The sequence below is a fragment of the Leopardus geoffroyi genome, chromosome C1 (assembly GCF_018350155.1).
Source record: "Leopardus geoffroyi isolate Oge1 chromosome C1, O.geoffroyi_Oge1_pat1.0, whole genome shotgun sequence".
NCBI classification, from domain to species: domain Eukaryota; kingdom Metazoa; phylum Chordata; class Mammalia; order Carnivora; family Felidae; genus Leopardus; species Leopardus geoffroyi.
This window is the reverse complement of record NC_059328.1, coordinates 20,973,230-21,193,497: the sequence shown is the minus strand read 5'-3', so window position 1 is coordinate 21,193,497 and position 220,268 is coordinate 20,973,230. Positions and strand designations below refer to the sequence as shown.

The 220,268-nt window shown below is 43.6% G+C and overlaps 4 protein-coding genes across 10 annotated transcripts; 2 read left to right on the top strand and 2 right to left on the bottom strand.

The window, feature by feature from the left end:
- Positions 1-4,803: 4,803 nt before the first annotated feature.
- Positions 4,804-35,217, top strand: PTAFR (platelet activating factor receptor). 2 transcript variants are annotated; one of them, XM_045476291.1, is made up of 3 exons: positions 4,804-4,987; positions 12,588-12,654; positions 32,062-35,217. In XM_045476291.1, the coding sequence occupies exon 3, from the start codon at positions 32,107-32,109 to the stop codon at positions 33,133-33,135; it is 1,029 nt and encodes a 342-aa protein (XP_045332247.1). In that variant the 5' UTR covers positions 4,804-4,987; positions 12,588-12,654; positions 32,062-32,106; the 3' UTR covers positions 33,136-35,217. The 2 variants fall into 2 exon arrangements, with proteins under 2 accessions (XP_045332247.1, XP_045332248.1); XM_045476292.1 differs by lacking the exon at positions 12,588-12,654.
- A 46,903-nt stretch (positions 35,218-82,120) lies between these two features.
- Positions 82,121-185,387, top strand: EYA3 (EYA transcriptional coactivator and phosphatase 3). Of its 3 annotated transcripts, none has more exons than XM_045476289.1 (18): positions 82,121-82,144; positions 115,442-115,543; positions 121,269-121,312; positions 125,691-125,770; positions 131,016-131,082; positions 133,554-133,690; positions 141,834-141,971; positions 149,533-149,618; positions 152,635-152,818; positions 154,985-155,124; positions 159,712-159,795; positions 161,457-161,546; positions 163,820-163,878; positions 166,248-166,408; positions 168,950-169,064; positions 170,092-170,213; positions 178,159-178,259; positions 181,711-185,387. In XM_045476289.1, the coding sequence occupies exons 2-18, from the start codon at positions 115,511-115,513 to the stop codon at positions 181,789-181,791; spliced, it is 1,722 nt and encodes a 573-aa protein (XP_045332245.1). In that variant the 5' UTR covers positions 82,121-82,144; positions 115,442-115,510; the 3' UTR covers positions 181,792-185,387. The 3 variants fall into 3 exon arrangements, with proteins under 3 accessions (XP_045332245.1, XP_045332244.1, XP_045332246.1); XM_045476288.1 differs by lacking the exon at positions 82,121-82,144 and adding an exon at positions 88,877-89,001; XM_045476290.1 differs by lacking the exons at positions 82,121-82,144; positions 141,834-141,971 and adding an exon at positions 88,877-89,001.
- Positions 185,388-187,967: 2,580 nt separating this feature from the next.
- On the bottom strand, positions 187,968-194,155 carry XKR8 (XK related 8). The gene is made up of 3 exons (XM_045476286.1): positions 193,547-194,155; positions 191,136-191,332; positions 187,968-189,557 (listed from the first exon to the last, which is right to left on the bottom strand). Exons 1-3 carry the CDS (start codon positions 193,837-193,839, stop codon positions 188,848-188,850), a joined length of 1,200 nt encoding a protein of 399 aa, XP_045332242.1. The 5' UTR covers positions 193,840-194,155; the 3' UTR covers positions 187,968-188,847.
- A 354-nt stretch (positions 194,156-194,509) lies between these two features.
- On the bottom strand, positions 194,510-218,106 carry SMPDL3B (sphingomyelin phosphodiesterase acid like 3B). Of its 4 annotated transcripts, XM_045476284.1 has the most exons (9): positions 217,732-218,105; positions 212,345-212,752; positions 209,225-209,438; positions 203,942-204,039; positions 199,850-199,993; positions 198,711-198,883; positions 197,694-197,874; positions 197,475-197,608; positions 194,510-195,065 (listed from the first exon to the last, which is right to left on the bottom strand). In XM_045476284.1, exons 3-9 carry the CDS (start codon positions 209,266-209,268, stop codon positions 194,700-194,702), a joined length of 1,140 nt encoding a protein of 379 aa, XP_045332240.1. In that variant the 5' UTR covers positions 209,269-209,438; positions 212,345-212,752; positions 217,732-218,105; the 3' UTR covers positions 194,510-194,699. The 4 variants fall into 4 exon arrangements, with proteins under 4 accessions (XP_045332240.1, XP_045332238.1, XP_045332239.1 ...); XM_045476282.1 differs by lacking the exon at positions 212,345-212,752 and having other exon boundaries at positions 217,732-218,101; XM_045476283.1 differs by lacking the exons at positions 197,694-197,874; positions 212,345-212,752 and having other exon boundaries at positions 197,475-197,693; positions 217,732-218,106.
- Between the last annotated feature and the right edge of the window lie 2,162 nt (positions 218,107-220,268).

Below are 220,268 nucleotides of genomic sequence, written 5' to 3'. Positions count from 1 at the left end.
CAGGCTGCAGGGTCCGAGCTGTCAACACAGAGCCCGACGCGGGGCTTGAACCCACAAACTGTGAGATCATGACCTGAGCCAAAGTCGGACGCTTAACCGACTGAGCCACCCAGGCGCCCCTATTTTGAGTAATTTATGCATTCCACACGGGACTTGAACTCTCAACCCTGAGATCAAGAGCCTCATCCTCTTCCGACTGAAACAGCCAGGTACGCCTGAGCAATGTTTTATAGACAAGGAAAGAGGTACAATAAACACAAAGGCACTCTGTCTTGTAGTATAAAGAGATACTGCACGTCAGATTTACTTCCCTATGGGGGGGGGGACAAAAGCCTGGGTGTCTCGCTGCCCTTCCAAGTGCGGCTGAGCAGTCCAAACCACGGACGAATCTGTGCACAGGATGTGGGTGGATGTGGCTCTGGCTGAAAGTGGGCCAAGGCAGAGAGGGAGAAATGTTCCATCATGCTGCAGAGTGATACGTGTCATGAGGTGATGCAGACTGTCCTGTGCAGGGGACAGCAGCCATCTCTTCTACAGGCAAAGTGCTACCCGTCTCTTTCCAGGATGTGTGTGTAAATTCCCACGCCTGCCTTAGAGGTTATGCCGTTGTCATAGTTCAACTGTTTTTGCAGGCTTGTGAGGGCCAGGCCCAGTCTTACGCATTCGACAGATATGCTGGCTTAGGAATAAAATGGTGAACACCATGGGGCCCTGCTGCCTACCACAGTCTGCTGGGGCACGTGGATGAGCGGGCGACTGCAAAGATCATGAGAGGTACAATGCGTCCACTGCTCAAGGACGCAGGAGGGGTCCCTTGATCCTGTGCTTGAGCAAAGGCATGTTTCCTAGAGGAAGTGATGTTTTTAAAGTTGGAACCCAGAGGCTGATGCATCAGGAATGTTTTCAGCTGAAAAGAATAACTAGCATAAACAAATAGGGGTATATTTTGCTCACGGAAGTCTGACGGCCAGCAGTTTCAGTACCGGGCTCAAGAGTACTACCAAGGAACCAGGCTCTTACTATGCTTCCCCTCCATCCTCTCAGCAGGGCTTGTCATCTTATTGTCGCAGAATCTTCATAGAAGAATATGTAGCTCCACGCCTCATTCCAGTTGCCAAGCAGAAAGAAGTCATCCAGGAAGCAAAAATTTCCCTAAAAGATGTCGTTTTCTAGAAGATGGGCCACGTGGCCGCCTCTAACTGTAAATGTGGGAAAACAGCAAGGGAGAATGGGCAGGCCACAGACCAGGTCTTGTCCCTTGGGGCTGAACACCTACTATTTCTAGGAAAGTTTTGTTGGCAAGGAAGGAAGTAAGGGAGATCGACTGTGAGGGACCACTAAGTTTCCATCACAGGTCGGGTGGGACTTGAAAGATGTTTCAGTTGGAGGGAACAGTGTGTGCAAAGACCCAGAGGTAACTGATGCCATGCTTGGAAACAGAAGTGAGGTGAAGTGAGACCAGGGACATCAGAAAGTCATATTAAGAAATTTGGGTTTCAGCCATGACATCCTATTTTTCCAGATGGACTAAAGCCTTCCCATTTCCTTTCTGGCACATTGTAGCCACAGACCCACTGGAAGATCTGCCAAGATCCCAGCCCATTCCCATAAGCGTGTTCAGAGCAATTGTTTCAGTGATGACCCCCCACCCACCCAGAGGGGAGTGCTTTGGGCATTGGATAGAGACAGCGTTAGCCAAGATGCCTCCAGGGCAGGGCTGTGGCTGTGACAGCTTCTCCAGCCTCTTCATCTGTGAGCAGGTCAAGAGCGTCTTTGGGCAGGAAAGGCTCCCTGGAGGAGCGGCAGGGCCCGGAGAGAATGAAAGACCGGCTGAGGCACTTCGCTCCTGTGGTTTGCTGTGAAAAAGGGAGCAAAGAGCCACTGCCCCCACCTCCCCCACTGTGCAGGTCACTGCTGCCTGTGGGCCCACCTAGGGCAGAGGGGAAACGGAGGAGCCAGACAGGCACGGTTAGAAATCTGGCATTTGGGGTTCAACTCTGAGCCTCAGCTTCCGGATGTGTAGACTGGGAATAGTCCCTTTTAAGAGGAAGTGTGACCACCTAAAGCGTCAATCATTGCCTTTGGTGGTCCAGTCACCTAAACGCTCCCACCCCACCCCACCGCACCTCACCCCAGTGGCTGTGGCCTCAGCCAGGCCCCGCCTCCTGGCCCCTCTCGCTTCCCTAGGGCCCCAGTGGAGGGAGGAGTAAGAGCTTGGGAGGCTGATGATGAGTCCGGGCCTGCACTGAGGGTGGAAGTTCAGTGAAGCAGGATTTGCCTCTCTGGTCCCTCCCTCCCCTCCCCCTCCCCCTCCCCCCTCCCCCCTCCCCCCCTCCCCCCTCCCCCCTCCCTCATCCATCCTGGTGCAATCTGGTTCATCTACCCCCTTGCTGAAGTTGTCCGTGCTTCTCATGCACCAGAGAAACATGGCAACCTCTGACCCTGAGTGATGAGGCATGAGCACAGAAAGGGCTTAGAGCCACCTTATCAAGTGTCTGCTCTTCCACTAAGCTTTGTAAATCCTGGCACCCCACTTCCCCCTTCTGGGCTTTAGCTTCCTCCTCTTTGGTAAAAGGAGGGTAAAAATACTTTCTTCATTCCTGTCCTATGAATTCTAGTGAGATTCTGTTTATTGTAAAAAGAACCGAGGTGCCTGGGTGGCTCAGTGGGTTGGGCATCCGACTTCAGCTCAGGTCATGATCTCACAGCTTGTGAGTTCGAGCCCCGAGTTGGGCCCTGTGCTGACTGCTCAGAGCCTGGAGCCCGCTTCGGATTCTGTGTCTCCCTCTCTCTCTGCCTCTCGCCTGCTCGTGCTGTGTCACTCCTGTCTCAAAAATAAATAAACATTAAAAAAAAAAAAAAAAGAACCAACCTTGTAAGTGGAGGCAACAGGCCCGTATTTGGCATCAGAGACTGTTGCCTTGAACCTTCTCCGAGCCTCTGCTTCCTCTTCTCTTAAACTTGTTGCCCTGAGGGTTAAGGAGATCAGGGAAAACAGATGCCTGGCACAGGGCTGTGCACAGTGGGTAGTGATCCTTGGCCCTCTTGTCCGGTGTGACTGCTCTAAGCCATTCAGTGAAAGAGCAGAGAATTGAGAACACCTGGGAAGCTTGGTGAAAAGACAGTTTCTGGTCTCCCTGAAAACTATGATGGAGGATTCAGGTTGAGGAGAGACAGCTGGATCTTTTTTTTTTTTTTTTTTCCTTTTAAGGTTTACTTATTTTTGAGAGAGAGGGCACGAGTTGGGGAATGGTGGGGGAGGAGCAGAGAGAGAGGGGGACAGGATCAGAAACGGGCCCTGCACTGACAGCAGTGAGCCTGATGTGGGGCTCAAACTCACGAACCATGAGATGATGACCCAAGCCAGAGATGGATGCTCAACCCACTGAGCCACCCAGGTGCCCCCAGAGCAGTCTTAAAGAGTGATCAGTAGGCAGCCAGGCAGAGAGAGCGAGGGAAGCATGAATAAAGGCATGGAGGTCAGGGGACAGTCAAGGGACCCAATTCCTTCTCTGCCAGCCCAAGCCCAACCCTTACTCCCAGAGGCGCTCCACATCGGATGGACCAGCCCCATGTTGTTGGCTGAGCTGACATACAGAGAGGTTCCCTGGCTAGACGTGGGTATTCCCAGTGTCTTTGGGGTTGGGGCCCCACCCAAGGAGTTGTCTTCCTTGCATTATGCCCTGCCCAGCGGAGCCTGCAGGCAGGCCTCCCCTAATTCTTTATTCAGCTGTTGAATGGGGATTGGAGCGTAAAGTGAGTCACATACTTAGGTCTAGGCCTGCCTTCTGCTTCCTCCCTACTCTCTACCCCACTTCCTGGGTTCTCCGAGAAACCGACCAGGAAACATGCTTTCGGTGCCCTCCATCTTTTCCTCAGCTTTGTTGTCACCCCCTAGACCACCGTTTCTGCTGTTTCTCAGGTAAGAGTCTGGTGACCTGGGTGAGAGGGCCAGGTTTGCCTGCTTTGTCTGGCTGCCCCGTGGAATCTGTGAGGCTGTTCAGGCTCTGGAGGGGTCCGCAGAGCTTGGTTATGCCTGACTTTTCTCCCACCGGCACATCCCCAATAAACACACAACTTTCCTTTTACTCCTCGTAGACATTTAACACCCAATCGTCAACAGATGTAGCATTCACACATATCACACAGAACAGACCCTCGTCACCCACAGACCTAGTTCATGGCCCTTCACAAATACGTAACACACAGCAGACCCTTAACATCTGATAGGACCCATGACCCTTCACTAAGCACAATATGCAAAGTGTCACAATTGACAGTTGCCCCTCATATGATGTATATTGTTGCCCACAGGGCAACACATCTTTGCAGACACACAACAGGGACGTCAACACTGGCAGACACACGTGAATCCTTGCAGGACACAACAAGCCCAGAGACGAAAGACCCCCTGCTCACTTGCTACAAAGAAACCTACTCCACACAGACACACAAACATCCCTCCTACACACACGAACACACACATCAATGCAACCACATGTACATATCACAGAAACTCTCGTCATCCCCAGACAGGTCCCCAGGACGTTTGGGTGCTGCTGCTTAGCTGGAACAGGGGCTGGGACCGTCCCCACTTTTAACTTTCTACCATGGGTCCTGCTTGTGCATCGTGGAGGGGATGGGTGGGGTGGGAAAAAAATGCTAGGGGTCCTGGCCACATCATAGAGCATGATGGGAGAGGCCACTGTCCTAGCTGTCTGAGTGCTGCTTCCTGATAACCCTGGGACTCCGCAGAAGCTGGTGTTAAAAAAAAAAAAAAGCTAGCTAGCATTCATCACATGACCATTGTGGGTCAAAGATCATACCCAATGCTTTTACAAGCATTATTTCATTATGCACTTCCTTTATGAAGTATATACTATTATTCTTGTTTTAAAGCTATGTTTTGATATAAATAGGCTCAGAGAGGTTAAGAAACTTGCCCAATATCCCACAGCCAGGAGAAAACAACGGAATTTAGACATAGGTAAGTCTGACCCCAGAGTCTACTTCTTTTTAATTTATTTTTAACGATTTTTTTTCTATATTTTAAAGAGGTAGCAAATAAGCAAGTTCAAGATTGAACCCTTGAGGGCCCTGGCCACCCCCCTGAGGCTTCCTTCCAGATCCAGTGCAAGGTGTGTGGTGAGGCGGTGAGGCCGTCCTCTTACAAGCCAGGGGAGGGGAGCGGGTGTGCTGTTGCAGGTAGGCCCAGGCTGGACAGTGAAAGCAGGTGGGACTCAGCCTGACCAGGGAAGGAGAGGACGTGGGGGAAGAGGAGGAAGAGGAAAGAGGAGAATGGGGTCTAGCTGCCCATACATGTCTGTCCTTAGCAGACCTGATCCCTGTGTGAGGCTAGTGGTGCCGTCCTCACTTTATAGATGAAGAATCTGAGGCTCGGGCGGCCCAGTTGTTGAATGGCAGGGTGGGACTCCAACTCCCAAAGTCTGAGGGAGAATAAGAGATGGCACACGTGCTCAGGAGAGCCAGAGAGAAGCAGAGACAGAAACTGAGGTTATAGTGAGGAGGAAGGAGAATTCAGGGCCGCCGGGCATTAGGGCTGGCATCCCAGAAAGGGCTCTCAGAAGGAACATACTGCCCAAGTTACTTTTTGGCTCCCAGAGGTCTCTGGTTTTGTGGTGATCCCTGCCTCCAGAGACTCTTTCTCTAGTCTGTTCATTGGCACTAATTATCTGCCTGTGTGCTTATAACATCTGTCTTAATCGCTGTAACCTTCCGGTAAATCTCCATATATGATGGGGCATGTTTCTTGACTTGTATGCATAAATATGACAAACACCTTTGCACCTGCCACCAATTACACAGAACATACAGGTGTAATAGCCCCCTGTGTACCTCACCAGTCCTGCTCTCTCCCTCCCTCCCCAGAGATAATCATATCCTGAATTTGTTTTTCTATATCCATGCATATGTATTGTGTCCACCAGCAGTCATAGTTTTAAGAAATAGTATCATGCTGTATTTATCCTCGCTTTATTTGTTTATTGTTCGTGTTGTTATATGTGGCTCTGTTCACTTTAACATATGCACAGGATTGTATCGCGAAAACATGCAAATATACGTTTCCTTGTATACAGGAAATATTAATATTTCTGGTGTATACCTAGGAAGGATGTGCCTATTTTCAAGTTTATTATAAAGTTAATTTCCAAGGTGTAGTGCCTTTTGTACTATCGTTTTAGCAGCACAATGAGAGTTTCCGTTGTTCTACATCCTCCCTGATACTTGGAATTGGCAGACTTTAATTTTTTCCAGTCTGGTGGTTGGTTGTTTTAATCTGCATTCCTGATTGCCTGAAATGTTGATCATATATTTTTTTTAAGTTTGTTCATCTATTTAGAGAGGAGGGGGGGCACTCACATGCATGCCCACGTGCATGGGGGACAGAGAGAGGGAGAGAGAGAGAGAATCCCACGTGGGCTCCTCACTCTCAGTGCAGAGCCCGATGCGGCGCCCAAAGTCATGAACTATGAGATCATGAGCGGAGCCGAAGTCAGACGCTTAATTGACTGAGCCACCCAGTGACTCCTGCTGATTATATTTTATGTTTCGTAGCCATTCAGGCTTTTTCTTCTGTCTATTGCCTCCTCCTTTCTTGACCCATTTTTCTATTGGTCTTGTCTCTAAGTTACTGATTTGAAGGAATTTATATTATATTATGCTTGAAAATCCTTTGTTACATGTATTGCAAATATTTTCTACTGGTCTGTGACTTGTGTCTTCCTCTTTTTATCATATCTTTTGATGTACACAGTTTTGTTTTGTTTTGATGTACACAGTTTTAAACTTTATGTGGTCAGATTTATCCAACTTTTCTTTGTTATTTATAATTTCTATGTCTTAATTAAAAAAAATTTTCCTTGACCCTTATATCATAAAGATATTTTCCTCTACTTTTTTTCCCCCAAAACTCTTCGTATTTTGCTTTTCATAATTAGGTCTTTATGCCAGTTGGAATTTATTTCTGGACATAGTGTGAGGTAAGGATCTAATTTTATTATTATTTTTTCCCTAATGAATTGCCGATGATTTGCATCAGTATCTACAAATAAATTCCTGCTCTCAAGGAACTTACAATTTAGTTGAGAGTCAGATAATGAGCAAAGTAAACAACTAAAATATATGGTGTGTTAGATAAGTGCTGTGGAGGAAAAGAAAGCAGGGCAGGGGCCTAGGGCATGCTGGGGGATGACTGCAATTTATTGGGGTTATCAGGAAAGTCCTCACTGAGAAAGTGGCATTTGAATAACTCTGAGTGTCTGGGGAAGAATGTTCTAGGCAGAGAGCACAGGAGGTGCAAAAGCTCCAAGCAGGAATGTGCCCAGTGTGTTGAGGTGGAGGAGAAGGGCCAGTGTGACTAAAAGGTGGGGAAAAAGAAGTAGGAGATGAGGTCAAGCCTTACAGGGCCCTTTCTCCTTGAGCGGAGAAAGGATGTGATCTGACTGATGTATAAAGGTTCAACTGCACAGCCGTATTGAGAACAGATTAAAGGGGGTGCAAGGGTGGAAGGGAGACAGGTGAGGGGCTACATCTAGTGAGGGATGATGGTGGCTTGGACCAGGGCCAAAGCACTGGAGATGGTTCAAAGTGGTCAGATTTTGGATCCATCCATCCATCTATATACGTCTGTCTATCTATCATTTATCTATCTATCTATCTATCTATCTATCTATCATCTATCATCTATCTATCTATTTATCATTTAAAATTTAAGTTAAATGTATTTAGGGCTGCCTGGGTGGCTTAGTCGGTTAGGTGTCTGACTCTTGATTTCAGCTCAGGTCATGATCTCACAGTTCGTGAGTTTGAGCCCCGCGTTGGGCGTTGCTGACAGTGCGGAGCCTGCTTGGGATCCTCTCTCTCCCTTTCTCTCTGCCCCTCCCCTGATCATTCTCTCTCTCAAAATAAATAAATAAAATTAAAAATATGTATTTGTTGAGGAGGCCAGGTCGTTTACATTTTCTCTGTCTGAGTTTGCTGAGTGTATCCCTATGATCCGGTCCTTTTCTGTGTTTCCGGTAAACTGGTGGTTGAACTTGCTGATTCTATTTCCTTGGCAACACTACTTCATAGGTAGCGTTATGATTTGGCTGTGTGCCACACCAACTTTATTAGAAAGGTTTTTTTTTTTTTTTTAATTTTTTTTTTCAACATTTATTTATTTTTGGGACAGAGAGAGACAGAGCATGAACGGGGGAGGGGCAGAGAGAGAGGGAGACACAGAATCGGAAGCAGGCTCCAGGCTCTGAGCCATCATCAGCCCAGAGCCTGAGGCGGGGCTCGAACTCATGGACCGCGAGATCGTGACCTGGCTGAAGTCGGACGCTTAACCGACTGCGCCACCCAGGTGCCCCTATTAGAAAGGTTTTTAAACAGACACAAAAAGAGAGGGAAGAGTAAAATAAGTCTCTATATACCTGTATTCATTTCCTATAGCTGCTGTCACAAATGACCGCAATAAACACACGTTTATTCTCTTAACAGTTCTAGAGGCCAGAAGTCCAAAATCAGTATCAATGGGGAGGGAGTCAGCAGGGCTGTGTGTTCCCTGCAGAGGCTCTAGGACTGAATCTGTTTTCCAGTGCCTGGTGGCTACCAGCTTTCCTGGCTTGTGGCCATGTCACCCCGCCTCTGTGGCCGCATTGCCTTCTCTTCAGTCTGTAATCAAATTTCCCTTAGCTTCTTTCTTATACAGATACTTGTGATTGTATTAAGGCTCATTTGGATTATTCAGGATGATCTCCCCATCTCAGGAGCATTAATTTAACAACACCTGAAAAATCTTTGGCATGTAAGGTAACAGTTACATGTTCCAAGGATTAGGACCTGATACCTTTGAGGGTCATTATTCAGCCTGCTTCAACACCCATTACCTAGGTTCAATATTTTGCCGCATTATTTTCCTCCCTCCCTCCCTCCCTCCTTCCCTTCCTTCCTTCCTTCCTTCCCTTTTTCCATCCTTCCTTCTCCTCTCTCTTTCCCCCATTCCATCCTTCCCATTCCCCTTCCTTCCTCTCTTCTCCTTATTTTGCTGTAATATTTTAAAGCAATTCCCTGTCACTTCATTTCCAAATATTTCCATATATATGAATAGTTTCTTATATAACCACACCACTATTATCACTTAGTAAACTTAACAATAATTCCTTAGAATCATCTAAAATTCTGTCCATGTTAAATTCTCCCTGCTTTTCTCGAATCTGTCTGTCCTGGATATCTTCTGTTTTGCCCTCTAGATCTTGCTTCTCCATCCCCACTCTGTGCCTCCGGAGGCTGACTTGTATGGACTACGTTACCCTTATCCCTTGCTTCTGGTTGGACTCCGGGGGAGTCCAAGGGGAGGCCCTGGCAAGAGATCAGTCATCGGGGGATTACCGCAACTTCTTACCCAAGGCCACAGCTCCTGCCTGGCAGCCCTCTCCAAATAGCTACCCTTGGGTTCCAGAACTTCTCCCTCTCCAGCCTTTCGGATGGTGAAGGCACCCACTCTTGGGAGCCTTGGAGTACTACAAGGTTCCTTTTGGTTCTCTAGCCCTGCCCTCACCTCTTTAAGTGGTCCCTTTTCCCTCAGATTGCCCATTTGAGTGTGCATCTCTTTTCAGTACCCTGATATATGTTTTTATTTTATTCTTAACATTTTTTTCCTGGTCCCCATTTATTCACACTTCAGCACGGTGGTTAAGATCTAGAATGGGCTCCGAGGCCAGATTATCTAGGTTCAAATTCTAGTTCTGCCACATATAAGCTGGGTGACTTTGGCAAGCTACTCAGCTTCTGTTTGCCTCAATTTCCTTGTCTCTAAATTGGAGATAATGATGAATGCACCTACTTCAGAGGGATATGGTAAGGACATACACAATAACATGTATAAAGCAATTACATAGGGTACAACTGCCTGAAACACAGTAAATGCCCACCATGTGTTAAATAGCATTGGATTATTATTGTTAGCACTTTTATTATTCCTTAAGCACGCTCCTCTTGAGTCCCTTTCCACTGTGTTCTTTTGTGTGGATTTTTAGTTATTATTTTTAACCCTTTATTTGGAAATAATCGTAGATTTGGGGCGCCTGGGTGGCTCAGTCGGTTGAGCGTCCAGCTTTGGCTCAGGTCATGATCTCATGGTTCATGAGTTCGAGTCCCGCGTCGGGCTCCATGCTAACAGCTCAGAGCCTGGAGCCTTCTTCGGATTCTGTGTCTCCCTCTCTCTCTGACCCTCCCTTTCTCACACTCTGTCTCTCTCTCCCTCAAAATAAATAAACATTAAAAAAAAAATTGAAATAATCGTAGATGCATGGGAAGTTGCAAGGATAGTACACAGAGGGCGTACATGGCTGGCTCGGTCGGTGGAGTGTGCGGCTATTGCTCTCAGGGTCGTGAGTTTGAGCCCCGCGTTGGGTGTAGAGATTACTTAAGAAAACAAAAAACGATAGTACACACAAGTCCCAAATACCCTTACCTAGTGTTCCCCAAGGCTTGATTAGATTCAGGTTTATATGTAGAACCGACCAAATTTGCTAACACAATGGATGTGGGTGTAGGAAGAAATGAGGAATAAAATGTTGACAGTCTCCGCCTACCTACCCTGCTTATTGATCATGTCAAAAGAGGTCCTGAAACATCTATCACGAGAACATGAATAAAGGACTGTTGAAAAACAAGGCCGAGCCAAATAGTTCTGGATTTGACACAAATCCAGAGTCAAATCCAATTTGACACAAATTGGAGTCTGTGGTCAGATGGTGGGAGGGGTGGGGCTGGTTGATCCTGGAGGTCCTTCCGGGCTGATGTCTCTCATGGCGTGTGGGGGATGGGGGATGGCTGAGAAGGTGAAGCCACTTCAGGGAAAGAGGATCCGAGTTGGGGAGCAGAGCTAGGGCCTTGGCAATGCAGTGAGTAGACCATGGTCTCTTGTGTCTCAGGGCACTCAAGACTCAAGATGCCTCTATGGGAGCTGGGGAGGGATGGCCACACGGGGCTTCTTCAAAGTTCCTAACAGGAGGCCCGGACCGCATGCTGGGATGTGAGGCGAGTGAGTGTGGCGGGTGAATGTGAAGCGTACGTGAATGGGCATGAGGAAAGACGTAACTGGGCAGGTATGAGTGAGGGGTGACAGACCTCGGCACCTGAGTGTCTGAGTGCACATGGGAGTGGAGGGATGTGATTGTAAGTTGGCGTCTGCACGATAGTGTGCATTGAGGGTACGTGAGCGTGCAAGGCTTATATATGGGAGAGGTGTGAACGTGTCTGCCTGTGTGTGATGGGGGTGGAGCTGGGGCAGGGGCAGACTTTTGGCTCTAGTTCTTCAGGGCTGAGGCACACGTTCAAGGCGATTTTGTCCTTTGAGATGCATTTGTGGCTTTGATAAGGTACAGTTGCAGGGTCCCAGTCGGCAGGAGGAAGCTAGCCCAGTCACGCAGTGCGGAGCTGAGGCTGGATCCTGAATGGCGAGGCAGGAGCCTCTGCTGGCTCTGCTTTGCACCTGCCTCGCTTTGGGACCCTAGTCCCGTCTAGGCCTGCTTCCCTCTCTGTGCAGGAGGGCGTTGGATTTGGCTGATACGTGAGCACCTTGCTTTTGTAGGTAGGGTCTTCTACAGTGCCTTGTGCCTGGGCGCACTTAGTAATTTCCTGATTGAATGAATGAGTGGGTAAATGGACTGGAAACTGAGGCAGGGAGCTCTGGCTCATCTCTCACTTACATCCACACAAAGCTTCCACCCAACTGACTTTCTCACGCACACAGGTACACGAGCACGCATGCACTCACCTGCGTTCCCCCAGTCTGTTGCCCACACCTATTCACCCTCACTCACTCCCATGAACTGGCACGGTGCCAAACTCCTGCTCAGGGCCTTGGGGCGCCTGCTCCCTCCTACAGCCCTTCAGCACGCTGTCCCCATGGGTTTCTCGGGCTTGGTGCTTCTTGGTGACCAGCGATGCCCAGCCCAGTCACGCCACTGACCACGGCAGCGCTTATGAGCTCCTCCCTTCTCCCTCTTCGTGTTCTAGCTGTCTCTCCCTCTCCGCCTTTCTTTCATTTTTTCCCTCACACCCATCCACAGACACGCAGATGTACATGCATGGGCACCAGGAACACGCTCACCGTCTGTCTCATCACGTTCTCCTTTAATTCCCTTGGTTCCTGCCCTCGTGTCTCCTCATTCCTCTCACGCTCTCTGTGTTTACATCCGTCTGCCTTTCTCTGTGTGCCTTTCTCCTCCCATCTCTCGCTTCTTTCCTGATTGTCCCCCCTCTCTCCCTCTCCCGTTTGCTTGGTCACTCACTTCTCTCTTTCTCGCTGTCATGCTGTTTCTCTCTCTCCTAAGAGTATGCTCTCTCACTTTCTGTTTTCTCTCTCTTATCCCAGCTGCCTGGCATGCTGGTCACTGCCCATGCCCCACCCTGCCCCTGGCTCTGTGACAACCCTCTGAGCAGTGGCCGGGGCCCAGTGACCCCGCGTGGAGGTTCCTATACCATCTGTTGGAGGAGCCCCAGGGTCACAGTATTTCCTCCGGGGGGTGACTTGGCAATGGTGTGTTCTGTTTCCTCACTTCTGCAATTTCCAGATAGCACAGAGGCTGGGTCTACAGACACGCTCAGATTCCGCTGCTGCAGCCACTGTTCCTGATACAGGTAAGGGGGGTGGGGTCCCCGCTGTGGCTGAGCAAGGGGGAGGCATGTGAAAATGTACTCGGGAGACTGAGGTCCTGCCCCTGGCCTGCGCCTAAGCAAACGGGTGTTTCGGCATCTTCCTCGGGCCCAGAGTCTTGGTCGTGTTTAGAAAGGATTCTTCGTGACCAAACTTGCCAGGAGATCCAGCTCCCTTCTTTGGTTGTCTGAGGCCAAGGCAGTGCTGAAGTGACCTCAGAGACCTCACTGGGAGCTGATAATGGTGATGACAGGGAGCTGTCTAGGTCTCAGAGAGCCGGATGCCATCTACCTGACTAGCTGTGTGACCTTGGGCAAGTGGTGCTGCCTCCCTGCATTTTCCTGCCTTGTCGAATGGGGACGATGCTGTCTCCCCAGTGGGAATGTCTGGAGACGTAGAGGGCATGTTACAGGGCTGGGCATTTAGGAACTCACGAGCTGCTAGGCATTCCTGGGGGATGATGAAGATACCCAGGTTATTTGTACAGAGGGCCTGGCTCACAACCGGTTTCCCACAACAGGTCCCAGGTGGTAGGGACAGGGCACAAGCCGGTCTCCCCTTGTCCTTTGCTGGTGGGAGGTCCAGAGATGGGCTTGGTAGAACCGGGGTTGTTGTCCAGACACTTGCTCATCTGTGAAGGATGAGGGAACCAGTAGAATCTCTCTGTAAGCATTCAGGCAGCTCTGAATTCGCTCTGATTGAATATGCAGCTGTGTTCCAGATACTTGGCGTGTGTGTGTGTGTGTGTGTGTGTGTGTGTGTGTAAAGAGAAAGATGTCCCTGCCTTTAGGTGCCCAGCCAAAGAAAGAAGTCTGCTCCGGCCATGAAGAAAATGGCCCTGGGCCTGGGGTGGGCAGCCTGGATTTTGACTTTAGCTGTTGTTTACAGATTGGGACCTTGGGCAACTCAGGAGCGTCACTTTCCTCCTTTGTTGATTGGGGTTCAAAGTACTGACCTTTGGTTTTGTGGAGGAGGATAAAGTAAGAGGCTGGGTGGGAAAATGCTTTGTCAGTCGTAACATGCTGCACAAAAACGAACCAGTGTGTTACTGCCGACACCATAATCCTTACTCTAGATGCCTTACAGATGAGGAATTTTTGTTCATTGTCTTATCCTTACCCTTCGCCCAGAGTTTGGTGAGTAGTATAATCTTAGAATATGAATGAATAGATGAGTGATAAAGTACCATGTCGTACTTAGGAAGGACAGCAAGCCGGAGGCCCAGCATCTGGCCCCAGTTCTGCCCCCGATCCTGTTGTCACCTAGGGCAAATCTTTTCTCTTTTCTGGGCTTCAGTTTTCCCATCTGTCCAATGAAGGTTTGGGCAGGGAATTATAGCCTGTGGCGTTAGTGACAAAATGAGCCTCCAGGATGGAGTTTCTGCTCCTGATTGGTATTGGGGTGGAAAGGGGTGTGATGAAAGGCTGGGAGCCTGTCTGACTGTCCTTTTACAGTCAGACTCCCAACTCTGCACCCTAGGCCTGTGAGGAGAAGGGGGTTCTCCTCTTTGTCCGTAGCAGCCCCTCCTACTCCCTATCTCCCCCAGCCCCGTGAGGGTTGGCTCAGGAGGGGCCACCAGCTGAGCCATGCCATGGGAGCACTCCCTGACTGGTCCCGTGGCCATGTGTCGGGGTTAGGGATGGAGCCCATTCCCAGAAGGGCAAATGCTGGGTCCGCAGCCCAGCCACCTCTCTGACCAGTCACCACTGGGTTCCTTGGCAGCATGGTGGGAGGGGAGAGAAGTCTCTGGTGAATCTTTGTGTGTGCACGTGTGCCTGTGGTTGTGTAATGTGGCCTGGGGAGTTGGCTCTGGCTACAGTCGCATGTGTCTGCAGCATGAGCAACCTGCAGGGGCGTCTGGTACAGCCCAGCAGTTCCCAGAAGCAGAATCGCTAAGCAAACCAGCGGCAAGGTTGGTGTACCTTTCTTCCTTTGTGTCTTCAGCCAAAGAGGATCCAGAGAGAGAGAGAGAGTGAGAGAGAGAGAATATATGAGGGGAAGACTACCATTTGCAACCCCTCCCCACCTCCTCAGTTCTGCAGGAGGGGGACCCTTACTTAGGGCCTGCTTTCGGTGCTAAGCTCAGTTGGCTGATGGGAGAAGCACATCAAACATCTGTGCGGGCCCCTTTATAGTTCATAAAGTCCATTTTAATTTATCAAGTGCTTTACTATTTCTGAACCCTTTATCACTCCTAACCATCTTACTTTCTTTTTACAACAATGCTTGAGGTTGCCCCTGCCCCCACCACTTTTTAGATACATATCACAAGGCTCAGAGCAGGGAAGAGACTCACTCGCTCAAGGTGGTGGGAGGCGTGGCTGAGGCCAGAGTCCAGGGTCCAGATCCAAGTCCTGCGATCTCTCTTCAGCTACCCCTGGTTGCTGCTGGTTTGGTGCATGGCTGATTTGTTCACTCATTCATTCATTCATTCATTCATTCATTTAATAAGCATTTTCTGAGGGCTGGGGAGGAGCTCACAGGTACTGAGCAGTCACCACTTGTGTAGATTGCTTCATTCTGTTCTTACAACGACCTGCTGAGGAAGGCTTTATTATTACCCTTTTGCAAATGAAGAAAGGGAGGAGGCCCTGAGAGCCAAACCACAACTAGGAAAGAACAGACCCGGTGATGATCCTGGTCTGTGTGACCTTGAGGCCTATGCCCTGTACCCTATGTTTTCCCTTGGGCCAGGCCCCGGGTACCCACGAGGGCACCAGCAGGACTCAGGAGCGCCCAGGCTGGGAGGCGTAGTCCTTTGGTGGGATTCCTGGTATAACGGAAGCACTGGGGAAGCCCACAGGAGAAGTACATCTCACTCCCTCCTCCCTGCCCTGGCCTACTTCCCAGAAGCGAGGAGGAAGGAGGGGGACTCACATATACCCTCTGGGCATTTGGGAGTCAGAAAGAAAGAACCAGGCCAGGTTCAGGGTCCCTCAACTCCACAAGGATGTCTTAGACCAGCTGAGCAGAGACTGAGTCTCACCAGCACAATATATATTCCTGGGGTCAGGGAAGGGCCCTCTGTGAGAAGGGAAATTGGGAAAATCTGGCACCCAGACCAGCCCCGCTTCTAGGGCCCTATACCCTGTCCCTGACCTCTTCTGGACAAAGAATTCCATTCATTCATCCATAAATGTACCCAGCATGGTGCTGGACTCCTTGAATTAAAAACTGTGGGGAGCCCAGTGCAGAATTCACGAGAGGTCAGGACATTTGCTCCCTTAATTTCCCCCTTCAAATCCTCTGCTTCTTGGAGAAATGGTAGTGAAACCACTCCACAAGGGGACTCTTTAAAGAGTATGGCAGCATGGCCAGGCCAGGGCCCAAATGTCAAGCAACAGGGGAGGTCAGAGTAGAAGTAACTTACTTCCTGAGCACTTATTATATGCCAAGCACGTTCGTTAGAGGTTTATCTGCCTTCAACCTCAGGGCTATCCTGTGAGGTCAGTGCTGGTAGTATTGTCATTTTCTACATGAGAAAAGTAGGACTCACAGAAGGGAAACGATTAAACTATCTTGTTTTAGAGACCCCAGGGAATCTAAGGGCTGGTAGTGATTGAGGCTGGTAGGTGAGGTTTTGGAAGTGAAAGGTGAAGGACAAAATGTGACTCTGTGTGTGTGTGTGTGTGTGTATTAGCAGATGTTCCTTGAATGTTCGCTGTGGAGGAGACCCTACCGTACATACTGGTGAAATGTCAGAAGTCTTGAACCCAGGGAATTCCCAACCCAAAGGAAAAAGAAACCAACATCCATTATAATGCAGTCTGATGTGTTGTGTCATGGAACCTCTATGGAACCTCTAACTCTGTGGGGAGGGGGGAGGGAGCGGGTCGAGAAGTAAGACTGACAATAGCCAACATTCCTTGAGCTTTTATCATGAATCAGGTATTTTCTATTTAATCCTTATAACAACACTATGAACTAGGCATTCTTCTTCTGCTACTTCTTATTTGTATTTTGACAGATGAGTAACGAGAGGCCCATTGGAAGTTAAATTAATTATCTTGAGTAAGAATCAGCTGACAGCATTTTGCCAACTGCCACCAGCTGCCTTAACGAGATGTGACTGGTTCCCAGTCACAACAGAAAAGCTGTTGACGGTGAATACCGTGAATGGTGCCAAGCACATTACACATATTATTCATTGAATCTTCACACCACTCTGGGAAGATATGTGCTTGGAATATCATCAGCTCCATTTACAGGGGAAGGACCTGAGGCTCAGAGGGTGATGTGCTTGACGATGGTCACAAGCTGAGATAAGACACAGGCAGAATTCGAACCCAGGATTGTCTGATCAGAGTCTGTAGTCTTTTGTTTAAAAAAAAATTTTTTTTTACGTTTATTTATTTTTGAGACCGAGAGAGACAGAGCATGAACAGGGGAGGGGCAGAGAGAGAGGGAGACACAGAATCTGAAACAGGCTCCAGGCTCTGAGCTGTCGGCCCAGAGCCCGACGCGGGGCTCGAACTCACGGACCGTGAGATCATGACCTGAGCCGAAGTCGGACGCTTAACCGACCAAGCCACCCAGGCGCCCCCAGAGTCTGTAGTCTTAATCACTGTTCTTTCCAAACACTTTGTATCCTTTATCCCACTGGATGCTTACAACAGCTCCATAAGGCAGATATGTTATTGTCCCATTCCACAGATGAGGCCCAGAGATGGTCAACAGTTTTGCCAAAGTTATACAGCAGTAGGTCATAAAGCTGGGCCCTATGATTCCAAGTTAAGAATATACAATGTACTTTCAAATCTGCCATTGCTTGGGCCCATTAAATTTTTTTTTTTTTTTTGTGGTAAAAAACACATAACATAAACTTCCCTTCTTAATAATTTTTGAGTACACATTACAATGTTATTAACTATATGTACATTACTGTACAACAGGTCTCTAGAACTTTTCTATCTTGCCTGACTGAAACTCTACACCCATTGAAAAACAGTTCCCTGTTTCTCCTTCCCTCAGTCCCTGGCAACCACCATTCTGTTTTCCGTTCCTATGAGTTTGATTACTTTAGATACTACATATAAGTGGAATCATTCAGTATCTGCCATTTAAATTTTTTTTAAAATTTTTATTTTTGAGGGAGAGAGAGAGTGAGTGGGGGAGAGGCAGGGTAGGGGGGGGGACACAGAATCCAAAGCAGCCTCCAGGCTCTGAGCCGTCAGCACAGAGCCCGACACAGGGCTTGAACCCATGAATCATGGGATCATGACCTGAGCCAAAGTCGGACGCTTAACCAACTGACACTCAGGCGCCTTAGGATTTAGGCTGCATAGTAGTACATTGTACATACAGATTACATTTTGTTTACCCATTCATCTGTCGATGAACATTCGGGTGGCTTCCGCCTGTTGGTGTTGTGAGTAGTACTGCTATGAATGTGGGTGTGCAAATATTTCTTCAAGATCTTGTTTTCTTCTTTTCTTTTTATTAAGTGTTTGTTTTAATTTTGTTTTTAATTTTATTTTTTATTAAAACATTTTTTAATGTTTATTTGTTTTTGAGAGAGACAGACAGACAGACAGAGTATGAGCAGGGAAGGGGCAGAGAGAGCCGGAGACACAGTATCCGAAGCAGGCTCCAGGCTCTGAGCTGTCAGCACAGAGCCCAACGCAGGGCTCGAACTCACAAACCACGAGATCATGACCTGAGCCAAAGTTGGACGCTTAACAGACTGAGCCACCCAGGCACCCCTTTGTTTTTTATTTTTGAGAGAAAGAGTGAGAGCTTGGGGGAGAGGGAGAGGGAGAGAGAGAGAGAGAGAGAGGGAATCTTAAGCAGGCTCACAACGTGGGGCTCGATCTCACAACCATAAGATCACGACCTGAGCTGAAATCAAGTGTTGGACACCTGACTGAGCCCAGGATCTTGTTTTCAGTTCTTTTGGAAGTATACCCAAGTGAGATTTCTGAGTCATATGGTAGTTCTATTTTTAATTTTCTGAGGAAACTAGTACTGTTTTCCATAGTGGTTGTATCATTCTATATTCCCACCAACAGTACGCAAGCATTCCAATGTCTCCAAATCCTTACTAACACTTGTTATTTTCTGCCGTTTTGATAGTGGCCATCTGCCAAGTGTGAGGTGATAATGTCGTTGAGGTTCTCGTTTGCATTTCCCTGATGATTAGTGGCGTTGATCATATTTTCATGTGCTTGTTTGCCGTTTGCATATTTGGAGAAACTCTACTGAAGTCCTTGGCTCCATTTTAAAATCAGTTTTTATTATTTTGTTGTTGTTATTGAGTTGTAAGAGTTCTTTCTATATTCTGAATATTAACCCCTTATCCAATGTAAGGTTTGCAAATATTTCCTCCCATTCTGTAGGCTGCCTTTTTCTTTGTTGACTCTTTCCTTTGCTATAGACATTTTGAAAGTTTGATGTAGCCCCATGTGTCTATTTTTGCTTTTGTTTCTTGTGGTCCTGGTGCCATATGCAAGTAATTGGTGCTCATTCCAGTGTTATGAAGATTTCTCCTTACGTTTTCTTCTAGGAGTTTTGCATTTAATATATATATTTTTAACGTTTATTTGCTCTTATTTATTAACATTTTTTTAATGTTTATTTATTATTGAGAGACAGAGAGACACAGAGCGTGAGCGGGCAGAGGGGGGCGGGTTGCAGAGAGCAGGGGGAGACACAGAATCGGAAGCAGGCTCCAGGCTCTGAGCTGTCAACCCAGAGCCCGATGCGGGGCTCGAACTCACAAACCGCGAGATCATGACCTGAGCCCAAGTCGACGCAGGGCAGGCCGACTGCAGATCCCCTCCTGTCAGGCCCTCCCCAGAAGGCAAGGAGTTTTTGGATTCATGTGTAAATGCCCACGTGGAGCCTGTGTCCCTCCCACACCCCACTTCCCCCAGGCTTGCAGTGCTGTGAGGAGCTGCTGATGCATGAGATGTGCGTGAACTTGGATATGAGTGATTTATAGCTTATAAATATTTAGACTTTTGTACTTTTGACCCCAAATGACCCCAAAGTGTTAGGAGCCAGTCTGGCTGGTAAACCCAGCTTCCCAGCCCAGTTACGGGGCAAGTAACTAGCACATACTTTCTTCTGCCCAGATCTGGGTGGTCCCTCCCCTCTGTTTGTTCAGCTGAGGATGGGAGTCCTTTCTCCAGGTTCCCGGGGGGCTGATGATGTTCCCAGACAGAAGGGGAATGGTAGGGTGTTGGGGCTGAATGCTCTGTAAGGTAGAGGGTGGGAGATTCAGATGGCAGAATTCTTCTGTCTCCATGAGTATTTATGGCTCCCCTCGCCTACCCCCAGCTGAGAGCTGGGCCTCGGCTGCTGCCAGACTTCAGCCACCAGGGAGATGTGCCTGCATGTAAAATTGATTGGTCTGACCTGCAGCCTTCTTTCCCTCTAAATGCTCCTTCCCTTCCTGACCTGTTGAAAGCTTTGTTGGCATTAGCCTAAGGACCTGTCTAGAGGAGACAGGAAAGCCAGTATGTGGGTTAGAGCCCCTGGGACAGTGGTGACCGTAGTCCCCTTCCCTGGCTTCATGCGGCTGAGCCAATGGGGAGAGGGGGGCCTGCTGGTCATTGTGACCACTTTGCACGCTCAGTTTTGGAACCATTGTTAAAATTGCAAAATTTTGCAGTTGAAGAAACTGAGGCTCAGAGAGGTGAAGTCACTTGCCCAAGGTCACACAGCACGCAAATGGCAGAGCACGTATAGAACCCAGGTCTTTCTGATTCTAGAAAGGGGTTGTTCTCCCCATCCTACGATGCCTTCCCCAGAGAGACTGGACACATTTCCTTCATGCCGGTTTCCTCTGTATAATCATCAGGGGCGTGGCCATTCATTCATTCAGTCCCCGGTGTCTGACATTGAAAATAAAGAGATGAAAAAGACCTAGTCCTTGCCCTCCAGAAGGTCCAGAGTGATGAGGAAATGGCCATAGAAATTAATATGTAACAACCCATTGTGCCAGGTGCTGTACTAAGGAACATTGCCCAGGACCATGGTGACCTGGAGAAGAAGCCTACTTATTCTGCCCGGGGCAGTCAGGGAGGGTGTCTTAGAGGAAGCACTCTTTAGATTGGGTCTTAAAAGATAAGCAAGATTCTGCTAGGTAAACCAATAGGCAAAAGACACTCTCAACAGGGGCCCAACAGCATGTGCAAAGGCACCGAAGTCTGAGAAGAAATGGAGTTTTTAGAGAAGCAGCAAAGCGTTCAGTGTGGCTAGAATACAGGGCAAGTTGTAAAAAAATGCTGGTGGGAGATAAGGTGGGAAAGGAGCCTGGACTCGGTCCTGGGCACTGGGGACCCATGGAAGGTGATAGATTAGTCGAGTATGTGGCTGGAAGCGTGTTGAAGCACAGCACGTCTCAAACTTCAGGGTCCACACGAATCCCCTGGGAATCTTGTTAAAATACAGATTCTGACACAGCAGGTCTGGGGTGGAGTGTGAGATTCTGTATTTGTAACAAACTCATGTGTGATGCTGATGCTACTGGTCCGAGGACCTCAATTTGAGGTAGGAAGGTTGTAGCCCTGTGTGGAGGCTGCTCTGGGGAGCGGGCAGCTACTGGGACCCTTCTTTTCTTTTCTTTTTTTCTTTTCTTTTCTTTTCTTTTCTTTTCTTTTCAAGTTTATTTATTTATTTTGAGAGAGGGGGAGAGAGCACAAGTGGGGAAGGGACAGAGAGAGGGCGAGAGAGTCCCAAGCCGGCTCCGCACCGTCAGCACAGAACCCAACGCAGGGCTTGATCTCACAAACCACGAGGTCGTGACCTAAGCCAAAATCAAGAGTCGGACGGTTAACCGACTAAGCCACCCACGCGCCTCTACTGGTACTCTTCTGTCAGGGGACAGATCAGGCCTCGACCATCTTCTGGAATCAGTCCTCTTGCAGCTCTCGCAAAGAGGTCAAAATTGTTGGTTGCTAGGTATTTGTTCACTCAACAAATGTTTACCAGCCCCAGCTCTGACCCAGCTTGTGTTGGCGCTGGAAATGGAGAGAGGAATAAGAAACACCACTTTGTGGTCCACATCACTGCCGTCTCTTGCCTCCCAAACGGTCTCTCTGCTTCCACTTTGTCCCCTATCATCTATTCTCTGTCTTGCAGTCGGGGACTCAGATCATGTTACTCACCTGCTTGACATACTCCAGGGGCCCTCCAGCGCTCATCAAATACGATGCAAACTCCTTACCACGGCTTAGGAACCATTTGGGTCTGTTGCCCTCTGATCTCATCCAGATCCTCCCACTTCTCGCTCCCCTAGGTCCACACTGACTTTTCAGTTCCTTGAACATGACACCTTTATTCCTATCTTGGAATATGATGAACTTACTCCTGCTGCAGGCCCTTTGCACATGATATACTTTGCCTAGAATACTCTTCTAGATTTTCTCTTGACTTGTTCCTTCTCATTTTTTAGATTTCAGCCAGGGGAAGATCTGGGTTTTTGCAGGACCCTAAAGGTTATACAATTTGGGAGGCCCTCTTGAAGAAAAGCTACCAAATTGCAAATACACAGTTAGATACAAGACCTAGGGAGGGGCCTTGAAGTTTACACTTCATTGGCCTCTTGGTAAATCTTCCTCTGGTTTTGTTTATAGGTCACCTCCTCTGAGAAGCCTTCCCTGGTCACTCTATTTAAAGCAGCCCCTTACCCAATCTTCATCATGTCACTTTTTATTTCTTTTGTTGAACTCATCACAATTTGAAATTATTGTGTCCTTTTATCTCTCTCCTTGTTATTGTCTGTTTTACCTGACTAGAGAGTAAACTCTTTGAGAGCAGGGGGCTTGCCTGTTTTATTCTTGCAGTATCGCCAACAAAGTGCCCAGCACCCAACAGGATATCAGTAACTGTTGGGTGAATGAATGGACATTTTCTCTGCCCTCCAGGAGCTACTGTTTAGGGTGGCAGGAGGACAAACAGGCAATTTTGATGATATAAGAAGCTGTGAGCGATGGGAACTCAGAGGACGAGCACTTAACCAGGTCTAGGGGCAGAAAACAGGGCATGAAAAAGGCAGGGAGGCTTAGGAGAAACTAGCTGGAGGAAACGGGGTCAGGGCAGTCTTCTTCTTTTTTAAAAATGTTTATTTATTTTTGACAGAGAGAGAGAGACCAGGGGAGGGGACAGAGGATCTGAAGCCAGCTCCACACTGACAGCAGTGAGCCCGATGTGGGGTTCGAACTCACGAGCCATGAGATCATGACCTGAGCCGAAGCCAGACTGAGCCACCCAGGCGCTCCCAGAGCAATCTTAAAGAGTGATCAGTAGGCAGCCGAGAGTGAGGGAAGCGTGAATAAAAGCACAGAGGTCTGAGCCCCCAAGACCCAGAAAAGACTCAGCAGTTACATTTTGGGTGATGTCAAAGGGTTCCATTGCTTCAAAGGGACAGCTGGGTCCTAAGTTTGGGATGAAGGCTAAGACAGTAGGAGTCACAGGATCTGAGAAGGCAGCAGAAGTAGGAAGAGCCAGGGTGATGGGTACTGGAGTCACTGGGGGCAAAGCTTTAGGCAGAGACAGGAGTTCAGCCCAAGACCCACCCCCCATCCCTTCACACACACACTGATTCTGGCCCTATATCTAGAAGGAAGAGGCCTCTGCTGGGCGTCCTACAGGGGCCATGTGGACTGGGGAGCCTCTCGGGCCAGACAGACCTGATTACATCTTGTTACAGATTGGGTTCCAGGGAAGGTAACTGCGAAATGGAGATTAGCATGCAGGAATGTTTTTCCTGGAATATTTTAATGCAAAATTGAGATCCTATATAATTCTACCTATAAATACTTCACTATGTATACCTAATAAGGGATTAAAAATATAGAACCATAATATCATTATCACACCTAATAAAATTACCATTAATTTCTGAATTCCATCTGATACTTAGTCTGTGCTTGCGTTCTTCCAATCGTCGAAGAGATATTTTTTACAGTTACTTTGTTTTTTTATTTTTTTGAACGTTTATTTTTGAGAGAGAGACAGAGAGCGAGTGGCAGAGGGGCAGGAAGAGGGAGTCACAGAACTGGAAGCAGGCTCCAGGCTCTGAACTGTCAGCACAGAGCCCAATGCAGGGCTCGAACTCACGAGCTGTGAGATTATGACCTGAGCCGAAGTTGGACGCATAACCGACTGAGCCACCCAGGAGCCCCTTTTTATAGGATACAAATAAGTTTCCCACAGCATTTAGTTGCTCATCTAAGCTTCTTATCTTTTTTCTTTTTAGAGGGGGTGGGGTGGGATGGGTCGGGGCAGAGAGAGAGAGAGAGAGAGATTCAGAGAGAGAGAGAGAGAGAGAGAGAGAGAGAGAATCCCAAGCAGGCTCCATGCCCAGTGGAGAGCCAGACTTGGGGTTCTATCTCATGACCCTCAGATCATGATCTGAGCCTAAATCAAGAGTCAGATGCTTAACTGACGATGCCCCTTAAGATCCTTCTTAAGTTGACTGGTACTTACTTTGTAGGCCCCTCTCTCCTCACCAGCCCCCCCACCCCTTTAAGCTTTAACTAAACCAAGCGTCTCAAGTTCCCTGAGAACAAGGTCCATCCTCTGCTAATCTTCCGGGCCTCTGCACACGCTGTCCCTCTGCCTGGGGCTCCTCGTCGGGCTAACTCCTTCTCGTCCTTCAGCGTAGGGAAGGGGTCACTCCTGACCCTCAAGTCTGGGTACGGGCACCATTTCGGAATTACCCCAACTTCTGGAACGTCCACCATTCTAACACTCGTCACTTTACTTCTGAATCTCTCTTTTGCAACATGACCTGTGAGCCACTTAAGGGTGGAGACTGGGTCTGTTCTCTGAGGCCTCAGCACTCTGACCAGGGCCTGGAGCCCGTGAGTGCTTTGCCCAGTGACTACATGAGTGAGTGACTGAATGGGTGAGTTGGGCTAACCTGTGTGTGTGTGTTCCATTCACATGGTGAGAAAATCTTTAAAAAAACCAACGAATGAAAAAAATTTTGTGATGAACAAAATACCAAAATTTTCTTTTTTTTTTTATTAAGTTTTTAATGTTTTTATTTATTTCTGAGACAGAGAGAGACAGAGCATGAGCAGGGGAGGAGCAGAGAGAGAGGGTGACACAGAATCCAAAGCAGGCTCCAGGCTCCGAGCTGTCAGCACAGAGCCTGACGCAGGGCTCGAACTCACGGACTGTGAGCTCATGCCCTGAGCCGAAGTCAGACGTTCAACCGACTGAGCCACCCAGGGGCCCCATCAAAATACCAAAATTTTCAATGAAGACACAAGATCAGAACTGTGCCAGGCAGAGCCATATCAGAACCGGAGGCAAAAGGAACACTCCGTAATACTGATTTTGAGTTTTCAAAAGATATTGCATTAAACATTATTTATCTTGATCAGTGAGGTTTTCAGCGTCTGCTTAAGATCTGCACTCAACGTGAGTGCCTCGCAAGCCTTACCCCAGTCCTGGTCCTGGTGGGAAGACTTTCTCAACAGGCCTGGGCAGGCGTGGCACAGGGGACTGGGCCTGAGGCGATATCCTGGATTGGATTCTTTGGCTGCAGAAAGACAGTTTCCAGTGGAGAGTTGCCCCCACCCCACTAAGCTGGAGCCTAAACCCAAGAAGAGGAAAGGACTTACTTATGAGTGGGGTAGATGGTGGGGGTGAGTAGGGACATGACTTCCTCAAAGACCCAGAGCGAGCACACGCATTGCTCAGCTGTGGGGCTGCCTCCTCGCCTTTCTGAGGGCCCAGGAACAGGGTGCCCCAAGACATGAAGGTCCAGCAGGGGAAAGAAACAAGGCCAGTCTCAGACGGATGGGCATCTTGGGCTCAAAGGAAAGGTGGCGGGGGGAGGGAGGGGAGTGTGGGCTGAGATTGTAGAGCAGTGATTGTTTTTAATTCAAGTCTAAAATTTTAATTCTCTTATAGTTAACATCCAGTGTTATGTGAGTTTCAGGCGTACAATACAGAGACTCAACAAGTCTACATTACTTGGTGCCCATCACAATAGGTGCACTCTGTAATCCCCAATCCCCCTTCCCCATAGTAACCACCAGCTTGTGTCTTTCTCTTTCTTTCTTTGTCTTGTGGAGCAGCGATTTAAAAATCTTCTGGTCTTGGGGCGCCTGGGTGGCGCAGTCGGTTAAGCGTCCGACTTCAGCCAGGTCACGATCTCGCGGTCCGTGAGTTCGAGCCCCGCGTCGGGCTCTGGGCTGATGGCTCAGAGCCTGGAGCCTGTTTCTGATTCTGTGTCTCCCTCTCTCTCTGCCCCTCCCCCGTTCATGCTCTGTCTCTCTCTGTCCCAAAAATAAATAAATGTTGAAAAAAAAATTTTTTTTTAAAAATCTTCTGGTCTCAGGGCACCTGGGTGGCTCAGACGGTTAAGCATCCTACTTCGGCTCAGGTCACAATCTTGCAGTTCCTGAGTTCAAGCCCTGTGTCAGGCTCTGTGCTGACAGCTCAGAGCCTGAAGCCTACTCCGGATTCTGTGTCTCCCTCTCTCTCTGCCCCTCCTCCATTCACGTTCTGTCTCTCTCTCTCTCTTTCTCTCTCTCAAAAATAATTAAAACATTAAAAAAAATTAAAAATCTTCCAGTCTCAGGATCTCTTTCTATCTTTAAAAATTATCGAGGGCCCCAGAGAGCTTTTGTTTACATGGGTCGTATCCACCAATATTTCCCATATTCAAAATTAAAAGTAAGACATTGGAAAAATTTTTGTTTTTAGGTATAAAAGCCAATAATGAACTCATTCCATGTTAGCACAAATAACATTTGTAGCAAAAAATAGCAACAATTTCAAAACATAAATAATTTAAAGTAGCCTTGATTTAAATTTCTTTGCAAATCTCTTTAAGCATGGATTTACTAGAAGATAGCTGGATTGTCCCGTCTGCTTCTGCATTCAGTCCAGCATGGTATGTGTAAGAAAATCTGCCCTTGCACAGATATGTGTTTGTACAGGGAGGGGTATTTTGATATCTTTTTCAGATAATTGATGATATCTTGATACTACATCAAAGCTCCACAAATGGCAGTTTCTTAAAAGTTAGTTGTGGAACCCCCGAATCATATCAATGAACTTTCTGTAATCTGTTACACAGCAGCGTATTGATTTGTTTTGGCCTTTGATTCTTTTTTTTCTTAATTTTTTTTAATGTTTATTTATTTTTGAGAGAGAGACAGAGCACAAGTGGGGAAAGGGCAGAGAGAGAGAGAGAGAGAGAGACAGAGAGACAGAATCTGAAGCAGGCTCCAGGCTCTGAGCTGTCAGCACAGAGCCTGACGTGGGGCTCGAACTCACGAACCGCGAGATCATGACCTGAGCTGAAGCCGGACGCTTAACCAACGGAGCCACCCAGGTGTCCCATTATTTATTTATTTATTTTAAAGTTTATTTATTTATTTTGAGAGAGAGAGCACGCATACACAAGTGTGTGCGCACCAGCGGGGAAGGGGCAGAAAGAGAGGGAGAGAGAGAATCCCAAGCAGGCCTCGAGCTGTCAGTGTAGAGCCCAGTGCGGGGCTTGAACTTACAAACCGTAAGATCATGACCTGAGCTGAAGAGTCTGATGCCTAACGGAGCCACCCAGGTGCCCCCAAGGGGATATTTCATCTATCTATCTATCTATCTATCTATCTAATATCTATCATCTATTTAGAGAGACAGAGCACAAGCAGGGGAGGGGCAGAGAAAGAGAGGGAGACACAGAATCTGAAGCAGGCTCCAGGCTCCGAGCTGTCAGCACAGAGCCTGATGGATGCGGGGCTTGAACTCACGAACCGTGAAATCATGACCTGAGCTGAAGGTGGACGTTCAACTGACTGAGCCACCCAGGCGCCCCTCTTTTTTTCTTTTTTAAATTGAAGTATAGTTGATACACAATGTTCCACTAGTTTTGGGCATCCAACACAGTGATTTGACAACTGTCTAAGGTTATGCTATGCTCACCACAAGGGTAGCCACCATCAGTCACCATACAACACTATTCAAGTACCATTGACTATATTCCCTATACTGTACCTTTTCTTCCTGTGACTTGTTCAGTCCGTAGCTGGAAGCCTGCATTCCCCCACTCCCCTTCACCTATTTTGCCCATCCCTCCACCCCCACCCCACTGGCAATCATGGCTTGTTCTCTCTATGTATGGGTCTGTTTCTGCTTTTAGAGCTAGTTGTTTCTTTAAACTCGCCTATAAGTATCTTTCAAGCTTCTTCTTCAAGTGTTTCCACTGCTCCAGAGCTCCCAAAGAGATGGTTGTAATCAACTAGCCTTATCGCCCATTCTTTTATTTGTTGGTTCATGCTGCTGGGAATAGTGCTGAATAGACAGACAAGTTCCTTGTTCTCCTGGTGCTCAAGGTCAGATGGGAGAGTGTTACGAATCACACAAACACGAAGTGATCACAACGGCTCTAGGATTTACAAAGAAGTACAGGGAGCTCTGAGGCAGGACCGGACTCGGCCCCGTGAAGACCCCTCTGAAGAAGTGAAATTCAGTTAGGGTCTGAAGCATGAGCTAGAATGGCCAGGCGGAGGTGGTGCGTGGTTAGGGAAGAGGGTTCAAGACATCGGCATGGGTGTATGCTTGCAGGCTGACCTAGGAAAGGTCTGAGCACGTTTGAAGGCCATCACGTGCCCCTCTTTTCAGTTCCTCTAACCTACTCGGCTCTTTCCTGCCTCAGTCCTGGACCGATGCAGATCCCTCTGTCTGAAACACTCTTCCTCGTTCTGGTCTTAAAGGAAACATCACCTCTTTTCTAAGTATGTCCGTATTCCATAACAGCACCCCATTTTCTTTGTCTAGAAACTATGTTTCTTTACACGGCTTTTGTCCATCTCCCCCATGAGACTCCTAGTTCTCTGAATGCAGTTCAGCCACATTCACCCGGCCTCCCCTGTGCTTAGCTGCGGGCCCAACGTGCAGTTAGTGCGCAGCAGTATTTGGTGGAGGAATGGGTGAATGGACAAAGGAGCACAGAGCTGGATCCTAGCTCTATCCCTCGACAGCTGTGTGACCTTGAACAAGTCACATGAACACCCTATACTGTTTCCCACGCTGTAAAATGGGAATTTTACTTCCTATCTCAAAGGACTTTTTTGAGACTCAAGCGAGGCAGTGCATGCAGACGCCTAGCAGGGTGTCTGGTTCCGAGGGAGTGTCTTACTCCCAATTTTGTGCTCTCCTCACTGTTCTCTGATGGATGATGAGCCTTGGGCCTTGCTTAACCCCCTCCTCCATCCCTCACCCCCGCAGTCTCCATTCCACCCACAGTTGCAACACAAATATCAGAGAGACTTCCGGACTCATGTGGCAACACGGTGGGAGAAGCAAGAGAGGAGGTAGCAGCTAGTTGTGATGGAGAGTGGATGGTGGCGAAGAGGGTGTTGGAAACAGACCAGACTTTGGGTAGTGGGATTATGCTTAGTTTAATCTTCCTTCTTTTGTTTTTTGTTTTTTGTTTTTTGTTTTTTTGTTTTTGTTTTCTTTGTTTGAGGGAGAGAGAGAGCATGCACATGCAAATGGAGGAGGGGCAGAGGGAGAGGGGGAGAGAGAGAATCCCAAGCAGGCTACACACCTAGCACTCAGCCCGACTTGGGGCTCGATCTCACCAACTGTGAGATCATGACCTGAGCCAAAATCAAGAGTCAGACGCTTAACCGACTGAGCCACCCAGGCACCCCAAACCTTCTACTTTTAAAGGCTTTGTGTTTTGGGGTGCCTGGGTGGCTCAGTCAGTTCAGCGTCCAACTTCGGCTCAGGTCACGATCTCACGGTTCGTGGGTTCAAGCCCCGCATCGGGCTCTGTGCTGACAGCTCAGAGCCTGGAGCCTGCTTCAGATTCTGTGTCTCTCTTTCCTTCTGCCCCTCCCCTGCTCATGCTCTGTCTTTCTCTCTCTCTAAGATAAATTAAACATCAAAAAAAAAAAACAAAAAAAAAAAACTTTTTGTTTTGAAATAATTTTAGGCCTTCAAAGAAGTTGCAAAATAGTACAAAGAATGCATGTGTGCCCTTTGCTCAACATTCCCTAATGTTAACAATTTATAAAACCATGATACAATGATCAAAACCAGGAAATGAGCATTGATATGATATTAACTAAATTACAGACCTTATGTGAGTCACACCAGTTTTTCCACTAATGATCTTTTTCTGTTCTTGGATACAATACACGATCCCACAGTGTCCTTAGTTATCATATGTCTCCTTAGTATCCTCTGTCCTATGGCAGCTCCATAGTCTTTCCTTATCTCTCATGACCTTCACCCTTCTGATCATTTTATACAATGTGTCACAATTGGCGTCTGTCTGTAGTTTTCTCATGACTAGGTTGAGATTATGCAGTTTTGACAAGAAAACCACAGAAATGATGTTATATCTTTTATCACATCAAGGGTACCTGATGTTGATGTGTCTTACTAATGATGAGTTAATCTTAATCATTTCATTGAAGTATTGTCTACTGGGTTTCTCCACTATATATTTATCTTTTTTTTTTTTTTAAGATTTTATTTTTATGCCTTCTCTGCATCCAACATGGGACTCAAACTTACAACCCTGAGATCAAGAGTTGCATGCTCCACTGACTGGGCTAGCCAGGCACTCCTATAGTTTTGTTTAAAAAAAAAATTCTTTTTTTCAACGTTTATTTATTTTTGAGAGAGACAGAGCACAAGCAGGGGAGGGGCAGAGAGGGAGACACAGAATCCAAGGCAGGATCCAGGCTCTGAGCTGTCAGAACAAAGACCAATGTGGGCTTGAATTCACGAACCGTGAGATCATGACCTGAGCCAAATTTGGATGCGTAACCAACTGAGTCACCCAGGCTCCCCCAGTTTTCTTTTTCATTAAACGTTTTTTAAAATTACTATAGCAATAAATGCTCCTAAAAAGTTCAAACAGAAGAAGCATAAAATAAACTTTGCACCAAGCCCATCTCATCTTCCCAAAGGTTATTTAACCACTGTCAACTCCTAAAGGTATATCCTTCTAGATCATTTCCTAGCTGTCATATACATATATATAATGGGGTCACACCAATTTTTAAAATTTTGTTTTACTTAATTTTATCCAGGGACAACTTTCCATGCCAGTACAATTAGATATAACTCATTCTTTCTAATGACTGGCTAATATTTCATCTGTGAGTCACCCAAATAGAATTCTCTGTACTTTCCAGATTTTGTATGAACACATAAATTATTATTATTATCATTATAATTTTTAAAAGTTATTTATTTTGAGAGAGAGAGAGTGTGTGTGGGAGGGACAGAGAGAGGGGGAGAGAGAGAGAGAGGGAATGAATCTTAAGCAGGCTCCGCTAGAACTCACAAACCGTGAGATCATGACCTTAGCTGAAACCAAGAGCCTGATGCTTAACTGCTGAGCCACCTAGGTGCCCCCATCATTGTGATTTTTTATGGAAACTCTACCCCTAACATGGGGCTCAAACTCACTGATCTCGAGATCAAGAGTCGCATGCTTTATCGACCGAGCCAGCCAGGCGACCCCATAGATTATTTTTTAATACAGAGAGCATTTACCACCCAATTTTGTGTTTCAAATTTCATCAGAGAAAAATATTCAGAAGCTGTTAGAAAAATAAACATTTTATAATATACATTTTCATATTGTTTATCATCAGAAATAGATGATCCAAAACTTTAAGTCAAAATAAGTCGAAGAATAAGAAGGTATGCTTTAAAATGGAGCGTGAATTGTTGCCATTCTTGCCATTAATTGCCATTGATTTCATTGAATCTCAGATGTTGTTTATTTTATTTTATTTATTTATTTATTTAAAAATTTTTTTTTAATGTTTATTTGTTTCTGAGACAGAGAGAGACAGAGCATGAGTGGGGGAGGGACAGAGAGAGAAGGAGACACAGAATCTGAAGCAGGCTCCAGGCTCCGAGCTGTTGGCACAGAGCCCGACGCGGGGCTTGAACTCACCAACCGCGAGATCATGACCCGAGCCAAAGTCGGTCGCTCAACCGACTGCGCCACCCAGGCACCCCTCAGATGCTGTTCATTTTAAAAACACACCATTGGGGCGCCTGGGTGGCGCAGTCGGTTAAGCGTCCGACTTCAGCCAGGTCACGATCTCGCGGTCCATGAGTTCGAGCCCCGTGTCGGGCTCTGGGCTGATGGCTCAGAGCCTGGAGCCTGTTTCCGATTCTGTGTCTCCCTCTCTCTCTGCCCCTCCCCCGTTCATGCTCTGTCTCTCTCTGTCCCAAAAATAAATAAATGTTGAAAAAAAATTAAAAAAAATAAATAAATAAAAACACACCATTATTTGCCTCAGAAAAAAAAAATACTGACAATTAATTAGAAGATACCGCCGATCTTAGAGCTTTTTAAATGTGCAAAGTAAGAGTGTTGGAACTGATTAAATGAGAAAGTTCCCTTTTGATCCTTCATTAACCAAAATTCCTGTGTGATCTTCCAGGCCAGGGCAGGATTCTATGACCAGCTGTCCCTTCCACACATAGTGATGGAGCCAAACGATTCTTCTCGTGTGGACTCTGAGTTCCGATACACCCTCTTCCCGATTGTTTACAGCATCATCTTTGTGCTGGGGGTGATCGCCAACAGCTACGTGCTGTGGGTCTTTGCCTGCCTGTACCCTTCTAAGAAACTCAACGAGATAAAGATCTTCATGGTGAACCTCACCATGGCTGACCTGCTTTTCTTGGTCACTCTGCCCCTGTGGATCATCTACTACTACAACCAGGGCAACTGGATTCTCCCCAGATTCCTGTGCAACCTGGCCGGCTGCTTCTTCTTCATCAACACCTACTGCTCCGTGGCCTTCCTGGCTGTCATCACTTACAACCGTTTCCAGGCGGTGACACGGCCCATCAAGACCGCCCAGGCCACCACCCGCAAGCGTGGCTTCTCCGTGTCCCTGGTTATCTGGGTGGCCATCGTGGCCGCCGCCTCCTACTTCTTCGTCCTGGACTCCACCAACGTGGTGCCGAACCAGACCGGCTCGGGCAACGTCACACGCTGCTTTGAGCATTATGAGAAGGGCAGCGTGCCTGTCCTCGTCGTTCACATCTTCCTCGTGATCAGCTTCTTCCTCGTCTTCCTCCTCATCCTCTTCTGCAACCTGGTCATCATCCGCAGGCTGCTCACGCAGCCGGTGCAGCTGCAGCGTAACGCGGAAGTCAAGCGCCGGGCTCTGTGGATGGTCTGCACCGTCTTGGCTGTGTTCATCATCTGCTTCGTGCCCCACCACATCGTGCAGCTGCCCTGGACCCTGGCTGAGCTGGACATCCAGAGGGGCAACTTCCACCAGTCTGTTAACGATGCCCATCAGGTCACCCTCTGCCTTCTTAGCACCAACTGCGTCTTAGACCCCATCATCTACTGTTTCCTCACCAAGAAGTTTCGCAAGCACCTCACTGAGAAGTTCTACAACATGCGCAGCACCCGGAAGTGCTCCCGGGCTACCTCGGAGACCGGCACCGAAGTGGTCATGCCGCTCAGCCAGAACCCTGCCAATTGTCTCAAAAATTAGTCCCTGATTGTTGGGGCCAGGCCCAGAGGCTTATCTTCCACGGACATCAACTGACCCGGGAGACAAAAGGGTCTCTGCCGTGGTCTGGGCACCTCCTCTCTGGGCACTAGAGACCCTTTAAGTGCGGAGGCTACCTCACCAAGGTGGGGGTGACGGCAGGCCCAGACTGCCGGGAAATCCAGAATTTCAATGTGCCCCGCCAGCCACCTTTGGGCACGTGCCATAATCACCTTGGCTGATGACCTCACCTTGAGTACCTGAGTCTGATAGCTCTGTGGGGAGAGTCAGGGCCAGAGGCAGACCTTGGGGGCAGACTCTGAGCCACCCTGTTCACCCTACCAGGGCAGCAGCCCCGAGCCAGTGTGACCTGAACTCTTTGGCAACCACATCCTTTACCACTATACTGGCAGAGAAGAGGGGGTGGTTGGGGAAAGGGGGTACTCCCCTGGCCATGTGGCAGTATCTCTGGGGAACACTTGGAGCCGGGAGACTGCCACCTTGTCTCATTCAGAGGCACAAGGTCTTTGGGACGCTTCTTAGGGGAAGTGGCACAGTGGCACCTTTTCCAACTCATCCAACGACCCATCCCGAAAGGTGCCAGAGATGATAAGACGTGCATGGATCAAAGGCTAGGGTGGGGAGCTCGCCTCCTCTGTACGGGCCTCACTTCAGGCTTGGGTCAGCTCTGTGGGAGTGCGAGAGACACGAGAGCCGCATCCATCTGTCTGTCTCAACAGTGAACCTTGATGAAGTACCTCCCGTGGGGCAGCTACCCACTGGGGGTGGGCAAAGACCCCTCAAAGCCAAGTTTGGGGCATCCAGGGCACCGTGCTGCTCAGAGGCTCCCACGAGAAAGGGGACTTAGGCTGAGAAGTACCTGTGTGCGGGTGAGGCCTCCACAGTGGGAGAGGCCTGTCGGGTGTCCTCCAGCACCTTGCTTTCTGAGGGGGGGCCCGCCTCCTGATTTAGCTTCCAGAAGGTGAGAGGAGCAGCTATAGTCCCAAAGGCCAGCAGGCACTTTGTACTCTGGGTGCAGAAGAGAGGTGTCAGCTTCTCTTGAAAGTCTCTAGATGCCTGCTCATGATTTTCGGTGAATAGTCTCAAATGAGTCTCTTCTCACAGCCTGAGCACCTGTGGTGTGAATATGGCAGCCACAGACCCAGAGGCTTGGAAGAGTCTCCCCTGGTCTCCAGAGCTCAGTGATTCTCCTGAGATGTCTTCCTCCCTTCCAGCCATAGTCCTCTCATAAAGTGAAATCCTTATTTCCTGTCTATCGGGCTGAGTGTGATAAATGCCTCACACTGGGCCAGTAACCTGCTGGGGTCTGGGATGGTAGCTGGGGGCTGAACTTCGCTGATGGTGACGAGGTGGGTAGCGCCCCAGAGTCGAGCTCTGTGTCACACAGACCCAGTTTCAAGTCTTGGCTCTGTCACTTCCTGCCGCGGAACTGTAAGCTACATTTCCTACCTCATAGGGTTGTTCTGAACCACGGATCCCGAGGCGGATACCTCTTGGTCAGGATGATTGCTCGTCCCAGATGCCTCCTTTTTCTGAGAAGGTGTTCCCTTTGATCCTCTGAGGGAGCTGAATGGATGAGACGTGGGCGTCTGGCTCCAGTGGGGCCAGTCAGGTTCTCTCCCACGAATAGGCAGTCAGCTTCAGGGGTGCTAGTTCGGGCCACTTACCTGAAGACATACAAGTCTGGAGCAGTGCGTGTGCGTGCGTGTCTACACGCGTGTGTCTGTGGATATGAGGTGGGGCGGGGGAGGGTGGGGGACGGCCGGAACATAATGGACAAACCGACCCCGCACGGAGTGAAAATGGAAACGCACAGAGCAAAGCGGAGACCAGAGGGAGCCCAGAAGCCTAGAGCGAGGAGGGGCCGGTGCCTCTCGGTCTGCTGCCCTCCTCCTCCAGGCCAGGCCCTTCTCAAGGCCCAACAACATCTGCATTCCTTTTTCTGGGTCCCATGAGAGTCCCTTGTCAGGACACATTCTTTCATTTTGCTTAAGCCTATTCGAATGGGTGTCTGCGACTTGCAACTCTTCTCCGAGAGAGATAAATGCTTGGATGTTAAAGCACCGTGTTTCGGGGCGCCTGGGTGGCGCAGTCGGTTAAGCATCTGACTTCAGCCAGGTCACGATCTCGCAGTCCGTGAGTTCGAGCCCCGCGTCAGGCTCTGGGCTGATGGCTCAGAGCCTGGAGCCTGTTTCTGATTCTGTGTCTCCCTCTCTCTCTGCCCCTCCCCCGTTTATGCTCTGTCTCTCTCTGTCCCAAAAAGAAATAAATGTTGAAAAAAAAATTAAAAAAAAAAAAAAAAAAAGCACCGTGTTTCTTGCGTTTCAGTCATTTGTGTCCCCGCCTCACAACTTTTCAATATCCGTGTACCATCCGTCTGTATGTTTACTTCATAAATAGTTTTCTCTGCATTGAGTGGCTTTTCGATTTTTTTTTTTTTAAGAGAGAGAGAGAGTGCACTCGGGCACAGGGGAGGGGCAGACGGAGAGGGAGAGAGAATCCTAAGCAGGCTCCACCCTCAGTGCAGAGCCCAGCAGGCTCGATCCCAGGACCTGGGATCATGACCCGAGCCAAAATCAAGAGTCAGACGCTCAACCGACTGAGCCACCCAGGCGCTCCTGAGTTGAGTCACTTTTTAAAACTTAAATCTATTGAAAAGCATGTTTTATAACTAAATTATGTGAGAATGAATGCCACCTGCCACACATAGAAGATGAACATAAACATAAAACATAACCATTTATTTATTTATTTTAAATTGTTTTAATGTTTATTATTTTTGAGAGAGAGACAGAGTACGAGTGGGAGAGGGACAGAGAGAGAGAGGGAGACACAGAATCTGAAGCAGGCTCCAGGCTCTGAGCTCTCAGCACAGAGCCCGAAGTGGGGCTCGAACTCATGAACCGTGAGGTCATGACCTGAACCGAAGTCAGACGCTTAATCGACTGAGCCACCCAGGCGCCCCTTAAAACATAACTATTTTATTTATTTATTTATTTAAAATGTTTTTTTTTTTTAATTTATTTTTGAGAGAGAGAGACAGAGCGAGTGGGAGAGGGGCAGAGAGAGAGAGAGAGAGACAGAAACTGAAGCAGGCTCTAGGCTCCAAGCTGTCATCACACAGCTTGACATGGGGCTCGAACTCATGAGCGTGAGATCATGACCTGAGCCAAAGTTGGACGCTCAACCGACTGAGCCACCCAGGCGCCCCTTAAAACATAACTATTAAATAAACTTTTTTAAATGTTTGTTTATTTTTGAGAGGGAGACACAGCGCAAGCAGGGGAGGGGCAGAGAGAGAGGGAGACAGAATCCGAACCAGGCTCCAGGCTGCAAGCTGTCAGCACAGAACCCCACGCGGGGCTCGAACTCATGAACGATGAGATCATGACCTGAGCCGAAGTCGGACACCTAACCGACTGAGCCACCCAGGCGCCCCAAAATGTAACTATTAAGATAAAAATGTTCTTGGTGTCCTGCCTCCAGTCCCCTCCTATGCCCTGCTGGCTGGCCTGGCACATTTTAGCAAACACGGCTGTGATGTGTACAAAGTGCACAGAGTCTGCATTCAGTAAGTGCTCAATAAAGAGTAAGTCAGATAGTTCTGACATGGTAATTTGTGACTGCCCTTTTGCTTCTCTCAGAATGTTGCCCCGACACAGAGGCCAGGGTCTGGCTCCCAGCCAGGGCCCAGGAGGGCGGGAGGAGTATTTTAGGGTGTAGCCCCTGCCGCAGCCCTGCTGATCTCCTCACCACTGGGAACACAGCCATCTTCACTCCCCTGTGACCTCTGCCTGGTTGTGACCTTCTCAGATGCTTTCTCTTCTTGGCCACGCCCAGAACACCTCCTACAGGTAGCCTTCCTGAATTCCCTCAGGGAAGGTAACTGGCTTCCTTCTTCCTGCATTAGAGCTGGGAGGGTCCAACTTTTGTATGTCTTTTTTTTTTCTTTTTTTAATGTTTATTTATTTTTGAGAGCGAGAAAGAATGTGAGTGGGGGACGGGTAGAGAGAAAGGGAGACACAGAATCCGAAGCAGGCTCCAGGCTCTGAGCTCTCAGCACAGAGCCCAATGTGGGGCTTGAACTCATGAACTGCAAGATCATGACCTGAGTTGAAGTCGGATGCTCTATCGACTGAGCCACCCAAGTGCCCCATTTATGTCTTAATTACTATGACTTTTGAAGTTTATCTGTTTCAAGGTCTGTCTTTCTGATCCTGGGGGCAATATCTGAATCTTAACCATATATGTAATCACAATTTCTCACACAAGGTCTAGGATTGAGGTCTGTCTGTCTCCAAAGCTTGCTTCCCCAGGTTGGAGCATTGACAGACATTTTGACATGTACATACACTTGTTTGGAAAGGGTTTAAGGAGGCAGTTGCCACTCCTTGGCCTGTACACTCTCCCACCTTGAAAGTATGCTTTTGTTTTGAACACCATTAAATACTTGCTTAAGAATAAAAGGGAAAGAAAGAAAGAAAGAAAGAAAGAAAGAAAGAAAGAAAGGGTTTAAGGAGACTCTTGAGAGAGAGATGGGGAAGGAATTTAGTACACATCCTTTCAAAGTTCCATGTCGATATTTTAAAAGAAATGTCAGGGATTTTCAGACGATCAGAACATTAGAACATTTTGGAGCTAGGAGGGTCCCATCCCTTCATCTCACTGAGGGAAACATGAGGCTCCGAGGGGCTACAGTGGTTGCAGAAATTACACAACACAAAGCTGCAGTGAACACAGAGCTGGCTGCTTGCCTGTGTCTTTCCCTTCTTGGTAACAGGATTCTGGGAAAAGCTGAATTGTAATTCTTTGGCTAAAACATCACCAACCAGGATTCCCAAGCCATCTGGCATATCTGGAAGGCCCCATCCTGCCCTGACCTCAGCTTCGCACCGGTGATCTCAGCTGGAGAATGCTGGTATAGGCAAGGAGTGGTCCCTCACCTCATCATGATGAGTCATAGACACAAGAGTGATAAGCGAAGGGCACAGTTGACCAGAACAGGGCTTGTTTAAGCTGGTTTTTACTTATCTATGTTATATTTGTGCTTGAGACCTAACGCTACAAACAGATATAACAAAACCCTCTTGTAAAACGCTTGTTTTTTGTGCAGACTTAGTGTTGGCTGTAATACAAATCATGTTTGCGTTGATATCCTGCTAGCAAGCCATCCTCCTCCCGACCCAGTCACCCATCCATCTGACGTGAAATGTGGGGTCCGGGAGCGAATGGTTAGGAAAGAATTCTTGAGACATTTTCAGTGCAGAAAAGGTGGTTTTATTAAAGCACGGGGATAGGACCTGTGGGCAGAAAGAGCAGCACTGGGGTTGTGGGGAGTGACTGATTATATACTTCCACGTTGGGAGGGGGTTGGGGATAGTGTGAGTCTGTAAGGAATTTGGAAGCAAGGTTTCCAGGACCTTGAGGCCCTAGCTGTTGTTAGGACAAAGTCGTGTACAACTGTCTAGTAAAATCTTAGTCCTGAGACCCTTCAGATGTATATCAGTGGACCATATGCTTGGAGGATGATTGCTAACATACGTCGTGGTGGGGGAGGGTAGAGATAAAGGAAGCGTCCAAAGGGATTTTTGTTTTTATTCATGATTTATTTATTTATTTATTTTGAGAGAGAGAGAGAGAGAGAGAGAGAGGATGAACGGCAGGTGAGGGGCAGAGGAAGCGAGGGATTGAGAATCCCAAGCAGGCTCCACACTCAGCCCAACTCAGGGCTCGATCTCACCACCGTGTAATCATGACCTGAGCCGAAATCAAGAGTTGGCTGCTTAATGCACGGAGCCACCCAGGTGCTCCTCCAAAGAGATTTTTATATGCTAAAGAAAATTTACAGGATCTGGTGGGCGGGCTACTGTGCCTTTTGCCTCCAGCAAAGTATTAGCATCGAGGCAGTTGAGTTCCTGGAAGAAGGTCACTCTGCCTGTCTCAAGTACTTGTCAGTGGGCTGTAAGTTGTAAGGAAATTTAGCTTTTCTCCTCTATTTCTTTTGCCTTTGTTCTCCACATCGCATTCATCCATGTATCCATTCATCCAGCTATCCAAAAATACACCTATAGAGCACCTATTTTGGTCCAGTCACTATGCTAAGCTGAATAAAATAAAGACTGACTGAAGGAAAAGGACATACTTTTTGTTGAGCCCAGATATTTGCTTGCCGCTTTCACAAGTCTTATCTCACTGAGTCCTTATCACCTCTGGACAGAGTTGGTCTCTTTGTGCCCATTTTGCAAATGGGGAAATTGAGGCTCGGAGGGCTTCAGGGAAGAGCTAGCAAGTGGCGGAATAATACTCAAAACCCAGATCTTGGGGCGCCTGGGTGGCGCAGTCGGTTAAGCGTCCAACTTCAGCCAGGTCACGATCTCGCGGTCCGTGAGTTCGAGCCCCGCGTCGGGCTCTGGGCTGATGGCTCAGAGCCTGGAGCCTGTTTCCGATTCTGTGTCTCCCTCTCTCTCTGACCCTCCCCCGTTCATGCTCTGTCTCTCTCTGTCCCAAAAATAAATAAACATTGAAAAAAAAAATTAAAAAAAAAACCCAAAAAACAAAAAACAAACCCAGATCTGCCTTAGTAAATATGGGTCCCTTCCCTCTCTCACCCCCTCCATGTGACCGTACCCTTGCTCGAGCCCCTTCAGGCACTGTCCTGGCTTTGGTGCGTGCTGGTGTATCTCTTGAGGGGAACAGCAGCTGGCGAGGGCCCCGCCTTGCTGTTTCTAATTTCCTCTTTGAGGGCTCTTGTGCTCTCCGTGCAGGCTCAAGCCCCGGAAGCAATGACTTTTTTCTGGGCTGAGACTCCTGTGGTCATTGAGGAGTGGTCCCGCAGGTAGATGGTGTACGTGAATGCAGCGTTTCAAAGAACTTCCGAAGCCAGAGTGTCACGGTCGCTAAAGCTAGGGGGTGCATTAAGTGGTCACGTGGATCCTGACATCTTCATCAGAGGAGCGAAAGGGGGGAAGGCTCAGCAGCGGCTGACCATGACTGCGTGCCAGGCACTGTGAGGGGGACTTCGCATCGTTACCTATGGATAAAACTGACTCTTCCCTCTGCCTGAATTACTTCTCCGCCCCCCTCCCCGCCCCCCTCCAGGTATCTATCTGTATGACTCACTCCGTGGCCTCCATCAAGAGAGTTCAGATGTCCCCTTCGCAGTGAAGCCTGCCCTGACCACTTTATTTAAAGCAGGAGCTTAAAGAGTGAAGTGATTCTCAAGGCCACGCAGTAAACAGCTGGGTCGGCCTGGCTCCAAAGGCCATGTACTTTTCATTCTAAGCACACTGACTGTAGACGGCTCTCAGGGCAAGCGAAGGCTTGTATCTTCCATGCTCCAGATGAGAAAAAAAGTATCGAGGAGGGAAATGACCGAATCAAGGTCACAGAGCAATGCCTTGGTAGAACTGGGATGTATGGACCCTTTCTTAGAAAAAATTGAGTCTCACACACAACGTCACATTAGTTTCAGCCGATCAACTTAGTGATTTGAGAAGGTTACACATTATGCTATGCTCACCACGAGTATAGCTGCTGTCTGTCCCATTACATTGCTATTACAATATCCTCTTTTTTTTTTGATGTTTATTCATTTCTGAAACAGAGAGAGACAGAGCATGAGTGGGGGAGGGGCAGAGAGAGAGGGAGACACAGAATCTGAAGCAGGCTCCAGGCTCTGAGCTGTCAGCACAGAGCCCAACGTGGGGCTCGAACTCACAAACCATGACATCATGACCTGAGCTGAAGTCGGTCACTCAACCGACTGAGCCACCCAGGCGCCCCATTATTACAATATCCTTGACTGTATTCCTTATGCTGTGCTTTTTATTCCCCTGACTTAACTCATTCCGTAACTGGAGGTCTGCATCTCCCTCTCCCCTTCATCCGTTTTGCCCAACACCCCACCCTCCACCCACCCGTCTGGCAACCATCCGTTTGTTCTCTGTATTCACAGGTCTCATTCTGTTTTTTGTTTATTCATTTTATTAAGATTCCATTTATGAGTGGAATCATATGGTATTTGTCTTTCTCAGTCCGACCTGTTTCATTTCACATAATACCCTCTAGGTCCATCCATGTTGTCTCAAATAGCATGATCTCATCCTTTTTTTTTTTTTTTTTTTTTTGAATATATATGTTTGATTTTACAAATTATTTTTTTTTAATCTTTATTTTTGAGAGAGAGAGAGAGAGCACAAGCAGGGGAGGGGCAGAGAGTGAGAGGGAGAGAATCCAAAGCAGGCTCCAGGCTCTGAGCTGTCAGCACGGAGCCCGACGCGGGGCTCAAACTCCCGAACCGTGAGATCACGACCTGAGCCAAAGTCGGACGCTCAACTGACTGAGCCACCCAGGCGCCCCACAATCTCATCCTTTTTATGGCTGTGGAAGCACAGACCCTTTTTTTCACCTGCATTTGGCAAGACACTTCCCTTGTGCATTTTTCTGTTTGAATGCCTGTTATTTTCTGTTATCACCTTTCTCCAGTCTCACCCCCCATAACAGCTCTAGAGGGCTCAAGAAGAATCTTCGACTTTGTAGGTATCCTTGGAAAATGTAGTGTCATTTTCTGCAGGTGTTCATTTCAAATTTACATTAAAGGCATGATTTACATAAATTAGGCTAGGGACCTTCTTCTGCGGTCCCATTGTTCTCCACTCAGCATTGTTTTTACGACTGAACCATATTGAAGTGAGCAGGTCTGGCTCACTCTTGCAAACATCTGCCTGGCCCTCCATCATGTGGGCCTACATTTTACTTCCCTGTTCCACCGGCGATGGACACGGGTTGTCTTCCTCTCTCTTTTCTGTAAACAATGTGAGGAGACCCTTCCAGATGCTCCCCTGTGGACCAGTGTGAGAATTTCTCCGGGATGTATGCCCAGGTGTGACATTGCTAGGTCAGAGGCTACACTCCTATGTAATTGGACTTAGAACTGCCAAATCACTTCTGGAATGGCTGTACCAGTCTACACTCGCACCCAGAGTTACTCGAGAGTTTCTATGTCTCCAAGTGCCCACCCACACTTGGCAGGTCCAACTTTCAAATTGCTGGTAGGTGTTAAGTAAAATATTGTTTTTGGTTTGAATTTCTCTGCGATTACTAATTGGTTCAGAATCATGTACTCATTAGCCACGTGGGTTAGACTTTATACCATTCTGACTCCAAAGTCTGCACAGTATCACATTCTGATCATTAAAGGCCTCTGGTTCTGTGTCTCCCTCTCTCTCTCTCTCTCTCTCTGCCCCTCTCCAGCTGGCTCTCTCTGTCTCTCTCTCTCTCAAAAATTAAAAAAAAAAAAACAAAAAAAAAAACCCAAAAAAACATTAAGAAAATTAAAGTGGTCTCGGGCTGCATTGCCAAGGTTCAATTTCTGGCTTCACCTGGTCTGTGATTTTCACTTCTCTGGCCCTTTGTTTCCTCATCTGTGAAATGAGAATATAGGATGACATAATACACGGTTGACATAATAGGGTGGTTTTGAGGATTTAAAATCGCTTAGAAGAGCATCTAGCACGGAATAAGTACCGGCAAATGTCATGTCCTGTCCGGATAGATTGTAGCATCCTTCATACAGGCCCACGACCCTGCTTCCCTGCCGCTGCTCACGAAGCTCATATTGTGTAACCCTGAATTTTCCTTAGAAATGTGAAACCATGAGGGGCGCCTGGGTGGCGCAGTCGGTTAAGTGTCCGACTTCAGCCAGGTCACGATCTCGCGGTCCGTGAGTTCGAGCCCCGCGTCGGGCTCTGGGCTGATGGCTCAGAGCCTGGAGCCTGTTTCCGATTCTGTGTCTCCCTCTCTCTCTGCCCCTCCCCCGTTCATGCTCTGTCTCTCTCTGTCCCAAAAATAAATAAACGTTGAAAAAAAAAAAAAAAAAAAAGAAATGTGAAACCATGAAAAAGAAAACAAAGCATGACTGGCCTTGCTTTCTTGTTTAACTTCCTGAGTGATTCTAAAGTACATTCAGAGAACGTTTTGAGAACAGTCACATGCATGAGTCAGGGAATTTTGGCGTTTGGAAAGAAATGATGAATCAGTTCCTTAAAAGAAAGGATGGGGCATCAAAGCACACGATCAATAGAGTAAAAAGGCAACCCACCGAATGAGAGGAATGATCCGCATAGCTGATAAGGGATTGATATACAGAATATACCAAGAGCTCCAACAACTCAACAAGAAAAAACTAAAACTCAATTTAAAAATGGGCAATTTAAAAACGAATAGACATTTTTCCCAAGAAGACGTACAAACGGCCAGCAAGCCCATGAGTGACGAGTGTCACTCGTCATTAGGGTAAAGCAAATCAAAACCACAATGAGGTGAACACAGAAAATCATAAGAGCTGGCAAGGCTGTGGAGACATGGAACTCAGGCACGTTGCTGGTGGGAATGTAAAATGGTGCAGCTTCTGTGGATAAAAGCATGCGGTTCCTCAAAAACTCAACCGTGGAATTACTGCATGGCCCAGTAATTCTGGTTCTACCCAATTCTACGCAAAAGAATTGAAAGTTAGGGACTCTAACACCAAGGTTCACGGCAGCAATATTCACAATAGCCAAAGGTGTGAGGAACCCAAGTATCCATGAAGGATGAATGGGTAAATGAAGTGTGGGTATTCATGCATTATAATATCATCCAGCCTTAAGAAGGAAGGAAATTCTTACATGTGCTGCAGCATGAATTACCCTTAAAAACATTTTTAAAATGTTTATTTATTTTTGAGAGACAGAGACAGAGAGACAGAGCATGAGCCAGGGAGGAATAGAGAGAGAGAGGAACACAGAATTCAAAGCCGACTCCAGGCTCCAAGCTGTCAGCCCAGAGCCCAACATGGGGCTTGAACTCATGAACCGTGAGATCATGACTTGAGCCAAAGTTGGCTGCTTAACCGACTGAGCCACCCGGGTGCCCCCAGCATGGATGAACCTTGAAGACATTATGATAGAGACAAGCCCGACATGAAGGAAAGATATTTGTGTGATTCCACTTATGGGAGGTGCCTAGAGTAAATTCGTAGGGGCAGAAAGTAGCATGGTGAGAGCCAAGCCTGGGGAGGAGAGGAATGAGAAGTTATTGTTTAATAGGTATGGCGTTTCAGTTTGGGAAGGCGAGAAAGTTCTAGAGACGGATGGTGGTGATGGTTTAGAACAATATGGATATACCTGATATCACTGAACTACACAGTTAAAAATGGCTAAAATGGTAACTTTCACGTTACCCCACACAAAAAGGCTTTTGGGAAAAAGAGAGGACAGGGTAGGAAGAAGTAAGGTGAGAAGGGAGAAATCTTCCCAAAGGATCTTTTTCATGGTGAGCCCATCGTGTTCAAGGGAGAGTTGCCTGCTATTGCTTCAACAAACTATTTGAGTTGCTGTGTGTGAGAGGGTCAGTAAAACTCTATGTGCATGTGATAGTTTTGGTATGTGTGGCTGCCTGAGGCAGCAAGGCCTAGTGAAAAGAGAATGGGTGTCTTTTCCGTCATTTCACCAACGTTTAATGAGCGCCTGTCATAGGTAGCCCACTGCCATGTGCTATGAGAACAAGTCAAAAAAAAAAGAAGTTTTTCTTCACACTTTAGCAAGTGGCAGATGTGTTAAAAATGCAATAGAGGGACACCTGGGTTGTTCGGTCGGTTGAGCGTCCGATTTTGGCTCAGGTCATGATCTCACGGTCCGTGGGTTCGAGCCCCGTGTCGGGCTCTGTGCTGACAGCTCAGGGCCCGGAGCCCGCTTTGGATTCTGTGTCTCCCTCTCTCTCTGCCCTTCCCCAGCGCGCGCTCTCTCTCTCTCTCTCTCTCAAAAATAAATAAACATTTAAAACAATGCAATAGAGCATTGTGTCTGCTATTCAGGGGTCGACCACCACTTCATCCTGGCTTGTGAGTGTCCATTGTGAGCACCTCTTCTCAACTCCCTGTTCAGAGATGTCACATTGGTAGCTTGAAATCAGCCATGTTGGGAGTATTTATACCACAGAAGTTAAACGCCACAAATCTTTTGACCCTCAGCTCTGTCACCGGCTCTGTGATCCCGGGCGGGTCACTTCACCTCCCCAGCCTCGGTTTATCTGTAAAATGAATATAATAAATACCAGTTTCTTTCTCTTCCCTTTCCTTGGAAGAGGATAATTTGCCACTTGGGATGGGGCATTGGCTGTTCTTGGATGACAGGGAGCCTGTCTAGCCTCATATAACTGCCGATACCCCTACCCTATCCCCTCAGTTGGCATCAATGCTGCCCCAGGCTGAGTGTTTTCCAGAGAGGGCAACAGTCCAGGAATAACTCCACCGGCGCTTATCATGTACGCTGGGAAGAGGGAGGGGAAGACTGGAAAGGAAGGAGGTAATTGTTGCTCTCCACAGTTTATTGTTTCATTGTTTATACTTGACCTTGTGACCTGATGGTGGCTCCTCACATTACGGATGTTTTATAACAAATGAATTTTTTTAAATGTTTATTTATTTTTGAGAGACAGAGAGAGACAGAACAAGAGTGGGGGAGGGGCAGAGACAGAGGGAGACACAGAATGGGAAGCAGACTCCAGGCTCTGAGCTGTCAGCACAGATCCCCTCGCAGGGCTCAAACCCACAAACCGCGAGATCATGACCTGAGCCGAAGTCAGATGCTTAACCGACGGAGCCACCCAGGCGCCCCAAAAAAATTAATTTTAACTACAGCAGCAGCCAAAATTCATTCAGGAAGGCCAGATGGGGGATGCGGAAGAACGTGGGCCGCGGAGTTAGATCTAGATTTGTCTCCCAGTGCTGCCCTCACTAGTTGTGTGGTGTTAGGTAACTGAATGCCTATCTCTGAGCCTCAATTTGCCCCGTCGGGCTCTGTGCTGACAGCTCAGAGCCTGGAGCCTGCTTCCCTTTCTGTGTCTTCCTCATTTTCTGCCCCTCCCCCGCTCTCGTTCTGTCTCTCAGTCTCTCAAAAATAAATAAACGTTAAAAAATTTAAAAAGAAAATGGAGATAATGACAAGTACGGCACAGACGTGTTAGAAGTTTCAAGGGAGGTCATGGAGAGAAAACCATATGTAATCTGTCAAAGTCCATTACATGTGTCATCATATATGAGCAGCTAACTGTAACAGCATTGCCCATTGCCTAACATCCCTCTTCCAAAATAGAAGTAACAATGAGTTTAGCTTAAAGATTACATTTCCTTACAGCTAGGGGTAGCCATGTGACCAAGATCTGGCCAATGAGATGTTAAGTGAAAGAGTTGATAGATCTGGAAATGCTGTTTCAAGACAGTTGACTCAGCTGAGTGATCCCCTTCTGCCTTTCCCTTCCTTTTTCCTTCTTGCCAGGAATTTGGTGCTCCAGCAGCCATCTGTGACCTTGAAGGGACTTTAAATATAGAAAGTGTTTGCTGCAATGGTAGCAAGAATGATATAAGGAGCCTGGGGCCATGATATTGGTGGGATACTGCTCCTGCCCAATGCCCACCTCTGGACCACTTTTATGTGAGAAAGAAATAAAATTCTCTCTTGTTTAAGTCTCCATGATTTTGGGTTTTCTTGATATGCAGCTAAATCTAACCTATACTAATACCGCTGGATGGAGCCCGGGAGACATAAATGGAGAGGAACCACCTTTATTGAGCACCTGCTATGGGTGCATAAGATTTACGCTTTTACTTACTTTCAGTCTTCTTCCTCGACTTCTCAGAACCATTGGACTCTGTTGACCATTCCCATCTTCTCCAAACTCTCTCATCCCCTGGCTTCTGTGACCTCACATTTTCCTGGGGTTTGTGGGTCTCTTTTTAATTTTTTTTTTTAAATTTGAGTGTAGTTGACACACAATGTTGCATGAGTTTCAAGTGTACAACTTAGTGATTTGACAAGTTTATATATTATGTTATGTTCACCACAAGGGTAGCTACCTGTCCATCCTGTTACATCGCTATTACGGTATCATTGTATTCCTTATGCTGTGCCTTTTATTCCTGTGATTTATTCATTCCATAACTGGAAGCTTGTATCTCCTTCTACCCTTCACCTGTTTTGCCCACTCCCAACCCCCACCTCTCTGGCAACCATCAGTTTGTTCTGTGTATTTATAGGTCTGATTCTGCTTTTTGTGTATTCATTTGTTATTATTATTATTTTTTTAGATCCCACTATGTGTGGAATCATATGGTATCTGTCTTTATCAATCTGACTTATTTCACTTTGCATAACACCCTCTAGGTCCATTCATGTTGTCTCAAATGGCACAATCTCATCTGTTATTATGACTGTGTAATTTTCCATTATATTTATATCTATATGCATATATGCGTACTCTATATATGATATATATTTATAGTATATGCATATTTTATATATGATTATCAAGTGACAGGAATCTTGACTTTTGCTGGCTTAAGCAACAACAAAAGAATGTATTGTCAATAATAGTCCACGTGTAGATGTTTAGACCCAGCTGAATAAAAGGGTTCAAACGACAGTATTAGGACAGGAGTACCATTAAAAGTATTTAACAACTGACACTGAACTGTCACTGACCCATCAGAGTAGATGTCAGAAGGGGTGTCCTGGAAATCCCCTGAAGATCCCAGCATTAACTCTTTAGTTACCGGATGATGGGGAGGTCCAGGGATTCCTGAAGAAAGGTGGATGGGAGGCAGTAAGGGAATCATTCCTATTCCCAGATCCCTATTCTGGGCAGTATTTATTTACCAACAAAAGTATTTCAATAATAATTTGCCACTCCAGCATGTGTCAGATGAATGACCACCCTGCGTTAGGATCTGGTTACGCCTTTTCTGCCTCTCAGTTGTGCTTTTCCATGTGGACTCCGTTTTCAGAATCTCTCTCTCTCTCATGGTTACAAGATGGTTGCCAGTGACTCCCAGGACTACATTTTTAGCAAAGAGGAATGAGGCTCTTTTTCCAGAAGTCCTAGCATAAATCCTATGATTTGCCCTGATTAGGCTGGCTGAGATCATATGCCCGATCCTGATTGATCAATGTGGCTGGCGGATGTAATGGGAAGACTGGCTTAGGCTAGGTCACCTATCATAGCACTGGAGTCTCCTGTTAGAGAGTTCGTTTCATTGGAGTATATAGATCTAGAATAGGGCTGCTCTCCCCAAAGCAAAACTGGGAGTACTCGTGTCAAAAGAAGAGAGGGCATGTATTAGTTTCCTATTGCTGCTGTAACAAATTCTCACAAAAATGGTAGCCTCAAACAACACAATTTATTCCCTCACAGTTGTGGAGGTCGGGTGTCTGAAATTGGTCTTACAGGGGTAAAATCAAGGTGTTGGCAGAGTTGTGTTCTTTTAGGAGGTTCTGGGGAAGAATCTTTTCCCTTCCTTTTTTCCAGCTTCCAGAAGCTACCTACATTCCTTGGTTCATGGTCACATAAATCTAATCCTTCTGATCCTTCATAAGAGAAGGGTTACATTGGGCCAACCTGGATGATGCAGGGTAATCTCCCCATCTTAAGATTTTTGACCTAATTGTACGTGCAAATTCCCTCTTACCAGATAAGGTAACATAGTACAGAGTTCAGAGGTTAGAACATGGATATCTTTGTTGAGCGGGGGCATTATTCTGCCTACCTCAGAGCAGATCCTAAATGCAAAATCAATAGGTGGCTATTATCTCTGCTTTGCCTCCTATCTCTTTGGCTACTTTTTTTGTATCTTTTGCAGGTTCATCCTCTTTTACCTGACTTTAAACAGTGGGTTGCTCAAGGGGCGCCTGGGTGGCTCAGTTGGTTAAGCTTCCGACTTTGGCTCAGGTCACGATTTTGCGGTTCATGAGTTTGAGTTCAAGCCCCGCGTCGGGCTCTGTGCTGACAACTCAGGGCCTGAAGCCTGCTTCAGATTCTGTGTCTCCCTCTCTCTCTGCAACCCCCTCAAAAATAAATAAACATTAAGCAATTTTTTTTAAATAGTGGGTTTCTCAAGCTCTCAAGAGCTCTAGACCTCTTCTTTTTTTTTTTTTTATTTTTTTTAACGTTTATTTATTTTTGAGACAGAGAGAGACAGAGCATGAATGGGGGAGGGGCAGAGAGAGAGGGAGACACAGAATGTGAAACAGGCTCCAGGCTCTGAGCCATCAGCCCAGAGCCCGACGCAGGGCTCGAACTCACAGACCGCGAGATCGTGACCTGAGTTGAAGTCGGACGCTTAACCGACTGAGCCACCCAGGCGCTGTAGACCTCTTCTATACTCACTGTATTCTGTCTTCAGACAAGCTTGAGCTCAAGGCATACTTACCAACTATGGTCACATATCTGCATTGTCAACCCAGACATCTCTGAGTCCAGACCAGTTTATCTAAATGCCTATCTCAGTGGCTCTCCAAATTTAAAATGTCTAAAATCTTTTCTCTAAACCCAGCCCTAACTCAATAAATGGCACCACCATCCCTCTGGTTATTGATGTCAGACACCCAGACAATCATCCTCAATGCCTATTCTTTCCCTCCTCCCAATCCAATCCTCAACCGAGTCTTTTCAATTTTACCTCCTTGATTTTAAGTCAAGTTATTTCTCTCAGTCTACTCACACTCACTCTAAGCCACCACTTTTGACTCAACTGTTAACTCTTCTTGCCTGGACTTTTGCATTGGCCATCTCAACTGGTCAGTTGGGTCCATTCTGACTCACCTGCATTTTGTTCTTCATACCACTGCCAGGGTTAGTTTTCCCAAATGCAAATCTGATCATCTAGCTCCCACACTCAGAACACTTCGCTGGCTTCCCACTGCTCTTAGGAGAGAGATCAACGCCCTTCCATGGTATCTAAATCTTTACATGGTCTGCTCCCTATTTTTCTAGTCTTGCTTTTCATCAACTTTCCACCTTTTTTCTTTACCTCAAACTTGCCATGTTCTCTCATCGTTTAATCATGAATATTCTGTGGAGTCTCCTGGATTACCTGTAACTCAACCCTCGTAGCTCCCATGGACCCTTTTTCAACCTCCTGGACTAGGTCATATTCTCCCATTATAAACTTGATTGTATTTTGTTATAAACATTACGGGTGGTATATTTCACCTTGACAGTGTCCACACAATTCTAATTTTCCATTTGTGTGTGTACTCATTTGATTAATTCTTCTCCCCAACACAACCACTACTAGTCTGTAAGCTCCAGGGGAGCAAGGGTTTTGTCTGTGTCTGTTGACCATTAATCCCCCAGCACCTTATTCTGTAGGCATTTAATGTCTCTTTTTTTTATTTTATTTTATTTTATTTTTTTTAATTTTTTTTTCTCAACGTTTTTATTTATTTTTGGGACAGAGCATGAACGGGGGAGGGGCAGAGAGAGAGGGAGACACAGAATCGGAAACAGGCTCCAGGCTCTGAGCCATCAGCCCAGAGCCCGACGCGGGGCTCAAACCCACGGACCTCGAGATCGTGACCTGGCTGAAGTCGGACGCTTAACCGACTGCGCCACCCAGGCGCCCCTTAATGTCTCTTAAAAACATGGATGCACAGGCTCGTTTTTGGATCAGGACACTGAGGCTTGCTTCAAGGTCATACAAGCAGTAGGGGCTAGACCCCAAATCTTCCTCCAAAACCTACCTTTCTTTTTTCCACTCCACTGTCCTCTGAGATGGAGAAGGGATGGTATTGTACCCTTTCTGGGTGTGTAGCTCAAGAAACCTTATCTGATTCCTGAAGTCTTTGGAGAGGGATATGAAAAGACTGACAGTTTGCTTGACCTTTCAGGCATGGGAGGAAGTTCTCCTTCTCCTTTTCTTCCATTTATATCTCCCTTTCTTTCCTCCCACCCTCCCTCGCATTTTCCTCCTTCCCTCTTTTCTTTTTTTCCTTCCTACTTTCCAAAATATGCCCAAAGTTCCTGCCCGTTGCCAGACCCTGTTCTGAAAGATGGTGGAAAAGTGTTCTGAAAGATGAATCAGACACAGTTTCTGCTCTCAAACAGCTCCAGATCTAGTCTGTTAGAGTTCTAGGTCAAGTCAATAAATTTTAACCAAGCATGCTTTCCTCCTCAGTAAAATGGGCATTATCCTTACTACACCATTCAGACTTTTTGAATGCAAAGTAACTGACACTGACTGTAGAATGGAATTTACTGAAAGAACATCAGATGGATCCTAGGATTGAAAGGAAACCAGGACAACCAGCCTCAGGAAACAGGAGTGCAGGCAACTAATGGAGCCAAGTCCACATTCTAGGAACTAGCTTGTGAGATCAATGCCATGGGCACTGGCACTTCCACTGTCCCTACTGTAATTACTGTCCCTCTCTCTTTGAGCCTGTCCTTCAAGATTCAAAGACCCAAGTGTGAGCATCCCATGAACCAAGCATTGGTTGGTCGCCCGGCCAGACTCCAGCCACCCGGATGCAGGGAGAAGAGATAATTGCTCCCTTTCAGGGAAGAATGGGAGTTGGCAGTCAGAGCCCCTGACACTGTTGCCCTCATTTCCCTATGGTTCTTGGGTGGCACAAGGGCCAAATGACCTCTTGGGAGGTCATCTATCCAGCAAGTCCCTTGACAATGATCAGCTGCTAAGTAGCAGGACTGTGACTTGAATCTGAGTCTAGATGGTGGAGTAGTAGTTAAGGTTCTTTGTTGCAAGCAACAGAAACCCCCTCTACCAATTGTCAACTAAAGGGAATTTATTGGAAAGATGTGGATAGGGCTCAAAGAACTTATGAGTAGCTGGAGAAGCAAGTTTGGAGACATACAGGAACCAAAGGAGAGGTGGAGGGCTCAGGATTAGGTTGCAGATTCATTTATGCACAAGGGCTGCTATACCACCACGTACCTTCAACAATATCTTCTAGCTTGGCCACACTGTCTCAAAATTCAAACTCTCAGAAGGTGTTTGATGAAATTAGTTTCCATTATGGCCCTGTCCTCCAGGGCCAGAAGAAGCATTTGGCTCTTTTAGGGAAATGGATCGTTTGGAGTTCCGTTTCTATCAAGGCTACAAAGGAAATTAATACATTGGAGGGAGAGCAGTTTGTCAGTTATTTGTCACTGCAATAATGCATAGCAATCACATGCTTCAGAAGCATGAAACAAAAAGGTCATACATCTGGTGGTCAGCCACGCAGCTCTGCTGCTCTTGGCTGGACTTGCTCACATGTCTGGAGGTTGGTTTGCTGTTGGCTGATCTAGTCGGACCTTGGCTGGGAAGATAAGGACCTCTGGCTCTGCTCCTCCAGTAGGCTAGTTCTGGCATGTTTTCGTGGGTAATGGCAGAGGCACAAGAGGGGCAAACCCTATCACATAGCGCCTTTGAAGCCCCAGCTCGTATCACATCTGTTCATATTCTTTGGCCAGAGCAAGTCACGTGACCAAGGCCAGCATCAGAGTGCAAGAGCACTGCAAAATTTTGTGACAAAGGGTGTGGATACAGGGAAAGGTGAAAAACAGGTGCCATTTTTGCAATCCGTGGAGAGAATGATGTGTGTCATTGTCGATGGCAGACATCAAATCCCAAGTTCTCCTCATGTTCCACACCACCTGGGGCCTCAGCCAAAAACGCTTTTCTGTAAGGTGGGCCTCTGCTCTCATTCAATGGTATCACTAGAATGTCAGATCCAGAAGAGTAGGAATTTTTGCCTGGTTTGTTCACCATGTAATCTCATTGCCTAGAATAGCACTTGATACATAGCAGGTTACCAGCAAATAATGCTTGAATGAAAATTCCATTGTGAACTTACCTCAGGCATCTAACCAAGGTTTTTTACTTTTGCGAGAAGCCTGTATGCTATGGAGAAAAGGACTTAGATTTGGAGACAAACCAACCCGGGTTAGAATCTGGGCTTCATTGTTTACAGTTGGTACCCAGCCTTCCTGAGCCTCAGTTTTCTGCAGTGGGAACATTTTGGGGTGACTTTCCAGCACAATCTTCCTATTTGCTGGTTATTGCTCTTCCTATCTTCGCACGTGTAATGTGATGGGGCTTCTAGTATTACATGACCCTATCCCCCTCCCAGTCAACTGATCGGACCAGGGGTATGAATCTGACCCAAAATGTACCAATCCGAGTCTCTTCTTCAGGAATTTAGAATTCCAGCTTTAGTCTGGTTGGCCTCTTAAATGGAAGGGATAGGGACTCGGGGGGTGGCTGTGGCCATTTTCCACTAGAGAGAGCTGGCAGGAGAGGGGAAGAAAGCCCTCATTCCAGATTATTTCCCAGACCCAGCCACCTGTTAGACGGCTAGGTAGGTAGCTAGGTAACCATTGGTGTAATGGTTGAAGGCATGGTCTCTTGTTTCAGAAACTCTGTGGTTCAGATTCTGGCTTTATCGCTTACTAACTGTGTGACCCTGGCCGAATTATTTCACTTCTCTGTGCCCTGGTTCTCGTCTGTAAAGTGGGAATGACAGTAGTACCTACTTTATGGGATTGCCATAATGATTAAATAAAAGTGCATAGAACAATGTCTACTATATGGTGAGTAACGAGGGCTACTTGTTATTAATATGCGTGTCTGTGGATTTCGGGTCACACCCTTTGATCCTTAAAATGAATCCCCTGCCTTTTCAGGAAAATCTCACTTGGGTGGCTTGTTGGTTCCAATGCAAAGAATCTGAACGAATACCTTTTTTTCACCTGTGACATGGGGAGAGTAAGAATTTGAGTACTCAGAGGGGTAGTGAGGATAAATTAGGTGAGCAAAACTCCTGGTGCGTTGTAGGTACTCAGTGTCTGCACACTTCTCATCCTTCCGATCTCAGACTTCAGCCATGTTCACGCACGTTGGCCAGACAGGGGCCAAGTGTGGGAAACGGTGCTTCCGGTATGGGTGGTCTTGCTCACAGCTTGGTTCAGCCTCTTTCCAAGGTCAATCCGATCTGTTCTGACAAAGGTCTTAGGGCCACACATTTCTCTCCCTTATTCTGCACTCAGAGGAGTGAATTGTTGATCCTGAGGTGCCTTCCCTCAGGAAGCCTTCATGTCTGGATGCACTTTAGATTTTGTCACTGCTAGGGAAGTGGTGCAAGGCACAGCAGCCCTTGAGGAAGAGAGGACAGAGAGCTGAACCCAGTTTTCCTCATTTGTCCCCTGCTGGTACAATCTCTTTCCTGGTCCTTGAAAGCTACACAGGAAGAAATGTATGCCACTGGCTTAGGAGGACAGAGGCAAGGGGCTTGGAATGTAGACAGAAAATTCTTGATTGGTGTAATAATATTCCAGGGTGGAGAACAAGTCCATGATGGGGAGATTTTCTTCCTCTGGATTGGCTTTCTCAGCCTTCCTGGCTCCTTCCTTTGAGACCCCTTTTCTAAGTCCACCCAGCCCAGCCCAGCCCCTGGGCCAAGTCCAGCAAGGGCAGGAAGTATGGGTAAGTGGGGTGGAAAGTTCTAGAACCAGTTTTATCTCCTGCATCCATTTTCCTCTGGACAGTCAGGAGAGTGATCCTGAGAGATGACTTAGCCGTTTTCATTGTCTCTGACCCTGCCCAGTCTCTCCTGTGAGGAAAACAGTTATAGACTCAGAAAAGTATTGGCAGATGATTCTGAGAACCCATAAATCTATGGTCCCCAGATATTGCCATGTTGGCCCAGTCCTTGAGTGGGATTTTGCCTCAGTTTCCCTACCTAGTTATCCAGTTGCACATGAAAATAGCTTCAGACTTTGCCTATTACCTTCTTCTTAGCCATAGCAGTCAAGCATCTGCCAAGTCTGCATCTAGTTTCCCAGATCCCAAGCCTGGGACAGCTGACTTCCTATCTAGCATGTGTCACTGGAACTATGTTGGTATCCCCTAGACCCATCAACCAACATCCTCCCCACGTTCACCAGGTCAACATTCCCCATGCCTAAGTTGGCTGCAGTAATTATATTTTGAGTCTTTGTCAAAGAAACAATCTGGGGAAGGAGCATGGGTTCCAGAATCAGAGACTCCGGGCTAGTGTTCTGGGACCATTTTTATTTATTTATTCATTCATTCATTCATTCATTCATTTTAAAGTTTATTTATTTATTTTGAGAGAGAGAGAGAGAGAGAACTTAAGTGGGGGAAGGGCAGAGAGAGAGAGGGAGAGAAGGAGAATCCCAAGCAGGTTCCGCATTGTCAGCATGGAGCCTGATGAGGGGCTCAAACTCATGATTTGTTAGATCATGACCTGAGCCGAAATCAAGAGTCAGACACTCAATTGACTGAACTACCCAGCCGCCCAGGGACAATTTTCACTTACTTGTATTACCTTGAGCTGGTCACCTCCCATCTTTGAGTCTCAACTTCTATACCTGTCAAGGAAGCTGATGATCCCCTACTTTGAGTCAGGAGGATTTCATGAAATGACCTGTCCATAGTCCCTAGCACATTGTGGAGGCTTGAGAAATGGCTGTCCACTGTCCCTCCTTCATATACCACCGTAGAAGAGAAAGGAGTTCTGGATCACCATTACTTCTTAACTAACGAAGTCATCCTTTGCCCGAAGCTTTCTATAAGCTTATTATCAGATCAAGATATCAGCATTGTGCTGGGGGCCTGGTCTGGGGACAGGAAACTGCACTGGAGCCATAGGTCACTGAGGTCAGAGACCAGGTAGAGACAGAAGACAGTGGTGGAGCACGTGACCCTGGAAGCTGACTGCTTGGGTTCAAATCCCAGCTTTGTGTGTGTGTGTGTGTGTGTGTGTGTGTGTGTTTCTCCTTCTCTCATATCCCAGCTTTAACTCTGTTGAGCCATTGGCAAACCACAACATTGCCTATGGCCTCAGTTTCCCCATTTGTTATATGAGGGGTAAATTAGCATATACTGCCTAGAACTGTTTGAACGATTAAATGACATAATCTGTGTCAAGTGTACAAGATGGGACTTGCTACAAAGCAAGTACTCAAAACACCTTTCAAACATAGGTCATTTCCAAGTTTTTGCTACTTCATTTCCTCTTTATTTGACTTAATTAGGAGAAAGCTCCAGGAGAGGAATTACTGCCTCCTAAACTACATTGCCAAATTGCTTTCAAAAGGGTTATTCCAGTTCCAATGTCACCAGAAAATTGTGCAAATACTGGTTTTGTTATGTCTTTGCCAGCACGGACCATTATCATCTTTAAAGTTTTCTGTAAGGTTTCATATAATTAACTCAGTTTTTTGTCCCTTTACTAGCAAAGGTGGACAGGGTGTGCTAATTAAGTAAAATTATTAGAACGGAGGTGGGATACTTTTTCTTTGAAGAAGGAACTTAGGAAAAAAACACACACACAGACTTTGTAAATATCTTGAAAATTGAGGATGTTGTTCTTCCTGTCAACTGCTGCTACTTCTCTTTTCTGAGATGCCCATTTCTATACCTCGTGTTCTGTTCCCTCAGCTTTGACACTTACAGATCTGGAATGTGGAAATGCCCTGAATGATGATGATGATGATTTAATAGTTTTTGATGAAAGTTCAGATCGGTTTCTATGTCCCTTTCAACATGCATTTTATCATGGCAACTTTCCAATTCAGGAGAAACTTAAATTTCTCTAGAAAATTTGTGAAGGTGATCTGTGTTGGTGTTTCCATCTGTGAAATGGGAGGAGGGTTGGGATGAGGTAGTCTCCAAAGGGCCCTACATCTGAAAGGGAGCCATTTCATGGGGCTGCCAAGGCCTGCAAGGACTTGCCTGGTACAACAGGTCTTGGGGGAGGAGGAAACGGGCCAAGACCAAGTAGCATTGTGGTTCTCAATGTCCTGCTTGTTCATCCCAGGAACCTGTAGAATGGCAGGGAGTTAAGAATGCAAGAGAAGGGTACTGGAGTCAAGGCAGACCAGAAGCTGAAGGTTCACTGTCCTCCACCCCCAATCACATACAGCCCTAGGACATACATCCCTCTCCAGGCTCTAGGGGTTCAAGCCAATTTCATTTAACTTCCCCAAAATGACTGTTTTGTCCATCTCAGCAGCCTCTTGCTTTTTTTCTTTATTGAATTAATCATTTATATTATTTCTCACTCCTCTTCTTTGGCATGTTTGTTTGGTAACGTCTCCCTTACTAGAATACAAACTCCATGAAAGCAAGGAATACTTCTGTCTCATTCACTGATGTACCTCCAGTTTCTGGGAGATGCTAGGTGTCTAAGAAATATTAACAGAGTGGAAGGTGACCCTAGTGGGCTGGAGATGTGGGGGTCATGCAGGTTGCCAACCTTGGGTTACATGCATTCTATTCCTTTATAAAAATGGTCCCAAACCATATATAATTGGTAGAGGTGGTATTTGAACCAGGCAGTCTGACTCCAGAGTCCATGTACTTAACCATGATGCTTTGCAGTTTTGCAAAGAAAGACTGTGCAGCCATTAAATCCATGTGGGTATTTACTGATGTGGGAAAGGCCATTTGCCATGCGGAAATATTTACAATATATTGGTGAGGGAAAGCATCAGGCTTCAATACACAGCACTTACCTCGCAGAGTTATCTAGAGGATTAAATGTGTTAATACAGGTAAAGCACATAGAACAATATCTAACACATGAAATTATTTTTTTTTTTAATTTTTTTAATGTTTATTTATTATCAAGAGACAGAGCGTGAACAGGGGAGGGGCAGAGAGAGAGGGAGACACAGAATCGGAAGCAGGCTCCAGGCTCCGAGCTGTCAGCACAGAACCCGATGCAGGGCTCGAACTCACAAACCGCAAGATCATGACCTGAAGTTGGACGCTTAACCGACTTGAGCCACCCAGGCGCCCCACATGAAATTCTTGATGAGTTGTCAAAGTATTTGGTGAGCCATCTCTCATCTGCAGGATTTCTTAGGGGAAGCCAGCCCCTGGGCCACAGAGTGGAGAGGCTCCCCTGTCATTTAAAAAATTTGTGGGGGGCACCCGGGTGGCTCACTCAAAGTTTCCAACTTCAGCTCAGGTCATGATCTCATGGCTCGTGAGTTCAAGCCCCGTGTCAGGCTCTCTCTCCTTAAAAAACACCAAAAAAAAAAAAATTAAAAAAATTAAAATTAAAAAGTTTTTAAAGTTTTCTTTCTTTCTTTCTTTATTTTGAGAGAGAGAGCACAAGAGAGAGCACATCAACAGGGGAAGGGCAGGGAGAGGGAGACACAGACTCCCAAGCAGGCATCGTGCTGTCTGGTCAGAGCCCAGTGCAGGGCTTGAACCCACAAACTGTGAGATCATGACATGAGCCGAAATCAGGAGTCTGGATGCTCAACCCACTGAGCCACCCAGGTGCCCCTCCACTGTCGTTGAAGACCTGCCTCCCTGGGCTTGAAATATTGTGTTCTCCACCTCTCTCCCTTCCCATCTGGGGAACAACAGACAAAGCTCTCTCCAAAGATATCTCTTCGTCTTTCTACCCTTCCTCTTTCTACATTCTGACCACCTTTTAATATCATTGATCTGGCCAAGAGGTCCAAGAGTGGTAAAAACAGGTTCTAGACTTTCTTTTGAAACTTCTGCGTAAGTGACATCACATTCACTTTGGGGTATGACATCTATGTCCTGGCACCTCTGTAGAAACAGAGGCAGGAAAAGGTTCCATTTCAACATCTTATTACTTGGCTGCAATTATTGCCTTGGGTTCTGTAAGACCCCTGGGTTCTTATAATAAATCCTTCCCTTTTGGTGGTGCGAGTGGGTTTCTGCTACTGGCAAACAGGCAATTGCTGACCAAGGCACAGGTCCTAGTGACCTCATTTGGGATGAGGTGTTCCTCCCGAAGCAGGCAGGAGTAAGAGGAATCAGAGCAGAGAGTCTGTGTCCAAATCCCCCACAAGTTCAAAGGTCTAAATGGGTCAGAAAAGGAAGAGGAAGTTAAGGGTCCAGGCCAGGGCCCCAGAGCTAAACTGCAATCGAAAAGGAGTAGGTTGAATTCGAAGTGAAGTGGAATAGTAGGCAGTGGCCCACTCCTGCTTTTCTGGAGTTTACCTTTTATTTTATTAAAAAAAAATTTTTTTTTAACGTTTATTTATTTTGAGACAGAGAGAGACAGAGCATGAATGGGGGAGGGTCAGAGAGAGGAAGACACAGAATCTGAAACAGGCTCCAAGCTCTGAGCTGTCAGCACAGAGCCCGACGCAGGGCTCGAACTCACGGAGTGCGAGATCACTATCTGAGCCGAAGTTGGACACTTAACCGACTGAGTCACCCAGGCGCCCCTGGAGTTTACCTTTTAAACTCTGCAGCTTAAAGGCACAAGGTCAGGGAGGGCAGCTACCAATATCTCCACGCCTCTGGCCTTCGGCTTTTGCTGAATTATTTTTGGAGTGAAATCATAGAGTCAGAGATTCGGTCTGGTATCAGCTTTGCTCCAAATGGTGCCATTTAGCCCTGCCACTAGCCATGTGTGAGCATATCTTGGAGTATAAAAGTGCATTACAACAGAGTGCCCAGGACGTCCTGGGCAATGTGATACCTTTCAGGGAAGGAACAGCTGCAGGAGGAGGAGGGGAGAAAAAACAAGTTGGGGAAGATGAGGCACCCACCAAGCAGGGCAGTGTTCCGGACATTCCTTTGGCTTTACTCTGCTGTGGATTCCTGACTCCCACTTCTTGATTCTCCCCAGTTCCTGGGCTAGGTGCTTTGCAGGTTAGACTTTTTCTAACCACATCCCCCTCCCCCTTTACCTGCTGGCTAGTCCTGCATAAGGAAAGGGTCCCTGGTTCCTGCCAGTCTATACCGTTCCAGCCTGGAATGGCTCCCTTGCGCTCCTGAGCCCACTCTGAAAAGCCTGCTGGACTCTACTTAAAGGTGCTGTCTGGCCAGGCCACTCCATGCCTTCATTTATTCTCTTCCTCTAAGTGAGGCAGGATGACAGAGTGGTTAAAAGCAGGAGCCGGAGCCAGCCTGCTTGGGTTTAAACGTTGACACCACTCCCCTCCCCTGTTATGAGCTGGAAAACTCAGGGCAAGCTATTTAAACTCCTTGGGCCTCAGTTTCCTCTTCTGTAAAATGGGGATAAAGGAATAACACCTGACTCATAGGGTTGTGGGAAAGATGAAACTAAATTAATGTATATACAGCCAGGGATATTAAATTAACCACAACGAGGGGCACCTGGGTGGCTCAGTCCGTTAAGGGTCCAACTTTGGCTCAGGTCATGCTCTCACAGTTTGTCAGTTTCAGCCCGTGAACTCGGGCTCCCTGCTGTCAGCTCCGAACCGGCTTCAAATCCTCTGTCTCCCTCTCTTTCTGCCCCTCCCCTGCCCACACACTCTCTCTCAAAAATGAATCAAACATTAAAAAAATAAATTAACCACAATGAGTTGGATGGACAGTCCCGTACAACAAAAAATCATCCCACCCAAAATGCCCTCAGAGCTCCTACTTGAGAAACACTGGCTGAGAGCATGAAGTCTGAATGCCTGGGCTGAATCACAGATCTACTGCTTGAGAGAAAGAGAGAAACATAGAGCACGAGTGGGGAAGGGGCAGAGAGAAAGGGAGACACAGAATCTGACGCAGGCTCCAGGCTCTGAGCTGCCAGCACAGAGCCCAACGCGGGGCTTGAACTCACAAACCGTGAGATCATGACCTGAGCCGAAGTTGGACACTTAATGGACTGAGCCACCCAGGCGCCCCTATAGCAACTGTTACTATTATCTGTCCCCCTTATCTGGTGTTGTAGGCATAACAGGATGATATATCATAAGCATATTTCCCGCATCATAAAATAAACCTTCTTTGTTTCCTCTGAAATTTCTCCAGAAGAAAAGTCTCCCTTGGGAGATTGTTAATCCCTATATGTGTGACTCACAAGAGAAAACACTTTCCTCAATGCAGGGAAAGGAAAGGAAATTGGTCATGTCCTAGCTGGTGGTGAATTAAACCAGTCTGAAGAGCCAAGGTGTCTTAGTCAGGGATGTTTCAACTGCAAACAACAGAATCCATTGCACATGCTAGCCTAAGCCAGAAAAACACGTTGGGGGACAGCAAGAGTGGCGGGGCGGGTTGGGGGGGGTGGGTATCTGGATGAACTCACAGGCAGGAAGTAAGCAGGTCTCATGAGGAACTAGAACCAGGAACTGGAAACTTCAAAATAGATCCAGACTCCCCTCCTGCTCACCACTCCCTCTGCTACTGCCCCAGTCTGAACCATCATCACCTCTCTTGCCTGGACTGTTGCGACATTTTCTCCATGTTTCCCCTTGCTCCCCTACAACCCATTCTTCACACAGCAGCCAGAGCCATCTTTTACAAATGTAGTAAGATTTTGTTGTTTCCCTGCACAAAACTTTTCAGTGGTTTCCCATTATGCCGGAGGGCAGGAATTGGTCCTTGTTCACTACCATACCCATGGGCATGGAACATAGTAGATACTCAATAAATGTGTGACATGGCTGAATGGAAATGTACCAGGATTCAAGGCAGAAGCACTCTGTCCTCCTCCCTCTGGGTTAGGGATTTCGTGTATTCTTTGCGGCTCTCTTCCATGGCTCCTCCGTGGCTTCTCCCACACAAAATGGGGCACACAATGGCTGCCCTAGCCTGGAGCTGTGTCACCTCTCAGCTCCAGCTCTCACACATCCCAGTGTCTTAATTCCAAATTTCCAGGAGAGAGTCGTTGACTGTTCCAGCTTGGGGAAGGGGTCTGCCTCTGTCCATTCAGTCATGGTTGGGAACTGCTGAAGCCCGCTCATATGGAAGAGGCATTTTCAGGGAAGAGGAGCATGGACTGGCAGACCTACCCCCCCCCATTGTGTATTACTCTGAGGGCAGGACTCGGGTGTGGGGAATCCTCAGTTCTCAGGGAATCCAGTACTAAATTGGGTGGGAAGTTTCACCTCATCAAGAAGACCCCAAATAGAATCCAGGATATGAAGTAGATATAATAAATGAGACACCGCCTTTAAAAAATTTTTAATTAAGGGGCGCCTGGGTGGCTCAGTCGGCTCAGCGTCTGACTTCGGCTCAGGTCATGATCTCACGGTCCGTGGGTTCGAGCCCCGTGTCGGGCTCTGTGCTAATGGCTTGGAACCTGGAGCCTGCTTCCGATTCTGTGTCTCCTTCTCTCTCCGCCCCTCCCCCACTTGTGCTCTGTCTCTATCAAAAATAAATAAAATATAAAAAAAACTTTTTAAAATTTTTTAATTAAAAAAATTGGGTGGGGGGAGGCACCTGGATGGCTCAGTCAGTTAAGCGGCTGACTTCGGCTCAGGTCATGATCCCGTGGTCTGTGAGTTCGAGCCCCGCCTCAGGCTCTGTGCTGACAGCTCAGAGTCTGGAGCCTGCTTTGGATTCGGTGTCTCCCTCTCTCTCTCTCTGACCCTGCCCCACTCATTCTCTCTCTCAAAAACAAACATTAAAAAAAATTTTTTTTTAATTTTAATGTTTATTTGTTTTTGAGAGAGAGAGAGAGAGAGCATGTGCACATGCAGGGGAGGGACAGAGGGAAAGAGAAAGAGAATCTCAAGCAGGCTCCACGCTCAGTGTGGAGCCCAACACTGGACTCCATTCCACGACCCTGGGATCATGACCTGAGCCAAAATCGAGAGTCGGACGCTCACCTGACTGAGCCATCCAGGTACCCCATGAGCTACTATTTTTATTGAACTATTGAACCATGGGCTAGGCATAGTTCCAAGAACTGTATAGGTATCTACTCAATCTTCCCAACAATTCCATGAACTAGGTCTTCTTATCCCCATTCAACAGATGGAGAAGTGGAGGCACAGGGAGATGGTAGTGACAGAGTTAGAATTCTAACCAAACATTCCAACACCATACTGTACCTGTTCCTTAACTACCTAACCAAGATAAGGATATAATTCCCTTCTCCCAGTGAAGAAAATGAGGTTCAGGGAAATAAAGTAAATCAAAGTACTGAGGGTCCCTTGGATGCAAAGTAGCAAAGCCTTGATTGCAGTAGGTCTACAGCCCCGAGGCCAAACTTGCCCCTCACCTAGCCCGCTACGTTTTTTTTTTTTAAGAAACAGCTTTATTGAGATAGAATTCACCTACCCCACATTTCACCTATCTCAAGTGTATAATTCAGTGGTTTCTAGTATAGTCACGGATATGTACACAATTTGCCAACTACACTCTTATGGATAACACCATCCCAAAGAGGGGGAAGTAATTACCCCATAGTCATACAGAGAGTAGTTCGCAGAATGCACACCATTGTGAGAATACTTCTGGAAATCCCCGTGTGAATAACTGTGTGTGTCAGAAAAATGATGGTGCAATGGTGTGGACAAAGGTGGGAGGAGACAGAACAAGGAAGCCCCTACCCCACGGAGACAGTGACTGTCCAAAGCTGAACGTTTGGGTTTGGGGACTTCCCCTGCATACCCAGACAATCTCTTTTCTTGCTTATCTCCTTTACTCTTTGGACAAACACCCAGAGTCCTTCCAGCCTCGGTTCAAATATCTCCTCCTCCAGAAAGGCTTCCCTGATTCATGCTCCCAGGGTGGGCTAAATGCCCCGCCATGGTGCCTTCTGGACATCTTTTCCTCACAATAGGAAAGCTCCTCTCCATCTTGACTCCTCTGCTTTTGTTCAGCGCCCCCAATGCTAAGCGCATGCATTTTGGAACTAAAAAGGCATAGGTTTAAATCCAGCCTCTGTCATGTCCTAGCTCTGTGACCTTGGGAAAGCACACAGTAGGCCCTCCAAAAATTCCACTTTCTTTCCCTCTTTCCCTCTGGCTTCTTGCAAAGTGACTGTCAAGCCTCAGTTTGATCGGAACCCTGGTGTCCTTATGACCTGCAGCCTTCTGGGATGCGGCAGACACATTTTTGTTGTTCAGTCTGTCTTCCTGTGAGAAATCATCCTTCCTTCCCCCAATTCAGCTCAGTCTTTGTGGTCCTGACCCTAAGTCCCAGGAGTCACAGTAGACACAAAGCTGTTCTTTGTGTCTAGGTCTTTTGTTCCCAGTAATTGGTCCGGGGTTAGGCTTGTGACTGCAGAAGGATCCCTTCATGAAATCTGTCATCTGGACATGAGAAGAAAGAAAATCTTTCTCTCTTCCTTACCCCCACTGTCCCCAAAGCGAGATACATGGCGTTGAAGACTTGGCATGCCAGCGGCCATTTTGCTGCCTGTTTGAGATGAAGCAAAACAGGATCAGATACACCTGGAAGATGGAATAAAAGAGAGTGCTGATGCCCTCCTGGATCCAGACATGCCTGAAGTCCCATTGGATTCCGATTTTCCTTAAGTTGGATTGGATTTCTGACATTTGCAACCAAAAGAATTCTGATCGTGGAAACATGAGTTCACTTTAATATGCAAACAGGGTAACTGGATTGCTAGTGGCCTGAAGACGAGCCAACAAGCTGTGGATAACGGAGCAGCAAGAGGCAAAGAACATTGAGCCCTTGATGACATCATTAAGCTGCTGGATTAACTAACCCCGGGGCGCATCTAATTTAGGCCTTCTTGTTATGTGAAAAAATAAAATGTCCTTATTGGGTAATCATTTTTGAAGTTTGATTTTTGTATGACATGTAGCCAAAGCCACCCCCTCCCCACCTTTTTTTAACATGGGGCTCAAACTCAAGACCCCAAGATCAAGAGTGGCATCCTCCACTGACTGAGCCAGCCAGACACCCCCAGAACAATCCTTAAGTTGGTCTCCAGCCCTCTCCCCCTAATTCCTGTGATTTGGGCAAGGGATGGCATGGATGTGGGGTGACGACCTCTTGGCCCACAGTTCCTCTTTCTCCTTCGATGCTATTTTTTTCTCGCAGGCCATCTCAGACACTTCTGGACACATTCCTGATTCTTCCACTCCTCCAAGTATCACTAGCGCTTAGCAGGTCCTACTGAGGTTTTGGAGAAACAGAGGGATCAGTTCAGCATAGTATGCGCACCACCTTCAAATGATTTATACGACATCACTGTCCGAAAATTTCATGGGCCAATACTGCCAAGAGGAATATCTTTCTGGCTGTGTCTCTCCTTGGGAGTCAGCTTGTTACTATCTCCTCCAGCTTCTCCCTAGCTCCAATCCAGTTTCCCACAGCCTGCTCCTGTCGTACTCCATGACACGAAGGATTTTTTTTTTTTTGTACCAGACCCCAGGCTAAAGGTCAGGCTGAAGCTGACCCACTGAACACTCATTAATGTGCCCTTTAAATTTTTTTTTTTTTTCAACGTTTATTTATTTTTGGGACAGAGAGAGACAGAGCATGAACGGGGGAGGGGCAGAGAGAGAGGGAGACACAGAATCGGAAACAGGCTCCAGGCTCTGAGCCATCAGCCCAGAGCCCGACGCGGGGCTCGAACCCACGGACCGCGAGATCGTGACCTGGCTGAAGTCGGATGCTTAACCGACTGCGCCACCCAGGCGCCCCTAATGTGCCCTTTAAAACAAAGGACCAAGTACACTTGAAAATTACAGGGCTTTTTTCTCTAACAAAATTGTTATTATTTTTTTAAGTGTTTATTCATTTTTGAGAGAGAGAGATAGAGCATTAGCAGGGGAGGAGGGGAGAGAGAGGCAGACCTGCAATCTGAAGCGGGCTCCAGGCTCTGAGCTGTCAGCACAGAACCTGACACAGCGCTTGAACTCACAAACCGTGAGATCATGACCTGAGCCCAAGTCGGACGCTTAACCAACTGAGCCACCCAGGCACTCCTTTTCTCCAACAAAATTAAATTCTTAGCCTGGGGTCCATCCCCCACCTGTTTTGGGGAAACTAAAGACAATATTATGAGAAATAATTCTCCTGTTGGGGTACCGGGGTGTCTCAGACGGTTAAGTGTCTGAGTCTTGAGTTCGGCTCAGGTCATGATCTCACAGTTCACAAGTTCAAGCCCCACATCAGGCTCTGTGCTGACAGCTCAGAGCCTGGAACCTGCTTCAGATTCTGTGTCTCCCCCTCTCTCTGCCTCTCTGTCACTTGCACTCTGTCTCTCTCTTGCTCTCTCTCAAAAAAAAAAAAAAAACTAAAAAAAAAAAAAAAAAAAAAGGACAAGATCCAGCTAAGCTGGATCCCATTAGCAGAAATGTCTAGTTTTTCTAGGGCAAAATCATCTAGAGGGTTTGTTAAAACACAGATTGCTGGGGTGCCTGGTTGGCTCAGTCGGAAGAGCATGTGACTCTTGATCTTTGGGTTGTAGGTTTGATCCCCACGTTGGGTGTAGAGGTTACTAGCAAATTAATTAATTAAAAAAAAACCACAGATTGGGGCACCTGGGTGGCTCAGTTGGTTGAGCCTCCGACTTCAGCTCAGGTCATGATCTCATGGTCTGTGAGTTCAGGCCCCGTGTCAGGCTCTGTGCTGACAGCTCAGAGCCTGGAGCCTACTTCAGATTCTGTGCCTCCCTCTCTCTCTGATCCTCCCCCATTCATGCTCTGTCTCTCTCTGTCTCAAAAATAAATAAACGATTTAAAAAAAACCCCACAGATTGCTGGAGCCTACCCTAGAATTTCTAATTCAGTAGGTATGGTGTAGGGCCCGGGAATTTGTATTTCTAACAAGTTCCCAGGTGCTGCTGCTGCTGATCAGGGACCACATATGAGAATGACTGCTCTAGGGCCAACACATCAAATGACTCAACTCCAACCTCCAACCACCTTCTATCCCTGCGTGTCTCCATTCAAGTGTCCAAAGTCCTGAGAAAGTCTAGCTGACTTAGAGTTGAGTCATGCCTGTGGTCAGAGAGGTAGAATCCCGTGATTGACAGCACTGTGAATATCACAGGGCAGGGTGGGGTGGGTGGGAGGGAAGTTCTCCAAAGGAAAAAATGCTTGACACACAAAAATAGATGTCTTCAAAGTGGTAATTGGCCAAGCGGAATGCACAACCCTTTCCATCCAGAGCGAGATGTGCTGTAGCAACTTCTCCTCTCAAGTTCCAGAAGAGATAATTAAATAATAATAACAGGAGGGAGAAGGTAGACTCCTGTGGACCATTATCTCTATTCAAACCTCATTCTATTTTTCCTGCTAAGAGAGGAGACTCCTGTCCCCTGGAGGCCAGTGATCAATTCTACCACTGACTTACAGGAGCCCTGAGGAGGTTTTAGACTTTGCAAAGAGGCCCATTTGACCAATGAAGCCACCGCCCAAGACAACGTGCCATCATGCGTACGATAGCTTTTCTCAGACTCAGAGGGATGGACACTAAGGGTAGTTTCTAAAAAGTCTAAGCATCTCATTTTTGCCTCATATTTTATATGCTCACAATGAATTTTCTCCTTCCTGAAAACTATGGAGGGGGTGGGGGTGGGGGGGATATCCGTGTAACCTGAGTAACCGAGCCTATAACTGTGTAAGGCTAGATTCTTACCTATTAAATTTTCTTAAAATGAGGCCCACCTGAGCTTATAAACCAAGATGATGATTTTGGCAACATGAAGTGTGTTAAAAACACCCCATTAATATTTATGCAGCAATCAGTGGAACACACGATACTAATAGGATAAAGGACAAAAACATGATTGTCTCAATACAGGCTTATTTCACTTAATTCTCTTCACTTCATTGTGCTTCACAGATAAATCGAAGGCTTATGGCAAGCCTGTGTCAAGCAAGTCCGTCGGCCCCGTTTTCCCAACAGCATCTACTCGCTTCATGTCTCTGTGTCACATTTTGGCAATTCTCACATTATTTCAAACTTTGTCATTATTATTATAGTTGTTATATAAAAAATTAGGACTCAGAGCTCAGATGATAGTTAGCATTTTTTAACAATTAAGTCTTTTTTTTTTTTTTTAATTTTTTTTTTCAACGTTTATTTATTTTTGGGACAGAGAGAGACAGAGCATGAACGGGGGAGGGGCAGAGAGAGAGGGAGACACAGAATCGGAAACAGGCTCCAGGCTCTGAGCCATCAGCCCAGAGCCCGACGCGGGGCTCGAACTCACGGACCGCGAGATCGTGACCTGGCTGAAGTCGGACGCTTAACCGACTGCGCCACCCAGGTGCCCCTAGAGTCTTTTTTTAATTGAGGTATGTACTTTTTAAAGATATAATGCTATTGCTCACTTAATAGCCTGCAATATAGTGTGAACATGACTTTTATCGTCACTGGGATACCCAAAAATTCACTTGACTCTCTTTATTGCGGTAGTTGCTTAATTGCAGTGGTCTGGAACCAAAGCCATTGTCTCTGAGGTATGCCTGTAGATGAATGAAAACATTTGACAGAATCCAACACTCCATGATAAAATCCCTCAACAATGTAGAAAGGAACTTTCTCAACCTGATAAAGGGACGTCAACAGAAAACCCATAGCTAACATAATAATAGTGAAAGACTGTTTGCCCTTAAGATCAGTTAAGTGCTTGCCAGGAGCTGGGGGAGGGGGAAATAGGAAGTGACTACTAATCAGTCCGGACTTTCTTTAGGGGATGATGAAAATGTTCTGAAATTAGACATAGCAATGGTTATACAACCTTGTGAGTGAATATACTAAAAGCCATTGAGTTGTGTGCTTTAAAATGGTGTGTTTTGTGGTAGGTGAATTATATTTCAAATAAAATTATTTAAAAAAATTTTTAATGTGTATTTTTGAAAGAGAGAGAGAGCAAGCAGGAGAGGGGCAGAGAGAGAGAGAGAGAGAGAGAGAGAGGGAGACACAGAATCTGAAGCAGGCTCCAGTCTCTGAGCTGTCAGCACAGAGCCCAATGTGGGGCTCGAACTCAGGAATCATGAGACCAGGACCTGAGCCGAAGCTGGAAGCTTAACTGACTGAGCCACCCAGGCGTCCCTCAAATAAAATTGTTATTAAAAATATGTGTTTACACAGAGGCAACCAGTCACAGTGTAGCTAGAAGGGGAAAAAATTCCCACAGTCCCTGGAAGTTTGCTTTGGACAGAAGAGAGAGAGTGGGGGAGGGGCAGAGAGAGAGGGAAAGAGAGAGAAACCCAAGCAGGCTCCTTGCTGTCAGTACAGAGCCCCACATGGGGCTCAATCGCACAAACCATGAGATCATGACCTGAGCTGAAATCAAGAGTTGGACGCTCAGCTGACTGAGCCACCCAGGTGCCCCCCCGCCCCCGCCGTTTTATTTCTTTAACCATATGAGTGGCTCAGAGTGAGTCCACAAGTGAGTAAGTGGCTCTGCTCCAGGTAGACATTTAAGGACACATGTTCCTTCTATTCATGTTTCGCTGCCATTTCCTAGGACGTTGTTGAAACCAGCTCTCCACCACTAACTACACTTACATTCCCAGCTTTTGAGAAAGGAGGAAACCATTTCCTTTTAAGAAATGATGTAGAAGAAGCGATGTACATATCAATTCTATTCACTTTCCAGGGCTGAGCACTTGCACGGTCACACCCACTTGGCCGCAAGGGAGCCTGGGAAATACAATCTGGAGCTGGGCAGCCATATGTCCTGCTACCTCTTGGGGTGAGGGCTACTTTGTTACTAGAAGAAAGAAGGAAATAATGGAGAAGGGAGGACAGCTAGCAATTTTTTCATATTTTCTAACCCCAAGTCTTATATTCATGTGTTGAAATCTCCAATGCCTTCAGGGATTAACAGGTGATTAACTGAACAAAGCAATTCGGATGTAAGAGTACAAGGAGTGAGGTGCTTGGGATGGGGACAAAGTGGGCAGGACAATGTCCAGTCTAAAAGGGGCAAGTTGCTTACCCAGTATCCTTTCTCTCTCCTTCTTTGCCCACAGACCTCCGAGTGTGTTTGGGTGGTAGTGTAACTAGGGGATAAATTATGATTTTCTAAGTTAATCCTGAAATTTCTGTTTCTAGAGTCCCCAGGCTCCCGAGCTCGGAGTATCCATGTGACTCAACGAATGAGAGTGTTAGGGAAATCTAGTGGGGGGACTTCTGAGAAAGCTTTTACTTTCCCAGTAATAAGTTAGCCATGACTGGGACCTCCCCTTACTTGTTCTTCCTACTTTGGAGTGTGGGTGTGCTGCCTGGAGCCGGAGCAGCCATCTTAGGACTGGGAGGCCGGAGGAGAGCATGAGGGGAAGGCCTGAAGAGCTGTGGTGATACTGAGCCAGAGAGAACCAAGACCAGAGGCTGCCTACATCCAGACATTCTGCTACATGGAAAAAACAAAACCCCAAAACACCTGTTTGTTTAAGCAGTTTAAAACTGGCTTATCATCATAACTTCATGGCCATTCAAAACTGATTACATCTTTTTCTATGTGTGTATTTACTTTTAAAGGTATAAAATACACACACTGCTTTGTAACAATCTGCTTTACTGATGTGCAAAAAATATCATGCAATATTGTACAATATTAAGATAATGTACAATATTGTAAGCATCTCTTCCCTCACAGTTCCTATTGTTTAACAATTTTCATTTTAATGACTGCAGCATATCCATTGTATGAAGCAATGGATCATACAATGACCAGCTCAGGTCATGGTCCTCAGGTTGTGGGGTCAAGTCCCACGTAGGGCTCTGCGTTGAGCATGGAACCTGCTTAAGATTCTGTCTTCCTCTGCCCTTCCCCCCTGCTCACACACACACACACACACTCTCTCTCTCTCTCTCTAAGAAAAAAAAACAACACATAAACTACCTGAATGTCCAATGATAAGAAGAAATTGATTAAATGCAATTGAAGCATATCCCTGTCTTCAAGGAGCTCCTGGTGGAAGGACAGAGACCGGCAGGACAACCAGCAATGACAAGCTAGAGTGGAAGGAGTGACAGTTGTGGTATGCAGCTTCGGACAAGGTTCCAAACGATCCCCCCTCTTGGTGTTCATGCCCATGTGTAAGTCCCTCCCCATGGGTATGGGCTGGACCTAGTGAGTTGCTTCTAGTGAATGGGATGTGGCAAATCGACAAATGTCACTTCTGTGATCAGGTTACAAAGGATTGTGACTTCCACCTTGCTGGCACTCTCTCTTTCCCCCTCATTTGCTCGCTCTAATAAGGCCAGCTGCCATGCTTACTTGAAGGTCTACGTGGCAAGGAACTGAGGGAGGCCTCTGACCAGCAGCTCTTGAGGAACTGAGGCCTCAGTCCAGCAGCCTGTGAGGAACCGAATCCTGCCAACAGTCATGTGAGCTAGGAAACAGATCTTTTCTGATTGAGCCTGAAGATGACCAATGACTCAGCTAAACATGATTGCCTGATCCACAGGAACTGTGCGCTAATGAATACGTGTTGTTTTAAGCCAGTACCTTTCGGGGAAATGTACGACAGATACCTAATACCCAAGGGGAGTGGCAGAAATGCTCGCAGTGTGAGAAATGCACATGAAGGTGAGGTGCTGATCCACTGTGACCGGAAGGGCTGCACCTACTAAGCCTTCTAAGAAGAGGGCAGGCTTGCATTGCAGTTAACAGACTAAGAGGGCCTTAGTGTGGGGAAGAAGGGAGAGAAGGCATTTCCAGGCAAAGTTTGTAGAACAATAGGGCTTTATGACCATTTCTCAAACCCGTTACCAGCTCACTTGCCACACCCTTGATTAGAGGAGAATTTTTATTTAAAAATTTGTTTTTAATGTTTATTTATTGTTGAGAGAGAGAGAGAGACAGCACGAGCATGGGGAGGGGCAGAGAGGGAGGGAGACAGAATCCGAAGCAGGCTCCAGGCTCTGAGTTAGCACAGAGCCCAACGTGGGGCTCAAACCTTCCAACGGTGAGATCATGACCTGAGCCATAGTCAGATGCTTAACTGACTGAACCACCCAGGCCCCCCTAAAAAATTGTTTTAATGTTCGTTTATTTTTGAGAGGGAGAGAGACAGAGTAAGAGCGGGGGAGGGGCAGAGAGAGAGGGAGACACAGAATCTGAAGCAGGTTGCAGGCTCTGAGCTGTCAGCACAGAGCCCGACATGGGGTTCAAACTCAAGGACCTCGGGATCATGACCTGAGCCGAAGTCAGACGCTTAACTGAGCCACTCAGGAGTCCCTAGACGAGAATTAAAAATATTTTTTTTCTTAAAAGTTTTTAAGTGTTTATTTATTTTTGAGAGACAGAGGCAGCACAAGCAGGGGAGGAACAGAGAGAGAGGGAGACACAGAATCCAAAGCAGGCTCCAGGCTCCCAGCTGTCAGCACAGAGCCCGATGTGGGGCTAGAACTCACAAACTGTGAGATCATGACCTGATCTGAAGTCGGACACTGAACCGACTGAACTACCCAGTCCCAGGTGCCCCTTATGTTCTTTTTCTTAAAGAGGTCCTTAGACTTCTCAATGACCTGCCAAGACCTTTTCACAGCCCCTCACTCACCCCTGCCATCTACAGCATAGACGTGCCAGCATATTTTTTTGTACTTTATTTGGCTCTGTTTCTCAGCAGCCTAGCCTTCCCATCCTGCCTTCACTTCCTTAACCCGAAGGTTCTATTCTCGAACTCTTTAATCATCTTAACTGCTGTTTTTGACGTTTCTCAGAGTTTTCCCTTCAGTAGTGGTATCCAGGACGGATGTGTTTTTCTAAGAAGCAAATCTGGCTCCTGACCAAATGGCATCAGAACAGGGCCACTTCAGAGCTGGCTAAACTCCAGGGACAGCTTCTCTGCACTGTTTCACTCCACCCCAACTTCAGAATGACAAAGGTTTGGAGAAATAAAAGGAGTGACTAGAAAGAAGGGAGAGGGGCAACAGGAGAGAGGGGGCCTTGCTATTTCCCTAGGGATGGGACCCGTCTGTTAGGATGCGGATGGCAATACGGTAAAACCTTGGTTTGGGAGTGTAATTCGTTCTGGAGACATGCTTGCAATCTAAAGCACTTGTACGTCAAAGCGAATTTCCCATAAGAAATAATGGAAACTCAGATAATTCATTCCACAACCCAAAAATATTCAGATAAAAATGATTATAATACTGTAACATAATACAAAATAATAAAGAAAATACAAAACATAAAGAAAAATGACCTGCACTTACCCTTTGAAAACCTTCGTGCCTGGTGTGAGGGAAACAAGAAAGGAGGGTTATTGTGTAGGATGACTTTCACTATGACTAATGGAATCACTGCTTTCTATTGACTCATTGGAATCTTTTTCTGCACGGGGGCTATTGTATACGCTCGCATGGATGTTGACTATAGTATAGTATTAAACTCTTGTCATCGACTGTATTTAATGTAACTGACGATAAGGCAGCAGAGGAAAGGGTCTATATCTGCAGGCAGCCTGACCTGGAATGAAGCAAAACATTCCTAAGCTTACTCTTGTACGGAAAAGCAAAGGTCTGTCTATAGGTGCTTTGAAGTGACAAAAAAGTATACTAGTTAGTGGCAGTGTGGGCACCTTCCAACGTTCTAAAAAATCACTGATTTCTGCCAAACACTGTGGCCTGAGACGGAGCATCCAAGCATGGGAGACGATCACCCACAATCCCGCAGAGAGAGAGAGAGAGAGAGAGAGGGAGGATCATTGGCTCAGTTGTGATCATAAGACATTTGGCATCACATACTACTTGTATAGCAAGACATTGCTCGTTTATCATGTTAAAATTTATTAGAAATGTTTGCTCATCTTGCGGAACACTCACAGACCAAGTTACTTGCAATCCAAGGTTCTACTGTATTTCAAGATGGTGATGGTCTCCCAGAGGGAAGGAAATGCATGCCTACTCTGTGTCAGGCATGTGGGCTTTCTGGCCGTTATCTCATGGAATCCTCACTACATCTCTTCAGGTTAAAAGCCAGACCCCCCACTTTATATAAAGCTGAGAACAGGTGCCTGGATGGCTCAGTCAGTTAAACGTCTGACTTCAGCTCAGGTGATGATCTCACGGCTCGTGGGTTCAAGCCCTGCATTGGGCTCTGTGCTGACAGCTCAGAGCCAGGAGCCTGCTTTGGATTCTTTGTCTCTCTCTCTCTCACTCTGCCCCCCGCCTCTCAAAAATAAATAATAAACATGAAAAAAAAATTTAAAAACTGGGGAAACTGAGGTTCAGAAATGAAAGGCAGTGAGCATGCAGGTCAAGACCCAGCTGACTTGAGACCCACGCTCTAACTCATCTCAGGGTACCCCATCCTTTATTGGTTCTCTCAAGGGGCATGTCACCTACATTGAAGTTCTAGATGAAAATTGGTGGGCATCACAGTAAAATTCCACCTGGAAATTACTTTAATAAATGAAAACGTCAGGCAGTCTAAAGACTTATTTCTGGAAGATATGTCTAAATGAAGAAGACCCACCAGTGAGCTGAGAGCCCTCCCAGGGTTGGGATTCACTTCTAGAGAGAGAGAGAGAGAGAAAAAAAAAAAAAAAAAAGACAAGAGAAAGCAGGAGATCTAGGCCCCAAACTAGAAAATTGGGGTTGAGAGGCTGGGCAAAGTACATCATAAGGAGAACAATGAAAGCAATGAAAATAACAAGGACTATGTATCGAGTGCTTACAAAGGACCATAATGCTTTCTGTAGGTTAATGCATCTTAATCTCCTAACAACTCTGCTAAAAAGATAGCATTAGCATTCCTATTTTAAGTTGGGAGCCTGAAGATAAAGAAACCTACATACAGGGAGGCAGTAGTGATGCAGAGACTTGATTCCTAGGTGTGTTTGGCTCCAAAGCCATTGCTTTTAACCATTAGGCTTTACTCATTCCAGGAGAATAGGAGTGGGAGGAATCTAGTGCCTGTGGATGAAGTTCACATGGCAAAGTGGGGGTTAGCAAGTGCCATAACTTGAGAGGGTGTGGCATAGCGGGGGCTAGGGGTCCCTCAGACTCGGTTCTTTTGGGCAGCAGAGGTGACTCAGGGGACTCTTGGGAGCCAGCAGTGGAGTGCTGTAGAAGATGTCTGAGGACCAGAGTGGGTGGAGAGAAGAAGAGCCTCTGTCAGTGTCCATTGACTTCTCTCCAGAATGGCTCAGGAACTTGACAAGTAGGGGCTCAGCCTTCAGGGATGCTGTGATGAGGCTAGACCAGGAAGCTGGAGCTCACTGGCCCTCCAGGTGCTACTGCCCCAGAGCGATGGAGTCACACACCTGTGTTGGAATCCTGCCTCTCCTCGTTCTGGGACTTTGGCTTAGTGATTTAACAAACTTAAGCCCCAGTTTTCTGTAAAGTGGAGATAATCCGAGTATATATAGTCAAATAATAAATGGTCATTGTGCCATTGGGAGAATTCAGTAAGATGATGGACATGAAGGACTAACCCAGTGGCTGGGACCCCAAGCTCTTGGTAAATGGCAGCCGTATTACTTTGAGATCCCATCCTCAGTGGAGCAGGTGAGCCTTTTTCTACTTTCCACTTACTTTCGCTCTCATCGCCTACTTTGGTAGGTAAGTGAGACTGTTTCAATGAAGGACTAAATTTAATGCCTCTTTCCCTTTTCCTTTGTTCACACAAAGCTTTTTATTGGTTTTATGGTTCACAGCTCATTTCCCAATGGTGATTGGTCTCTTGCCTGAATGATTTTAACTGTCACATAAAAGCAAGAGATTTTTCATGCTAGGAATTTTCTCTATACCATGTTTCTATGCTTTTGTAGACAAAACATAGGATCAGCTATGGTTCATTGGTTAAAAACATCAGTGGCCAATGCTGGCCTTAAAGACAACAAGAACAACAAAAATATGTTATTTGGAAGCTATGGAATAACTTACTGAAGAAAAAGCTGGACTCCAAGCCTCAGCAAAAGCACACAGGGTGGCCCTAGGAATCTAGGTAGCAGGAAGTGATGAGCAATTTCTCCAGGAATTATTAGATGTGCCTTGTGTTGATCTATCCAAGGTTTATTTCTTATAAGAGAGTGTCTGATTGACTTGACTTGTGTTGGGTATCTACCCCCTTGTCCAGGGAAGGCAGGAGAGGCCACCTTGATTGAAATTCACAATAAGTGAGCATACCCTGGGGGAGAGTACCAGAAGGTAGTTGGAGGTGCTGTTACCAGAAGAGAGGTGTGTATGCTGAGTGAACACATATAGCAGGTGTCCTTTACAAATATTGTTCTTTCTTTGTTGACATATCAAGATTCAGAATTTTTCAAGTGTTCTCAAATATGCTGACTTGTCGGAAGACTAAAACAATGAACACTTGTATGTCCTTCATCTAAATTTGACAATGCTAACATTTTGCTACATTTGCTTTAATTTTGCCCTGCATGTTTAGATTTGGTGAACTATTTGACAACTGCAGACATTATGGCCCTTTACCCTTTAACTACTTCATGTATCTCCTGAGGATAACACCACTCTCCTACATAAATGCAATACCATTACCACACCTAAACAAGTTAATAAATATTCTATAGTATGTTCTCACAGAAAGTCCATGTTCAAATTTCCTCAACTGATCCAAGAATGCATTTTATAGATTTGTTTTTTCAAGTCAAAGATCCGATCAAAGTTCACTCATTGCACTTGGTTGCTGGGTCTCTTTGTTCTATTTTAATGTAGAGCAATTCCTCTACATTTTTGGATTTTTCATGACAGACATTTTGAAGAGCTGAGACTAGTTGTCTTGCAAAAAAAAAATTACACTGTTTCCCTTGCATTGGTTTTTTTTTTTTTTTTGGCATGTATTTTATTTGGTAATATATACATAAGATAACATTTGCCATTTTAGCCATTAAAATTTTTTTAATGTTTTATTTATTTTTGAGACAGAGACAGAGCATGAGCCAGGGGAGGGGCAGAGTGAGAGGGAGACACAGAATCTGAAGCAGGCTTCAGGCTCTGAGCTGTCAGCACAGAGCCTGACATGTGGCTTGAACTCACGAACTGTGAGATCATGACCTGAGCCAAAGTTGGATGCTTAACCAACTGATCCACCCAGGCTTCACTTCATTTTAGCCATTTTTAAGTGTACAAGTCAGTGGCATTAAGTACATTGGCAATGTTGTACAATCATCACCACTATCTATTTTTAGAACGTTTTTATCATCCCAAACAGAAACTCTGTAATCTATTAGAGTCTTATATTTATTTCCTTATAAGATAACTTTTTTCACACAAAGTATGTATTTCTAAATGTAAAAAAATCTGCCCAGACTTTTATACTGGTCGGGTTAATTAGGTGTAGATCAGCAAGGTCATAGTCAGTGGCTTACTTTATCACTAAATTAGAATAAAATTAATCTTCTACAACAAACATAGTTTACAGCTTTAAGCGAATAATCATTGTTTTCTACAGGAAACATTTTTTAAAAAATGTGGCTTCCTATAATAAACATTATTAGCCTCAGGATTATAAGTAAATGCTTCCTAGACTAATTAAAACAAAGATTCCAATATTACAGAGAATCTCTTTGTCTTTTTAATTAAAAGACTTAGTCTATTTTTATAACGACATGATTCAGAATTCATTTAGATTTGTTTTTTTTTTAATTTTTTAAAATGCTTATTTGTTTTTGAGAGAGAGAGAGGGCACAAGCGGGGGAGGGGCAAAGAGAGAAGGAGACACAGAATCTGACGCAGGCTCCAGGCTCTGAGCTGTCAGGACAGAGCCTGATGCTGGGGCTTTCACAGAACGTGAGATCATGACCTGAACTGAAGTCAGATGTTCAACACACTGAGCCACCCAGGTGCCCCTAGATCTGTCTTAAATTTTACAGTAACGCCTATGTAAAAATTCACTAGACTTCTTATCTTTCTAAACAAAGTAGAATGGATCATCCTGTATTTGGCATTCTCCAAGGCACTTGGATGAATGGTTTCTTACTTCTCAAGTTGCCTTATAAAGATCCAGACTTTAGGGCCCATTACAATTTTTTTTTTCTGTATCTCTAAACTCATGAAAGCTTCGTAGCCTAGCTTCCATATCTCCATTCTTTTGATTTTTAATCACTTATACAGGAATGTATCTGTATAATTCCAAACACTTTACATATTTTTAACTCTCATACAACTCTATGAGATAAAGACTTTTCCCCTCCTCTTCCTCCTCCTCCTTCTTCTTCAATAGATTCTTTTTCAAATCTCCATTTTGGAAGTGAGAAATATGAGGTACTGAGAGGTTATTTAACACAACTATCAGTGAGAGACCAAGCAAATTCTGGGAGAGCAGACACAGACACAATCTCTCCAGAGCCCTTGTTCTTAATCTCTATACATTCTCACTCTAGGAAAAAAGAAACAGACCAAAAAACAAACAAACAAACAAAACCCAAAACAACCAGAAAATTTGCCTGATAAATATAACATGGAAACGAATAGTCTCTTTCATCCTTATCCACAAGAATTATCCATTGCTGTTTATTTTCATTTTTTTATTGTTTTGTTTTGTTTTAAAGTTTTATTTATTTAAGTAATCCCTACACGCAACATGGGGCTTGAACTCACAACTCTGAGATCAAGAGATGGATGCCCTTCTGAGTGAGCCAGCCAGGTGCCCCTATGTTTTCATTTTAAATCTAACAGACTACAAATACACAGATAACAGCATTCTTGGGGGAGGATACAGCCATAATTAAAAGCAAATGTTAATCTATTATCTGGTCGGCAGGAAACTTCCAAGAGCTTCACTTTGACCCATCTCTAGTCAGGAATGAGGAAGGGTTGGGGATGACCGGAATTGGACAGCGATAAAGGGTGGGGATCAACTGACTTGTGGGCAGGTAGCCAGGATCCCCCTAGCAAGGGATCACCTGAACAAGAGGGGAACCAAAAGTGGGAACAGGAGGCCGAAGGGGGTCAGACTAATGTTAAATAGGGTGAAAGGAGGGGCAGAGACCAGGTATCCCAGATGAATCCAGCCAGAAAGGATGACCCAGTGCTGGTAAGGGAAGGAGTTGGTCAGTGGGCATCGTGTTGCCCATAAAGACAGTTCACAGTTATGTGGAGTTTCAGGGCTGTGCCAAGACAGCTGCTATTGGACATCTGTGCAAAAAGATACTATCTCAAGTGTGTTAATCAAAATAGAAAGGCATCCTAGTAGAAGGGTGTTGGATGCAGCAACGATATGGCCATGAGTGAGAAGCAGGCATCCAGAAGTGGTTAAAGTGGAGGCCGCTATAGATAGTACAACGATGGGTGTTACAATTGCCTAAGTCAGCAGCTTTCAAATGTTTTGATCTTAGGATCCCTTAACACTCCTAAAAATTATTGAGAACCCCAAAGAGCTTTTGTTTAAATAGGTTACAGGTATTAATTTTTGCTCTTTCACAAATTAAAACAGAAATTTAAAAAAATTTAAGTAGGCTCCACATGCAGGGCAGAGTCCAACATGGGGCTTGAACTTAGGACCCTGAGAATGAGACCTGAGCCGAGATCAAGAGTCAAACACTTAACCGACTGAGCCACCCAGGCACTCCTGTGCTTTACTTTAAAAAAAAAAAATTTTTTTAATGTTTTTTTATTTTTGAGACATAGAGAGATAGACAGAGTGCAAGCAGGGGAGGGGCAGAGAGAGAGGGAGACACAGAATCTGAACTAGGCTCCAGGCTCTGAGCTGTCGGCACAGACTCTGATGCCAGGCTTGAACTCATGGACTGTGAGATCATGACCCCAGCCGAAGTCAGACGCTCAACCGGCTGAGCCACCCAGGTGCCCCCTTTGTGCTTTACTTTTAAAATTTCTGGGGGCGCCTGGGTGGATCAGTTGGTTGAGTGTCTGACTTTGGCTCAGGTCATGATCTTACGGCTTTTGAGTTCGAGCCCCGCGTTGGGCTCTGTGCTGACAGCTCAGAGCCTGGAGCCCACTTCTGATTCTGTGTCTCCCTCTCTGTCTGCCCCTCCTCCACTCATGCTCTGTCTGTCTCTCTCTCTCTCTCTCTCTCTCTCAAAAATAAATAAACATTTTTAAAAAATTAAAATTTCTGTTTTAGGGGCGCCTGGGTGGCTCAATCGGTTAAACATCCAACTCTTGATCTCGGCTTAGGTCATGCTCTCACAGACTGTGAAATTGAGCCCCGGGTTGGACTCTGCGATGACAGCACAAACCTGCTTGGGATTCTCTATCTCTCTCTCTGCCCCTCCCCTGCTCTCTCGCTCTCTCTCTCCCTCCCTCAAAATAAATAAATCAACACTTTTTTAAAAACTTACAAAAAAGCAAAGTGCATATTTGAACACATATTCCTTAGCCATCAGAGCAATGACATCATCGCATAATCTCTGAAAAACTCCACCACACTTTTGGGAGAATAAGAGTGAAAAAGTGAAGGGGTGCCTGGGTGGCTCAGTTGTTTAAGCATCCAACTCTTGATTTTTGCCTCAGGTGAGATCTGCGTGGAGCCTGCTTGGGATTCTCGCTCCCTCTGCCTCTCCCCCACTAATAGTGCACTCTCTCTCTCTCTCAAAAAAAAAAAAAAAAAAAAAAGTGAAAAGTGAAATACTGAGTTAGTATTATTTTATTTTTTTTTAGAATTTATTTTTGAAGGAGAGAGATACAGAGCATGAGTGGGGGAGGAGCAGAGAGAGAGGGAGACACAGAATTCGAAGCAGGCTCCAGGCTCTAAGCTGTCAGCACAGAGCCCGATGCGGGGCTCGAACTCACGAACCGTGAGATCATGACCTGAGCCGAAGTAGAACGCTCAACCAGCTGAGCCACCCAGGGGCCCCATGAGTTAGTTATTTTAAAATAATAGTTTTTATTTCACGTACTCCCTGATAGTGCTTTGGAGAGTTTAAGAACTGTTGGTGTAGATAATACGTAGCATCTTATATTTAGGCAGTACTGTATAGTTTACAAAGCTTCTTGAATCAGGATAAATATTCTTATTCCCATTGTGTAGCTGAAAAGCACACTGCTGTGGAGCAGGGGAGCGACCCAGCAGGGAAGGGACCCTGCCTCTGAAGAGCTCACGTTGACATGGTGCCCTGGGCCCCTTCACTGCGGGCGACTGCACTTGCCAAGCTTTCAGTGATTCCTGGGACTTCCTGGGATTCCTGTAGCTGTCTACTGTAACATTTGGCATCCTGCTCTTGGCTTTCTCTCTGCTGGGGGGGGGGGGGGCGGGCGGGGGGTGCTGGTCATGTTCACCCAGCCCCAGGAAAGCTGTAGAACTGTCTGGGACTCCAGACTGTCTGGGAGGAGTTAAAGGCAAGGACGTCAGATGCTTAGATATCCACGTGAAGAATTCTAATGTAATCATGAGGTAAACATGGCTGAGTGTACCTAGAAGGCAGAGATAATGGGAACCGTGTATTTTCGACTTTAGTGTTATACCTTCTCAGGTTTCTGCACAGGAAAGAAATCATTCTAGGTGTTTGAAGCAGAAAGCAATTGTTTTAGGAAATTAGATGTTTACGAAATCATTGGAAAATCTAAAGGAGAGAGACTCAGGAGGCCAACTCAGGGATTGCTGGTTTCAAGATCTTATCTCTATAACTAAGGGTCAGGAATCAGAAAACTAGGATGGGGGAACTGCCTTCCTGGTTGCTGTTCCTACAACTACCTTTCCAACTTGTAAAGCTGGAGATAGAAATGGAAAGAATGCTACAGGAAAAACCCACGTCTCCAGCGATGATCCTATTGGCCAGTAGAAACAGCCAAGGTGCGGGAACATGGTTTCTTTCTCATTTCTCTTAAATCTGACCCAAGTGCCTCTCAATACCTAGTTTTCATCCAGAACCCTAGCTGTAAGGGATCCTGAGAAGTGCCCATCTTTAACCTTCCCACTTTTGCAGTGTAGGGGAGTAAGGCTCATGAGAAGGATGTGGGAATGGATGTTGAGCTGAACGAATGCAATACACAACATTTCTGACCACGGATTGATGGGAATGTGAACTCCATGAGGGCAGAAGTCTGGGCTGATTGGTTTTCTGCTGTGTCCTGAGAGCCTAGACTATCACAAAGTACCTGCTAACTAAACAGGTAGAGCCACATCAAACTGAATGTTTCCCCAGAAGCTCTTCTGGTCAACATCAGGCAGGCTACAGTAGTGGCAATAGGTCTATGACTCTGACAATGGCTGGGTCTGTGTTGCCCCCATTGAATCTGGGTGACCTCTATGGCTGCTTTGACCATAGACCAGGATGGAAGTGTTGCTGTGTCAGTTAAGGCTGGCCTTAAGAATGGCGGCTTCCAAGACCTGTCTCTATGGAGACCTCAACTGCCATGTAAAAAAGTTCAACTACCCTCGTGGAGAGACTATGTGGAGAGGCTCTGAGACTATGTAGCCAGGAGGCTAGCTGAAGCCAGCCTTTCAGCCAATCCATCAAGTGTCAGGCACATGACTGAGGCCATGTTGGACCTGTCAGACCAGTCTAGCTGCCTAGCTGCCAGTTAGAATACTTCCAGCTGACTCTAACTGATGTCACGCAGAAGAGAGGAGTCAACCCCGTCCAAACTTCTGACTCCAAACTCGTGAGATACAGCAGTTGTTTAAAACCATTGATTTGGGGGATAGTTTGTTACATACCAACAGATAATCAGAATACACTTCAAGTGTGATCTTAGTGAATACAAAGCTGACCGTAGTAGGAATGCAGAAAATGTTCCATTTATATCCCAGGTAGATTTCCAGAGCTATAATTTTAATCCCATATGCATTGTTGTGAGGTGTTCCTAAAACCCCTGAGTTTTGTGAGTGCCTGGGTGGCTCCGTCAGTTAAGCCTCTGACTTTGGCTCAGGTCATGATCTCACAGTTTGTGAGTTCAAGCCCCACATTGGGCTGTCTACTGTCAGCGCAGAGCCTGCTTTGGATCCTCTGACCTCTCAATCTGCCCTATCCCGCTCTCGTGCTTTCTCTTTCAAAAATGAATAAACATTAAAAAAAAAAAACAAAAAAACCTGAGTTTTGTACAAGAATCATCCTCGGTAAAGCAAGAGATCTTGGATGTTTCCAAATGATACTGGTTTGTTAGGGGGAAAATATGCACAATAACAGTAACCATGTGGGTTAAGATGCCTGTGGGTAAAATGAAGATAATATACTCAGGAGCCTGGAAATGCTTTGCTCTGAAGACAGTAATGGTTACTGCTTATCTTAAAAATGTGAGTTTATTCCACTTCAAAGTCTTCTTATTGGTGGAAATTTGGACCAAACTGTGAAAATGACTCTAATACCATGTAGGGCCAAGTAAGCATAAAGTGACCCACATTCTTATTACGGCAATGATTAGATTGTTATAGATTGCTTTTTTAAAAAAAGTTTTTATTGAAATTCCAGTTAGTTAACGTAGAGTTGTAATATTGGTTTTAGGTATACAATATAGTGATTCAACACTTCCATACAACACCTGGTACTTACCACAAGTGCACTCCTTAATCCCCGTCACATTTTAACCCCATCCTCCTCCCTTCTGGCAACCATCAGTTTGTTCCCTGTAGTTAAGAGTCTGTTTCTTGGTTTGCCTCTCTCTCCTTTCCCCCCCTTGGCACATTTGTTTTGTTTCTTAAATTTCACATCTGAATGAAATCACATGGTATTTGTCTTTCTCTGACTTATTTCACTTAGCATAATACTCTCTATTGCAAAGGGCGTGATTTGATTCTTTTTATGACTGAGGGATATTCCATTGTATCTATATACATCCTCTTTATCCATTCATCAGTCGATGGACACATGAACCGTTTCCATAATCTGGTTATTGTAGATCATGTTGCTACAAACACTGGGGTACGTGTATCCCTTTGAATCAGTATTTTTGTATCCTTTGGATAAACACCTCATAGTGGGATTGCTGGATTGTAGGGTAGTCTATTTTATGTTGCTTTTTAAAAAATTAATTACCGTGGTAAACAACACATATCACAAAATTTACTATCTTCGTCATTTTATTTTTTTTATAATTTTCTTAACGTTTATTTATTTTTGAGACAGAGAGACAGAGCATGAACGGGGGAGGGTCAGAGAGAGGGAGGCACAGAATCTGAAACAGGTTCCAGGCTCTGAGCTGTCAGCACAGAGCCTGACGCGGGGCTTGAACCCACGGACCGCGAGATCATGACCTGAGCCGAAGCCGGATGCCCAACCGACTGAGCCACCCAGGCGCCCCTATTTTTGTCATTTTAATTGTGTAGTTCAGCGTATGCCAAACAACGATTTCCCTCTGTCCCCTCCCTCTAGCCCCTGGCAACCACTACTCCTTTCTATATTTATACATTTGACTACTTTAGATATGTCATGTAAGTGGAATCATACAGTATTTGTTCTTTTGTGACTGGCTTATTTCACTTAGCATGTCCTCAAGTTGCATCCCTATCGTAGAAGGTGACAGGATTCCCTTCTGTTCTAAGGATCCATGGTATTCTGTGGTACCTATGTACCACATCTTGTTTATACATTCATCTGCTGATGCACACTTGGGTTACTCCCACCTCTTGGCTATGTGAAAAATGCTACCATGAACACAGGTGCGCAAATATCTCTTTGACACTTGGCTTTCAATTCTTTTGGATATATACACAGAAATGGGAGTGCTAGATCATACAGTAATCCTATATTTATCCCACCAACTATACATTGCTTTTAGAGGTTCAACTGTCATGTGTATAATAAGATATTGCCTTAAGTACGATAGAGAAGTGAACAGAAACAAAACCCAGACTGCTCTGCTTCAGATGTATTAGTCAGGAGAGTTCAAATGGATAACCGTTAACAAAACACTGGTCATACATTCCTTATGTCTTGTTTTATTTTTTAAATACTTACCTATTTACTTTGAGAGAGAGAGCACACGAGTGAGAGCAGGAGAGGGGCAGAGAGAGGGGGAGAGAGAATCCCAAGCAGTCTCCACACTCAGTGGACATGGGGTTCAATGGACATGGTGAGGCTCCACACTCAGTGGACACGGGGCTCAATCTCATGACTGTGAGATCATGACCTGAGCTGAAATCGAGAGTCAGATGCTTAACTGATTGAGCCACCCAGGCACCCCTTGATTTACATTTCGGATGTGTTTGGAAAGACCTGGCTATAGGAGCACCTGGCTGGCTCAATTGGAAAAGCACACAACTCTTGATCTCAGGTCATGAATTCGAGGCCCAAGTTGGGTGTAGAGGTTACTTAAAAATAAATAAATAAAATTAAAAAAAAAGATCTGGCTATAATATTTTAGACTATTTAAATTTTTTTTTTAATGTTTATTTTTGAGAGAGAGAGACAGAGTGTGAGCAGGGGAGGGGCAGAGAGAGAGAGGGAGACACAGAATCAGAAGCAGGCTCCAGGCTCTGAGCTGTCAGCACAGAGCCCAACACAGGACTCGAACTCACAAGCTGTGAGATCATGACCTGAGCCGAAGTCGAACACTCAACCGAGCCACCCAGGCGCCCCATTTTAGACGATTTTAATAGCCTTTCTTATGTATTGAATTTTGGATGTAATATTTGAAATATTTCAAATCTACAGAAAATAACAAGTATTTAAGTATTTAAACTCAACTTGAACAAAACCATATTTTTTGGCATATTTCTTTATATCTGTCCCCAAGAGTGGTACATAGGTCAGGAAAAAAAAAAAAAACAAACAATAAACATTTCCACTTCTACTGACTATGATAGTAAGTGAAGATGCCTGAAATCAGAGAAAGGAAACTAGTAAGTAAAACGAATTCATACGTGGTTACCCGTTTCTCTTCCTGTAGTTTGAGAGAAATCATGGGCTCTGAAGTCACACAGATCTGGGTTCAAGCCTTGGGTTTGCTTCTTGCCAGTTGTGTGGCCTTGAGCAAGTTCCTTAACCTATCTGTGCCTCAGGTTTTTAATCTGTAAAATGGAGCTAGTCATAATACTCCCTAAGTTTGTTGGGAGGATTGAAAAAGAAACATGAGCACTTATATATTTACCATGTACAGTAAGCAACACACAGCAAATCTTCAATAAATATTAGTAATTACTGATTTTATGTATTGAGCACCTACTATATGCCAATCACTCTTCTAGTACTGAGATGTCAGCAGGGAACAAGAGAGATAAAGACCCCCATGGTGCTTACTTTCTAGTGATGGACAATAAACAAACGAGGTAATTTCAGATAGTGAGAGGGATCATGAAGAAAAAGCATGTGAAGGGGAGACAGGAGCTACTTTAGACAGCAGCCAGGAGGCCATGGGAGGCCTGTGGGAAGACTTCAAAGGTGAAATTTAACTGAGAGTAGCAGAGGGGCGCCTGGGTGGCTCAGTCGGTTGAGCGTCCAACTTCTGCTCAGGTCATGATCTCACTGCTGTTGAGTTCGAGCCCTATATCAGGCTCTGTACTGACAGCGTGGAGCCTGGAGCCTGCTTCAAGTTCTGTGTCTCAGTCTCTTTCTCTCTGGCCCTCCCCTGCTCATGCTCTCTCTCTCTCTCTCAAAAATAAATAAACATTAAAAATTTTTTTGTAAAAATGAGAGTAGCAGAAGGAAGCAATCATTGGAAAGTTTGGGGAAGAGTGTTCAAGAGAAGAGGAACAGTACGTGCTTAGGCTCTGAGCTAAGAAAGTTTGTATAGGAAAAAAGGACAGGGAGACTGGAACTGTATGTGAGGGGAAGGGAGGCTGAGCATAACATCTGAGGGGGAGAACAGGTCAAGAAGGGCCTTGTGGATCATAGTATAGAGTTAGATTTTATTCTTTTCTTTTCTTTTTTTTTAGATTTTATCTTATTTTATTTTTATTAAAAAAAATTTTTTTTTATGTTTATTTTTGAGAGAGAGAGGAGGGCCAGAGAGAGAGACACAGAATCTGAAGCAGGCTCCAGGATTGGGGCTGTCAGCAGAAAGCCCGATGTGGGGCTCGAACTCACGAATCCGAAGATCATGACCTGAGCCGAAGTCCCACGCTTAAACCGACTGAGCCACCCAGGCGCCCCTATTTTATTTTATTTTTTAAAGTTTATTTATTTTGAGAGAGAGAGAAACAAGAGAAACACAAGTGAGGATGGGCAGAGAGAGAGAGAGAGAGAGAGAGAATCCCAAGCAGGCTTCACGCAGTCAGCATGGAGCCCGATGCGGGGCTCCAACTCACAAACCATGAGATCGTGACCTGAACCAAAGTCAGACGCTCAACCGAATAAGCCACCCAGGCACACCTAGATTTTATTCTTAAAGGATTGTGAAGACATCGGAGGGTTTTTATTGTTAGTAGATACAGCAGTCTTTACTCTGGGGAGGAATTTATGCGCTTTCCTGTGACTCTGTTCTAGAATTACGCATACTACACACTTTCAGAGTAACTTTTCTGGGGATACCACATTGGTTACTCACGGGCTCCCCCTGGTGGAAATGGTGGCTCAGTTTGCATGGTTTCAGATGAGCAAAAGCAAATAAATGGGCAATTTATCCCTTCAGTCAACAAACATATTGGGCACCTACAATGTGCTAGGCTCTGGTGCTGAAATACATCCGTGAACAAACACAGACATCTCCTGGAGCTTACATTTTGGTGTGTATATGCGGGAGAAAGACATTTAACCAAATTCATCAGCAAATTGTTAGATGGGATAAATGTTATTCGAGAAAAAATAAGTAGGAAACTGGGCTAAAAATTTTGGGGAGGGTGATGGTGCTTCAGTTTTAAATACAGTGGCAGGGGGATGCCTGGGCGGCTCAGTTGCTTTAGGCGTTGAACTCTTGGTTTCAGCTCGGGTCATGATCTCGTTATTCGTGAGTTCAAGTCCCACATCAGGCTCCATGCTGACAGTGTGGAGCCTGCTTGAGATTCTCTCTCTCCCTCTCTCTCTGCCTCTCACTCTCTCTCAAAATCAAACAAACAGATAAATAAATAATACAAATACAGTGGCAAGGAAGTTCTCATTGAGAGGGTAACATTTGAACAAAGATGTAAAGGAGGTGACCTGGTGAATGATGCAGGTGTTTGGGGGAAGAGATTCCAGGCAGAGATCAGCAAGCATGAAGGTCCTGAGTTCATGTGTAGGTTTGAGGAATAGCAAAGAGCCCAATGTGCCTTGACGTGGTGGTATAATGGAGAGTAGGAGATAAGGTTAGTTGTACTTGGGGGTGGGTAGGTAGTGTCACGTCTTGAGGGTCCTCTAGGGCAGTACAAGGATTTTTTGTTTTCACTTGGAAACAGGAATCCATTGGAGCGGGGACAGGATCTGCTTAAGGTGTTAACAGAAGCCTGTTGATGTGGTATTAACAGATTGTGGAAAAGGAAGCGTATAAAAAGAGCAGTCACACATCGACTGTGGCTTGTACCAGTAGAGGCAGTAAATGGTCAGATTCTGAACAAATTTTAAAGGCAGATCATGCAGAACTCACTGATGAATTAGACGAAGGGTGTGAAAGAGAGGAGTCAAGGATCTCAATAAATGATATTACTTAATAAGTTGTCATAGGAAGAGGTGACCAAAGAGTATACAGCCCAAAGAGTGTAGAAAAGAAGTATTTTAGAGCTGTTATCAGTTTAAAAACAGTGTGTAATTTTTCTGGATTTTGTGTTATTTGTGAAGTTTTAAAATTTGTAATTTGTAATTTCTTTTCCCACTCCAAAGACTCATTTTTATACCTAATATTGTATTTGTAATTTTGGATTTTCTTTAACAGGGCCCTCAAATTGAATAAATTTCAGGTCTCCACACGCCTGAATTCAACCCTGCTCCTATTTGGGTAGTAACTTAAAGTTAGTGAAGCATCTATAAATTTTGTTTCTGATAAAATTATCACATAAAATAGCGTGCACGCAATAGAAGTTACTGTAAGACCAATAGATGTTGGGAATAAACCAATATTGGGTTCGCCTCCCCACCAGCGTCTTCCGAAACTTCCCACCCATTCTTCCTCCCGCACTTTTTCTAAAACTACCAGATACAACCAGCATTTCTTCTCACGATCGCTTTAGGGAGGCAAGCATTACATGCATTCTAAAAGCCTTTCTAAAAATATGAAAGCGTTAAGTTTTTGTTTTTTTGTTTGTTTTTGTCGTGGCTGCTTGTGCCGCAGAAGCACCACCAGTTCCTGGGCGAAGCAAGAAATCAGCCCCTCAGCACTAAGCGGCTCCGAGGCGCGCGGTGGGGCGTAACCAGGGGCGGAGCTCCCGGAACGGCGGAGTGGGCGGGATCTAGGCGCCTCCCTGCCCCGCCCCGCCCCGTGAGGCCTGACACATGCGCCCAGAGGCTTCTGGTGGAAAGAGGTGTGGATTGTGAGGTGACCCTGGCCGCTGACTTCCGGTTCCTAGGGATGCGCATCCGGGTCACGCTAACGCCGCGGTTTCCTCCATCCGCTGGGTTCTGCTGTGGGTCTGGACCAGTACCCATGTCCTGCTCTGGGGCCTCTGCAACCTTAGGGTGAGTCACCGCCGCGACAGGGTCAGAGTGCGGCCGGTAGAGTACAGCCCGTACGGGGACGGGTCAAGAGTTCTGTCCCGGTCCCTGTGGGTGGGGGTTTTCTTTGCCTGTCCCTTGTCCCTGTAGTGCTTCCCTCACTCCAGCCCTTTCCCTGGCCGGCCTCGACTCTTTCACCTCCCCCTTAGCTTTGCTGGCCTCCGCGCACCTCTCGCCTCGCTGTTTTCCTCATCCCCCCGTTACGAGCCCGGGTTTCTTGCCTTTCGCCTCAGCGCTTCCCTCACCACTGCCTCTCGCTTTTTCCCTTGCTTCTCACGTTAGCACCTCCCGGGGTTCTCGCTGTTCTTTCCCGCAGCAGGACGGCCCACCTCCTCATTGTGCTTCCCCTCCTCCACTGCGAAACTGAGCTGGTCTCTCTAGGGTCCTAGGTCCGGCCCCCCAACTTCCGTCACCTTCGATCCCTGTCCCCTCCCGGGACTAGTAGGTGACATCTGTGCTTCGCCTGGGGTTCTCCCGCCTTTTCTTAGCTAGAGAAGGGCTTAGCCAAAGCCCCAGTGTCGGCCGATTCATCCGGCTTGGGGGAAGTTTTGCCTTGAGGCGTAGGGTTAGACTCTGGTAGCTTCCGTAGTTAGGGAACAACAAAGGCGTTCCCTTTTTCTTTGCCGGAGCACAGTTTGGGGGGCTCTCTCTGGAGCAGGCTAACAGGTGGCAGGCACACGGAACAGCTAGCGATTGGGCTTGTGTGGTCTTGTTAACTGACGGGCCATGAGGACGTGCTGTCATTTTTGTGTTTTCTGCCCCATGAGAGTGGATGTGCACAGCTGAGGCAAAAATGCGGACGATCAGCTCTGTGTTCTGCCTGGGCTTTACTTACAGGACAGGTGCTATGACAGAAGACAAGAGTTTCTTGGGAGATTTTTAGCCCCAGATTTACAAGCTTCTTGCCAGAAATTTTAGAGTTACTGAAACGTTTTCTGCCTAAGAGTGCACCCTAGTAGTTTCAGAGTACGTTTTCATTAATTGAACTCCGTGTGCAAATGTACCTTTATCTTTAACCTCTTACAGATGGTTTCTTCGTTTTTACCGTATTGACAAGTTTTCTGTTTTTCTTCCTGTTTCTTCATAAGCCAGACATTACACTACTTTATTACTTCGACTGTTCTTTTATTTTTTCCTTACTGTTTCCACCTTAGTCTTTTTTTTTTTTTTTTTTAATGTTTATTTTTGAGAGATTGATAGAGTGCGAGCGGGGGAGGGGCAGAGAGACGGAGGGAGACACAGAATCCGAAGCAGGCTCCAGGCTCTGAGCTGTCAGCGCAGATGCCGACGGGGGCTCGAACTCACCACTGCCAGATCAAGGCCTGAGCGGAGTCTGACGCTTAACCAGCTGAGCCATCCGGGCGCCCCTCCACCTTAGTCTTAAAAACCATCGTTTTCTCATTTGAGAGTTAGGTTTCTCTTAAATTTTTAAAGTTTCTCTGATGGCTTTTAGTCACCTCCAAGATGAAGAGATTGGACTTAATAGGGGTTAGTGTCTCAAATTTTGTGATCCGAGGTATATTTTGAGACACAGCGTTGGATAATTTTTATTTTTGTTTTTCCAGTGTTTGTGGTGTATGTCTGGCATTTGATTGCAAATACTTTTATGTGATCTGCTTTTGAAATATAAATTGTGCTCTGAGATTTAGTATTTAAGTGAAGTGTCTGCTTCACGTTTGACTGGTGAGTTAGAGAAAAGTTTCTCTCATTATATGATGCATATACATACACAAGCAGGGCATAGACCTTGCTCATTCCAGAATGGGGCTGCTCCCTTCAGCTATTTTTAGCAAGGGACTTTGGAGCTTGGCCATATTAGTCCTAGAAGCCACAGAGAAGGACCCTTTGGGTGGTTTTCAGTCCTTATCTAACAGCTGAGGGAAGCCCTTTGGAAAGCTCTTTACCCATACCTTCTCCCCAGCACCTACATTGGAAACTCCAGCTTCTGTTCAACCTGGGTCTCCTCATTTCACATCCTTAAAAACTAACCCCAGTGAATATGGGCTGACTCCCTCTAACTGCTTCTTTACCTCTAAGTTTGTGGACTTTTTTTTTTTTTTTTTTTTTTTTTTTTTAGCCATGGGCACTCCATAGATAGATTTATTTTTGGATTGATGCAAGACCATCTTTCCACATTCTTCTGAACTTTCTATTTCTTGAGCATGTCTAAGTCTAAACGTAGATGGATTTCTACAGGTTACAGCTGGAGGGTTCTGTAGAGCTCAAACTTACCCTTTTATTTTACAAATAAGGAAATCAAGACTTAAAGAATTGGTGATTTTTCCAAGGTCAGTTTTTGCAAATACAGAAGTCTTGTACTCAGAGTCATGCACTCAGAGAAGTGGGTTTTAGTTCTCTCAAAGTTGTAGGCCAGAGAGCACAGTGTAGTATTTAGTGGTTCATTTCTTCTTCTTCTTTTTTTTTTTTAAAGTTTATTTATTTGTTTTTGAGAGAGAGAGAGTACAGGGGAGGGGCAGAGAGAGAAGGAGGGAGAGAATCTCAAGTAGGCACTGTACTGTCATCACAGAGTGGGGCTTGAACTCACAAACTGTGAGATCATGACCTGATCCAAAGTCAGTTGGAAGCTTAACCTACTGAGCCACCCAGGCGCCCCTAGTGGTTCATTTCAATACATTTGTGCCATAGGAATGAATTCTAGGAGAAGGAATTTATGACAGATTTTTAAATTCAAGGCTGCCTTCAAAGATGGCCCCTAGAAAGAAACTGTTGTGCAGAAGTAAAAGTTGAAAAGTCTCAGGGAGTCTCTTTCTCTCTTTTCTTCTAAAATCATTTTAGCCCATTATGATATGAATGCTGCATAAAAGCCTTTACATGAACATCCTGTGGTCTCATTGGAGCATTTGTGTTCGTGCTCCTGTCTTCCTACCAAACACTAACAGACTTTCTAATTTCTGAAAAGTGTGCATGTCCTACCCAGCTTCCAAACAACAACAAAAATTATCACCAGAGACAGCTTAGTGTATGGGTTGTAAAGCTCAGGAGAGGAATTGATGTCAGTTTTCCATAGAAATTTCTCCTTTAGTTTGGCAGTCTTATTTTGTAACCCTGAGGACTCCATTTAAAATAAATTTCTCATATTAGTTTATGTATACCAGGTTTTCTGTTTTTATTTGGTTCAATTATTTTTGATTATTTTTTGTCATTTTACTTGTTACTGTATGTTGTTTTACATATTTAAACTTTTATTCTTGAACCCTAGGATATGTTTTAAGGAAAATGCAGCTTTAAAAATATAAGAAACAAAGTACACCCACACCACATCCTTACCTTGTGGTGTGATGGTTTCTATGATCTGCCTAAACCAATTCATAACTTCGTTCTTTTTGTTTTGCTTTCAGATAAAAGGCTGATAGAACTTCTTTTTCGGTAGTCGTCTAAGAGATTTTTGTGTTCTACATATAACAAGGAGATAACTTATGTGTATTTTAAATGGAGGAAGACTAGTTCAAAATAGTTAACGTAGAATAGTTCAACATAGAAATAATTCAAAGTGGGGCGCCTGGGTGGCTCAGATGGTTAAGCGTTGGACTCTTGATTTCAGCTCAGGTCATGATCTCATGGTTTGTGAGATTGAGCCCGGCTTTGGGCTTCATGCTGACAGCACAGAGCCTGCTTGGGATTCTCTCCTCCCTCTCTTCCCTTCCCCTTGCTCTCCTGTGCATGCTGTTTTTCTCTCTCAAAATAAATAAACATTTTTTTAAAAGTTCAAAATGCATTTAAGAATATTAGGAAAAGCTTATTCTTCCCCTACATTCATTTATATTAGGGGGTTATTTATTATATTTGTAATAAAGTTGAAAATAGGTGGACTTTCTGCCGATTAACGTAAAAATACAGGTGTATGTTCTTATACAGAATATATGGCTTAAGCTACGAACTGCCTTATTAATATGTCTTATTGACAGAGAACATAGATAATGGAGCAGCAACCACATCATCATCTCAATATTTTTATTTGGTCCCATCAACCTAAGTCGTAAGGTATCTAATTATTAAATGTAAAAATAATGAGAGTATCTTCTTCATTTGTAGTATATTTAAAACCATATTTGAAATATGGACTTCATAAAATTTTATGTTTTTAAGAAAACTTTACTGTTTTCTTCTTTTAAATATGTAGTTGTAGTTGTATTTTACCTTTTTTTTTTTTTTTTTTTTTTTTTTAGTAATTTCTATGCTCAATATAGGGCTTGAACTCATAACCCTGAGATTATCAAGAATCATATACTCCACCGACTGAGCTGGCCAGGTGCCCATAGTAGTATTTTAAATCAAAAAAGGAAATGTATAAGTAGTCCTAACCTTTCAACATCCATTGAAATTGTAAAACTCATGATTTAAAACTTTTAACAAAATAGGAATAGAGGAAACATACCTCACTATAACAAAGACCATATGTGACAAACCCATCACAAACATAGTCAACTGCTTTTTCTTTAAAATCAGGAACAAGACAAGGATGTCCATTCTCACCATTTTTATTCAACATAGTATTGAAGTCCTAGACACAGCAATTAGGCAGAAAAAGGAAAAGAAAATGTATCCAAGTTAGTAAGGGAATAAGTTAAACTGTTACTGTTTGCAAGTGACCTAATTCTACCTGTAGAAAACCTAAAGTGTCCACAAAAAACTGTTACAATTAATGGATTCAGTAAATTTGCAAGATAAAATATCAATGTACAAAAATCTGTTGCATTTCTACACACTGATAATGAACTGTCAAAAAAGAGTAACTGAGGGGCTCCTGGGTGGCTCAGTTGGTTGGGTGTCTGACTTTGGCTCAGGTCATGATCTTGCAGTCCATGAGTTCGAGCCCCGCATCGGGCTCTGTGTTGACAGCTCAGAGCCTAGAGCCTGCTTCAGATTCTGTGTCTCCCTCTTTCTCTGCCCCTCCCCTGCTCACACTCTGTCTCTCTCTCTCTCTCTCTCTCTCTCAAAGATAAATAAAGATTAAAAAAAAGAAGAAGAACTGAGAAAACAATCCCATTTACAATGGCATCAAAAAGAATAAAATGTCTAGGAGTAAATTTAACCAAGGAGGTGAAATACCTGTACACAGAAAACTGTAAGACATTGATTAAAAAACTGAAGATGTAGGATGTAGGGGTGCCTGGGTGGTTCAGTCAGTTAAGTGTCCGACTTCGGCTTGAGTCATGATCTCACGTTTTGTGAGTTCAAGCTCCACGTCGGGCTCTGTGCTGACAGCTCAGAGCCTGGAGCCTGCTTTGGATTCTGTGTCTCCCTCTCTCTCTCTGCCCCTTCCCCGCTTATGCTCTGTCTCTTTCTGTCTCTTAAAAAATAAATAAAGATTAAAAAAATTTTTTTTAATAAAAAATAAAAAAACTGAAGATGTCATAAATAAATGGAAAGATAGTCCATGCTCATATACTGGAAGAACTAATATTGTTACAATGTCCATACTACCCAAAGTAATCTACAGATTCCAGTGGCATTTTTCATAGAACTGGAACAAATGATTCCAAAATTTGGGTGGAAAAATTAAAAAAACAAAACAAAAAGAAAAATAAAAAAAATAGTACTTAATATCTTACAGATCTTACTACCGATTGTGTTGGATGCACTTTAACTTATCAGCTTGGTTAATATTTGTACTAGGTAGATTTACTTTTATTTGCCCTAGAAAATAGGGCAAAAAGAATATATTTCTTTCAGCAAGTTTCTTTTGGGTACCTACTATGTACAGTTTTAGTAATACGTATATAGGCTGTTCATGTGAACTAGGTAGCATTATACATAAGGCTGGCGTTTACACTTAAATCCTGAATTTGGTTTTCTTTGTACATATATGAATTAAACCATAAGATTTAACATAACCTGTATCACCAGGGTGTAGAAAAAAAAAGAAGAAAATATAATTAGAATTAAAATAAGCTTAATCCTAAGAAAATGTCACTTCTCAGTGACAGTTGTATATGATTTTTTTTAAGCTAGATTTTGTGATTTTCTATTGTTTTCAAAACAGTGATTTCTCATCATTATTTGATTTTAAGGTTCTTACATTAATTTGCATGACTGTTTAATATAAAATTATATTGTTTTTTTATAGGTACAATTAAATAAATTTCATTTGGGAAACTTTCGCAACTGAACTGTCAAAATCTGTATTGGTAAAACAGTAAAAAATAAAAGCAGCTTTATATAGCTCTTACTATGTGCCAGGAACTACTCTGAGTGGTTTACATGTATGACCTCCTTAAGCTGTACAACACTGTGAAGTAAATACTGTTCTTATCTCCATTTTACCAATGAGGAAACCAAGGCATGGAAGTTATGTAACTTGCCCAAAGTAACACAGCTAGTTAGCCAGAGAGCTGGATTTGAACTTAGTTTTTCTGGCTTTAGAGTTCATGACCTTTTTGTACAGCGTTTTACTAATTTAGTGATTTCTTCCTTTGTAGGTTAAGGTTAAAAATCCAGTATGCCGGAAACTGTTATCAGAGGACCACTTTGGGCTTGGGAACCTTAGAGAGGGGTTTTACATGGGCTGGCCTAAGGCAAATTGCAAACCCTTTTACCACCTGTGTTTCTTAGATGGCAAAAATCATGTATTAAAAAAGGAAAGCAGGACCATATCTTTCCCTCTTTAAAAAATTATTGTGTGGAAGTTGGTTACTTTTGAGTTATTTGGAGAAAAGGTAGCATACTTAATAAAATCTTTCTATATTACTAAAATGTCTTCCTCTTTTTATTTTTTTAACGTTTATTATTTTTGAGAGAGAGAGTGAGAGAGATAGAGCGTGAGCGGGAGAGGGGCAGAGAAAGAGGGAGACACAGAATCAGAAGCAGGTTCCAGGCTGAGCTGTCAGTGGGGTTCGAGCACACAAGCCATGAGATGATGAGTTGAGCTGAAGTCCGATGCTTAACTGACTGAACCACCCAGGCGCCCCTAAAACGTCCTACCTCTTGATCTTATTATACTTCCTTTCTTTGATCTGCAGAGTATTAAATTTATGTAATAGTCTTAAACTCTGAAATCTTAATGTGTCCACTGTGAATTTAACAACTTCGAAATATGAAATAGGAAACAAACTGAGATTTCTGATTTACCTGTAGTAAATTTGGAAAAGTTGGAAATTTGTGCAAAATTAAGTACTTCCATTTCCTTAGGACTGTTATGTTGAGATTAATATATTTAAATTAGCGTTTTTAGTTTTTCTTAGAAAAGAGGAGTGTTTTTCGTTTGACTTAGAAACGAGGAGAACTTTCACAAACCATTTCCTTTATAAATTAAAAAATGCATGTAGTCATTTAGAATATTACTAATTATATTAATATTACTTCTTTTGTGCTTTTATGATTCCCAAATGTAAAAATTCTTGTTGCATCTCTAAGGGAAGGAGATGATTTTATATCATTTGAAGTGTAGTTTAATTAATGTAGGAGTCTGGGACTGAGATATGAGAAGTTATTTTTCTGAGTTTTTGAAACAATTGAGAATCATGGAATCTGGTTAGCGGAAGAAAACTATAGTTATTTTCTGGTAAGAAGGGACACTTGGTTAGGGATACTAATTTTATTTCTTATATATTAACTCCTTTTATTAATTCAGATATTAATTTAGTACACCATTTTGCATAGTAGCTTTTGTCTTGATTTTTTTTCTGTTTGGTGGGAAAAATACGGATCTGAGAAGCTTTGTATGATGATTTAGAATATTCCTTATTTTGGTTTAAACATTTAATTTTTGTTTCAGACGCAATTCTTTTTTATATATGGGTTTGATAATTAGTTTATCTCCTAAAATTTCAATAGTTTTTTTTTCACCTGAAATTTAATAATGTAGCAATTACTGAATTTAGGAAAATTGTTTCTGCTAGCAGCACTGTTACTATGGGAATAAATTAGAATGATTAGCTTTTAGGTAAAATTGAACTTTATTCTTAAGTTTCCATAGTAGTTGAAAAAGATTTAGGTCAGTTTCACCTGTTGTTCCTCCTTTTTTCAAAATAAGAGGGAATTTTATTTTTTATTAAAAAAATTTTTTTTAATGTTTATTTTTGAGAGAGACAGAGACAGAGTGTGGACAGGGGAGGGCCAGAGAGAGGGAGACACAGAATCTGAAACAGGCTCCAGGCTCTGAGCTGTCAGCCCAGAGCCCGATGCGGGGCTCGAACTCACAAGCCATGAGATCATGACCTGAGCTGAAATCGGACGCTTAACCGACTGAGCTACCCAGGCGCCCCTAAAATAAGAGGGAATTTTAATTTAACACAATAATGTTAATTTTTTCCTACTAGATTGATAATATTAATATGGCAGTTTCACTCTTTGTCGACAGCATAATCCAAAATGTGTATATGATTTGTTTTTTTAGAAAATTTCAGAATTTAGAGAACATTTTAGGGTAAAAAGTAGTATATACCTGTCTTATTAAAAAACATTCTCCAGGACGCGTCTGGGTAGCTTAGTCGATTGAATGTCTGACTTGAGCTCAGGTCATGATCTCAAGGTTCTTGGGTTCGAGGCCTGTGTGAGGCTCTGTGCTGACAGCTCAGACCTGGATCCTGCTTCAGATTTTGTCTCCCTCTCTCTCTCTGCCCTTCCCTTGCTCACGCTCTGTCTCTCTCTGTCTCTCAAAAAATAAATAAACGTTAAACACACACACACACACACACACACACACACACACATTCTCCAGGAATCAGTGTGTTATTACTTCACTGAACTTTTCAAATCTACTTTTCCCTTTTACCAAATCTTTGCTGTAGGTTGGGAAGCAGCTATCAGATAACTGATGAATAAGTGTTCTTGAGATTGGGAATGAGAGCTTTTGCAAAGAGTATAAGCCATCTCTAATATTGGTGTGGCATTTAATAGCTAGATGAACTGAAAATGTTTGCTTTCTCTCATTCCTGTGTATCTCCTGTTAGTATACAGTTATTTAGTGTTGGCACCTCACATTCTGTGAAACTTGTTTATTTGGAGTAACTGTTAAACTATTGATTCTTATAGATGGTTTTCTTCTCCTTTTTAAATTCTTTTTCAGAGTAAAGGGTTGTCTTTAAAAACCTAATTAAGAGTTGGTTGCACATCCCAACCAACTTTTGGTTTAGACTCCGGCTCTTGGTTTAGACTGTGGTCATGATCCCAGGGTTGTGGGATCCAGCCCTGAGTTTGGCTCTGCGGCTCTGCACTGAGTGTGGACCCTGCTTAAGATTTTCTTTTTCTCCCTCTGCCCCTTCCACCTCTCTTTCTCTCTCTCTAAAATAAACAAAATGAAAAAAAAAATTTTTTTTAACTAAGAGAACCAGCAGAACTCTGAATGTTATTTCCTGTGTAGTTTGAAGTGGATATTTTCCTCCTTGACTGGTCAGTTTTTTATATTCTGATAAAGTGGCTTTCAAATTTTTTTGATCATGACCCACTATAAGATGCATTTTTTCATTGTTACCCAGTACTTACACACGTACGTATACATTATCCAGTACTTATACATGTGTATGTACATATTAATGTTTAAAATTGAAACAGAAGTTTTGTGGAACAATATTATTATCTTTACTACTGGTGATACATTGTAATATTTTCTGTTCTATTTTGCTTTATTGTATTTCATTAAAAACTGTTAGTCTTCACTAAGTTAATAAGACAACATTAATGCATTATACCTGGAGTTTGAAAAATTCAAATGACTGCTAGATTTTTTTCTAATATTGTTTTTTGGAATTGAAAATGTTTGGGTTTGTTAGTTTTTTTTTTCTCTGAAATGTATCTTGATTCTGTTAAGCTTTTAATCTAAATAACTGCAGAACATTTGAGAGGGAGACCCTATTGCCCTGATTGTCATTGCTGTCATCTCTGTTCTTTACTGTGGTTAGGCACATCATTTTATTATTTTTTTAAAAAAAAAATTTTTTTTTTCAACGTTTATTCATTTTTGGGACAGAGAGAGACAGAGCATGAACGGGGGAGGGGCAGCGAGAGAGGGAGACACAGAATCGGAAACAGGCTCCAGGCTCTGAGCCATCAGCCCAGAGCCTGACGCGGGGCTCGAACTCACGGACCGCGAGATCGTGACCTGGCTGAAGTCGGGCGCTTAACCGACTGCGCCACCCAGGCGCCCCTAGGCACATCATTTTAAAGACTGCAATAATATAGAATCATGAGGTTGAAAACACTTGGTCACATGCAGAGCTTCCATCATGAGAATCATTTGCTAGGTTCCATCTTACAGTCAAAAGTTGAAGTTGATGAAGTTGCGTTTTGCGAACTTTGCTTTTGCTCTTAGCAACTAGTCCAAAGGTTACAAAGCTGTTTTATTCTACTTTCTTCTGGCCCCAATCCAGTCTTTGTAAACCAGAAAAGAGAACTGAGCAGTGAAGCAGTGTCTCTTGTGTATATGGTCAGGTGAAAGTAACACGGTTGAAGAGTGGACTGCATGTATGTATTGTCCCGACTCCTTTTCTGTAATCATAAAGGGGGAAAGGTAGTAGAGATCTCAGCAGTTCCTAGCATATCATAGCCATTAGAGTGAGGCAGGGTCAGCAACATACTCTACTGTTTTTATCGTCACCTCCTCCTAACACTTAATGAACACTTACTATGTTCCAGGCACTGTGTAAAGCACTTCACTTTATTAACTCATATTCATTTGGGAGGCCTGGGAGAACGAAAATGAGAGAGGATAAAGAAGGAAACTTGCCTTAGTATCTTCTCATTATCTGGCTTGTGAATAGCATGACATAGCATAGATTTTTAGCTTGGTCAGCTTTTTAAAGTCATCAGTCCTGTCTGTGATGTTTCATATTGAATGGCACATAGCTGTGGTTTGAAACCTCAGGCTTTGAAGCTTGGCTGCCTGGGCTTGAATTCCAGGTTGGTGACTTACTAGGTAAATACCCTGGCCAAGTTACTCTCTGTACTTTTTCTTATCTCTAAAATGGTAATAATAATCAATAGCACCTATCTTACAGACTTAACTGAGAGGATTAAATGAATTATACATGTAACGTACTTAGAACAGTGTCTGACCCATAAAAAACATTCCATAAATGTTAGCTATTAATAACTCACAACTCACAGTTGGATCTCCTGAAAGTATTTGTGACCATGATGAGTTCTGTGTATTTGCTAAGTAACAGGATGTGATTGACATTTAATGTTTTATTGTCCAGGAGCTTAAAAACCACTTTCCTTGCAAAGGACTTATAGGGAAAGTTCTCGTATAGGGTATGTGGAATCAAGCCAAGTGACAAAAGCAAAACTACAGGTCCAACTTGTTAATCTCTCATAGGAATCTCTTGCTATTTGGGCCTTATCCTTAATAATTTTAATATTTTTCCCTTTGAAAAACTAAGAGCAACTAGTTAATGAGTTGCCTTTCACTCAAGACCAGATTTCCCTCCTGAATTTGTCTTATGTCTAAGATATTTATTTATTTAATTTTTCTTCAGCAAACAGCTTTGTCATGCTTACTATGGTGCCAGGCACTATTCTGATAGCTTCACAAATATTAACTCATTTAAACCTTATGACAAAGATAATATATTATTATTATTATTATTCCCATTTTACAGATGGGGTAACTGAGGCACAGGAAAGTTGAATAATTAAACTCCCACAGCACTCATCAGTGCAGAGCTGGAATTTGAACCTAAGTAGTCTGGCTCCAGAGTCAGTGCTCTAAGCTTGCCAAACTTGCCTCCGACAGAGGTGAATTAGGTTGAAAATTGTAAAATAACAAGTGTTAAAACTTCACTGTCATTCTGAAACTAATACAACACTGTACGTTAACTACACTGGAATTAAAAATTTTTTAATATGAAAAAAGAAACCTTTACTGTTCCTCATTCTGTGCTGAAATGACAGCACTGAATTTTTGGCTCATGGATTCTTGAAGGAGTAAATAAGTTTGGAGAAATAAAACATTGATCAAAGAACCTAACTTAGATTTTATAGTTCTTACAGGTAAGGACATACATTTCAAAAGACTTCTGTTAGTATGGTGTAAGATAAATTTTATCTGAATAATGTAGAGCTAATTGATGTATAAACGTGGTATACAGATTTATAGAATGATATATAGAGTTTTGACTTGTGAATTTTGATGAAGTAGGGTACAGATTTTTCTATGTAAGTGGAAGCAATACATAGGATATTCATGTTGGTATAAACCATGTATCAGTCTGTAACACCTGCAGAAAAAAGTTGTGATTCTCTTAGTTAACTTCACAGATTTAAGAGAGGATGAAGATAAAATTTTGGGGGTTTTGAGTTTCATGGAGTCTGGTTCTCTATACATTAAATTCTTAGGCTTGTGACTGACAAGTTACTAAAATCTAGGAGAGTTGGAAGGAACGTAGTAGAACGTTGGATTATTATTAAACTCACTTTGACAAATCTAATTCAGATGAACTCATTCCTTTTCAATACTTTTTACCCTGGTTTTGGAATTTTTCCTGTAGAACACATCTCCCTATTTTATTGGAAGCTTATGGGGAAAAGTTTTTGTTAATTTTTATTTAATAATATTTGATTTTAATATTTTAGTTTTTATTGTTTAGAGAGGGAGAGAAAGAGAATCTTTTTTTTTTTTACTGTTTATTTTTAAGAGAGACACAACACAAGTAGGGAGGGGCACAGAGAGAGAGAGAGAGAGAGAGAGAGAGAGAGAGAGGGAGACAGACACAGAATCCAAAGCAGGCTCCAGGGTCCGAGCTGTCAGCACAGAGCCTGATGTGGGGCTCGAACTCATGAACTGTGAGATCATGACCTGAGCCGAAGTCAGGTGCTTAACCAACTGAGCCACCCAGGTGCCCCAGAGAATCTTTTTTTTTTTTTTTTTTTTTAATGTTTATTTATTTTTGAGAGGGGTGGGGTGGGGAGGGGCAGAGAGAAGGAGACACAGAATCCAAAGCAGGCTCCAGGCTCTGAGCTGTCAGCACAGAGCCCGACACGGGGCTCGAACCCACGAACTGTGAGATCATGACCTGAGCCAAAGTTGGACGGATGCTCAGCTGACTGAGCCACCCACGTGCCCTGAGAGAGAGAATTGTAAGCAGGCTCTGTGCTCAGTGCAGAGCCCAGTGACCTTGGGATCATGACCCAAGCCAAAACCAAGAAGTAGATGCTCAACCGGCTGAGCCACCCTGATGCCCAAAAGGTTGTTTTATAGACAACTTCAAAGGATGATTTTCTAAGAAATAATATTAGAAATCATAAGAACAATTCTTCTTAGAGAATCTCTTCCCAATAAAGTGTTTTGTTTCTATTAAGAATTTGGTACAGACTAAATGAATTAAAAAAAAATTCTCAGTAAGTTCAGATAAGTATTCTATTAAGTGTAAAGTTACTATAAATATTCCTACAGCTGACAATACCATGATATGTTGGTCAGGCATACCTCCCAAATAAAGTAACCAGAAGAATTCCCAATTTTACCACAGTCACTTGGCTGGGCTGTTTATTTATGGAGGGAGTTCACCATCATGGTGATGGCTTTTGTCTATCCACAGTTCAGCCTGGAAGATGTAGTTGGTTGCAATTTTTTTGGCCACAGAAATGTGATTTGTGCTGATGCCTGAATTGTGAGAGCTAAAGGGCTCTCTTAAGGTCACTTAAAAGAGAGAGAGCCTGGGGCTCCTGAGTGGCTCAGTTGGTTGAGTGTCTGACTCTTCATTTTGTCTCAGGTCATGATCACAGAGTCGTGGGATGGAGCCCCACGTTGGGCTCTGCACTGAGTGTGGAGCCTTCCTGAGATTCTGTCTCTCCCTCTGCCCCTCTCCCCAGCTCGTGTGTGCTCTCTTGCTGTCTCTAAAATAAATAAATAGAGCTTTAAGGGAGATCACTGAGTATAGGTCTGCTGGATATTTGTGTCTACACAAAGGAGGACTCTTGAGTATGAAGGACTCTGAGTAATATGTTAGGTATGTTAGATGTTTTAGTATATCAAGAAAGGTTACCATCAGTTGATGAGACTTTCAAATTTCTGAAAGATGAGAAACAAGGAGATTGGATCAATAGAGACTAGGAGAAGAAATCACAGATGAAAGTATATGTAGAAGTTTTAGAAATGTACCAGATTCAAGTAAACAGTTATGAAGAAATGAAGGGTGCCTGGAGCTTAAATCAGTGTTCTGGCCCTTGCTCTTGATTTTGAGCATCTGGTGTTTGTCCCCTGGATAAAGCCTGGAGAAATGCTTTCCAGACACATTAAATGGTCTGCCTGAGGAGGGCAAGTATATCCATATGGTCTATTCTCCCCATGGTGTTTAGTGTTTATTAATCAAATTATGTAATTCTTTTTAATTTTCAAAAAATCTTTATTTTTGAGGTGGGGGGGGGAGAGAGTGTGAGCAGGGGAGAGGCAGAGAGAGAGGGAGACACAATATGAAGCAGGCTGCAGGCTCCAAGCTGTCAGCACAGAGCCTGCGGCCGGGCTCAAACTCACGAAACACGAGTTCGTGGCCTGAGCCGAAGTCGGATGCTTAACCGACTGAGCCACCAGGTACCCCTCAAATTATGTCATTGTTTTGCTTGAAGCACTCATTGCGTTCCCAAACAACGTATCATGTGTTACAAAGCTGTGTGTCTTCTGGCCCTTGCCTGCATCTGAGTCTTCTTTTCCAACCACTCATTCACTTGCTAACATTGGCCTTTTTGCCATTTCTCAACATGCCCAGATGTCATCCTTTCAGTTTCTTTACACTTGTTTTCCTTCTGAAACCTCTTCCTTTGTATCTTCTTATAACTCCATCCTTTTCATTGTTAACATTTCTGCTGAAATGTTACCATCTCACAGAAATTATCACCCTATCTGAAATAGCTCCCCTGTAGTCACTCTATTCTTTGTGTTATTTTCCATAGTACTTATTGCTTTGTGAAATCATATTACCTTATTATTTGTTCATCTTTCTATTAGAATATAAGTTCCTTGGGGCACCTGGATGACTCAGTCGGTTAAGCGTCCAACTTTGGTTCAGGTCATGATCTCACAGTTTGTGAGTTCGAGCCCCGTGTCAGGCTCTGTGCTGACAGCTTACAGCCTGGAGCCTGCTTCAGATTCTGTGTCTCCTGTCTCTCTGCCCGTTCCCTGCTCATGCTCTGTCTCTTTCACAGAAATAAAATAAACATTTTTTTTTTAAAAAAAAAAAAGGAGTTTCTCAATTAAAATGCAGGATGTCGGCAGTCATGGCAGAGGAAGAACCTTTGGAAATACTTTATAAAAACAATGAGAACACTGGCAGACATAGTCAAAATCAACTGTTTCAGAACTCTGAACATTAACCATAGGCTTGTAGCAAACTAGGAACATTTATTCAAGAAAAAATGGCCAAATCTCAAGAACACCGTGAACTTTGTAATGTTTTAACTTGCCCAGGTGCCATCCTCTCTCCAGTTCCACAGTAGCTTTGAAAACCAACAGTCCCTAATCATGGTGAAAACTAGCAGCCCAGAAGCCAACTGGAAGCTATAGACCAAGACTGGAGCTTTTTCAAAGCCCTGTTCCAGAGAATTGTCATTATTTGACTTGTTATTATTTGTTATTAATTGACCTGTCTGGTGGTTCCTTAAAAGACCTCATTTGCAAACTTGCATATATTTGACCAGACTTGGAGCCTTTTCTGCCCAGGGTATTCATTGAAAACAATTAGAGGCAATTGAACGTCTCGGCTGCCTGTGGTAGTGAGTAACGGTTGGGGCAAACAGACTAACCAAAAAGCTTAAAAGGAAAAGCTGGGGAGTAGATGTCCATAGGGGATTTGTAAAGCTTTGATATATTCCTGGGAATCTAGAAGGCTGTGCCCATATGTTGAGCTGTGTGCATCTTTAGAAAGGACCTGAGAAGGCCCTAAGTTCTTAGTTCTAGTTCATGTTGAGGCTCTGTGCCAACGGATAGTGAAGGCTAAGGAAAAATTGTAAACTGGCTTAGTGTTAAAAGTGTGCCCTAATACATATACAGACCCCATCCATGAAGACTGGGAGATTTACTGGTTCCAGGAGTCTAAGGAAATCTCTGTCTAATCATTAGCTGACCATTAAACTAACATCAGAGACTTCAGTGGCCACATGGGACAAAGAATCCAGACTCTGTGAAATTAGTTTCTCTATTTCCTTGTCCTATTTTATACTTCTTACCACTGCTTGAATAATAATTTACTTTTTATCTGTCTCTTACCAGTTAGAATATAAACATACTAAGAGCAGGGAGTCTTTGTGCACAGTTCTTTATCTCCAGTGCCTAGAATAATGCCTAGTACATAAAATATTTATTTTTTTAAAGTAAGCCCTGCACCTATTGTGGGGCTTGAACTTGCAACTCCCAGATCAAGAGTCACATATTCTACCAACTGAGCCAGCCAGGTGCCCCTAAAATATTTCTTGAAATGATGAGAAAATGGATGACTCAGATATCAATTCTCTATATACTTTCTGTCTTCTAGAAATTTGTTGAATCTTTTGCCTCTTGAAATCACTGTTTTTCTTTTCTTTTTTAAAATTTTATTCAAGTTTTATTTATTTAAGTAATCTCTACACCCCATGTGAGGCTCAAACTCATGACCCTGACATTAAGAGCCGCATGCTCTTCTGACTGAGCCAGTCAGACGCCCCACTGTTTTTATTTTGTTGTTGTGTCTTTTATCTCTTTCATTCCTTTGCTGTTATTTTTATGAAGTGGATCTCTGGAGAGAGGACATAAATGGGTGTGCTTCTTCAGCTCTCTTGAATCAGAATGTTCTGATTACTGATTTTGATCAATAGGAAGTTCACTGAGAGTAAACTGATTTGGATGAAGTTTGGGAGGTTTTTTTTTTCTTCTAAATTTTTTAATGTTTATTTATTTTTTGAGAGGGAGGGAAACAGAACATGAGCAAAGGAGGGGCACAGAGAGAGAGGGAGACACAGAATCCGAAGCAGGCTCCAGGCTCTGAGCTGTCAGCACAGAGCTTGATGCGGAGCTCAAACCCACAAACTGCGAGATCATGACCTGAGCCGAAGTTGGGTGTTTAACCCACTGAGCCACCCAGGTGCCCCGAAGTTTGGGAGGTTTTTTATGGTAGAATTCATTCTAAAGAGAATGAAAACACTACACACGTGCATTATGGTTTAAAACCTTATGCAAATAAACTTGACAATCTGGATGAAATGGATATTTTTAGAAAATGTTGCCAAATTTGACCCCAGAAGAAAGAAATTCAGTAGACCAATAACAATAAAGGGAATCCGTAAAGTTATCAAAGGACTGCTCCATAAAAACTTTTAGACCTAGGTGTTTTCATAGGTATGTTATTTCAAATAGCCAAGGAATAGATAGCTGAACCAGAGCATGGATAAGAGAGAGTTTATAGCTCTTTTAAGGAAGCCAATGAAATGTTGATTCTAAAACTTCGTGGACAACACAAAATAGGAAACCATGGAAGAATCTTCCAATTATTAATGTAAAAATCTTACATTCAGTACTAGAAAATAGAATTCAACAGTATGTTAAAATAATATTCTACAACCCAAGAGTTTAGTTTCTGAAATAAATGTACATATGGTTCAATATTAGATCTGTTAACATGTTGTTTTAATAGATGAAAGAAAAACCATATGGTCATCATCATTTTGGATGCCAAAAAAGCATTAACCAAATTAATATCTTTTCCTGATAAATGTTCTTCATTTAATTAAAATTGATGAATTCTTATTTGACACGATTAAAGAGAACTTATTTCATTTTTCTTTTCCTTTCCTTTTTTTTCTTTTTTTTTTTTTAAGTAACCTCTGTGCCCAATGTGGGGCTTGAACTCATGACCCCAAGATCAAGCGTCGCATGCTCTATAAACTAAGCCAGGCAGGCACCCCAAATTTATTTCAGACCAAAACCAATATCACACTTAATAGTGGTATGGTAGAAGTATTCTCATTAATGTGAGGAACAAGAAATGGATGCCCAACATTTAGTATTGTTACTTAATATTATAGTGGAGGTGTAAACCAATATCATTAGGTAGTAAGAAGAAATAAAGAGCTTAATATTGGGAAAGAGGAAGGAAACTATTTTTATGCAGCAAGGGAAAATATATAGCTGAAACTCAACAATCAACTCTCTTACTGTTCTCATTATTAGAAAGAATGAGATTCTGGTAAAGTGGCAGTTTACAAAAGTACTAATACAACATCTTTCCTGTATATATGCAGAGTAATAGTTTAGTGGCACCTGGGTGGCTCAGTCGGTTAAGCCTCCGACTTCGGCTCAGTTCATGATCTCACGGTTTCGTGAGTTCGAGCCCCATGTTGGGCTCTGTGCTGACAGCTCACAGCCTGGAGCCTGCTTCAGATTCTGTGCCTGCCTCCCACTCTGCCCTCCCCCACCCCTGCTCACGCTCTGTCTCTCTCGCTCTTTCTCAAAAATAAACAAACATTGAAAACAATTAAAAAGAATAAAGAATGTTCATTAGTGCAATTGGAGCATAGGTAAACCATTCTCCACAAGTTGGTTTTTTCTGATTTTTCATTTCTCTGAACAAACAAACTTACTCTATTTTTTGAAATAGTGGAATAGAGTTGACTTTTTACCCCTCTACTTAATTTTGGGGGAAAAATTAGGAAATGAATCAGGCCATGGGCAATTTTATGACCTGACTCTAACCAGAGGATAGTCTGAAGATAATATGATTTTACAGCTGTGCCTGAATATTTTTTTCATATCTTTTTTTAATGTTTATTTACTTTTGAGAGAGAGAGTCAGAGTGTGAGCTGTGGAGGGGCAGAGAGAGAGGGAGACACAAAATCTGAAGCAGGCTCCAGGCTCCGAGCCATCAGCACAGAGCCCAATGCAGAGCTTGAACTCACGAACTGTGAGATCGTGACCTGAGCCCAAGTTGGATGCTCAACTGACTGAGCCACCCAGGCACCCCTGAATATTTCTTATTTTCTTATAGTTCAGAGAACACTCGGTTTTGTTGCTTATATATATATTTTTGGTGTTTCATTGGTACAAAGTAGTATCTTAAAAATATTACAGTTTATTCAGTTAGTGGTGAGAATCTTTTTTCCCAAGTGCTGATTTGGTCTTGGTGGTTACTTAAACTGTCTGTATCCTTTGATGGATACAGAGGCATCCATCCTTGATGGATGTTAGTCATGGTTTGCCACATAACAAATGATCATATTGTTGAATTGTTGGGTTTATTTTATAGACATTAAGGTTTATCATAATTATATTTATCATAATTATATCCTTTTAATCTTAGAGTTGTTTTTTCTCATTGCATGAAAGTGCATTTTAATAACTGGCTCTGTTGATTTGTTGCTTATGCTTTCTTCTGTTGCACAAAATTTTTATCTCTTTTCTACAGATAAGTATGCTAATCTACTTTCTCCAAAATTTCTTGAATGCTTAGTTCTTCATATATTTAGAATTAGTCATGTTTTTCTCCACATTGATACCGTTTTTCTGGCAGTATTTTTTTAAGATTTTATTTTTTTAAAGTAGGGGTGTCTGGGTGGCTCAGTCGGTTGAGCGTCCGACTTTGGCTCAGGTTACAATCTCACAGCTCGTGAGTTTGAGCCCCGTGTCGGACTCTGTGCTGACAGTTCGGAGCCTGCAGCCTGCTTCAGATTCTGTGCCTCCCTCTCTGTCTGCCCCAACCCACTCGCATTCTATCTCTGTCTCTCTCAAAAATAAATAAACATCAAAAAAAAAATTGTTTTAAGTAATCTATACCCACTGTAAGGCTCAAATTCACAACCCCAAGATCAAGAGTCACATGTGGCTCCAACTGAGCCAGCCACGTGCCCTGGCAATAGTTTTTAAATATTGATTTTTGTCTACTTATAAGCACTTTTTAGATTTGATCATTGCTTTGGGATTTCTTGTCTCATGGGTCTTTTTGTTTATTAAAAAAATTTTTTTTATGTTTATTTTTGAGAGAGAGAGAGAGAGAGAGTGCGGGGTAGGGGCAGAGAGAGAGGGAGACACAGAATCTGAAGCAGGCTCCAGGCTCTGAGTTGTCAGCACAGAGCCCGACGTGGGGCTCAAACTCCCAGACTGCGAGATCATGACCTGAGCCCAAGTCAGATGCTTAACTGACTAAGCCACCCAGGCGCCCCTCGTGGGTCTTTTAGTATTTTTTATTGTGGTAAGTACACATAGCAGAATAAACTATTTTACCCACTTTTATTTAAAACTTTTAATGTTAATTTTGAGAGTGAGAGAGCACGAGCAGGGAAGAGAGAGGACAGAGAGAGAGAAGGAGACATAGAATCCCAAGCAGGCTCCAGGCTCTGAGCTGTCAGCACAGAGCCCGACACAGGGCTCAGACTTGGGAACAATGAGATTATGGCCTGAGTCAAAGTCAGAAACTTAACCGACTGAGTCACCCAGGCTCCCCTACCCACTTTTAAATACAGCATTCAGTGTCATTAAGTACATTCATGGTGTTGTGCAACTATTACCACCATCCTCTGATGGTAATATCTTTATTTGATGTATTTCTACCTTAACCTGAAACATTATTGCTGTTATTCTCAGGCAAATTGTTTAAATCTCTCAGTCCTAGTTGCCCTGTCCGCAGATAGGATAGTTGTCCTGTATGAGGATAGTTGTGGAGATAAAACTAGGTAAGACAATAAACTTAAAAATAATTGGGGATTATATATGCTTAGTAAATGATTGCTCTCTCGTCCTTCCCACTATAATTGGTTTTAAAGACTGGTTGATGTAGGGTACATCTTTCTTAATTCCCTCAATTATTCTCTTCTCCTCCAAGATACTCATTGTTATTTTTGCCTAGTTTCAATAAGATATTTGTAAGTATTAGAATAAACGTTTGTTCACTTTATATTTGAAACTAATGTGTATGTTTTGTGGATTAGGAATCCCAAATTACTACTTGCCCTGTGCCGCTTACTACTAAGCAATGTTTCACAAGAGACCACAGAAATGCATTCTTATGTTTTGAAACCATTTCTCCTGACACCTTTTCTGATTTTGCCTTGTAAGGCCTCCTAGTTGATAAATTAGAGTTTATTTGGAAGAGGTGTCTTTAGATTTTATGTTTGGTACTTTGGGTGTTAGGACCCTAGTTTCTTAATTCATTTATGATCTCCTTTAAATAGATAAGTTATTATTGAATAACAATACTTGAAGCAGTTATCTTAAAGCCATTAAAAGACAGTATTTTGCTTACTGTTTTCATTCTTCAAGGCATACACATAATTATATTTGAGGATACCATGATAGACATTTGCTAATTATGTACTCTTTTTTTGCTAATTATGTACTTTTAAATCCTAAAGTAATCCACGTGTTAATAATCTTAAGTAATGATGTACCACTTTTTTGACACTTCTTTAGATTACTATTGTTTATAACTATTGCTGAGATACAGATTTTTTTTTTTTAGTTTTTTTTTTTTTTTTAATTTTTTTTTTTTCAACGTTTATTTGGGACAGAGAGAGACAGAGCATGAACGGGGGAGGGGCAGAGAGAGAGGGAGACACAGAATCGGAAACAGGCTCCAGGCTCTGAGCCATCAGCCCAGAGCCTGACGCGGGGCTCGAACTCACGGACCGCGAGATCGTGACCTGGCTGAAGTCGGACGCTCAACCGACTGCGCCACCCAGGCGCCCCTTTTTTTAGTTTTTTTAATGTTTATTTATTTTTTTTTTTGAGAGAGAGAGAGAGACAGAATCCGAAGCAGGGTCCAGGCTCCAAGCAGTCAGCGCAAAGCCCGACGAGGGGCTCGAACTCCCAGACCGCAAGATCACGACCTGAGCTGACACTTAACTGACTAAGTCACCCAGGCGCCCCTTGCTGAGATATATTTAATTTGGGGAATGATGCTGTTAATTTTCCCCAGGAAAACTGTAGCCTTTTGTTTGGTGTGTTCTAAAAATTTATCTATAAGGCTTTGTAAGAAATAGTAAGTAGACTTTTAAAATACAGTGTAGTCAGTGATTAAATTTATGAGCTACCTGTTTTCTCTTTAGAACTGTATCAAAGATACTTAATCTGTGCACACGTAGCCACATGCAAGTTCCCCTTCTAGGACTTATAATCAGAATGTTGTGCTCTATTTAGACACATAATCAAGAGTAACATATACTTTATTTTCTTGAAAGCAATTTGACCTTTATTCTGTGCTGTGTGTGTGTGTGTGTGTGTGTGTGTTTCCCTTCCTGTACTTAAGAGCTATAATAACATTGCAGTAACGTAAGTTCTTACCTGTAGCCATTTATAGTTACAGGGTGAATAGAATGTTTAACTTGGTGCAAAACAGAAATTATGACTTAGGAATCTTAATTAGAATTTTGAAATAAAATATTTACTAATAATTTCCCTTCTAATTTCTAAAGATTAAAAATAAAAATTATGGCTGCCGGGGGGCCTCGGTGCTCAGCCAGTTAAGCATCTGACTTCAGCTTAGGTCATGATCTTGCACTTGGTGGGTTCGAGCCCCGCATTGGCTCTCCACTGACAGCTCAAAGCCTGGAGCTTGCTTCAGATTCTGTGTCTCCCTCTCTTCAATGCTCCTTCCCTGCTCATGCTCTGACTCTCTCTCAAAAATAAATAAACATTAAAAAACAATTTTTTTAAAATTATGACTGCCATGTTACAAAAGTATCCTGCTTTATTTATAAACATGTGAAATCACAGTATTTAAAATTGACCTTTCAAATCCAAACAGAATTCCCTATTTTTTCGTTGTCAGCGTTTACAGGTAGGGAAAGTCTTAGGAAATAATACTATTTCTGTTCTCAAATGTAGATTTTCCCAGATTTCTGTCCATGATGATATATAGATACTGACAAACTCTCACCCAAAAAGGTGATTAAAAAGCTGTTTTTAGAAATCAATAGTAAGAATTGAAACTAGAAAATTAGGAGAAGACATTACTGTCCAAATGCTCGAAGGTACTTAAAAGATTAACTCAGAGCATGTTTTGTAATTTCACTGGCCGTTTGACTAAGTTGTAAGTAATTGTATTCATTTAAATTGCAATAAGAATCCACTTTCCATTTCTTTTTTTTTTTTTTTTTTTTTTTTAACGTTTATTTATTTTTGAGACAGAGAGAGACAGAGCATGAATGGGGTAGGGTCAGAGAGAGAGGGAGACACAGAATCTGAAACAAGCTCCAGGCTCTGAGCTGTCAGCACAGAGCCCGACGCGGGGCTCAAACTCACGGACCGTGAGATCATGACCTGAGCTGAAGTCGGACGCTTAACCGACCAAGCCACCCAGGCGCCCCGCCCACTTTCCATTTCTATGTCAAGTCCTTGTCAAGTCCTATTTTTGGATATTTTAAAAGATGAATTTCAGTAAGTGTAGAATAATATCAGGTTACATTAAAAACCCACAATTCGATTAAATGCTAGAACTCATACATGGAAATGAGAATATTAGTATAGTAATTCTGTACTTTTTTTGATATTAAGTATCAGAGCACTGTATCTGTGTTATACAGCACTTCCGTCTGTTGCTAGTAAACGTGACTTGATTGTAAGCATGTGCCAATTACAGAAAATGGTGTGAGGTCTTAATATTAAGGTTTTAGCACATTGAGAAGTGCTAGGAATGTGACAAATACTTGCATTCTTGTGTTTAGTATATCCTTATATTTTTCAGGTTATTCAAGTTATAAATTATTGGATAGAAGACTACTGTATTGATAGAAAGTAGTGTCTTAGATGCATGTTGTGAGGAAAATACATAATTTATAGCCATTATTAATATAATTAATATATTGTATACACAAGTGTACCAGAATGAATGTTTGCAACTTTATACATGTTACACGTTGCCAGTAGAATCCCAGAAGATTCTGTAACAAATCATGTGCTTTCCTTGTAGATCATTTTTTTGTTTGTTTGTTCTAAAATGATCAAAATTATTGGTGATCATTGATCAATTACTTGATTTAAAAAAATGTTTTCTAACTATAAAAATTATGCCCCTTTTATTTCCCTAAATTGAAAAGCTGAGAAACTAAAAGGGATTTTTAAGATGGAAATAACAAAGGGTGCTTATTTTCAAAGAAAAATAGAGGAGGTAGAATGTCTTCCAGTTTTTCCCTTAAAGTTTTTTTGCAACTCACCATAGATTTTATCCTAAGAAAAATAAAAAAATTTGTTCCTTTTCATAATAAGATCACCATAATATTGCCATATTTCTAAAAAACAAAATTCAAGATTGAACATTTAGTTTTGTCTGGCTTGAGAATTTATTTCCCCACAATTAAGAGTAGTATTTCTTACTTTCTAAAACCCATGATCCCTTTTAATCAATAAAAAATGTCTGTTCTCCTTTGATGTTCATATTTTTTAAATCAATTAGTTCTTATGTTTAAAATTAAAGCACGTTATGAGTATCCTTTTCTTAAAATAATTTTTCTTACCTTCTGTCTTGCCCAGAAGTAGATTTTATAACCCTTCCCCCATGAGAAGGAATATCCCTTCCCTCTCCCGTGCTGAGAATCTACAAATTAGAGATTACAGTTATTACAGTATGGCCTTCAATTAAGTAAAACACTTTTGTTTTACTTAAGTAAACACTTTTTGTTTAGGTGAGAGCTGGTCACACAAAAATTCAACAAATGAGGTATTAAAGGCATTACATTTACCTCATGATTTGGCTAGATTTTGCTCCTGTTTTGGGATGAAATTATGTATGTATATTATGTACATTTAGATGTTATTAAAATCCCATAAAATAAAGGCATTTCAATTTAAAACCAAGATGGGTAGGAGCTGGTAAAACATAAAAATGTTTCATCTTTCACAATTGTAATCAGTTTCACGTCACATTGATTATACTCTTCCGAGTAGAGCAAAACAAGTTCAGGCAAGATAGCCCCTGTGGGCTTTAGTTATTGTGCTCCGTAATTCTGCAGCACTAGTTACCTACGTCATGTAGTTTGAGAACTTAGCTTTTGAGGCTCTGTGTATGACTCCACGTGAGTATTGATGATAACATGCTTCTGACCTTTAAACTTTTTTCTTACGACATTCTAGGTCCGGGAAGGGATTAAAGCTGTGGTAGAGTGGGACAATTTTGCATCTAAAAAGACACATGTTTTCTCTCTTTTTCCCATTCTGGAGTGTGGCTGTAAAATAAAGCATGCTGTATTGCATCGAGATGGAGCAGTAGAATTGGAGGGGTGGTGTTATTGGCACTACTGAAGGTTTTCATTTCTTTTTTCATGTTTTTTATCTGTTTCCATTACTTTGCCAATAAGATTCTATACTTGCTTTAGCTTTATAGGTTAAGTTAGGTACAGTGGTTGGTAGAAGTGAAAACAGGAGTGACCTTAATTAAAACCAGAAGCAGTCACATCTGTTTTGGAGAAGTGTCCGTTTCATTTGGGTTAAATGGAAATGGAGTTTTTGTTTTTCCAATGTGTTTAGTTTTCTAATATCTACCTATTTCTTGCCAGCAGGCCACAGTAAAATGTTCTTACCATTAATTGGGGTCTTCGAGTCCTTTATTTTTCTTTCTTAGTTTGGAAATCAGGTCAGGAAGAGCAGGGTCTGAGAAGGTAAAGAGTTTGCTTTGGGACACCTGGGTGACTCAGTTGGTTAAGTGTCCAACTTTGGCTCAGAACATGATCTCACAGTTCATAAGTTTGAGCCCCATATCGGGCTCTGTAGTGATAGCTCAGAGCCTGGGACCTGCTTAGAATTCTGTGTCTCCCTCTCTCTCTGCCCTTCCCCTGCTCAAACTCTCTCTCTCAAAAATAAATAAACATTGAAAAAATTAAAAACAAAATTGACACAGTAGGATATTTAGTGGAGCTTGTTATTTCAGAATAAAATTGGGTCTTGGCTTTACATGATTATTTTTCCTTAATTCTATAATTCAAGGTTTTGCTTTACTTATTTATTTGCATTATTAAAATAAATCCAGAAGAACTTTCCTTTAAATTAATAACATATATATAGATAGTTGGTTGTGAAAGTATTTAATTGATAGTCCATTTTGTCCTATTTAAAGTGATTTGGTGTGTCTGTGTTAACAATTATGTAAATGTTCCAGATTCAAGCAGGTTAGATGTTATCATAACATACTGACTTGCTAGGCTAGTTTTTATCATTTTTTAATGTAACAATAATCCTCAAAAATAATGTTTTAGTTATCTGCACACAGCTGTCATTATAAAATGTTTAATGCATTGGGCACTATAGTAACCACGTTTTAAGTAAACCAGAAGGGCTTCCACGTGTTGGCTTTTGCGATGCAGTATAAAGGTCATTGGGTATACCTGTCTTGACTTGGTACAGCATGTCAGTTCGGAAAAGCCACGTGCAGGTTTGAGATTTTGAGATTGGGACTCACGTAGAAAGCTTGAGGTAACAAAAATTAAAAAAACTATTATCTGATGGCTTCAATGATAAAAGAGGACATAAAGCTTTGGATCCCCCCTCTTTTTTAAATAGACTGTGAAGACTGCTTGACAGACACTTGCAATCCAGTCACATAAGTGTAAGAAAGAAATATTGGTCCTCATGGAAGAAGAGCAAGATTTACCAGAACAACCAGTAAGTATTTCCTTTAACAATTTAAAGTTCTTTATAGAAAAGCTAATCTTAAGAGATTTTAAAGATCACTCAGTTATACTGCAGATTCCAAATTAGAAATAAAAATAAGGAAGAGACTTCTTAATACTTTCCTTCTAAGAAAACAATTTCGTGTCCTTTAATTCACATTTTGTTAATACCTGGGAGTCTGCTTAGAAAATTCAGTATTACAAACTGAGTATTGCATGGGCGCCTGGATGGCTCAGTCGGTTAAGCGTCTGACTCTGGCTCAGGTTATGATCTTGCGGTACATGAGTTCGAGCCCTGTGTTCGGCTCTGTGCTGACAGCTCAGAACCTGGAGCCTGCTTCAGATTCTGTGTCCCCCTCTCTCTCCACCCCACCCCTACTTGTGCTCTGTCTCTGTCTTTCAAAAAAGAATAAACATTAAAAAATAAAAATTAAAAAAGTACTGTATTTGCAAATGCCATTAAAAAAACCCAACAATTGCTATCCTTACAGTTTTTAGAAAATAAAAGAGGATGTCTATTTACCAGTAAAACAGTATATATTATCATTTGTGCCAGAAAACGTACTTTTTATCTTTACCTAAATTTTTCTAAATTAAGTTTTTAAAAAGTAGTAGTAGTTGAAGAAAGTATAATTTGATTACTAATTGTTAAAAATAGGTAAGTATTTTTAAATACTAAAATACTTATTTTAAAAAGTAGATAAAAAATAGATAAGACCCTAGAGTCTAGGTTAGATTCTTAATTTCTTTTAAATATTTAACATAAATAAATAAAATAATTTTAAATGTCCTCAAGTGATACAGATTTATTGCCTTGTTGTGGCCTTTTGTTTGTTTGTATATTTTGGTCTTTCTGTGTTTTGACCCTTAGCATTTAAAAAAGCAAAATAAATAAATAAATAAATAAATAAATAAATAATAAATAAATAAGGAAAGGCAATAGTAATCATTCTCGTAGATACTTTTGTATTAAAGGATGTTTTTCTTTTGTGTTGAGATTTTTCTGAAGTTAGATAAATGCTGAGTCAGTTTACTATCCTGAATGAGCCTCTTGCATTTTATATTAAGGAAGAATGCAGAATGATACATGTTTACCTTTATGAAAATCCAGCTTAGAAAAATTTGAATTTTGAAAGCAGGTAATAGGGTATGTTTTTCATGTTCCAGATGTATTCTTTATATCACAGAAAGATGGACATGTGCTCACAAGAAGTCCTTTAATACATTTTTAATATTTTCTTTATGTTGAGAAGTACATACTGATGATTACTTTGCCATTTTTCTTTTAGCCCTCTCACTTAAGGCAAGTATAAAACCAAAAAGATATAGCAATTGGTAAAATGACCTTGAGACATTTGAAATGTCATCCCTTATCCCTGTTGGGACATCGATAATCAAGGAAATGGTAGAATTAAAAATCATCCTCAGCAGTGTTCCTAGGATATGTACTGTGAGAACAAATAGCTGGGTAAGAGACATTAAATGTACCAAAGAAAATGATGGCATTGAGTTTTTAATGTAGTAAGAAGTCTGGTCAAGAGGTCTAGTTTCAAAAGACTTATGTGTTGACATACTGTTGAAATGGGTATTGTTGTTAGTAACCCTTATGTATTTAAAGTAGAATTGTGAGGCTGACCCGCTGGTGAGTTGTCTTTTCTACTCTGCTTTATTTCCTTGCTCTTCTATTCAGTTTCTATAACATGATGTCCAAAACCTGTTTGTTACTTAAGAAGGTGAGAAATGAAACCATTTTAAAAACATTTTCTGCTGACTATAAATGGTGATTGTCACAGAGCATCATTTTTTTATTGATTTGTTCCTGGGCCTTAACTTTTATTTTTATTTTTATTTTTATTTTTATTTTTATTTTTATTTTTATTTTTATCTTATCTTATCTTAATTAGAGGTGTATATATATATATATATATATATATATATATATATATGTAGAGAGAGAGAGAGAGAGAAAACAAGTGGGAGAGGGATAGAGAGAGGGAGAGAGAGAAAATCCCAAGCAGGCTCTGCAGTGTCATCGCAGAGCCCGACGCAGGGCTTGAACACACAAACCATGAGATCATGGCCTGAACCAAAGTCGGAGGCTTAACTGACTAAGCCACCCAGGCGCCCCGTGGGTCTTAATTTTTAACGGTAACTGAGTGATAACACAGGGAAGTCAGTGCCATTGAAGGAAAAGCTTAATGTCCTTAAAAGTGAAAGGCATGGCACGTCACACAGGGCCACAGGGGGAGGCACCAATGTCAGGAGGCAAAAAGGAGCTAGGGGAAAGCATAGGCCATAGCCATTATTGGAGTTTCCAGAGGCAAGGCAAGGCAGGGTAAACGATTTAGGTTTGTGTAGTCTGAATAATTCCAAGGGCTTTTGGGGTATCAAGGATGTTACTGGGTGCTGGTGTCTGGCTCTGGGGTGACTCAGGGCAGGGGAAGTATTGGCTTGGTGTGTAAGTTGGATAAAGGAGATGGATCAGAGTATGGGCCCTGGATCACAGGGAAGATGTACACAGCTTGGTCCTTAGTTTAGCCCTGTGACTAATGGCTGCCAAATGGACAAATACAGAATCTGAGAAAACACAGAATATTTAAGAACTGTTCAAAATAATTAGAATGGAAAGAGTAAATGTTATACTTTGAAGAGAAAAACAAGTCTTCACAGGCTGTAGTAGAGGTCTAAAATTTGAGTAGAAAGAATGATTCTATTCCAAGTTAATGATGATAAATAAAACCAAGAGTTTTAACCCTACTGTTACTTGTATATATAGATGTTACTAGTAACATTATTACAAGAATTATTTTAATCTCACTATCTCTTCTTGTCTCTTTCCTGCTGAATTATCCCTTTCTTGTTTCTTTACTAATTACTTGCCCTGTCTTAAGCTATATTCAGGTCATTGTTGACAGTGCAACATAAATTTTAGCTTTGGGTTTTCTGTCAATTGATTATTGCTGATCAATCCTAAGTCTTCTGCATTTGGAAATGGTTCACTCTGTGTTCACCAGTTACCTTGAAATTATTGTCTTTCCCCTTCCTTGACCCCCAGTCTTTATCTTTTTCAAATACTCTGAAACAGTTGTATTATTGTCCAAACTGGAACTCTTTTGAAGAGTAAAGGGGACACTAAACAGACTTAGCTCTGGGATAAGAGGTATAAACCAAGATTGTCCCTGCTAAGCTGGAAGCACATAAAAATACCTGCTTTTATGGCTATCAGGGGTGCCCTCTGAATTCAAGTTTTGAAAGGACCTACATGCATAGGAAAAATTTTAGAAGAATATACAGCAAACTTAATACTGATTATTTCATGGAGGAATGAGGCAGAATGAAGTCTTTTCTATTTTATACATATCTGAATGGTTTGAATTTTTAAAAATAAGAGCATGTATGCCTTTTGTATTAAAATGTTAAAAGGAAATTACTAATGCTTACTGTAGACAACACAAGTGGCAAATGCTTTATAACCATAGTATACTCTCCAGGCTAGGATGTAGAACAGGAGTGTAGCTTGGGAACCATTTTTGAGAACAATAAAAAGGACTTTAAAATTGTGTTTTGGACTTGGAGGGGAAGGAGAAGAAGAGGTAGAACAGGTGGTGAAGAGAGAACTTCTTGACTCAACACCCTGATTTCTTTTGTGTCTTCTTTATCAAGGAGGATAAACTTAGGTAAAGGATAGCATACCTCAAAGTTTAAAAATGTTTTCATTCCCATATTTATAAGCAAGTACCTAACTTCTTTCAAATGAGTTCTGTTCCTCCAGACTAATAGCAGTTTTATACCATAAGCCTAAAACTTAGAGACATCAGTGCAAAGCCAGCCTTGATCATCTGAAAAATCAGAGTAAGGAAATGCTTGAAACAAAACATGGATATTTCCTTTCCTTTAAGGAATGATTTTTTTTTTTTTTTTTTTTTTTTTTTTAGCAGAGGTACAAATAGAACCCTGATTTCACAAATTTGCCATTGGTTCTTTTTTTTTTTTTTTTATGTTATCTTCAGTTATAATATGCCCGTAAGATTATATCGTTTTTTTAAAATAAAAGCTTTGAGAAAAAATTGACATATCCATTTTAAAGTAGTGGTTTTTAATATATTCGCAATGTTTTTTAGTCATCACTAGAATCAATTTTAAAACATTTTCATCATTCCAAAAAGAAACTCCATACCCATTGGCAGCCACCCCCCAACTCCCCCATCCCCTGCAGCCCTAGGTAACTACTGATCTAACTTCTGTCTAAAAATTTGCCTGTTTGTAGACATTTCACGTAAATGGAATCATACATTATGTAGTTCTTTGTGACTGGCGTTCTCCACTTAGCATAATCTTTTCAGGGTTCATTTACATTGTAGCATATATTATGTACCAGTACTTCATTCCCTTTTATTGCTGAATAATACTGTATGAATTTATTTTATTTATCATTCATTGTTTTATTTATCATTATTTTAACATTTTATTTATCCATTTATCTGTTCATTCATGAGCATTGGGGTTGTTTTCACTTTTTGGCTATTTTGAATAATGATGTTAGGAACATTCCTGGACATATGTTTTCTTTCTTTTTTTTTTTTCTTTTTCCTTTTTTTTGTGTGTGTGTGTTTGTTTGTTTTTTTGGTTTTTGGTTATATAGCTAGGAGTCAAATTGCTGGATTATATGGTAACTCTGTATTTAATCCCTTGAGGAACTACTAAACTTTTCCAAAGTAGCTACACTATTTTACATTCGGTTTCTGGATTGTACTGTTTCAACCCATACTTTTGTAATATCTGTCTGTATTTTTTTGAGTTAGTTTACCTGCTTGGAATGCCAGGCAGCAGATGCTTCCTATCTCTGATTTACAGGGGGACATAATTGCCCAAATCAAGGCAAACAATGTCTGAAATGTTAAATTTAATCATACTAAATAGCTATATTCCCACCTGATATTTTTGTTTAAAATTATTTAGTAGATTTTCAGCTTTTTATTAGCTTGAGATACTCTCAATCCATAATTTTGTAATTTTGTATGGCTAAGCATACTAAGCATGTTTCTACTGTGACTAGTTATTCTAATCAGAGAACTCTAGAATCAGATTCTTTGTAATATATATGAAAGCAAGGAAATCCACTGGTACTGTTAAATGTTGTTGATCTTCTGTTTGGGATTCTTAAACTGTTTCAGTGGAAATGCTTTTACCTCAGAATGAATTAGAAAAAGATGAAAATCTGGAATAAAACAGAATAGCATACAGAATATTTTTTAAATTACTCATAACCTGATAAGAATTTATTTTTATTTTTGGCATGTAATTTAAGTATAAAGACATTTCTGTTTCATAAAGTAATAAATGAGTTGATGTTGTTGAATATGCCATACTTACTGTTTGATAATATAATTGTGAGTCTGTTAAAATTTAAAACCAACTAATTTGTACCCAAGTTTGGATACTGGTAAACATTGTACCTTGAGTAAAAATCCTGGTAAACATTTTACCTTGAATCTGAAAAACAATTTTTTCATTGAAAAGAAAGAGCTCATGTGAAAAACAAAGAAGCCCATCTCTAACTCTAAAATATAACAAAGGTTAATTAAATAAATGTAAACAAAACAAAATGAAATAGTTACCCTGTAAATTATTAGTTAATATCAGCCTGCCATTTGAATAGGTAGATGATTTCAGAAACAGAGCACTATATTGATGCCTTTGTATATTTATTTTTGCAGGTGAAAAAAGCCAAGATGCAGGAATCAGGAGAGCAAACTTTAAGGTATGAAAAGTTGAATTTCTTTTTAATGATCTACTTAGTTTTTTTTCACCTGCTATTTATAAGTATATGGGTACATTTTGGGTTGACTACTCTAGTTTTGAATTTTAGCATCAGTCTTTAGGTTTTGAAATTATTTAGTTTAAGGTGAAAATATCCTTCCACTGGTTTGTCCTTGAAACAAATAAGTGCTGATTTTTGTCTTATTCATTCATTATTTGTTTAGGAATATGTACTGAACTCATGTTATCTATCAGGTCCTGCAATATACGGAAGAGACATGATGGTGAACATTCTTCAGTCAGATGTACAGGGTACAAAATGGGAAAAAGAAGCAGAAATAAGGGAAATCCAAAGGATTTGGCATTAATCACTAAATGGACATGGGATGCCTTAATCATTAGCTCCACTCCCTGTCGATAAGAGACAGCTTCTTTGCCCCTCATACTCCGGCTTCCACAACACCAGAGTTTTCAGTTTTCCACAGTCCTTACTTCTGTTTGTCTATGAACCAGTAACTGCACCACCTCTAACATCTGAACTTCCAGAATCCTACTCTTTTAGTACCACACACTCCATTCCAGCTCATTTCCACTACTGCCGCACTAGCCATGTGATATCTTCCTGTACATTTTCCGTTAAATGAGCTATCATATTTTCACTCTTAGCCATTGACGCTTCCCACAAAGATTTCAATATTTTTCTTACGCTTTTTAAATTATAAGATCTATTAATCAGTCCCTTGCAAACATTTCTACCTTGTTCTCCTTTTCCCCTGTGTCATGCTTCCTTAGCAAAACCACAACCCTGGGTAGACCACCTGGTCACCTATTCCATTCTTACTTCCAGTCACCTGAACATTGTCAGAGAAAAACACAAAACTGTTTTCATTTATGATTACATCGCAAACAGGCACTTAAGCACTCCTGGTGGTCCAGCCACCCTTCCTAGTGTGTTTTATCCTAGGCTGTAAAATCATCTTTCTTTCCCTCCCCCCCTTCCTCCTTGCCTCCTGCCTCATCCCCTTCCTTTCATCTTTCTTGCCCTTTGCTCCCATTTACCCAGCTGGGGACCTTGCTCCCTAATTCAAAGAGAACTTAGAAACATTTAGATAGAAACTGTCTCATTTGTCTGTCACCACATCTACCCATTTATCTGCTTCTCTACAATATTCTCTTTTACCCTATCCTCTGAAGTTAATTCCTCTGCTTATATCTAAGGCTGATCCTTCCAGTTATATTATGGAACCTACCACCTTTGTCTTTTCCTATAATTATCCCTTCTCTCTCCTTCAGTTTCTTTATTATGATAAAATATATATAACATAAACTTCACCATTCATTCATTTTTAAGTGTATAAATCAGCGGCATTATTATATTCACATTGTTGTGCAACCATCACCACCATCCATCTCTAGAACTTTTTTCATCTTCCTAAACTGAAACTCTGTATTCATTAAATAATAGTTCCCCATTTCCCTGTTCTCCCAACTCCTGGCAATCACTGTTCTACTTTCTGTCTCTGTGATTTTGACTACTCTGAGTACCTCCTTTTAGTGGAATCAGACAGTATTTGTCTTTATGTGACTGGCTTGTTTTATTTAGTGCAGTGTCTTCAGGGTTCATTTATGTCATAGCATGTGTTAGGATTTCCTTCCTTTTTAAGGCTGAATAATATTCCATTGTACGTCCAAACCTAATTTTGTTTATTCATTATTGGTTGATTGTGTTGATTATTTATCAGAGAGAGTGAGAGAGAGAAGGGAATGAGCAGAGAGAGAGGAATGAGCAGAGAGAGAATGAGCATGGAACCTGACATGGGGCTCGAACCCATGAACCATGAGATCATGGCCTGAGCCAAAACCAGAGTCGGATGCTTAACCAACTGAGCCATCCAAGTGCCCCTGTGTTGATTATTGACAAGAGTTCTACTGAATAAGAATCAAGCATTTGTGATGCTCCTCACTTTTTGAAGAGTTTGGGTGTTTTTGCTTTTTAGAGGGAGAAGTCCTTTTATTTGAGAACATCTTTTTTTTTCCACCATGCACAACTATTAAGCAAAATTTATGTTTATATAACTGTGAAAATAAATGTTGAGATAGTACATAATTTTTCTAGATTGAATAATTTTATTTATTTTTAAAAAATTTTTAATGTTTATTTTTGAGAGGGACAGACAGAGTGCAAGTGGAGGGAGATACAGAATCAGAAGCAGGCTCCAGGCTCCAAGCTGTCAGCACAGAGCCCCATGTGGGGCTCGAACTCACAGACTGCAAGATCATGACCTGGGCCAAAGTCGGACACTTAACCTACTGAACCACCCAGGCGCCCCTAGATCTAAAATTTTAAATGTTTAACAAAGTACTAGGGGCACCTGGGTGGTTCAGTCCAATTGGGCATCCGACTCTTGGTTTCATCCCTGCTGACAGCTCAGAGCTTGGAGCCTGCTTTGGATTCTGTCTCCCCCTCTCTCTGCCCCTCCCCTGCTTGCTCTCTGTCTCTCTCTCTCTCTCTCTTAAATATAAATAAACATTTAAAAATTTTTAAAAATAAATAAAAAGTTAATTACATTTGAGGAAAAGTTGTTTGAACATTCAGAATATACCAGGAAAAAAAAACTATATTGATATTACACTTGAATATTAGTGGTCCATTCAGAAAAGAATGAGAGCCTTAAGAATTTTGATGCTGTGGTGGTGTCCATGTGGCTCAGTCGGTAGAGCATCTGACTTCAGCTCAAATCATGATCTCATGGTTTGTGAGTTCAGGCCCTGCACTGGGCTCTCTGCTGACAGTGCAGAACCTGCTTTGGATTCTCTGTCTCCCTCTCTCTCTGCCCCTTCCCCACTCATTCTCTCTCTCTCTCTCTCTCTCTCTCTCTCTCTCTCTCTTTTTCTCTCTCTCAAAAATAAATAAACATTAAAAATTTTGATGCTGTGTATTTTTAATATAAATAACGTTTATTTTAGAAGTTTTGCTGCGTAGAAACTATTCTTGTTTTTTATTAGTCAGTCTTACCTTTCCAGATATATGGAGCCTCTTGTACAGTGTCCTCTACTTCTCCCTAGAGTGTAGAATAGCAAAGTGGATTTCTTTCTAGGAAACATGAATATGGAAAGGATGCCTGGGCTGGGGAGAAGTTGTAATATAATAATAATGGCTACAGTTAAATTGTCTGTGTTCTAGTCTCTCAGTACTTTTTATATATTAACTAATTAATCCCTACAACTACCCTATGAGTTAGGCTCTATTATTATCCCTCTTTGACAGTTGAAACTGGAGTGCAAAGAAGTTCCCAAAGTCATTAAGCTAGTTTTGGCAGAGTGGAATATGAACGCAAGCAGTGTGGCTCTAGAATCTGTAGTCTTAATCATTATGCTAACCTGGTAGTTGAGGGAATAACTAAAGAGTGGAAAGTAAAGTAGAAGGAAGAGGGAGTTAGTTAGTAAAATCTCCATTCCAGAATTCCAGTGAGAATCTTGCCAACATTAAAGTGTGTGACATAATGACTTGTTCTCCCAGTTTATGTGATTTACCTTTTGCAATTTCTCTGAATTTCCCTTATAACTTAAAAAAAAAAAAAAGGTATTGTTCTGTCTGGGATATGATAACAAATTTAGAAAAACATTTTTTTTATTTTTTTTTATTTTTTTTTTTTCAACGTTTATTTATTTTTGGGACAGAGAGAGACAGAGCATGAACGGGGGAGGGGCAGAGAGAGAGGGAGACACAGAATCGGAAACAGGCTCCAGGCTCTGAGCCATCAGCCCAGAGCCTGATGCGGGGCTCGAACTCACGGACCGCGAGATCGTCCTGACTGAAGTCGGACGCTTAACCGACTGCGCCACCCAGGCGCCCCTAGAAAAACATTTTTTAATTAGAGAAGAAAAATATAGCAGAATGAGCCATTTTAAGGTTCAGAATCCCCTTCTGGGAAGCAAGCATATGTAATTTGAAAAAACTTTTCAAGTGATTATGAGAATCACTTTCTGAAATCAGACATCTCTCTACTTCCCTGTGGAACTTTGGAAACAAAGCAACAGTGCAGTTTTAAGTGTTGTGGAGGTGTTTTTTTTTTTTTTTTCCCTACCACATGGTCTTTAGAAAAACTCTGACTTGCCTATAACTTAGCTAGAATTTCTGAATGATATGAAAGCGGAAGGGGTCTAGTGATATGAGAAAGAACAGTCACATGCTGAGGGTACACTACCCTTGACCCTAGCTCTTCAGGTAGCTGCTAAAACCAATAATAATAATACCATGAGGAAGACTTACTTTGCCTCTTACTTGTATAGCCTAGGAAGAAATGGGTTTGATGTAATCACTTTAAGCAATGCAGCAAGTCCATGAGGGACTAATGTATTCATTTTGGTTCTCTCAGTCAAGTGAGCAGCCCTGAAGTCAGTGATCAGAAACCTGAAACTTCAAGCCTTGCTTCAAACCTTACCATGTCAGAGGAAAGTAAGTACTATATTCTGTGCATGATGGAAGAGGTATTCCTATAGGTAATGCTGTTCTTTTATAATTGGTTTTCACTGACTGCCTTTTTTGTCCCATATGTACAGAAGCCTTTCCTTTCCGTGTGTGTGTGTGTGTTCATCCCCGTGCTCCCATATAAACTTTATTGACATACCAGCTGAGGGACAAAATCGCATGGAATCCACTTACCTGAGGAGTCACACTTGACTTTATTTTTGTTTTGAAGTTGGATGTTCTTGGGGCGCCTGGGTGGCTCAGTTGGGTGAGCCTCCAACTTCGGCTCAGGTCATGATCTCACGGTCTTTGAGTTCAAGCCCTGCGTTGGGCTCTATGCTGACAGCTCAGTCTGGAGCCTGCTTCGGACTCTGTGTCTCCCCCTCTCTCTGCCCATCCCCCGTTCATGCTCTGTCTCTCTCTGTCTCAAAAATAAATAAACATTAAAAAAAATTAAAAAAAAAAAAAAAAGAAGTTGGATGTTCTATAGGTAATATGCCTTACCATCAGAAAAGTTTGTAGGCCAACCTCTGACTGCTCTTCTGGAGGCTTTGATGTTTTTCCACCTTTCTAATAACCAAATGATTCTACCTGTCAATTTATGCCAAAAAAGAAAAGTAATCCCCTCAGAACCTGAGATTGATAGTGGGCCCTAAGGGAGATCCAGCTCAGTAAGATACATCCTCCACTTACCAGCCTACTTTCTCTGATAGAACAGATGCATTCATGCATGGACAAAAGTTTGTAGAGTGTTCTGATTTATTCTTGCAGAGATGTAAGTTTCTCTGGCATACCCACATACTCCTCCAGATTGCCTCCATAGGGCAAATAGTGCTCCCTGAAATTAAATCTCATTGCCCCTCCATATTTTACCACACACTTTAAAAGAATAAATTTGTATTCTTTATTGTATTCTTTAAAAAGATACTTGTTTAGGGGATGTTTCTTCTCTTAACAGTTATGCTTAACCTTATATACTTCCATATATTAGAAAATGATATGTCGAGTTGTATATATTATTCTAGTGGTTCTCAAACTTTTAGCATACTTAAGAATCATCTGGAGTGCTTATTTGTAGTGTAGAATTCCAGCCTCATTTTCATAGATTATTACATTCAATAGATCTGATGTGGATGGGAATCTATATTTTCAAGAAGATAGCTAGGTGATTCTGATGCACGTGAGAAACTGTTCATTCTGTGGGAAACTGCTCTAATCAATGAAAAATCTCTCTAATTTTTTTAATGTCCCACTCATCCCCAAGAAATAAACCTGTTCCTTTTATATTCAAAGGCCAGGAATTAAGTTGAATCTCTTGCTGCTTCTAAATGATTTTTCTCTTTTTTCCTTCAAAAACTCTAGTTCCTTTGAAGTCTATATTTATGCCTCCCCCTACCTTTCTTTTTACCCTAGACTGAACTCCTAGTCATTTTGCTCTTTAAAAACTAGATCTTTGTTTTCTTCTCCCATCCAAACCCTTACTGTTCTTAGTGATTTCAAAATCCATGTAGATGACTTATCCAATCAGTACCCATCATCATATCTGCCTGCCTTGATGTCCCATTTTACTCAGCAGATATTCTGTGGCTCTTTATTATAATAATTCTATTACAGATACTTTCAGTAACTTTGCCTCTTGAGCTATTCTTGCTAAGCCTTCTTGCAAAGCCTCTCCTTGCTAACCCTTCTTGCTAATTTAATATAACTCCCCATCTTCTCCATAGTGTATTCAAATAGCTAAATATTGGCTAAATTATATACCTAGTTGACTTATTACAACGCCTCAAGTAGGCACCCATCATGCTTAGAAATCCTATTGCATTTCCCCATTTCCCTAATGAGTTTTACCTTTTGATAATTCACACCTCTTTTCCTCTTAAAGTACCTATACCCTCACTCACCTTTCCTCATCCTTAATTGATGGCTCCTTTGCAAATAGCAGTTGTCAGACAAGAAACTCCCTTATCATCCCTCCACCACCAAATCTTCAAACCTACCTGTGTTTGTACCGTGTTTTCTTGCTTCATTCTCATCAGAATGGAAATAGTATTCTTGCTCCAGAGGTAAGACCTTTTGTGCTCTGTGTCCAATCCCTTCTTACCCTCCCCTAAGACCACTCCTGTATCATCACATTCTTCTTCTCTTCTTTTAAACATTTTTTTTAAGTTTATTTATTTTGAGAGAGAAAATGTGCACATGAGTGGGGGAGGGGCAGAGAGAGAATCCCAAGCAGGCTCTACGCTGTCAGCACACAGCCCAGTACAGGGCTTGGTCCCATGAACTGTGAGATCATGATCTGAGCCGAAATCAAGAGTTGGATGGTTAACTGACTGAGCCACCCAGGTGCCCCACATTCTTCTTCTCTTCTTATTTCTTCCTCTCAGTAAAGAGACATGACCCAGTATCTGTGGTCTTAAAACACAAACAGAATCTTCCTTTGGTTCCGCATTCCCCACTAGTTTCATGCCTTTTCTTTGTCCCATGACCCATTGGAACCTCTGGAAAGAGTTGCCCTTTTTTTTTTTCTTTTTTTTTAATTTTTTTCTAATGTTTCTTTATTTTTGAGAGAGAGAGAGTGAGAGAGAGAGAGAAAGGAGCAGAGAGAGAGGGAGACACAGAATCCGAAGCAGGCTCCAGGCTCTGAGTTGTCAGCACAGAGCCCGTCGCAGGGCTTGAACTCACAAACCGTGAGATCATGACCTGAGCTGAAGTCGGATGTTCTACCGACTGAGCCACCCAGGAGCCCCTAGAATTGCCCTTTTCTTGTTTTCTTGTCTCCCATTAATTCTTCAGCCCTCTCAAATTTTGCTCCTGTCACCACTCTTCCAATGAAATTGCTCTTGTCAAGGTCATCAGTTATTTTCAGTTACTGTGAGAGTACTAGTTCTAGTGCATGTTTCTCTCTTCTCATATTCTGCCTCACCACTTTTCCTCCCGCCTTTCTCCTTTCTTGGCCCTTCTTCCTCTGTCTGAACTCTGAATGTTGGTGGGCTTCAGGATTTATTTTGAGTCCACCATCTTTTCTCTTTCTGCATCCTCTCATCCATTACATTATTATATTGCTTTAAATATTGTATACATTGTTGGGGCGCCTGGGTGGCTCTGTTGGTTAAGCATCCGACTTCAGCTCAGGTCGTGATCTGACGGTTCATGAGTTTGAGCCCCACATCGGGCTCTGCACTGACAGCATAGAGCCCACTTTGGACCTTATGTCTCCCTCTCTCTGTCCCTCCTCTACTCATTTGCGCTTTCTCTCAAAAATAAATAAACATTAAAAAATAAAACAAATATTGTATACATTGTTAATGAATTCCAAATTTTTATTTCCAGTCTGACCTCTCCCCTGATTTAACTGCCTATTTGAGATTTCCACTTAGATATCTGAAAGGAAATTCGTACTTAAAATGTGTAAAAGTATTTTATTCCCTTAGCCCCTATCAAACTTCTTGTCCCAAACTTCCCCATTTTAGGAAGTGGTTTCATCATCCCTCTAGTTGTTCAAGTTGAAAACATAGGAATTATCCTGTATTCCCCTGTTTTCCTCATTCCTTATATACAAATCCATCAGAATGTCCTGTTAGTTTTACCTTCAGAATATATTTCAAGGTTGTGCCTCATCTTCACTGCTGCTATTCTAGTATTATAGCAGCTTATGCCTTGACTGTTTATAATCCTTTCATGGTTCTTAAGTCCAGCAAAGATAAAGCCTCATTCATTCTATAGAGAAGTAAATATTGAACCTAAATCTCCCAGGATGTTTTGTCAATCTCTTCGAGAATTAAATTAAATCAGAGGAGGAGAGGGGTTGGGGTTTTGAAAGTACTTGTCAGCAGAGAAGGAACCATTATGCAGAATTCAAATGAAATTATGTTTTATGTGATGGATGGTAAGAACTTTAGACCTAATTGAGATCTCCTTCATTTTTGTCAAAATGATTATGGATGAATGTGATCTACAACAGTACTTTTTAAAAAATTTTTAAACATTTGTTCATCTTTGAGAGACAGAAACAGAGTGCGAGCGGGGGAGGGGCAGAGAGAGGGGGAGACACAGAATCTGAAGCAGGCTCCACGCTCTGAGCTGTCAGTACAGAGTCCGATGCGGGCTCGAACTCACGAACCGCGAGATCATGACCTGAGCTGAAGTCGGATGCCCAACCAACTGAGCCACCCAGGCACCCCTAATTTCCAGTATTTTTAAAGACCTTGAACAATGACAGTGGACAAGATCTTTTATGCCTAACTCACAGATACTGATTTGTCTCACTGTTGGGCATGAATTGGCCCCTCATCATGACCAGAGTTCCCTTTTTACTTCAGACATTCGGGAAACCCAGCTAGATGTAAAGTTAGTTGGTTTACTCTTAATCCCTATATTAGAGCAGCCTCCTTTATAGATGTTAAAGGAAGTTCTTGGACAGTTCAGGGGCCTGGTACAAGTTCTTTATCATATAATTCTGTCTACAACATGGCCTGAAATAGTGCCTAGTAAATAGGATTCTGCTACCTGTCAGACTTGAGCTGAATATTTACAGATGAAATCATGAGGGTCCAGCCTTCACAGAAGCTATTTTAGATGAAGTCATGGGGGTCAAAGAGGACACTAGCTGTGAAAGTCTCTTTACTTGATGGGTCATCAGAGAATCACATCAGTTCCTCGGATCTGTCTTTGCTTTGCCAAACTTAAAGCCTTAACTACAAGCTGAAAAAATAGTGGTATAGAAGCATACTTGCATCTTTTGCTGCATTATACACAGCACTAGCAACAGTTTTCTAATAAAACTGGGTACTTCCCCCCAAATCTGTCTTCCTGCAAGTCATTCTTAGGGCCTTTTACTCAGAATAGTGGAAGCACCCAGAGAATGAACAAGCTGAAGAAATACATTGTGGTTTCTTAGATCTGGATCTTTTGAAGTTTGCCTGTGAATACAGTGAACACTTAGGAGGTTGCTTCATCTATGGTTTTAGCTCAGTGATGGATGAAGCTAGAGATGAGCTGGAACTAACCTTCAGCTCTTTTCCATACCCCCCACATTCTGGCTTCTTTCACTGTCTCTAAAAGTCTCTAAACCCATTACTGTAAGAGAGAAGTATTTTCTATTGCATAGTCTTCCTCAATTTCTAATGTCCAAGCTGTATTCTGTTATTTGAAAGACTATACAGTGAGATATGTGGTTTTCTCATTTCATTTTTGGAATGTTCTAACTTTTTACCTGGTGATATCTTTCTTTCAGTTATGACATGCACCGATTACATCCCTCGCTCATCCAATGATTATACCTCACAAATGTATTCTGCAAAGTAAGTTCAATAATTATTTCAAAAATCTATATGCCTTTAGGTTCATTTCAAAATTTAATTTGATACTTAGCTTATTAAGTTGACATTTAACTTAATTTCACCTCTCTTGTTTCTGTTCCTACACCAATTTTTTTATTCCCTCTAAATGTAGAGTCTCTGTAACATACTTTTAAAAAGTAGATAGTTGCCTGGAATAGATCACTGTTGCCCAGGAGCTTGCTCTAAGTGAATAGTCACTGAAAATGAAAATAGTGTTAGTTATCAAAGCATAATACTGACTGACCTCTGATCATTCTCGCTTTCGTCTACCTTGATAAATCAATAAACACAGCTCAAGCCAGTCTTCTAGCGGGACTTCTCAGCTTAATTGTTTTAGGAATGTCCTGAAAGTAAAACTAGGCTTGAAGTTAGGCTTAGTGGGTTGCAGTCACTAAGAGGCAACATTTTGGGCCTTCAACAGGTAAGATCAGCATTTAAGATCCATAAGTTAATCATCTCCAGCATGAGTAGGTGCAGAACCGTGCATATGCCAGACTACCAATTGTGTGTTAATAAAGGGTGAGCCTGCACATAAATTGATATACATGGGTGTGTTATTAAAGTAGGATGAATTCCCAGGTGCTTACATAGGCAGAACACAAAGAAATTGGTAACAGAGGTGTCTGATACCCAGGGGACTGTTAAAAAAAGAAAACTGATAATTTTTTTTTCCTTTTTGTGCCCATTTTTACCTTTTGAATTTTTAATCAGTTAAGAAATAACTAAAAGGTCAACTCAATGAGTTCTTCAAATTCTAATCTGATCTGGAATACTAAGAGCACCTTTGGGCCAGTCATTTTCATGTGATTTTCTTCTGTGAAACGACTGAACTTATTATTCTCTGAGATCATTATGAAGGAGATAAGAAAATACTTTGAGCTATAAAGACACTATAGGAAAAAAGGATATTGTGATATTTAGCATATCTGGAGATCAGTCATTTGAAGTCACCAAGATTTAAAATTTTTCTCATGTGACTTGATTAACAACTACAACCTGAGCTATTTCTTGGTCTCATATCTGACTAGGAAGAATAGATGTGAATATGTTGCATATTCCAAATTCATTTGCCTACTCAAAAAATATTTACATACCTGTTGCATTCAGAACACCTTATTTGCTATGCCTTCTATCTTAATTCAGACATCTTTAGCACTTACATGAACCATTGCATTATAGCTATTTTTTAACCGAACCTCTATTTTGACTTTCTCCCCCTTCTAATCCGTGTTACAAAGCAATGTCAAATTAATCTTTATTAAAGAACAGCTCTGATCTTGTCATTCTTTGCTCAACAATTTCAGTGACTCCTAGTTGTTTCCGATTGGTCTGAACTCTTTTAGCCTGGTGTTCGAGGTCTTTGCTGTCTTTCTTTTTCTTGCTGCTCCCCTTTATGTACATCCTTTAATATAATCTCTTGTCCTTGCAAGCTTAAGCCCTTGTTTTCCTTCCTCTATACCTTTGCCAGAGTTTTTCTCTTTTCCTTAAATACCCATTCTGTCCCATTTCTGCACATTTTATCTGCTCAGCTCACATAGCCTTCATTTTGCTTTCCCCCAAAGCTGGAAAAAATCTTTCCTGTTCTGAAACACCCCTTCCTTACAGTATTTTATTGTTAAGACGTATGTGATACATAAAACACTTGATTACATTATAAGTACAGTATAACTCACCAAATAAAATAACTTGTATCTAAAAATTCAGTGCATAAAATGTGGGGCCATTTTATTGCATGGACGAAATGACCAGGTCATCTAGCTAAAAGTCCCAGAAGTTCCACTGCTGAATTCAAATTCCTGCTAAACCTGATGTGGTTGGCTGCAACTAGTGGCAGGTGTATTCTGGCTTGAATGTCTGTGGGGAGATTCCGAGTCCTGTCTGGGACTTGTCACATTTTATTAGTTACCTGGCTTCTATTTTGTAGACTTGATCTGGGGATATTGGGGCCCACCTCTGCTCCCTGTTCTTTGATGTGTAGTGGTCGCTTGCTTTTTCTTTACCAGCCTAACCCTCTTTTTTCAAGTCCTACTTTCCCTCTTAGTTTGGCCCAGAGGGCTGGGTGGAGAATAAGAGCCATTTGTGAATCCCATTCTGTCCAGTCTTCTGTTATGTTGGGGTTTATTCTCTATGTAGATAAGTTTATCTGTCTTTGTATCTCACAAGGGGCCTTGCATATAGTATATCAAAAATGGTCACAGCATGGTAATTGGACCTTGGGAGGATATTAAATTTTCCATAAGATTGTTTCTTAGGTGATTGTAGAACTTGGAAAGGAAAAATTAGTTTTTTCTGGCCATAGTAGGAGACATTTTATGTGGAAGGTTAGTTTCCTCATTGCTGATTCTTTGCTTTTAGTGGTATTAGCTATTTCCTCTATTATTCATTAAAAATAAATCACACATGAAAGTTTTTGTTTTCTTGAACTTTTCTAGACCTTATGCACATATCCTCTCAGTTCCTGTTTCGGAAACTGCTTACCCTGGGCAGACTCAGTACCAGACACTACAGCAGTCTCAACCCTATGCTGTCTACCCTCAGGCAACCCAAACGTATGGACTACCTCCTTTTGGTAAGGCATCTTATTATAAGCAGTTTCTAAGACTATTGATTTTATCCCCCAGAAACTTCGATCTTTCCCCAAAAGTCAAGTATGGCTCATCAGGATGCTGAAAGATGGGTTATTCTTTACAGAGTACCTACTCAGTTACAAGTGTGATAAAAGTTGGGTGTGCAACTTTTCCAACAGTATATTTTTTTTTTTTTTAATTTTTTTTTTCAACGTTTATTTATTTTTGGGACAGAGAGAGACAGAGCATGAACGGGGGAGGGGCAGAGAGAGAGGGAGACACAGAACCGGAAACAGGCTCCAGGCTCTGAGCCATCAGCCCAGAGCCCGACGCGGGGCTCGAACTCACGGACCGCGAGATCGTGACCTGGCTGAAGTCGGACGCTTAACCGACTGCGCCACCCAGGCGCCCCTCCAACAGTATATTTGATGCATGTTAAATAAAATTAAAACTTTCAGTACTCACTTGTTTATCTATTAACATTTAGCTATTTCCAAGGTACTAAACCTTGACTGTAAAGCTTGGAATCTTTAAGTGTTTGGGAAACTCTTTGAAGAATTACTATTAGTTTCTTTATTATAAAACATGTTACCATGGTTAGGTAAGCATAATTAATACATTTTAAGGTGATTCAGTTTCTTGCTAAAACCAGGTAATCTAAATATCCAGATAGAATATGCCTTCTAGTTTACTCTCTCTCTTTTTTTCCTTTTTGTCAGTTTCTCCCTCTTTCCTCCCTCTGCCCCAAACTGATCAGTTGTTACTCTGCTGAACCAAAAAGTCATCTTAGAATGAGGAGAACCCCCAATATTGCATAGCCTTATTTTGTGCATAGTTTGTTCTTTGGTTTTAGGCATCTTGGACATGAACTGCGAATTAGAATGCTTCACTCGAAGCCACTTTGAAACTCTTTGGGCGCTTAATATCTGCGCTGATTTTTCTTTGTGTGTGTAAATTGATATGTGTAGGGTGCTTTATTGCCCATTCCCTGGTTTCCTAGAAACTAGTTTTAGAAAATTGAGAGAATCCTATATTATTTTCACATATGCAGCGTGTTAAAATTACATCTCTGTAACCTTTACCAAAACTAGTTGGAAATTAAAAAAATCATCTAAACAGATTGCCACAGATTCTGGATGTATTAGTGCTGCCTGCCTTTGGTTTCTACATTCCTACTTTTCCTGGCCCATTTGGCTAGTCTTTATGATAGTGACAGCTTTCTTAGTTTTAGGCTTGTTAGCACTCCTTGGCTTCTGAAAACTACTAGAAACAAAAATGGGGGTTATGTTTAATGATAGTGGTAGTTGATAACTTCATGAGAGAAGACAAACAGCTCTTGTTTCCCTGTTTGTAAGTCTATGCCTCCATGCATGTCAGTATCAGCCAGTTTACTAAAATCTTAAATTTGTTATATATGTAACCAGCCAAAACTGAGCAGTCCTTTTGGAAACAGAACTCTCAGTATATGTTTGTGCTTATATCTTTGTGGGTATGTGAAAGCTAATTTTTCAACAGCTAACTAGTAACAACTAGCAAGTATAAAGTAAGTATTCTTATATTGGTTTTTTACCTTCTGTTTTGATTTAAATTCATTATCATCAATTCCAGAGCCCTTTATGACATTGAACAGTTGGTCATTCCTGCCGTTCAGTATTAAATAAAACTCCTATTATATCTCTGAACTCAGATTATGGAATACCTAACATAATGCTATGTGCATATTGTAGTATCTTTTATGATTGCTGTATTTCCCTTGTATTAAAGAAAAAAAGAAAATTGTATGATAGATCCTTGTTAAAAACTTGAAGGAAACTTTATATTGTAAAGAAGTATTTATAATAATAGGCTCTTTTGTTAATTTGGTTTTGTTTTATATTTGGGAATGAGGGAGACTTGTTTCATAAATTCTTCCATCAGTATTTCTAAGAGAAGAGACTCAGCTAAATTGACTTAAGTAATATATGAAACTTACTGGAGGGAGATTTAGGTTGGGGTAATGTGAATGATAGATATGGCATATTCTCAGAATTTATTAAGGAAATTACAGATATGGCTTTTTTTTTCTTTTTATAAATGTGTTCACTCAAATATGAAACACTATTTTTTCTAATGAAGATTTGGCAATTTTATCTTAGTGCTGCCTATTAGCACCAAAACTAGATTTGGTAGTCTGTTATTTCAGATGCAGTGAGCTTCAGAAAATCTCATTGTAGTAACGTTATCTAGTGTTTATGAAGTGCTTTATATACCGTGCAGTATGCTGAGAATAAGTACCTCACACTTTACATTATTGTCTTATTGAATCTTTAAAACAGTCCTAGGGAGTAAGTAGTAGCATTATCCCTTTTTATAGATGAGGAAACAGGCTTGTTAGAAGGATCAAGTGACTAGCCTGGGGTCATAGAATTAAGTAAATGCCTGGGGTTAGAATTGAACCCAGGTCTGTTTAATTCAGAAGTGCTCATAAATTTGGTCTGTGTCTGAGAGTTGAGTTTGCAGTTAAAAAATGTTCCTTCTCTTTAAAAAAAAAAAAAAAAAATTTTTTTTTTAATGTTTATTCATTTTTGAGAGAGAAAGAGAGTGTGAGTGGGGAAGGGGCAGAGAGAGAAGGAGACACAGAATCTAAAGCAGGCTCCAGGCTCTGAGCTGTCAACACAGAGCCCGACACAGGGCTTGAACCCATGGACCACGAGATCATGACCTGAGCTGAAGTCGGACGCTTAACCAACTGAGCCACCTAGGCGCCCCAAAAATGTTCCTTCTCTTAATGAAAGGAGAAGACTAAGGGAAATCTAGGAAGCTTATATTGTAAACAGTCTGTAAAAATAAAGGAATAGTGGTCATATTCTTTTTAAAAGCTACATAGAAATGTTGTAGGACAGCAGAAAGGATTAGACAGTTAACTTCCAGTGATCTCAGTGGAGGAAAGGGGCACTCATTTATTTTTAGGGGCTCATAAAAGATTGCCTTAGCTGCCACTGTTGCAGCTTCATTTAAAAGAACTCTATGTGAGATGGAGATTTGATAATATGTATTAATAGCCTTAAGGATTAAGTTTTTGCTATTTCCCTCGGTAATTTCACTTCTAGGGATTCAGCCCATGGAACTAATTAGAGATACCCACAAAAATTTTACTAAGATATTTACCATAGCATTTATAACAGCAAAAGATTGGAAATAGCCTACACATTGAATTGAAATGTGTATGTTACATTGCAATTTATAGAATGGAAAACTATAAATCATATTCTAATAAATTTACATTCTTTTTTTTAAAGTTTATTTTTGAGAGAGCGAGAGGGAGAAAGCAGGGGAGAGGCAGGAAGAGAATCCCAACCAGGTTTCGAGCTGTCAGCATAGAGCCCCATGTGAGGCTTGAACTCATGAGCTGCAAGATCATGACCTGAGCTGAAATCAAGAGTCAGATGCCTAACCTAATGAGCCACCGAGGCACCCCTAATAAATTCACATTCTTAAAGAATATTCAGCATCTTGAGAAAAGTTTCTTATTAATTTTAAAAAGCAACATGTAAAACTAAAAGCAATATAATATGCCAAGTTAGTATTTTTAAAAATGTATACATAAAGAATAATTTGGAAGAAAAAATGTGAATGTTCACAGTGTAGGCACTACAGATTTGATCTCCATTACCATGGCGCCATACCAAGTGAGGCCACTGCTCCAGCGTGTACAGGTTTCAGTTAACACAGTCCCGTACAAAAGCAAGAACTGCCTATAGTTTTTTTCCTGTGCAGTGAGACTGTGCAGTTTTTTTTTCTTTATACTTTCTATGTTTTCTTAATTCTCTATAATATACATCTACTTGCTTTATAATTAGGAAAAGTATTCAGATTAAATTACTTAGTATTTATAGTAAGTCATTCCAATGAGCGGTCATATCAACAAACCAAGATATTCTTTCATGTGTTTTTTCCCCTAACCATTGGCATATACTTCAGTTCCTAACCAAACTAACTTTCTCTAAAGATCTACTAGTCTGATACGTATTACTATAAACTGAGCTGCTCAAATTAGTTTGGTTAGTGACTAACCAATAGTGAAATGTTTGTGGTGAGAAAACTTGGGTATAGTTTGTGATAAGACCCCAGTGTGGGGCAGCAAAAGGATAGCACTCAGACCGACTTCATTTGCCACTGTTAGACCAGCTGTTCTTCCACATCAGGATCTTGGTGCTTAAAACAAATTGATAAGCTTTGTAGTTGTAGACATAGAGCAGTGGACTAGGAGTCAGGAAACCAGGATATGGTTTCCTCTTCTCTGTGGGTAGTATTGCTGTATAGTCAGACCATTTGGTCATGTTCCCTATTACTTGGAATTCTGGGAAGGGTGCTTTTAAAGGAAGATATTTATATGCTTAAAGAGCCGGGCTACTGTGATGCTGGAGGCGGTGTTCATATGGTCTTTTATTCTTCTGTTCTTCATAAAATAATTATATATTAAATATCAACTTCATGTTTCTGGTCAAAAACATTGAAAACTACTGTTAAGTAGCTCTTCCACTACTTTTCTTGGACTTTTTGCCCTGGTTTTTGACTTTATAAAGGAGCCAGTTTATAGACATTTTATACTTTGAAATTTTATTTAAAGTTTATTTAAAATTCTATTTAAACCTACCCTATGACCTAGCAATAGCACTGCTAGGAATTTACCCAAGGGACACAGGAGTACTGATGCATAGGGGCACTTGTACCCCAATGTTTATAGCAGCACTCTCAACAATAGCCAAATTATGGAAAGAGCCTAAATGTCCATCAATTGATGAATGGATAAAGAAATTGTGGTTTATATACACAATGGAGTACTACATGGCAACGAGAAAGAATGAAATATGGCCCTTTGTAGCAACATGGATGGAACTGGAGAGTGTTATGCTAAGTGAAATAAGCCATACAGAGAAAGACAGATAACATATGGTTTCACTCTTATGTGGATCCTGAGAAACTTAACAGAAACCCATGGGGGAGGGGAAGGAAAAAAAAAAAAAAAGAGGTTAGAGTGGGAGAGAGCCAAAGCATAAGAGACTCTTAAAAACTGAGAACAAACTGAGGGTTGATGGGGGGTGGGAGGGAGGGGAGGGTGGGTGATGGGTATTGAGGAGGGCACCTTTTGGGATGAGCACTGGGTGTTGTATGGAAGCCATTTTGACAATAAACTTCATATATTAAAAAATAATAATAATAAAATGAAATATTTTGATGCTTAAAAAAATAAAAATAAAATAAAAATAAAAATGCTGCTTCAAATTACTCAGATTTCAATCTCCCAGTTTTTCTATTCCGTTTGTAATTACCATTAGGATTCCATCAACAACAAAATTTATACTACTGAGTGCTGGGTTAAAAAAAAAAAAAATTACAGGGGCGCCTGGGTGGCGCAGTCGGTTAAGCGTCCGACTTCAGCCAGGTCACGATCTCGCGGTCTGTGAGTTCGAGCCCCGCGTCAGGCTCTGGGCTGATGGCTCAGAGCCTGGAGCCTGTTTCCGATTCTGTATCTCCCTCTCTCTCTGCCCCTCCCCCGTTCATGCTCTGTCTCTCTCTGTCCCAAAAATAAATAAACGTTGAAAAAAAAAAAAATTACAGATGACAATCTATTTTGCAAATCTCTTCTATAAAAATAAAATAATTCATTAGGTTGGTTTGCTGGTCAGACAAAAAATTAAAGCAAAGGAGTTTGAGGTTTGTTTCTTATTTAGCATTGGTCAGTTGCACACGAGAAAACCGGCAGAAAAAGCTTCCATTTTTTTTTTTAATTTTTTTTTTTTCAACGTTTGTTTATTTTTGAGACAGAGAGAGACAGAGCATGAACGGGGGAGGGGCAGAGAGAGAGGGAGACACAGAATCAGAAACAGGCTCCAGGCTCTGAGCCATCAGCCCAGAGCCCGACGCGGGGCTCGAACTCACGGACCGCGAGACCGTGACCTGGCTGAAGTCGGACGCCCAACCGACTGCGCCACCCAGGCACCCCAAAAAGCTTCCATTTTTTGAAGGTTGCCAAATAAAGTCAATTTACTTCCAGAAAAAAAAAATTCTATTTAAAATTATTTAAAATTTAAAACTATATTTAAAATTATTTAAATGTATATATTTATATATACTAAGTAGAGACTAGCAAAACATTTTCAGGTAATACTATTCTCAATAAGATAGTATTTTAATATAGTATAATATAAACATGTTCACAAATCTAACACCTAAGATTCAGAACCTATTTAGAAAAAAAATATCACCTTGATTGCAATAAACCTGAAAGTTATCATGACATTGAAATGGCAATTTGTTTGCTAAAAAATGTGATACTCAACCACCAAGAATCATGGCACTGATATTCAAATTTCACATTATAAATGTTTAAAAAATAACATATTCAAATATTTTTAGTGTTGAAATTTAGATATAGTTAGGAGTTTAACTGTGGCTAACCTGGACAAGACTTTTTAAATGATCATAAACTGAGCGTGGAATGGGCGCCGACCCTCCTAATGCATGCTAAAGACAATGGTATTCTTCGTTCTTCTCAGATAAGTTATTTCATGTGTTTGATAGGTAAGAAAAGAAAACCCCTTTTGTTTTTTATGCTTTAAGAGTTTGGGGCAAGGCAATTGCCTTGAAATTTGGAAATTTGAAATTTTCACATCTCTCTTACATTTACTTATCAACAAATTTTGCTGGTCTGAGTTGCACCTAGACATCTCAGTGCCCTGGTGAGCAGAGGGCCTTATTATCAATGCATTATATTTTTATAAATTCAGTATCAGATTAGGAGTAAATGAAATGAGTTACTGTTGAATTTGAAGCTGTGGCTGACCATGGTATTAATTTCTTACCTGGAATGTGATTGATGAATCTTCTTGGACCTAATTATTACCTTCAACAACACTGATCCAGCAACCATAGCTGTTCACAGTGCACAACCAGACAGTAAGCTTTTTTTCTAAATAGACTTTTGCATAGCCAAAATTATCACCAACACTATTCACCATAAAGGGCATCCTCAGGCTGTCATGTAGAAGCAAAGCTTCATTTATGGTTTCCCAGGTTACTGCAGATGACAAAGGAAATAAAGCGAGAGACAAGATATTGTCAAGTACAGATCACAGAAAGAAACAAAGTGATACAGAACTGTAATTGAGTTCTGCTTAGTCCCGTCTTCACAAATCCCCATAGCCTCTGGCTGTGTCTCTGTAATATATATATAGCACAGAACACTATTCATCTTTGTGACAATACTGAGAAAATGTAAAGGTATGTTCACTATTTCCTCCCTGCTGAGAAGGCAGGAAAGGATATAAATATGTTTTAGAAAGATTGTCATTCAGGAGCATTGTGATAAAAATAAAAGTGAACAGCTATGATGTCTATCGGTATGGGAGATTTATATGTTCTGACGTGGAAAAATGTCTTTCATAGATATTATGTGGAAAAGCAAATTATGAACTGTGTAACATCCCATTTTTATTAAAAAGAAAAAGATTAGAAAATACATAGAAGAAATTTAAGTCACTCTTATGCACACTGTAATAGTAGTTAAGTATGGGTTCTGGGATTATATATGACTTTATTTTTTCCAAGTGACATATTTCTGTAATGGTTTTAATTTTTAAAAATAAGCAAGTATGTCTTTCCTAATCAGAAGGTAACAAAATAACCAACTTAAGAAGGCAGAAAAGTACTACTTAATACATTTTTAAGAAATTTGGTGCTTATTTAAAGGGTAAGTGAATTTTAAACTTATATGAAATGTCTCCCACCTTGACAATGGATAAATGATTTACCACTGTTCATGATCATCAGGCACTCTCTACAACAAATACTCCAGTTGAGTGTCAGTAGCTTTTTTTTCTGAACCCTGGTCAGTCTTCCCCAGCCATTGAAATGAACTTATATACATATCATTATTGGGATTTTGGCAAGATTTTTGTTTCTATAGCTCCCCTCCCCAGTCTTTGAAATTGTATTTGCTTGTGGTATATTATGAGTGGGAGAATCAGTAACTTTCTCTTACAAGCAAATTTACTTTTGTTTTTAAGATTGAGGTTTTAAACCTACTGGCGGATATTTGAAAGCATGACCATGCTCCTCAGTCCCAGTGTATTGTTTGTAATTGGTCCAATTTATCTGATTCAGGTGCATTGTGGCCAGGTATGAAACCTGAAAGTGGTTTAATTCAGACTCCATCTCCAAGTCAACACAGTGTTCTTACCTGCACTACAGGGTTAACCACAAGCCAGCCAAGCCCAGCACATTATTCTTATCCCATTCAAGGTAAATAGGCATGGTTGTGTGTGTTTTATTATTGTTGTTTTTGTTGTTTTCAGTCTTCCTGTATCTTCAAATAAACTGGGTAATACAGGAGTTCTATAAAATAGAAGGGGGTGGTGTTTGCATTTGTGCATGCTTTTTGTGTTAGGTAGACCAGAACCCAGGACTATGGTTCATAAGTAGTTTAGCCTTTAAATGTGAACTACTTGGTAGAATTGAAGCCTTCCCTTTTGTACGTTGGTGTCCCGAAAACCTGTCAGATTTTGTTTTAGTTTGTTCTCAGTGGCACTTTGTCCTATAAATGAGCAGAAGACTCCATGGGTTAGAACCTTGCTGACTTCTCTTACATGGAGTCCACATGGCGCCAAACATGAGGTATGTGCTGCTTTTCTCCTGCAGTGCTGCCATACCTCCGCCCCCACCTGCTGCTTCGTGGTGAGAGCATTTTTCTTGCTCAAAAAGTTCAGTCTTGTTTCTTTTTCATGATGGAAAGTGTAGCATTAAAGCTTCAACTCTAAACACCTTTGCCTTCCTGAGTTGTTCTTCTAAAAGGTTAGAATTAGGACAGGACTATTAGGAACGAAGGCAGAAACGCAGAAGGTGCTATGGAATGAATTCCCTACCCTTCCAGATCCAACACAGGCAATTTGTTATTGCACGACAGTGGGAGTTAATGTCCATGTACCTGGCTTCTCATCTGCCTCCTTTCTCCTGATGTCTCCCAGCTTTTAAATTTTATTCCTTTTAAAATGGGTGCTAGAGGTATATGGGTGGGACAGCAAAAACTAGTCTGAGGTACTCTTGATGAAAAAGTGATGGTGATGTAGATTATTTTATTTGTTCATGTACTTTAGAGAGAGAGCGTGCACAAGCAAGTGGGGGAGGGTCAGAGAGAGGGAGACAGAGGATCTGAAGTGGGCTCTGTGCTGACAGCAGAGAGCCCGATGTGGGGCTCGAGCTCACAAACCACGAGTTCATGACCTGAGCTGAAGTCAGACGCTTAACCAACTGAGCCACCCAGGAGCCCTGATGTAGATTATATTAAATAAAATATTTTGATGCTTAGTTTTAATTGTTTTCAGTTAAATGATTGAGAACTACTTCTGCTTGATCCATTGAGAACAAACTGATCACTACATCTTGAGATCTTGCTCTAAGTAAGATTACCTCCTAGTGGTTACTGAGTCTCCTCTTTTCTTATTTATTTTCCCTTCTTTCTTTCTTCGCCTCTTCCCTATCTTTCTTTCTCAAATGGGAATAAAGCAGGAGGGGAAAAACTAAAGAGTATGACTTTGTCTGTCTTCTCCTCTATCCCCTTTCATTTTTATGAAGTGTTTTTCTAGGTGACAGGGCTTTTAGATCCATCTACAGACAAATCTACTAGCCATGTCCCTCCTAAACAGATACACTCCTGATGACTGCACCTAAGTCATGAAAGAAAAGCAAGGAGTTCTCTTGTTTTTTATTAATAACCCTCTTCCTAGTTGTAAAATCACCACTCCTCTTGAATTTGAGAAACCTAATAGTTTTGCTTACTTCTTCCTCCTTGTAAAATAAGAGTAACTACCTTTTTAGGGTCTCTTAGGACTCTTGGTTTCCCCTGTTTGCTAGTGATGATCATTGTTGGTATTAAGTGCTTACTATGTACTTAGCAGTGTAAGCAACAGATAGGTGCTACTCAGGTAATCTTCACAACACACCTATGAGGAAACTACTGTTATTAATCCAGTTCTACAGATGGGGAAGATAAGATAAAGAAAAGCAAAGTAATTTGTCCACGGTCACAGAATTAGTAAATAATTAAGTCAGCATGTAAGCTAAGCAGTCTGACCCCAAAGCATGAGTGCTGTATTTTTGATTTTCAATGTTGAAGTCATGGTATCAGTTTCAACTCTGTTCATTAAGAACCTTTACCAACAGGTATCTAATTCATTCTTCCTCCCTTTTTCTGGTTAACCTCTTGGCCCATTTTGTTGTTCATTAGAACTTTGGCACAGGGTAGAATTTAAGGCAGAAGGGTTACCATCAAGTTACCAAGTTTTGCCATTTGTTCTGAAGAAAAACTTGGTGTAATACAAGTTGAAACAACTAGCTGAAATGAAATACGAGTATTGGCAGAGTTGAATTACCTGGGTTTTCTGCTATCAAGCCTGACACAGGGCTCAAACTCACGAACCATGAGACCATGAGCTGAGCCAAAGTAGGCCACTTACGTGACTGAGTGCCCCCAGGTACCCCCTCCCACTTTTTTTTTTTAAACTTTTTTTTAATGTTTATTTATTTTTGAGACAGAGAGAGACAGAGCATGAATGGGAGAGGGTCAGAGAGAGAGGGAGACACAGAATCCGAAACAGGCTCCAGGCTCTGAGCGGTCAGCACAGAGCCCGACGGGGGGCTCGAACTCACGGACCGCGAGATCATGACCTGAGCTGAAGTCGGACGGTTAACCGACTGAGCCACCCAGGCACCTCCCCCCTCCCACTTTTAACGTCACATATCATGAATAGTGAATGTTAGCTATCCAGAGCTGCTTCACTTACACTATGTAATTACCCCATCCTTACACACACACACACACACACACACACACACACACCAAAAAAAAAAGCATTCTGTAGATTTTTTTTAATAGTCAAAACAGCAGTATCTCGTCATCATACCGCAAAGCATTCTATAATTGACATAACATATAGAATTGTCAAATCACGATATTGTACACCTGAAACTAATGTAACATTGTGTGTCAACATACTGCAATTTCTTTTAAAATGTATTATTTCAGCCTAAAATAAAATCTACTTCTGGCTTGATCAACTCTGATCAAAACCTTTCTTCAGTTTATACAACAATGTTCATGAAACCCCTTTGTTAGGTAGATCTAACTTATTTATATCAGTTTCTTTCCTAGGGTGTGACTATGTGACCCAATCTCTGATTCTTTTCTTCAGTTGAGATGGTTTAAATGATTAGTATTCAGGTGTTAAAATTAATTTCAGAAATTTCAAAATTAATTTTAACTGAATCTTGACTTTTAATGAATGTGTTTGGCTTCTAATATTGTTGGTAGCATATGATAGTTTTTATTTTTTCCTCCCTTCCTTCCTTACTTCTTTCCAATAGTCTTTCATTGACCAGGAGATTTGTTTTTGAATAGACTTTAGTTTTTATTTTATAATTATTTTTTTAAGATTTTATTTTTAAGTAATCTCCACACCCAGTGTGGGGCTCAAAGTCACAACCCTGAGATCAAGAGTTACATGCTTTACCCACTGAGCCAGCAGACACCCGAAACTTTAATTTTTAGAATAGTTTTATTTTTAAGACTTTTTTTTTTGTAAGAGAGAGTGCACAGAAGCAGGAGAGAGGGGCAGAGGGAGGGAAAGAGAGAGAGAGACAGAGAATCTCAAGCAAGCTCTATACTCAGCACAGATCCCATGCTGGGATCATGACCTGAGCCAAAATCAAGAGTTAGACACTCAAGGGCACCTGGGTGTCTCATTTGGTCAAGCATCTGACTTCAGCTCAGGTCATGATCTCAGTTTGTGAGTTTGAGACCCGAGTTGGGCTCTGTGCTGACAGCTCAGAGCCTGGAGCCTGCTTCAGATTCTGTGTCTCCCTCACTCTCTGCCCCTCCCCTGCTCACACTCTGTCTGTCTCTCGAAGATAAAGAAACAAAAAGAAAAAAAGAGTTGGATGCTCAACCCACTGAGCCACCCAGGTGCCCCTAGAATAGTTTTGTTTTATTTTAAGTTTATTTATTTGTTTTTGAGAGAGGTCAAGCGAGTAGGGGAGGGGCAGAGAGAGGGGGAGAGAGAATCCCAAGTAGGCTTCATGCTGTCAGGGCAGAGCCTGACATGGTGCCTGGTCTCATGAAGTGTGAGATCATGACCTGAGCCAAAATCAAGAGTTGGATGCTTAACCAACTGGGCCACCCAAGTGCCCCTAGAGTAGTTTTAGATTTACAGAAAAATTGAGCAGATGATACACAGAGTTATGTACCCCTCCATCTTGCACATAATTTCCCCTATTATTGACATCTTACATTAGAATGGACCATTTATTACAATTCATGACCCCATATTGGTGCATTATTATTAACTAAGTCCCTTTTTTGTTCCAGAGTCCCATCCAGAATACCACATTTCATTTAATTGCCGTGTCTACTTAGGCTCCTCTTGACTATACATACAGTTTTGCAGGCTTTTCTTGTTTTTGATGACCTTGACATGCTATACTTGAATCCCACAAATTATATGGGAATATACATGTCTACAAGATATACATGAATCCCGCAAGTATTTATTGAGCATCACCTACTCTGTGCCAGATGCTTTGCTAGGTATTGGAGATCATGAATAAGATAGTAAGATTCTGCCTTCATGGAGCTTACAGACGTGTGGGGGAAACAGAAATAAGCAAGTAAATAATTAAATAGATTTTGAAAAGTTCTCTGAAAGAAAAAAAGAATAGATTGCTGTGATTGGGAAAATAAGGAGTTAGTTTTTTAATATAGCGGTCAGAGAGTGTCTCTCTGAGGAAGTAGACATGCTGGGGAGGAGCCATCATGCTGGGAAGGCGAGAGGGACAGGCCGGGGAGCACAGTCCAGGCAGAGTGAGCAACATTGCAAAGGTGCTCAATTGAGAAAGAGCTTGTCTTACTCTGAGTAACTTGAAAGCCAAGTGAGCAAGGGTGGGAGAGAGAGGTATATAAAATTAGAAATGGGTAGAAAGCAAGTCTTGTGCCAACTTTTATGTACGATTAACCCTTAGATTAACCCTCTGGCTTTGGAGCAGTGTTGTTTAATTTAGCTGTGCCTCTCACAGTTCTGTAACCACTGTCTTCTGATTAAAGCTGTTTCTGTATATTGACTGTATTAATTGGACCTCTAGTGGGGCATGGTTCTCAGAAGCTTATCTCTCAATGATTTCACAGCTCCATTGTTGGAACAGGAGTGGAGACTATCCAAAAAACAGTTGGCCATGCTGTTGGCATTTGGAGAGCTAATAGCCTTCAGATATATGTCAATAGGAGTTACTACTTGAGTTTTGTGCTTTTTGTTGCAGTTTCTATTGCTGCTTTGTTTTTTAAATATGCAGTTGAATATTATTTGTTGAGACATCTATATATGTGCAAAAGGATAAGTACTTTTTTTGAAATCTGTGGCTTTTTAATCATAGTTATGTGTAGGGTAGGGTTTACAGTGATTGTGTACATTTTTTGGGTGAGTTTAGCTTGGGTTCAAGCTAAACAAGAGCCTAAAAAGTATTTATTGTTTATTTAAGTATCATCTAACTCTGTCAATAGAATCTAAACTTGGTGAGGGCGGGGACTTTGCCTTGTTCACTACTCTATTTCTCAGTGACTGGAACAACTTTATGGGTACATAGTAAACTGTGGTTTGCTGAATGAATGAACTAATGGCACATATTAGGAATGATTTGATTGATTTGGCGAAAGAAGTTACTGAATCCTATAAACTTTTAGGTCAGCAGGCCAACATTTCCTATAATAGAAGTCACTATTGCTGAAAGTAGTTTATGATTTTTAGTAAGATACCTTTTAATAACTTAGTATCAGCAACCAGCTAATCAAGTCATTAAACTTCCTAGCAGAGATAGTAAGAGTATGTGACTGTTGTTTGTAAGGTCTACCTTTTTACCTCTAGCCCAATTCAGTAAGTGGTCTGAAAATTGTTAAATTTATAAAACCACTTTGTGAGTCAGAGTACTTCCCCCATGTATGTAGAGATCAGACATGAATGAGTTGTACTGCTAACCATTTTTAAGTTAGTAAGAAGGTAGAACAGAATTAAAATAAAGGTAAATAGGAGGAAAAGAGGAGTATATGCTAGAAGGAGGACCAAAGAAAAATTGAGCTAGAAATGGACTTTGCTGGGAGAGTTCGACTTAATAGATTAAGTAAATTACTGATTTTCTTTCCCACCTTAAATCACCTCATGTCCTTCTGTCTGTTTTATTGCAGGGCTGCCTAGCATAACGTGCTGGTAATAGAACCTCAGATCCACTCAAAATTCTCTACCCACCGTAGTGATTAAAATCTACTTACAGAGTCATCTAGCCTGTGTATTGGACAGTAATTCCTTGTACTTGCCCTTAGTGGGGAAAAATGGGTCAGACCATAGTAGAGAAGAAAGTGAATATTGGTGAGAAGAAAACACCATCTATGAGGTTATAAAATCATTTACTTGTTAGGTTTAAGAAGGTAAACTCTTAAGAGTCCTTTAGTTCCCCTGGGGGAAGATGTAGTGTAGAAAAGAAAATCTCCCTGGATAATCAGGAAATTTGATCCCTAGCTCATCCAGTTGGGAGATCACAGTTGCCATCATGACTACCACTAGTTCCCATGACAGTAGACAAATTATCTTAAATCTTCTTGGTCCCAGGTCTTTATCTGAAAGCTGAGTTGTAGCAGTAGTTGTTCCTTAGACTTTCTCTTCTAATCTCTTCTAGGTTTTCTTCTAAGCAGAGTACCCTTAGGAAAAGGTACTCTGATTTTGATGAATACTCTCAAGTTTCTGCTTCATTTGTTCACCTGCCCTGTTCCTTATGGAGGTTTTCCTGTTAACTTTACCTCCAAAGGACTTTGTTGCTAATGGGATAGGGAGTCAGATAGTCAGGTCTACCTGATGGTAAACCTTTATGGTGTGTGTGGCTGCAGGGGAACCGTGTCTAAGAGTGCTTATGGTAAGTGAGGGAGAGGAGTTCAAGACCAGTACCTCACAGTCTCATTTTCACTGTCCCCCTGAAAAAAGTCACTGTAACAAATACTAATCACTGAAGATTTGATTAAAACCCTGGTGGGATCTGTGATAGAAGAGTATGAAAAACCTAACTCAGATTCCTGTCCCAAGACAGGCAGCCTAAATAGCTTACAGGGTACATTTTTACCTGGAGAGAATAATATGCAATATTTTCCAAGTTTTTCCAGGTTCATTGGTAAAATCATTAAATGCCAAATCATTGTGTTTGTTGATCCACATTAGTAATCCATTATTTGAGTAGAGCCCAAGAAGCAACTCCAGGCATGTTAGAATTTGGAGGATCAGCTCTATTTCTCAAAATAATTATGTTGCATTAGGAAAGGCATAATTTGGGGCAAGTGATAAGAAATATCACAGTATAGGACTTACCTGTGGATTTACCAGAGCTCTTGTTTCTGTTGGCTGTCAGTAAGTCACATTGCCAGTGAGTCATTTTTCAATGGCTATTTCAGGAAATAGACTGGAATGATTTGGTTTAGCTTCTGATTCTATTGATATCATTAGTATGGACCAGTACATTATATGTGAATCCTTCTAAGACTTTAATAGAAAGAATTAAAGACTCAAGCTGAAACAGAAAAATGTTTGAATTGTTTTATTTCTAATAAACAAGACTAGTCAAGACTAGAGTAAGGTGTGGCATCCAAAAGAGTAAAATTAGTATTTGTTCCTTTGCCAATGTTCTTTATCTCCTTGTAGATCTTAAAACACAATATACTTTCCATTTCTTCTAGCCTTTTACATGGTATCTTTAATATCTTTTAACATTCTCAATCCTATAGCTTCAAGCACAAATGCCAGCCTGATATCCACTTCATCTACAATGGCTAATATTCCAACAGCAGCAGTTTCCAGCATCTCAAACCAGGTACTGTGCTAATCATCCTGTTTGATATGGTTCTTCAAGCTTGCTCTTCTCTCCATGGTCAATTTGCCAACGTAAGAAACAACCAGAACTAGACACTGGATGGTTTCTCAGACTGCCATCCGTTTCTCTCATTACTGTGCTAAGCCTCTGAATGATATGGTTCTAGCTACTCCTTTACCTATTACATGTGTCTGCCTCCTACCCAATTCCTACTAGAATGGAAGCTTCATCGGGATAGGGATTTATTTTTCAGTTTTGTTCACTCATATATACCCAAAGTTCAGAAAAATGCCTGGTACTCACATTAAAGACACATAATAAATATTTATGAAATGCATGTTCCTTCTACATTTTTATTTAGCCATTCATTCCTTTGTGAATTCCTTATGGTCTGGTCTCAGTCACTGTTCTATTAACTCTTTATGTTTAGATCACTGCCAATGTTTTCAGTGTTTTAGGGTTTTTTGTTTTTGTTACGTTTTTATTTTTCTCTGTAGCGATGAATCTTTTCTCCATGAATCTCTTTTTCTGGCTGTAATTAACATGACTGTTCTGGTTCATCTTTCTACATTTGACTGTTCCTGCATTTGTTCATTCTTATAGTTCACAAATTACTGAGTTTCTGCTCTACATCAGTGTACCATTTATCTCTCTTCCTTTCATAGGTTTTCTTTTTGATCTTGTTTTCTCTACATAGACTGTAGACAGTCTATGTAGTTTTCCACATGCTTATTATTCCATCCCCAGAAATGTTTTACCACATTCACAATGTCCATTTACTATTTCTGAAATGAACATTCTAGTACTGACCTCATGATATCTACAAGCTTCCTGCTGATTGATGGACATTTTTTTCTTTAATGTCCTGCTATTTCCCTAACTTCATCATAGCAAAAACCAGACTTTCATTCTACCGTTTTTTGTCTCCTTGTCCTCTAAAAAAGTAAAACCACTTTTCCTTATGACTTCTCAATTATCAATGAGACCATTTTTAAATAAACCTAGGCCTCAAACCAGACCAGTTTTCAGTTTTTTTTCCCTCACCAATTCCCAATCCAACCGTTTCGTTTTAGTTTTTCCCCTTTAATCCTGAATTACCAGACCTAATTTTTCATCTAATCTCCAGTTTTTCCCTCTACCTATCCATTTTCTAAAATACTAATTGGCTGGCTCAGTTGGTGGAGCGTGCAACTCTTGTTCTCAGGATCATAAGTTCGAGCCCCCATGTTACTAAAAAATTTTTTTAAAAAAAGATTTTAAAACACAATCTGATTAATTTTCTCAAGTCCACTTTTATCCCATCAGTCACCTGCCCAGAATCTTTTTTTTTTATTAAAAAAATTTGTTTAATGTTTATTTATTTTTGAAAGAGACAGCAGGAGCAGGGGAAGGGCAGAGAGAGGGAGAGACACAGAATCTGAAGCAGGCTCCAGGCTCTGAGCTGTCAGCACAGAGCCCGACGCGGGGCTCGAACTTGTGAACCACAAGATCACGAGCTGGGCAGAAGTCAGATGCTTAACTGACTGAGCCACCCAGGCAACCCCCACCCCAGAATCTTTTTGTATTTTTATTTGTTGGTTTGATTTTGATAGTCCCTATCTCCTGCCCCCACACAAACTATACACCATCGCCTAAAGAATCCAAGTCACATTCGTAGCCTTGCATAATTCATTCAAACCTGCAAGATCCTTTGTTTCAACCAGACTCAGCAATTCTGGTCCCTTAAAACCTTTTCAGGGCTTATTCATCCTCTTATTCCCTCCATCTGTTTATTTCAAAAAGGCTCTCTGACTACCAGTCTGCAGTGATAGTTGTCTTCCTCTGTATTTCACTCCTTTGACATATAATTTATTGCCAATTTGTTGGAATTTTTTTTGTCTTCTCCTGCTAGATTTTTAACTCCCTTGAGTTCAGCCAGTACAACTTCCTTTTTCCTTTTTTTTTTTTTAAGCATATTTATTTATTTATTTTGAGAGAGAGAGAGTGCACATTGTGGGGAGGAGCAGAGAGAGAATCCCAAGCAAGCTGCACGTTGTCAGCACAGAGCCTGACGTGGGGCTCAATCTCACAAATTGTGAGATCATGACCTGAGCCGAAATCAAGAGTCAGATGCTTAACTGACTGAGCCACCCAGGTGCCCCCAACTTACTCTTTTCTTTAATGTTGCATTCTCCTGCTCATACATGGACACACATACTGAGTTGTATTTGGTTTATGATAGATGCTCAGTACTACTTATAATTGGTTTGGTTGATTAGCTTCTTCCTACTTATTACTAACATCAGTATCAGTGGAAATTTTTTAAGGTATATATTTGAGCTAAACATCATATGCATTTTTTTGTACAGTTTTATTAAGATATAATTGATATATAATAATCTGCATGGATTTAAATTTATAGTTTGATAAATTTTGACATGTATGTGCTCATGAAACAATAAAAAATTCCCTCCAAATATTTTAAAGAAACTTCATATTTAAAGAAAACTTGATTATTTTAAAAAGAAAAAGAGATACTCAATTTTAAACTAGGAAACCTTAATGAGAGTTATGTGGGATAATGTACTTTTTTGTTTAAGCTCATCCGTTCTTAGAAAGCACTAGCATCTAGCGGAGTTGTTTATAAACTTCCTAAAGAGTAGAATCTTCCAAAATTCTGTGAAAAAATTTACACAGAAATTCGGTACCTAAAATAGAAAAAAAAAAAAAAAGAAAAGAAAGCTGTTGAAGTAGAAAAAAAGACATTGTGTGTAGAGTTCATGGGACCCTTCACTTTCATCCTTCTGGTCATTCCAAAGATAGCCTCTGAAGTATCTCCTCTTGACTCTTAGGTTTCCACAGAATGCATTTTGGAAATCAGTGATTTAGATGGAAGCTATAGATGGGTAAATGAGATGTCAAATTAATTGTTTTAGGAAAATGATTATGAAGAAGAGGATCATGAAAGTCTCTTGTGTTGAAATCAGCTTTTGCTTTAAGAGTCTTGTTTTCCTCCCTTACTCCCTTTGGCCTACAGGACTATCCTACCTATACTATCCTTGGTCAGAGTCAGTACCAGACGTGCTACCCCAGCTCCAGCTTTGGAGTCACAGGCCAGACTAACAGTGATGCTGAGAGTACCACAATAGCGGCAGCCACATACCAGACCGAGAAGCCTAGTGTCATGGTACCCGCACCTACAGCACAGAGACTTTCTTCTGGTAAGCGCCATCACTCTAAAAACTTTGGCTTAAGGGCACTTCATTCAGGAGATGATAGTGAAGTTCATTTTGTTGTGGTCTAAGTCACTGTTACTGTGCTTTTGGCTTTCTCTCTCCGGTGAGGAGTATTTAAACATTTGGAACCCGACCGTGTGATGAGTCATTGGCAGGCTGATGTAATACCTGATGCTATGAATAGAAAAGGACCAAGAATGAAAAGACTATTTGTGACTCCCACTCCACCCTTTAGCTTTAATGTGCTTGTGACCAGGAACTTCAGAATCTTGGCACATTTTGTAAAAGGTGGAGGACTCCAGTTTTACTCTATGCATATTTTGGACACCTGCCGAGGCCTCAGAGCAGTAGTTCTTAACTTTTTCTGTGTCATAGATCTCCAAGATTCTAAAGAAAGCTGTGGTCTTTTTCCCCTCAGAGAAATACATAAAATTTAACCTACAAATTTAAACCTTTACATTTAGGTTTGAAATGTATCAATGAATTATGATGTCCAGGTTAAAACAAAAAACCCTGACATAAAGGCTTTATACTAAGCACATTAGTAAACATATGTATATGCTACTTATTTGTCTCTATCTTTCAGGAAAATTTGGTGGTTGGCTGTCACATCACATAACAGGAGGAAGGACTGTTTATTGTTTTGTTAACACTGATGCATTTTGAAAAACAGGGCTCTATATCAGCTAAAGCAGTTTTCTGTGCACCTTGCATTCACCAGTCTTCTAACTAAATAGACGTACAGATGGTCACTGCTTCAGACTTAATGACTGAAATAATTACATGTGTTGATGCCTTAGTTTTGAATTCATATCTCTAAATATCTTTGTTCTGCATAATTTTAACTTTTTAATAATGGAGAATTTCAAACCCTAGAAGTTGTCAGAATAGTATAATGAACCCTTTATGTATCCATCATCCATCTTCAACATTAACAACTCATATTTCAGCTACATCCAATTCTCTCCCCAAATTCCAGGCATCATATGTCTAAAAGATAAATAAATATTTGTTAGCATAACCACAATGCCAATTATCCCATCTAAAATAATTCAATAGTGGGGCGCCTGGGTGGCGCAGTCGGTTAAGCGTCCGACTTCAGTCAGGTCACGATCTCGCGGTCCGTGAGTTCGAGCCCCGCGTCAGGCTCTGGGCTGATGGCTCAGAGCCTGGAGCCTGTTTCTGATTCTGTGTCTCCCTCTCTCTCTGCCCCTCCCCCGTTCATGCTCTGTCTCTCTCTGTCCCAAAAATAAATAAACGTTGAGAAAAAAAAAAAAATTTTTTTTTAAATAATTCAATAGTAATTCCTTAGTATCATAAAATCCTAAAAGGTATTATTTCTAGTGTTTTCATAAATGTTAGGAGTTTTATTTTTCCTTTATGGTTTATTTAAATTAGGACCAAAGTAAGTCCCATACATTGGGATTGGTGGATGTATATTTTATGTCTCTTTTAACTTATAAATTCCCCTTTTTTTGTTCCCCAATATACTGTATTTGTGAAGAAACTGGACTGTTTATCTCATACCATTTCCCAGTCTAAATTTTACTGATTATATCTGTATAAGGTAGTTCAACATGTCCTGCTGCCTTCTGTATTTTATTTTAAATTGGTAAACAGATCTGGAGTCCTGGTTTTCAACTAAAGGGGATTTTTTTGTGCCATGCTCCCCTCCCCCATTCACCTAAGACATTTGGCAATGTGTGGAAACATTTTTGGTTGTCTTGTGGGTGGGGAGTGCTACTGGCATCTCGTGGATAGAGGCCAAGGGTACTGCTTAACCACGCACAGGACATCTACTCAACAAAAATTATCTGGCCCAAAATGTCAGTTGTGCCAACTTGAGAAACTCTGATTTAAAAAACTTGAGAAACAGGTTAAATTTTTTTGGCAAAACAGCTTTATAACTGTGTTCTTCCATTGAGAGACAGGTATACTAATTATAACTCCCTCTGTGATGTTAGAAGCTGTTGATGTTCCATGTTGATTTAGGTCTACATTCCTAAATCACTTAGGTAAAGTTTGGTTTTCCAACCTTTTATCCCTGCAATAATGATTCTTAAGGACAGAAAACATGCTGACTATCTATCTTCCTGTTCTGGTTCTTATAGCCTGTGACTACTGGCCATATGTCTCGGATTTCCTTTCCAGGAGACCCTTCGACAAGCCCGGCTTTGTCCCAGACTACACCAAATAAAGATGCTGATGATCAGTCCAGAAAAAACATGACTGGCAAGAACCGGGGCAAAAGGAAAGCTGATGCCAGCTCTTCCCAGGACAGTGAATTGGAAGTATGGGAAGAAATTCATTTGCGTTACCTACTTTTTTCTCATTTTTTAAGTTTATCAAACATACATATCTGAAACTCGTGGAGGTACTGTAGTTCTTTGTTGTATGGCCCTTGATTCCCGGGCAAAAGAAACGAAATTGGCCAAGTGAAAAGAGAAATGTAAAAACATTTCTTTGTGCCCATAACTCACTGTATTACTTTCAGATGCATTTCACCAAAGCGCCAAAAAAGCCTTTTAGAATTTAGGTAGCTGGGTAACTTTTTAAGAGAAAGAACAAACTCTTCTCTATGTTCCAGAGAATAGAAGGAACAGTTCCATCATATTCAGAAAGCAGAGGGTGCCACAAATAATCTCATACTGTTCTCCATTTAAAAATCTGAAAGTAAAATGAGAGGATGAGAGTGCTTTAGGCCAAGCCTCTGTGAGACATGCGACCAGATCTCCTAACTTATTAATGAGACTGGCACTCATGTATTTTGTGGTTAAGCACACATAATAAATAAGAATTTATTATGGGCATACATTTGACTTCATTATTTAAAAGATTAGAAAATCATACAAAACACTAATAATAGTGGATTTTTTATGTTCTTCTGTTTTCATTTTCGATTTTTCTGTAATATCATTTAATGGGGCAGGGGTTGCTGTATTTAAAAATGAGTTCATTGGGGTGCCTGACTGGCTCAGTAGGAAAAGCATTGGACTCTTGATCTCAGGGTTGTGAGTTCAAGCCCCACATTGGGTGTAGAGATTACTTTCAAAAAAAAATCTTAAAAGATTATTGGGGTGCCTGGGTGACTCAGTTGGTTAAGCATCCAACTTTTGATTTTGGCTCAGGTCATGATCTCGAGATCCATGACATCAAGCCCCACGTCAGGCTCCGTGCTGACAGCTCAGAACCTGCTTGGGATTCTCTCTTTTCCCCTCTGTCACCCCACCCCCACTTGTGCACTCACTCTCTCTCTCTCAAAATAAATAAACATTAAAAAAAAATGAGATCATTGATAGGTGTTAAGACATAACTAAATTGAGGCTATGTTTGGGGACTCTCTTTCCCTTTGTTCCTAAAAAGAAAAGTAAGAAAGAAAATCTAAAGTCCTATACACTTATTGGGGAAAACTGAGAACTCACTTAGTTTTTTTAACTGTGGTAAAAAATGTACATAATATAAAAGTTACCATTTTAACCACTTTTAAGTGTACAACTCAGTGACATTAAGTACATTCACAATGTTGTTTGTTACCACTATCTATTTTCAGAACTTTTTCATAATTCCAATCAAAAACTCTGCTCACGTTAATCATTCTCTCCTCCCACTAACTAGTTCCTAGTAACTTCTGTTTTACTTTCCGTTTCTATGAATTTGCATATTCTAGATATCTCATATAAATGGAACGATAGCAGTATCTACCCTTTTGTGTCAGGCTTACTTTACTTAGCATGTTTTCAAGGTTCATCTATGTTATAGCATGTATTAGAACTTCATTTTGGGAGTGCCTGGGTGGCTCAGTCGGTTAAGTGTCCGACTCTTGGTTTCAGCTCAGGTCATGACCTCAGGGTTCATGAGTTCAAGCCCCTCATCGGGCTCTGTGCTGACAGTGTGGAGTCTCCTTGGAATTCTCTCTCCCCTCCTCTCTCTGCCCCTCCCCTGCTCGCTCGCTCTCTCTCTCTCTCTCTCTCAAAAATAAATAAAGTTAAAAACAATCTTAAAACAGAAAAAAAAGAACTTGATTTCATTTTATGGCTGAATAATATTCCATTGTATGTATATACCATATTTTGTTTACCCATTCATTTGTTGATGGACACTAGTAGTTTTTCATCTTCGAGTTATTGTGAATAATGCTGCTATGAAGATTGCCATCCAGATATCTCTAAGTCTTTCTTTTCAGTTATTTTTCCATATCCTCACCAACACCTGTTATTTCCTTTTTTTTTTTTTTTTTTTTTGGTTAATAATAGCGATCCTGGGGCCCCTGAATCTCACGGTTCGTGAGTTCGAGCCCCGTGTTGGGCTCTGTGCTGACAGCTCAGAGCTTGGAGCCCGCTTCAGATTCTGTGTCTCCCTCTGTCTGCCCCTCCACTGCTTGCACTCTGTCTCTCGCATTGTCTCAAAAATAAACAAACATTAAAAAAAATTTTTTTTTTTTTAATAAAAATTTTTTTTTTTCAACGTTTATTTATTTTTGGGACAGAGAGAGACGGAGCATGAACAGGGGAGGGGCAGAGAGAGAGGGAGACACAGAATCGGAAACAGGCTCCAGGCTCCGAGCCATCAGCCCAGAGCCTGACGCGGGGCTTGAACTCACGGACCGCGAGATCGTGACCTGGCTGAAGTCGGACGCTTAACCGACTGCGCCACCCAGGCGCCCCTATAAGGCTTTATTTCTAAGCTATCTTGTCTTTTTGAATGATCTATGTGTCTATCCTTATGCAAATACCACATTGTATTGGTTACTGTAGCTTTATAATAAGTTTTGAAATCAGGAAGTGTGAATCTTCCAACTTTGTTCTTTTTCAAGATTATTTTGGCTATTTAGGGTAACTTGAGATTCCATATGAATTTTTGGATGAGTTTTTCTATTTCTTTAAAAAGCACTGTTGGCAGGGGGCACCTGGGTGGCCCAGTCAGTTGAGTGTCTCACTCTTGAATTTGGCTCAGGTCATGATCTTGTGGTTCATGGGCTCGAGCCCTGCTTAGGGCTTAGGATTCTGCGTCTCCCTCTTTCCCTGCCCTTTTCTTGCTCTCGTGCACATGTGTGCACATGCACACACACGCACACACTCTCAAACATGAAAAGAAATTGTAAAAAGCACTGTTGGGATTTTGATAGGGATTGTGTTGAATTTGTAAATCACTTTGGGTAGGAATGTTATTTTAACATTGTTAAGTCTTTCATCCATGAACATGAGTTGTCTTTCCATTTATTTAGGTCTAATTTCCTTTAGCAGTGTTTTATAATTTTCAGTGTACAAGTCTTTCACCTCCTCAGTTAAATTTATTCTTAAGGATTGTATTATTTTTGATGCTATTGTAAATGGAATTGTTTTTTAAATTTCTTTGAGAATTATTCATTGCATGTATATAGAAGTACACCTCATTGCTGAGTTCATTTTTTAGCTCTTTCAATTTTTTATGGGTTCTTTAGGGTTTTCTGCCTATAAGATTGTGTCATTTGTGAACAGAGATCATTTTACTTTTTCCTTTCCAATTTGGGTTCCTTTTTTCCCCATTTCTTGCCAAATTATTCTGGCTAGGATTTCTAGTACTATGTTGAATAGAAGTGGTGAAAACAGGCATACTTGTTCTATTCCTGATCTCAGGGGTAATGCTTCCAGTCTTCAACCATTGAGTAAGATATTAGTTCTGTGTTTTTCATATACAGTCTTTATTATGTGAAGAAATTCACTTCTATTCCTAGTTTATTCGATGTTTTTTTTATCATGGAAGTGTTGAATTTTGTCAGATGCTTTTCCTGCATCAGTTGAGATGACCATTGGAGTTCTTTTTCCTCTGTTTTCTTAAGGTAGCATATTACATTAATTAATTTTTTTATGTTGATCCATCCATGCATTCTAAGAACAAATCCCACATGGTCATGATGTATAATGCTTTCAGTATGCTGCTGAATTTTGTTAGTATTTTGTGGAGAATTTTTGCATCAATGTTCGTAAGAAATATTGGTCTGCAGTTTTCTTACAGTATCTTTATCTGCCTTCAGTATCAGGGTAATGCTGGCTTCATAGAATGATTTAGGAAGTGTTCCTTCCTCTTTGACTTTTTGGAAGAGTTAAAGAAGGATTGGTGTTAACTATTCTTTAAATATTTGGTAGACTTTACCAGTGAAACTCTCTGGTCTTGGGCTTTTCTTTCTTGGTATCTTTTTGATTACTGATTTCAACCTCCTTACCAGTAAGTTAAGGGTCTATTTAGATTTTCCATTTCTTCTTGAGTCAGTTTTGGCATTTTGTGTATTTCTAGTAAGTTGTCCATTTCTATCTAGGTTATTTGTTGGTGTACAACTGTTCATCATATTCTCATATTTCTTTTTATTTCTGTAAAGTTGATAATAACATCCCTACTTTCATTTCTGATTTTACTAATTTGAGTCTTCTTTTTTTTTCTTTGTTAATCTAACTAAAAGTTGTCAATTTTGTAGATCTTTTCAAAGAAACGACTTTTGGTTTTATTAGTTTTTCTCTGTTATTATTCTGCTTTCTGATTTATTTATCTCCATTCTAACCTTTAGTATTTCCTTCCTTCTGCTGGCTCTTAAATTGTACAGTTATGTTATTGAATGAGATCTTACTTCTTTTTTAAGACATGTATTTACAGCTGTGAATTCCCCTCTCCACACTGCTTTCACTGCAGCTTATAAATTTTGGTATGTTGTGTTTTAATTTTCATTCATCTCAGCATAATTTCACTGGGAATTTTTTCTTTGATCCATTGGTTGTTTAAGATTGTGTTGTTTAATTTTCACATATTTGTGAATTTTTTTAGCTTTTTGTTAGTGATTTCTTGTCTCATTCCATTGTGATTAGAAAAGATGCTCACTCATTATTTTTTATGTTTTCCTTCCTCAGCGGGTATTTCTGTGGGATTTGGATGAAACCATCATCATATTTCACTCTCTTCTTACTGGATCCTATGCCCAGAAGTATGGAAAGGTAATTTAAGTCTTTCTTCATTTGTTGTAATTGTCCTTCCCCTCACTATATGGGCAGATAACCAAAGTCACTCTGCCACTCCCAACTTACCCTGTTCACCTTTCACTTTCCATGTAAAACTTTTCCTGATGGCTTGTACCAGGCAGGCTACGTGGTCAGGCAGAGTTGATAAAGCTGGGGACTAGACCTAGAACCAGTGCTGAAAGCTGACATTGTTCAAGAGTACTATTTTATAAAGACTAAGTTATGGGAATGAAGCTCAAAACAGAGTGGAGTCTCAGGATTATATATTCTAAAGACTGATCTTTTAACCTTTACATCACTTTTAACAGCCCAAACTAAGCATTTTATTTAGCTGAGTGTAAGCCAGATATGTAAATTTAAAATATATAAAAGTATAAAATATTTTTCTAAAATAGATTACATGCCTTCTTAAACTAAATATATCAAGCAGAAGTTAACTTACTTAGTCATCAGTATAAACATCAGGGGTTTTTTTTGTTTTGTTTTTAAACATCAGTTTTAATAGAGGGATAAACTGTGTATTTCTACACTGAATTATCTCCAGGCTTCTGTTTTTCAGTTTCTATGAATAAATTTTACGAAAATATTTGCTTCCTTTGCTCTCTTACTGTTCCCATTTATCTTATTGTCATTAATGTTTCTGTTAGAAGTACCTTCCACAGGCTTTTATTATCTAGGCTAGTTAGCTAATATGAACTCATACACTGTGGTTACAAAAATATGTAAAATAAGAGCCTCTAAGTGAAAGCCTTTCACTTACAGCCTCTCAGTGAAAACCTGATGGTTCACTTTAATTTTTTTTTTTTTTTTTAATAGAATTTGTTGTCAGATTGGCTAACATACAGTGCGTAAAGTATGCTCTTGGTTTTTGGGGTAGATTCCCATGGCTCATCGTTTACATACAAGACCCAGTGCTCATCCCAACAAGTGCCCTCCTCAATGCCCATCACCCATTTTCCCCTCTCCCCCACTCCCCCCCACTCCATCAACCCTCAATTTGTTCTCTGTATTTAAGAGTCTCTTATGGTTTGCCTCCCTCCCTGTCTGTTTGTAACTATTTTTTTCTCCTTCCCTTCCCCCGTGGTCTTCTGTTAAGTTTCTCAAGGTCCACATATGAGTGAAAACATGTGATATCTGTCTTTCTCTGACTGATTTAGTTCACTTAGCATAATACCTTCCAGTTCTTGATGGTTCACTTTAAAGCTAAATATATTGGTTTTCCTACAAATATTTTGGCTTCTCAGGCTTTCTTATTTCCTGGCTATTGAGATTGTCAGAAAACTGACTTCTGGTATTATACTGTATAGGCATGTGTGTGGTGGGGAGGCAGAAGAGAGATAATGGGTGTTGCAATAGTAATATTTTAGCAATAGATAGCATTTCTCACAAAATAGGAAATTTCTACACAGATTGTTGTTGTTTTTTTTAAGTGAGTTTAGTTTTCTAAAAACGAAGTCCTGAAATTTTTAACTTTCCACAATCCCAGATTCTTGTAACTGTGAATGGAATTGCATCAGTAATAGCTAGTGGGCCTGTGTTGTTTTGGCCTTGACCCAGAATAACTCTGAAATATTTAAAGATTGGAACCAGTGCTGTTAGTACCAAGTCAAACAAATTTTTCACTTACTGCCTTCCAGGACCCAACAGTAGTGATTGGCTCAGGTTTAACAATGGAGGAAATGATTTTTGAAGTGGCTGATACACACCTATTTTTCAATGACTTAGAGGTAAGCGTTTTAAATTGTTTCTGTACTTCAGTAAAACATTTTGTTTGTTCCATAGCTATTTATTGAGCCAAGCTTATTGTTTTTAGAGGAAATGTGGTGAGACAGGGTGGTTGTGGAGAGGTCAGCTGACCACTTAGGCATACATAGTCTTATAAGAACAGTGCCTTGGCTATGTCACCAGTCTTGGTACTGGCCCTCAATTTTATTGGCTCAAAAATTTGATTTTTGTTAGCCTATTTGAAAGTGATCTAGATCTAGGGGAAATGTCAGCCCATCAGGCAAAAACAGTGAAATGTAAACCAACGTTCCTACTTATTCATCTATCTTAAATAATATATACAAGGTGGGTTTGATTCTTTGTACTCTTAATTATATTTTGACTAATTTTTGGTTTTACCTTCTTAAAATAAAATCTCTTGATTTGTCAGATCTGTGAATGGCTGCTCTACTAACTCATTATAATTTATACATGCTTATTATCCATGTGTACATTAACCTTGATGTCCAGAATCATTTTATAGTTAGATGCAAGGAAAACCAGTAACACTGAGAGCTTCTTGGTGAATATTTTTGGCTTTGACATTTAAGTTCACCTTTGAGGTAACCATGGTGTAGTAGAAACAGCACAAGACTGGGAAGTCAGAAGACCAGAGAGTGAGTTCCAGGTTAGGAAAGTTATCTCCGCATTCTGGGCTTCAGTTAAACAGTGATCCTACACCAGAAACTAATAACAGCTGTTCTACCTGGGGAAGAAGATGTGTTGCTGGGACACAGAGGTTGGAAGGAGCAGACTTGTCACTTTATGTTCTTTTGAGTTTCAAACAGTGTACTATTTATATAACCTAGTTTTTAAAAACAGTGAAAATTTTTAATTAAAAATAAGATAGTGGGGCACCTGGCTGGCTCAGTCAGAAGAGCATGAAACTCTTGATCTCAGGGTTGTGACTTTGAGCCCCATATGGGGTGTAGAGATTACTTCAATAAAATTAAAAAGAAACTAAAAAAGTAAAAAATAAGATAGCATTTTATAAACACAAAGTAATCCTATTTCTTTTTAAATACAATCTAGTTCTACTCAGTGGACAGTTCTCCAACAAATTGTATTACCAGAGCTCTAAACTCCAGTACTTTTGTCTAAGCTCCACAATGCTTAATCTTCCTCAACTTCACATGTTGATACGTTAGGACATCATAGTTTTTATTCAGCAAACATTTATTGAAAACCTACTTTGTGCCAATAATTATTGCCAAATTGTATTTGTAATGATTTTCTAGACATAGTCCTCACTCAGGACTGAAAGTTCTGTGAAGAATTTGACCTGAATGTGTTCCTGCCCCCCCAGGTCAGTGGTTCTCAACTTTAGGGGGCATAAGAATCACCTGGGGAGCTTGTTAAAAATGAAAATTCTAGGATTTCACTCCCAGAAATTCTGATTCAAGTAGGTCTGGGGTGGACCCAAGAATATGCATTTTTTAAAAACTTCCCCAGGGGATTCTGATGCAGGTGGACATCACAATATTGCCCTACGTGGTGTCAGAGGAGTGAATCTCTCCGAGTTAGGCAGGGGGTGGCATTTTATGTCAGTAGTAGCACGGGTGTGGTGGAAAGAACCTTGGATTCAAATTAGAAGGCTGAGGCTCTTTTTAGTTTCTTTCTATCACTGGTTCTGTGACCTTGGATCATTCATGTCGCCTCACTTTTAGAACATGAGGAGATTAACTTAGGTGACCACTTCTAATTCCTATGTTTGGATGTACAAGTTTCTGCTTCAGTCATTCTGTTTTGATACCATACTCTACCAGTATCTCTTTCATCTGCAAAAATTTGTTGGGTACATACCATGTAAGAGCACATGCTACATAGGACCAGACTAGAAGGGTACAAAGGAGGTGTAAGATACGGGTTGTGCCAACAGAGGGCTACAGTGTAATAGAACTTACACTGTAGTCTAGCATAGGACATAGACCTACCTGACAGTGTAAGGGAGCTTGTGTTTATTCCCATGAGCTATTGTATTATCTCCATGACTGTTGAGATAAGAGCATACCTGAAGGTTGGGATGGTTAAGGAAAATTTCGTGGACTGTGGGATATGAATTAGGCCTTAAAAGAAGTTGGACAGCAGGGGGGTGAGAGTGATCCTCCACACACAAGAGAGACTATGAGGTATTTCATCATCTGCCGTAATTTGTGGTCTTTTTACAATATGTCATGGTGGTGATAGCGCTTCTACTCCCTGGACTGAAATAGTGTGTGGTTTTATCTTTTAACAGGAGTGTGACCAGGTGCATGTGGAAGATGTGGCTTCTGATGACAATGGCCAAGACTTGAGGTGATAGAAACAGTGATGTCTTAAACATCAGAATGCCGGTACACAATCACTGTCTAGGTTCAGAGGAAAACAAAGATGAGTAAGACATGGCCCTAAAAGTTCTCACGGTCTGGTAGAGGAGACAGAGACAAACAGTTAACGATGGCAGTGTGCAGAGGTGACAGTAGAAAATGTGATGGAGCACAGAAAAGAAAGTAATTCTGGTGTCTGCGGGGAGCCGCTGGTTGCCAACATTGGAGCGGCCTTCTCAGTGCAGAATTCGAGTATGGCCTTGAATGGGGAGCAATGACAGGATGAGGAAAAAGCATTTCAAAGTAAAGGGTACACTCATTTCTCTTTGGCTAGATTTTCAGTCGGGAGGAGTGTGCTTCCACACTGGTTAGTTTTAGATACAAATAAGCATCAGGAGTTTTACCAAGGAACCTAATTGTGGGGGTCTGCTGGTGTCAGGACTAACCCTATGGGAGGCGATCTTAAAATGTTCTATCAGGGAACACTAAACCAAGCGGGTCTCAGTGGCAAAATGCTTGCTCGGCCTCCTCATATCTCTCTTGGCTGCTGTCTCCTGGCCCAGCAGTCTTGGCTAAGAATAATCCAACAATTTATCTAGCTTATATTTGAAGACTTTAAGAAAAAAAGACCGTCCCATTTTTCATGTTCATTTGTTTTGGTGTTTGTCCCTTTTCAGTAGGCAAAAAGTTCTTTCCTGTGTCTCCTGTAAAATTGTTTCATCCATGAATTTTCAAACATAGAGCAGAGCTGGGCATGCCTCTCCCTGAGGGCCTAATCCTGTAGGGCTGAGAACGAGGTGAAGGTTCCACATCAAGAACAGCATCCAGTCACGCGTGTTGTGCTTGCACAGCCATGGAGCATACCTATGTTCCTGCAAGATTTCACTGGACTTTCTAGGAAAGAGCCTGGTCTGAAGCACTTGTGATCCACCTAAACCCTAGTGGTTTTTTTTCCTTTTATACACATGGCTAACCAGTACTTACCGAAATGTCTTGGCAACTTTATTTCCTTAGATATAGAATCTTAACACCTATTGAACTCAGTTTTGACTTTCAGTTGAACCAGATTGTCCCTAATTCTGTCGGTCATTTTGTCAATCTCTACTTAGGAAGTGTTCATCTCTCCCAGCCTGTTTCACTGTATTACTTAACTGTTGCTGTGTAACATGGCCCCAAAACTAGTAACCTAAAGTTATAAACATTATCATCTCATAGTTTTTATAGGACAGGAACTTGAAAGTGACTTAGCTGGGTACTTTTGAATCAGGGTCTCTGAAACTAAAATCAGGATATTGGCTGGAGCTAAAATCAATCATCTGAAGGCTTGATTAGAACTGGAGAGGGGCGCCTGGGTGGCGCAGTCGGTTAAGCGTCCGACTTCAGCCAGGTCACGATCTCGCGGTCCGTGAGTTTGAGCCCCACGTCAGGCTCTGGGCTGATGGCTTAGAGCCTGGAGCCTGTTTCCGATTCTGTGTCTCCCTCTCTCTCTGCCCCTCCCCCGTTCATGCTCTGTCTCTCTCTGTCCCAAAAATAAATAAATAATATAAAAAAAAAAAACGTTGAAAAAAAAAACTGGAGGAGCTGCTCGCGACCTCTCACCTGTGGCTGGTAGCGGGAGACCCCTTTTCCTTACTATCTGTACGCCTCTCCATAGGGCAGTCTGAGTGTTCTCATGTGACAGCTGATGTCTTTCAGAGCAAGTGATCCAAGAGAGAGCAAGAGAAGCCTAGTCTCTGAGGTCTAACACCCTTGCTTCGACCGCATCCTGTTTATATTTAAATGCAGTCCATACCTATAGAGAGAAGAATTAGAAGAGAGCAGTATTATAGAATTTGAGGACATTTTAAAGTCACCACTATGACCCATGAACCAGCTAACATCTCTGAAGAATATCTCCATTATATCTTGCAATTACTAGTATTTGGGGTTATTTCCTTCCATTATTTCTTCACATGTTTCTCCACTTTCCATAGTTGCCATCATTTGTGTGTATGTCTGTGTGTGTGTACACAAAAATGTTATATTCCGGGGTTTTGGGGTTTTTTTTTTCACTGTAAGATATGCTGTCATTCATGAAAAGACACTCTAAACCAAGACCACCTCTAGGGGAAGTTGGTGCTTGAATGGTTCCTACCTCTTATTCCCTCTCTCTCCTCCTTTCTTTGATAGCAGTAATAGGGGTGAGGGAGGTGACTAATGGAAGATAGATTCTGACACACAGAGATTAAGGGAAAAGGTTCTTAAAGCCTTTAGACTTGATGTCAGATGCCAGGAATAGGACAGAGAATCCCAGGTGGCATTCAGCCAAAAACCTCAGACAATAGCAGTATTAATTTTCATCATCCTCTCTCTCTGCAGCAACTACAGTTTCTCAACAGATGGTTTCAGTGGATCAGGAGGCGGTGGCAGCCATGGTTCCTCTGTGGGTGTCCAAGGAGGTGTGGACTGGATGAGAAAACTGGCTTTCCGCTACCGAAAAGTGAGAGAAATCTACGATAAGCACAAAAGCAATGTGGGTGGTAAGTGTGGCATAGGACCAGTCTGATACTCTGTTTCCTTCTGACTTCTTGCATTCTTTTCCAGGCATCCCTTAGAACTCCCTAGCAACTGCTTAGGAATTGGGGCCGCAATAACATTTTAATTTTGTGTTAAAAAAATTGAGGTTTGATTGAAACCCTTTGAAGAGGAAGATTTACATTTCTCACGCACTTCTCTTAGCATTGCTTTGCAAAGTTCTCCTGTTTATTAGACAAATACCTTTTTAAAGGAAATGTGTTCCAGAGATTATGTTTAATGACTTGTTTTATTCTGGACTCACAACTATTGTCAGTACTAACTAATAGGTTGCCATATTTTTTGACTGATTTATTTAACCATCAGAACAAGTCAGGTAGAGGGGCTCCTGGGTGGCTCAGTCAGTTAAACAACCAACTTTGGCTCAGGTCATGATCTCACGGTTCAGGAGTTTGAGTCCCACGTCGGGCTCTTTGCTGACAGCTCGGAGCTTGGGATTCTGTGTCTCCCTCTGTCAGGTGGAACTAGTGACTAGGTTTCTAGTGGATGGAAAACTAGGTCCAGAATTATAGTTGGCAGTGGCCAGGTGTTGGACCTTGGAAATCCTTTCTGCCCAGAAATACCTCAAATATCGGCTGTCAGTATGCCTAAAATTCCATTATTTGTAATTAATTAATTAACCATAGGTTGTTCAAATTAGAAGAGACATTTCTCATTTTGCATTTGAGAAAACATGTTTATTATGAGAGTACTGAGGGCAGTCACAGTCACAGTCACAGCTGGAATCCAATCTCCTAACTCTTGGTCCAGTGCCCTTTACATTTATGCAGTTCCCCCCGCCCCCCTTCTTTTTTAAGTGTAAGAGATTTATCTATTTTTTTATTCTTTATTTTTATTTTTATTTTTTTTAAGTAAACTCTACACCCAATATGGGGCTTCAACTCACGACCTCAAGATCAAGAGTCGCACGCTTAATGACTGAGGCAGCCAGGCACCCTCATGCAGTTCCTTCTTTAGTGATGTACCCTTATAAGAAAAAAAAATTAAACTGTGAACCATTACCCTCAAAGATCTGCATATACACAAAATGTTGCATGAAGTTTCGGGGATTCCATGCACTGTCTAGTGGTATATTACCCCGGATCAAGAGAGTCCTCCTGCCACACCATGCTGCTTTACATTTTGGTGCAGAAAGTAAAAATAGGACTTCAAAGATAATTTGTTTCATTTCTTTTAGAGCCCTCCAGTACCAGATAAAAATCACAGGCATCTGGGCTTTGGGAATCTAATTTGCTTTTTTTAGATTCCCCTTCTTATGGCCTATTTTTTTATAATGATTCAGAGTCAGTACTTTTTATTTTGACACCTCCATCTTTTTGCTTTTACTCTCTGCAGACATTAGCCTTTCTTTTGTTAGTTTTCATATACAACCTAAGTATCTGATCCTTTTTTTGCCCAGTGAGTGCCAGGACCTGGTTTTCTGAAGAAAGTGATATGATGCTCTGTGAGAATCCCCTGAGCCTACCCTGGGGAACATATTAAAACTAATGTCTACCTGTATTTTATAAAATAAGAATTAACAAAAGTGCCACATCATATTGTTAGTTAAGAGTGTGACATATACACTTATGTGTGGGTCACATACTGGTTTTGTTGTTTTATCAGAGATGTTGAAAGTCCTGTAATTCTAGGCTTGCATTGTGAAACCATCAATCTGAAAACATATTATGCACAGTTCTCACAGAAATGCCTTCTATTTTTATGGAATGTTTGTAGTAGAGTATAGGATTTCTCTTTCTACCTTCACTATAAGAAAATACAGGGCCAGATTGATTATTTGAATATTGTAATTCAAGTGTCTGATAACATGCTCCCATCAGATCAGTTCTGTTTTGTTCTGTGTTTAATTGTCTGATGTTAAGCACTGTTTTAGTCTCTTCTTATCTGGAGTTGCTTCACAAGTAAGTATGTACAAATAAATGATGTTCATAGAGTTGGTTGTTGAACCTGGAGTCTCAGGGCTGTGAAAGCAAAGTCCCACGGGAGCAGTGCAAGGCAGTGCAAAGACTTCTGAAACCAAAGCCACTGACCTGCTTTGTGATCTTAGGCAACCTCCTTTTCCTCCCCGGGCTTTGGTTTCTTTAGAGAGATTGGAAATGCTGCAGATGCTCCCAACTATAACCTTCATTTTGCCCCCTTTGATTCTTGATATCATGTCTAAAGCAGTGCTCCTCAAAGGGTGGTCCACCAGTCTGCAAAGTATGTTACTGGGTCGTGATAAAAGAGTGAGCTTGTGGCAGAATTTAATCACAGTGTTTCTTTCAGTTGATTTTGTTGTGGTGGTTGCCCCCCACATTCCAGCAAAACATTCTGATAAAGTCAAAAAGACCTCTTAATTAAGTAGGCTACTCTAGGGTTTTACCAGGTAGCTCGGTAGAATATTTCAGTGACTCACAGTGTTTCTAAATTGAATTTAGAAGTTGCTTCCTCGGTGTCAGCGAGGATATGTTGTCAAATGATAAATGTGTCTGCTTTTATTCTGAAAGGTCTGCTCAGTCCCCAGAGAAAGGAAGCACTGCAGAGACTGAGAGCAGAAATTGAAGTTTTAACAGATTCCTGGTTAGGAACTGCATTAAAGTCCTTACTTCTCATCCAGTCCAGGTATGGTACTTCTTTTAGTTCTCACCCTCTCTAAGAAACACTCTTTATTACCCCAGTCCGTGATAGGCCACTCTCTAACATAGGTTTGGGCTCGTGGTAAGAGGAGTTTAAAGGATGCAGGAAAACATGTAGGGTAGATAGGAGGTAAGGTCATTCTGTGCTAACAGCACACCTTCGAATTTTAAGAGAATATTTATACATTAAAGCCTTTTTCTTTCCCCTTACTTTTTTCTCACAGAATTAAAGCTCAGTGACCAATAATCTCCAGCCAGGAGATGGCCCAGTCACATCAAAGAATCCATGTAGGAGACACATCACATATTCTAGGTACAGGACACTCTGAAGAAATGTACCAAAACCCACTTAGGAAGGCAGGATTCAAAAGGAATATATTAAGCAGTTTAGGGATATTTCAGCTTGAAGCTCAGAATGGGAAATAAATACAGTCAAATACAGTCTGCACTAATACCCTATTGCTCCCTCCCTCAAAGCAGGAATTCCAGATCTACAACTTAGTAGAGCAAACAGTAAAACTGACACTGAAGGGTGGGTATTCCTGAAGGTAAAGTACATGTGAAATTAACATGTATTCTGGAATTGGTGCTGCTATTGTGTAAAAGGCAAAGAGGACTTAAGTCATATCTTATTAAGGGCTGAGTTGCATTCAGATGAAATAGCACTGTGACTATAAGCCTTTTTGCTGGTTTCCTAGCGTGTAGGGTCAGTGACATGGATTGGTGGTTTATTTGCTAACGAGTGCAGTGAGCTAGAATGGTTAGAAGGGAAATGAAGCAAGAGTCAAGTTGCTACTCTGTGCCCACTATATATATAGAATCACTGTTCTTTAATATAGGAAATAAATAAACCTGAGATAATTAGACCAGTAACTGAACATGGCCCTGCACAAATATCAGGCCCTTTGAGGTTAGTTTTTAATAATTAGTTCCCAAAGAGAAGGCCCGTTCAAATTCTTGCTCCCAGGTTAGTTTGGTTTCACCTTTTTCTTTTTATTTTTTCTCCCTTCTAGAAAGAATTGTGTGAATGTTCTGATCACTACAACCCAGCTGGTTCCAGCTCTGGCCAAAGTTCTCCTATATGGGCTAGGAGAAATATTTCCTATTGAGAACATCTATAGTGCTACCAAAATTGGTATGGTTTCTATTTTGTTTCTTGTCACTTGCTTTATATAATACTACCTACTTATGATGCACTTAATTATTTACTAACCCCTTAATTAGGCATTTTAGAGAGAGAGAGAGAGATAGATCTGTAACCCTCACAGCAGTCTTCCTAATACTAGTGATGGGCCAGTTCAGGCTTAACAGCCATGTAAGCTTGCTCAAGCCTTCTAGCTAGTAAGTTGCATAAACAGGATTCAAATCCAGGTTTGTAGAACTTAAAATTTATCATGTTCTTTCCTTTTATAATAATTGGAAGAACATACAGGTAGCTTAGAAATCTACCTTTTTTTGTGAGGGGGGAGAGAGCACATGAGTGCATGCTGCCATGGAGGGTAGAAGGGGCAGAGGGAGAGGGAGGGAGGGAGGGAGGGGGGGAGAGAGAGAGAGAGAGAGAGAGAGAGAGAGAGAGAGAGAGAGAATATATATCTTAAGCAGGCTCCATGCCCAGTGTGGAACCTGATGCAGGGCTCATCTCACTGAGATGACCTGAGCCGAAATCAAGAGTCAGATGCTCAACTGACTGAGCCATCCAGGTGCCCCTACAAATCTCCTTTGCCTCATTCCAAGTTTCTTTTTCTTTTTCACAGAGAGAGTGCTGCAGTAGAATATAATAGAAAAAGCACTAGATTAAAAATCAAAGGCTAAGCTGCATACTTAAAAATGGTTAAATCTCTCACACCCATTAGGATGGCTGCTGTCAAAAAAAGGAAAATAAGGGAGCCCATGTGGTTCAGTCGGTTGAGTGTCCAACTCTTGATTTTGGCTCAGGTCATGATCTCATGGTTTGTGGGATTGAGCCCCACATTGGGCTCCACTCTGACAGCACGGAGCCTGCTTGGGATTCTCTCTCTCCCTCTCTCCAGTGTCTCTCAAAATAATACACTTTAAAAGAAAAAAGAAAAGACAAATAAGGGTGCCTGGCTAGCTCAGTCAGTGGAGCACATAACTCTTGATCTCGGGGTCATGACGTCGAGCTCCACATTGGGCATAGAGTTTACTTAAAAATAAAATTAAAAAGGAAAAGAATAAGAAGTGTTGACAAAGATGTGGATAAATTGGAACCCTTCTGCCCTTTTGGTGGGAACATAAAATGTTGAAACTGCTATGGAAAACCATACAGCAGTTCCTCAAAAAAATTAAAGATAGAACTATCATATGATCAGCAATCCCACTTCTGGGTATCTATCCAAAAGGATTGAATGCAGGTTCTCAAAAAAATATTTGCACACCTGTGTTCATAGTAGCCAAGAGATGGAAGCAGCTCAGATGTCCATCAAATGATTGGCTCGACAAGATGTGGTGTATACGTACAGTGGGGTTTTATTCAGTCATAAAAGGGAAGAAACTCTTGTCACATACAGCCACACGTATCAGCCTTGAAGGCACTCTGCTAATGGGGTAAGCCAGTCACAGAAAGACAAATACTTCTTAGAGTAGTCAGATTCATAGAAATAGAAAGTAGAATGGTGATGAACAGGGGCTTGGAGGGGAGGGAAATGGGGAATTGGCTGTTTAATGGGTATAGAATTTCAGCTTTGCACCATGAAAATTTCTAGAGATATATGTTGCGCAACAATGTGAGTATACTTTACGCTACTGAAGTGTACATTTAGAAATGGTGAAGATGGCAAATTTTCTGTTCTGTGTTCCTTACCACAGTTTTTTGAAAAGGAAAAAAATAGTAATAAGGACTAGAATTCAAGTCCTATCTCTCCCAGTTACTAGTTCTTACCTTAGGCAAATTACTTTATCTCCTGAGCCTCAGTTTTCGTATATAAAATGAGAAACTTCCAGATAGGTTGTGAAATCAAATGAGACTATATGAAGGTACTTTTTAACCCCTAAAAATGTATTCAGTACCAAATGTGTGAGACAGTGGGTACTCAGTAAACATCTGCTGAATTAATTAATTGGTGCCAGGTTTATACAAGACCAACTTGTTCTATTAAGAAGGCAGCAGAGGGGCACCTGGGCGGCTCAGTGGGTTAAGCGTCTGACTTCGGCTCAGGTCATGATCTCACAGTTTGTGGGTTCGAGCTCCGCATCAGGCTGCGTGCTGACCGCTTGCTCAGAGCCTGGAACCTGCTTCAGGTTCGGTGTCTCCTTCTCTCTCTGCCCCTCCCCCGCTCACGCTTTGTCTCACTCTGTTTCTCAAAAATAAATAAATGTAAAAAAATATTTTTTTTAATAAAAAAAAGGCAGCAGAATCTCACTCTGCTTCTTGTGTGCTACACACGGTCAGGGAAAGAGGAACATGACAACCCTCTCTTCGGCTGTTCAGACTCTTTCTGCTTACAGTTTCTACTTCCACATTGTACCATTGTACTTCCTAGAGTTTGAAGCTGAGCTGTGGTTATTCATTTTTTTAATCTACTACATGCCTACTGATCAGCTTTCTCCATAAAAAGTAGGTCTGATTTTTTTTTTCTTTTTATATCCCAGGACCTGTGGAGGTTATAAGCCCACCAAGCCCTTTTGACATTTATTTTTCTTCCTTCATTCACCAAATATTTCTTGGTCACGTTTATATGCAAGGCATTTTGCTAGGCGTTGGGGATACAGCAGTGATCCAAAAAGACAAAAATCCTTGCCCCTAGTGGGAAGAAATGGTCGGTCAGTAAATAAGTAAGTAAGTAAACTACATATGTCATATGGTCATAAGTACTATGGCTGACAATCAGGAAAAGAAAGTCATGTTTCTTTTTTTTAATTTTTAATTTAAAAAAAATTTTTTTAATGTTTTATTTATTTTTGAGAGAGAGAGACGGAGTATGAGCGGGGGAGGGACAGAGAGAGAGGGAGACACAGAATCAGAAGCAGGCTCCAGGCTCCGAGCTATCAGCACACAGCCCGATGCAGGGCTCGAACCCATGAACCATCAGATCATGACCTGAGCCGAAGTCAGACGCTTAACTGACTGAGCCACCCAGGCACCCCTAATTTTTTTATTTTTGAGTGAGAGAGAGAGCGAGAGCACGCGCGGGGGAGGAGCAGAGAGAGAGAGAGGGAAACACAGAATCCAAAGCAGGTTCCAGGCTCCAGTCAGATGTTCCTGATGGATCAAATAAGGTTGCTTTTAGCTACATGGAGGAGGTCATTAATAATCTTGACGTGCAGTTTGAGCAAAATGATGGGGGTGAAATCCTAATTGGAATGGACTTAAGAGAGAATGGGAAGAGCTGGAGAAGTCAACCATATGACAACACTTTAGATCAATTGTAAAGAATAACAAAGAAATGAGGCAGTAATTGGAGAAGTATATGGGTTCAAGAAGATTTTCGAACAGAAGAGAAATTCTACCAAGTTGATATGCAGGTGGAAATGATTCACACATGAGGAAGGACAATAGCGATGCCTCCTGTGTGTCAGGTATTGCCAAGGCGCTAGGAATACAGCAGTTACAAAATCCTCTGTACTCATGGAACTTATCTTCACTTGCTGGTGCTAATTGGGTTATCTATCCATATGAAGAGAAAAGCAGAATTATATTCCTTCTTTATGCTATTTGAAAAAATAAATCCTAAATGGATTTAAAAAAAAAAAAAAAAACATGGTAAGCAGAAGTTTAACTTTTAGAAGAAAATACAGAAGAGTAGAAAAGGATCTCATTTAAAAGACCCCAAAATTAGGGGTGCTTGGGTGGCTCCATGGCTTGAGCACTGACTCTTGGTTTCAGCTCAGTGATGATCTCACAGTTAGTGAGTTCAAGCCCCACATTGGGCTCCATGCTGATGGTGCGGAGCCTGCTTGGGATTCTCTCTCTCTGCCCCTCCCCTGCTCGCTGTCTCTCTCTCTTTCTCTCTCTTTCAAAATAAATAAACTTAAAAAAAATAGACCCCAAAAATAGTTCTAAAAAACAAAAAATTATTGTTTTGATTAGATGAAGCTTTTAATTTTATATCCAGTGAAAGATAGTATAAAGTGACAAAACAAACCAGACTGGGAAAAGATATTTGCAACCCTTTTACTTGTTAATTGGTATACAAAATCTATAAAGAACTATAAATCATTAAGCAACAAACAACATATTAGAAAAGTGGACAGAAACCTTGGAACAGCCAGTTTGCAGAAAAGGAAAATCAGTTTGCCAGTAAGCAGATGAAGAGTTCCTTAACCTCACCAATTAAGGATATTCAGATTAAAGAAATGCAAATTAAAATCTGATACATTTCCTGTTCATCAGATTGCTAGAGACTTAGTCTGACAATGCCCAATTTTGTCAAGAAAATGGAAACACTCTATCTGTGGGATTGAAAATGGATATAGCCCTTCTTGGAGAACAGTTTGTCAATGTCTTGTAAAGTTGGAGATGTGCATAACCCTGTGATCAAGCAACTCCACTTTTATAAATTTTTTTTAACATTTATTTATTTTTGAGAGAGAGCATGAGTGGGGAAGGGGCAGAGAGAGAAGGAGACACAGAATCTGAAGCAGGTTCCAGGCTCTGAACTGTCAGCACAGAGCCCAATGTGAGGCCTAAACTCACAAACCGTGAGATCATGACTTGAGCCGAAGTTATCATGAGATCATGACCTGAGACGCTTAACCGACTGAGCCACCCACGCACCCCTAAGCAACTCCACTTTTAGATAGATACACTTTAATACAGGGGTCTGCAGACTCTAACTCATGTGCCAGATTCTGCCCAATGCCTATTTCTATAAAGTTGTATTAAAACATAGCAATGTCGGATGATTTCAATAGCTGCTTTCACTCTACAGTAGCAGAATTCAGTTGTTGCAACAGAGATCATATGACCTGCAAAGCCTGAAATATTTACTACCTGACTCTATACAGGTAGTTTGCCAACCCCTGCCCTTAAGTAATTCCCACATCCACAAGGAGACTTGTGTGAGAATTTTTTTTTTTTTTTGATGCCACATTGTTCATAATAGAAACTAATTAGAGACAGCCTATCTGTGAACCTGTCCATGAAAAGAAAATGGATAAGTAGATATATCCAAACAATGGAATGCTATATGGCAGTTAAAAGCGAATGAACTAACCTACGTACATCTGCAAGGATTAATATGAAAAACAATGTTCAACACAAAAAAACACATTGCAGATAGGTAAGTACAGCATGTATCGTTTATCTAGAGGTCAAAAATGTTCACAGCCATATACCATACATTGTTAATGGATACATATGCAGAAAGGAAGGGTCATCAGGTGGGGATACACAGGAAACTTCAAAAAAAATCTAATATCTCATTATTCTTATTTTTTTATCTAAAGCAAAGATAAAGTGTTTAAGATTTGACAAAAGTGGGTCGGTGGAAGGTATACAGGAATTTATTTTATTCTTTTTTGAGTGTGTATGTTGATTTCATTTACAATAGATTAGGGGAAATCCAGCCCCCCTTCATATTTTGCTGTTGCTGCCACTGCTTCACTATGCATTTCATAAGAACCCAGAGCACTTGCTAAAGCCTTTCATACTTGAAAGGTAGATCTTCTGCAGTGCTTTTTATACTGAGTCCTGACACCCATTGAGTGGGAATGATTGTATTCCCTTTGACAGTACATGTGCTTATTTGGTAATTTTTCTCAATCTCATTTCACCCAGAGCTGATTTGCGAAGCTATAGTGGTACCTGGTGCCTTGGTAGCCCCAGTGAGAGGCTTAAGGCTTTCCTTGACAGAACTGTGAAATGGGGAGCAAGGAGACGAAATATTTGTTTCCTTCCTCTGAAATGATTTCAGAGCTTTGGTTCTGTTAATCGCCACTCTGTTATCTTGGACATTAACAAGACTTCTCAAAATCATCTCTGAAAATGTCATAAGTGTTTTTGATAGGGGAAGCCCAGAAACCTAATATTCTCCAAAGGCTTGTTTAAAGTCTTGCAGCTGTTTGACATTTGGTAAGCTGAGTGGCCATTGCCCATACCCTCCTGAATGGAAAGCTCATCTCCAGAATTTTTTTGAGAGAGTAAAATGGAGGAGGTATGTTTACCAACGGTATTGGGAGTCATTTTTTCATGTAGCTACTTCTTCACTTTGAGCTGTTAATAACTCTCTCCATCTCTTGATCCTTTTAGAGGAGACATTCCTAAATGTATCTCATCCTTGATCATTACATGCCAGAACAATGAAAACATCTCTTGTGTCCTTGTCCTCTAAATAGGAGACATTCCCTTTGTTGGGTCTTGGGAAAAAAGTCTAAAATCTGATTTAAGGTTTTTTTCTATAGACAGATCATAAAGTAGACTGGGTCTGCCAGTGGTTGGCTTAGGTCATAAGGATGTAATATTTGGAATGGAATTAAGACAGCTCTTTGAACATAATAAAAATTTATTATTAGTGGAAAGATTTAATATTTGAATCGGGGCTCAAAACATGGATTATAGTCATCTACTGAATCATTTATGAGATTAATATGCATTTACTCTGCAAACATTGAATTGCCTGATTCGAACGTCCAACATCACAATGCTATTGCAAAGTGTTAGCACTGAAAGGGACCTGAGGGCACCTGAGCCAAGCTTTTTATTACAAGTGGGAGACTGAAGCCCAAAGTGGACTAGTGTTTGGTCCAGGTGACTAGTTCACCTGGTTTGAGGTGCCAGTTGGGCTAGAGATTTCAAAGACTTGCAGTTGCTTAGATGTGCCAAGCAGGACTTCTGAGTAAAGGTGTACAGGTTTTCTTGTCAATTACGATCTAGTCTTCTCCAGTTGATGTATTTATATACTTATTGCAACAATTTTCCAGCAGATGGCAGTCAAGTGCCTTGAGGAAGAGGCACTTTTTTCTTCCTCACTCAGGAACCTTGGTGCTAAGTCACTGGTCTGGTAAGAAGAAGGGATGAGGTTAATGGAGCAGGATGAAGAAGAAAGCAGAGTTAGGACTTTGCCTAACAGAAACAGGGAAATAAAGTCTAAGATGGTGAAAAGAGCAAGGGAGATAATTGCCTTCTTGTTTACTTATGCAACTAAAGTATCTTTCCTACACCAGTATCATCTGTGCATCTTTCTGGTGTGTTTCACATGGGATTTGAATTTTGATACATTGCCAGTGTTTTTCAACTGTCTGCATGGATTTAAATCACCCTTTCCCAAGGTCAATTTCAGAGATACAGTATCTCAGTTGCTTGCAGTTACAACATATAATAGGATATTCTGGATGTGACAGATTTACTGCCATATTCATTGGCACTCTGGAGCTCTACCCCACTAAAAGACATAAGACCCATGCCTAGGACTGTTTCTGGAAAATGAAGAATGGGAGGAAAATGGCCGTTAGCCCATTTCTTGTTACAAACAAATCAGGACCTTATGCTTCCACTTTTTTTTTTTTTTCCTATACTAAAACGTTTCCCTCCAAAATCATCCTTTCATCATGGCATAATAGCCAGAACCTAGACTTGGAACCAGGAGTCCAAAGTGTAGCTACTAGCTTGTTTGTGATCTAGAACAAGTTTCTAATCTTTTCAGTCTCATTTTCATCTGTAAATATGAAATGGTAGTTATCTCACTGATTATTTTGAGAATTCATTAAAGGAGTACCCTTGAAAGCTGCTTTGTAAGCTATAAAGTACAGGAGATAGGGAGAAGAGAAGTGGTATCCCAGCTGTCACACTTTTTAGGCTCCTTTGCTTCCCATTTATAAAAATTCCCCACACTAAGATCTTAGGGGCTTTACCCTAAATATGAAGATTAAAATAAGAACCTAGAAAGCACAATGCCTAGAAAGCCTGATGTCTTCATTGTTGTCTAAATAGCCCAATTTCCCATTCTTTGGGTAGCGGGCCTGCTGGATCTCTAGCTGTCACGCTTACTCCCCACCAAACTACCCACATGGGCTGCTACTTGTTCTGTCCAAGCATAGGCAGGTGAACCAGCAGCAGCCCTTCTCTCTGGTGTTGAAAAAAGGTAGGGAGAATGTCCTAATGGGAAATTTCTTTTTCTCACCAGGTAAGGAGAGCTGCTTCGAGAGAATCGTGTCTAGGTTTGGAAAGAAAGTCACGTATGTAGTGATTGGAGATGGGCGAGACGAAGAAATTGCAGCCAAACAGGTAAAGAGAACAGTGCGTGTGAGAATGTATGAAGCAATTAGAAAGATGGTAAAAGTCAGGTATCTTAGCAATCGGCTGTGTCTTTAGTGTTTTCCCTTCTCTTTCTCTCCTGTTTTTCTTCAAAGAGGTTCGTTTGTTTCCCCAAATAGAGCTTTCCCTAAAAGTTGTTAGATCCTTCTTGTCCCCCTTCTGTTTGCCACTCAGATTTTAAAATCTTTGAGCCCTGCTGTAGGGACCCCCATCTTCCATCTTCATCTTAGAGGGCAGTGCCTTCCCAGGACTATGAGACTTCACTACAAAAAGGGGCGCCTGGGTGGCTCAGTCAGCTGAGCATCTGACTCTTGATTTCGGCTCAGGTCACGATCCCAGGGTCGTGGGATTGAGCCCCTCTCAGAGGGATTCTCTTTATCTCTCCCCCTCTCCCTCTGCCCCTCCCTCCCACTCACGCTTGCGCGCGCGCGCGCTCTCTCTCTCTCTCTCTCTCTCTCTCTCTTAAAAAAAAAAAAAAAAAAAAGCAGCAAATCACTCTGACTTTTCCAGGCTTTAGATCTTCAAAAAGCCAGTACAATCAAGTAGAAATTTAGATAAAATCCTTTCTGCTTCCAAGCCCAGGAAGGATTCTTCTGACATTAACCTCCTCACTATGCAGGTCCCAACCCCAGGTCACCTCATCTTAATACAGGAAACAGTAGATGAAAGAGTCTTGGCTCTGTAATCTAACAGTAGATTGGTTCAGATCTCATCTGTTTATTTAGCTGTGTGACTTTGGACAGTTTACTTATCCTCCTCTGCATTTATTAAATGGATCTGCAGAAGTTCTTTTCCTCTACCCTAGTTTCTTTCCAGCAACTCTGTTTCTTAGACTTGGAGGTGGTAGGTTGCCAACTAGGACCAGCTGTCCTGATTTCTTCACCCAGTTAATGTAAAAACTTCCACTATTAATAAACTGTGTGATTGGTAATCTGGTGGCATGATTACCTCATAATGTTTTCATTTACCATTTTATGTAGCATTTCTTTCTTTTTCTTTTTCTTTTTTTCTCATGTGTTATCTCTGAGGCTTTGATTCTAAAGTACTTGTTGCCCTCTGGGAAAGACACTAGAAACTAGTAGATGGAGGCATCAGTGCTTCTTGGTTTGAAGAAGGGAGTGGGGGAGATAAAGAACAACTTCAGTCATTAGCAGAGTTGGTGCCTCTAAGCTGATGCCTGTAATCATCTACCATCGAGGGGCACCTGGGTGGCTCAGTTGGTTAAGCGCCTGACTCTTGATTTCTGCTCAGGTTATGATCTCACAGTTTGTGAGTCTGAGCCCCATGCGCTGACAGTGCGGAGCCTGCTTGGGATTCTCTCTACCCCTCCCCTGCAAGCGCGCTGTCTGTCTCAAAATAAATGAATGAACTTAAAAATAAATAAGTAAACAATTAAAACGAAAAAGAATATTAACTGCAAAAGCCAAAGTGATGTCCAACTGGCTTCTTTAAAAAAAAAAAAATCATCTATTATTGATATACCCATTGGAAAATGCCTTTAGAGTTCCATCCAGTTCAACCTCTATCCTGTGAGGGACCTTTTCTGCAGCCACTTTGACAGAAGACATTCTGATTCTTGCTTGAATAAACCCAAGAATGGGGAGTCTGCTTCCTAGGTATCCTGTTCTACCACGGGGCCACCCAGGCTGTTAGGATGTTCCTCCTTCCACAGAACTAAAACTCATGTCTCTAACTTTCACATCCTGGTCCTAGTCCTGAGCACAACATAACACGTCTGTTTCCTCTTCTGCATATTAAAAGCCCTTTAAATATTATATGTGAACAGCATGCTCGAAAAAACCCTGAGCTGCATGCCAAAATAACTGTTGTAGGACTTCAGTGTTCCAGGTAATTTGCAACCAATTTGAGCAAAACAGTCAGTAGAGCTAATCCCCTTCAGCTTCATAGAACATGGTTTCCAACACTTGGATTTTTCAGATCCCTTCTTTAAAATGTGGCTTCCAGGAAAAAAAAATTTTTTTAGTTTAATTTTTTTTTTTTAATTTGTATCCAAGTTAGTTAGCATATAGGGCAACAGTGATTTCAGGAGTAGGTTCCTTAATGCCCCTTACCCATTTAGCCCCTCCCCCCTCCCACAACCCCTCCAGTAACCCTCTGTTTGTTCTCCATATTTAGGAGTGTCTTATTTTGTCCCCCTCCCTGTTTTTATATTATTTTTGCTTCCCTTCCCGTATGTTCATCTGTTTTGTATCTTAAAGTCCTCATATGAGTGAAGTCATATGATATTTGTCTTCTCTAGTTTTGATTGCTGAGTAATACTCCATTGTGTGTGTGTGTGTGTGTGTGTGTGTGTGTGTGTGTGTGTATCCATTCATCCATCGATGGACATTTATCCATTCATCCATCGATGGACATTTGGGCTCTTTCCATACTTTGGCTATTGTTGATAGTGCTGCTATAAACATGGGGGTGCATGTGCCCCTTTGAAACAGCACACCCGTATCCCTTGGATAAATACCTAGTAGTGCAATTGCTGGGTTGTAGGGTAGTTCTATTTTTAGTTTTTTGAGGAACCTCCATACTGTTTTCCAGAGTGTCTGCACCAGTTTGCATTTCCACCAGCAATGCAAAAGAGATACTCTTTCTCCACATCCTTGCAAACATCTCTTGTTGCCTGAGCTGTTCATGTTAGCCATTCTGACTGTTTTGAGGTGGTATCTCACTGTGGTTTTGATTTGTATTTCCCTGATGATGAGTGATGTTGAGCATTTTTTCATGTGTCAGTTGGCTATCTGGATGTCTTCTTTGGAGAAGTGTCTATTCATGTCTTTTGCCCATTTCTTCTTCTGGATTATTTGTTTTTTGGGTGTTGACTTTGATAAGTTCTTTATAGATTTTGATAGTAACCCTTTATCTGATATGTCGTTTGCAAATATCTTCTCCCATTTTGTTGGTTGCCTTTTAGTTTTGCTGAATAATTTTTTTAAGTGGCTTCCAGAACACACAGTATTCTGCACAGGATTCTGACAACATAGTAAATGGGATTATTATTTCTCAGATGTATGTATTCTGCATCTTAGTTGTAAACAAGATATGGGCTTTGTAGCTCTGAAACTTACTAACCATCTATAAAAAAGCAATGTAATATTAATACTGATTTCTTATGTGGGTCATTTTATTTGATCCTAAAGACCCTATGTAGTAGCTAGAATGAGCATATATCATAAATGCACAGTTACCACTAAAGACCTAATAAAAAATCTCTCACTTTTGTAAAGTGTCCTGTAATGTACAAAGTCCTTACGCATATGACTCATTTGATCCTTATAATAGCCCTAGAAGGTGGGCAGAAGTAGAGAGGAGTACCAAGTATCTTGGTGAGAGGAATGGGTATATCGATAAATATGAGCTCCCAAAAGAAGTTGGGTTAATCAACTATCAACTGTCCCCTCTCTTCCAGCACAACATGCCTTTCTGGAGAATCACAAACCATGGAGACCTAGTGTCCCTCCACCAGGCTTTGGAGCTTGATTTTCTCTAAGAACTGGAATGAAGACCCTTCCCCATGAGCTCCTTTCCACTCCTGAAGGGAGCTGGAGACTGAAACTGTCTGGGAACTCTCTCTGTCTCTGTCTCTGTCTCTGTCTCTGTCTCTGTGTGTCTCTCTCTCTTTCTCCACGGAACACTGGTGAGAACACAGTCAGAACCAACAGCTGCAAGGGATGAAGCTTATTTTTGCTAAGAGTGAGCTGCAGCCCCGTGTTCATCCTCGTGTAGAGGCAGGAGACAGTTGGATTGAGAGAACAATAGAGTCACCGCAGCTACAGTGCTTTTAATTCTTCTGGTTTTTGTTTTGTTTTATTTTGTTTCAAAAAATGAAGAAAAGAAAAGGAAATTCTTGGGGCAGACTTGCACTCTTAGTTCATGACCAGTTTGAGAACTGCTCTGAACTTGCAGTTAACAGGATAAATGTGGCAGACTTTTGTGATACCATCTCTTGCAGTCTTTGTAATCTCCTTAGCTGTAGAACATATTCCCAGGGAATGTACATGTTATTTTTATAGTTAAGGGTCTGGTCTCTGAAGCAGGTTTTCCCTCCTTTCTTTTTCTAGCAAGAAAGGGGTGTGTAAAGTTTCCTTGGAAAATAGCGATTGAAATATCTAAAATACCTCTCTGTGACAGTAGCACCTCTTTAGCTGCTCCAGTGGTCTGCTCTCTAGGGTGGTTTCCTTCCTGTTCTTCCATCTCCTAGTTTGCTGAACTGTGGGGCACTGGACACTGATTAACTTTAGACTTTGGTGTTTCCCATCCTAGAAGCCTTAGTCGCTTTTCCAATCCCTGTCCCCCTTTAACCAAATGGCACAACCCTAGAAGTTCCCCCTCTTAAGACAGTAAATTCTAAGCCTTCAGCTTGCCTCTGTCCAAAGGCTGTGTCCTAGTGGGCTTACCTCCAAACTGGAGGAAAAGGACTAAGGCTTCTATGAATTTCTGCTGCTTTGGCTCTTGAAACAAGAAGATTCCATCTTTTCCTCCTGCAGAGAAGCACCCTTCCCCAACAGATGCTCACCCCTACAGCCTTCTCTTCCTTCTTAGTCATCAGTACTAGATTCTTGCCCCTTTCCTGCCTTCTGTACCTCACATCCACCTCCATGCAGCTCTGGCCAATCCTTCGGCTTTGGACCCAAGAAGTTAAATCAAGTCTAAGAATAGACTCCTAACTACATTTGACTTCCTTTGAAACCCTTAAGCCAAGAAAGGTATTCTGGGCATATATTTACCCAGATCTCTGCCTGCTTCTCAAATCCCATTATAAAACGGGAAAACAGAAGGCCAGAAAGACTTTCCTGATTTAAATGAGGGTGCTGGAACACTATTCTATGCCTGAACATTTACTCCTGGGCCAAATGGAGGAACATCTCTCACCCTGACCTCTGGGAAGATCGGTGAGTGCCGGGCAACTAATCCCAGCCTTACAGCCCAGCTGTGTTTGTGGATGCTTCATCCCTCCAAGACCAACCAGGGCATCTGCTCAGGCACGATCAACTCCCTAGAGCTGAGAAAGTTCAGCCTCTCCCAGGCTGCATGGAGAAAGGTAATCATCTAAGCACCTCAGGTGTGCAGTCTGGGTCCTCAGTAGGAGGCATCCCTTGACCAACCCCAGCTATAATTGCCTGCCCTCCAAGATACTGCATATCCATTTCCAGAGATGTTGCAGCATAAAGAGGCCAGACTCCTTCCAATGCCAGGCCACCCAAATAGCAGCAGAGAAAGGCTGATATACACATTCCTTCAGAACTGATTGAGAAAGTGCTTCATTACTCACAATTTTAGGGGAACAGTTTTGGGGGAGGAGTTGAAGTCAGTGCTCATGACTCAGCTGCCCCTTTGGCCTTGTCTCCATTGGCAGGTGGGGGAAGAGACGGGGCATGTACTCTGAGGCCAGCTTTCCATGGTCTATGTTCAGCATAGCTGTCCAGATGCTGCTCTGCCTTGCTTGATAATTGATCCTAGAAATCTCCATGATGGGTCTTTCTTCCAGGACCCAAGCTCTCCCCATACTGGCAGTATAACTGTTGGTTTCTTGCACTGGACATAGGCCATCTGGTTGGCACTATACTTCAGGCTCGTGAGGCTGTGGATGTGGGTACCCCCATCATGCACATAGGTCCACACGCAAACACTTCCCTCTCCCTGCCCTTTGGGAGAAGCTCTTTATCCCTGTAATATGACTTGGACCCCTCTTTCAATGGCATTTCCTCCTCCCCGCCGTGACTGCCCAGCTTCAGTCTTTGCAAAAGGAACTTGAAATTGGCTAAAAGAGGTGAGGAAGCTCTATTGAGCAGAACAACCTCTGCATTTTTCTGGTTATTGCTGCCCTCCTTATAAGGCAGACAGAAGGTGGGAGCTCCCTGATTCCTCTTGGCCAAAGTGAGTTGTCCAGAGAATGCAGTGTTCTTCTTTTACCCTGTGTTTTCTTCCTCCCCAGCACAAAGATCTGGAAAGGAAAGTAAGTGGGTAGCACCAAGAGCTCTTGGAAGCTGAGGGCCAAAGGATACAGTGGGTCATTTCTTCAAGAGGGAAGCCTCTTTATGTGAAAGTGTCCCCAGGAAATTAGCCACGTGATGAGTCTGTCCCCCAGCTGGGCACTGTGGGTTCTATAAGATGGGTCTGCACGTTTCACGGTGAGGACTGTCTCTAGTACGGGATCTGAAGTTGTCAGATGTGTCCTGGGTTTAAGAGGTGGCTTGACTTTCGAATGTAAAACTGACTGTGCCTTAGCATCACTCTGTCCCAATGCCCCTGGGGCAGCTGCTGGTGTCCAGGAGAATAGATGCCTGTTCCAGATTTAGATGCCTATTTGGGCTTTTACTTGGTTTGGGGTGTTCCTGTCTTCTGCAAGTTGGGGGTGGGGGGCAAAGCTAGTGTCCCAGGAGACTTGTGCCACAGCTTGTTCGCAGTTTACACAAACTCACCTTTAAAGCTCCAGGTAGAACCTGATTGGCAAACTCTAGCTGCAGCACGTGGAGCACCAAGATGTTCACTGCTTTGAATGGGTGTCAGTGCCACTGAACCATGGGGGAGAGGAGTATAGAGGCAGAGCCACATTCTTCCCCTTCCTGGTCTAAGCCAACGGTGGTGAGTTCGGGTCTTCCTCTCCTAACTCCTGTAGAAGGGGGCAGTTAGGGGCCTTCTTGAGGAGGCTTCTACTTCTTACCACTAAATTGGTTTCCGTTTTCATCCAAAAGTTGGAACTCTCCAGATGTTCACACTTACAAAGAAGCCAAATCTGAATTCTGGGATTCTAAAATATCTTAAACTCTGAGGGAAAATCTAGTTCTGTCCCATCCCTGATTAGCAGGCCCTCTGTCCCTTCCTCTCTGAGTCAGCTCCAACAAGCAAGGCTCCTTGGCTAGTTCCTGATGCACTGACAGGAGCCATCTCATTAAGGATAACTTCTATTCAAAACATGACCCTCTGGACTTCTGATGCCTCATTTAGCAGGAGAAGGCATTGAGTGGATTGGATATATTTATGTGACTGCGGGCATTCGTGGCTGTGTAGAGTCCTTGACCATAATGTTATATGTAATGGGAACTATCTTATAAACTTGAAAGAATAAAGTTTTTATTTTCTATACAGTTTGCTCCTGTGTCTTTTCTGAGTAGGATCAGCCCAGTTGCCCAGCAAAGTAGGCTCTAAATAGGGCTTCATTAGAAGAAAGTCTGAAGAGCTCATTAGAATGATGGCACCCTTTCAATAATTCAGTCATTAATTTCATCAAAAAAGTAAAAAAAAAAACAAAAAAATTTTGGTATAAATAAATGTACATGGGGGAAATAACAGAAATATTTTAAAATAACTTGCAATGGAAAGTTTATTTCTTAATTGTTTCTAAAATCTATTGCTTTTTAAAGTTTAGGACTGGAATGATCAGAGCTTTCATTTGCTGTCAAATGTGCTAAAACTTAAAGAGAAATCAATACCTTGCTGTGATGAGCTGAAAATGCAAAAGCAATAAAACTGACAAACTGGTACCAAACCTTGCTTGATTTGGCCTGATTTCATATCACATCAACTATTTTTTCTCATTTCATTTCTTCAGATTTGAGTCTGACTGTCCCTCACTGGTTTGGAAAACAGCTGAGAATCTATTTGCCTTTTATTCCAGTGAAGGAGGCCAGAATTTGGGTATAGCTTCCAAGTACCACACATGTCAGACTGTAAGATGTATTTTTTCCCAGATCAATTCCCCCTTAGAAAAGGGCATTGCCTTGGGGCCCTGGGTGGCTCAGTCAGTTAAGCATCCAACTGGGTTTCAGCTTAGGTCATGATCTCACAGTCATGAGATCAGGCCCCGAGTTGAGCTCTGCACTGGGCGTGGAGCCTACTTGGGATTCTCTCTCTCTGCCCCTCACATGGGCTGTCTCTACCAAAAAAAAAAAAAAAAATCTTAATAGGAATCTTGAAATTTCTAATTGTAAATAATGTCACTGTCCTCTTTTTAAAACTGTAAACTATAGGGGCACCTAAGTGGCTCAGTCAGTTAAGCGTCCGACTTTGGCTCAGGTCATGATCTCGCGGTCTGTGGGTTCGAGCCCCGCATCGGGCTCTGTGCTGACAGCTCAGAGCCTGGAGCCTGTTTCAGATTCTGTGTCTCCCTCTTCCTCTGACCCTCCCCTGTTCATGCTCTCTCTCTGTCTCAAAGATAAATAAATGTTAAAAAAAAAAAAAACAAAAAACTGTAAACTATATACAAATGAAGAAGTGACTGCTTCGTTCCACAGGTTTTTAGGTAGTACACTATGTTGTTTCAATTTAATTACATATTACCATCATTTGATAATTTCATTCAGTGATTATAGATTTAGCCAAAATGGTAAAAACACATTTTTTGGATTTTTCTCAGGGGAAAGTGGGGAATTGCCTAAAACACTGTCTTCTCTTTGAGTATATATGGCCTCTCCCCTGAACCCAATCTCCATGTATGACAGGAAGAAGCATGGAAAAGTAAATAGCACAATATTTGTGTTAGTGAAACCATTAGGAAATGTCGGAGACTAGTTTGGGCGTTAAGCCCACCCACTGCGGTCTCAACCCTTGATATTCCCAGTGAGTTGAAAAAAATCACAGTGATTTTACTTATGGATGTGTTTCTGTGTATTTAAATGTAGCCCAAAGAATGGTCATTTTTCTGAGGCTGTTAATATCCTATCCTGAGATGATGAAAATATTCGTTGGTAGTTTTTACTGCCTTCTGTTAAAATTAAGTTGGTAGCCATGTCGGCCATTTTACGGATCCGTGAAATTCAAATCTGGGAATCGCTGGGCGGATTGATCCTAGAGATTCTTTCAGCCTTACCTTTCTATGTATGTCAGGAAGCAGGGCCTCCCCGCGCCCTCCCCCCCCAACCATTATCTCCGGCATCCTTGGCTCTAGGCCAGTGTAGCCGCACAAGCCTCCCCCACCAGTCGCTGCTGATTTGGTCTCTGGGATACAGTGCACCTGTGTGGTTCTGACCCTCATCTCCTTCAGGGCTGAATCCATTTCTCAGGGACGCATCCCCTGGCCATTATAGAAAATTCTAACTCCCACCCACAGCATGCATTCACCTCTCCCTGTGCCCTTTCCTCCTCTTACACTCTCTCATACAGTTTTATTTATCCTGTTTATTGTGTCTGCACTAAAATGAATAATAGAACTGAGACGATCCTGGGTCCCCTCAAGAGGATGACTGCACCTTTTCTTCTCTCCAGTGCCCTTTTCCTTTTCCTTGTTTCCCCAAACCCCAAACCTTCCAGAGCAACTAAAGTTGCACTCCCCTGGCATCACTGACCACCCACATCCCCTAAGCTGCCTCTTCACTGACCTGCTCCCTGAGCCCCCAGCAAAAAGACCTTTCTTCACCCAGGCTCTGGTACTCACTTCCTGATGCTAAAGGCGTTTGTGGCTACTCCTGCCAGCCTAGCAGCACAGCAGGTTAACAGCACACACTAGCGTCGCTCCAGATCTGGGTTCTGATGCCCACCTGGCGACCATCAACCCGCAGTGGCTTACCATCTCCGAAACTTGGAAAACAAGCTTGAGAAGTCCAGCCTGTGCCAGCTGTCTTCTCTGGTCCCAGGACCTTTATCGATTTTAAGGGGTGAACTTCATGTCCCTGGCCCTTCTTTCCAGGTGGCTTTGAACTCTAGATTTAGTTCAGTGACACGACCAGGTTGGAGGGTTCCATGAGGTTTTAATAATACTGTAATAACACTGTTTAATAATACTGAACGAAAACAACACACACGTGTCCACTTGCAGAGACACATATGCGCACACACCTCTTCCTCTCCACATCAACTCTGAGGTAGCAAGTGTACTGCCTAAAGTATAAGAAACACTCTGGGCTGAGCCATGGCCCAGACCACAGATTCAGAAGCACTTGGTTGAAAGGTGGCCCCTAGAGAGCAGGACCAGAGTCTGGGCCAGCCGCACAGAGGCCTTGGGGAGGTTGACAGGGGCCACTGGTTGGACATCCCCGGCTTCCACCGTGACAGCCTACTCAGGAGTAGCTGGAGAGGGTAAGAGATGAAGCTCGGGCGGCAGCTGATCCTGCTCAGGTCCCAAGGATAGAATGTTCCTGGCACAGAAATTGCTCCCAGTAAACATTTGTTGAATGAACTGAATGACGGGTGGGGCAGGGAGGAAGAATTCTGGAGAACACATCCTACAGGTCCTGGACCTTCTAGCCCAGGATACGGAAACCAAGGGGTAGGACAGCACCTCTACCAATTTTAGAGGCGGCCAGGGAGGTGAAAATGCCAGCACTAGGAGCTTTGGGGCACCAGCTATACTGGTTGGCAGGGGAAGGAGGGGGGGGGGTCTCTTCTTTCCTCCCAAAGTGCCTTGTACATAACTAGGGCCCTTGAGCCTCCAGGGCCCAGCCTTTCTCATCTCTCGTTCTCGTCCTTGATATCAGGCCTCTGCCTTATTCAGCTCTGGTCTCCAGTGCCCGGCACATCAGGCATTAAGTGCTTCTTGAGTGAATCAAGAGTGAATCAGTTCCACCAACTGATGCCATCTGTTCTGTCCCCTGCTGGGTCTGACCCTGCCTCAAAGGACCCCATTCACCTCTCCCTTCTGTGGCAAAGCAGCCTCATCCCTAACCCTGGGGAAAAAGTTCTGAGCCAACTGGGCCATGCGCCTGTTCTGAGGCAGCCGACGCCACTCGAGGGAGCCGAGGCCTCGGGTCCCATCCACGCGGTCAGGCTCCCAGCGGCAGCTAGGGTGCAGCCAGCGGTAGTAGACAAGCCGCAGAGCCAGGCCCAGGAGGACGCAGACGCCGCCCACAGGCAGCAACGTCTGCAGTGGGATCCCACTGGGCAGCCAGGCGATGTGAGTCAGCCAGGTGACCGCCATGAGAACACTGTCACTCAGGAGGAACACCAGGTGGATGGCGGCGCGGCCTCGGGTACGGCCCTCGGCCACGTTGAACCAGGAGAAATAAAGAATGGTGGCCACGGTTGCCCGGTACAGCCACTCGGAGCAGGAATCTGGCATGAAGTCCGTGCCCTGAAGCCAGACCCAGAAGAGCAGCACCAGCCACAGGCCCAAGAAGTGCAGGGCCACATAGTGGGGGAAGAGAGCTGAGAAGAGGGCCACGACGAAGACTCGGGGCCACAGCAGCAGCAGGTTCCACAGGAAGTAGACCACAGAGGAGCCTGGCCCCAGGGGCGGCTTGGAGGGGAGGCAGGTGCGCAAGGCCCGGTGGTAGTCAAGCAGAGCCCACGAGATACCCACGAAGGATGTGCAGATGCCGACCCCTATAGAGAGCAAGTGGAAACAGGTGAGCCCTGTGGGCAACCTGCCCGGCGCTCCCTAGAGGTCACAGCCCCCCAGGGGTGGGTGTGGCAGCCCCTGATAGCTGAAGGGAAACTACACCTGGAAAACATCCGTTCAGGCAACCAAACACCGAGCTGGGGTTCAAATATGGAGTTTGCCCTGCACCACAAAGCTTTACTTTTCAGGTGCTACCATGGTGATATTCTTCACGGATGAAGGGGGTGTGACTTACCCCTCATCTGCACCCTGTAACCCAGCATCCAGGACCCCAGGCCCTGGCCACACCCTGAGCATCTTCTGGGGCCCTGTAACCCCTTCCTTTCCCGGAAGAGCCCAAGGCTTTCTTGGGACTGAAAATCAGCAATCCCAGTTCCCCTTCTGTGGTCTCAGAAATGGAAGCAGGAAATTCCAGGGTTTCCTGGGTGAAGCCGCACTCCGGGCCAGGAGGGATGTCTCTGCCACACAGATAGGATGTCTCAGCTCAGGCTGGGCCTTCGTCTTGCTTGATTTCTCGACACTCCAAGGTTACGGTGGAGATTCTGTCCCACCTCCTGGCCGCCCACTCTGGACTAGAAGCACTGGACCTCCAGGGAGGGATAGAAGCAGCACTGGAATGTCTCTAGAATGCTTCCTCCCCTGCCCTTTCCCACGGTGGTCAGTCAACAGGTGTTTACTGGGAACCTGTTACGGACTAGGAAGCCCACCCCCACCCTGGAAGCAGATCTGTGGCCCATGTCCCTTTCTAACTACCTGGCTGATATCCTTCCAGTTTGCCCAGCACACCGCATTCTCTGACCTGGACAAGCTTAGCCCACAATGTTAGGTAGACCAGGAGCACGTGCCCTGCGAGTTCCAGCCTGAATGGTCCCTGAGGTCACTTACCCGGACCCCACTCCACCCCACCCCGCTCTGCAGGTGACCTGTAACATCTCAGCCGCCTCTGTCTAGAGTCTAAGCATACGGTAATTATCAATCTCCTGGTCTCTGAGCTCCTTGAGGGGACGAAACATTCTGCTCCGCTGGGACCCCTAGAGCCCAGTACCTGGCACATAATAGCAGCTAAATAAATGTTCACTAAATAAACTTAGGAAAAGCCGTCTCTTCCCTCACTCCCTGCCTGCCATGCACATACAGTGTAGACTGGCTCCATGTAGCCCTGATCCTAGACACCCACATCCCTCAAACGGACAAAAATATGTGCCCAGTGGATGCTATGTGCCCCGGGCAGATTACTTCACCTTTCTGCACCTCTTCCCTCTCATGTAAAATGGAGAGAAACGTAGCACAACCTGTAGGGCTGCTGTGCGTGGGAGTAATGCCAACAATACAGCACTTTACAGGGGGCCCGGCTGATAGCTGGCCCTCGATCATCATGGCCGCTGTTACTGTCATTCATCCTGACTCAGAAGGCTAAAGGGTTGAACGCAGACCTGCCGGGCTAAAGGGTATTCTCCTGTTTTCTAAGCAGCTTTTATAAAAGAGTGAAAATACTCCTGACATTTGTCGGAAGCTTTCCCAAGCCATGAAAAGGGGGGCTGGCCACTGGCCCCATCACTCACACTGGTAGGACTCAGCCCGGCCGCTCTGCAACACAATGGCCAGCACCAGCGTGAGCTGTGGAGTCGTCTCCAAGAAGGTCTCAAAGAGCCGCAGCATGCTGATGTCCAGAGTCAGGAAGTCGGCATAAGCCAGGTCAAAGTCAGAGGGCGCCTCCTGCTGCCACACCAGCAGCCCCTGCTGCAGCCCCTGCACGCACCTAGGCAGCACATACGGATGCCCCAAGGGGCCAGGTTAGTGTCCTGTGATGTTCCACCTTCCCTCCCCCGCTGGGTAGATGCGGACGGGCTCCGATCCTAGTCTGTCACTTACATGCCGTGGGGCCTTGGGCACCAGTGACTTAACCTCACTGAACTTGTTTCCCATCGTAAAGTGGGGATCAATACAACTACCGCCGCTCCAGCTGGCCAGCACGTCCCAAGGTCATCACAAACCTTGTCCCATGTACTCCTTACAACATCCCCATTTGACAGATAGGGAAACAGGACCAAAGCGCTAATAAATGGTGGAAACAGGATTTGAACCCAAAGCTGTCTGAATTTCAAAGGCATACTATGAAATTGCCTCAGGTGATAGTTCTCAAATGTTAGCAAGCATAAGAATTTCTTAGGATCCTGTGGGGAAGGGGGGGGGCCACTGAGAGCTTCTGAGCCCGGGCAAGATAGGTCAGACTGTGCTATGGAAAGATCACCCTGGCTGTGGAGATGTGGGAGGGATGGAGGGGTTAGAATGGAAGCACAGATCCATTTAAGAGGACTGCCCAGAGTGATGGGCATGGAGTCCAAGGCAGAGTTAAAAGCGAGCCCAGAGGCTGGAGAGATAGGCATGGGTGACCCATTGGCATGAGGGAGGTAGTGGAAGGTGCCCCAAGATCTCCCCCACCCATAACTGATCTCGGTTGCCCACTGGGAGGTGAGCCCATTCACTCACTGTGAATTCATTCATCAGACATTTACTGTCACTTTCCCTGGACAGACTTGACAATACACTAAGGGAGCAGGGGGGCAGGCCCAGGTTGGGGCTCTCCCTCAGCAGGAACCTCTGCCTCTGGTCCCCAAGGCCCCCGCCTCAGTCTAATCACAGACAGGTAGAGACCCCATTTTCAAAACCAAAATTCAGTATAGTCCATCTGCCTCGTGCTCAGCAGAAACAGAAGGGAAGACACATGATACAGTTATGGATTCAGGGTTCATTGAGGCCCACTGGGACGGGGTAGCTGCACCCCTTCATGCCCGGCTGGCACGTAACTGATGCCTGTGCAGTCCCTCAGGCAAAACTCCAAGATTCCAAGCTCCTCTTGTCCACCCCTGGAGACTCAACGCAGCTTCGTCAAAGCAAGATGTGGAGAGCATCTGTGAAATGGATTCGAGAGCAGATCCCGCCTCCAGCCACCCCATCCCTACCCAGATCACATCACGTCCTGACTTCATCACATGGCTCTGATCCCTTGGTTTCAGTTTCCTCAACTCGAGGGGGCCCTGCCAGTGCTGAAAAGGAGTACAATCCACACAGATTTGCTGGGCCCCAGCCTGTGCCCGGCCCTGGCTGGCTCAAGGGGCATGGATGAGTCAGACCCCATCTCTGCCCTCTTGCTGGCGCTGGGGGGGTGAGGGGGTGGGGCAGGGAGAACAAAAGTGGGAAAGAAGGGCTGAGAGAAGGGGCTCTGCTCTGGGGGGGTCCCGGCTGCTGAAGCTCCCCAGGGACCCAAGTAATCAAGCTGGCTGACATTTGTCGAATGCTTACTCTGCATCAAAGCAACTTACAGGTCTTAGTTCGTTTAATCCCTCCCAAACTGAGGCAGGCACTATAACCATCCCCACTGGAACAAAGAGTAAACTGGGACCCAGAGGGTTCAAGTGACTCGCCCAAGGCCCCACCCACAGCCAAAAGGAACACCTGGGCCTGCCATTACCCTAGATTCTGCCAAGACCCCCGGCACCATGCTAGTCACGTTCCCACTCTTGCCTTCGCTCCTCACAATAGCCCCCCGCCCCCGCCCCTGCCAGAGATGTCTATCGATTACTGCCGCCTTTTAACACAGGAGGAAACCGAGGCTCAGAGAACGGCAGGAATGAGGCCACAGATGGTAAATTAGCTAGGACTGGATCCCAGAGAGGTCGGGCTCCAAATCACGTGCCTCCTTTTCTTCTCTGGGCTTCAGTTTCTTCCCCCGTGCCAGAGGGTAGGACTAGCTGGGCTCTGACGGCTGTCAGCGGGTGTTCTCTTTCTTTAGGGGCGGGGAACTCACCTGTAGGCAGAGGTGCCCACAAGGGCTTGGCTTCCCCCCCTGGGTCCCCATCCTCTCCTTCCCAGCCCCTCCCCGGTGTCCGTGCTCTCCCCTGTGCTACTAGCCCAGCTGCAGGTGCCGCTGGGCTCCGTCCCTCTTCCCTCCCCCCGAGGGCGGGGCGCTCACCTGTACAGGTAGCCCAGCTGCAAGAGATGCAGCAGTGCCAGGCAGCGGCCTGGGGGCTGGGACGCGTGCAAGCCGACGGGGTCGGCGCGCAACCAGACCCAGCTGAAGAGCTGCAGCGCCACAGACGCGAGGCCCAGCAGCGCCAGCACCAGCGCGGCCCACAGGTAGCGGCCGCTGAGCACATACTGGCCGGCGGCCCAGAGGTCGGCGCCCAGGTCGACCAGGAAGGCGGCGGTGCCCAAAAAGCCCAGGACCAGGTCCCAAAGGAGCGCGGCGCGGGGCAACCAGGGCATGACCCGCCAGCCTCTCCCCCTCTGGGCTCAGACCCGCCCTCTGAGCCCGGGGTCGCCGCGGCAGGAAGGAGGCGGGCGCAGCTCCAGGGGCCGCCCAGGGCCCGGGCCTTCTGGGCGGGACTTCCCCGTCCCGCCCTGTCCGGGGAGGAGCAAGGCCCCGGGACCCCGCGGCTGGGGCGTCCGCCGACCCCACCTGTTTCCGTCTGCGCCCCAGACGGACGCCCGCGGCTGCGTTCCCGCAACCGGCGCAGGGGTACCCGCACCCAGCCCCGCTGGGCCCCGAGGACCGCTAGGACGGGCCCAGGCACACTGCCCTTACTTAGTTCAGCAAACTTCTAATTGCCTCGTTTTGCAGTTGAGGCGAAAGGAGGCCCGAGATGACAAAAATGGCCGGGAGAGTAGCGCCCGAGCAACAACTGGGATCCCTCACTTCCGCATAGTTGCAAAACATAAAGGCCTGTTCTGATCCCCGATTGCGGGACTTCGCGAACTGAGGAGGCCTCGATTTCGGACGAGCGCGGGAGAGAACGAGGGCACGGGGTCAAGACTCGACTTCCAGGAGGCTCGTTTTGCTCTGATTATCCAAATACAAGGGGCGGGGGGAGGACGTTCGGTAACTGCCAGGGAGTTGTATTAAACCTTATTTACATATTAAGAGAAACGCACAGAATAAGATGCTCGATGAGCATTGTTTTTTGGATGAAAAATGTCCTGGAGGGGGGCGGGGCTGGTTGCGCGGGAGTCTTTGGAGGTTCATTTCCCGATCCGGCTGCCCCATCCCAGTTCACTCTGCCGACGCCGGGCAGGTGTGGCCGCGTGCTCCCCGGGGACGGGCGAGCCAGGCGGCCGGGCGCCCGAGGTCACGGCGCTAACAGCGCGCGCAGGCCCAGCAGCGCCGCGAGCAGGAGCGCGAGCCGGGGCGCGGGCGCGGCGCCAGGGGCGCGCAGGCAGGCGGCGTAAGCGTCGAAGGCCACCTCGCGCATCGCGCACACGTGCTCGGCGCTGCAGGCCGGGTCGCAGGCCTCCCTGTCGTAGCTGACCGAGTTGTAGACGTAGTAGCGCTGCAACGTGCCGGGGTCGCTGGCGATGCGGCCCAGCGCCGCGTGCATGGAGCGGGAGCCTGCGTCGGGCACCCCGTAGGCCTCGGTCAACCGGTACTCAAGCTCCCAGAGCGGGATCCCCTTTTCGTTCGCCTGGCTCAGGTTCACGAAGTAGGTCACCATGTCCTGGTGGAGGGAGGGAGGAGGGTAGGCCATGAGCAGCCGTCAGCTTCCACCCCCCAATCCTGCACCTTGCATTTGCCCCCAGACTCTTTGTAACTATGACTGCTGTTGCTGACGAGGTACCTGCACTTAATACCCGATTTCACAAATGAGGAAACTGAGTCCCAAAGAGTTTAATTATTTTGGGCATTTAGTAGCAGTGGCAGGTTTGGAATCCAGGTTGTTAACCCTGCGGCCTACTCCTGTTTTCTGTCCCAGATACACAGGAAATGTTTATAGAATTAATGGATAAAAAGCAACTTTAAAAAGTAGGATGGGGTGCCTGGCTGAACGAAGTTATGGGATTGTGGCTGCCAAGGGCTTGGGATACACTCAAGACCCCTAGGTCTCCAGCGCATCTTCAGAACTAGAATCTGGAAAGGTTTATCTGTCCTTTCCACTTAAATTTGTGGGCCTGCCTCAAGTCACTAGAAGTGGGGTAAGAGGAGCTGCTATGAATAGATGGTAACTTCCCCCTGGGCACATTACATTATTTCGTTTGGTCCTCTCCAAACCCTGTGAGGTACTGTTACTCCCATAAATGGAGGCCAAAGAGGTAAAAAAAAATTTCATGAGTGGTGGAAAACCCAGGCCTCTCTGACTCCCTCCCTGAGAAGGATGTAGAGTGTGTTGGGGGCAGGGGGGACGAGGAACCAGGCTGTGATTCCTCTGCTAAGGCCCTCTGAGTGCCTATGTGGACAACAGGCCATACTCTTGAAAGTCCTCAAAAAAAAAAAAAAAAAAAAAAAAAAGCCCTCAGACCTCTTTTCCATACACATTTGCTCTGGAATCAAGGACCTACGTTATCTCATCCAGCCCCTGGCTATAAATGTCCTCTCTCAACACCCAGATTAAATCTCTATATCCACCTCTTCCTGGGCCTGCTCCTTGAATACCCTGCTGCCTCTTCCCTGGGCACTTTTGCCTGGATAGCATCTAGACCTCCCAAAGTTAACAGGTCCCCAACCAGACTTCTGATCTTCCCTCTGAAACCTGTTCCTCGTGCAGTGATCCCATTTCAGTGAAGGACAGCTTCACTCTTCCGGGCGCTGAGGCCAGAGCCGGGACTCCTGTCTCTCACACTGTTATCCAGTCCACCGGCAAATCCTGTCTTCTCTGCCTTCGGCACACATCCAGGATCTGGGGCATCTCACCGCCCCACTGCCACACCCTGGCCCGCGGCACCGTCACCTCTCAGTGATTATTGTTGTCACCTCCTAACTGATCCCCCCCCTCCCCACCGCCATTTCTGCCCTTGCTTGCCCTTTAAGGCTGTTCTCTGAATAGCAGACGTGGCGGTTTTGTAAAATTACAAGTCGGAATATTTAGTTCTTCCGCTCCAAACCCTTCACATCCAGAGTCCCACTCATGGCTGACATGATCTGACCTCATTCTTCCCACTCTCCCTTTGTGCCTTCCTCTGCAGCCACAGACCTCCTTGCTCTTCCCTAACACACCGAGCACACTCCCACCCCAGGGCCTCTGAACTTGCTCTTTCCTCGCCTTCCCACCCTCCCCCCCATGCTCACGTGATTCCCTCCCTCAATTTACTCAGAATTCAAATGTCTCCCTATCAGTGACCCTTCCCTGCCTCACCCATCTCACAGCATACATACATACATACCCTACCGCCGGCACACTGGTCTCCTCACTCTGTTTTCTCCTTAGCGCTTCTCTCCATGCCTCACTTAACTTTCCTGATTTATTTATTGTGTGTCTCCTGTAAGAACGTCAGCTCCAGGAGAGTGGTGACTTTATTATTGTTCACTTATGTATCTCCTGAACTCAGGGCCTGGGAACCAGGGAACACGGTCGATGCTTGGTATATTTTGTTGAATAAATTAAGGAATAATATTTCTTTGCTGTTTCAACAATCACAAGCACATCCCAGGAGATGAGGGGTTGCTTGATGAGTTAGGGGCCTGCTTTGGCTGGGACCTAGTTGGTATAGGCATGAGGTGGGCAATGGGCATGAGGTCACGACTGTCGGAAGCCTTGAATACCAAGCCAGGGAGATCCAGCTTATTATCTTATGGGCACTGGGGAGCCATTGAAGGTTTTTGAGCAGGAGAGAGACAAGAAGGACTTAAAACAAAATTAGTTCCTTCCGTAGTATATAGCAGACGAGCTACAGCAGGGCAGGGCTAAAGGCAGGGAGGCCAAGTTGGAGAATGTGATCTAGGGTGAAGGGAGATTTGGGGACAAAAAACTGACCTGATTTGGTTGCAGGATTTGGAGGTGGCTCAGGGGTTCTGAACCTGAGCTCTAGAAGAAGGTAGATTCCCTGGAAGGACTTAGGCAAGGCAGTGATACATTCAGGTCCCTCCCCACCCTCCTCCTCTGGCCCCAACAGACCCAGGCAGGGCTCCTGACCTGCAGGCTCAGTGTGGCTCGGTCATATTCAAATACCCGGATGCCTGGATTGTTGGCCCCGTTGACCACTCCAGGTAAGGTGGTTTTCCATGGGGTGACCCCCGGTGTAAGGAACATGACGCTGATGGGGGCACCTTTCAGGAGAGAGACAGTGGGACTGAGAGAGGCTGGCAAGAGGAGGAGGGGGCTGGGCTGGCAGTTGCCCTCCTCGCCGAGTACCTGTATCATCATAAAACATCCGGAAGCTGTCAGTGTGGTGGTGACCGAAGAACTGCCCCGCGATGACATGATGGTGCTTCCGGACCACCTTCAAGTAGTCCTCATTGAAGCCCTCCCGGAACCAAGCTTTGTTCCGAGTCTTCTCAAAGAACCCTGGGGGCACGTGGCCAACAATGTACACCTGCACAGAAGGGGCACCCAGGAGGGGCTCAAGGATGCCCTCCCCGACCCCTCACGCCTGCCCGCCCGCCTCCCGAAAGGCAAGCAGACAGGATCAAAGGTACCCCTTGCAAAGAAGATTCCGGTACTCTGGGTACCCAGCAAAGATTTCACCTGGTATTTTCCACTGTGTGCCTTTGCCTGTGCTAAGCCTGCCACCTGGAGTACGCTTTTCTATTTTTCTATTTATGTATTTTGAGAGAGAGAGAGAGAAGCCAGGGAGGGGCAGAGCGCGAAGTAGAGAGAGAGAATCCCAAGCAGGCTCTACCCTGTCAGCGCAGAGCCCGATGACGGGCTTGATCCCACAAATCATGAGATCATGACCCGAGCCAAAATCAAGAGTCAGACGCTTGGGGCGCCTGGGTGACTCAGTCGGTTGAGCGTCCAACTTCTGCTCAGGTCACGATCTCACGGTCCGTGGGTTCCAGCCCCGCGTCGGGCTCTGTGCTGACAGCTCAGAGCCTGGAGCCTGCTTCAGATTCTGTGTCTCCCTCTCTCTCTGCCCCTCCCCTGCCCATGCTCTGTCTTTTTCTCCCTCTCTCTCAAAAATAAACAAACACCAAAAAAACAAAAAAGTCAGACGCTAACCAACCGAGCCACCCAGGTGGCCCCTAGAATATTCTTCTCTTTTTCACAGGCTGTTGTGTGGATGGAAAAAGCTGCCTCCTGGTACCAGGCTGATGAAGGACCCCTCTGTGATGGGGGCATCTTGAGTGGTTGCGTGAGTTTGTGTGGAGGCAGGAGACTCCTTCAGGAAGTGACCCCAGAGAGGTGGGAGGTGGAGGCAGGAGCTGTTACCATTTCCTTAGCTCGGGATGCATTGGTCAGCACGTCTTCCAACCACTGGAACTGCCGAGCGGGGTCAGCCATGCCCGCTGTTTGCTCATTGTTGCCGTAGTACAGGTTGGTGTTGAGGACCACGACTCGCCCAGCCCCACTCAGTCCAGGCAGCTTCTCGGCATAGAAGGCACCTAAGACGTCACAGCCAGAGAGGATCTGAAGGGACCTCTGTGCCCTCCACTCCATGCCCACCTTCTCCTGCCCTTGCGTCCTCCCTTCCCATCTTTCCCATAGGAGGGGCACGGTGAGTAAAACCAGAGGCTCTGGAGGCACCCAGCCTAGGTTCAAGTCCTGGCTCTAGCAGTTAGTAGCTGTGCAGCTTGAGAAAGTGTTTACTTCACCTCTCCGTGCCTCGGTTTCCTCCTCTCTCTAATGTGCATAACAGCAAGAAGCATTTGTCCCTCCAGATCCCCTGTCAACCCTATTCACTCAACATTCTGTCCCAGAAGCTGATCTCTGTGGACTAAACCCGCGGGCTTCTGGTTGGGTTTTCACCATTTGGAACTGAGGACAGGGAAGAGAGTAAGCCAGGGTCACCTTGTGCTGGCTGTGTCTCTGGATCGGTGGCTCTCAGCCACTGATTTTGTCCCCCCAGGAACCATTTGGCAGGGGCCGGAGACATGTTTGGTTATCACAGTGGAGGGTGTTACTGGTATCCGGTGGTTAGAGGGCTTGGATGCTGCTATGCGTCCTGCAACACACAAGACGGCCCCCACGGTGAATTATCCGGCCCGAGGTGTGAACAGTGCCAAGGGTGGGAAACCCGGCCTCAACCGGAGGTCACTGCCCCTTCCTAGGGTTTTTGGGAGGAGTCTCGGAATGTGCTGAGAGTAAGTGCCTGGCACACAGTATATGCTCAATAAACATTCATTTATGATCCTCACTAGTGCCATGGGGTGGAGCGTATGGGCACTGGAGTTGGCCATCTCTAAGCTGGCTGATCTTGGCCAAGTGACTCGACATCTTCAAGCCTCTGGCTCCTTATCCGTAAAATGGGGATAAAATCAGTACCTGTTTCACGGGGTCGTGTTGAAGACAAAATTCAATCAGACCTTGGCATACAAGTAAGTGCTTATAGCTGCAGATGGTGCTAGTACCTTCTTTGAAGAGAGCGATGGATTCGTTACTGAGCCAGGGCCTCCACAGTTCTGCTACCTGATCATAGATGCTGTTGCTCCCTGCTGGGAGCTGGTTCTTGGGGTGAAAGTCATGATTCCCCAAAGCAGCGTAGACTTTAGTACCTGGGCAGGAAAAAAGAGAAATATAAACATATTTATGTGAAAGCACTTGGTGGAGTTAGTCATTTTCAGTCCGCTAGGAGCCGTCCGCGCTAATGGAGAAACGCCGTAGCACAAATGAGGAAAATACAGAGATAAGCAGAAAACCACATTCAGTGGAATCTGGCTGAACGTTGCTCAGACCTGGGAAGGAAGAGCCGTGAGTTCTCTGATCCCAGTTCCGAACCCCATTCCCAGCATAAAGTTCCCTGGTTGGAAGGAAGCGTCAGAGGATGAGAAGAAGAAGGCTAGAAGATCTAAATAATCTTCACATCCATTATCAGCCCCTTAGCAATTTAGTGCTCCTTGTTCTTGTCGATTCCAGGTCCACTGACTTTTAGGGAAAGGGTTTGGTTCACTCGGGGAGCCTTAGGAGTTTCACTCATTCGTGAGTCAAGGGGTGTTTATCGAGCACCTCATGTAGATCTGGGAACCAGGCACCCAGTCCCCGTCCCAGGGGTCTTGCAGTGCAGTGGGGTTGACAGGTATTGAGTAATTAGAGGTGTGAGGGTGTCACAAAAAAGGGAAGAGCCACTTGCAATAGAAGCCTACAACAGGGTGGGGGGTGGAAGGAAAGGAAGGAAAGGAAAGGAAGTGGCTTGTGAATGACTCCTGTGGGGAGGGAGCCCATCAGACTCATTTCCTCCCCAGAAGTAGCCTCATTCTTGCTTTTATGTTACTTCTGTGTCTGGCAAGTAGTAGTTTCTCAATAAAAGTTTCACAATAGGGGCGCCTGGGTGGCTCGGTCGGTTAAGCGTCCGACTTCGGCTCAGGTCATGATCTCACGGTCTGTGAGTTCAAGCCCCGCGTCGGGCTCTGTGCTGACAGCTCAGAGCCTGGAGCCTGTTTCAGATTCTGTGTCTCCCTCTCTCTCTGCCCCTCCCCTGTTCATGCTCTGTCTCTCTCTGTCTCAAAAATAAAAATAAAACGTTAAAAAAAAAAAAAGTTTCATAATAAACACGGGGCACCTGGGTGGCTCAGTCGGTTAAGTGTCTTCAGCTCAGGTCATGATCTCACGGCTGTTGAGTTTGAGCCCCAGCTCGGAGCCTGGAGCCTGCTTCAGATTCTGTGCCCCTCTCTCGCTCATGCTCTGTCTCTGTCTCTGTCTCTCTCTAGAATAAATAAACATTACAAAAAAAAGTTTGACAATAAATAAAAACCCCTCTGAGCTCAGGGCAGGGTTTTGCCCTTAGCCTGGTGTTCCCCAGGGACTGACCTTGAACCAATGAGGGAGGATGGAGCCTCCAGTTTCCACTTGGGGAGATATTTTCACAGAGACTTTTTGCGCTGTAGAGCCTACAAGATCTGAAAGTGCTAAAAGGTCTGCTGAAGGAGGAGGTTGTAAAATTCCCATCAAGAATTGTTTGCAAAGGCAGAAGCCCTCACTGTACCTGCCTGGAAAACCCTCGCCTCTTTAACACAAATGCCACCAGCCTTTAAGAATCCATTTCAGGGGCACCTGGGTGGCTCGGTCAGTTGAGCATCCGACTCTTGGTTTAGGCTTCAGATCATGGTCTCACAGTCATGAGATCAAGCCCCAAGTCGGGCCCTGCACTGGGCACGGAGCCTGCTTAAGTTTCTCTCTTTTTCCCTCTCTCTCTCTCTCTGCCCCTCCCTCATGCATACTCTCTCGTGCTCTCTCAGAAAAGAAGAAGAAAAAGAAAAAAGAAGCCATTTAAAAAAATGCCCCAAACCCCACAAATCCCTGGAATTCTAAGAACAGATGAGAAGGGAGGAACTCTCTCCTTCCTTTGCTGCTTCTTTGTGCCAGGCACGGTTAGAAGCTTCTGACAAGCACAAGCTCCATGAGGGCACACCCTGGCCAAGTTCCCTCCCCCCTAGAATGGTATCTCACTCACAGTAAGAATAAGATGCTCAATAAATATTTGTTGACTCACTAAATGAGTGAGTGGATTACTTAATCCTGACAACAACCTTCTGGGCAGGTACTGTTCTTCTCCTCGTTTTGCACAGAGAGGAAACTGAGTCTCCAGGGCATTGCCCAGTGGGAACTGGCAGAGACTGAATCGGGACTGAGATCTGTTTGCCCAGCACACCTGCATTCACCACTCAGCCATGCTGAAGGAGAGGGGCCGGGGTTCACAGTGACTCCGATGGGGAACACAGGTGGCACGTGGCCGGAAGAACGCATGACACACGATGTGGATCCGAAATCCGGAGTTGCGGCCCCTTCCTCCCCTGCAGCAATTTGCTTGACTTCTCAGTGCTCCGGCTTTATTTATCAATAAAACGGAGAGTGCTTGCTTGACCTGTGTTGCTGTAATTCTCAGATAATGCCTCGGGGCGCCTGGGTGGCTCAGTCGGTTAGGCATCTGACTCTTGATTTTGACTCAGGTCCCAATCCCAGGGGTTGCGGGATCCATTTGATTTGAACTCTTCTGGTATGTTCTATTTTAACATCTCTACAGGCGGAGTGTAACTTACTGAGGCCATGAGGAAGCACTGTCGTACTTGAATCAACAGCGTTTTTGTCCTTGGCAATACATACAATATGATGCGACTTACAGTTGATAGCGTCTGGAATATTAGGAAATTCAGTAACTGTGCAAGTGTGTTATAAGCTAGAGGATCTTCTAACTTATGTTTGTGTGTTAACTCATACTTAGAAAGCATTTTCTCAGCCATCGTTCCGCTTTTATTCCCGAAGTGCGTGGGGAGCCAAGGAAAGAGGGCTCAGGGTTGGATGAGTTTGAGTCCCTCCCCGGGAACTGACTGGCTCTGAGCCGTAGGTTCCTCATCTATGCGTCCAGACAACTAGACCATGATGCATAAAATGATTCCCATCGAGGGAAGAAGGTGGCAGAAAGGTTGCCTGGAGGACAGATGTGGGGTGGCGACAGCACAGGGCCCCTCCGGGAGTGGCAGTGGCAGTGGTGGATAAGAGTGGCGCTCAGAGCTGGATTTGTGTCCTCACCCTTGCCACGTGACCTTGACCAGTTTACTTGACTCGGAGGCTCACATTTCTCACCGGGAAAGTTGAAACAGTAATAGCACGTCCCTCCAGGATTATCGCAAGGAGCTAAAGCATGTAATGTTCTTAGAACGGTGCCTGACACAGAGCACTCGATGCATAGATACGTGTAGTCACTGCTGCTGCCATATTTATTTGTATCATCATTAGCCCATATCTGGGTCCTGGGGACCCATGACTAAGGCCTTTAGAGGACGCAGCTGTACCAGAACCCGAAGGAAGGGAGTGGGGGGCTAGTGGGCTGCTCTCACGGGTCCCCGGCTGGCAGCCTGAGAGCCCGATTCAGCCCCCAGGACCTCGTGTTTGGCACAGGCTGCTTAAACACATTTTCAGGGTCCATTAGGTGAGGGATGCGGATCCCATTCTCCTTGTCATGTTCCATGGGACTGCTGCCATCATCACTCACAGCTCTGCCGGCCCTCCTGGGCTCTGAAAGCCCTAGAAGCACAAGAACATCACCTTAGCTGGAGCCCAGCATCTCCCGGAGGCCCCTGTAGCCAGGATGGTTTCAGGGCAGTGGATGGCAGCCCTGGGGCCACCGCAGGACATAGGGCTCTCTGCGAGTCCCCCTGAGACTTCCTGGGAACCGTGCCCGTATGTAACCGTAGATGCCCTGAGAAGGGGCCATGAGTCTGTGTTAAACAGGCAAGGGCAGAAGGCAGCGAAATGTCAGGCATTTCTGTTAATGGGATGCTGCGTGTAAACACAGGCCGGTGATGTCTCACATTCTTTGCAGCGTTGTTGGAAGGGAAGAGACAATCAATCGCCGTGAAGTGCCCCGCCGGGGACTTGGCCAGCAGCCAGTGCTGCCCGTGGTTGAAGGTCGCTCCTCCACATCTTGCTGCTGTTGCTCTCCCACCGTGCCGGACACTGCCTGGGGTTCCGGAACTGCTTCAGGGGAACCAATGACAGAGTCTTACCTGGAAAGACCTCTCTGATGAGCCTGGTCAGGCGGTCCACAATTGCCAGCACGGCTGCCTCTCCCAGCCTCTCATTGGGCACATGAGGTGTGTCGTCACTGGAAAACACCATCGAGCCGGTTTGGTGTGGGCAGCTCAGGAAGGGGCACGAGAAAAGGAAGGGACAGCCCAACTGTGAGAAAAGAGGCTGTGGAACTGGCCCTCAGGCATCCCCTGGGGCCAGGCTGGAGCTGGGGGTCATGCAAGACGGAGCTCAAACCTGGGCTCTGCCATTGACCTGCTGTGGGTCCCTGAGCTGGTTGCTTAACCTCTCTGAGCCTCCATTATGTCGTCTGTAAAATAGGGAAGATAATGGTACCTACTCCTAGATTTTCATGAGACTTTATTAAAGGGGGAAAAATTGTGTGTGTGTGTGTGTGTGTGTGTGCGTGTGTGTGTGTGTGTGTGTGTGTATATATATATATATATATATATATATATATATGTATATATATAGTAGACTGGTGGGACCACTTTCTGCCTTATAAAGGGCATATTTCCTGGGCAGCTCTCCTAACTTGGAAAGTCTTTTCCTTTATCTTCTTTTTTTTTTTTAAACTTCTGCTTTTTGGGGTTTTTTTCAAGCTTATTTATTTTTAGAGAGAGAGAGAGAACGTGCGTGCGTGCATAAGCAAGGAAGGAACAGAGAGAGAGAGAGAGAGAGAGAGAGAGAATGAGAATCCCAAGCAGGTTCCATGCTCCGTGCAGAGCCCAACACAGGGCTCCATCCCACGACCCTGGAATCATGACCTGAGCTGAAATCAAAGAGTCGGACACTCAACCCACTGAGCCACCCAAGCACCCTTGTTTTCCTTTCTCTTAAAAAAAAAAAATAGGGGCGCCTGGGTGGCGCAGTCGGTTAAGCGTCCGACTTCAGCCAGGTCACGATCTCGCCGTCCGTGAGTTCGAGCCCCGCGTCAGGCTCTGGGCTGATGGCTCAGAGCCTGGAGCCTGTTTCCGATTCTGTGTCTCCCTCTCTCTCTGCCCCTCCCCCGTTCATGCTCTGTCTCTCTCTGTCCCAAAAATAAATAAAAAAAAAAAAAAACGTTGAAAAAAAAATAATAATAAATACAAAATAAAATGTAGAATAGTAGCTGCTCAGTTGTAATTATTACTTAAAGAGGGAAGCTTGAGAGTTCCAGTCCCATCTTGCAGGCCCCCAGGAAGCTCGGGGTGGAAAAGTCATCTCTGAGTCCTGCTCTGTTCCCTAAAGGGTTCTCAGGAGTTTGGAGCTGGCTTCAGAGTTTAGAGTTCAAATCTACTCCACGGCAGATCCAGGACCTGCCCCAGGACCGTTCTGTCCCTCGTTCGGCTGACCTAAATTCCTGGATCCAAGTTAGAAATACACAGCAAGGCCAGGGAGCAGGGAGGAGAATGGGGAAAGGCAGGTTAGGGGATGGCTCGGAGCCCCCACAATCTAAAGCCTGAGGACCCTGCTGGACCTGACAGGGTGAGGCAGCCGCTGCCCAGGTGCCCTCCGCCCCCTCCCCACCGCCCCCCATCCCCGGAGAAGTTAAGTAGCTTAATTAATAGTACTGCTACCGTTGCTAACAGCTCACCGTGGCTTACTTTGTGCCAGGGGCTGTGTGTGACACCCACATCCCCGTGGGCTTCCCATCGATAATCCTACAATGTGAGTTCTATTGTTAGTCCTGTTGGACAGATAAAGAATCCAGGCACAGAGAGGTGGAGAATCCTGCCCAAGTGTATAGAGCAAGAAAGTGGTGGAGCCAGGGTCTGAGTTTAGTCAGACTGGCTCCAGGGTCCACGCTTACACTCATCACACCCTGCTGCATTCCTGACACCCTCCTCAGGGCTGCAAGAGGAACCTCTCGGCCCTGTCTTCCCCAGGGACAGGCCAGGGGTCCAGAGTCATCAGAACAAAGTTCCTTTTTTATTTGTCCCAGTTTGGAGGATCTCATTCTTTCTTTTAGAAAACACTTGCAGTTTCTTGGGGCGCCTGGGTGGCTCAGGCCGTTAAGCGTCCGACTTCCGGCTCAGGTCATGATCTCACGGCTCAGGGGTTCGAGCCCCGAGTAGGGCTCTGTGCTGGCAGCTCAGAGCCTGAAGCCTGCTTCGGATTTCTGTGCCTCGTTCTCTCTCTGCCCCTCCTCCACTCATGTTCTGCCTTTCTCCCTCTCAAAACTAAATAAACAGGGGCGCCTGGGTGGCTCAGTCAGTTGAGCGTTCCACTTCGGCTCAGGTCATGATCTCACGGTTCCTGGGTTCGAGCCCCGCATCGGGATCTCTGCCGACCGCTCAGAGCCTGGAGCCTGCTTTGGATTCTGTGTCTCCCTCTCTGCTACTCCCCCACTCACACTCTGTCTCTCTCTCTCAAAAATAAATAAACATTAAAAAAACAATTAAAAAGAAAACAAAACTAAATAAAAAAAGAAAGAAAGAAAGAAGGAAAGAAAACACTTCCAGTTTCTACAGATTACCCCTAAGGGATGGCAAGTTGCCCAGGGAAGTCAAACTTTTTAGAAATTGAATTATAAAAGGTCCCAGAGGTTTCCCGGAAACATCCTGTTTCTGTTAAAGGGTCAGAATTTCCCAAAGTAGTCACCTTTTCCAGAGGGCTCACGTCTTTCAGAATGTTGCACGTCCCTCCCACAGCTCCTCTTCAGAGAATTCAGAGCAGAGGCTCCCGGAGCCAGATGCCTCTTGGGAGCAAGAGTTCAAGGTCATGGCTTAAAGCTCACTCTCTTCTTAGACTGATTCCTGAGCTGCCCAGGACTGCCCTGAGACACTGCCACATTTCTTGTTTGTTGTTGTTTTTTAAGTTTATTTATTTATTTATGTTGAGAGAGAGTGTGCAAGCAGGGGAGGGGCAGAGAGAAAGGGAGAGAGAGAATCCCAAGTAGGCTCCATGCTCAGTGTGGAGCCTGACATGGGGCTTGATCTCACGACTGCAAGATCACCACCTGAGCCGATATGAAGAGTTGGACGCTTACCCGACTGAGCCACCCAGACGCCACGACCCTGTCACATTTCTTAAGTGTCTAGTTTCCCCCCCCCCCCCCACCAACCACAGGGTCCATCTGAGGGTCATTCCTGGTCACTCCCATGCCACACTAAAGGACAGCTGAGGGCATCATGGGTTTGATCCTGCCCTGTAGAAGTGTCCATTGAGGCTGAAAGAGGGAGCAAGAGGTCAGAGCTCCTGCCAGCCTTCTTCGCCAGCTCCCTGGATACCACTTCCTGTGAGAAGTCCTCCCCGATCCTGCCAGATGGAATCAGGTGCCCTGCGAAGCTCCCGCATCCCCCAGTGACCCTCTCTCCTTGCTGGGATACGGTGATTCAGTGGACTCGTCTGCATCGCCCCAAGACCGTGAGCTCCTTGAAGGCCAGTCCAGGTCTTATCATCTCAGCTCCCCAAGTGTCTACCCCGGGGGGCTGAACACAAGTCAGGCTGACCTACCAAGGGAGGGAGAAAGGAGCCGGTGAGCGAAGGGTGGACCTCGAGTGACAAGGACCGCCAGTGCTAAGGGAAGTTGGAGGACTCACGGCAGCGTCCTTGGATAAGAAGCAGAAATGGAGTCTGGCTGAGCTGAAATCACCCCACGCGCTATCTTCGGGCGGAACAGTCTGACCAGTGAGAACCCTCCAGGGCCAGGGCGGCCAGGACGCTTGGTCCCAATGCCAGACCACTCTCAGGCTCTCTGATGCGGTTGGAAGGAGCAGGGTTCGGAGCCCATGGCCAAGAAAGAATTCTTGAGACCTCTTCGGTGCAAAAAGGGTGGTTTTCTTAGGGTACAGGGACAGGACCTGTGGGCAAAAACAGCTGCACTGGGGTTGTGAGGAGCGACTGGTCATATAAGATTTTCTATCCTATGGAGGAGAGGGTGATGTTAGGGCTCCAAGAAATTGAGTTATAGGTTTCTGGGGGGAAGTGGGGTCTGATTATTGATAAGATTGCTTTTTTTCTTACAAAACATAAAGCCAGGGGCTCCCGGCTGACTCAGTCGGTTAAGTGTCCGACTTCGGCTCAGATCACAGTCTCACGGTTCGTGAATTCGAGCCCCGCATCGGGCTCTGTGCCGATAGCTTGGAGCTCGGAGCCTGCTTCGGATTCTGTGTCTCCCTCTCTCTCTGCCCCTCCCCTGCTCGCACTCTGTCTCTCTCTGTCTCTCTCAAAAGTAAACATTAGGGGTGCCTGGGTGGTGCAGTCGGTTGAGCGTCCGACTTCAGCCAGGTCACGATCTCGCGGTCCGGGAGTTCGAGCCCCGCGTCAGGCTCTGGGCTGATGGCTCAGAGCCTGGAGCCTGTTTCCGATTCTGTGTCTCCCTCTCTCTCTGCCCCTCCCCCGTTCATGCTCTGTCTCTCTCTGTCCCAAAAATAAATAAACGTTGGGAAAAAAAATTAAAAAAAAAAAAAGTAAACATTAAAGATTTTTTAAAAAATAAAAAACAAAATAAATCATTAAAACAGTTGCAAACTGATGGAGACCCATGTCCCGCATGACTGTGATCTCTATCAGTTAACCACTTGCTTTTTCCTTTCCCTTTCCTTCATTCTGGGACAGCCAGGAGCCTGAGAATGTCACACATATACCACCTGGGGGCAGGAATAGGGTTCTGGGGTGTTACCTTGTGCTCTGTCCTCAGCTTGCCTTTTGCTCCCTCCTCACCTCTACCTTCTTCCCTCCCTGCATTTGGATCTCTAGGGTTTGGAGTCCCTAAACACCAGTGGGAGTGGCCCCAGTGTTTGTCCACCTGACTTAAAATCCAGGAACTCTTGGGGCGCCTGGGTGGCTCAGTCCGTTGAGCATCCAACTCTTGATATTGGCTCAGGTCATGATCCCAGAGTTGTGGGATCAAGCCCCAGCACTCTGCACGGAGTGTGGAGCCTGCTTGGGATTCTCTCTCTCTCTCTCTCTCTCTCTCTCTCTCCCTCTCTGTCCCTCTCCCCCACTCACATGAGTACAGGGATTCTCTCTCTCTCTCCCTCTCTCTCAAATAAAAAATTAAAAAAAAAAAAAACCCAATAGCTGTCCACATACCCAGGTGTGCCATTGACTGTCCCCAGCCTCAGAGTGAGCTGCGTTCTGCTAAGTCTGGGAGACACAGAGTCAAGGGCACAAATTTTGGGATCAGCCAGGCCAAGAGTCCTTTGAGCAAGGTGCGTAACTTTGAGCTTTAGGTTCGTAGACTCTGAATCAGGGCTGGTGAGAGGACAAATGGAGATAGTGTGGGGAGGGTGCCAGGCCGGCAGGTGAAGGCTAGTTCTTGTGACTGCTCTCACCCGGTCCAGAGGATGAAGTCTGGCTTGGGCTCGATCTCCTTCATGGCATAGATGGAGGAGTTGATGAGGACCCAGGGAGAGTCGCAGAGGTAGTCACCCCAGGGGCCTGCATTGGGCACCGGCTGGGAGCCAGCTGATGGGCACACCTGGAGGGGGTCTTCAGATACCTTGTAGTCAGGGTCAAGGTGCAGGTCCGAGATGTGCCAGAACTTCCCTGCAGAGGAAAGGAGACCCTCTTCAATGCTGGTCCCTCCCTGAGCCTGGATGGCAAAGACGCCCAGGGGTACCCTGGGCTGGGAGAGAGCAAGCTGTAAATGTGAAATGAAGTTTCCTCTGAAGCCAGCGTTCAGAGAAAAAGAGCCACAGGTCTGACTTTGCCCAGGGAGGCACTGAGAGTAGGAGAGAAAGAGACTGGCTCTGTCCCTGCCCTGTGACCTTTGACCTTCCCCATCTCCCCACCTCAGGGGACCCAGCAGCAGCGTGAAGGATTGGGCTTCGTGACCCTCAAAGAATCCTTTGGGAGTTAGTTCTAAGCAGAGTGACTGTTTTAAAGCAAAGTTTGGGTAGGGGCACCTGGGTGGCTCAGTCGGTTGAGCGTCCAGCGTCAGCTCAGGTCATGATCTCGCGGTTTGTGAGTTCGAGCCCTGCATCGGGCTCTGTGCTGCCAGCTCAGAGCCTTGGAGCCTGCTTCCGATCCTGTGTCTCCCTCTCTCTCTGCCCCTCCCCCACTCATGCTCTGTCTGTCTCTCTCTCTCCTTCAAAAATAAATAAAAATATTAAAAAAAAAAAAAAAGAGCAAACTTTGGGGAGTGTCATGGATAAGCACTCAGGCTCTGGAGCCACATAAAAGCTGTGTGACCTTGGGTGAGTTGCTTCACCTTTCTGAGCCCAGAACCAGAGGCAGATCTTCTCAGGCTCCAGAGAAATACAGACGAAAATCTGAGCTGGGAGGAAGTTTACACACCAATTGCCTTGTAAGATCTTGCTAATTAGCGAAAGCCTGGGGGACATGTGTGGAGATGCAGCTCAGCAGTGCTGGGCGAGAAAAGAAGGAATGTTCCTTCAGATTGGGCCGAGTTTCTGGTGTGTGTACTTAGTGGCTCTGGATGCAGCTGGGAGTGGCCCTGAAGTGGTCAACTGAAACCTGGTCTCAGCCAACTAAGGGCGGCTGAGATGCCAGAAAACCTCTTGGTGTGAGGGGAGCCTGGCTGGCTCAGGCGGTAGATAGAGATACTCTTGATCTTGGGGTTGTAAATGAGTCCCGTGTTGGGTACATAGATTCCTTAAAAATAAAACCTCAAAAAAAAAAAATCTCTCGGTGCGATCGAGAGAAAGGAGTCCCAACAAAGAAAACGAGCTACACGGGGCGGAATTTGTCATCTGTACCCAGCACAACACAGTGGATAAGTAGTTTCGAGGAGGCTTATGGAACAGGTTTGGCCTCTGCCCTAAAGCCTATGTTTTGGCTAAAACCAGGGTGAGGCCTGGAATTTCCTCACCCTCCACCATTGCTGCCGCTTCCTCCTCCATTTCCTGTGTCATTTAATGCCAATAGTCGTACCCCCACCCCCACCCCCGCCCTGCCCCCAGCCCAGGAAATTGGGTCAGCCTGGGAGCCCCAGCTTCTGCAGCTTTCATGGTTGGATGGCCGGGGCACCACCCAAGCCACAGGGCATTCAGTGTGGCTCTAGGAGAGGTCCGAAGGTCAAGTCCAGCCCCTGATCCTCTCTCTCTATGACTTCTCACCTCTCCTTATCTAAACCTGGTCCCAGGAAAGGATCAGAAGCTTACTTATACTAAGGTGCAAAGGACTGATTAAATCTTGATCCCTCCCAAGGTCATTACATAGTCACAGGTACAGTTGACCCTTGGACAGTGCAGGTTAGGGGCACCGACCCTCCCTCAGTCACAAATCTGTGCATAACTATGACTCCCTCAAAACTTAACTACTAATAGCCTACTGTTGACCCCAGAAGCCTTACTGATAACATAAACAGTTTATAAACACTTATTTTGTATGTTATATATATATATATATATGATATACTGTATTGGTACAATAAAGTAAGCTAGAGAAAAAGTGTTATTAAGAAAATCATAAGGAAGAGGAAATACTGTATCGAAAAATCTGTATGTAAGTGGACCTACAGTTCGCACTTGTGCTCTTCAAGGGTCACCTATATTGATCACCACCCCCATTTTGCAGATAAGGAAACTAAGGCTCAGAGGTCAACCTGCCTGAGATCACACGGTAAATGGTGGAGGTCCTGCGTCTCTTGATTCTCTCCCAGGAAGATGTGATTGCTAACAGGGTAAAACCGGTGCCTTTTTATTTTAGATATGTCTTTTTGTAGTCTTTTGCAGTCTATGCCTGCATGTTTATTCTTTACCCAAACTGAGAGTCTTTGTTTCTAATGGGGGCAATTTAAACTTGTTACACAGGCCATGACTGCATGTGAAATCACTCCTACAGAGACAAAATCCCAAGCCAGAGGAAAGAAACTGCCCCGTTTCAACTAGTAAATGGGCAGAGTTGGTAGGCTTTCCTGAGCCCCTGCACAGAGACTGAAGGGGGGGTCACATCCGCTTCCAGGGCGGAGACAGGGCTGACCGGGTCGGATGCAGTGAGAGGCCCTTTGCCCTTCTCTCTGGAGCGTGATCCCCCCCCCCCCCCCCCCCGCCCCGCCCAAGACCATGCAGAGACCACTCCCCTGCCTCAAGCCGGCTCTTTTCCGCTAACCATCAACAGGGAGCAGATCTGCCCTTTTGATGTCATCCCTCAAAGAACTCAGTGAAAGTTGCTTCACTTCAGAAACTCCAGTCTGCTGACAGGCTCACGGGTCAGCTGTTGGTTTCTCTCTTCCCACAAGCTCCCTTCCCATGAGCTCTGGTCTAGTCAGAGTGTAGAACCGAAACTCCTTCCAGCCTCCCTGGCATTCCTCGTGGTGTGTGTGTGTGTGTGTGTGTGTGTGTGTACATGCACGTGCCCCAGAGGCCTGACTCCAGGAGAGGCCAGGATGGTGGAAGGAATGGCGTAGAGAGCAGGGGGCTCCACCTCCTTGGGCTCTGGTGTCTTCACTGTGGAAGTAAATCACACAGACCTCACACAAAAGAACTCACCCCACTCTTTCGCCTCGTAGGGCCTCTTTCTGGCTTCTTTCTGGCTTCTCTGCGGCCTTCCCCAGTCTTCCCCAGGTCATTGCCCGCATGGCTGCTTTGTCCTCCTCATTCAGGCCTCAGCCCAAGGGTCACCACCTCAAAGAAGCCTTCCTTGACTACCTTTTCTCAAGTTCCATCCCCCACCACCCGTCTGGTCACTAGTTATCGCCTCCCTCCGTTTTATTTTCTTCAGAACACTCTCACATAACGAAATGAGCTTATCGACTTGTGTATCATCCACCTTCCCTGTCTACTCTGTCAGTTCCGTGAGAGATGCAGCCTGTCTTGTTCATCTCTGTGTCCTCAGCACCTCGAACGGTGCCTGGGATGTGGAAGATGCCCGAATAGATGTTCAGTCGGTGAGCAAGGCTGCGAGGAAGATGATGGGACCAGTGAGACTCAAAGAATGTTAGCCAGGTGCCCTTTACGTGCTCATCTCATTTCATCCTTGCCGCCATTCTGTGAGGTGGGATTCTTATGCCCGTTTCACAGATGAGGAAACTGAGGCTCAAACCCAGCCCTCTCTGACTCCCAAGCTGAGGCCCAATGTTGACTCGGAGGCTCCAACAGATGGCTTTTATAAAACATGTATGTTGCCCCCAAAAGGGTGGAAACCACAGGCTTCTATGGAATTAGCCACAGACTGTGAGGAATTAAGGTCTAATTAAAGTGTCATGGAGGGGCGCCTGGGTGTCTCAGTCGGTTAAGCATCCAACTCTTGATGCTTGGATGGCACCCGGCCATGTGGTGGACAAGCCAGCCTGTGCTCATTCCCTGGGCCACTCTGCCCCTCAGGCCTCAGTTTTTCTTCTCTTCTGGAACCTCTGTTTCCTCAAACATAAGATGAGAATATTGCACAAAGGTTATCCGAGGGCCCTGCCAGTTCTAATGCTATTATTAGTGTGTATAACCCACACCACAAGATGATCGTGGTCCCTATTTTAGTCCTTTGTTTTTGACCCTAAGCATCGACCCCAAACATTTCCATTATAATTCCTCCTCTGGAAACCGAGGCCCTCCAAAACACAGAGGGTTCCCTGGTTAAATCCAACATTTAGGACCCCTTGTGTTAAGTACATAAATTGCTCTCTCTTCATGACAGCCCCCTAGGCTTACTCTTGAGGGAAATGTTTTCCTACCATGCTAACCCACACTGAAAGAGACTGTTTCTCTGCAATTAGAAACTGAAGGATAGGGGCGCCTGGGTGGCTCAGTGGGTTGAGCATCCGACTCTTGATTTCAGCTCAGGTCATGATCCCAGGGTCATGGGATCAAGTCCCGCATGGGGCTCTGTGCTGAGCATGGAACCTGTTTAGGATTCTCTCCCTCTCTCTCCCTCTCTCCCTCTCCCCCTCTCCCCCGCTCATGCACTCTCTCGCTCTCTAAAATAAAAATAAAAGAGTGTGTCTCTACCATTTATTTTTTAAAAAATGAAGCTGAAAGACAAGGCCGTGCTGCACGGGGGCTACATGGGAGGAGACAGAGCCAGGGAGCAGGCACCCCACCCAAGCTCTTCGCTAAGGAAGGTGCAAGCAGGAACCCCACAGTTCAAGACAGAGCAGGTATGATTGCTCTCCGATTGGGTGTCTCAAAGTTCTCCTGCACTTGAGGAAAGATTTGGACTCTGAAAAAACCTAGTGGTACTGTGGAATTCTTTTAAAATTTCATTTTGGGGGCACCTGGGTGGCTCAGTCACTTAAGCATCTGACTCTTTGTATCAGCTCACGTCATGATCTCACGGTTTCGTGGGTTCAAGACCCACTTCCGGCCCCGCTCTGGCAGTGTGGAGTCTGCTTGGGATTCTCTGTCCCCCCACCCTCTCTCTCTGCCCCTCCCCCATTTGTGCTGTCTCTGTCTCTCAAAATAAATAAATACGCTTAAAAAATAAAATAAAATGTAATTTTGTTTTTATTTTTTTTTTTTTTTCAACGTTTATTTATTTTTGGGACAGAGAGAGACAGAGCATGAACGGGGGAGGGGCAGAGAGAGAGGGAGACATAGAATCGGAAACAGGCTCCAGGCTCTGAGCCATCAGCCCAGAGCCCGACGCGGGGCTCGAACTCACGGACCGCGAGATCGTGACCTGGCTGAAGTCGGACGCTTAACCGACTGCGCCACCCAGGCGCCCCAAGTAATTTTGTTTTTAAAGTATAGATGTATACATTCCAGAAAGTTTGGAGAAAAGAGAAAAAAAAATAGTACCTATAAAACCCACCATCCCAAGAGGACCCTTCCAAGGGCATACTGTGTAAGGCAGCTGAATACGGACTTGGTCTTGCCACTTCCTAGCTGTGGGACCTTGGGCGAGTGTTGAGCCTCCTCTGAGTCTCAATTTTCTTATCCGCAAAATGGGTATAATGGTAATAGTACCTGCTTTATAGGGTCTATAAAAACCAAATGAGGTTTTTCTTCTCTCATTTTTCAAGTGGGTTTTGAAAGGACAGCTGATAAGCCACTAGCATCAGCCTGGCCCCTCCTAAGTCTCAGAAAATAAATGTTAGCTCTCTTGGCTCTTCGCTTTAGTGTCTCTTTGTTTTGACATAGCATTATTTTATAAACAGAGTGATGTTGTACTGCTTAGGTTCATGTCCCAACTCGGACATTTACTACATGTGTAACCTTGGGTTGGTCATTTAACTTCTCTGAGGCTCCGTGACCTTGATAATCCCTACCTGACAAGGCTGTTGTGAGGGTATTATGTAAAAATTTCAGCAGTGCCTGGCATACAAGTACTTGATAAATATCCCTATTGTTCTCGGTTTTGCTGTGACGCCTTAAAACTTTTCCACCGGGTGGTTTTTTCCACAATCTCTTCAGCTATTCCATTACTGCCGTCAGCATTTTTCATTACCATAAACAATGTTGCAATGAACATCTTAGTGCCTTTGTGGGGCGGGGAGATCCATTTTAGCCACTAGGACTCTGGGCTGTGGGGTGCCCACTGGCATTTGGATTTCCAAGAAAGCATATTTAAAAGTGAAAGAGGGGCGCCTGGGTGGCTCAGTCGGGTGCTTGAGCGTCTGACTTCAGCTCAGGTCATGATCTCACCATTCATGGGTTCGAGCCCGGTGTTGGGCTCTGTGCTGACAGCTCAGAGCCTGGAGCCTGCTTCCAGTTCTGTGTCTCCTTCTCTCTCAGCCGTTCCCCCATTCGTTCTCTCTCTCTCTCTCTCTCTCTCTCTCTCTCTCGCTCTCCCTCTCTGTCTCTCTCTCAAAAATGAACATTAAAACACTTTCAAAAAGAAAAGAAAAGAAAAGTGAAAGAGCGAGAGAGTGAGAGATCCTTGCAACCATTCCTGCCCTCCAGTCAGACTGGCAGGGCCCGGAGTCCCCCAGCAGGGTCGAAGGAGGACTGCCACTCAGCGTCTCCTGGACACGTTGCCCTCACAGGGAATGACCCACTGTCAGCGCTCATCCCAGCGACACTTCCTCCTTGAGGTCAGAGCTTTTAGAGCTAAGTCCCTCTCAGGCGTTTCGCTCTGGTCTCCGGCCCCAGGCCCCGTGCTCCTCCTCGCTGGCCTCTGGGATGCGGCCACACCAGCAGAGTGCTTTGCCAGGGCTCCCAGCTGCTCCTGGGTAGTGTCTGGGGACATGCACTGACCAGGGAAGCACCTAGCAGCTCCAGCCTGGGAGAACTGAGCTCCACCGAGCAAGCCACCAGCAGAGCCCTGACCCCTTTCAGCCTCAGTTTCTGCAGCTACAGAAAGGGTGGAGGGTCACCGCTAAGGTCCCATCCGAGGACTCCTGGAAAGGGCAATCTAGGATCGTAAGGAAAATTCCAAGTCCAGCCGGCCCACTGACTCCTCTTCCACCGCATGGAAATCCTTAACGGGCATCCCCAACTGGACACATCCCTCATCAACCTGCCACCCCCTCCTGCTGCACCTCAGCCAATGACAACTCGGTCCTCACAGCTGCTGAGACAAAAATCTTGGAGTCACCCCAGAGTCCTTCTGTCACCCCCACCATCTGCCAGCAAGTTTTGTCCAGAATCACACCGTCTCCAACCACCCCTGCTCCTACCGCCCCGGGGAGCCTCCACCTCCTCTCACGGGACGATGGCAACAGCCCCCCATGGGTTTGGCTGCTTCTCTTTTTACCAGGGAGCCCAGGACTGAGGGAGTGTCCAGGTCACTGAACTTCCGGTGCTAAAACTAGGCAAGTCTCGGGCACACTGAGACCCTGCCTTTACCCCACTGCTGTCTCCTCTCAACATGCAGCCCAGGGAGCCTTTTAAACTTACACAAGACAGGGACACCTGGGTGGCTCAGTCGGTTGAGCATCCGACTTCAGCTCAGCTCATGATCTCATGGTTCATGGGTTCGAGCCCCATGTCAGGCTCTGTGCTGACAGCTCAGAGCCTGGAGCCTGCTTTGGATTCTGTGTCTCCCTCTCTTTCTGCCCCTCCCCCGCTCATGCTCTGTCTCTCTCTGTCTCAAAAATAAATATAAACATTAAAAAATTTTCTTTTAAACCTACACAAGTCAGGTCACCCCACAGCTCTCCCCAAACCCTCTAATGATGTCCCATTCTACCCTGAGTCCTCACATTGTCTACATGCTTATATGTGAGCTGACGCCAGCGCCCAGCGCCCTCCCTCCCCCCACCATGCCCCCAACTTCATCTCTCCCACTCACCTTGCCTACTCTGCCCCAGCCACTCTGGCCCCATGCTCGTCCTCATATGCATCACCTGAGCGTCAGGCTCAGGACCTGTGTGCTTTGTGAGCTCCCTTACTGGAATGTTCTCCTGGATGTCCATATGGCTCTCTCCCTCACTGCTTCAGGTCTCTACCCAAATGTCACTTCCTGGCCACTCGTAAGTACCCCCATCCCCCACTCCCACCCCTTTATTCTGCTTTATTATTCGCCATAACACTTATCTCCTAGAAGACCATGCATTTACTTGTTCGTGTGTCTTTTGGTCTGTTTCTCCCCAGGTGAAGGGCTGCTTCACTAGGGCTCGGCTTTGTTCCTTTTCCTTTCTGTCCCATTCCTGGTTCCTAGAATAGCGCATGATATGCAAATGGCCCTTAACCAACGTTTGCCGAATGAATTCATGAATCTGCCCGCCACCTTCTGCCTCTACCAGATGGCTGGCTCTTATGTGCCCACATCTCTTAGTGAAGCCGGTGTCCCTCCCCTGGCCAGCCCTGGCCTCCACTTCAAATCTTCAGGCCCAAAGAGCAGCCCCTTCCCACCCGCACTGACTCTCTCCCAGGCCTCCCTGCCCTAGCTTCCTGCCTTGCTATTTTTAGCAACATTTTCAGCTTTCTGTGAGCAGTCCCCAGCAGCCAGGATGGAGTTCATAGTACAAAACAAAGGCATCAAAGGCATTTGCAGCACCTACCTGGTTCAGCCCTGGTGACTCCCCAGCGGGCCAAGAAAATCAGCAGCTTGAACAGCCTCATCTTTGGGACTCGCCTCGTCTTTAGGGCTCACTTCACGGGAGCCACAGGACTCCCCCGAATCTGTGACTGAAACTGCAGGCTTCCTAACTAGATGTTGTTGGCCATGGGCCTGAGCAGAAGTTCCCGTCCTGTTTCCCTGTGTGCCTAGTCATCCAAGGCACTGCCTCCTCTGGCTTTTCTGCCTTTGCCTCGAAGGGCGTGAGCGGGGCTTGCCCAGGAAGATGCACCAGCCAGGCCTTTGAACTCTGAGGGGTAGAAAGCCACACCTGTCCTGCCTGTCAGTCCAGCCAGTAACTGGATTCTCCGGGAAACTCACTCCGCACCAGCCACTGAGCAGCAAATATCACCTACTTTCAGAGGTTTTACGTTGCCCCACCCTCAGCAGAACAAACAAAGCTGGATGAAACGGCTGGCCTTTGCCATCAAAGAAACTTACTGCTAGCTGGAGCTCCAGATGCCCTAGCACAAGAGAACCAAGACTGAGTCATCCGTTCATTTATTCCAGGAACCCATGTCCCCAGGAGACAGAAGGGACCCAGGACAGCCCCTGCCTTCAACAGGGAGAGGGAAACCAGTGGACTGCAGTTTATTTATTTATTAAAAATATTTTTTTAATGTTTAATTTTGAGAGAGACAGACACACACAGAGTGTGAGCAAGGGAGGGGCAGAAAGAGAGGGAGACACAGGATCCGAGGCAGGCTCCAGGCTCCGAGCTGTCAGCACAGAGCCCGACGTGGGACTCGAACTTACAGACGGTGAGATCGTGACCTGAGCTGAAGTCAGACACTTAACCGACTGAGCCACCCAGGTGCCCCGAGATGCAGTCAAGCCCAAGGTGGCTTGACAAACCCAGAGGAGGAATCAAACCCTTGAGGAAAGGGAGGTGATGGGGCTCATATCTTCTTTTATTATGGAAATTACCAAACAGAAGCAGGTAGAGAGAACAGCATCATGAATCCTCAGCATCCATCCTCCAGTTACAACAATTAGGAACTTATGGCCAATCTTACTTCATTTGTACCCCCACCCTAACCTACTGGATTATTCTATAGCAGATTCCAGAGATCATATTGTTTTGCCCATAAATACTCTAAAAGATAAGGATTCTTTTTTTTTTTTTTTTCTAACAAAATGATAAAATAAAAAATAAAATACTGGGGCGCCTGGGTGGCGCAGTCGGTTAAGCGTCCGACTTCAGCCAGGTCACGATCTCGCGGTCCGTGAGTTCGAGCCCCGCGTCGGGCTCTGGGCTGATGGCTCAGAGCCTGGAGCCTGTTTCTGATTCTGTGTCTCCCTCTCTCTCTGCCCCTCCCCCGTTCATGCTCTGTCTCTCTCTGTCCCAAAAATAAATAAACTTTGAAAAAAAAAAATAAATAAAATAAAATAAAATACTTGGTCAATGTTTAAATTCCCGACTGTCTCATAATATTTTCTTACAGTTGGTTCATTCAAATCAGGATCCAAACCAGGTCTGATGAGGGCAGGCTGAGTCTGAGAACCCAGAGGAGGGTCCCACCAGACCAGCCAAGAGGGTCCTTGACTTCATGCAGCATAGAAATCAAATGCAAGCCAGAGAAAGTAAAAACAGCGTTTGTTGAATAGTGTAAGTGATGGGTAGAGAATAACAGATGGGGTGTCTTGGAGACCGAGAAAGGAAAATAGAATAAGTCTTGTTGCTTGGGGCTCGGGGTTTATATTAGAAAAGGATCTAAGGTATGCATTCCTCCAGGAATCCAGGGTAAAGTCCAATCCTAGGCGAGTGTCAGGTGAACAAGCGATGTCATTCCAGGGGCGCCTGGATTTCAGCTCAGGTCATGATCTCACAGTTCGTGAGATTGAGCCCCAACATCGTTCTCCACTCTGGCACTGTGACACCTGCTTGGGATTCTTTCTCTTCCTCTCTCTGCCCCTCCCCTGCTCACTCTCTCTGTCTCTGTCTCTCTCAAAAATAAATAAATAAACTTAAAAAACAAACAAAAACAAACAAAAAAAACCCTGAGGGCAGAGCCCTCGGGGTGTGGAGGCAGCCCTCTCAGGTGACTACTGACCTTTGTCCGGGCCTCAGAGCCTCTGGGAAGCCAGGCTGTATCTATGGTTGCCTTGGGGTTCAAGTCCACAGAGTCCAGGAAGGTCAAGAATGAGGCCATGATAGAATCCATGAATGTTGACATCTAGTCCAGTTTTTCTAGAGCAAACATACATTGCTCTCGTGTATTCCTTCATTTACTCTTGTATGTAACATGTATTCATTAAATACCCTCTGTGTGCCAGATGCTGGTGATATAGTGATGGACAAAAATAGTTTACAGTTTACTGAAATAGGCTTTAGTAAAATTCATATAGATTAATGTCAAATTATAATTCTGATGGTGCCGAGTTTGGATGCCATCCGAAAGACCTCAAGCTTTTTCCTACGGGTCATGGGCAATCACGGAAGGTTTTGGAGCAGGTACGTGAAAGGATCGTAGAAGAATT

Coding starts and splice junctions, on each gene's coding strand:
- PTAFR (XM_045476292.1), top strand. CDS start 32,107: ATGGAGCCAAACGATTCTTCTCGTGTGGACTCTGAGTTCCGATACACC.
- EYA3 (XM_045476289.1), top strand. CDS start 115,511: ATGGAAGAAGAGCAAGATTTACCAGAACAACCA. Junction 155,125..159,711: donor CCCAGGACAGTGAATTGGAA/GTATGGGAAGAA, acceptor TTCCTTCCTCAG/CGGGTATTTCTGTGGGATTT. Junction 159,796..161,456: donor ATGCCCAGAAGTATGGAAAG/GTAATTTAAGTC, acceptor ACTGCCTTCCAG/GACCCAACAGTAGTGATTGG.
- XKR8 (XM_045476286.1), bottom strand. CDS start 193,839: ATGCCCTGGTTGCCCCGCGCCGCGCTCCTTTGGGACCTGGTCCTGGGC. Junction 191,333..193,546: donor CAGCTGGGCTACCTGTACAG/GTGAGCGCCCCG, acceptor TGTGCTGCCTAG/GTGCGTGCAGGGGCTGCAGC. Junction 189,558..191,135: donor CCGGGCTGAGTCCTACCAGT/GTGAGTGATGGG, acceptor TGCTCTCTATAG/GGGTCGGCATCTGCACATCC.
- SMPDL3B (XM_045476282.1), bottom strand. CDS start 217,792: ATGAGGCTGTTCAAGCTGCTGATTTTCTTGGCCCGCTGGGGAGTCACC. Junction 198,884..199,849: donor CATCGCTCTCTTCAAAGAAG/GTACTAGCACCA, acceptor GTGACGTCTTAG/GTGCCTTCTATGCCGAGAAG. Junction 197,875..198,710: donor CATCCCGAGCTAAGGAAATG/GTAACAGCTCCT, acceptor CCTTCTGTGCAG/GTGTACATTGTTGGCCACGT.